The sequence below is a fragment of the Oreochromis niloticus genome, linkage group LG3 (assembly GCF_001858045.2).
Source record: "Oreochromis niloticus isolate F11D_XX linkage group LG3, O_niloticus_UMD_NMBU, whole genome shotgun sequence".
Lineage (NCBI taxonomy): Eukaryota > Metazoa > Chordata > Actinopteri > Cichliformes > Cichlidae > Oreochromis > Oreochromis niloticus.
In genome coordinates, this window is record NC_031967.2 from 17,191,489 (window position 1) to 17,401,384 (window position 209,896).

General features: G+C 42.5%; 11 protein-coding genes and 2 long non-coding RNA genes across 20 annotated transcripts in view; 6 read left to right on the plus strand and 7 right to left on the minus strand.

Moving 5' to 3' along the window:
* The window catches only part of LOC102079808 (cornifelin), a 5,934-nt gene extending 3,260 nt beyond the window's left edge, over window positions 1-2,674 (plus strand). The window contains exon 4 of the mRNA XM_005464117.4: window positions 2,190-2,674. Coding sequence (XP_005464174.1) covers window positions 2,190-2,330 — 141 coding nt within the window. The 3' untranslated portion in view covers window positions 2,331-2,674. The remainder of the gene's footprint in view (window positions 1-2,189) is intronic.
* A 1,560-nt stretch (window positions 2,675-4,234) lies between these two features.
* Window positions 4,235-6,699, minus strand: LOC109199836 (cornifelin homolog B-like). Its single transcript, XM_019355165.2, has 4 exons — window positions 6,627-6,699; window positions 4,936-5,049; window positions 4,622-4,767; window positions 4,235-4,403 (listed from the first exon to the last, which is right to left on the minus strand). Exons 2-4 carry the CDS (start codon window positions 5,045-5,047, stop codon window positions 4,263-4,265), a joined length of 399 nt encoding a protein of 132 aa, XP_019210710.1. The 5' UTR covers window positions 5,048-5,049; window positions 6,627-6,699; the 3' UTR covers window positions 4,235-4,262.
* Window positions 6,700-10,457: 3,758 nt separating this feature from the next.
* On the plus strand, window positions 10,458-12,777 carry LOC100700962 (cornifelin homolog B). Its single transcript, XM_003458870.3, has 4 exons — window positions 10,458-10,491; window positions 10,924-11,022; window positions 11,964-12,109; window positions 12,482-12,777. Exons 2-4 carry the CDS (start codon window positions 10,926-10,928, stop codon window positions 12,575-12,577), a joined length of 339 nt encoding a protein of 112 aa, XP_003458918.1. The 5' UTR covers window positions 10,458-10,491; window positions 10,924-10,925; the 3' UTR covers window positions 12,578-12,777.
* Window positions 12,778-21,005: 8,228 nt separating this feature from the next.
* LOC112846211 (uncharacterized) lies at window positions 21,006-22,807 on the plus strand. The gene is made up of 4 exons (XR_003219070.1): window positions 21,006-21,183; window positions 21,282-21,395; window positions 21,772-21,829; window positions 22,025-22,807. It is a non-coding gene; the product is annotated as an uncharacterized LOC112846211 (long non-coding RNA).
* Window positions 22,808-24,645: 1,838 nt separating this feature from the next.
* On the minus strand, window positions 24,646-30,203 carry LOC102079606 (uncharacterized). 2 transcript variants are annotated; one of them, XR_003219063.1, is made up of 5 exons: window positions 29,527-30,203; window positions 29,274-29,354; window positions 28,033-28,137; window positions 27,313-27,360; window positions 24,646-26,878 (listed from the first exon to the last, which is right to left on the minus strand). It is a non-coding gene; the product is annotated as an uncharacterized LOC102079606 (long non-coding RNA). The 2 variants fall into 2 exon arrangements; XR_002060134.2 differs by having other exon boundaries at window positions 29,274-30,203.
* Window positions 30,204-54,874: 24,671 nt separating this feature from the next.
* zgc:194312 (odorant receptor 131-2) lies at window positions 54,875-58,752 on the plus strand. The gene is made up of 2 exons (XM_003458878.5): window positions 54,875-55,942; window positions 58,188-58,752. The coding sequence occupies exons 1-2, from the start codon at window positions 55,014-55,016 to the stop codon at window positions 58,330-58,332; spliced, it is 1,074 nt and encodes a 357-aa protein (XP_003458926.1). The 5' UTR covers window positions 54,875-55,013; the 3' UTR covers window positions 58,333-58,752.
* Window positions 58,753-60,661: 1,909 nt separating this feature from the next.
* acadvl (acyl-CoA dehydrogenase very long chain) lies at window positions 60,662-77,892 on the minus strand. The gene is made up of 21 exons (XM_003458877.5): window positions 77,748-77,892; window positions 77,417-77,504; window positions 77,258-77,327; window positions 74,272-74,346; window positions 73,774-73,846; window positions 73,599-73,663; window positions 73,362-73,496; window positions 73,134-73,278; window positions 72,754-72,883; window positions 71,866-71,991; window positions 71,548-71,746; window positions 69,357-69,461; window positions 68,965-69,051; window positions 68,578-68,640; window positions 64,761-64,862; window positions 64,340-64,437; window positions 63,019-63,091; window positions 62,713-62,785; window positions 62,467-62,539; window positions 62,162-62,237; window positions 60,662-61,643 (listed from the first exon to the last, which is right to left on the minus strand). Exons 2-21 carry the CDS (start codon window positions 77,488-77,490, stop codon window positions 61,506-61,508), a joined length of 1,980 nt encoding a protein of 659 aa, XP_003458925.1. The 5' UTR covers window positions 77,491-77,504; window positions 77,748-77,892; the 3' UTR covers window positions 60,662-61,505.
* Window positions 77,893-80,260: 2,368 nt separating this feature from the next.
* dvl2 (dishevelled segment polarity protein 2) lies at window positions 80,261-103,364 on the minus strand. Its single transcript, XM_003458869.5, has 15 exons — window positions 103,204-103,364; window positions 97,682-97,751; window positions 94,118-94,272; window positions 90,051-90,160; window positions 89,696-89,825; window positions 89,396-89,486; window positions 89,236-89,305; window positions 88,984-89,123; window positions 88,422-88,498; window positions 87,596-87,663; window positions 87,374-87,508; window positions 86,796-86,927; window positions 84,251-84,427; window positions 83,621-83,845; window positions 80,261-81,894 (listed from the first exon to the last, which is right to left on the minus strand). Exons 1-15 carry the CDS (start codon window positions 103,362-103,364, stop codon window positions 81,332-81,334), a joined length of 2,304 nt encoding a protein of 767 aa, XP_003458917.1. The 3' UTR covers window positions 80,261-81,331.
* Window positions 103,365-104,820: 1,456 nt separating this feature from the next.
* si:ch73-335l21.2 (E3 ubiquitin-protein ligase rnf152-A) lies at window positions 104,821-109,804 on the minus strand. Its single transcript, XM_005464116.4, has 2 exons — window positions 109,454-109,804; window positions 104,821-106,969 (listed from the first exon to the last, which is right to left on the minus strand). The coding sequence occupies exon 2, from the start codon at window positions 106,890-106,892 to the stop codon at window positions 106,245-106,247; it is 648 nt and encodes a 215-aa protein (XP_005464173.1). The 5' UTR covers window positions 106,893-106,969; window positions 109,454-109,804; the 3' UTR covers window positions 104,821-106,244.
* A 3,239-nt stretch (window positions 109,805-113,043) lies between these two features.
* Window positions 113,044-114,297, plus strand: si:ch73-335l21.4 (RING finger protein 186). 2 transcript variants are annotated; one of them, XM_025905580.1, is made up of 2 exons: window positions 113,044-113,555; window positions 114,059-114,297. In XM_025905580.1, exons 1-2 carry the CDS (start codon window positions 113,105-113,107, stop codon window positions 114,115-114,117), a joined length of 510 nt encoding a protein of 169 aa, XP_025761365.1. In that variant the 5' UTR covers window positions 113,044-113,104; the 3' UTR covers window positions 114,118-114,297. The 2 variants fall into 2 exon arrangements, with proteins under 2 accessions (XP_025761365.1, XP_025761364.1); XM_025905579.1 differs by having other exon boundaries at window positions 113,051-113,555; window positions 114,056-114,221.
* Window positions 114,298-114,650: 353 nt separating this feature from the next.
* LOC100700150 (uncharacterized) lies at window positions 114,651-120,464 on the plus strand. 3 transcript variants are annotated; one of them, XM_025905569.1, is made up of 4 exons: window positions 114,658-114,861; window positions 114,984-115,051; window positions 116,935-117,153; window positions 120,068-120,464. In XM_025905569.1, exons 1-4 carry the CDS (start codon window positions 114,833-114,835, stop codon window positions 120,157-120,159), a joined length of 408 nt encoding a protein of 135 aa, XP_025761354.1. In that variant the 5' UTR covers window positions 114,658-114,832; the 3' UTR covers window positions 120,160-120,464. The 3 variants fall into 3 exon arrangements, with proteins under 3 accessions (XP_019210712.1, XP_005464171.1, XP_025761354.1); XM_005464114.4 differs by having other exon boundaries at window positions 114,652-114,861; window positions 116,935-120,464; XM_019355167.2 differs by lacking the exon at window positions 114,984-115,051 and having other exon boundaries at window positions 114,651-114,861; window positions 116,935-120,464.
* Window positions 120,465-129,392: 8,928 nt separating this feature from the next.
* si:ch73-335l21.1 (insulin receptor substrate 1-B) lies at window positions 129,393-187,724 on the minus strand. Of its 3 annotated transcripts, XM_019355166.2 has the most exons (5): window positions 186,693-187,723; window positions 172,138-172,439; window positions 168,657-171,819; window positions 141,968-142,056; window positions 129,393-133,065 (listed from the first exon to the last, which is right to left on the minus strand). In XM_019355166.2, exons 1-5 carry the CDS (start codon window positions 187,039-187,041, stop codon window positions 132,940-132,942), a joined length of 4,029 nt encoding a protein of 1,342 aa, XP_019210711.1. In that variant the 5' UTR covers window positions 187,042-187,723; the 3' UTR covers window positions 129,393-132,939. The 3 variants fall into 3 exon arrangements, with proteins under 3 accessions (XP_019210711.1, XP_005464170.1, XP_025761353.1); XM_005464113.4 differs by lacking the exon at window positions 141,968-142,056 and having other exon boundaries at window positions 132,959-133,065; window positions 186,693-187,718; XM_025905568.1 differs by lacking the exons at window positions 129,393-133,065; window positions 141,968-142,056 and adding an exon at window positions 161,159-162,197 and having other exon boundaries at window positions 186,693-187,724.
* Window positions 187,725-190,874: 3,150 nt separating this feature from the next.
* On the minus strand, window positions 190,875-205,851 carry agfg2 (ArfGAP with FG repeats 2). 2 transcript variants are annotated; one of them, XM_005464111.4, is made up of 14 exons: window positions 205,325-205,848; window positions 204,333-204,426; window positions 202,103-202,218; window positions 201,097-201,241; window positions 200,602-200,722; window positions 200,406-200,510; window positions 199,963-199,995; window positions 198,618-198,890; window positions 196,908-196,980; window positions 196,722-196,765; window positions 196,408-196,500; window positions 194,132-194,251; window positions 192,582-192,652; window positions 190,875-192,451 (listed from the first exon to the last, which is right to left on the minus strand). In XM_005464111.4, exons 1-14 carry the CDS (start codon window positions 205,489-205,491, stop codon window positions 192,404-192,406), a joined length of 1,503 nt encoding a protein of 500 aa, XP_005464168.1. In that variant the 5' UTR covers window positions 205,492-205,848; the 3' UTR covers window positions 190,875-192,403. The 2 variants fall into 2 exon arrangements, with proteins under 2 accessions (XP_005464168.1, XP_005464169.1); XM_005464112.4 differs by lacking the exon at window positions 199,963-199,995 and having other exon boundaries at window positions 205,325-205,851.
* Window positions 205,852-209,896: the final 4,045 nt, after the last annotated feature.

A 209,896-nucleotide genomic window follows, 5' to 3' on the forward strand; every position in this document is an offset into this window, starting at 1 on the left:
TTAGCAAAACTGCATCCCTTAATGCAGCTGTCCCCAACCCTCGGACCACTAACCAGTACTGGTCCATGAGTCATTTGGTACCGAGAGTTGATGCTCGGGTGTGAAATTTATGGTTTTCAGGGTTTTTATCGTTTTTATCGTTAACTCTGTTTCCCTGGGTCTTTTCCTGTGTGTTATAAATAAATGTTCTTTTTTGGTACCGGTACTGGTTTTATTTTGTTGTATTTATCCGTGACACCTTAAAGGGCGATCCGAAAAAATATTGTCGGACATAAACCGGTCCATGGTGCAAAAAAGGTTGGGGACCGCTGCCTTAATTTATAGGGATTTCTGTAGGGTTTAATTAGTAAAATGTGCACATTTGCATATTCGAGTTACTGAATCAAGAGATGATGAAGGCTGAAGAATGTAGGGTAGTTGGTGCTGGTGACAGACCTGTGGAGTTCTGCAGATGTCTGGGAGAAAGGGCAGTGGACCTTTTAACCCGAGTGTATGACATAATCTCGGAGGTTATTAAAGGAGTGGAGAAAAAGTGTGCTGGTACTGATTTCCAATAACAAGGGTAAAGAGCTGTAGTAACTACACAGGGATGCATTTAATAATTTACACCATGGAGCCTTGCTCTCAAAAATTTACATAGATGTAACACTCTGTGAAACTGAATTTAAGAAATAAGTGCCTAAGTCTCTGACAGAAGATGGCGCTGCACATGTTTAAGGACTTATTTCTTAATTCCAGCATCACAGAAAGTTTTACATCTACTTAAGTTTTTGATGGAAGGGCTCACTGATGTATTATACTTTATATTTGTATTGTTTCATGTCCTCTTTAAGTACCTGGGGTCAACCATCCAAAGCAACAGACACAGGTGAAAATAAGGGTGCAGCCAGGGTGGGGTGGATGGAGATGAATGTTGACAGAAGGATTGCTGCAAGAGTGAAAATGAAGATTTACAAGATGATAGTTAGACCTGCTGTGGTGGATGGTTTGGAGACAAAACTACTGACAGAAAAACAGAAGGCCGAGCTGAAGATAAGTTAGGTTAAGTCACCTTATCATTCAGTGGCATCAGTAAACTGACATTTTTTAGGGACTAGCTTTGCATCCAAATTAGAAAGAGGAAATGGAAAGTTATCCAAATTTGAATTCTCTTATTTGTCTACATACGGAAGAAAACTGCACCTGCGGCTGCTTGTTTTGAAAAACTCACATATTTGGTTACCCAGCTCTACACGGCATTTTAAAGGGACACAGCTTTACTGTTCACGTTACTCTCACTGCTGTCATCAGCCTGTTTGCAGCTGTAGCAGCTAAATGTTCCTACCAGCATCAGATGTCTGATAGTTAGTGTGGATACAGTGGAGCTTTTAGCAGATAAAGAGAAAGAGGCTGCCGCTTTTGTTTAAATCTTTATTCTTAATAAAACAAATATGAATGTTGTGATGTGAAATTTACTTTCAGTAAATGACAGGAAAACCTCATCTGCATGTTTCTCTTTCTAGTCATGTTGGTTTGAGTTCAGAATAATTAACAATCAGTGTGAACAGTCTTAAACCAACATCTTCAGTTTGCTTTGAAATATAAATCTAATATAATCTGTTTCTTAATGTATTTTTAAAATACAGTGGTTTTTTCATAATATTGTAATTATAATAATCCATAATTATGTGGATATGCATATTAGATGGTTTTTATTAAAATATAAGCCCTGTAGAGAAGCTCATTTGTTTCAGTTCATCAGTTGCCACAGAAGAACAACTGACCACTATGTACATAATAAGCTAATACTACTGTGTGCTATAGACTACAGTGTGAGCTGTACACCTGGTTTCCTTTGCATCAGTCTGCGTCTCCCAATTAATTTGTTTTTCTCCTACAACTCCGCACTGCTCAGGCGGCAAAACAAATGCACGTTTTCTTTGTGAGTTAATTCCCGGCTCATAACCAGCGTGCTCTACTTTCAAGGGCGATCATTGGTTAAATGGTAGTCATGTGACTGATGCAAGCCAGATCCTTTTATTTAGCAAAATTGTGATTAATAGTTAAACATTTTGGTTTAGGGGCACAGGCAGGACTCCACACCGCACATGACTGCATGACAGCTACATTAAATGAAATCACAGTAACTCCTGCTGCTTCATTGCTTCATCCTCTCCCTCTCTCTCTTCTTCCTTTTCTCCATCCTGCAGGGCTCGTTCGTTAATGACGCCAGCAACGTAATTTTCTGTCACCCTTGCGCCTGGTGCCAGATGTATCGTGAGCTGAACATCAGGGAAAACCAGCAGCCTGCTAACTCATCAGTGGTCACCACTCAGGTGGTCCGTGGATAAGATACAACCACTTTTGATCTTCAGAACCTGTTGTGGTTTGGGGTTTTGTTTAGTTTTTTGCATTTTGTAATCATAAAGCACATAAGAAAGGATTAGTTCAGTTTGCCAAAGACAATCAAGTAGCATAGCGTCCTATCTGCTTTCATTTTCAGAGCCCTGCACAGCTCATTACTACAGTGTAGTCATTAGCTCTGACCATCATGAAGTGTGGTTCCGTGTTCCATGTTAGTTTTCTTTCATACAGTTTTAAACACTTAAGCTTTAAAATTTGATTTTTTTTTAAATGTTTCATTGACTTATCAGTGAGTAGGATGTTATCTCAGGGAAGGTTTTAATCTGACTAATAAAATCTCTATGCTTAATAAAACATGATTGCTCTTGTTGTAATTTTTCTTGAGTTTAACCTGTGTTCATATAAAATCTCTTCAATTAAATGAAGGATCGGTTTCTGCTGAAACTTCAGCTTGGCCTACATGAAACTGAAAAACTTAAGAATGAATGTGTTAACCAAGGCACGAATACTAAAATGAATAAAATAAACACACTATTAAGTAATTAATTAAATATCAGTTCATTTCATTGAAAACATCTGATACATTATTAATTTATTTAGTTCCCATTTTAATTAATTATGGACACGTTTAACTAATAATTTAATTGATGTGGTTCATTCATTTTGGCACTTGTAGGCTTCCATACACAAAAAGCTGTTGAGAAATGCACAACATAAATCTATTAAAAATGAAGAATTGCAGCTGGCCAGTTCTGCAAAGCCTTTGATCTGATGGAGAAACACAAATAAAAATTGGTTGGCTTAATAAAACAGCTCGTACAAAGATTGTCAGCCTGTCGATATGACTATAAACACTTTAACCCATAAAATACTGCAGGAAATATCTATCTATCACCTCATGGGGAGATCTGATATTAACCATTCATTTTAGCCCAAGCTACTGAAGGTTAGAAACAAAATAATGGAGAAAGAAAGAAGGTGAGGCTGTGCTAACATCTACTTTACTGTAGAGGGCACTGTTGGGCTGCCCAAAGAAGGTCTTCAGTCATTTGTTTATCTTTTAATGCCACTAGTATATATGTTTTTATGTTGTTATACTTCTAAATGAAAAGGGGGGAGACAAACATATCTGATGCAGCATATTTAAACAGGCGATCCAGAAATGGATGCTGGATACAAACATCCACACATACATGAAGAAACTACAGTAACAGCAGACAATATGCTGAACAAGAACACACCAAGAACCATAAGAAAGAGAAGGAAGGCAATACGTGGGTGACTGTAAAATTATTGCAGGTTACACATGAGCCCAGTCATGGTCTGTTTAATTATAAATGGGCTAAACGTTGCTAAGGCAACCATGATCTAAAACTACTGTGTGGTTTTGGCCACAGAAGAACAGTTTTGATGCAGGTCATTTTGGCTTTTGTATTTAGGGTTTGAGAAAAGGGTGAAAGGTTTGAAGACATGTGTTTTCATACATTTGTATAAAAAAGGTGAAAGAATGCATTAGACAGGTGACTATGAATGCTTTATTTTAGCATAGCTTAAACCCAGTTGGGGGATGCTTGGAAGAAAGTGATGATATTATACGCTATGTGATGATATGTGCTCAATTTTAATGCACTAACAAAGCATTTATGAAAAGTTCAAACACCTTCATAGAAGAATGAATAAAAATGTTCTAAAAGTAAAGCAACTAATGTGGCTGTAATGTATCACCTACACCATGCTAGCACTCGCAAAGAGCTCTGCAATGAAAAAGAAAGCAGATACAACAGGGCTACATTTCTTTGCTTTCATTTCAACCTGCAAAAACAACTAAACGTTTCTTACATGATTTTTAATTGCAAGATTATGACAAATAAGTTTCATTAAGAAAAAGTGACATGCACTTGACACACGAGGTTGATATTCTATCCATGGATGACCTGCGTGGTGACCACCGTTGAGATGGCAGGTGCCTGCCTGGCCCTGATTTTCAGCTCACGATGCATCTGGCACCAAGCACACTCGTAACACCAAAATATTTGACAACAGTCGCCACAGGATGAACCCTGCAGAGGAGGAGAGAAGAAGGAGAGAGGCTCAAGCAGCTGGAGTTAATGTAGTCTCTCTGTAGCTGTCGTGGTTGCAACAGTTTAAAATGTGTTGGATACTACATCAAAAACAGGGCTGTGATATTATCTCACTTTGGGCTTGTTAAGTTTAGCTTTCTTTCTTATTTCCAAAAAAATAGGTTTCACTTTCAATTTTACTGGTTATCCAGCCTTACTGGGATGTTGTAGCGCTCCCTGATGGACTTGCGGAGTAAGTAGGACACCACACAGCAACCGTCCAGGAGAGGCAAGGCGCAGCACCATCCATGTCTACTGACTGTCTCACACTGCATGCAGGGTAAACACCAAAGGCCACAGCAACCTTGAGGGAAGAAAAACTCACAGAGAAGTAAGATATGCTTGAGTTTGTAACAGTTTTCATTAACATCTCCTTTCATGAGCTGCATCTTGTGTTTTATATGCGATTCAAAGTAGCACAGAGTTGATGCAGAAATCACTGCTGTTTGTAAAGTTTGCTGGCTTCACTTACAGGTGCTCATATCAGAGCAGCAATTACAGAGGTTGGTGCTCCATTGCCTGGAGTTTTTATTAGTGGTGGCGACCGTCACTACCTGGATGGGGTGCTGGTAGACAGCGGCCATGGCTGGAAGATAGAAATGAGACAGAATGAAGGGTTATAGTGGTTATAGCTGCTGTGTATGGGGAGATCCAAAGCTAGAATCTGAAAAAGTCAACAGACTGGTGTTAAATATTACTGTCTACAGCGCTGTTTCTGTAACGTGCACAGCACGGTGTTTCCTGGTGCAAGGAACCCTCTGCAAGGATCTTTGCACGCTTTAGACGGCCATTGACTATCTAAAGTCTAGAACCTATGGATATCACCAAATACTGTTCAGAGTCCAGACCTCAACATAAGATCCACTATTTTGGAGTAATTTCTCCATCATACCTGTTTCCATTGATTTTCAGTGCAATTCTTGTGTAACTTGACAGACCTCAGCCTTTTCTGTCTGTTTTGTTTCCTTAAGAACAGCTTCTTAACAGCCTCACTTCCACTCAGACCATTTCTGATGAGGCTTCAGTGAACCGTAGATGGATCAACTGAAGGGCCAGATGCATCTCTGCATACTTGGGTTTAGATCTGACATGTTTTATTAGGCTGTGTAGATATAACACTGGTTCAACCTGCATTTTTTATGCTTAAATGATTCATAGGTCAGTGTGAAGTGGCTTAAAAACAAAAAGCATTCCTCTGAAAATAGTCAGGTACAAGAGATGGACTAAAGATGAGTGGGAAAGCAGCCAAAGAGGACTTTTACTCATATTTCCTCCATAATCAACCATCCTTTGTCTATGTAGTAACTCCAAAACACTATGTAATGCAGAACTTTGCCTTTTTAGTCTTAATGGTCGCACTGTGCCTGCTCAGCTTTCCTCTCATAGTTCAAAGACACAGATTTGAGGTTCACTGTTGATTTTAAATTGACAGTATACAGCCAATAGCACACCTGCAGGTGTGCTTGCAAGGCAGACAAAGCTCCGTGTAATCGTGTTTGAAAGGTGAAGGTGGCCTTCGGTCCAGTTCCTTTGTTATACATTTCACAATGTTCACAGTTTGAGAGTTTAGCTAACTTTGAGTTAATATTAGCATCGGCCCAAACATCAAGAACAGGAGTAGCTTTGTATTTGTATCGAGCCTTAAATTTCACGTGTTATTATTTTCTGACTTCCTAATTTAAATTATTTAATTAACCACAAGAAAACACAAACTTTCACTAGCTCATGGAATAACTAAGATGCTGGCATGTAAAGGTAATTTCAGTGTTATTGCTCTTTGGTCAAGAAGCTGTTTGAATTTTAAAGCTTTTTTGTGTGCATGTCTTTAATTACATACTTCTGCTTTTAAATATCCTAATACAAAATTTAGGGATTTGCGTAAAATTGACCACATACTAATGCAAAGTCATTAAAATATCTTAGTTCTATCCTAAATGCTTATAACCTTCCTGTACTCGCAGTAAAGATCGTTTTTTTAATGTCTACTTTGTTGCTGTTTCACTGATGGAATAAAATGCTGTTGTTGCACATGTAAGCTCACAGCATCTTTCTGTTTTGAGTTTCATTAACTGAAGTTCTACATGTCACCAGCTGAGAAAAATGACACCAAACAGTATCACAAATTCAGAAAGAATGCTGACTGCTTCAAGATGTTTTTCTTACCTGTTCTCTGGTTCTTTGAGCTTTGACAAAAAATCAGAGGAAGTGCTACTTAAAACTAAAACTTGTGAGGGGAGGGGTGTTGTGAGGGAACAAGGCTCTGCACTCTTTTAGTCCTGCAAAGGGTCTGACAGAGAAGATACAAAGTCACAGAATAAACAAGGAGAAAGAAGTCAACTTCCTGAGGAGCAAGGCTTAAAATGGACCTCATCGAGTTTCATGCACATTATTACATTACTCTCTCTCTTATGAAAATCTGACTGGTGCTCTGAGTGGTGTACTAAGACAAGGTGTACATTCCTGTGAAAACCTAAGTGCGCCCTTGCTGCTTCAATAGGAATTATGAGGGTGAGCAGCGGCCAGGTGTTATTAATCAGATGCACTCGATTAACTGGCATGTCGAAAAAAGCAAAAGCACAAAAACAGCTGCAGATTTTAAATCCTGCTGTGTTTGCTGTCTTCATCCTTTCAGAAGTCATGCTGCTACGAGTGTAACAAATGAGCGGTCTTCATTTTAGTCTAGACCACTTTTTTTTTATTATGCTTAATTTTGTCAGAGATCACTGTCTCACCCAAGCTGCCCACTTAATATTTTTAGCTGCCCACCCAAACACAACAAGCAACAAGCAAACCTGAAGTATGAGAAAATTGTCAGAGGTGACTGTTGTCCACTCGCCCTCGCTTGCTGTGCACTCTGAACTGGCTTACATCAGTTTCATCAAGTGTGAACAGTTTTAAGTTGTGTTTAGTAAATGGCATCAGTGCTGGACCTGAATTCTTGAATTTTTTTTCAAGGTCAACAAGTACCACGGTTGCTTAGCCAACTTTGGAATGCATTTTCCCCAAGTCTTACCATGTTTTTTCCCCCCCAAGTCTTACCATGTTTTTTCCCCCCCAAGTCTTACCATGTTTTTTTCCCCCCAAGTCTTAGCATGTTTTTGTGAGGACTACCAGGAAAAGTTTAATGTTATCTATACATGTCTCCGGAAAGAAGCAGTGGTGAAAGGTAACTTATTATCTGTATTATCAGGAAGCTTGGAACATTTCCAAGTTGGGTTCTTTTGCACACCCTCTAAACTAGAGAATGGTGTTATTCACGCCTATATTTCATCACATCTAGATTACTCAATTTTTGACTTTCTTTTTTGATTTCCTTAAAACATCTGTGGGTTGTTCTGATCGACGCTGCGAGGCTGCTGACTAATTCTCCTGGGAATTCAACTGTCGTTGATTCAGCTGCTACTGGCTCCTCCATCAACTGCATTGTTACTTTAAGACCCTGGTTTTGACTTTTAGAGCTCGACCTGGTCAAGCATCATTGGTGCCTGATGGCCACAGGATCAGGGCCTGTTGGCTATGAATCACTCAGGTGTGTGTGTGTGTAAATGGTAAATGGCCTGCATTTGTATAGCGCTTTTCTAGTCCATAGGACCCCAAAGCGCTTTACACTACATTCAGTCATTCACCCATTCACACACTGGCGATAGCAAGCTACATTGTAGCCACAGCTGCCCTGGGGCGCACTGACAGAGGCGAGGCTGCCGAACACAGGCGCCACCAGGCCCTCTGACCACCACCAGTAGGCAAACATGGGGTTAGTATCTTGCCCAAGGATATTTGGCATGCAGCCAGGATGCAGCCTGGGATCGAACCACCGACCTTCTGATTAGTGGCTGACCTGCTCTGCCGCCTGAGTTACAGCCACCCCCTAGCAGAGTGTGTGTGTGTGTGTGTGTGTGTGTGTGTGTGTGTGTGTGTGCGTGTGTGCGTGTGCGTATTTTGTTACATGACAAGTTCGAACCTGGCCTACCTCATGACACTTTTCTGTATGAATCCACGCCTCCTTTAGCTTGAAAACCGTTTTTTTCTTCAAAACCTGCGTGACCCAAAGAGAGCAGAGAGAAGTGAGTTACTATGAAAAAACACTGGAAATGACAAGATGTAAGATGTGTTAGTGAGTTTAATATATTTACATTTAATATATTTTCATCTGTCACCATCATATACAGAAAAACCACCATCCACCCGTCCACCATGCCACTGTCAGTGATAACCAATGACTCGCAGCTTTCCAGATCCCATGTTTTGATGTTCACTCCGCATCAGACGTTGTTTTGTTTTTACATTTAGAAGCATAATAATGCAAAAACGCATATTTTTAGCTGCGCGGAACAATGAACAGAGGGCAGAGATTCATTAAAAGTTAAATATAAATGACTGGCGGGCTCCCTTGTACAGCCGGACACTGCCTTCTACAGCAGAACAGATGTTAGCACAGCCTCCTTTCCTTCTCCATCATATCTGTTTGTAATCTTTAGTACAAGGTGATACAATTTTGTCATTAATGTCAGCTCTTATTTAGCACTCTGTCAGGGCTAAGGTGATGAACAGCACAGCATTTGGTGGTTTAAAGTGTCTTTCCAATCACACCTGCAGACTGACGCTGTTTCTTACAGCTGCTGGTGACCTTAGGGTCATATGGAGAGAATGGAAAGTATATGTAAACTCCCTCAACACATCATCTTTTAGGCTGATGTGATAAACATATTTGTGAAAGATGGCTTTATTTAAACACCCAACAAACATTATCATTCACTCAGTATCTCTTTCGGCAGTAGCAAGACAAACATACAGCTTTAATGGCAACGTGTTCAAAATTTTAATTCAACAAGTCTTTTGGCAAGATGAGTTTGTGCATTTTCTGTGTCATGTTTCCACGTGTCAGAACTTTAAGAGCTCTTCTGCTGAGTGCATCACTTTGCTGAAACGGGTCATGTTGGCCAAGTAGAGGTTTCTGCATAAAAAGAATAGCAATCCCTTAATGCCTAATTGTTTTGTTTGGTGGGATGAAGGGCAGGGTTTACTGAAAAGGGCCTTTCCACCCGTTGAAACATGCCCACCTCATTTCTCCAGTTCTACAGAAACTCCTTTGTGGCCCTCTCGCTACCCACACCAGATCTCTAACAGTAAATCTGCCTGCTCAGTCTAATCAACCACTACACATTTATAACCTTCTGAGACCCAGAAAAAACAAGGCTTTTATATTCATATATATATATATATATATTTTAGATAATTTAAGGACTGTGGATGAAAGAAACATGTAACATCATTTTGTTAATAGTTATTTAGTTTTTGATTTTGGCAAAAATTAAAACTTCAAGAAATGCAAACTTCTTATAGATTATGTTTTTAATTGAAAACGAAGGGGAAAGGTCAGAGGAGGATATCTTAGGTTTTGAGAAGCTGGAGCTGGGATAAAATAACAGGAGGTGAAGTTCATTATGGATGATAAGTGTTGTGTGAGCTACCTGTCTGGTCATCTACACGGGCCTGGTCTCTGCTGATGCAGCCTTGTTACACTTTGTTTAACTCATTGAACTGTCTGTAACTAGCATCCAGTATACATGGTTGCCTGTTATACTCAAATGTTTGGGCTGCTTTAACAGATTCAACTCAATTCAATTTTATTTATATAGCACCAAATCATATCCACAGTTGCCTCGAGACACTGAGCAGGGAGGGAGGATTCAGGGTTACCTGATCCAGCCCTAACTATAAGCTTTACCAAAAAGAAATGTTTTAAGCCTAATCTTAAAACTAGTAGAGAGTGTCTGTCTCCTGAATCCAAACTGGGAGCTGGTTCCACAGAAGAGAGACCTGACAGCTGAAGGCTCTAGCTAGTTTAACTGGTTCGGTATCCATTTGACATTAAATTTAACCGTTAAACTAAAAGGGCTGTGACACTGCTGATCTAGAGGTGTGTTTGTGTATGTGTCCCCTCCCCTCCCTTAGTTGGAGTTAAATACTGGGTTTCAGCCCTTTTTTTTTTGTTTATCTCTTCAAAGCTCAGAGAACCAGAGAAAAGGTAAGAGAAGCTTTCTATACTGATGAGCTAAATACAGCAATCTATGTGAACTGATTTTGCTATGTCAGTATAACCTGTAGTAATGAAACAGTTTGCGCACGAGATGCTGGAAGTAAAGGAAATGTTAAAGCCTTCCAGACGCACATGCACAAAAAAACGACAAAATTAGGAAGAAAAAAATATATGTGTAAATCATGTAATTTATTGCATATTGAACTTTTTTGTACTGCATGCAAATCATTTGTACATGTCACTCCAGGTATTTGTAAAATTTGCACGCACCAGAAAACATCTTGTTGTATGTGTAATGATGGCCACACTGTAGACAGTAACGTTTTAAAGCAGTCTGTTATTTCTATCGTATTCTAGCGCTGGTTTGTAACCTCTATAAAGTTTCACTCTGTGTCTCCATTCCTGGCTTGTTTCCTCCAGTTATGGCTGTCCGCCAGCAGCCCACCCAGGGGATGATATCCCCCCGCTCTGGAGCATGGAGCACCGAGCTCTTTGATTGCACCGCTAATATGAAAACCTGTAAGTCTACCCAGCAAACCAAAGCAAACAAACAGCAGTAATTTCTAAATCTACCATGTCCTCAGGCTTTGTTTTAGACTCTGTTTAGAGCCAGGTAGCTGAGAAAAATTCAAGAATGTTGACTAAATATCTAAATTTATCTAAATTATAAAACTGTCCACTTATACATATAGAAGATTAAGTTTCCGTGCTGCTATGGGAATTTAAAAAGCATAGGCAGCACATAGCGAGTAGTTGTTGGACTCTGATGGCCTCGTTCCGTGACTGCATGGGTTTCTGAAAAGGAATCTGGCTGCCTGAGGACCAACAGGATGCTTTCCAGGCATTGCATTACATTAAATTGGCCTTTTAGAATAGCAACACAGCAGCTACACTGCAGCATTTAGGCCACAAAAACATAACCATCAGAGTGCAATTTGGTAAAGTCTTACTGATGATAAGTTAATCGAGCACATCTGATTAACAACACCTGGCTGCTTCTCACCCTCATGGTTCCTATTGAAGCAGCGAGGGCGTACTTAGGTTTTCACAGGAATGTGCACCTCGTCTTAGCACACCGCTAAGAGAACCAGTCAGATTTTCATATATACATACATTTCAGCAAGAAATGTAATAATGTGCATGAAACACTTTGCATTAACACTGCATCAAACTCGACGAGGTCCAAACTACAACTTTTACAACTTTTTTATTTTCATTGGTGGCATCAGAAAACTAAAATTCTAAAAGAAGCCAAAGAGAATCAGGACAAACAGGTCAGGACATGACACAAGGAGCAGAGGAGACACAGGTTTGGTTGATGATTATCTGCAGTTCTAAAACAAATTACCTCTTTAGAAAACGAACCTTGCTCACGCTGGCATTTGATATATAGTGATTATAAACTACAGTAAACACTGATACTCTAATGTTGTATTTCTGCACATTTTTCCTCCCTCAAGGTTGCTACAGCCTTTGGTGTTTCCCCTGCATGCAGTGTCAGACAGCCAGTAAGCATGGATGGTGCTTCGCAATGCCACTGCTGGATGTTTGTGGTGTGGTGTCCTGCTTACTCCGGCAGTCCATCAGAGAGCGCCACAACATCGAAGTAAGGCTGGGTTAGAGATGGAGCGGGACTATGTACTGCATAAAACAGATGTATTTGGCCACTCTGCATTTTAAAGCTTTTCTTTTGAGCATTATAGCCAGAAATAACCATATTTGAAAGGTGACCGAGAGGGTGGAGTTAAAAATCACAATAGTGAGTTGCATCCACACACCCCCAAAAAAGTCCCCAAATTTATATTATTTACTACTGAAGACTGCCTTATTCATCTTTTGGTTGTAAAATGTAATGCCCAGCATCATGGAGCTTTTAGCAGAGCTCAAAGAAGAAATATGTAGTTCACATTCACAGAGCGGATACTAATTAAAAATCTGTCTGAACAGCCCTCTCTTTTTCCTCTTCTCCATCTTGCAGGGCTCTGTCACTGATGACGTCATCAACGTACTTTGCTGTTATTCGTGTGTCTGGTGCCAGATGTATCGTGAGGTGGTGATCAGGGAACGCCAGTAGCCCTCAAACTTGATGCTGATCACCGTGCACGTTACCTATGGATCAAGATCATGGGTCGGGGCCCATGTCATGATTTTTAGATAAAACCTATATGTAGTAATGTAGTAATAATAAAAGATATAAGAAAATGTAAGCTCATTTTAAAATAGCGTTATAGAGGTTTTAATCTGACCAATAAAATCTTTCTATTTCATGTAACATGATTCCTGTTGTTGTAATCTTCTTCTGAGCTGAGTTTAAAAATAAAAAGCTAAAAAAAAAACTATTCTTATTCACTCATTAGGATGCATTGTCTTAAATAAATAAGATGTATTCAGAACTGATCAAATTTAGTTATTTACTGGCACAAAATAACATCACAACAAATCACCCAGCACCATGGTGTGAACGGTGGGGTGCCTCAGGGACAAGTACAGGCACACTGCGCATTTCTGTAACTTTTCAAAAACACCTACAAATTAAAGTGAAAGGATTGTGTGTGATGGTGTAACCTGTTGGGACAACCCACAAACATTCTTTTGCTTAACACAGAAGAAACAAACGACAGACAGGCTCAGGTTTGAGGGGATCGAGGAGCTGTTAACACGCCTCTTTATCAATGAGGAGTGTTCAGCATATCTTCATCCTACAGATGGGGGTGAGAGAGATATGTGTAGATTGGACACAGTTCAAACTATAATTGGATTACAGTACGTCTATTTGAGCAAAAAAAATCCTTAATAATCTTCAGGTGTTTTGAGAGAAAACCAAATGACAGCACCTCCTCCACTTGATGGGAAACTTTGGATAATCGATATTTCATTCGTTTCGTTTCCCCAGAAGTGAGGTTGGCATGCCTCAACAAGTGAGTACCTCACATTTCCTGTAATCTCTGCCCCGTATCCCACAAATACAGAAATTCCTGAGGGTCCAGTGTTCCTTTCATGCAGAATCTTCTGCTTCAATGCTGCAATGAACGTGTCAGCCAGCACTCAGCTCTCATCACATGACAACAAAGTGCCAGAATCCACAGCACACGAGTTCTGGTGTATGAAGACCATCTGAAGTTCTGCTGTGTATAGATCTGCAGCAGGAAACAGTTAGAAAATGTAAATGCACAGAGAATACAGAATACACAAAGAATAATAAGATACACAGATTTGTTTATAGGAACTAGTTATCTACCCACCATTGTCACAGAATACAACCAGAGCATTCTGTGACAATGGTGGGTAGAACACAAGCTCTCTGTATTATTGTAGGGTCTCTACTTTACAATATAAAGCACCTTGAGGTGACTGTTGTTGTGATTTGACCTTGTTTCTACTGATAATGGAGTCTCTTTATTCAGAGAATGTTTTTTCTGACCACATGTGAATTCATTTTAATTTATCTTCTGACTTGAATTTTCTGACTGGTCATTATGTCATGGTCCCCGTGTCTGCCCGGCCAGCCCCGCAAGGCTACATGTGTTTTTGTTTACTCTTTCTCTCACCTCTTTACCTGGGCGGAGCTCACTGCAGGCTCCCGCCCTTGGCCCACACACCTGTTACCCATTATGTGTTTGCCATTTAAGGCTGGGACGCAGACAGTTTCATCGCTGGATGATTGTGCGAGACACGTTAGTGAGCCTCTAGCCTCAGTAAAGGTTTTGTGTATAAATCTGTGATTCAGCTTAACCGATCTTTCTTGTGAATAGTTTTCCCGGACCTGTAACCTACCCGCTGTGTGGACGCGTGTGGAGAAGACACCGTGTGTGAGAGAGCTTCTCCTTCCCAGATTTTCTCCCCTGGACCCTAGGAACCCCCAAATTCCCCCACTGTATATGTTCTGCACCTGGTGATTGTGTAAATAAAACTCTGTTTTTGGAACTGAATTCTGCTCTGCGCTTGAATCCCCACCATCGCTTGTGACACATTAAATATTTACAGCTCACGTTTTGATCTTGACATAAATTTGGTGCCACGCTGTGTTGCACAAACTTGTTTTGTGGAACATTGCTTATCTTAAACTTACTGTGTCTCTTTGTGAAGCGAACATGATCGTACATGCTTTTATCTTTTCACATTATTGTGACTTGTTACTGGTCTCCCTCAATCGCTAGCAACTAAAGTGAAAGTACTTGTTATACAGAACCCAATGCATTATGTACTGGATCGTCAATGTGCGCATCACTTCAAATCATTAACTGCTGCAAATGATTTTAATTATATACTGCTGGGTAGCTTAAACTATAATAAGAAAGTATAAGTAACTTTAAATTTATAAATAATGAAATCCTAGTAGTGGGAATAATGTGGTTAAAAAACACGTGCCTGTGAGGCAAAACCAATTAATAACAGTGTTGTAATATACTGGCAACAAAATGTTAACCTGGAAGCAATACAATGGTAACCCTAATGGAAATTAGGGTTTAATTAAAATTATCTTAAATGTTTACTGCCAGGTACAATAGAATAAGGGGTTAACAATTAAGTAATAAGTATCATGTAACTTGAAAGGAAAGGACAAACATGTTTCATCATCTTACAGAAAGCAGCTATCCACTGATATCATCCACTGCAGTCTTTTTGATTACATATCAAAGTGCTATTCTTGTGTTTCCAAATTACACAGCCAAAAACTACTAAAAAAAAACATCCTTCCTCTTTTCAAGACAAAAGTGAGATAAGGAAGATTCTTTGGCTTCTAAATTTTCTGTGTCTATACATGTGTGATTACCCAAATATATTCATGATTGCATCCGTCTGCCGGAGTGACAATATAAACCACTCACCACATGCAGAAGGCTTACAATGTCACTATATGAGCATAACAGAAACAAAAAAACAGCTTAGAGAAGAGATCACGGCAAGGGCGTAGATTTGGTTTTGGCATTGGTGGGGACGGATGATTCAACCACCGAACCCTGCCCTGTTTCTTTTTTTTTCTTTCTGTCTTTGCTTCTTAATAAAAAGAGGAGAAATATACTTGCCTACATATCCTATTCTACATGCTTTTAAACCATTTAAAATCACAATTCATAGTTTTATATGTGAATTATATAATGTTAAATTACTATTAAACAAATGACTGAGTATTTTAGACTTTAGTTTACTTCAGCCATATTCCATATAAATCAGGTATCATACAAAAATAAAAAAAGCTTCAAATACGGTCATGACAATAAAAGAATATGACTTTAAGGACTTAACAACATTACTTCAGTTATAGTACACCAACATCTCTTATATATTAGCACTAAGGGAACACTGAATGACCTGCTGGTTTTTGTCCATAAAACTACTCATCTAATATTACCACAAAGTAAAAGATCTCTCAGCAAAATTATGCAACATTTTAGACACACTATTGCCCCGATCAATTCAGTGAGCTGGGATTTCTTATTCTAAACATGAACTACTGTTACAGCAACAGACATGAACTACTGGTGCCCCACACAACAACTCAATGTCCACTATGTGAAGCAGCCAAACACATGCCTTCTCCTCTCGTTAGCTGAGATAAACTGCTGGCATATTTGTTTTACATCTATACTGTCCAGTCTCTCCTGGTGGACATGGCATCACGTTATTCATGGTTACATACAATTTTAGACTGATGTGGGCCAAAGCCTAGCACATACTTGCCAACCTTGAGACCTCGGAATTAGGGAGACATTCAAAAGGGCTGTTGGGGGTTGGGGGGTGGGAGTGGTATACATATACACATATATATACAAAAAACTTGAATCTTACAGTGTTTATTTATCGGATAAAATAAGTTAAATGCCACCGTTATTATTGTCCGGCTGGAAACAGGCCGGGGGTGTCCAACTTCAGAGGCTGCGTCCACCTGAGGACCCGGCCTTTGCGGTCTAAGTGGGCCGGGTCCTCCGAAAGCCGGGTAGGCCGGAAGCGAGCGACTGTGACGATCTAGCCTTCAGAATTACGTCACGAGCTCTCTCGGCGGAGTGAAACTGCCGTCTGCTCCTTGCTATCTAAAATATAACCGGACACTGGCGTAAATTCTCGACCATCTCACACTTCTGTTTAATCAGTTTTCTGTTTGACGTTTATTCAGCTGTGTGAAAAACCCCGGAGGAACCCTTATTTAATCTAATCTAATAACTTTAATCTCAGCCAAACCGATTTACTCACGAACAAACAAAACACTGAAAAAGGCCAAACAATAACATGTTTAAGTTATTTAAGTAACTTATATATCATGTTTAACCTGAGTAGCGAAAGACCGCGGCGGTTTGAAAACGATGTGCCCGGAGTTTGCTGTTCTCGTCGGCTCAGATATTTGAAGTTTACACAGCTACATTCTCACCTGAAAATATGTTAAAAGTTTATTTTGCGACCCAGAAAAAGTAATAAGAGTAATATTAAAACTAAGTAGCTGCAGTAATAGAAGCCATTGTTGGAAACTGGGATTGGCTGGGCCAATCTGGGATATGGTTTTTCAATTTTGTTGTCCGGGTGGAAAGTCGGGAGAAATTGGGGAGAATGGTGGCTCCGGGAGATTTTCGGGAGGGGCACTGAAATTCGGGATTCTCCCGGAAAAATCGGGAGTGTTGGCATGGCCTAGCATAGCCTGTAACGTTATTATGACGGACACATTTTATGAGTGAACTTGACTTTAAGTGACTTACAGGTTTATTTGAAAAATACTTTCTTATATCCAGGTTCTTCCTTTTTGCTGCCATACTCCTCTCTTCCTTGCAGGTCCTCGCAGCGCAGGCTTGCCGCTGCTAAAACTAAACAGAGCTCTCTGAAAGGCACAGCCAATTAGATTGGCTATATTTGTCACATGATGTAGGACTCCAGTAGAGAACGTAATTTAACTCTTTGTGCACCGCTAGGTGATTGAGACGTTGACAGATCGGTTTTTTTTCTTGCCATCGGTTTTGTTTTTCTTTACTGAAAGAGATCGAATTATTGTTGGGGACAATTCAATAATCGCTGGATATTGGTGGGGACATGTCCCTTCCGTCCATGTCAAATCTACGCCCTTGGATCACGAGGATGACTTTTAGAAAACTCTATAGTACTGCAAATCACTTTTCAAAAACCTTTGTTTGTTTGTTACTTTTTGGCATAATGAGCCTTTTATTTTGGTGCACATCCTGCTGATTAGGGATGTTGTACAGGGATCCAAGTGTTTGTTTGCTAACTGACTTTCTCTTGAAGCAAAGTTACCTACAATTCTACCTTGCAACTTAAAGCTTTGTGTTTTAAAAATATGAAATGGGAACAAGGTGCTGTGTGTTTTGATTCTATCTGGGGTGTATTATAAAGTAGTTCAAGTAGTTCCAGTACAAATTATTTTTGGTGTGCACTATGGATTTTTGACTGTACTATGATAGTGCATATAGAAATAAAAGATAATGCCGTACTTAGTATATTTGGATTAAACATAATAGCACAAAGAATCCAAAAACGGTGAAAAGAGGGCAGATTTATCATCCTGTCCATTAAACATAAATGATTGAAGGGCTCCTTTATTCAGCCCAGCACTGCCCTCTACAGGAAAACTGAAGCTTGTGTCAATTGTGATACAATTTTGCTGCTAACTCTCCGAGGTGATGAACACCACAGAGGCTCAAATTTCTTACTTATTGACTGGCCATCTAGAAATTATAAGAAAGTTTCGTAGTGTGCTGAAATTTCAAGATACTAACCTTTGATTTACAGACAGCAAAAAAAAACACAAAAAAACCCCCCAGATTATTTCTTTCCAATAAAATTTTGTGATTGGTCCGTGGTTTTTGACATCTTTTGATTCCTTCCTCAAATCAAATGTTTTGTTGATCTAGCCATTTTCTTGTGTCTTGTCTTGTGTTAAATCGTCACACACAGATGCTTTAAACCTTATTAATTTGCTGTTCACTTCATAATTGGTTGCATAGATACAGTTTTTCCATTTTGTTTTTCAGTTTAGTTTGCCTTTTTATTTTAAATCAAATGATCAAAATGTTATTGAAGTGCAGAATGTCAAGGGGTGGATGAGAAACAGTGTACTCTTCAGACATACATGCATTTTTATACTATAAATTATTTACTTTTTGGTTTATTTATTTTATTTGGATTTATCATTTAATTGGCTTTATTGTTTTAATTTGTACTTATAAATGATTCAAACATCTTTCTGGATCCCGTGTTTGAAAATGTACCCCACATCAGAGCTATTGTGAGTCAAAGAAAACACCTTTTTTTTACAATTAGAAGCACAGAACATACATGCAAAAAGATACAAGAGTGAAAACAATGAACACAAGAGAATTATTATTCTGTTCATGAAATAGCTTGACTGAACAGATTGAAGCTCTTCTTCGAGAGCCCAACACTGCCCTCTACAGAGAAAAAGATGTCAGCACAGCCTAACATTTCATATTTCTGACACAAGAGCAGGGCTGTGCGGAGATGTTTAAAGGGGCGAGTGCTCAAAGTTAAAAGGGGGCACATAGAACCATGAGAACAACAGCCCACATTAATCAAGAATCTAATATGGAATTGCATCATATATCACTGTCATTAGGTGGCAACACATTCTCACTCCTAACTCGTCAAATGTGCGACGCATGGTCAGGCTCCCTCTGCTTCACTTATCGACGCGCCGGGTACCCCCCTCGCGTCGAGAATTGACGTGCAGGGTCCTCTTATTGAATTCTATAGAGCTCCCTAAACGTTGTTTTTCTGACGACAAGAGATTGCCGCGGCAAAGCCTGTTGTCCGTATATTTATATATTTCCGAAATCACATTGTAGTGACGTATACGGAACACGATAAATTATATAATGTAAACAACTACCTGAGAAACAGCAGATACAGCAGAAAAATTAAATACAGGCTATTACTTTTGTATCGTTTATTGCATTGATGGAGGGAGTGATGTATGCTGGGTAATGGCACAGCTAGCGACCAGGTGACTTGATTCACCCGCTTTGGATGTTATCAGTCCATCAGGCGTTATTAGCAGAAATCAGTCCCATAGATGTGGGCCATCTCCACCTGCTAGATTGTTCAGAAGGTTGTTCTCATCCATCCAGATGGAGGATCACTAACAGGAGCGTGGGAAGACTCCAGAATCCACTCTGGCTGGAATCCGGTGGATACAGCAGTATTTACAGGTAAGGCCATTTAAACGGACAGCATTTATAAAATGACTATTAAAAGTCAGCGAGTGTCAATAATGTTAATGTGGTTATGTTAGTAATACAACGAGTGCTAATATAACAGCTTTAAGATGCATTTGACGAATATTAGCTTCTGGTATGGACTAATGAAGTTACTAGTTAATAAAGTTTCCAGTAAAGTGATTAATCGCAGCCACAGATTGACAGTAAATATCCCGATTAGCTTCAATGCATCTCTAATAAATATGTGCATGTTTCAGTGCTTCGTTTAAACTGTATGATACTTATACTGACCCAGGGTCAGTGTAAAATACAATCCTAGCTGTGTGAACAAAGTCAGGCTCCATTAATCCTGCATGACAAAGCTCAGGATGCAGGTTATTATTACTCTTTCCTGCTGGCACACCTGAGAGTCAGCTAGAAACTTACAGTGACGTGGACATCATGCAAAGACTGCAAGACTCTGTAATACTGTAAATGATCAGTGACTCAGGTTAACACTAAACTTTAAACAGTACCTCTGTGTCTCTGTGTGTGTGCTGAACATCTAGAATCAGGACTAAGTCAGGCTGCATCAGCTGAATCTGCTTTTTGTAAATATCAGTATGTTTTATTCAGGTGTGGGGAAAATACATAAGCCCGCAGTGAAGCAATGTGCCAGATTATTCTGTGGCCAAAGGTATCGTACTTAAATCGGACTACTGAACCAGCCACATCAGCCTTTTGTGAGGTCTGTTTAAAGTAGACTAAAAATTAAGTACAGGTTCCTGAGAGGTGGACTGTGAGCACAGAAACACATGTTCATACATACAGCTGTAGCAAGCTTACAGTAATTTTAAATAGATTTGTTACTCTGATGTCTGTCTCTCCGTTAGTCCTCTGACAGACTGGTCACCTGTCAAGGTGTGCTCCACTTATGACTACTGGGACAGGCTCTAGCCCCCCACCCTCCCACTGTGAACCTGAATTGAATATTCAGAAGAAAATGAATGGATAGACTGACATTTGTTTAAATAGTTCTAGAAATCTGAGCTGTTGGTGTGTCCTTGGATTTTGTGGTAATAACATTAGAGCTAGCAATCTTTCTTACAGAATCTCTACTATGAGTCATGTTACCTAAGATTACTGCTATGTTTACCTGAAGGCCTGGACAAATGTGCTGTGTGAAGGATGTAAATCACATCAGATCTTAACTGTTTACAGTTAAACAACATATTCATATTTAATTGAAATATGAACAAATTATCTTTTGATTGCTGGTTCCAAGATGGTCTTTATGGAAATCCTGTTTGGCTTTTTATCATTTTAATTCTCTTTTCAGTTTGCCAGAACAGTTCTCCACAGTCACTGTCCATGTGGGTCAGTGGGACCAAGGAGTACTCTGACCAGCAACATCCAGCAAGACCCAGACAACGTTTTCTATCTCCCAGCTGGAGTTTTTTGTTTGTCTGTGACCGGAGAGTCAGATTTTTGTCGAGGCTGGAGGAACAGCCTCACACTTGCAGAGGTAAGTCAGTTTGCAGAGATCCCTCCCACCCTGGCTTTTATGTGCTAGATTTCTTATCTGAAACAGTAATATTTCAGTGACTGCTGCTTATACCACAGGTTAATACACGCTACTGATCCCTGATGGGAGAATCATCACCTCTGCCAACAAAGAAGCCTGGTGGATGATTGTTTACAGTCTGATGATGGGACATCATGCTCTGCATCTTCAAAGTTTGTCTGTTGATTATTATTCATACACAGTAATGTGAAGTATGCTCATATCTAGTATAACTGGACCAACCTGGTGTTCTTCATTTATGGAGGCTGTTTGAGTCTGAATGTTGGATGTTGTGTATCTCGTGTTCTCTGGGCTTTGTTGTCCTATATGATGATGCTCGTCTGCACTGCACAGAGGAAATCAACTGATATATATAGAACCACATGTTGTCCATAGTATGTGCTTTACATTTTACTGTGATTTACTGTGATATTTGTTGCCTGATGTTCAGCAGGAATGGAGAAATGGGATAAAAGGGAGATGTTTTTGCTGTTTTTTGTAATGACATGAGTAAATCCTCAATATTATTTATTTGCTTGGTTATTTTAGGAGTGTTTCTGAGTGAGGGAGAGAGGAGTCATCAACCAGCTTCAAAGAAAACATCCAGGTAAAGTGACGTGGATCAGTGGATAAACTTGTCTCGGCTTTCAAAGGAGATACTCTTAGATAGAGACTATCTGAGCCATCCTTAAATGATAGTGCTTTCAAATACACAAACATTTTCAAAGGACAAAAATTAATATCCAACTTTGACCGTAATACGAATAAAGTATTGCATGTGTGTTTTCAAACTGTTCATCAGATGGGCAGGATATCACTATTGGACTGTCTAACCTGCCAGAGCAGCATTGAGTGACCACCACACATGAGCATGTTCCTGCAACATTCAGCATCTGATCCTTCATCTGTGTGCTTCTGCTTTTGGTAAGTAGAGTTACCTAACTACAGTAATTCTAAACATATGCCATCCATTTCTAACGGCCTGGTTACTTCCTGTCAGTTATTTTAGGAACACTGTTTCTTCTTGTTCCCCTTAATGTTGAAGTGTCAAATGTCAAAAACGTTTCATTGTGACATCACCAAAGACAGCCCCGCCCACCTCAGGACCTCGCCGTGGTCATGATGATTATAATGATGACAGTAAGCGGAAATAAGACTGTAAAAATCCACGACCAGAATGTTTAGATGCTTTCTAATTATTAATGAATACTGAGAGCCTCTTTCTGTATTTTGTCTGTTTTGTTTGGGTTTTTTGGGGGGGGGGGTTTACCTCATTTGTTACTAACAAAGTTCACCAAACTCACACAGTTTACATTCTGTATGTGTTTTCATCTTTACCAGCCACCCTCTAACTGCAATTAAGAAAACAAACCTTAAAAATCGTTGTTTTTCTCTTTTGTAATTGATGATAATTCAGTGAAAATACTGCGCTGCTTCCCTTTGTTTCATCCCACATTGCTTTAAGTTTTTCAGTGTCCAGTTATTTTTTACTGCTGTTTGAATTCACTGTATGGACTGCTTGTCTTCCTGTTTGTAACCGCCGCCTGTTTTTGACTAAAGATTTGGATTTCTGACTTTAACACAGCCTCTGCGTGTCCTCCCTTTGTGTCCTCTTCCTGTGTGAATGTGTTACTTGTGTCACAGATTTATTTTATTAACAGCTTTCCCACAGTAAGTTGCATCAGCATTCATTCACAGCACATTTGAGAAAGATTCAGATTAATACAGCGATATTAAAGTCAGAATTATCCTGACAGTGTGCCACTGTAAAGTATCTCTCATGAGGTACATTTTAAAGCTCAGTATTTCAAAGCAGGAGTTATGAAGAATCATATTGGCATTAGGACTGTAACAATATGAGATTTTCATGTATTTACAAAGTCTAATTTTTCTAATCATGTTAGAAAATTTGAAAATATGCAATTAATAATTATGTTGGTTAAATTCATGCATAACTTTTAGTGTTTTTTGCATATTAATTATCCTGAAATACAGATGGTGGCCCGAGCCATCATGCACAGTGAGTCTGATCCTATGCTGTGAGAGTATGACAAGTATGTTTCTAGTCAGTTTGGAAGAAATAACATAACAATCTTAGTCTTTTTTTCTATTTTCTTTTTCTTTTATAATTGAAACTGTGATCAAAGTTACTTATGTTCACAGCATGTAATAATACTGACAGTCCAGGAAATTGTGGTTTGTTGAGCTAGGGTTAGGGTTAGCAATTCAGACATATGTAATCAATATTACGCTTGCTGGATATAACAAACACCTAGGAATTTGTTTTATAATTCGATTTTCATGAAATATTCATATTCAGTATCAGTCCTTTTATATTATAACCACGTATCCACCCAGGCTCATGGTGGGGCAGGGCTCTGTCCTGGGATGCTTGAGTGAGAGGTAATGTACACCTTGGACAGGTATCCAGTCTATCAAAGTTGTTTTAAACATTTAGTTCGAAAATATGAGTGGAAACAAAAATCCAACTAGGATTCTTGCAAATGAAGTCTGTCTTTGACTGTATTGTCCAGCTGATCCATCAAACCCCCAACAGGTAAACCTTATTCATGACATAACACGTAAAAAATGTAAAAAAAACAAAAAAAAAATGTAATGTAAAAAATTAAACAGCAACAGTCTAAATGTAAAGTGCATTCTAAACTCCTCTTCAATAAATTATATGAATGTGCAAAGAGTCATTCAGGACTGTAAAACGTGAACTACAGAACACAGAGTCTTCATCATTAAATCTCTGGTTTCTTCATTTTTCTATCCTATATCAGATACTTTAAAGGTTTTAGTAAAGTTGCATTGTCACGGTGAGGCAAAGTGTTTTATGTGTGTGTGTGTGTGTCATGAACGGCTATAAAAGGCCTTTAATTGAAGAACAAAGCGGGGTTTGAGTTCGAGTAACAGCAGACTGTCGCTACTTATAAATGGAAAGCAGCATTCCTACGGCGGACAGCTAATAACAGGAATCGGACGCGCGGTCCACCTCAGTCCACAGCGAGCACCAGAGCAACAGCCTAGCATGACCTTAAAAACATATTCTGTCTTCATAACTATCAAAAACGTAAAATGATTTGCAAAGCGTGAAAGTGTTACAGCTGCAGAGAGCAATGGCGGTATCTTTGGAAGCTGTTTACATAGCTAATAATATACGATGTAACCATGGAGACAGAGTCAATCACGTGAGCTAGCGGTGCATGTTTACTACAGTGAATAAGTTGATTGGTTAAAGACATTACTTCAATATTGTTTTATATTTATGTATATTTGCCTTCTGTTGACCATCAGCTCAGGTTCACCATTACAGTTTCAGCCTACAAATGTACGCTGTCTAAATACGAACACATTCAGAAAATAAAGTTGTTTACAAACATTCATGTCTCAGAAATAAGCACAGCTGTTCATGTTTGTCATATAGTTTTATTTGCAAAAAATTATGAACTTCACATTGTGTATCTAATCAAAGAACATTTGATAAGTCTGAGTCATTCCTTTGCCCTTTGAGAGCTGGAAAAAATATATATCCTGACAATTACAGTTGAGCAAACTTCAGTGAAATCTTCAAATAGTACAGACAGGTAGAAATGGGATCAGATTAATCTGTGCTTAGTCAAAAGCGGATACCTCCTGTGTTCAGTCCATCATATTAAAAAAGAAACGAGAGCACGCTCCATGTGATTTTGCATCCACTTCCAAATTGTAGTCAAGCAGCCCAGTCTCATAAATAGGTAACAGAAATGTCTCTAATGTAGATGTTTACAGTGTAGTGTAAGCATTAAAAGATTATAAAGGAAACACTAAAATTTATGTCAAACTAATTTTATTAAAAAAATGAACAGGTGCTTTATAAATTTAAAAAGAAAGAATCTGAAACCAACACTTTTTTTGATCTAAGTGGTCTAAGTAGAAAACACAACTGAACAATGTTCAATAACAAACCGTAGCATGCACTAATATTACACATCTCACAACAATACATATTTCAAACTTTTTGATTGTTGTGGTGAACAGACATGTTGCTTTTTGAACCACATGCAGTGTGTGACCATGATCGGCACACTGCTCACTGAGACCATGAACACCACTTTGCTGAAGCATTCTTCTTTTTCTTCTTGCCATCAAATTAGAAGCAGAAAGAGCACAAGTTATTTTGATCTACTGAAAGGAAAAAGCGGAACATCTGAGCTAAAACCAGTCAGCTGAAATCATTAAGATAGAAACAATAATTCAATGCAGTGTCTCGGGTAGCTTAGCCTGTTACAAGTGTTGATACAAGCTCAGTACAATTAAACACACAGTGTCAGGAAACTCCAGTGTGGGAACTAGTGGCTTTAGGTTTGTAGTCATTTAACTTTCATCCATCCATTCATTTAATTCAGGAGGAAGAAATATCAGGTTGGTGCAGGCTGGTTAGATGCATTTGGTCCCATGCTGTTGTCAGAGTTTTACCCCTGATACTGCTGGATAAACAGAATCTCACTCAGGAACGAGGTCACACGGAGCTCAAGTTTTCACTTGCGAGAGGGAAGCAGTTGTCTCCAACCCACTTCCCCCTGCAGGCTGCACACATGAATATACATAGTCTCATTAACATGTGACATCTTAAACAGGTATATATGTGAACAAAGACTAACTGTCTGCGTGTGCTGGTGTGTTGTGCAAGCGTGGTTATACGATGTGAGTACAGCCCTCCCAGGATGCTGTTGCTATCCTTATCACACCAGGTGACTCCCTTCACTGAGTCCAGTTTGTTCTTCTCAAGGCTGCTCTTCCTCCCTATGTGCACGTACTCACATGCGTGGGTTACATAGGGAGCAAACAAAATCATTCTAGCTTTTGAATGTGTAGCTTTTAAAATGGCAACCTACAACACATACATTAACCCTAACACTGTCTTTAACTAAATGACTTGGTTCACTTTATGGCTGGGCTGTATGTGCGGTTATATCATGTTATTTGGGCAGGAGTACCTGTCCCCTGTTAGGCTTAGAAAGTTTCTCCATGAGTTTCTCCATAAGCAGAGCTTCTAGCTTTTCGAGCTTCTAGCACATCTGTGGCTGTGCAGGCTGATAGGTTTTTGGTTGCTCTTTTTACACCACACTGGTTGTGAGTGTGTAAATATCGCCACTACTTATTTTGGGTTGCAGTTAACTTGGGAGGAAGGTGTGGGTCTGCCATGACTAGATGAATAACAATTATCTGGGATACATAAATTTCATAATGCATGCAGATATCTCTATCAATTAAACCTGGCCTGAGGGCTGCCATTTTTTACATTCAGTTATTTCTCTTAGAAATGTTGGATCTAAATAATGAATGTGTTACAGTTCAACTGACCTTTGTCAGTGTAAATGGCTCATTGGGACATTAAATTAAATCCCATCACCTGATATCTAGTGTCAAACAATATCAAAGATGTAAAAGCTGTTTAGAGTCAGAATTTATAAAAACTATGATTGTAAATAAATTCAAACAAGTGAGCTTTTCTTTGTTGAATATCAATACTGTGACCTAGACTGTAAGCTTTACTTCAGCACAACCAAAAACTGAGTTGTAGAAGCCGTCACTCCAAATGTCTTTTGATACCTTTTCAGTACACGGCCTAAAGCTCTTCTCCGACTTCTTCTGCCATCAGCTTTGTCTGCTGGTTTGAAGACAATAGACCACAAAAAAGATGATTTAGTCACTTTGTCTGTATCATGCAGCTCGAATGTGTCGTGTAACAATGTTGAATAGCCATCATTATCCCTCTCGTGTGTCAGTAGGATTGTACTGTACAGCATCTCATTGATATGTGAGGAATGCTTATGTAATACAATAACAGCCGTCTGGTCTTACATCATTAAAATATAAAGGGCAGGAGATATTTTGATATTTCTTATATTTATATTATATTTTATAGCTGACAGATATTCCTAAATAGATAGAATTTACTAAATGGTTGATGAACATGAAAAATATGTCCATCATTACAAATGACCATGAGAGTCACTAGAATAAATTCAACTAGACACTCAAAAGACATCCTTAAATGTCCTTTAGGTGGCAGAACAAATGAACAAACAGTTAATCGCTTACTTGAGATGAAATCTGCTCAGCTACTTTGGTCATTTTGATGTTCTCATCCTGTGGACAACAACGTACATGGATGCAGGTTTATTGTTAACTTCTGTAAGGTTTATTTACTGAATATATCCAGCTCCAGCTCCACTGTGATCCTGAACTGGATAAGCACTTAAGAAAATGTGTGAATAAATGGACGTACATCAGTTTACTATATTTATCCAAACAGACTGGACCAATAATGCTTCACTGAATTAGAGACTTTAACACTCTCTTCTATGTAAGAATGTCTCGTGCTGATATACCTGCAAACTTGACAACAAAGGTTTTTCAGACTACATGTAGCTTTCCTCTATGTCAGCTAACACATTTACATTTATGTCGCACTTATTTCTGCTTTCCCATTTTTATCAATATTACTCACATTTTGATTAGATACCTTAAGTTTGTAAATGGTCATATTACATAATTGGAATACAATGTATCCATTTGAGGTTCGCAGGAGGATGAAGCCTATCCCAGCTGATACAGGACAAAGACAGGCTGTCAGTTTATCGCAGGGCTAACACAATACGTGTGACAGAAAATGCACTTAAATGTCTGATATTTCTAATAATAATCATAATTATGATTATAATTTAGAATATTATTTAAAGGTTTCTTTATAAATATATTTAGAATTTTTTATAACCCCTAGAATATAAACGTGAGCTGTTTCAGATTCTGAGCTCTGACCTCAGTGACCAGGCTGTGTCCTCACTGCAGCTCCCTCTTGGAAGGACTTCTGCTTCTTTTCTTCCCCCAGTGTTGACCGCCTGCCCTTAAAATAACGTACTGTACCTGAGGAACAAAAAAGGACAAACACTTGCCTTCATTTAAGAAAGTACACTCATACAGAGGTAATCTGTGGAAACACACTAGTTCACCCTTTGGGAGAAATCAGTTCCTGTGAAACATTTCTGTAAATGAACATCATGTGGAGAATGAATGAAATAAGTTCTTCAGGTGACTCAGCAGTCCCACACTGACAAATGACACTTCTGTGGAAGAAGAATCTGGATGTTTTGATTTCCAGTCCAGTTCTGGTTTAAACTATTAAGGATTAAGCAACAGTGCTCATGTTTGCTTTTCTGAAATCTGTGTTAAACAACAACAAACATAAATTAGTAACAAAAATACAGTGGAGCAGAGGCAGTAGAGGCTTTACACACCACCATCAGTCATAATGATAAATTTGCATCTTCAAATGTTTCTGAGCCGTCTTCAACCTGTTTTTAACAGAGAAAAGTCCCACACTCAATGCAGCCTGTCTCCATCCTGATTCTAGATGTTCAGCACACACACCGAGACACAGAGGTACTGTTTAAAGTTTAGGGTTAACCTGAGTCACGGATCATTTACAGTATTACAGAGTCTGGCAGTCTTTGCATAATGCACACGTTACAGTAAGTTTCTATCTGACTCTCAGGTGTGACAGGTGTGCCAGCAGGAAAGAGGCTCAAAAAACCTGCATCCTGAGCTTTGTCATGCAGGATTAATGGAGCCAGACTTTGTTCACACAGCTAGGATTGTATTTTACACTGACCCTGGGTCAGTATAAGTATCATACAGTTTAAACGAAGCACTGAAACTTGCATTGAAGCTAATCGGGATATTTACTGTCAATCTGTGGCTGCGATTAATCACTTTACTGGAAACTTTATTAACTAGCAACTTCATTAGTCCATAACAGAAGCTAATATTTCTGTCCTAACATCGTTTAAACAGTAACAGCTTTACTACAATATAAGCTAACGTTTACACCCTAACTTTAAGCTAGCACAATAAAGACGGTAAAACACGTAATAATATCGTCAAATGCATCTTAAAGCTGTTATATTAGCACTCGTTGTATTACTAACATAACCACATTAACATTATTGACACTCGCTGACTTTTAATAGTCATTTAAATGCTGTCGGTTTAAATGGCCTTACCTGTAAACACTGCTGTATTCACCGGATTCCAGCCAGAGTGGATTCTGGAGTCTTCCCTCGCTCCTTTTAGTGATCCTCCATCTGGATGGATGATAACAACCTTCTGAACAATCTAGCAGGTGAAGATCAGCCCATATCTATGGGACTGACTTCTGCTAATAACGCCCATTGTATGGGCTCTTTCGCTCTCTATTAGATCCTTAGTATAGTGAAGACGTAAGGAAATTGCTCGGACTTTGCTTTTTAGCAATACCTTTTCCAGCCGTAAGGGAGACAGGAGGCCGACGCACCCCCTCGGCCAAAGCCGTTTTTTCTCCCCTCCCCGGTTGAGCAGTTTAAGCGGAAGGACTAGCAAAGGTGCCCTCCGCCATGTATGAGGGACGGCTCTCTGGTAAGGCATAAGTCAGCAGACAGCCGTAGCGGGTCTCGGACGGCGGGGGAGAGTGAGAGGCTGCCACAGCAGCCTCCTCTTCCAGCCTACCTGCCTGGTGGGTTCCAGCCGTAAGGGAGACAGGAGACCGACGCACCCCCTCGGCCAAAGCCGTTTTTTCTCCCCTCCCCGGTTGAGCAGTTTAAGCGGAAGGACTAGCAAAGGTGCCCGCCGCCATGTATGGGGGACGGGTCCCTGGAAAGGCTTAAGTCAGCAGACACCTGTAGCGGGTCTCGCACGGCACTGGGACGGCGAGGGAGAGTGAGAGGCTGCCACAGCAGCCCCCTCTTCCAGCCTACCTGCCTGGTGGGTTTGAGTTGAGTCGAGAACCAGTTACTTTCACCTCCGTAATCGCCCTTCTATCGCATTGTTCCGGCGTGTCATTGAAGTGAGCTAAAAGTGAGGCAGTTAAAATGCTGTACTTGTGTCAAGCCAGCCTCCAATTCGAGACTTGCAGTCAAGCCAGCCTCCAGTTTGTTTTCTGTTCCCTGTGTCTTCAAAGTATTACGGGAATGGATGTGGAAACCGGATTTCAAAATAAAAGCCAACGTCGAGGGAATTAACAGATATGTTAAGAACATAATAACATAATTTAGGCTTGTTTACAAACTCTAATAACACACACAACCTTGTACCCTAATAGCGCCCTGTCAATATCAAGCCCATCTTATTTTGGATTTCAAAGTAAAAGCCCTGTGAATTTTCATTTTTGAACTACTCTTACAGTGACTTCATACTACTCTTACAGTAATACCATGTTAATATCAAGTCATTCTGATTTTGCCTTTCAAAGTAATGGCCTGTTGAAATTGCCCATATTTGACTTACTCTTCTAACAATTTCAAAATCCTCTAAAAAGAAAAATTCTTGTTTCCACAGGATAATTCCAGTTTAGATCAACAGTATGCAACCCCACAGCGATACCATATCAATATCAAGTCAGTCTGATTTTGCCTTTCAAAGTAATGGCCCGTTGAAAATAATATATGACCCACTCTTTCACTGACTTCAGAATCCCCTTAAAAGCAAAGTTGCTGTTTCCACAAGATCATTTCACTCTACATTGACAGTATACAACCCCACAGTTTTATCACGTCAATGTCTTGATTATAATTGTTTGTGAGGTACTTTTTACAATTAAATGTGGATGCTGTTAACAGGACAATTACTGTTTCCGCTAAGTAACTGGAGTTCATGCAAACCATACACAACCTCTACTGTGGTAACATCTCAATCTCAAATCAATCTCATTTTGCATTAATTCCAGTTCATGCCAGCACATATCATAACATATAATCTAACAGTGGATCACCATTCTAAATAAAGAAATTACAAAACAGCTTGTAAAACATTTCCAGGGCAATTATTTTTAAATCCAAAATAAGAAAGACTTGATTTTCATGGTGTAGAACTTTGAGGGAGTATATTATTGATTTAGAGAAAAATTAGTCCAAGGGAACTGGGATTTTCCTATTTAACAGCATTCTGAAGTCACTGAAAAGTATGGTCACCGACTCCACTGTTAGATTATATGTTATAATATGTGCTGGCATGAACTGGAATTAATGCAAAATGAGATTGATTGAAGCTGAAGAGGAGAAGTCTATCTTATGGCCAACCTCTGTCTGTATCTTGGTCATATTACCCAGCAAAACCCAGTATGCAGGTTCATGTGTAACAGTCCTTGTGCCACAGATCCGCACAGTTGCTTCTACATTAAACAGAAGAGCAGCGACATGGCTGCAGGTCTCTGCGACTCCGGCCATACAGGTGCAGTGGGCGGCTTCAACCTTCCCTGTGATGCTCACAGTGACCCATGGCTCCAATGCTGGTTCATTCAGTCTTTGAGAGTGCAGTACCTGAAACACACACAAAGTTCATTTAATGACAAGAACTATGAGCCAAGGCCGACATAAATGTGTTTTATCTACTTTATCATAAATGTAACAAAGTGTTTAGAAAGTTAGCACATACATGTAATTTTTCTTTTTTTTTTTTATGTATCCATCTATAGAACGCTGCATGTTATATTCTAAATCTGCCTGTTCTCTCAAAGAAATGTGCCTGCAGAAAATGAACCTAAAGTATGTAATGCAAGGATGTAATCACTTTCAAGATGGAGAAAGCATAAAGTGACAATTATGAATCACTTAATATGATAAGGGGATTGTGCAGGTCATTAATCAATGTATAAAACTAAAGATGTATTTTTAGTGACACAGGATACAAATATGGAAGCAAGATGTATAATTAGAATTATTTATAATAAATATGAATAAATAATTGCAATTTCTTTAACCATAAAGAATAACAAAATCCTTCAGGACAATGTCACATCAATGCACTGAACTCGCTATGTTATCCCTCTAACAGAGCCTCCACATGTTCTCACTGTAATTTCCCCCTCATGAATGAATTTATGCTGCGCTAATCTGAATGTTCGGAGGGAAATCAAACGCATTTCACTAGCAGTACTCAAGCTGACTTACCTTTGTAGATAAAACACATTTATGTTGGCCTTTAGTGCACGAAGGTTCAAACCACCAACTTCCACCTCCATAGCTGCCCTTTTATCACACTGAGCTAATCTGCCGCGGCTTGCATGGCTGCGCAACATGACCGTGGTCAAGTGAGCTGTCATTTGTGAGCCGCAGTCAAGCCATCCGCCTCTTTCCGTTGCATTAATTTTCTTGTGCTTCTAAACCAGTATTTACGGCAGCGCCTTTTCTCCTTACTTCCAGCTCGAAAGCATAGACCTATGCGCACGCGCGGACTCATACATGCAACCGCGCATACATTGCTCTGGGACAGCCCAAAGCGGGACAGTCTGGTTGCATATTCGAAAATTCATTAAAAATCATTTTTGATAGTTGATGTCCAACTTTGGGCCAGGCCTTCAAGCTGGCAGTAGTTAAACCTTTACTTAAAAAGCCATCTCTAGACCCAGCAGTCTTGCCAATCTTTGAAAGAGTGGTTGAGTCTTGGTTCTCAGAGGTCTGCCACCTTGTGTAGCACAGAGTGGAGGATGTTAATATTCTCTTTTCAGTCCCCGGCTGGTCTGTGACCGAGTCTTGGCTCTCACAGGTCTGCCGCCTTGTGTAGCACGGAGTGGAGGATGTTAATATTCTTTTTTCAGTCCCCGGCTGGTCTGTGGCCCGAGTCTTGGTTCTCACAGGTCTGCCGCCTTGTGTAGCACGGTCTGGAGGACGTTAATATTTTCTTTACAGTAGCTGGCTAGTCTGTGTGGTGCTTCCCGTAGGTTTTCTATGTAGTGAAGTCTGAGGTACGTTAATATTGTGTTTATGCCATGTGCCAAATCCACTTTGTGGAATGTCTCGCAGACGTCCACACCTGTATTTGTCCCAACATTGTAAGCAGCGACGATGTGCTCCGGCCTTTCATTGAAGTGAGCTCCAAGTCAGGCAGTGAAAATGTCAAGCGGGTAAATGGAGATTCGAACCATCGACTTTCACCTTCTATCGCACTGAGCTAAACTTCCGCGACTCCCGTTTGGCAGCGCGGCATGGGCTTAAGTCCTTTGTTTAACAGCTTCTGTCTTGGCGTACGAGATTGTTCCTCGGTTCACACGCACAAACACACACACACATATTTAATATATTATTCCTGAACATATACGTTTCAAAATCATTCATATTTCTCTACCGTCTGCTTTTACAATACATTTTCCACCTTTCTTTTTCCACGTCTGCTTTGGGACTGACCGGACACTGGAAACACTCATATCATATCATCTTTTATCCTCATAAGTTCAACATTTCTGCCAACATTTAAACATTCATACAAAGGACAGCGTTTAGTTTAAGTCTTGTTTGGGAACATGAGTCGATGCCAAGCTTTTGTCTTGCTTCTTCTTCTGTTATTTAACCTGATGATTCCTTTTCGAAATATCTGACTCTGTAGCTGCTGAATATTGTGCTTTGTTGACCGGCTTCCTGATCACATCTGGTCAAAACTAAAATTAAAAAGAAACACAATCAACTACAACGCTTTGTATATCAAACGAAATCTTTATTGGTGCAGTGTGCGTTAGGCAGTCATTGTACTAATGTCCTGGTAAAACCTGAAACATTTTTGCAAATATACCAACTGCATTGAACTGCACTGGGTTTAAAAGGGACGTGACCCTGCCCTGGTCCCCAAAGCCATACCCAGAAGCCAGTTTACAAGTTAAGGTGATTTTATTGCTACCAAACTGAAAGCTTTAACTCCAGGGTGAACAAAGGCCAAAATAACAAACACAACAAGTTTCTTTCAAAAAGGGAAGTGCTACCTAACCCCTGGGTGAGACAAAACCCAAAAAAAGACAAGTGCTGCCCCAACTCCCTAACTGAATAAACAAGAGAAAAAAGTACAGAAAATAATAAGGCCGTTAACCGCTTCAGTGTCTATTTACTATTGTGAATAACTTTTCTTTTAAACCCAAAACATGAATGATGCATTGATGTCCAACTCTGCGCGTCTTTCCGTTCAGCCATCACACAGGGGGCAGGTCATTGCTGATCCTCCGAACGTGGCCATCTCGCTGTATCGTGATGGTGAAGCAGGCCAGCTGAATTGTCAGAGTCCAAACTTGTCCTTCGCTCTGTATAGTGATGGTGAAGCAGGCCAGCTGAATTGTCAGAGTCCAAACTTGTCCATCGCTCTGTAATGTGACAGTGAACCAGGGAAGTGGAATGGTCAGAGTCACAGGTGGAAGCCTATGCATGACTGAATGGAGAATTTGCCCACAGATGCAGAAGACTAAGCTGCTCAGCTTCAAGATGGATCTCATCATGTGTAAGAGAGCTGTCCTCCCCCAGTCACCGACTCGCTTTAGCCACATGTTGGGGTAAGGCATTGTTGTTTGACACCAATGAGGCTGCTCTGCCAGGAGGCTCTCGGAGGGTGTAATCCTTGTACAAGGTGAGTAGATCTTTTCCAGGTGGGTTTGAGACTTCGGCTGCACAGCTCTGCCGCCTTGTGTAGCACAGAGTGGAGGATGTTAATATTCTTTTTTCAGTCCCCGGCTGGTCTGTGGCCCGAGTCTTGGTTCTCACAGGTCTGCCACCTTGTGTAGCACAAAGTGGAGGATGTTAATATTCTCTTTTCACGTCCCGGCTGGTTTGTGACCTGAGTCTTGGCTCTCACAGGTCTGCCACCTTGTGTAGCACAAAGTGGAGGATGTTAATATTCTTTTTTCAGTCCCCGGCTGGTCTGTGGCCCGAGTCTTGGTTCTCAGAGGTCTGCCACCTTGTGTAGCACAAAGTGGAGGATGTTAATATTCTTTTTTCAGTCCCCGGCTGGTCTGTGGCCCGAGTCTTGGTTCTCAGAGGTCTGCCACCTTGTGTAGCACGGAGTGGAGGATGTTAATATTCTTTTTTCAGTCCCCGGCTGGTCTGTGGCCCGAGTCTTGGTTCTCACAGGTCTGCCGCCTTGTGTAGCACGGAGTGGAGGATGTTAATATTCTTTTTCAGTCCCCGGCTGGTCTGTGGCCCGAGTCTTGGTTCTCACAGGTCTGCCGCCTTGTGTAGCACGGAGTGGAGGATGTTAATATTCTTTTTTCAGTCCCCGGCTGGTCTGTGACCTGAGTCTTGGCTCTCACAGGTCTGCCGCCTTGTGTAGCACAAAGTGGAGGATGATAATATTCTTTTTTCAGTCCCCGGCTGGTTTGTGACCCGAGTCTTGGCTCTCACAGGTCTGCCGCCTTGTGTAGCACGGAGTGGAGGATGTTAATATTCGTTTTTCAGTCCCCGGCTGGTCTGTGGCCTGAGTCTTGGTTCTCAGAGGTCTGCCACCTTGTGTAGCACAAAGTGGAGGATGTTAATATTCTCTTTCAGTCCCCGGCTGGTCTGTGGCCTGAGTCTTGGTTCTCACAGGTCTGCCACCTTGTGTAGCACGGTCTGGAGGACGTTAATATTTTCTTTACAGTAGCTGGCTAGTCTGTGTGGTGCTTCCCGTAGGTTTTCTATGTAGTGAAGTCTGAGGTACGTTAATATTGTGTTTATGCCATGTGCCAAATCCACTTTGTGGAATGTCTCGCAGACGTCCACACCTGTATTTGTCCCAACATTGTAAGCAGCGACGATGTGCTCCGGCCTTTCATTGAAGTGAGCTCCAAGTCAGGCAGTGAAAATGTCAAGCGGGTAAATGGAGATTCGAACCATCGACTTTCACCTTCTATCGCACTGAGCTAAACTTCCGCGACTCCCGTTTGGCAGCGCGGCATGGGCTTAAGTCCTTTGTTTAACAGCTTCTGTCTTGGCGTACGAGATTGTTCCTCGGTTCACACGCACAAACACACACACACATATTTAATATATTATTCCTGAACATATACGTTTCAAAATCATTCATATTTCTCTACCGTCTGCTTTTACAATACATTTTCCACCTTTCTTTTTCCACGTCTGCTTTGGGACTGACCGGACACTGGAAACACTCATATCATATCATCTTTTATCCTCATAAGTTCAACATTTCTGCCAACATTTAAACATTCATACAAAGGACAGCGTTTAGTTTAAGTCTTGTTTGGGAACATGAGTCGATGCCAAGCTTTTGTCTTGCTTCTTCTTCTGTTATTTAACCTGATGATTCCTTTTCGAAATATCTGACTCTGTAGCTGCTGAATATTGTGCTTTGTTGACCGGCTTCCTGATCACATCTGGTCAAAACTAAAATTAAAAAGAAACACAATCAACTACAACGCTTTGTATATCAAACGAAATCTTTATTGGTGCAGTGTGCGTTAGGCAGTCATTGTACTAATGTCCTGGTAAAACCTGAAACATTTTTGCAAATATACCAACTGCATTGAACTGCACTGGGTTTAAAAGGGACGTGACCCTGCCCTGGTCCCCAAAGCCATACCCAGAAGCCAGTTTACAAGTTAAGGTGATTTTATTGCTACCAAACTGAAAGCTTTAACTCCAGGGTGAACAAAGGCCAAAATAACAAACACAACAAGTTTCTTTCAAAAAGGGAAGTGCTACCTAACCCCTGGGTGAGACAAAACCCAAAAAAAGACAAGTGCTGCCCCAACTCCCTAACTGAATAAACAAGAGAAAAAGTACAGAAAATAATAAGGCCGTTAACCGCTTCAGTGTCTATTTACTATTGTGAATAACTTTTCTTTTAAACCCAAAACATGAATGATGCATTGATGTCCAACTCTGCGCGTCTTTCCGTTCAGCCATCACACAGGGGGCAGGTCATTGCTGATCCTCCGAACGTGGCCATCTCGCTGTATCGTGATGGTGAAGCAGGCCAGCTGAATTGTCAGAGTCCAAACTTGTCCTTCGCTCTGTATAGTGATGGTGAAGCAGGCCAGCTGAATTGTCAGAGTCCAAACTTGTCCATCGCTCTGTAATGTGACAGTGAACCAGGGAAGTGGAATGGTCAGAGTCACAGGTGGAAGCCTATGCATGACTGAATGGAGAATTTGCCCACAGATGCAGAAGACTAAGCTGCTCAGCTTCAAGATGGATCTCATCATGTGTAAGAGAGCTGTCCTCCCCCAGTCACCGACTCGCTTTAGCCACATGTTGGGGTAAGGCATTGTTGTTTGACACCAATGAGGCTGCTCTGCCAGGAGGCTCTCGGAGGGTGTAATCCTTGTACAAGGTGAGTAGATCTTTTCCAGGTGGGTTTGAGACTTCGGCTGCACAGCTCTGCCGCCTTGTGTAGCACAGAGTGGAGGATGTTAATATTCTTTTTTCAGTCCCCGGCTGGTCTGTGGCCCGAGTCTTGGTTCTCAGAGGTCTGCCACCTTGTGTAGCACAAAGTGGAGGATGTTAATATTCTCTTTTCACGTCCCGGCTGGTTTGTGACCTGAGTCTTGGCTCTCACAGGTCTGCCACCTTGTGTAGCACAAAGTGGAGGATGTTAATATTCTTTTTTCAGTCCCCGGCTGGTCTGTGGCCCGAGTCTTGGTTCTCAGAGGTCTGCCACCTTGTGTAGCACAAAGTGGAGGATGTTAATATTCTTTTTCAGTCCCCGGCTGGTCTGTGGCCCGAGTCTTGGTTCTCAGAGGTCTGCCACCTTGTGTAGCACGGAGTGGAGGATGTTAATATTCTTTTTTCAGTCCCCGGCTGGTCTGTGGCCCGAGTCTTGGTTCTCACAGGTCTGCCGCCTTGTGTAGCACGGAGTGGAGGATGTTAATATTCTTTTTTCAGTCCCCGGCTGGTCTGTGGCCCGAGTCTTGGTTCTCACAGGTCTGCCGCCTTGTGTAGCACGGAGTGGAGGATGTTAATATTCTTTTTTCAGTCCCCGGCTGGTCTGTGACCTGAGTCTTGGCTCTCACAGGTCTGCCGCCTTGTGTAGCACAAAGTGGAGGATGATAATATTCTTTTTTCAGTCCCCGGCTGGTTTGTGACCCGAGTCTTGGCTCTCACAGGTCTGCCGCCTTGTGTAGCACGGAGTGGAGGATGTTAATATTCGTTTTTCAGTCCCCGGCTGGTCTGTGGCCTGAGTCTTGGTTCTCAGAGGTCTGCCACCTTGTGTAGCACAAAGTGGAGGATGTTAATATTCTCTTTTCAGTCCCCGGCTGGTCTGTGGCCTGAGTCTTGGTTCTCACAGGTCTGCCACCTTGTGTAGCACGGTCTGGAGGACGTTAATATTTTCTTTACAGTAGCTGGCTAGTCTGTGTGGTGCTTCCCGTAGGTTTTCTATGTAGTGAAGTCTGAGGTACGTTAATATTGTGTTTATGCCATGTGCCAAATCCACTTTGTGGAATGTCTCGCAGACGTCCACACCTGTATTTGTCCCAACATTGTAAGCAGCGACGATGTGCTCCGGCCTTTCATTGAAGTGAGCTCCAAGTCAGGCAGTGAAAATGTCAAGCGGGTAAATGGAGATTCGAACCATCGACTTTCACCTTCTATCGCACTGAGCTAAACTTCCGCGACTCCCGTTTGGCAGCGCGGCATGGGCTTAAGTCCTTTGTTTAACAGCTTCTGTCTTGGCGTACGAGATTGTTCCTCGGTTCACACGCACAAACACACACACACATATTTAATATATTATTCCTGAACATATACGTTTCAAAATCATTCATATTTCTCTACCGTCTGCTTTACAATACATTTTCCACCTTTCTTTTTCCACGTCTGCTTTGGGACTGACCGGACACTGGAAACACTCATATCATATCATCTTTTATCCTCATAAGTTCAACATTTCTGCCAACATTTAAACATTCATACAAAGGACAGCGTTTAGTTTAAGTCTTGTTTGGGAACATGAGTCGATGCCAAGCTTTTGTCTTGCTTCTTCTTCTGTTATTTAACCTGATGATTCCTTTTCGAAATATCTGACTCTGTAGCTGCTGAATATTGTGCTTTGTTGACCGGCTTCCTGATCACATCTGGTCAAAACTAAAATTAAAAAGAAACACAATCAACTACAACGCTTTGTATATCAAACGAAATCTTTATTGGTGCAGTGTGCGTTAGGCAGTCATTGTACTAATGTCCTGGTAAAACCTGAAACATTTTTGCAAATATACCAACTGCATTGAACTGCACTGGGTTTAAAAGGGACGTGACCCTGCCCTGGTCCCCAAAGCCATACCCAGAAGCCAGTTTACAAGTTAAGGTGATTTTATTGCTACCAAACTGAAAGCTTTAACTCCAGGGTGAACAAAGGCCAAAATAACAAACACAACAAGTTTCTTTCAAAAAGGGAAGTGCTACCTAACCCTGGGTGAGACAAAACCCAAAAAAGACAAGTGCTGCCCCAACTCCCTAACTGAATAAACAAGAGAAAAAAGTACAGAAAATAATAAGGCCGTTAACCGCTTCAGTGTCTATTTACTATTGTGAATAACTTTTCTTTTAAACCCAAAACATGAATGATGCATTGATGTCCAACTCTGCGCGTCTTTCCGTTCAGCCATCACACAGGGGGCAGGTCATTGCTGATCCTCCGAACGTGGCCATCTCGCTGTATCGTGATGGTGAAGCAGGCCAGCTGAATTGTCAGAGTCCAAACTTGTCCTTCGCTCTGTATAGTGATGGTGAAGCAGGCCAGCTGAATTGTCAGAGTCCAAACTTGTCCATCGCTCTGTAATGTGACAGTGAACCAGGGAAGTGGAATGGTCAGAGTCACAGGTGGAAGCCTATGCATGACTGAATGGAGAATTTGCCCACAGATGCAGAAGACTAAGCTGCTCAGCTTCAAGATGGATCTCATCATGTGTAAGAGAGCTGTCCTCCCCCAGTCACCGACTCGCTTTAGCCACATGTTGGGGTAAGGCATTGTTGTTTGACACCAATGAGGCTGCTCTGCCAGGAGGCTCTCGGAGGGTGTAATCCTTGTACAAGGTGAGTAGATCTTTTCCAGGTGGGTTTGAGACTTCGGCTGCACAGCTCTGCCGCCTTGTGTAGCACAGAGTGGAGGATGTTAATATTCTTTTTTCAGTCCCCGGCTGGTCTGTGGCCCGAGTCTTGGTTCTCACAGGTCTGCCACCTTGTGTAGCACAAAGTGGAGGATGTTAATATTCTCTTTTCACGTCCCGGCTGGTTTGTGACCTGAGTCTTGGCTCTCACAGGTCTGCCACCTTGTGTAGCACAAAGTGGAGGATGTTAATATTCTTTTTTCAGTCCCCGGCTGGTCTGTGGCCCGAGTCTTGGTTCTCACAGGTCTGCCGCCTTGTGTAGCACGGAGTGGAGGATGTTAATATTCTTTTTTCAGTCCCCGGCTGGTCTGTGGCCCGAGTCTTGGTTCTCACAGGTCTGCCGCCTTGTGTAGCACGGAGTGGAGGATGTTAATATTCTTTTTTCAGTCCCCGGCTGGTCTGTGACCTGAGTCTTGGCTCTCACAGGTCTGCCGCCTTGTGTAGCACAAAGTGGAGGATGATAATATTCTTTTTTCAGTCCCCGGCTGGTTTGTGACCCGAGTCTTGGCTCTCACAGGTCTGCCGCCTTGTGTAGCACGGAGTGGAGGATGTTAATATTCGTTTTTCAGTCCCCGGCTGGTCTGTGGCCTGAGTCTTGGTTCTCAGAGGTCTGCCACCTTGTGTAGCACAAAGTGGAGGATGTTAATATTCTCTTTTCAGTCCCCGGCTGGTCTGTGGCCTGAGTCTTGGTTCTCACAGGTCTGCCACCTTGTGTAGCACGGTCTGGAGGACGTTAATATTTTCTTTACAGTAGCTGGCTAGTCTGTGTGGTGCTTCCCGTAGGTTTTCTATGTAGTGAAGTCTGAGGTACGTTAATATTGTGTTTATGCCATGTGCCAAATCCACTTTGTGGAATGTCTCGCAGACGTCCACACCTGTATTTGTCCCAACATTGTAAGCAGCGACGATGTGCTCCGGCCTTTCATTGAAGTGAGCTCCAAGTCAGGCAGTGAAAATGTCAAGCGGGTAAATGGAGATTCGAACCATCGACTTTCACCTTCTATCGCACTGAGCTAAACTTCCGCGACTCCCGTTTGGCAGCGCGGCATGGGCTTAAGTCCTTTGTTTAACAGCTTCTGTCTTGGCGTACGAGATTGTTCCTCGGTTCACACGCACAAACACACACACACATATTTAATATATTATTCCTGAACATATACGTTTCAAAATCATTCATATTTCTCTACCGTCTGCTTTTACAATACATTTTCCACCTTTCTTTTTCCACGTCTGCTTTGGGACTGACCGGACACTGGAAACACTCATATCATATCATCTTTTATCCTCATAAGTTCAACATTTCTGCCAACATTTAAACATTCATACAAAGGACAGCGTTTAGTTTAAGTCTTGTTTGGGAACATGAGTCGATGCCAAGCTTTTGTCTTGCTTCTTCTTCTGTTATTTAACCTGATGATTCCTTTTCGAAATATCTGACTCTGTAGCTGCTGAATATTGTGCTTTGTTGACCGGCTTCCTGATCACATCTGGTCAAAACTAAAATTAAAAAGAAACACAATCAACTACAACGCTTTGTATATCAAACGAAATCTTTATTGGTGCAGTGTGCGTTAGGCAGTCATTGTACTAATGTCCTGGTAAAACCTGAAACATTTTTGCAAATATACCAACTGCATTGAACTGCACTGGGTTTAAAAGGGACGTGACCCTGCCCTGGTCCCCAAAGCCATACCCAGAAGCCAGTTTACAAGTTAAGGTGATTTTATTGCTACCAAACTGAAAGCTTTAACTCCAGGGTGAACAAAGGCCAAAATAACAAACACAACAAGTTTCTTTCAAAAGGGAAGTGCTACCTAACCCCTGGGTGAGACAAAACCCAAAAAAAGACAAGTGCTGCCCCAACTCCCTAACTGAATAAACAAGAGAAAAAAGTACAGAAAATAATAAGGCCGTTAACCGCTTCAGTGTCTATTTACTATTGTGAATAACTTTTCTTTTAAACCCAAAACATGAATGATGCATTGATGTCCAACTCTGCGCGTCTTTCCGTTCAGCCATCACACAGGGGGCAGGTCATTGCTGATCCTCCGAACGTGGCCATCTCGCTGTATCGTGATGGTGAAGCAGGCCAGCTGAATTGTCAGAGTCCAAACTTGTCCTTCGCTCTGTATAGTGATGGTGAAGCAGGCCAGCTGAATTGTCAGAGTCCAAACTTGTCCATCGCTCTGTAATGTGACAGTGAACCAGGGAAGTGGAATGGTCAGAGTCACAGGTGGAAGCCTATGCATGACTGAATGGAGAATTTGCCCACAGATGCAGAAGACTAAGCTGCTCAGCTTCAAGATGGATCTCATCATGTGTAAGAGAGCTGTCCTCCCCCAGTCACCGACTCGCTTTAGCCACATGTTGGGGTAAGGCATTGTTGTTTGACACCAATGAGGCTGCTCTGCCAGGAGGCTCTCGGAGGGTGTAATCCTTGTACAAGGTGAGTAGATCTTTTCCAGGTGGGTTTGAGACTTCGGCTGCACAGCTCTGCCGCCTTGTGTAGCACAGAGTGGAGGATGTTAATATTCTTTTTTCAGTCCCCGGCTGGTCTGTGGCCCGAGTCTTGGTTCTCACAGGTCTGCCACCTTGTGTAGCACAAAGTGGAGGATGTTAATATTCTCTTTTCACGTCCCGGCTGGTTTGTGACCTGAGTCTTGGCTCTCACAGGTCTGCCACCTTGTGTAGCACAAAGTGGAGGATGTTAATATTCTTTTTTCAGTCCCCGGCTGGTCTGTGGCCCGAGTCTTGGTTCTCACAGGTCTGCCGCCTTGTGTAGCACGGAGTGGAGGATGTTAATATTCTTTTTTCAGTCCCCGGCTGGTCTGTGGCCCGAGTCTTGGTTCTCACAGGTCTGCCGCCTTGTGTAGCACGGAGTGGAGGATGTTAATATTCTTTTTTCAGTCCCCGGCTGGTCTGTGACCTGAGTCTTGGCTCTCACAGGTCTGCCGCCTTGTGTAGCACAAAGTGGAGGATGATAATATTCTTTTTTCAGTCCCCGGCTGGTTTGTGACCCGAGTCTTGGCTCTCACAGGTCTGCCGCCTTGTGTAGCACGGAGTGGAGGATGTTAATATTCGTTTTTCAGTCCCCGGCTGGTCTGTGGCCTGAGTCTTGGTTCTCAGAGGTCTGCCACCTTGTGTAGCACAAAGTGGAGGATGTTAATATTCTCTTTTCAGTCCCCGGCTGGTCTGTGGCCTGAGTCTTGGTTCTCACAGGTCTGCCACCTTGTGTAGCACGGTCTGGAGGACGTTAATATTTTCTTTACAGTAGCTGGCTAGTCTGTGTGGTGCTTCCCGTAGGTTTTCTATGTAGTGAAGTCTGAGGTACGTTAATATTGTGTTTATGCCATGTGCCAAATCCACTTTGTGGAATGTCTCGCAGACGTCCACACCTGTATTTGTCCCAACATTGTAAGCAGCGACGATGTGCTCCGGCCTTTCATTGAAGTGAGCTCCAAGTCAGGCAGTGAAAATGTCAAGCGGGTAAATGGAGATTCGAACCATCGACTTTCACCTTCTATCGCACTGAGCTAAACTTCCGCGACTCCCGTTTGGCAGCGCGGCATGGGCTTAAGTCCTTTGTTTAACAGCTTCTGTCTTGGCGTACGAGATTGTTCCTCGGTTCACACGCACAAACACACACACACATATTTAATATATTATTCCTGAACATATACGTTTCAAAATCATTCATATTTCTCTACCGTCTGCTTTTACAATACATTTTCCACCTTTCTTTTTCCACGTCTGCTTTGGGACTGACCGGACACTGGAAACACTCATATCATATCATCTTTTATCCTCATAAGTTCAACATTTCTGCCAACATTTAAACATTCATACAAAGGACAGCGTTTAGTTTAAGTCTTGTTTGGGAACATGAGTCGATGCCAAGCTTTTGTCTTGCTTCTTCTTCTGTTATTTAACCTGATGATTCCTTTTCGAAATATCTGACTCTGTAGCTGCTGAATATTGTGCTTTGTTGACCGGCTTCCTGATCACATCTGGTCAAAACTAAAATTAAAAGAAACACAATCAACTACAACGCTTTGTATATCAAACGAAATCTTTATTGGTGCAGTGTGCGTTAGGCAGTCATTGTACTAATGTCCTGGTAAAACCTGAAACATTTTTGCAAATATACCAACTGCATTGAACTGCACTGGGTTTAAAAGGGACGTGACCCTGCCCTGGTCCCCAAAGCCATACCCAGAAGCCAGTTTACAAGTTAAGGTGATTTTATTGCTACCAAACTGAAAGCTTTAACTCCAGGGTGAACAAAGGCCAAAATAACAAACACAACAAGTTTCTTTCAAAAGGGAAGTGCTACCTAACCCCTGGGTGAGACAAAACCCAAAAAAGACAAGTGCTGCCCCAACTCCCTAACTGAATAAACAAGAGAAAAAGTACAGAAAATAATAAGGCCGTTAACCGCTTCAGTGTCTATTTACTATTGTGAATAACTTTTCTTTTAAACCCAAACATGAATGATGCATTGATGTCCAACTCTGCGCGTCTTTCCGTTCAGCCATCACACAGGGGGCAGGTCATTGCTGATCCTCCGAACGTGGCCATCTCGCTGTATCGTGATGGTGAAGCAGGCCAGCTGAATTGTCAGAGTCCAAACTTGTCCTTCGCTCTGTATAGTGATGGTGAAGCAGGCCAGCTGAATTGTCAGAGTCCAAACTTGTCCATCGCTCTGTAATGTGACAGTGAACCAGGGAAGTGGAATGGTCAGAGTCACAGGTGGAAGCCTATGCATGACTGAATGGAGAATTTGCCCACAGATGCAGAAGACTAAGCTGCTCAGCTTCAAGATGGATCTCATCATGTGTAAGAGAGCTGTCCTCCCCAGTCACCGACTCGCTTTAGCCACATGTTGGGGTAAGGCATTGTTGTTTGACACCAATGAGGCTGCTCTGCCAGGAGGCTCTCGGAGGGTGTAATCCTTGTACAAGGTGAGTAGATCTTTTCCAGGTGGGTTTGAGACTTCGGCTGCACAGCTCTGCCGCCTTGTGTAGCACAGAGTGGAGGATGTTAATATTCTTTTTTCAGTCCCCGGCTGGTCTGTGGCCCGAGTCTTGGTTCTCAGAGGTCTGCCACCTTGTGTAGCACAAAGTGGAGGATGTTAATATTCTCTTTTCACGTCCCGGCTGGTTTGTGACCTGAGTCTTGGCTCTCACAGGTCTGCCACCTTGTGTAGCACAAAGTGGAGGATGTTAATATTCTTTTTTCAGTCCCCGGCTGGTCTGTGGCCCGAGTCTTGGTTCTCAGAGGTCTGCCACCTTGTGTAGCACAAAGTGGAGGATGTTAATATTCTTTTTTCAGTCCCCGGCTGGTCTGTGGCCCGAGTCTTGGTTCTCAGAGGTCTGCCACCTTGTGTAGCACGGAGTGGAGGATGTTAATATTCTTTTTTCAGTCCCCGGCTGGTCTGTGGCCCGAGTCTTGGTTCTCACAGGTCTGCCGCCTTGTGTAGCACGGAGTGGAGGATGTTAATATTCTTTTTTCAGTCCCCGGCTGGTCTGTGGCCCGAGTCTTGGCTCTCACAGGTCTGCCACCTTGTGTAGCACGGAGTGGAGGATGTTAATATTCTTTTTTCAGTCCCCGGCTGGTCTGTGACCTGAGTCTTGGCTCTCACAGGTCTGCCGCCTTGTGTAGCACAAAGTGGAGGATGATAATATTCTTTTTTCAGTCCCCGGCTGGTTTGTGACCCGAGTCTTGGCTCTCACAGGTCTGCCGCCTTGTGTAGCACGGAGTGGAGGATGTTAATATTCGTTTTTCAGTCCCCGGCTGGTCTGTGGCCTGAGTCTTGGTTCTCAGAGGTCTGCCACCTTGTGTAGCACAAAGTGGAGGATGTTAATATTCTCTTTTCAGTCCCCGGCTGGTCTGTGGCCTGAGTCTTGGTTCTCACAGGTCTGCCACCTTGTGTAGCACGGTCTGGAGGACGTTAATATTTTCTTTACAGTAGCTGGCTAGTCTGTGTGGTGCTTCCCGTAGGTTTTCTATGTAGTGAAGTCTGAGGTACGTTAATATTGTGTTTATGCCATGTGCCAAATCCACTTTGTGGAATGTCTCGCAGACGTCCACACCTGTATTTGTCCCAACATTGTAAGCAGCGACGATGTGCTCCGGCCTTTCATTGAAGTGAGCTCCAAGTCAGGCAGTGAAAATGTCAAGCGGGTAAATGGAGATTCGAACCATCGACTTTCACCTTCTATCGCACTGAGCTAAACTTCCGCGACTCCCGTTTGGCAGCGCGGCATGGGCTTAAGTCCTTTGTTTAACAGCTTCTGTCTTGGCGTACGAGATTGTTCCTCGGTTCACACGCACAAACACACACACACATATTTAATATATTATTCCTGAACATATACGTTTCAAAATCATTCATATTTCTCTACCGTCTGCTTTTACAATACATTTTCCACCTTTCTTTTCCACGTCTGCTTTGGGACTGACCGGACACTGGAAACACTCATATCATATCATCTTTTATCCTCATAAGTTCAACATTTCTGCCAACATTTAAACATTCATACAAAGGACAGCGTTTAGTTTAAGTCTTGTTTGGGAACATGAGTCGATGCCAAGCTTTTGTCTTGCTTCTTCTTCTGTTATTTAACCTGATGATTCCTTTTCGAAATATCTGACTCTGTAGCTGCTGAATATTGTGCTTTGTTGACCGGCTTCCTGATCACATCTGGTCAAAACTAAAATTAAAAAGAAACACAATCAACTACAACGCTTTGTATATCAAACGAAATCTTTATTGGTGCAGTGTGCGTTAGGCAGTCATTGTACTAATGTCCTGGTAAAACCTGAAACATTTTTGCAAATATACCAACTGCATTGAACTGCACTGGGTTTAAAAGGGACGTGACCCTGCCCTGGTCCCCAAAGCCATACCCAGAAGCCAGTTTACAAGTTAAGGTGATTTTATTGCTACCAAACTGAAAGCTTTAACTCCAGGGTGAACAAAGGCCAAAATAACAAACACAACAAGTTTCTTTCAAAAAGGGAAGTGCTACCTAACCCCTGGGTGAGACAAAAACCCAAAAAAGACAAGTGCTGCCCCAACTCCCTAACTGAATAAACAAGAGAAAAAAGTACAGAAAATAATAAGGCCGTTAACCGCTTCAGTGTCTATTTACTATTGTGAATAACTTTTCTTTTAAACCCAAAACATGAATGATGCATTGATGTCCAACTCTGCGCGTCTTTCCGTTCAGCCATCACACAGGGGCAGGTCATTGCTGATCCTCCGAACGTGGCCATCTCGCTGTATCGTGATGGTGAAGCAGGCCAGCTGAATTGTCAGAGTCCAAACTTGTCCTTCGCTCTGTATAGTGATGGTGAAGCAGGCCAGCTGAATTGTCAGAGTCCAAACTTGTCCATCGCTCTGTAATGTGACAGTGAACCAGGGAAGTGGAATGGTCAGAGTCACAGGTGGAAGCCTATGCATGACTGAATGGAGAATTTGCCCACAGATGCAGAAGACTAAGCTGCTCAGCTTCAAGATGGATCTCATCATGTGTAAGAGAGCTGTCCTCCCCCAGTCACCGACTCGCTTTAGCCACATGTTGGGGTAAGGCATTGTTGTTTGACACCAATGAGGCTGCTCTGCCAGGAGGCTCTCGGAGGGTGTAATCCTTGTACAAGGTGAGTAGATCTTTTCCAGGTGGGTTTGAGACTTCGGCTGCACAGCTCTGCCGCCTTGTGTAGCACAGAGTGGAGGATGTTAATATTCTTTTTTCAGTCCCCGGCTGGTCTGTGGCCCGAGTCTTGGTTCTCAGAGGTCTGCCACCTTGTGTAGCACAAAGTGGAGGATGTTAATATTCTCTTTTCACGTCCCGGCTGGTTTGTGACCTGAGTCTTGGCTCTCACAGGTCTGCCACCTTGTGTAGCACAAAGTGGAGGATGTTAATATTCTTTTTTCAGTCCCCGGCTGGTCTGTGGCCCGAGTCTTGGTTCTCAGAGGTCTGCCACCTTGTGTAGCACAAAGTGGAGGATGTTAATATTCTTTTTTCAGTCCCCGGCTGGTCTGTGGCCCGAGTCTTGGTTCTCAGAGGTCTGCCACCTTGTGTAGCACGGAGTGGAGGATGTTAATATTCTTTTTTCAGTCCCCGGCTGGTCTGTGGCCCGAGTCTTGGTTCTCACAGGTCTGCCGCCTTGTGTAGCACGGAGTGGAGGATGTTAATATTCTTTTTTCAGTCCCCGGCTGGTCTGTGGCCCGAGTCTTGGCTCTCACAGGTCTGCCACCTTGTGTAGCACGGAGTGGAGGATGTTAATATTCTTTTTTCAGTCCCCGGCTGGTCTGTGACCTGAGTCTTGGCTCTCACAGGTCTGCCGCCTTGTGTAGCACAAAGTGGAGGATGATAATATTCTTTTTTCAGTCCCCGGCTGGTTTGTGACCCGAGTCTTGGCTCTCACAGGTCTGCCGCCTTGTGTAGCACGGAGTGGAGGATGTTAATATTCGTTTTTCAGTCCCCGGCTGGTCTGTGGCCTGAGTCTTGGTTCTCAGAGGTCTGCCACCTTGTGTAGCACAAAGTGGAGGATGTTAATATTCTCTTTTCAGTCCCCGGCTGGTCTGTGGCCTGAGTCTTGGTTCTCACAGGTCTGCCACCTTGTGTAGCACGGTCTGGAGGACGTTAATATTTTCTTTACAGTAGCTGGCTAGTCTGTGTGGTGCTTCCCGTAGGTTTTCTATGTAGTGAAGTCTGAGGTACGTTAATATTGTGTTTATGCCATGTGCCAAATCCACTTTGTGGAATGTCTCGCAGACGTCCACACCTGTATTTGTCCCAACATTGTAAGCAGCGACGATGTGCTCCGGCCTTTCATTGAAGTGAGCTCCAAGTCAGGCAGTGAAAATGTCAAGCGGGTAAATGGAGATTCGAACCATCGACTTTCACCTTCTATCGCACTGAGCTAAACTTCCGCGACTCCCGTTTGGCAGCGCGGCATGGGCTTAAGTCCTTTGTTTAACAGCTTCTGTCTTGGCGTACGAGATTGTTCCTCGGTTCACACGCACAAACACACACACACATATTTAATATATTATTCCTGAACATATACGTTTCAAAATCATTCATATTTCTCTACCGTCTGCTTTTACAATACATTTTCCACCTTTCTTTTTCCACGTCTGCTTTGGGACTGACCGGACACTGGAAACACTCATATCATATCATCTTTTATCCTCATAAGTTCAACATTTCTGCCAACATTTAAACATTCATACAAAGGACAGCGTTTAGTTTAAGTCTTGTTTGGGAACATGAGTCGATGCCAAGCTTTTGTCTTGCTTCTTCTTCTGTTATTTAACCTGATGATTCCTTTTCGAAATATCTGACTCTGTAGCTGCTGAATATTGTGCTTTGTTGACCGGCTTCCTGATCACATCTGGTCAAAACTAAAATTAAAAAGAAACACAATCAACTACAACGCTTTGTATATCAAACGAAATCTTTATTGGTGCAGTGTGCGTTAGGCAGTCATTGTACTAATGTCCTGGTAAAACCTGAAACATTTTTGCAAATATACCAACTGCATTGAACTGCACTGGGTTTAAAAGGGACGTGACCCTGCCCTGGTCCCCAAAGCCATACCCAGAAGCCAGTTTACAAGTTAAGGTGATTTTATTGCTACCAAACTGAAAGCTTTAACTCCAGGGTGAACAAAGGCCAAAATAACAAACACAACAAGTTTCTTTCAAAAAGGGAAGTGCTACCTAACCCCTGGGTGAGACAAAACCCAAAAAAAGACAAGTGCTGCCCCAACTCCCTAACTGAATAAACAAGAGAAAAAAGTACAGAAAATAATAAGGCCGTTAACCGCTTCAGTGTCTATTTACTATTGTGAATAACTTTTCTTTTAAACCCAAAACATGAATGATGCATTGATGTCCAACTCTGCGCGTCTTTCCGTTCAGCCATCACACAGGGGGCAGGTCATTGCTGATCCTCCGAACGTGGCCATCTCGCTGTATCGTGATGGTGAAGCAGGCCAGCTGAATTGTCAGAGTCCAAACTTGTCCTTCGCTCTGTATAGTGATGGTGAAGCAGGCCAGCTGAATTGTCAGAGTCCAACCTTGTCCTTCGCTCTGTATAGTGATGGTGAACCAGGCCAGCTGAATTGTCAGAGTCCAAACTTGTCCATCGCTCTGTAATGTGACAGTGAACCAGGGAAGTGGAATGGTCAGAGTCACAGGTGGAAGCCTATGCATGACTGAATGGAGAATTTGCCCACAGATGCAGAAGACTAAGCTGCTCAGCTTCAAGATGGATCTCATCATGTGTAAGAGAGCTGTCCTCCCCCAGTCACCGACTCGCTTTAGCCACATGTTGGGGTAAGGCATTGTTGTTTGACACCAATGAGGCTGCTCTGCCAGGAGGCTCTCGGAGGGTGTAATCCTTGTACAAGGTGAGTAGATCTTTTCCAGGTGGGTTTGAGACTTCGGCTGCACAGCTCTGCCGCCTTGTGTAGCACAGAGTGGAGGATGTTAATATTCTTTTTTCAGTCCCCGGCTGGTCTGTGGCCTGAGTCTTGGCTCTCACAGGTCTGCCACCTTGTGTAGCACAGAGTGGAGGATGTTAATATTCTCTTTTCAGTCCCCGGCTGGTCTGTGACCGAGTCTTGGTTCTCAGAGGTCTGCCACCTTGTGTAGCACAGAGTGGAGGATGTTAATATTCTCTTTTCAGTCCCCGGCTGGTCTGTGACCGAGTCTTGGCTCTCACAGGTCTGCCACCTTGTGTAGCACAAAGTGGAGGATGTTAATATTCTTTTTTCAGTCCCCGGCTGGTCTGTGGCCTGAGTCTTGGCTCTCACAGGTCTGCCACCTTGTGTAGCACAGAGTGGAGGATGTTAATATTCTCTTTTCAGTCCCCGGCTGGTCTGTGACCGAGTCTTGGTTCTCAGAGGTCTGCCACCTTGTGTAGCACAAAGTGGAGGATGTTAATATTCTTTTTTCAGTCCCCGGCTGGTCTGTGGCCTGAGTCTTGGTTCTCAGAGGTCTGCCACCTTGTGTAGCACAGAGTGGAGGATGTTAATATTCTCTTTTCAGTCCCCGGCTGGTCTGTGACCGAGTCTTGGTTCTCAGAGGTCTGCCACCTTGTGTAGCACAGAGTGGAGGATGTTAATATTCTCTTTTCAGTCCCCGGCTGGTCTGTGACCGAGTCTTGGCTCTCACAGGTCTGCCACCTTGTGTAGCACAGAGTGGAGGATGTTAATATTCTCTTTTCAGTCCCCGGCTGGTCTGTGACCGAGTCTTGGCTCTCACAGGTCTGCCGCCTTGTGTAGCACGGAGTGGAGGATGTTAATATTCTTTTTTCAGTCCCCGGCTGGTTTGTGACCCGAGTCTTGGCTCTCACAGGTCTGCCACCTTGTGTAGCACGGAGTGGAGGATGTTAATATTCTTTTTTCAGGTCCCGGCTGGTCTGTGACCGAGTCTTGGTTCTCAGAGGTCTGCCGCCTTGTGTAGCACAGAGTGGAGGATGTTAATATTCTCTTTTCAGTGCCCGGCTGGTTTGTGACCTGAGTCTTGGCTCTCACAGGTCTGCCGCCTTGTGTAGCACGGAGTGGAGGATGTTAATATTCTTTTTTCAGTCCCCGGCTGGTCTGTGGCCCGAGTCTTGGCTCTCACAGGTCTGCCACCTTGTGTAGCACGGAGTGGAGGATGTTAATATTCTTTTTTCAGTCCCCGGCTGGTCTGTGACCTGAGTCTTGGCTCTCACAGGTCTGCCGCCTTGTGTAGCACGGAGTGGAGGATGTTAATATTCTTTTTTCAGTCCCCGGCTGGTTTGTGACCCGAGTCTTGGCTCTCACAGGTCTGCCACCTTGTGTAGCACGGAGTGGAGGATGTTAATATTCGTTTTTCAGTCCCCAGCTGGTCTGTGGCCTGAGTCTTGGTTCTCAGAGGTCTGCCACCTTGTGTAGCACAAAGTGGAGGATGTTAATATTCTCTTTTCAGTCCCCGGCTGGTCTGTGGCCTGAGTCTTGGTTCTCACAGGTCTGCCACCTTGTGTAGCACGGTCTGGAGGACGTTAATATTTTCTTTACAGTAGCTGGCTAGTCTGTGTGGTGCTTCCCGTAGGTTTTCTATGTAGTGAAGTTTGAGGTACGTTAATATTGTGTTTATGCCATGTGCCAAATCCACTTTGTGGAATGTCTCGCAGACGTCCACACCTGTATTTGTCCCAACATTGTAAGCAGCGACGATGTGCTCCGGCCTTTCATTGAAGTGAGCTCCAAGTCAGGCAGTGAAAATGTCAAGCGGGTAAATGGAGATTCGAACCATCGACTTTCACCTTCTATCGCACTGAGCTAAACTTCCGCGACTCCCGTTTGGCAGCGCGGCATGGGCTTAAGTCCTTTGTTTAACAGCTTCTGTCTTGGCGTACGAGATTGTTCCTCGGTTCACACGCACAAACACACACACACATATTTAATATATTATTCCTGAACATATACTTTTAAAAATCATTCATATTTCTCCACCGTCTGCTTTTACAATACATTTTCCAACTTTCTTTTTCCACGTCTGCTTTGGGACTGACCGGACACTGGAAACACTCATATCATATCATCTTTTATCCTCATAAGTTCAACATTTCTGCCAACATTTAAACATTCATACAAAGGATAGCATTTAGTTTAAGTCTTGTTTGGGAACATGAGTCGATGCCAAGCTTTTGTGTTGCTTCTTCTTCTCCTTCTTCTTCTGTTATTTAACCTGAAGATTCCTTTAAGAAATATCTGGCTGTGTAGCTGCTGAATATTGTGCTTTGTTGACCGGCTTCCTGATCACATCTGGTCAAAACTAAAATTAAAAAGAAACACAATCAACTACAACGCTTTGTATATCAAACGAAATCTTTATTGGTGCAGTGTGCGTTAGGCAGTCATTGTACTAATGTCCTGGTAAAACCTGAAACATTTTTGCAAATATACCAACTGCATTGAACTGCACTGGGTTTAAAAGGGACGTGACCCCACCCTGGTCCCCAAAGCCATACCCAGAAGCCAGTTTACAAGTTAAGGTGATTTTTTTGCTACCAAACTGAAAGCTTTAACTCCAGGGTGAACAAAGGCCAAAATAACAAACACAACAAGTTTCTTTCAAAAAGGGAAGTGCTACCTAACCCCTGGGTGAGACAAAAACCCAAAAAAGACAAGTGCTGCCCCAACTCCCTAACTGAATAAACAAGAGAAAAACGTACAGAAAATAATAAGGCCGTTAATCGCTTCTCCTTCAGTGTCTGTTTACTATTGTGAATAACTTTGCTTTTAAACCCAAAACATCAATAATGCATTGATGTCCAACTCTGCGCGTTTCATTATGAATGAAATGTGCTCTATTTGGAAGCAGCCGGCCGCTGTCATCAGGTTGTGTGTGAGACTTTAAATCATCAAACTGGAAATTATACCATTTAAATTGTTATTGATCCCTTTACCCCTAGCCCTAAAGTATATATTTATTTTCTCACTCTTCTTATATTTATTGTTCGTTTACTCTCACTGCTGTAACTGGAGCCTCGTCGTCTCGTCTCTCTATATACTGTACTGTATATAGCGGAGTTGACAATAAAGTTTACTTTGACTTCAGTACAGCAGCAAGCAGGCGATTTCGAAAGAAATTGTTGCAAATTATAAGTCTGTATCATAATGCCTGGTGTTTTCGTGTTTGTTGGTTTGGTTTTATTTTGTTTTATTTTGCGAGTTGGTTATTAGATGCTGTTCCAGCCAGCCAGAGAATCCCCCGCCGCCCCGCCCCGCCCTCTCCTCCCTGTGCTGCAAGCAGCAGGTGCACCTCGCAAACGGAGGGCGTCCTTACTCCCAGCAAATGGGCGATAGAAAACCGATCGGTGCCTATGCCATCCCCAAAATGCGCTGGCATGCGCGAGAAACTTTTTTTGTCTATGCCCGTGATGCCGCCCCTACCACGATGCCGCCGTGAGCAACCGCCCATGTCCCCCATATCAAAAACCGCTACTGTGCCCACCTTAGTAACCCTTATTACATCACCAAACAGTGGGCTGGCTCTAACTAACAGAAGGTTCAATACTAAATGAACAGCATATAAACTCGTATATAAACTTACAAAACCCTCTGTAAGAACTCAGAATTATCCTATGAACTTTGGGGCCTTTTATACTCACAAGAGGAAAATTCGTACGTGAAATCACCCGTGTAAGTGTGCTTTCACTTCGCAGACATTCAACATGATGAGATGGAGCCAGTGTGCTTTGAGCCCAGCAGTAGGTGGCGGCAGCCTGCTGTCAGACACCTCATTGCAGCGCTTACATGACAAACTGCTCAATTTCAGACACAAGGAAACTTCGTACGTGAAAGCAACTGTGTAACTCGCGTGATAATTTTGTCGAAGGAAATATCAAAATATTGGAATATCAAAATGTTTCAAAAGCTCTTTTTAAATGAATTTTGCAGATCCGCTATAAAACTGAATTCTTCTGTTGTTTCAAAAGACAAAGACGATCAATATAATTGAACTTATCACTTATCACTGATAATTAGTACTGCGTGGGGTGTAAGTGTGCAGCAATTGTGTTACACTTGAACTTTTCCCAAAGGCCACGTGCACACCTCGGGGGTGTTAAGGGTGGATGTCGAGGTTTGGCTGGGATTGGAGTTAGAAAGGAGGCCGGTGTGAGGATGGTTGATATGAACTATAGGGAATTTATTGTTTACCAAAGGACCTCATACAGACACGTGACACAAGTAGGCCTGCCTATGACAGAGAGAGAGAGAGAGAGAGAGAGAGCGGATGTCTGGGTCCGCAGTGACAGAGCAGCAGACAGAGAGGAACATGCGGCGGACAAACTGTCTTCCCCATCAGCTCCACCGCTGCTACCGTCATTATCCTGTAAATCCACCCAAACCCCGATGAAGAATAATGTCACGGAACAACACCACGGAGGTCAGCGACTACACCTGCGTGCGCTTTTACGTGTCCACGGTTTCTTTCTCCGTGCTGCTTTTCTTCAACCTCATCATCAACTGGACCATCTTGCGCGAGGAGCGGCTCCGGCGTCACGCCCGCTTCGTGCTCATTTTCCACCTGCTGGTGTCCGCGCTGGTTCACCTGGGCATGAGCAGCGTGTTCTACTACCAGATCCACCTGGACACGCGGCCGTCCCGCTCTGCGTGCATGGCAATGATTACCATTTTGATCAGCAGCGCGTCCAACATCCTCCTGACGCTCACCGCGATGGCTCTGGACCGCTTCTGCGCCGTGTGCCACCCGATGCGCTACAGCTCTGTGTGCAATAAGGGCCACTGGCCCTGGCTCCTTGGAGTGTTTACCTGGATGGTGGCGCTGGTGATCCCCCTCAGTTTGCTTTTTAAAGACAGTGATGCGCTCGATCAGGGCGAGTGCGGCCGGGAGCAACTGAAGAAAGGCGAACTACAGAAGGTGCTCTTTATAGGGCTGTGCACGCTCATCATTCTCTACAGCTACGTGAGGATACTGGTGGAGGGACGGCGGCTCGGGGTCCTCAATCGGAGAAATCGGGCAGGATGCAGGACGATCGCCCTTCACGGTTCCCAGCTGGCTGTCTACCTCCTCCCCAACTTTGTGAACTTTGTGCTTTCAATTCTCTACAAGCGGGAATTTATCCAGCGGGAGACCAAGGAGCTGTCGGCCGTTGTCGTTTTTGCTTTCTTCAGTCTGGCGCAGTGTGTTGCGCCAGTTGTTTACGGTTTGCGTAAAGAGGAACTTCTGGAGCAGTTGAGTCGCAGGTTCCCCTGCTGTTCCCGATATCTGAAGAGTGTCCTCGGCTGGACTGTGCGTGCTAACTGGTCTCATGTGCCCTACAGAACGAGGTATGTCCCGGCTCATCCATTCATTCAGTGTATTTACAACCCGACTGATTGAAGGGGAAAAGAACAGCAAAAAAAACGGCTTCTAAAAAAGTTCTAAAAATAAATAAATAATAATAATAACCCCTAATTTAATTTAAGTGTTTTGATAAAAGTGATAGAAAGAAATGTCCTTTAGGACAGACATAGAATAATGTTCAATAATGTGTGTTGCTTTCAAGTGACCCTCTCCACTAAGTGGACAGGTGCATGGATCCACTCATTCAGTTCAGGGTCGTTATCCCAGCTGCCGCAGGTCTAGATGCAGGGTTCACAGAGAGACATACCAACCGTGCACCCCCACATTCACACTACTGCACGATAAGCTAACATGGTAGGAATACCCAGAGAGAGCCCACGCAGCCACCGAGAGAACATGCAAACTCCACACGGAACCTCCTGAACGCAGAACCGCCTGCAAAACCTCCACAATAGTCCAACAAAGTCATTAGACTGTTAGTCTAATGTCTAACTCTTGTGATCACTGCAGCATTCCCTGGGTCACAGTGCACCACTGAACTTTCAAACGTGCCTTCATCTTTTAAGGTCAATGCTCTACAGTCCTGCTTTAATATCCTGATCATTGAGACAGGCAGTGTGATCTTCTGACATTCACCTTGCAACAAGTTGCCCCTCTGTTTTCCTTTATGCAGTGATAAGGGTCACCACAAAATTACCAAAGCTGTGCTCAGTATTTTTCAAAGTCACCTTCATCTAAAGCAGGACCACAGATGTTAGATATTAATTGCTTAAAGATGTTGTGCAACAAGCAGTTGCATGACTCATGTTACTTCACCCTCCCTCTTTCTTAACCATTTACCCACAGTGGGTGACTCGAGCCTATTGCTGCTGTCGCCGGCCCATCACAGGGTTGACATGGACGTTCTCGCCTGTAGGGCTAAATTAGAACCAACAGGTAACCTAACGTGCACGTCTTTGGACTGTGGATGGAACCCGGAACACTCAGAAACCACATAGGCCACTGGGACAACATGCAAAGTGCACACACAAAGCCATTCTGGAGGCTCAAACCCTGAACCTTGTTGCCGTGAGGCATCACCACACGAGTTCCTCCATTGGTTTAGGCTGATCTTTTCCCTTTTATTAGTCACATGCCTTCATATAACAGCTATCTAATCCGCTAATCAGACTGTGATCTAGATATAATATTTATAGTAGTAAAGGCACACTGACAAAGGGGTAAACATTACTATTGCAGTCACACAGTTCATCTTCACTGACCTCACAGCTCCCGTCTCAGTGTGAAAAAATGGCGCTTGGACGGCTTTGAGCTCTTTTGAAGATGTAAAATGATGACGTGAAAAAACTTAAAGAAGTCCAGTCTCCTTTTTTTCACGCTCTTAGGGCTGCCATGACCAGATTGACAGAGAACCTACACACTCTATTGTTAGTTGTCACATTCATAAATACACTTATCCAACATGTCAATGTGTGAAAAACACCTTTAGGCAACCTCACAAGCTCTTTTCGGAAATCAGTTTACCAATCGATTAATGTAGAAATCCTTAACATGGCGTAACTAAGTGGAAAGGGGAAAAACATAAAGACAAAAACTTGTTGTTGTCAGACTTTATGTGACAATAGTTTGATTAAGAAAGTAGATGTCCAGCAGCCAGGGGGGACAAAAAGAATCTATTTGGTTAAATACTCACAAGACAATCTAGTCACAGCTCATCCCAAAATATACTTTACATGGTTTTTGCCTAGTAGTCAATAAATAGGACGCTGACTGTAAAATCCAGTAAACCGAGACAGGATTTCACTGAGTTTGTTTATGGCAGGAGCGTGTGCATGATTCACCCTATCGTCTGGTAATGTCCGTGCAGAGATCACCGCAGTTCTCTGTAAAACTGAGTGTACCGTGTATGTAAAACAATGCAAATTAATGCTCTCATATTAGAAACAGTCAAAAAGGGAACTTTCTGTAGAAGGGTGACTAATATTGAGATAAACGTGTAAAACAAAGCTCATTTGCTTCAGGTTCTCCATCACTACAACCGCTATTACTACAGCGTGACTCAACGAGGGATCGCTGTGGACAGTTGGTGTGTGATTTCAAGATGAAAGTGCAGCTTCGTGAATATTAACGACTTTCCTTTTCAGTGATTTGGAAATGCCATCCACCACGATGCCTCAGAAAGGAGTCAAATGAGCTTATTTGTTGTCTTTGCTCTTTTGTGCCCTTCAGGGAGAGAACGATGACGGCTCAGACCATCATTTCCCTGGAAGTCTCGCAAGTCCCAGAAGTCCCCCAAGAGGAAACTCAGTCGGTGGCTGTCAGGAGTTTCTCACATGACCAGAGCTCATGCCAAGGCAACGCGGAGGACGCCTGAAGGGAAAAAGCTGGTCTTCGTTGGGATTTTATTTGCAACAGGAACGTGTTCTCAGCTAGGAAGCGCCCTTTACGCCATCACATCAGTCCGTGAGGCTTCATCCTGATATGGGAACGTTACAGTCATGCAGCAGCAGCAACATGGAACATCAGCATGTTTATACTTGGGTCTATTTTTGACCATTTCTGCCTTTTCCTGGTGAACCACATGCTGATTAACAGCAGAGCTGTGCAGTGGTCGGAGGGAACCGTTCCCTGTCCTGGCTGGTCCAGACTTAAGCTCCCTGACCTCCAGGCTGATGGAGACATTTGGGATCTTAATGACTGGAATACACGAGTTTCTTAAATATGTGGTCTGATGAGTGTTGTTTATATATATTATTAATATTGTTGACATTAAAAAAAAGAAATGTGATTTAAATGGTGTTGATGCGGTAATTCCAGCACTGTGAGGTCATAGACACTGCGCAATAGTGCAAGCAATTATAGCCCATAAATGAGAAACGTGACACAGACACTGTCTGTGGAAGGGCAGAAGTGTGGCTGTGGATTTAGCTCACTGGTTTGCGTAGGTGACTCACAGGCCACAGTGTCTTTCGCTGGGGCCCGGTTTCAAATCTGCCTTTGACCATTTCCTGTTTGTCGTTCCTCCGATTTCCTGCCTACTCTAAATGCAACGCTACCAAAATATACATGTTATGAGTATGCAAGCTAGTCTACATATGGAAAAGACTTACCTCAGAGAATTCACACATAGTTATTTACTATTAGAGTCTGTGTCATATCTAACTAAGCGTGTGTAATAATTAGTCTGCCGGTTACACGAAAACATACCAGGTACACAAACTATGGCCGACAAGGAGACGGGCAGCTTTGCCTATAAAAGGGATTAAATACAGAGCTAAATAACAAATAAAACAAAAATACAACTTAGGGTTTCAGCATTTAAAAATGTGCTTTTAACATAAGACATAGACTATATTTTATCTCATTTAAGGAGCCATTTCATCCCCTCACTCACACAGGTTTTTGTTTTTACACACCAGTGACCAGCACGGCTGTTACACACAAGGTCACACATGAGTGAAATCTGCAATCAGTGATCACCTACTTGATATTCTGACCACATTGGTACAAGTGCGAGCTGGGTTATAATTTATCTATTGTCCAAGTATAAATATCACTTAGTTTTAAAACATTGTTACCAGGTTAGATAATGTGGGTTGTTTTCAGCATTTGGCATAACGCCGCTACTTGTTACTCCGCACAGTAAACCAGAGCTTTCTTACAGCCTAACATTATAAGATGCCATTAAATGATTGAGAGGAAATTTTTAAAAAGATGCTAAAAATCAGAGTTTCTCTGCACATAGCGAGGACCTAAAACCACGTTCCCCTGCTCTGCATGAGGCTGGCGTTGGTTAGGAAGACCCAAACACATCAGGGTGGGGGTTCATGCGTGTCCATATATTGATTTAAAAACTGAGAAAGCTACAGGCCTCTGTCAGAAAAGCTGCAGTGATGAGATGCTAAACCACTTTACACTTGATTCTCCTGTAATTCAAGGAGAAATATGACCAGTTAGTAAGGTTTAAAGATGCTGGTGGTTTGATCCCCCATTTCCTGAGCTAACCACATCTCGTAACACCTCTAAGAGTGACGTAGTTCTCCTTACATTCATTGCTTAATGCTCGACACCAGTGCATTATTATTTTAGAAGATTCGATTTTTAAAGTGAGATAGTGATGTTTTTTGCTTGTTTGTTTTTTTAAAAACGCCAAATCTAATTTTGTTTTGATCTTCGTTCGAATGCTTCCGCATAAAAAGAGGAGATCACACAGGGATGCTGGGTTTGCTTCTAAGCTACTGCTGAGCTTGAGAGTTGGTTTTCAGCCAGGAGGACAGACACATACCTGGGGAATTCTCAGCAACAACAACCGCAGGCCTTCTACAGCATCGGCACCTTTCGCATTAAGCTCTTTAGTCTCTCACCCACATAAGTAACGCTTGTCAGCTTGTGTGCGTATGCCTGTGTAAAGACAGGAAGGGGTTCATGTGTTTGCACTTCACTTGTATACACACCGGCAGACGACTCCTGACATAAAAGCAAATACTGGCTTTCCTGTAAGACACCTGCCCTTGAAGAGCCGAAATGCAGAAGTGAAACTGAATTAGCAAAGTTTGTTATGAATACAACAGAAATAGGAAGCCCGTTTGGCGGCAAGATGGGTAAAATTATTGCAGTGATGGGATTTTTTCTTCTTTTTAAGTGCTACTAAAAGTCAGTGTTGCTGTACGTGCTGAAAGTCACAAAGACAGGGTGAGGCATAGTCTGGAGAAAATGGATTTTATTGGCAGAAAAAGCAGTATAGTTACAGCCTATAGAGACTCCCACTGTGTTACACGTTCGCTACGGCAGAAAAATAAATGAAAGAAATCTTAAAACATGTACGCAGACGATGTTACATTCACTGCAGTTCCAGGTGGCTGATAACAGTAAAGAGCACACAGTGAAGTATTGTTAGGAAAGCTTTGTGTGTTCGGGCCGGCTTCTAAGGCAAAAAGGTTTTACAGCCCTGATATTTGTGTGTCTGTTGATCAACGAGCAATCTGAACATGCAGAAAGGTGTTAAGAACAAACATCACACTGTTCTATACATTTAAACACCAAGTGTAAAAATCTGTCCTTTAAAGACACATCAGTTTCCTGTTCACTGGCTCCCTGACTTAAAGTTGCATTGATATTGTTGTATTTATAGTTAATTACCAAGAAACAAAAGAGCATAAATTAATGTATTAACAGATTAAACACAGAGTTTACATCATGAAGGCTTGGGTACAAAGGAAAGGGTGCATTTTAAAGCCCCCTTCACACTTTAGACAAATGTAGAACTGTGACTTTTCCGACTCGCATGACATTTTTATTGCTCACAGAACAAAAGTGCAGCTCAAAATTTAGACGCCTCGAGCCACAATGTCATAAATAAATGACGGGAAAAAACAGGGGGATTAAAAAAGACACCAAAACCAGTTACTGAGGCTGTAAATGGATCCCATAAATTAAAAAAGAGCACTGATGTGTGTCAGAGGAATAATGGCAAAAAAGTCCGGGAGGACTTTGCATACGTGACGAGATGTTCAGAAGAGTGAAGAAACGCAGAAAGAGCGAGGGCGTTTAGAAACCCAGGGGGGGAGCAGCAACCACTCCTCCGTTCTCCACCACCGCTGCAGAGATGGCCCGCATGTTGCTGAAGAGCTTTCTGGACTCGCTGGAGTGGAGAGACTTGATCTCGTGTGTGACCCTTTCGTGAGCCTGGGGGACGGAGAGAGGAGGAAAGTGATGGTGCCAAACTGATCGTGATGGCATCAAGCGCCACAGAGGTAAAGTATGGACTTATTTCCTCAGTCAAGGAGAGCTTATGTTTTTATTCACAGTGTCATTCTGTCTGTAAACAAGACAGGTCAAAACATTTGACTGAATTCTGATTAAACTTTGTAGGAGTGTAGCGCGGGGTCGTGCTAATGCTCCTTTAGACCTTGGCTTACATCCACCAAGGTGTCCAATGTCAACTCAATGACCTATTAGTCACAAACTGACAAAAAGCATTATAACATAGAAAGTGTAATTATTACCATTGTGGTGTGTATTGTTAATATAACCCTGTATAAAGATTTAAAATATCATGTCATTTTCGACCTCTGATCACCTTGAAGGTCAACAGATTCATCTGAAGGTCAAAGTGATAATAATGCTTTATTGAGCTTAAAAACACCGAATATCCTCCTTACATAGCAGCATGTGCTTGTGTCCGGCTCTGCAGAGGATCTTACCTCGGTACACCAGGTCTCACACAGCAACTTCTCATGCTGAGCTGATATGTGGCCTTCACTCAGAGCTCGCGACGCCCTGCAGAAAGAGGGCGAGAAAAAAAAAAGACGTTCACAAGAAATGTCGCTTTGGGCTGCGTAGGAGTTTGTTTGTGGAATAAAAGAAGACCTTAGCTTAGAAGGTGGGTGGGAGCGTGCAGAAAGAGCGCAACGGGGACAGATAGAAAGGATGGTGTGGTTAGTGGAAAAAAAAAAAAAAGAAAAGAAAAGAATGAAGACTTAAATCTGTTGTTTGCACTTTTGCATACCTCGACAGGACAGCCACCATGGCGTAGATGTCAATGGCACAGTCTGCGACTCTCTTGAGAATAAACTGTTCATCTGCAAAACGAAAGCACACAAGTTTAGACAACTTAGAAAAAAACAAACATTTTCAAATAAGATGCCATGATGTTATTTTTAAACTGTTAGATATGACAAATAATATAGTCAAGTTCAAATCTTCCACACCTGCAGTCACACACACACACACACACACACACACTCCCTCTCACCGATGATCTTCTTGCCGTGTTTGATCAGCAGCTCCTCGATAACTCCTCCAAACTGCTCAATAGCTTTAACTGTCTAGAAAGCAGAAACAACAAAAAGTGCAGAGCGTTAGGAAACATGCAGACTGTAGCGGAAAGCAGAAAATGAAGGCAACGCAGGAGGAAATGTTCCATTAGCAAACCAAGGGTCCTCTTAAAACTGCCGGGCACCCATTCAGTCAGCCTGGCGCTGTTTTGGCCCAGCCTCTTAGATGGGTTTTTCTCATAAATAACAGTCAATCGATACAAATGATAAGAAAAATAACACACCAGTTCTCCGCTGTGTGCCAGCTCAGGATGCACCGTCCCCTTCAGCGTCAGACCTGTGCTCAAACCTGCCTTCCTGTAAAGAAGAGAGGGCCGCGTTACACAACACACAACAAAAAGTCATTCTCAGCAACCATGATTGATCTGTTGATCCCAAACAGCAACCTCGAGGCTCCAAGTTTAAGCCAAAAACTGATGAGTCTAAAGGCCAGCCCTCACAGACTCCCATAATGCAGTGCAGATGGATGTTTTGTAAAAGCTAAAAATTAAAAGTTAAGTGTGTGACAGCACCTGTGCTGGCACGCTGACACTTTGGTCAACTCTGTTGCTTTAAATGTGCTATAAAAATTAATTTGTCCTTTTAATAATAATAATATGCTCTCTGATATACAGCCTATCAAAGAAGTTTGTAATCCAGTTTTCGTGAGTAAAATGTAGTCATGCATTGTCGCTGCCTGGTTGGAAAAGCCAACGACGAAGTCCCAAAATTCCCAAATGGTGATGTCATGGAGGCTAAGACCATCTTTTATATACAGTGTGTGGGGGAAGCTGTATAGTTAACCATGTTTAAATTAAATACAGAACAAAAATAAGCCAAACAGCTGGTTAAACTGACTAAAACCTGCAGCTGAGGCTCTATACAGAGGTTATGAAAAGTTTATGCGTAAAAATAAATACACAGCATCTGACAGTCTCTCTACGATGCGTTCAGTGGTCGACTGTTTGCTTTTAGCCGTTCGTTATATTAATTGCACAACAAGCGCAATGCAGCACCACACAACACCTTTGTGTGCTACTGTTGCTATGAAAAGGCCCGAATGTATAAGCAAGACTGCAGACCCTGACGTGCAAGCAGCTTTCAGTGTCTCCTAGAGTTGTGCATTAGCAGGGCAGGCGGAGTAGAGAGGATAAATGATCTGCGCCCCAGTTATATGAGCCTGTATGCCTGAGCTATAAAAGCACTCACACAGCCTCTGAGAGCGTCAAGTCAACTGTTAAAAGGAAGTCTTCATCAAATTAACACAAAGAGAGGAGGAAGCCACACTTTTCTGCCTCCTGTGTGTGTGTGTGTGCTGCGAGTACACAAGTGTAAGAAAATCATTTTCACATCACTGCTTTTCTCGGAAAGAGGAAGAGTGCATAAAAAATGTCTCCATTTCTATTAATCTGATGCCATAACTGCTCTGTCTGTCGACCTCAGCCTGGAAGCTGTATCACTTCTTCAGGTCACGTTCTATTTTTTGTAAGGGGCGCCCCCCATTGCACACCCACTGCCTTCCAGACATACAGAAAGGAAAAACAGTGTTGCAGAAGCTAAACCAACCTTTTGGCTCTCTTGGTGATTTCTCCTGCGAGCACGCCGGCGTTGCTGATGGGGCTCTTCAGGGCCTTCTGTAGGCTCTTCAGCTGGTTTCCAGCATTCTGCAGGGAAGCACATGCAAGCTGCTGAGCAAAGAGCTAAACATAGTCAAGAGGAGCCAGGGTTTATCTGGGTTGCTCAATCTGCAGTCATATGCAACATGTTAAGAACCAAAACTTCCTGATAGAGAGTGAGGAAAAGTGAAGTGCAGAGAACGTGGATGTGATACAGAACTCAAATGTGAAATGTGTAGAGGAAGTTGCTTCTTATCACAGAATTTCTGAATTTTATACAGCAAGCAGAATTCACTTCCTCTGTACTTTCACAAAGCTTGCACACACACACAAAAACACACAGATACACACAGAGGAAATTTCTGTGTTACCTGGAAGCCATTCAGAGCCACAAAGAGCCTCAGGATGTCGTTTGTGCCCTCAAAGATTCTGAAAATTCTCAAATCCCTCATCACTCTCTCCATTCCAGCGTCCTGCAGAAACAAACACAAATAAATAACATTATGGGCTCCATTGCTTTTCAGCTCCACCTCAATAAAGCACCTAAAATAACAACAACTAAAAGCCCTAATAAGACAGAAGGAATGCAAATATTGTACATTTTCTGAGGTTAGGGCTCTTAACTTCAGTCTTAATTCTTTCCCATCTCATGTCCATTTAACGCCCTGAAATAAGGTAATGAAAATGCACCGTTAAAGAGGAATAGAGGTTTTTTTGCCGCTTCTGAATTCTGTATGTGGAAACCAGTGTGCATATTTTAAGTGGCACAGAAATGAAAATGTACACCAGCACACTTTTGACTTTGTTTCCTTGCTGAAGTGAAACCCTGAGTCAAAACGCAGAGAGCAAGCAGAACCGCTAAAAGCCTGCTGCATTCGTCCCCCCGCTGCTGCGCAACTAATTCCACTATCAACTGGCACGTAACACAAAGGAAGTGGAATTATTTTAAACAGCTTTACAATCCTAACTAAATTATACAAGGACTCAGAGTGTAAATCATTGTTGACAGTGGCTGAACTAAACCTTTTGCTTTTTAAAAGTCATTGTACATTTTCCTCCATGACTGAGCACGCTTTCCACTGAACTAAAAACAAACCAAAGAAGCAAACTTATTGTTTTTTTTCTCTTCTGCACTGTCTGGTTTATTTTAAGCAGCACAAAACTGTTTACACAGCTCTACCACGCCCCCGTATCTTCAGCTGGTTGTTTCCAGTCTATTCTAGTGAACTTCTTGCTTGATATCTTTTTTTCACTTGAATGTGGTCTCAGTATTTTCTGAGTGCCTCGCCTGTTGCAACTACATGACTCAATACCGCAACAGCAAGACGAGCACCTGCCACTATATACAGTGCAAAGGCTTCTGAGAAGTCTTAGCCACACCGGTGCATCTTTAATGGATAAGAACAAAGATCTGTTGCCCGATTACATCATTACTTCTGTTTAAATCTATAAACAGATAGAGGCCATTAGCTCACCATCATCATCACAAACAAAAACTGAAGCGGATGGTTACGTGGACAGAAACACACAGTAAGCAGAGCAGGAAAACGATTTTATCTTCCAGAGTATAAAACAAGGAAATGCGGATCCTCGAGGCGCATCCTTGTTTGAGTGCTCGCCACACCTGTCAAAGGCTCGACAACGTTTACTGACAGCCGTGTTTGAGATAAAAACAGAAACCAAACAGAAGTGAAGCCAAAAGATGAGCGCAACTATCAGGAAACTGCGCATGTGACCACATCAGCATACATCCAAACACAAATCTACACACAGTCCCAGTGTCGATACTGCTGATGTTTACTGCTCGCATACATGTTGTAGGAGCCTTTGTATTTGTGGCTGCACAAAAAAAGGGATGTCTTCAGAAACATCTACTTTTAGTAGTTTTTGGCCCACCTCATTTGGCCCACATTTGCATAGAAGAACTCGTTTTGAAACAACCCCGGCGGTCTCAGTTCAGGTTAAACTCACCCGCGGCTCACTTCATTTCTACTGTATAGAAACCTGGATATTTATGGATATTTATGGACCAGAGCAGGATAAAAGGAAAAATTACCCAGGTTAGTGCATCAGGAGACCGAGTTTTCACTGATCATGTTACATCCACCAAGAGGTTTAATGTGGAGCTGGAGTCTGTTTGCACAATGCAAACCGAAACAGTGAGTTCAGGTTGAGTGAAAGAAAACAGCGCTGTTCCTGTAATCACCATTAAAACCTATAATGGGAAAAAGCCCGCGGGATACCTTCATCAAACCGCCTGATCAACAAACTCTGACGTGAAAAAAAGCAAACTTTGTAGCTGCTCCATCCACCGCCGTTTGTTTTACAAAGAGAAAAATCTGCAGTAAGCTTCGGAAGTAAGGCTACATTAAACTCTGCAGATGAGCTGTCTGACAGCACGAATTATGAACCTGACGGCAGCCATACATAAAGCCATAACTGAAGCAAGCAGGGGTGAGTCTGAAGGGGGGCATGAGGTGTACTAGACCATATATATTTCATCCCCTTTGTAACACTTTTCAGATTAAAAAATGAAATAATATAAAATATTGTCTCAAAAAAAATTCTGTTAATAGTTAAAAATCTAAAAATTAAAGCTTTTTTTCAAAAGCCAATAAAAATGTACATCGGCCAATAAAACTCTGAGCCCCTGACCCTGATGGATTTTAGGTTGGACAGTGAATTATTGTTAATATTAATTAACATCTATACCTTCATAACATGTTGTTTTTCAGCAGCCCAAAAACATTGCATCAAAGCACAGGGCAAACTTCAGAATGCTGATATTTTCACTTCTCTTTATTGCTGCCACCACATCCCTCTTTTAAATGCTTACAGCTGCCTAGTTAGAAATACCCTGTATAGTATAATATTATATAATAAGCTCAAGTTATTTACAAATCAATGCCTATTATTCATTACTTACTCCTACATAATGCTTGTGTAAACAATGTGAACATCCGTGTGAACAATGTGAACTAGTACAGCAGCAAATAGCTAAAGTCGTCCAACAACGTCGACCCGACAATGAACTGCTCAGCTAGTTGTAACCACTAACTGTGAATGGGCTAAGAACAGCGATTAAATGGTAAATGGCCTGTATTTATATAGCGCTTTACTAGTCCCTAAGGACCCCAAAGCGCTTTACATATCCAGACATCCACCCATTCACACACTGGTGCAAGCTACATAGTAGCCACAGCCACCCTGGGGCGCACTGACAGAGGCGAGGCTGCCGAACACTGGCGCCACCAGGCCCTCTGACCACCACCAGTAGGCAACGGGTGAAGTGTCTTGCCCAAGGACACAACGACCGAGACTGTCCAAGCTGGGGCTCGAACCGGCAACCTTCCGATTACAAGGCGAACTCCCAACTCTTGAGCCACGATCGACTCTTAAATGCACATACTTCCATTTCTGCAGGCTAATGAGCAAGCTATCAATCATGTCTTCTGTGAAACCTTACACCACATCAAGCCTAATCATTGGGGATTTTTTTTTAAATTATTGTTTTTGCCCTTTTAGGAAAGAATAATGAAAAACTGAGAGGAAGGTGGGGAGATAGAATAAGAAGAGTCGCAGCAGCTGGCCGCCCCTCACTGAGCCTGCTTCTGCTGGAGCCTTCTTCCTGTTAAAAGGGAGTTTTTCCTTCCCATTGTCACCAACTGCTTGCTTATAGCGCGTTGGTTGTCTAAGGAGCTTGGAAAGAAAAGCATCAGGACTTCTTTAAGTTGCTTGAAGATGTTTCACCTCTCATCCAAAAAGCTTTTTCAGTTCTAGGGTCAAATGGTGGAGAGTCCCAGATTTAAGCCCAGTGGGCTCTGTCTAATCACATGAGCCTAGGTGTGAAAACCAGTGTAGGTCACAATCAGCCACGATTGCGGGTGAGCTCAATGTGAAACCTAGCCCCACCCTATCATGTAATTTCCCGAGGTCAAATGGCTCAGGATGTGAGTGTGTGTTAAGGCGTTAGGGGGTCCATGACTGAGAACCTTCACAGACCTAGTGGGTTGGTTGATCGTTCGAGTTTCATTGTATTGACGTAGTGTCATTACTTTACAATATAAAGTGAATGCTGTTGTTATTCACCTGCTTTGAGCAGGATGTTAAATTCTAGCTTTCAAAAACACAAACTTTAAATTTTGTCAAATATATTTGTAACTAACAGGATGTGGACTGAGGACTCACCTTCATGAAACCCATGCCGCCCATAACCTGAATGCTCTCGTCTGTCACAGACCATGCTGCTTCCTGTCTCAATTTGAGGGTGGGGGAGAAAAAAAGAAAACACAAAAAAAACCACAGAGATGTAAAAGACGTTTAGCACTGCCAAACACACAATCACATTTCATCTCACATCAGTCAGGAGACATATGCTTCCTCTATTTACCATCCTTCAGTCTTCCACAGAAAAAGGAACCTCATGAAGATTATGAAATAAGTGCCACCAATGTGTGCTAACAGAAAAGTTGAAGCCAAACATCCTAAAAGGCTTTCTGGTTACCCCAGAAGCTGAAATAAAAGGCTTGCACTACAAACATTAATGTGCTCCAGGAAAAGGACACAATTTCTTACAGAGGCAAAGATCTTGCTGATGGCAGCTTCGATCTGGAAGTCGGCTGCTCCGCTGTCCATGTTCCCACTGATCATGTAGGCCATGGACTGAGAAAACACACAGAAGTAATGGTACCATGAGTTTGACGCCTTTCTCATAAAGACAATCAAGACTGAATTTAATTTGAATTCGTCACATTAAAAAAGAGGCATCTCAACACAATCTCTGTGTTAATAAAGCCCAGTGAGCTGACTAGCAGATTATGCTGTCTGACAGTAAAACAGGAAATCAACCAGGATGTCAAGATAACAGCAAACCATTAATCAGCAAGGTTCTTCTCAGAACCTGCACCACACGGCTCAGCGCGGCACCAGGTGAGGTAGCGTTACAGTTTCGTGTTGTGTTGTCTGACCTCTGTGACGTACTGCAGCATAGTCATGCGAGCCACCTTCTCCTGGATGGCTCCATAGTTGTGAATCTTGTTCCCAAACTGGGTTCTGTTGGCTGCATGGTCCGCCTGATGAAAAGTGGAAAAGCACAGGCCGCTATCAGACCACAATTCATTATTTTAAGTCAAGAACTCGACTTGAGTCACGAGATATGAGGAAACAAGATTTCGCAAGTTTTTTTTGGTTTTTTTTTAGCAATCGTGCCCTGAAATGCCGTTGCTATCTAGCTGTTTTTTTTTTTTTGTACAAGAAAAGGAAGTTTGGTGGGGCTGCCGATCACCGCAAAAAGAAGCATGATCAGTGTTGTGGTGAGGTGCAAAACTGGTGGCAATTTGTCAAAATGCCACGAGATGTGAAAACAAACAACAGAGCTGAAAAGAACCGAGCTTTCTTTAAAAACTTCGCGCGTTAAGGTTAGTGTTAAATTAGCTCGCAAGCGCTCACTGGAGGCAGTTTATCGAGTTTATGGCTGCATGACATTAAACAGTGAAAAAATGAACTTCTCTTCATCAACATGTGAGCAAGTCATTTCTGTAAGTGCATGAAAACCGGCTCCCTGTGCCTCCTGTGCATGAGATTCTCCCTCAGTAAAAACGCTGAGGGGGCAGGAATTCCCCCCACATTAACTTTTCACAGTTTTCTCTCCAGCCGACACAACTGCTCAAACAAAACAACCACGTTTTTCCCCCCCGGGTGAGAAATCCCTTCATGCACAGCAATAAAATATGCTTACTGTAGAGGCCATTTAGATGCAGAGCTGATTTGTGAATCTCATTTACTATAAGCGCAGTAACACTGACTTTGAAGTAAATTTCTCTTCATGTTTTCAGGAGGTACATGTGCACACTGGCTTAATATTAATGTATTTTTCTAGTAGTGAAACATTTGCAGCTGAAGGAGAGGTCCACGGTCACCTACCTATCAGTGCTGACATGTCAGTAAACAGAGGTTTTCTGTTGCGTCACATCAGTTTTGCACTTGTTAAAAGAGTGTTGTAAACAAGTGAAAGAGTTATGTGCAGCTGTATGCTTTAATCTACCTAAATCTAATAATAACAATAATAATACCACATCAGCTACTTGCCAGATAATTTTGGTTTTTTTAGATCAGCATCTGCACAAATTTTTTTCCATCAAAAAATATGATCATAATAATCAAAGTATCTCCATGTCTCCGTTTACCTCGTCTCCTCCTTAACAGGCGGGCCAATCTGAATGAAACTTTTCATCTCCACACACGATGTTTTAAAAAAACATATATTTATTCCAATTTGATTGATTTATGTGTTCAACATCCTCCTGTGAATGTGATGTTACGTTCTCCGTTTGTCTCATTTGCCTCGTTAAATATTTATAGTTCATCTCTGCTTTTATCATCGTTCATGAGAAACTGCGCCTCGGCTTCCTTGACCTATGGCCTCATTAAACGCTTTCAGTAAGCCATTATGTTCTCAGCTGTTCCTTTTGAGTCATGGCAGGATGTTCATTTTGTCAGTTATGTTTGTATATTGTATTAGATAATAAAGCAGGACACGACCGCATGTGAATGTCAAGTTGCTACTGAATAAGTGTGGGTTGTCTCCATTTGTCAGTCGCTCAAACGTTTAGTTTTTAAAAGCCGAGACGGCCAAAACACCCAGCTCGAAGCTTCAAAAGAGGGCTTCATTAACCAGTGTGTGTTGTCACTGTGTCTATGGTCCTCTAGTCTTGTGACCATGTACTGTTAAAGGCTTTAAAGCATTTTAAACTGTTTTAATAAACATAACATTGATTTTGAGTAATTTAAGTTAAAAAGAAAAAATCTGACAGAGCTGCAGATCTGCTTTACTACTCAAAAAAGCTGAATCCTCTCAGTAGACAGAGCCGAACGGAGGCCTTCAGCACACTTAAGCTCAGCAAGAAGCAGAAAGAGGCCACAAAGAGAAGGGGAATTTCCCACTAACCCACAACGAAGAACAAAGCAAAACGAAATGAGTTGCAGCACAGACAATATTGGTTACAGATAAGAAACAATGCAGCAAGTGGGAAACCTGACAGCACATATAGAAACTAAACCATAAGTAAAAGCCATAGGCTTCGAGAGAAGCTCCACTGGTGCGCTTCACCCACTTCCCTTCCTTTCTACACTTATGGAGCCTGGAGGGGATTCACTCACAGCTTTGGCGATGACACTCTTCATGGTGCCTGAGAGGGCGGCTGCCATGCCAAAGCGGCCGTTGTTCAGGATGTTCATTGCCACCTTGAATCCGCCTCCGAGTTCGCCCAGCACGCACTCGGCCGGCACTCGCACGTTATCAAAGTAGACCTCGGCCGTGTTGGAAGCCTTGATGCCCATTTTCTTCTCCGGAGGGCCACTGCGAGAGAGAAGTAAGGTTAATGATGACGGGAAGGAAGAAATAAAAAGTTTCATCCACAATAAAAAGAAAGGGTTTAGTGGCAAACAGTCTGCTAAGTTAAGAAAAGGGGCGCTCACCTTGTCACTCCTCCAAAGCTCCTCTCCACAATGAACGCCGTGATCTTGTCCTTCATCTCCCCGGTCTTGGGGTCCTTCATGGGCGTCTTGGCGAATACGGTGAAGATCTCAGCCAAACCTCCATTGCTGAGGAGAGAAGGTTATCAAAAATGGAGTGGCCATTACTGTGCGTCGCTGGATGCACTGTGTAATTCTGCCCCCTTGTGGTGAAAACACGAAAAAGCTTCAAACAGTCAAGCTTTGCTTTAAGATTACTTTTCAAATACGTCAACTCTAAAAACTGGAGTTTTGAAAGGACTAAACACTGATTTAGACACTAATAAAATAAAAGGTTTTTTTAATGCTACAAGTAAGCATAAAATTAAAGCTCCCCTCACACACAAATGTAAGACGGTTAAACTACTTATTCATATTTTATTCATGCATGACGCCAGTCAGCTGTTGCTTCTAAGCAATCACACAGCATCTTGCTATTAATGAGAGACAGCAGCACGTACTCCCCAGTCTGCGTGTAACAGGAAGCTGTACTCGAGCGAGAGAAAGTGAGACAGGTGTCAGCTGCACTAACCACTGCGGTTGTGCATTGCTTTGATGGGAGAAAGTGAGTGGTTGTTCAGAGGGTACACAGTCTTATAACCACCAGAACAGACTTGTGTATAGTGCACAGTGCGAAGTGTCTCAGCTCAGCAACATTTTGAAAACCATTAAAGCATATACAGAAGAACGGGGTCGAAAGCGCTTAAACATATGCAGTAACTATGGAGAGAACGTTTAACCCTCCTCGACAGACTGTGCTGTGGTTTGTCCAGTTTGCTATTTTTAGGTTTCTCATTAAGTCGGCCTGTTTTTTAATAAATTAGTCACCAAGAACTTCCTTGAAGCCCTCACCTGATCCAGATCTTGCTTCCATTGAGGGTGAAATACTTTCCGCAGGGCGACTGGACGGCAACGGTCTTGATAGAGGCAGCATCAGAACCGCTGGCTGGTTCAGTCAGGCAGAAGGCAGCTATGTTCTCGCCTGGAGTAACATACACACACACACACACACACACACACACACACACACAGAGTCATCAACAAAGCAAAAATTTACAACGGAAATTACTAAGCTTTTCTTTCACATGAAGTTAGACTTTTCTAGCAAAGTGTGTCCCTCCAGTATGGTTATGGCTTTTTTAACTTTCCATAATAAACAGACAGAACGTCTCCAGTCTTCTACACAGCTACAGTTTACCTCAAAAACCAGATGCTGATGCTGGTATTCTTACCTGAGGCGAGCTTTGGCAGATATTTTTCTTTCTGAGCTTTATTCCCAAAAAGCAAAATTCCCTTGAAACCAATAGACTGGTGTGCACCCAAAGTGATGCCGACCCCCAAATCATTACTCCCAACGATCTCAACGAGCCGGGCGTACTGTTGGATGGATAAATCCCATTAAAACTTTTTAAAACCATTGCTGTCTTGTTAATATCATAATTAAGTCAAGCAAGCTGTACCTGAGTGTTTGAGAGGCCGATGCCACCCAGGTCAGCTGGCACCTGCATACCAAAGGCACCCATCTCCTTCAGGCCCTCCATGGTCTGATCCTCCACTTTCTCCAAGGCATCGTTCTTGGCTGGATCATTTACCTCCTGTCCACACGGAGCAGAAACATGGAGGGGGAATTGGTGAGTGGAGGGTTTGGGGGTGTATAGCAGCAGTGAGCGTGAGGTCAGACTAAGATTTACAATTACCTCAAAAAATTTGCTGCACGGCCCCACGAGCTCTCGAAGGAACTGCTCCTGCTCTTCATTGAGGGCTGCGGCACAGACAAAACATTACACTGTTTTTCAGTTTAACAAAGCCAATCAGCAAGAAGCTGGCGTTAATTTTTTCAGGTAAGAACATAAATACATCCTATGGATTTACCTTGGGGGAAGGGAAAAACCTGGGAAGTTTCGATCTGCCCTTTGAAAATGTTTACAGCAAATGATTTGGATTCCTGTGAGAAGATAATCCAAACAGTAACATTTAAGTTAACTCAAACACCAAGGCTGAAACAGCTCTATGGAGCTACAAGAGAGGTCAAGCTTAAAGCTGTTAGGGCCTAACAAACGTGTATAATTGTCTATATACATCTATGTTTAGTTGCCTGCTCTTGTAGGTGCACTGCTGTGATTTACGCTGCCACCTGCTGGTCAATTGAGAACACTGAAAGCCTCTGTGTGTTGTGTTTAAACAGCAAATAAATCAGCTTTTAAAGGGGGACCCATTCTTAAAGAAACATGTGCCCTACTGCTTCTAGGATTCAAAAACTCCACTGGGAACCTTTTACTTTAAAAATAAATAAACTAGACCGACTGATTTTAACCAGATTTTGGCCATTATTAATGTAAGACTCGATTATAAACCAGACAATGAACATACAGCAGCAGCAGCTGTCTTCTTTTCCGCTTTGGTGGCAGCGTCACTGCGGACTGCTGCAGGCTTCTCCAGCACTGCCTGAAACCACAAACAGAGCAGAGGACAAAATGATAGAAATTATGTTTAAAATGAATAAAGTGAAAAAAATGAGGAAGCCACAAACTCTCTCTGCAACAAAGCTTACAAAACATACACAAGCATGAGAGTATGTTGGGAGTCACTGCTTAACCATACAAAACGTCAGGTTGACTCACGTAGAAGGAAAAACACACCTGAAGGTTTACCACCATGTAGCCAACAGGATGAAGGTACACAGAGGGAGACAGTTTGCTGTCAAGTGTTGTTTGGTGATGAAATGTTAAGAGCACACAGGCTACAGTTTTTCTAATTCCAGTCGGGACACCAGCTCAAATCTCAACTGGGTGAGAGGTGAAGTCAAGGGTACATCCACCCAGCTGAGTGCTGAGTATGTGGTTCGTGTTTTTAAATCTGCTGTAAACTACAGCAGAACAACCGCCTTTTGTACCTGATTCATAACTAATTAACTTCCAGTGTATTGCATTTTAATTTCATAAAGACAAGATTTATTACGCCTCACAATAAAAGTGTTTATCACAGGGCTGTCATAAAGTTCTGCTTTTAACTATACAGACAACAACCAGTAAGCTCGTGTTTATTAAAAGCACGACCTGGGAGCAGGATTTACACGTTCATTTTATTATGGCAACAAAACAGGTATGAACTTTGTTCCCAGCTAATAAATACTGTGTTGACCAGGACTCACTGCAAATTTAAAGTTAAAGAAACCATGTAATAACTGCGTTAATAAACACAGCTGTTCTTTGATACAATTTTCCACTGATGCAGGGCCAGTGTGAAGTCAGTTCTACTTTGGTACCTTTTGAAAACCAGATCACCTTCTGACTGTTTTCTTTTACGCAGCATCATTGGCAGAGGTTAGAGAACTGGCACCTCCACATTGTTCTCCGTATCCACTGACACCAGTACATCTGGCCAAGATATTTAATGGTGGCCTGCGGGTGTAGCTTTGTGGCCAGTTATTTTTTCATAGCGATTATCTCCATGAGTCAAGTCCGTGTAACAGCAGCACCAGAGACAGAATCAGTATTATAATTATAGGTATTGTCATAAGGCATTAGCTAAAACATCCCCAGACATTATATGTGCTGGTCAAAAGGACCGAACAGCAGCACTGTAAGAGGGTCCCGGGTTCACACTAAGGCTGGGCGATATGTAAAAATTTTCCAGCCGGCAATCGTCAGTCCAGTAACCGACTATAGGCGATATATTCGGGCAGAAGACGATCCACTGGCTTGGTGGAAAATGCATGAAAAACATTTCCCATTGATGTCATACATGCTTGTTTGGAGGGAATATTTTACCTTCTTTTCTTGTTTGTTTCAGTATTAATATAGCTACTTTATTTTCACTTATTTATTTATTTATTTATTTGAGATGCGCCAAATCGCACAAAAGACTTAACTTTAAGTTTTTTTATGTTCGCTGGAAGAGACAGTTTGATTTTTAACTTATTTGTTGTTTGGTTGAGTGTGTAAGACAGATAAACAGGGTTATAGTGGAAAAAAGAAGCCAGTTTCTCTTTGTTTCCCTTCACACCATTGTGGTTTTGCTATTTAAATAAAATGTTTTGGTTTTTTTCTGAACATAGGCTACTGCCGTTCTTTCTTTCTGCTATGAGTTTGAGTAAATGAATCGCTGCTGCATTTGGGCCCACTCTGAGGAGGGTGCATTTGCTCGCAGCTGAAGGAGGGTGCCGTTAAAACAGCACTATTATTTATTTCTGTTGACTGCTTCTGTCAGCTTCAACCAACATTATTAGCAAACTTACTCATAGGCAAATAAATAAATGAATCGCCCTTGTAAAAATGATTGACGATAGCCTCAGCCTATCGTCGATATATTTGTCCAATCGCCCAACCTTAGTTCACACCATCAATAATGATTAAAACATAAGCCCTGAAGACTCAGCAAAATGATTTTCTATTGATGAAAACCTCCCACATCTCCATTTCTATTACACCAGAGTAATTAAGTAGTAGATAAACAATTAAAGGATAGAAAAGCCCCCGTTTTCCCCCAGAATCTACTATAGAAATATTTGTGTGTATGTAATGCTTATGGATCCAGCACTATATGAGACCTCTCAGCAAATACAAAAACACAGAGTTTATCCCAGATCAAAGTTGACCTCTTGAGAGGATAAGCTGGATTGGTTGGATAAATTTGTGGCAATGACTCTGGGGTATCTTACTGTCCATTTTCCTGACACTTCTGGTCATATGATAAACCCTATTTTAAAATACATTTTAGGCTAAAAATATTTTTTATCTCAGTGGTGGTGATTTTCCATTGAGAACTCTTTTGTTTTCAAAGCAGGAAAAACTCTGATTTGCAGATAACAGTAGTAAATATTTCCTTGTTGTGTCATAGCAATTTTGCTAAGCCAAAAGTTCACAGTCCATCTGATGAAGACCCGCAAGATTTTAAAACTGCTTAGACATATTTATCATTACGATTTGTTTTGCTATACACAAAGAAATAATATCATTATTGACAATTATAATAACAAAAGTAACAACACACACACGCGCGCAATCATTGACTTTACAACTGCTGATAAATGTATGGGTTTTTGTTAAAAACATTGTGGTAATGTCGGGTGTGCAAGCATCATTGCGAAACTCCACGTATGACATCATCGGTCTATTGGTTTTATTGTGAACGCTTGCCTGAGCAACTGCAGCGTCACCTTTAATGCCTGGGTCACGTGAACAGTGAACTTTCCCCCAGTTTGAGCGGGAGGGGGAGTCGGAGTTATATCAGACGCAGGCTACGATTACCCAAACAAGGACACAGTCTCGATCAAATGTAGTGAAGCACCAGTGTTAAACAGAGTAATATGTACTTAATGCATTATAATGAAATACGATGTAATAACATAACGCACCTCGGCTGCCTGGCTTGCGTAGAGACGGCCGTTTTGCCCAACAAACACCACCGCGGCCTGACGCTGACCTCTGCAGATCAGACAAGACACGATATGTTTGTAAAACACAAACATCTCATTCTAAAGCCTCTATAGTAATGATTAATGATGATTACTCACCCGCTTAGCACGGCAGGAATCCGGAGAATGGTGCTGCACAGGGCGGAAGACTGGCTCACTTTGCGAAGCAGCATGATTTTATTTTGTTCTTAAAAAAAGAAGAAGAAGACGTTATACACAATAATTTGCCGCAACTAGCATTAATAACGAAGCAGGAACAGAGCTCATGCAAGTCAGCTTAGCTGTTGACGGCCTGTAGCTAACACAACTGTAACACACGTCGGTCTGTTCTGTAAGCTGAGCTGGGTGTTTAAGCCCGCGCAGAAAAAGCCTGAGGAAATACTTCATATCCTTCTACGAAAGCTCCTAAAGATGAGTGTACGCAACACACCTGTCTATGTAAGAACAACGCGTCCCTTCCGTCAAAGATGCTGCCAATCGTCCGGTAAAAATGAACCGTCCACAGTGTTGCCAACTCCTCAGTAAGGAAAATCTCTATTGGCTGTCCTAAAAGTCAGCAAATGACGTCATCGCCTAATTTACATAATTGGTCATGTTTATGTGATTGTAACCAACGTAGAAGAGAGAAATAACATCGTGGGAGAGACATAAAGTGAATAAAAACACCCCAAATGCATTTAGAATATTTTTAGAACTACAAATTAAATTTCTTTTAGCGATTATTGTTTTATTTAATGTCACAATTCCAACCCTCCTCCTTTATCCGGGCTTGTGTGTGTGTGTGTGTGGGGGGGGGGGGGGGGGGGGTTCAGCAGCTGTAGGACTTGACTTAACAGCGGCCCCCGCTGGACGCTCGCCATAGAGCCTGCGCGAAAACACCTCTAAATCAACAAGGCGGACGCCTAACGTGGACGGAGGGAGGATGTGTCCTGGGGACCATTAATGACATGCGCAACTGGGGAGTGCGTTTTTAAAACGCCCCCCTGTGGCTGTATATTTTATTACAACACCAAACGGTTTGTGTTACATGCGGAGGATTCCTTAAATGAGTATGCAGCTGATGTGCCAAAAAGTTGCAAAACCTTACCAAGCAGCTGGTGTTCATAGCAAGCCTCACCAGACAGTTTCAGTCCATATCGGATGTACAAGATGGAGTTAAGGCTCTGGAAGGACATCCGATTTCTAAGTTTGCAATGATTGGAATTATGTATTTTAGTGCATTGATTTGTTTTAGACAAAGAAAAATGTACATTTACTGCTTTTTCGTAGAGGCATCGCTCATGCGCGACTCATCTGGAATTTGGACACGTAGGGGTGAACATCTCTTGGGCTACGTCCACACGTACACGGGTATTTTTTAAAATATACTTCCACACGTAAACGGCGTTTTCGGTCACAGAAAACGGAGATTTTTTAAAAAGTCCCGCTGGCGTTTAGGCGTGGACGAGGAAAACTGAGAAAAAGCAGCGTCAAAGGTGTGCGCCTTTTTTGACGTCACACTGTGCACCACGTTATTGTTTCGGTAAAATGAATTTCTACAATGGCGGACTTAGACAAAATACTGTTAATTTTACTCTCTGTAGTGTTTAAATGCTTACATATACACACACAGTTACTGTCCCTCCACAGTAACTGCTTCTATGCGCCATCTTTGTTTATTCTTTTCCACCCAGGCGTCTAGACTTCTGATTGGCCAACATTTCTACACGTTTAGGAATATATTGTTTAGGAATATATACAGACGTGGACAAAATTGTTGGTACCCTTCGGTCAATGAAAGAAAAACTCACAATGGTCACAGAAATAACTTTAATCTGACAAAAGTAATAATAAATAAAAATTCTATAAATCTTAACCAATGAAAGTCAGACATTGCTTTTCAACCATGCTTCAACTGAATTATTTAAAAAATAAATGCATGAAACAGGCCTGGACAAAAATGATGGTACCCACAACTTAATATTTTGTTGCACAACCTTTTGAGGCAATCACTGCAATCAAACGATTCCTGTAACTGTCAATGAGACTTCCGCACCTCTCAGCAGGTATTTTGGCCCACTCCTCATGAGCAAACTGCTCCAGGAACTGATCAGCACTGACTGCCTTTCATCTAATAAGTGGACTAAATGACATATGGCTGGCCGGATGCTTTTAAACCGCAGTGTTTCATGGGAAGCGCAGTTTTACAGTCTAACAGGTTGAGCAGACTGAATCCAAGCAGCTTGAACTTACATTACAAAAGTAACCCAAATTTTATATTAATGTTTTTAACCTCAACCTAATAGTCCTAAAATGACTTGAAATGGGGGGGGGGACTGAAACTGGAAAAACAAAACTGCTAAATATGTTTCATCACTAAAAACTGTCGCCATTATTATCTGCCTCTGCACTAAACTCACTAGGTTTAGATTGAAAACTCTGGCTATCCTTTTTATCCCTTACATAAAATTACCCACACACAGTGTTGTATATTCATTGAATTTTTGCAGAATATATTATACAAAGTGAGCTCTGTCAGTATAATAGAATCTACTGGATTATCACTAAAGCACAGCTCAACTGGCATTGGTAGCACAAAGTGCCATCAGTATCCATCACATGCTTTTCTTTGACATCTCTTTTGCTGTATTAACTTTTATTGATATTGCAGTGTAAGGATACTTTTACTCTGGTTTTGCTACTTGATTGCTTTCTGTTAGTTAATCTGGATCTAACTGCTTTATTAAAATAAATTCTAAAGATTTCCACCTGGTTCTCCCGTATGATAATATATATTTCTATTATTACATCTATTAAAACCATGATGCTAAGCTAAATTCAAATCCCACATAATTTTAGAGTTTGTGCAACATCTGTACTGCAGTCTGTCAATGTGAAAAAGTTCATGGTCACAAACTTCATTTAAATCTTCACGTGTGTAGTTAAAATAAACAACTCTGAACAGTAAGTATGTATCAAATTTATTCTCAAATACACAAGCAAAGGTGGCAATATGAAATCAAGCAATGTGACACTATAAATGTCACCTTTCTCAAATGTTGACTCTTCATTTAGCACCTTAATAGTTAGTTGGGTTATACATGATTTATATAGTCACACATAGAAAAAGGAACGGGTGAATAATGCGAGTCAGTAACATAAAAATAAGCATGGAGAGCTGGGGCATTTGGATCACAGTTACTGAGGATATACACTGCATGCAGGTAAAAGTACCGCTGTGGACGTCTAGTGCCACGAGTACCATCAAGCCTCTACAGCCTGACACCAAAAAACGCCCCCACCCCGCATTCTTCACAACAAGAGTTATCTCATGACTAGGCCTAGACAGTGATTACTAAACACAAGTTCTTCTGACATTTTTGGACCTTTCTTTCTTTTCACATTACAGTTTGCTGGTCTGCAGAGTTGCATATACACAAGAGTAATAGATATATACAGAGGGGCTCACTGTCAAACAATGCTGAAACAAAAGATGCTTGCTGTACCTGGAGTGTGAAAATGTAAATAATGGAAAGGCACTTGACTTGCTCCTGTGCAGCCAATGAATCTGGCCCAAGTGCCTGAGTGTGTCTGGCGCCCTCTAGTGCCAAACTGTGGTCTCAGTTGTTTCTGGATGGGCAGCTCAGAGGCAAGTGGCTGAACTGGAAGGGGCTTCCCATGATAAAATATTAAGTGAGTGTTTGAAGGAGTGTAATGATCAAATGCTAAATATTGTACATTTTTCTGTAGGAGGGAAACAATAACCTCCTGGGTTAAGGCCTGAAAAATAAAAACAGGCTGTGCTCTCTAGTGGATTTGAAGAAGAGAAGCTAAACTTTCTACATAGATGAATTGAGATTTGTCCTATCGTTGTTCTCACTTTAAAACCCTGTTCGACCAAATTTAGTGTCAAGCGCCCCGACTCCAACAGGCACACACGAGTTCAATAAGCTACCATCAGATCCTCGTCGACACAAGTGGGAACACGAACTTCACATGAACGGACACCAAACACAAGGAAGAAAAAAAAAACAACTACATGACGTCCACGAAGAACTCGCTGGGGTTTCCCATGGCCAGGTGGAACGACTGCCGTGATGCAGTGAGCTCTGGGGGTACGGAGCCTAGGTCACGAGTGGGCGGAGCACCGGGCGGTCCTCCAGGAGTGGAGGAAGGAGGTGGAGGTAACGCGGGGTGCATGGGAGCTGCCGCCATCGGCTGCGTGTGCTGAAGGCCGTGGGCGGTTGCCATGGCCGGGTGTGGATGCTGGGGTACCATCATCACCATCATGGGGTTGTACGGCAGGATTCCCGGCGGGTAGGGAGACATGTGGGGTGGTTGGGGTATGCGGTGATGATGCGAGCGCTGGGAGGATGCGTGGCTGTGCTCGCTGGGGGCAGCTGAACCGTGGCCGCGCCTCAGACTGCTGCGCGTCGAGTACTCAGACTCGCTGCCGCTGCCGGAGCGCGAGTCGGCCCCGCCGCCTTCTCCACCACCACCGGACGGGGATTTCTCCCCTCCGCCCACAGTGCTACCAGGGCCTTTACTGCTGCGACGCCGCTCGCCCTCGCTTCTCGTCGAGCCGCTGCTCCGGCTCCCTGCAACGACACGAGAGAGAAAACTGTTTGATAACAAGTCAAACAAATCTGAGCTCTGATGACACTGCTTAGCTGATTTACCAATTTTACTAAAATTCTTTACACTTTTCTGTGAAGTCTTTCTTGTGTACTTTCACAGCATTTTCCACACAGCTGACTGCTGCCCCCCCGGTGGAGCTGGGTTAGAACAACTTAGTTGCACTGGATTGTGTGATAGCTCAGACAGAACAGTAAAGATGCACCTCAGGACACACATGGGACAAAGACACATTAGCAAACTTAAGCTGCCTTTGTTAACAGTTTTATTTATAGAAAAACTGAATTAAAAGTGTTCATAGGAGGTGGTTAATTTATGATGTTACTTATTACTGTGATCTAAATTTACTACTCTTGCATTGAAGTTGTGTCCTAGCAGCAGGCGTTTGACCCATTGGCCTTAACACTTTGCATATGACTGGGTAATTCAACAAATTTACAGCCACCAGACTGTGCTGTTTATGATTTTAAACAAATATTTCAAAAAAATGCATCATTTTCTTTTGTATTTGATTAAAGTGAAGATTAACGACTGAGTGAGCTGAAGCATTCTAGACTCTGGCAATGGCTGGTTGCAAACTCCTGTGTGCAGATGTCTTCAACCTTTAACTCTACATATGCAACTATCCTCTCTGCTTTGCACAACAGGAATTGCTGCTCATTTTGATTTTTCACTTTTTAAATAGCTAAATTTTGAATCACAGATGCCTTGAACGCTCTCCAGAGTCTCTGGTGTAGCGGTGAACACCTTCATCTTACACGTGAAAGATAAAATGTGTCGTCTGAGATCAGGAGGAGGCAGAATCCCAGTCTAAGGGGTAGTGTACTTTTTTTAATTTTTGGAAATGCAGGGTTTCTCACGCATGAAGGCACTTTTGGCTCACACAAAGGAGGTTTAGGCCAAAAGTAGTAAAATGTTTTATTAAAAGCCCGTCATTTACTCAGCTTCAGACATTTTTATTCATTAAAAGGGCAGAAAATAATATAATGCAGACTTATTGCCTTAGTGGACATGGATCAGGGATGTACCGTCATCCTCAAACAGCCCATCTGAGCCAAGAAAAACCCTGAAATGGGAGAAATTGAGCAATAGGCTCATATGTCCTGTTTTATTTTATTTTCTAATATTATATCCATGATTAATAACCCTGTGTGCAGTCATCCAGACCCACAGGATATATTATACACAATGTCAGAGCACACTATGTAGCTTTGTCATTAAAGCTATGGTAAATGTAAATGGCCTGTATTTGTATAGCGCTTTACTAGTCCCTAAGGACCCCAAAGCGCTTTACACATCCAGTCATCCACCCATTCACGCACACATTCACACACTGGTGATGGCAAGCTACATTGTAGCCACAGCCACCCTGGGGCGCACTGACAGAGGCGAGGTTGCCGGACACTGGCGCCACCGGGCCCTCTGACCACCACCAGTAGGCAACGGGTGAAGTGTCTTGCCCAAGGACACAACGACCGAGACTGTCCAAGCCGGGGCTCGAACCGGCAATCTTCCGATTACAAGGCGAACTCCCAACTCTTGAGCCACGATCGCCCCACGAAGCTAAACTTCTTGAGTAATATTTTGGAGTAGCCCTTCAAACAGGAAGAGTTTGCTCACAGCAGTCTCACCTACAGCATCTCACTCTAAAAATAAATACTGGATAAAAGAACATTTCTCTCTGCTTACCTTCGCTGTGCTGGCTGCCAGTGCTGCCCGGGGCGTAGCTGTAACTGGTAAGCTCATGGTACGGAGGCGGCTGGCTGGAGAAGGGATGTGTTGGGTATGGCTGATAGGGGAAGGTGTGCATCATGGGCCACGGGGAAGCCCCAGGGAGCGGCAAGGGGGCCAGGGTGTCCTGGTCCGAGGCGCCGCTGGAACCGTCGTTGTCATTCAGAGACAGATTGGCCATATCTGTGTGGGAGACACGAGGGAGAGGGTGAACAATGGTGCAAAAATGTTCCCTTAAGTTTTACAGCTAACAGAGAATAATTTTTAGGTTTGCATGATCAATGGCTTCAAATATCAACCTCTGACGTGAAAAAATCTTTTCTTGTACCAAACCCGAAAAAAATGACTAGATCTGAACCTGTAATATGCTGCAGCTTGTGGACAATCATTGGTCTTCTTTCCTGAGATTTCATTTTAGCGATGGCAGGACATTAAAGAATCCTTTGATAACTATGACGTCAAATGTCTAACCCCTTCTACAACCGGTGCGTCCACCAGTGCCCACGTGCAAAAATGTGATTAAGGATAAAAATTCAGCAGTCTGATGTGTTGCTCAGTGTTTGATGTCAGGGTTTTGCAGCCACTCACAGTTCTCACAGTCGCTCAAGTCTCCGAATACGTAGTAGCACTGTTCGGAGAATGTGATCTTATTGACCGTGTGACGAATGAAGCCGGCCTTCAGCAGGTTGCTGGCGTATTTCCTGGCTTCACGGCGGTCCTGAAATCCCTCGATGTGGTGAAACAACCACTCAACTACGTCTGAACCTGATGAGGGGTGCAGAGAAATCATTCTAATCATCATTAAGAAACATTTTGTCCCATAGATGCCAGGTTTTCATAATAAAATTCAATGAATCATGAAATACAGTGCAGAGGTTTGACTGATCTTTTAAAATAAACTAGCAAAACAAAAACACACACTAGGCTCAGTGCGTGCTCATATAAAATATATGTTTCACAGACTCTTTTTCTAAACAACATAATCCCTGTGAGCGCCCCTACTACAATCAGAAAACGTATTAAATTATAATGATCAACATTAGAACATCTTATTATAATGAACATACCATACATATATCTGCATGTACCTTCTTCCCTACTGTGCAAAACTTTGCACGAGCATTGTCACACACACCTTTTTTTAAACAATCATAATAAATCCCAGTTCATGTTTCATGTTCATGCGCTGTGAATGCTTTTGTTTTAAGTGTCACGTTCGTCATGTGGCTTAACAGTCACTAAAATTTGTACCCGTGAAGGAATTTTGTTCAAAACACCAGTAAATACAGAAGGAAAAATTAGAAAATGAGTGCTGCAGGCCGGTAAATATAACAGTAAAAGCCAACATTGTTACAAAAAAGGGACCCGAGATTAATGGTTCGGTGCAACGATTCATCGAGTCATGTAAACGGGAGCATTTCACCCGCATTTGTGACTAAAAACAGACCCGCAATAGAAACATATTTAGGTGCAGAGTGTGAATAAAAAGTTTAACTTTAGGTCACTGCTGCAGTGATGATGACGCTGCCACAGTTTAATGTGGAGCCGGAGCAAAGAGGGGCTGCTGTTATTAAACAATAACAATTATTAAACAACATTAATTAATAAATGGTAAAAATGGTAAATGGCCTGTATTTATATAGCGCTTTTCTGGTCCCTAAGGACCCCAAAGCGCTTTACATATCCAGTCATTCACACACTGGTGATGGCAAGCTACGTTGTAGCCACAGCCACCCTGGGGCGCACTCACAGAGGCGAGGCTGCCGGACACTGGCGCCACCGGGCCCTCTGACCACCACCAGTAGGCAACGGGTGAAGTGTCTTGCCCAAGGACACAACGACCAAGACTGTCCGAGCCAGGGCTCGAACCGGTAACCTTCCGATTACAAGGCGAACTCCCAACTCTTGAGCCACGATCGCCCTAACTCTTTTGTTAGGGTGATCGTAACTACTCTTTTGACAGATGTATATGGTTAAACTTTAAAACTCTGCAGTTTCTAAAATGGAAAACAATGAGCAGTTGATCCATAATAAGACAAAAATGTTTCCCATCTAATTACTCTATTAATCAATTGACTAATCAATAGATTACTCGATGTTTAAAATAATCGATAGGTAAATCCAAATTTGAATTTTTTAATTCAAGTTGTCAATATGTGTGGAGGATTTTAGAATTCAGGTTATGTGTTCAGCCGTAGTTACCACGGTGATTGAACTAGATAAAGACACTAACTCATTAATCTTGCTTGTCTCCCTCTGGAGGCCACATCAATATGAAAACAACAGATGTTTTCATATCTGCTGTTGTTCCAGCAGACAGTTTGAGAAACGGCAGATTGAGTTTGTGAAAAGAAAAAAAAAATTGTACTTTAAATGCAGCACTGTAACAGCTGCAGTGAAGAGCAACAAAAGCAACACCACCATCAAATGTACCACACCACACAGCTGGCTGGGTGTGGTTATACATTTTATTCCTAATACACTTCCTTATATTTAACTTCCCCGTGTCTGTAACCTCACTGCTTGCATTCTGTTTGAGAGTTTGTTTTAAAGTGAAGGGTTCCCAGTGCTGTATGCAGACCACTGAGTCATGCATTTATGTGGAGAAATTGAAACATCAACACCGCTGGGCTTACTTCTGGCTTACCTCTAAAGTAGCCGAGTGGAAATCTAACCAAGCGATTATTTATAAATCAAATATCTTTAAGAGGAATTTAGCAGGAAAACGACAAGCTCAAAAACTATCCAGGTGAAATGAACACCTCTGACTGAAAAACCTGCCTGACGCCTGAGGTGTGCCTGTGAGCTGCTGTGTTAGAGTACATTAAGAAGTTAGGGGGAAAGTAATAAAATCAGAGACTGAATATAACGCCAAATTTTCATTTCAAAAAGCACAAAGTAGACAAACACGTAGTAATTATCCCTTGTGATTCAGCTGCATGCAATTCCAATTTAACACATGTTTTCATTCAAAACAGGCATTCACGTTTGTACTTGAGGGGTTTTTCCTCCCACAAGTCACACGGTTTTAATTCTGTGAACATAATGCCTGCCCTGTAAAGTCCTGTGAGCCACAAAAAGTTCATGGAACGAGTGCAGTCTCTCTTGCCTCGTTTTCCCCTTTTTGTCTTACCGAGGAAAGCGTTGGGGATGGTGATTTTAAGCCACATGCGGTCCCGGACTTCCAAACCCGACTCTGGTGAGGCCATGGCTTTGGCGACTGATGCCATGTCAGAGTGCAGTGATAAGTTAAAGTCATCAAAACCTGGAGAGGGATAAAAGAGTGTTTAAGGAAAATCTCAGGAGGGAAAAAAATGCAAGAAAGCATGACAGATGAAAACAGAACGGGGCCAAAAACAAGAAAGCAAGGAGTGGAACTTGAAAGAGATCAAAAGCAGGAAAGCAGCAGACGTCATTTATCACATAACAGCCGCGACAAAAGCAGAAAGACAGATGTGAAAAACGACTCCTGTGCCAGTGTTGGTAGGAGACAAAGACGGACACAGACTGAAGAAGGGGAAAGAGATACTTTAGAATAATGAACAGCATTCAGACTGAATATCACGAGTCTGGATATGAAACTAGACAACTAGACATGAAGGACAGTTTTATGAAAATAATACACAGCCATGAAAAGGCTGAGAGCAAAGGGGATATTATAAAGGAGCAAATATATAGTAAGGTGATCGCGGAGAATGCAAAGACTCTTACGTTCAGTCTCGGTGACGGAGGACGAGGACGTGATGGTGCTGAGGGAGGAACTGCCTGGGTAGGGAGGGTAAGCCCCGGTCATGGCCACGGAGTGACTGACCCATGCTGCAGGGTCAATGGGTCGGACCGGCTCATCTGCAGGATGAGGAAAACAATTAGGAAACATTTACTGACACAAACATGGATCCGCGTGTTCTGTGTCTGAGGCAGAGCTGTACGTACTGCGAGGCAGAGTGAAGTAGCCCTGAGGAGACGGGTCCCAGCACTTTGCCACTGTGAGGATGATGGGCCTGGAAAAGAGTACGCAAACATCACGACTACGGTCAGATCACATCGTCCATGCTAATACTGGGGTGAAGATTTACCCGATACAAAAATGTCACATGGCAACAACAAGACAAGCCATGTCTGAGAGTGAGAGCTGGGTGTCAGCCTCCAATGATCATTTATTAATAAAACAAAACAAAAAAAGAAAGATACTTCTACAACCTCCCAAAGCACAGTGCTTTGCAAAGAAAACTGAAGGTGGAGAGAACGAACATGTTTCATCACTTGAGGAAAAAACACAACACTGACTACTACTAGACTACGAAGAAGGAGATACTAGCAGTGATGTGCGATTTAAACAAATCTCCACACAGCGTCACTGGAGCACTCACTAGCTACACGTCAAAAGACAAGAAGAGCAAATGATGGATCGAAGTTACTGAAACAGGGGTTTAGGAAGCTGGATTAAAGCTCAACCCAAGATACAACATCAAAGAAGGACAAGAAGGAAAATCCCCTTTATTTAGTTATACTTCTAAATGCTGCTGCCTTAAAGCTGCAAGCATCAATAAAATGCTGTTCAGTAAATTTTTCCTATATTCTCAGAAATATAATTATAGAAAACCTTCTTGAAATATCATGAGATAATTTTGAGGCTATACCACCCACCCCTGATAACAACAAAAGCGTACTACCTGTTGACGAGACAAAACCTGAAACATTTGATATCATCTAAAAAGCCAAATAAACAAAACAAAACAAAACAAAAAAAAAACCATACCCCGGCTTGTGTACAATCTCCCTCAGGACCCGCACTGCATCGTCGTTACTCATATTTTCAAAATTGATGTCATTCACCTAGGAGGAGAGGGGATAATGAGGCATAAGAAAAAGGTTTATTTAGACTAATAAGTAGAGATGAATTATTTATTGATGCTGATGATGAAGAATAACAACCAACTGTTTAGGTAGCTGATTAATCAAAGTCATTTCAACAGAAAAATGTCAGTAATTTCCCTGTTCTAGCTTCTTGATCAGAATAAAAAAATAAAATAAAAAAAATCAGTTGCAGTCATACGTGTAAATACTTCCTTTGTTTAGTTTTAGAGAAAAACAGATGTGTTCATGTAGACAAGGAATGAATTACAACTGAAGTGAACAAGCACTGATCTGGACTGGATCACCCATAAGAAAAGCTCCTGAAATGAAACCCAGAAGATCTCAAAACCAAACAACCACACTGGTATTTCCTGGATAAACCAGCTGTCTGAGCAGTAATTTAAAAAACAAAATAAAACAACACATCATCATTTATATAGGATTAAGCCATCATTCCTCCTCACCTGCAGCAGCATGTCACCAGGTTCAATGCGTCCATCAGCAGCCACAGCTCCTCCCTTCATGATGGAGCCAATGTAGATGCCTCCATCCCCCCTTTCGTTGCTCTGACCCACTATGCTGATACCCAGGAAGTTGTACTTCTCTGTACGGTTGAGGAATCACAATAGTGTTAAGACGAGGTGAACATTAGGTCAGAAAAATGAATCTGAGATATGAGTTTAAAGGTTCATGAGGTGCATGAGGAGAGTACAGACCCATGTTTAGAGTGACGGTGATGATGTTCAGAGACATTGTGGAATCTGTAACACTACTGAAGGAGGAGGCCTGGAGCAGGAAATGACAACATTACACTACAGACACTGACATGACCAAAATATTTAATCTGTTTGCACAAAGTGAATTGTGTGCACACACCCTCTCCAGACGTGGGGGACGCTGTTTCCTCCGTCGACGATGTCGCTTAAGAAGCCTCGAGGCTGTGCTCTGCTCTGTGGCACTGCTGAACCTGTTCAACAAAAGGTGAAAGGTCAAGAGAGAGAAAAATCTCATAAACCTTTAACAGGCTTGCCTCTTAAGGAGGTCAACACAAATTTAAGGGACAGCTTCTCTCTCATTAGCCCGTTTCATCACCTGTGGGATACATACGACATTTATCAGACTGAGTTCCTTAGTAGACGGAAAAATCTTTACCCATAATGCTCATCTCTTTCTCACCTGCTCATCGTGTCATCGTCCTCGGAGTCGCAGAAGCTGGTCGTTTCTAACTCGCTGCTCATCACCGTGCTAGAGCTCTCGTATCCTGCCAGGTGGCGCTCCAGACGACTCTGGCCGTTCACACGAGGGCCTGGGATGCCGCACGAGAGTCCCCAAAGACAACAGGGAAAATAATCAACATGAATTTTCATGTTTGTGCAAGTCAGGGTTTCCCTATAGATCCCAAACATTCCTCACTCCTCAGCAACTCTCTGATTATATCAACTTGTATTGAGTGTCTGGGAGATACAGACGTGCCAAATCTTGATAGGAGGCAGTATTAAAAGGATTGTTTTCGTGTGCACGAGTGTCTCACCGTGTTGTTCCATGCTCTCTCTGTGCCGAGGCCTCTCTCTCCTGAAAGAAACTACAGACTCCGTTTCAGTCTGGTCGTCCAAAGTCTCCACGCTGCCTGTTGCATTGGGACTGTAAAAATAAGCACAATTACAGATGGAATTAGAGCGCGACTGGATTTCAACACTGGATTTGCAGTAATCAGTGTTTACAACATAAAAGGCATTTCTAACTACATACATATTTTATGTTATGCATGTCTGCAATTATAGTAGGCTAGAAAGTACATGCCCTTCCTTAAATTACCCGTTCTTTTAATGCAGTACTGCCTGCTGTTGTATACGAATATCTATGCTTTATTTTTTCGTCCTAATTTCTAACAGCTTCCTCTGAATGAAAATGGGCTTAACTGAATCTGACACATCATACAAGTATTTATATTATTTATTAATTATCATACAAATAAAGAAAGAAAATAAGTGCCAATTTGCTGTTTAAAGAATTGTAATATTTTCAGGGTAGGACATTTTAACAGTCAAAAGGAAAGACTGCCAGCGCTTCTGGTGGAAAAACGTCAAAAGAGGCCTTTTTTGTAAATGATCTCATTGCCATGTTTGCAGACATTTTGCTGTTATCTCCCAAGAGACATCCTTATCAGTAATAAACTAGAATCAGCTAACATCAGTCCATCCATTTCTTTCGTCAAACTATAGACTACTCTTCAGTTCAAGGGAACTAATCACTCTTTTCCTTATTTTCTGTCATATATACAGAACAATTACATATATATATTACCCTATTTAAAAACAACTTGGTAATTGTCCAAATAAGTGTCCTGAGAAGGACTTTGGGTGAAATCAGGAGATGGACCAAGGCCCAGTATAGGATCCTTAGATGCTGTCAGACTACGCTGGCAGTCTAAGAATACAACTATAGTGTTGAACATACGTACAACCGTTCCCTTTTAAATACCAAATCAACATTTTAATACAAACATTTAGCATTATATGCTTAATGTTGCTTACATTAAAGTTGTTGGTCAGGTACGTGTCACTTTAATGAGGCCTTGGACATGACATCTGCTATGTATTACATTGTCTCTTATTGCAGTGAAGGTTACAGAACAGCACAATCTCTTTGCTGGTCCAGTATTAGCACATTTTCCTACAATGATCAAAAAGTTTAAGACACATGAAGACACAAAGCACAGCATGGTCACTGTGCATTAGAGCTACTGTAATTTTATCGACATCACATAGTAAGCTTTTCATTTTTGTCTACCACTCACATGGATTTCTTCATTTTTGTAAGCTGTGTGTACATCAACACAACCACAATCAGACTGAATGATAATTAGTTTGCTTTTAAGATTCAAACCCACTGTCCACACTATAAAAACTTAAAAGCACAACTAACACTGGATTCATGAGACCCATAATTAAATGGCTGGTTAAGCATTTCGCAGTTTGATTGTTTTTTTAACAAACAAAAAAAAGAACTGTCCCCAAAAATCAGTTTCTCATTGCTTAATGGTGTTATATCTACACTGATAATACATCTGGAATAAGTTCATAAAGGATCAGCATCCAGTAACCTGGAAACCACCCAGTCATAAAAACAGCTGGTTACACTGAACCTTTTCTTTAGTATCAGAGACCCTTTCATTTGAAGATTATCACATATGAGCAGTAAGGTGTTGCTGTAGCTCCAAACATATTATGGAAACAAATAACTAATTTACTTTTTCTTCCTTATTTCCTTACTAATGACTCAGCAGTGTGCAGAAATACTTGGTTTTTTATAAAGATAAAGGATGGAAAACTATAGTTATAACTATAGTTTTCAGTAATGTTGGATTGGTCATATCAATATCAATATTAAATTACATGAAAGGCAGCAAACATCAATGTATATCTAAGCTGGCGAAGCTGATTAGATTCACTCACTGAATTCTACCTTTTTGATTAGCTTTATACTGCCCAGGCGTTAGAAATCATCCCTACAGCTCTTGAATCATCTGTTTATATCCTGTTGAGTTCAATTGGCTCGATCCACAAAGAACAGTGAATATCAGAGTAGCAGTTCATCACAGCTGACCTGTGATTTATGTAAAATAAAGCGAAAATCTGCTGGATATCCCAATACAAAACAGTATGCAACCGCTTCTGATTTTTTGGCCCACACTGATACACACTTTTGCTACACCTGATCTTACAGGTTGCCCACCTGTGAAGTCCCACTTTAACCCTCTTTGTACATGTGTGTACAAGGAGTATTCAAAAACAAAAGAAAAGCTGTACTATATAACATAATACAAATAAATAATAAATAGTCATTTTAACATTCATACCGATTTCTTGCTTTTTAAAAAGCTGTCCTAATCACACACGTGAGTGTGTGTGCGCGTGCATGTTTTTGTTTGTTTGTCTGTTTTAAAAAATGAAATGACTACATGTAAGATGAGATGTCATTCTTGCTCTAAAGACTTGTATTAGCTTGATAGTTTTTAAGTATATTCACTTCTTCGTTTTGCTTTTTCAGCTCAAAACTAATGTTTTTGGTAGCAGGTTCTGGTAAACCCAGCGTTGAATACCTGCCCAGGAACTGACAGCAAACAAAGTGAGAAACCAGTTGGTTCACTGCTATTAGCAGATATTTCCAAAACAGCGTTAAACAAGAATAATCACTGGGAAACTGTTTGTTGACACATTTGTCATATTAACTTAATGTGATGTTACAGTTTTCTGCAGTAACCCCAACTATCCAAACCAACTAGCCCACATTTCATAACATTTCAAAGCACACTGGAATGGAAGTTCTTGAATATGGCAAAAACATACTCAAACTGTGTGAGGGAACACTTCAATCAGATCTGTCTACTCAGGGATTGAAAGCTTTTCCTTGTGTCAATAACAAGGGCGGTCCCAGCTAAGATCAGTTTCAAATGAGCTCACATATTCGTGCATAAACCTGATACTCTGAGAGTGTGAGATATTCAGGTAAATATACAGCTCCTGATTAAAACTATAGGAGCAGCACAGGTGTGTGTTGCAAATCTTCAAGTACAATGGGTGAAAAGTGGTGGATCATCCCAAACCTACATGAGATCAGCTTGTTAATGACCTGAAGACAGTTGGGATCACAGTCGCTAAGAACAACACTGGTAACACACTAGAGCACAATGAAACGAAATCCTGCAGTGCACACAAGATCCCCCTGTTCAAGACACATACGCAAGCCCACAAAGTTTAACATAAACATCTAAATGATTCAGAGATGGTTCTGGAGAAAGTGCTGTGGTCAAATCTAGCTCTTTGACATCATCTCAACCAACTGTGTTTGAAAGGAGCAAAATGTTGAGTATGACCCAAAAAGCACATCCCTGCAGTTCAGGAGTTGGAACCATTATTGGGGCCGTTTTTCTGCTAAGGGGACAGGATAACTTCACCGCATTGAGGGGTCAATGAACAAGACGTAATATACAATCGTGGATGAGAACCTCCTTCTCTCAGCCAGAACACTGAAAACGGGTCATGGATGGGAGTTCTAGCATGACCAAAATACCATCAAGGCAACAAAGGAGCAGCTAAAGATGAAGCAGGAAATCATGAAGTGGCCTAGCCAGTCATCAAACCTCAGACTTATACAAACTCTGTGGAGGGAGCTGAAGTTTTGAGTTGCCATGGGGCAGCTAAGAAAGGATTTAAAGATTTGTGCAAACCTGGTGACCAACTACAAGAAACATCTTACAGCTGTGCTTGCCAACAAGGGTTTCTCCACCAAGTACTAAGTTGTGTTTTACTTGTTGATCAAACACTAATTTCATGACAGTGACATGCAAATCAGTTTAAAACTTTTATGCAAAGTGTTTTTTTCAGGATTTTTCATTGATGTTCTGTCTCTCTCCATTAAACTAAAACTACCATTAAAATTTGAAACTGTTCATTTCCTAGTAAGTGAGCAAGCTTACAAACTTCAGCAGGGGATCAAATAATCATTTCCCTCACTTTAAATACACAGTAAATGATTCACGTGTGTGTGTGTGTGTGTGTGTGTGTGTGTGTGTGTGTGTGTGTGTTTTTTGCTTACTGGAAAGATGGTGGTCTGGAGTCCCCGATGCCCCCGGTCCTCTCTGCAGGTGGGGGTGGAAGGGGTGGCGGAGGGGGCAAAGGCTGGGTAGTTGTTTCCACAGGGGGGACCACCGCCACTGGAGGCTCTGCAGCTGGAGTGTCTGAAGATACCAACTGATATATAAAAGGAAGAAAAATAAAAGAGATTTAGAGACAACACAAAAAAAATAAAGAGAGGAAAGAATCTGAGGTAAAGGTCGAGGGAAGCAGGATGGAAAGTATTAGGGAAAAAGTAGCCAAGTATGTGGAGTGGTGAGAAACTGGCACAAAGTAAGAGAGGGCAGAGAGACGAGAGGGTGAAAAAAAAGAAGAGGAATGAAAGGAGGAGAAGGAAGGAGGTGGAGGGCAGAGGGAGGAAAAACGGGTACGATGTCAATTACTTTGACACACAAACACTGTACTCTTTTCAGACGAAAGTCTCAAGGGCAAACTGAAATTCTATACTACACTTAACCTGTCTCTCTTCATTATACAACAAAAGTGTCCACACACACACATACAAGGGGAGAGAGAGGTATCACACATCAACAATTAGGATAAATGGCATATAGCTTCCAATTACATGGACCATAGAAACACAGAGAGCGGTGTCCAGGCCTTCTTACATCACTGCAGAGCCCACACATAACGTTTCTTATTATAAACTTCATATGAGCTCCAGAGTTTGGGAAGTTTGGTGCATTCAGTGACTTCATATAAACATGCTTTGTATTTCCTGTCAAAATAACTCAACCAAATGTCCACAAGCATGTGCACAGAGACGTTTGCCCACTTTATCCAGTCACTCCCTGCTTTTTGCTCTCCATTAATGGCTACGTAACTGTGAGACACTCATCTTCTGGGATCCCTTCATCCATCTCTCTGTGCAGATCGCATATCAGTCCCTCTGGTGTCTGAGCTTTGTTCTCCCTCTCTTTGAGTTCTTATGCACTTAACAGATGCTCCAGCCCCTGTCCTTCTTATCTGGGCCAAGTCTCAGTGTTTTGTCTCCTTTTAAATGCAACCCGCAGGGTGGAGTACAACAACTGGGTCTTCTACAAGAGAAATGGAAAGTATGAAAGCTGTACCTGGCAACTCGCTGTGCTATAGCTGCTAACAAGCCACGCTGCGTGCAGCTCGGCTCGAGTATCAGTTAACACAATCAGAGAAACATTTGCTTCCTTCGTGAATTTGTTTGGCAAACTTAAAAACGCTTTTCGCTCTTGACATGCTCATTTAAATGTTCGCATATGTTAAATTCCGTGCGGCTACAGAATTTTAACTTGACTTTCTCGCCTAATACTGTTCTATGTGTTTGCACATGGCCAAGTCATGCATTGCTGCATGTAAACAACTGTGATGCATGCTTTCCTGCTAATATAGCCGCCTAAATCGGGGGTCCAGTTGTTCCAAAATAGCTCAGCTTAACAATGCAGTCACATTGTAGGATATCAATGTGTCGACAGAGTGAAAATTTTATGTTGCTGGTCAACATTTTAGCTGTGAGTTGACTAAAAACATATAAGACACATTTAAAATGAATTTAAGACCATTTAAATCTTTTAAGGCAGTTTATTAGCAAATACGCATTTAAGATAAAAGCTTTATAAGGACTTGCAGCCACCCCGTCCAGATTTGACAATTACTCTGGCAAGGAAAACAATGAACTATCTTTTTAGTGAGAGCATATCCAGTTTAATATAGCATCTTGTTTATAGTATTGAGTTTTTGCTGATATTGATGTAAATGTGTAAATTTAATAACAGGCATTTAGTTTGTGCTTTAACAATAAGGACCTCCAAGTCTGAGGTCACGGTTCTCAGCTGGAAAGGGGTGGAATGCCCCAAGTGGGGTAATTTAAAGGGTCTTGTTCATTGAGTTGTGAGGTGAGAGTGGAGCATGAGACTGACATACTGGTGTGGTGTCAGCAGTGATGCTATATCAGTCTGTTGTGTTGAAGTACAAGCTGAGCTTGAAAGCAAAGCCGCTGATCTTCCAGTCGATCTACGTTCCTACTCTGACCTATGGCCCTGAGCTGTGGGTATACACTGAAACTACGAGATGGCAGATACAAGCAGAAGGAAGTGAGCTTCCTCCAAAGGGTGGCTTGGCTCAGCCTTAAAGATAGAGCGTGACTGTTAAGGAGGCACTCAAACTACAGCTCCTAATACTCCACATGGAAAGGATCCAGTTGAGATGGTTCGGGCATCTGACTAGAATACCTCCTGGATGCTTCTTGGTGAAGTGTTTTGGGCATGTGTTAGTGGGAGCAGGCCCCGGATTAGACCGAGGCCTGGAACTGCCTGGGTTGTCCCCCTTGAAAGAGCTAAAGGAAACCGTCAGGGAGATGGGGAAGTCTGGGCATTTCAGCTTAGACTACTGTCCCACAACCTGGACCCAGATAAGAGGCAGAAGGTGGATGGAAGGATGGATGGATTTTATTTTTCAGTGAAAGGTGGTTACCATGTTATTACATCTAAAACCAACTGAATGAAAATCAGCAACACCTCTTATAATAAAAAACCCCCTAAACATTACAACTGTTATGACTGTGGGATTTTAACGAAATCAAAGAAAACTGCTGTGTTAAATTTTATATGAGATTCATCGCATAAACTGGTTAAGCTGTTTCTAATTTTGTAAACTTTCAATTTACACAAATAGCAGAAGAAACAACACTAAAACCCCTATGGATATAAAGCAGTTAAGAGCATTATCTCTACTGTCCTCAGTGTTAAAACACATAACTGGGAAAAAATGGTACAAAAAGGACACCTCGCAAGCTGCATGGAAACATAACTATGATATGGAAAATATTTGTAAGGACCCTCTCTCAGAAAAATGGAAAAAGTGCATCAGACTTACTGCAAACAAGGACATCATGTCTGTCTCCAGGTTAAAATGTGCATACTTTCATTTGACAAATCTCTTTAAAATTTTTAAAAGGGAAACAAAATGTCATGCAAAGAAAAGGTAGGTTCAAGGCGCTCAGTGTAAGAAAATTCTCGAGTGACAAAAGATTTATTGAAGTCTGAGAGTAACAGTCTAGCAAAACTACCAGTGACTCAGGCTGTTGATAAAGCTCCAAGAACATTTTTCCCATACATCTGCTGAGTCTGCTCCCTCCTGTTTTACCTGGGTGGACAGTTACTCTGGTTCAGTTTTTTTCCTGTTCCAAGTTTCCAAACATTTCACCAAAGAGCAAGCCAGGACCAGATGTGCAAACTCTCTGATGACATGTAATTGTGCAAAGTTAATGACTAAAAATCTGAAATCTAATTACTTCATTTTACTGCTGCTGGTTAGACAAGACTGTTGGTCTGAGGGAGGTCTGAAGGAAGACAGGAAAAAGAAGAGGTGGTTTTTGCAAACACCCTCTGGCTAAACATGATGTAGGCTTATTCTTGAGATTAAAGTTAAGTCTTGACATTTTCAGACAAGCCTCAAGAGGAAATGATGGAAAAAGAAAGGTTAGCAGGCAAATCTGTATAGCTTCCACTCCTGCTTTAAAAAGAAAATAAACAGCAAGTTTATCATATCTTACCCATGACACCACTCTGCCGTTGAAACATGGCAACTTGGCACTGTCGTCTGAAATCTCTTCCTTCACCACCCTGAAGAACAGAGACACACAGGGAGATTCAGTAGGTTTGAACTGTTCTGGTTTTCTGACATCATGATAAGTGTGATCTGTATGGTACACTGCAGTGGAGAAAAGAGGGCTGAAAATGACATTAAGTCATAAATGGAAAAAGTGAAAGTGTGGAGGGGAATTAAACAGTTTACATTACCGACACATTACATGAAATATATGAGCCCGTGACAACAACACAGCTGCACCAAATCAAAGTGCCAGGGTTAATTCAAAACCCATCTGGGTAAATCATCAGCTTACAGCCACATCAATGCAGCTGCAGTAGATCACACTCATATTAAAACTGATTTCACTGAAAAACTGTAAATCCACATTAAAAGGATGGCTGGGAGGAGGATCGCATTCAGCCGAACCTGAGGAACATTTTCTAAAGAAAAAAAAAAAGATAATGAGTTTAAAGGCTTTTTTTTTTTTTTGATGGGTGACTACATAGGCCAGTCGGATTAATCGCTATGAACAGTAAAGGCAATGGAGATAAAAAGGGGTTCATTCATGGTTGAATAGAACCTCTCTGGGAGGTACAAAAATTTCCTTTATACAAGAAAAACTTGGTTTAAGGATAAAACAATTTGCCTGTTTTTTATTATAATAGGGAATTGATTGTGTAACACATCCAAGTATCTCACCAACACTACCAAACTAGGGGCTGCCAACAAACACCCCTGAAGTGTAACAACAGCAGAGGAAAGAAGCTAGTGTGACCCAGTTGAGTCTCAAAAATGTCTCTAAAATGAAATGAAACAAGGGCACAGAAATTGTGTTAAAAATGTGTTGGATTCAGTCAGCAGAGGTAGAGGAAACCTTGCCTAGGACTGGCTTTTTTTTAGCATTTGTAGTCACACACCAGGGCTTATCTAATTGTTGGGGTTCTCTCTATAACAATGTACCATCTTAATCCTGCAATAACCCTGCAAGCAACTTTGCGCGACTGCTGTTGTGAGCTGGGACTATATAACTAAACCTGAACTGAATTATACTGGCTCCTTACTGAATAGGCTATTAGGGGAGGATGATCTTTGCAGTAAAGCTGATGAGCTTCTGGTACTTCCTCTGGCACAAATCCATCACTTTTCTTGTCATTTCTGACTATAGTATTAACAAAATTGCAATTATTCTTTAAGTGTGAATCCAACTTGCACAGTCTTGGCGAGGTGTTGATTGTGCAGTCATTTTGCAAATATCTTAGTTGTACACAAAGGAGAGCCAAAACGGTCAGTCTCCTTCCTGACCTCAGATTCCTTGAATGTATATCAAGTTGATCTAAATGTAATTTTGCAGTATTGTAAGAGGTTTAAATGAATATTAAAGCAACAATTAACTAATTTAGCTTCAGTTAGCCCCCATTAAAAGTAAACTCCACACTAATATAAGTACAAGCTTATCACTGGGATCCTGCTTCTAATCTTATTTCCAAAATACCACCCAAGTCATGGAGCCATGAATCAGCACACTAACAACAAACATCACAAATGTGCTTCACAGACACTGAGGAATTTCTTCTTTTACCACAATGAGCTAAAACACATTGAGCCTACTTGCGAATTACACAACCCGGTCAACTAAATCTGCATGCAAAGCCATTACAGATAACAGCAGCTACTTAACATTAATAGCCAACATGGTCTAAATTCTTTAAAGACAACACATCCGTCTGGCAGTTTTCCCCTCCTCCATCTAAGACTTCCATGTTTACAGAGAGGCAAACACTTGGCTTCAGCTACAGTAGTTCCAAGAGACCGAGCTGGGCGTAAGTGCTACATAGAGGACACTTGGCTGTTCAAGCGCCTCCAAAAGTCTCCTTTTTCCAGCTTCACATGCCAACGTACCTCCTCTTAAGTGTGTGAGACTTGGTCAGGCTCCACTGGGCTTTTGTAAGCAGCTGTTGAGAGCTGGTTTTGTGGGTGCGTGCTAGCATACGGCCAGATTGTAGTGGGCACTATTGAGGATCTGCTGCAGGTTTTGAGAGACCTGTCTATGTGGCTACTGACGTAGCAAACAATCTTTTTTTTCCCTATCCATTACACTTTTTCAGCACTATAAATCTGCACCTAGACGGCAGACGGACAGATGCACAAAGTGTCTGCAGAGATTAAGACTGTCGTCATTCCTCTGTCCCCCAAACAAACAAGAGACCACAGTCGAAAGTCATTTCACACACATACTGAAATGCCTCGAATACAATGCATAAACAACTCTGAAATATGCAGAGTCCTGTTGGATTAACTTAAGCTTTTCCCTGCCGACTACCATTCTTCAAGTCCCTTGCTACCCTTAAATTCCTCACTCTCAACACGGCATTGCTGTTCTAACAATTAATCTTACTCAAACAGCTCCCTGATCCCTTCTCAGCGCACATGTATACAGCAGAATATCCAGTGACTCTAAGTGAACACCACCCTGTTCTTTCTCTCCCTTTCTTCTCCCCATAGACACCCCAGACACCCAGCAAATGGCCCCTGTCCAGGTCCAGGTTCCCAGCACCAGCCCTGGCCTGCTCTGCTCCACGGAGCTCCCCCTCTGCCACACACACAGATCTCCTCGACAGCTGGCCTCGACCCAGGACAAATGAAAACACACACTATTACACACTCCTCTCCTGGTTAGGAGAGAGAAGGGGGAAGAGAGGGGGAGAAAAAGTCCCTGCTTTGATTGGACAGCTGACTCAGAGCTATGTTTGAAATTTTTCATCTGAACTCAGTTGGAGATATTCAAATGAGAGAGCGTGATGCCAGACAGTGCAATTTAACTTAAAGACAGGCCATACAGTCTTTGAGAGTTTCCAGAGGGTGGCTTGTTTAAGACGTTTAACATTTAGTGCTCACACACAAGCACACGGGGTCTAAACATAATCATGTGTTGCCCAGTTACACAGGGACAAGCTCTTAATCTGACAGCTAACTTACAAAGTCTAGTAAAGATAAAATAATAAACCGAGACGCTGATTGAAAAGCTCTCTAATTATCTTACTGTGCGCATGACAGCTGCAGACACACCCACACACACTGTTTGGGACATTAGACTAAAACTAATACAACAGACCTCCAAAAAGTCTGGAAAGTTTATAATGTTCACTTTTTGTAAAAGTTTCAAACTTCATGTTGGTAGCGTCAGTTTGTGGTGCTTTTGAAAGGAAATTCAATAGAAAATAAACAGTCAGTGAGCAGAGTATCAAGTCATTCCCTTTTTCCACATAACATGTTTTCTTCATGTTACATGTTATAAACAGTAAGTGATTATATTGGTATATATGGAAGATATTTGAAAGTGTCACCTTAATGGTGAAGTCTCTTTTTCTTGTAGTTATTTGACCTTTTTAATTGATTTTTATTTCAATCTTGTGTATTTTTATTATTTAGTTCCAATGTACACCACTTTGTGTTAGTTGTGGTTCTTCTAAACTGCTTTATAAAAAAAGATGCTATAGTATGGTATGCTTAGGTGATGGATCCCAAATCCTAAATATGGGTTTCAAATACATAGGCCAAACATGGCCATCACTGTGTACGTACTAGTGACAGACAACTTCTCTACAAACCTATGCCATAACCTGCCACACATCTCCCTAGAAATCTAAGTACACATCGTCGTCTGTGCAGCTCCTACGGGTATAAATGCAGACAACAGTGCTTGGCACTTGCTTGGGCTCTACATAACTAGATTTGGTGCAGAAGCAGAATTCAGACTTTTAAATCTGAGGGACAGTGCTCACTCATACAGCAGCAGGTTGTCAAACACAATAAAGGCCCACCCTAATGCTGTGTTAGAGATTTGTACGAAAGTCCAGATTTCCAAGTTCTCAGCTGGAATGTTTAACTGGAACGTACCCCTCAACTTGAATTTCCTACTCAGTAAAACGAAGCAGTCCCAGAAACCCTGAGTTAACTATCCAAAATGGTACTGGTAATGATAAAGAGTATAAAAACTACAACTTCTGTGCATTTGTTACTCACTGAATAAGCCATACGCAGAGCACAGGTCAGGCTCCATCCAGGAATGTGCTGCAGCATTGTTTTTAAGTGCAGAAAAACAAACAGTATACTGCATTACTAGTGCTACACCACCGGCTCTACCTTAATAAAAAGCAAAACAAATCCTGTTTTTCCTCACTTTTACAACGTTCCCACTAAACACTCTAATTCTGGAGTGACATCACTTTGTTCACTTCTATGCAAGCGGACTTCTTTTCACAACCAGAAGAGTCGCCCCCTACTGTTTATTACAAGGTACTTCCACATTAGCTTCACTTTTCAGAACTGAAAATCATGCCCATCCATCCAAAAACTATCCATCTTCTATATACTGTCTAGGCTTAACGCTATAATGCAAACAGCTCGACTACATTAGGTAAACTGCAACTTCCAATTTTTTTATTCTTTTTTTGGGGGGTGGGGTGTACAGGCACTGGTTAGACCAGATGTACAGTCTTTTTAAACAGATCTCTTATTGATGTTGCTGCTGTTGACAGCTAATAGTTGCCCACCAGCTTTGTCAAAGCCCAGTGAAAGGCCAAAAAATCTACCTCATCTCCGGGTTGATATTAGGGCTGGCTTGGCACAGGCTCCCCTGGTGCCATCCAAACGGAGTAAAAGAGACAAACAGCCCAGACCAAGTCTTCATCCAAGACTACAATGTATTTAACAAAAACCCTAAGGGTCTCTCGCTGTGTGAATAAACCACAAACATGCATTCCTCTGCGCGAAAACACACAGCAAGATTAAATTGACAGAGGCGAGGAGACGGCTCTTTCTAAGGAAGTTTAGGTTTTGTGTGTCTGTGTGTGTGAGGAAGTGGGGGACTGAAAGGATGGCTGGCAGGCCAAAGTGTTAAAGAGGGGAGACAAAACCCGAAAGAAAGAAAAGGCGAGGATTTCAGCAGATGATGGACTGAAGGAGGGAGGGAGGCATACGGATTAGGGCAAAGAAAAGCAGCAGGGACAGGGAATGCCTCCCATTGTAATGATGATGTTTTCTGAGAAATGTCCCAGCCGACACAGCTACCTCTGGTATTTGGATATTCATCACCACTCATTATAACTTTCTGATTAAGGCCGGGCTTGGTTGACTGGGGGCCAGACAGGCTGGCTTCATGCATGTTCACCCTCCCTCGAACCATAAGTTACCCCCGAGCCCCCAGCGACAAATATACCACAACTGCTCAGAAGATGGGATTGAGTGAGTCTTAGAGATACAAACAGCATTTTCTCCCAAAACTATGCACGCACGTTAGCTCTAGGAAGTCAGCACTCCTCCGATCAGAAAATCCAAGCACAACAAAAGGGGGGCTGCTTTCCAAACTTTCTGTACCTACATTCACGTTTGCATGATGGATCTCCTTATTTTGCAAGCAAAGCTCACAGCTCTCCTTCTACTAGAGACAGAGAGAGGGGAAGGAAAGAAATCACTGCAGCTCACCCGAAGTCTTGGTCCATAGACTTGAAGAAGAACTTGTAGTTTGGCTTGTTCAGGACCTGTTTAAAATCCAGCAAAGTGATATTTTCGGCAGCGATGGGAATCTTCACCAAATACGGGGTCTCCTCCTCGTCGATATGATAAATTATTTTGGTTTCCGCCATTTCTACGTTTGCGGTTTCTTTTTTTTTTTCTTCTTTTCCTGCCGACCTGGAAGTTTCCGAAAGAAACACACACACACCGTGAGGCGAGGTAGCGATAACTTTGTGGGGCAGTTAGCTGGCGGCGGAGCTAGCTTAGGTGGCTAACGAGACGGCAGAGGTGAAACGATGAGGGCCACCGAGATTTTCGGTCCGAGCCGGAGGACGTAGGGAGGAAAAACCCTGCTCGAAAGCTCGACTTCCCTGGAGTAAAAACTCGCATTCCCACTGCTACCGAGAGGCGAGGAAAAAAATACGGGAAAGCTACATTCACACGACCTAACTCCCAACAACTTTTCCCCCAACAAAAACATACAGGGGAGGGGGGGTCTGAAAACTTTTCACCACTTGTTGCGAGCCAACGCGGCGTGTGACGTAAAGACGTACCCCCTTCTTTTTTTACGTACCCTTCCCAACCAGACCCCCCCGACCCTGTAGTATTTGTATTCTTACATATATAAATAAAGCGTCTCTAATGGTATTTTATACTATATATTTACAGCCTGTTCACGTTCATATATTTTTCTGAATATTTCTTTTAATATATATATTTTTTTAGTCTAACATTTTAAATAATGAGCTTTTATTTCCATCAGTTTGTTAAATAGTATGGAGCATTAAACTTCAAGACTGTAAATGGTAAATGGACTTGTGCTTAAATAGCGCCTATCTACTCAGTTTAAACACTCAAAAGGCTTTCTTACTGCAAGCCTTCATTCACCCAGTCACACACATTCATAAAGTGCTTTTATATGTCCCTAAGCACCATTTTCTCTAACATTAACATGGATGCAAAAGGGTAACCTTGACACTTGAACTGGTGGTTTTGTGCCAGAAAGTGATTTCCCATGTTTCTGTGTGTTTTTGTGTCTAAAATCGTTATTTAAGTTGGTAAATAGACTATAGTGAACTGGGTTTATGAAAGGGTTATATATAAAATTAAGAAATTACCTATTTTTCAAGTGTCTTTATGAATCTGCGTTATTGTGTCTACATTACAATGACTCCCGGCCTTTTTGGCCACATGAAGTATCTTTATAGAATTGTGATCTTAAAAACGACATTTTTAATGTCAATGAGACTTTGCACCCGGATAAATAAAAGCTATATAACAGTAACTCTGCCAAAAACTGACTGCAGCTTCTTTGCACCTTTTAGTTATAGGAATGTTCTTTCTGACTCAGAATGTCATGACATCATTCATGACAGACATCTTTGACATATTTTTTGGCAAATTATAGGCCAACAACTCATTTATAATAGTTTAAATTCCCGCAATAACTTTTTGGAAAATACCTAAAATCACTTTTTGGTAATTGATCAGTTTTTTGACCCTCTGATTGGTTGCTGACCCACACCTGAGCCACAGATACCCTTGAAATGAACTGAAACCTGTACACTGGGTGACAAAAGGCACTAATGGGGCAAACTGAATGTTTAATAGGGTGTCAGTGTCAAACAGAAGAATACAGTGCATAGCGTGAGCATTTTATTAACATAGAGCATATTTCATGTTTCAAAACAAGAAGCTAATAAATATCAGCACAATGTTTGCCTAGCCACAGGTTAAAAAGAAACTCATGTGTACTCATGTTTTTATTCACTGCTAATCATCTTCTTTTGGCTATCGCCTCTTCTGTCCCACCAACCCTCTACATGACCTCCTTCAATACATCCTTTTCCATTCTTCCTCTTCTCCTCCAGCCTGGCAGCTCCAGCTCCATCCTCCTTTGTCCTCTGTCCACATGTCCAAACCATCTCAATCTTGCTTCTCTGATTTTGTTAACAGTCATAGTCCCTATATTTAAAATTTACTACTCTCACCTCAATACTCATTTCCTTCTAACCCCCTACCTCCTACCCCCACCCCACCCCACCCCTTGGTCTTCACACATCTTATTTCTCATCTTTATTTATAACTTAAGGGCACAAAATTTAGCTCCCTGTTTCCATCCTTCTACACCTTAGATGTTAATGATCCAATTCAAAGTCAGATTTATCGTGAAAAGGATTAACTACAAAATGGCAAGACATAAGGTTCACACACAAAAAAAAGTTTAACACACACACAAACACACCACAGAGAAATCCAGTAGGAATACAAAAACGTACTTAGCACTGTTAAATATCATTATTACAGCTAATGAAACATTTAATCTGGCTATTACAAATGTAATAATTACAACTCCACAAAACATAATACCAACATATTAAGCACAGAGAAATTACTATCACTTACCATGAAAATTGTTCTAAATATCCATAATGGGGCAGAAGTGTTCAGCAAACTACGTTTGCTGTAGTTTACATCACAGGTGAGAGAAATGAGTGCACACTGATGAAATACATACATGTGCGTTCACATGTAGATTATTAAAGTTAGGCCACTTTCACTGATTTCCAAACATGTACACCCTGCACAAAGTAAAGGACTGAGGACCTCATTTATTTTATTCTTTGGCAGCAGAGTCAGCTGCTGCAAAATATTATAATCAAACATAATAAGTATGATGAGAACGATTAAAGAAACCTCAGGGTTTGTTTGTTTCCATATTAACCACTAGGGGGCACGCTTTATCAAGCTATCATTGATTAAAAATCTCTACTGAAGGCATTCAGTAAGGATACATTTAAGGAGTGAACTCTAGTGTAGTAGTTTGCATGTGACAGCTCACCAGTTCGAGATCAGGAGGAGACACAAAGCTCTTTGGAGTTGTGTCAGGAAGAGTATCCACTGTAACACAAAAAAATATATCAAATCCCGTACGCAGAACTGTCTTCTGGAGCAACCCCTTGTGAAAAAACATGTTAATAGAAAAAGACTTGCAAACAGTTTCTGTAACTCTAAAATTTCCTGTTCAGGAAATGTGGCCCAAACACCACCCCGAACACACAGGTGATCACAAACAGCACCCAGAAGATCACAGCCAGGATCTGCACACAAAACAGCGTCTTCTTGCTCTGCTGTATGATTTCCTCTTCGCCCACCAGGCCAGGCGCTGTGCCATAAGGCGTGTCAGGGTGCATCTGCTGCACCCGCAGGCTGACGGTGGGTAAGATGATGAAGCGGGTGTCCCTGTTGCTGTTGCCCTCCATGGAGAGCACCACTCTCTGGGTGACTGTAGCCATCCGCGAGGTCACAGTCATGGGCAGGTGGAAGGCCACGGGGGGCAGCCAGGACAGGATGCGGGAGTTGCAGGGTAAGGTGAGGGCATCCCCGGTTTCCAGTGGGGTCAGATGGCGGCAGAGAGGGCAAGGAACAGCTTGTGGGCTGTGGGTGTCGGGGGGGCAGAGCTGGATCCTCTGGAGGCATTCGGTGCAAAAAACGTGGAGACACTCCAACATCCGGGGGCATTTGTTGTAGCGGTTGTACTCCTGGTAGCAGATGGGGCATTCCACATCCATGGGTTCCCCTGGACCGGAGCCACGGCTGGGCACGGAAGCAGCAGCGGGATCCCCCTGCTGGGGCACTGGGGCAACATGCCCTGACATGGTGTGGGAGTGGGTGGATGTAGAAGAACCGGCGAGAGGCAAGTCGGGGATGAGCTTTTAGCTAAAGATGTTTAACTCTGTAGAGAGAAAACAGGATCAACATAAACTTCATGTCGACTTTCTGTGAGAGAGAAACATCAGGATCTGCTCTCCCAAAGATGTTTTGTTTCTTTAACTTTCATGAACAGATTCCACGGCCCATGAGTCATAGCATTCATCCATTTAACCGCTCACACATCCAGCATCCACCATCCCCCTCACTTACTCACAATCACCTCTGCCCTAGAGTGCGTGCTAGATAGCACAGACACACACGCAGTCTGAGAAAATATACAAAATAGTCGGGAAAGGAAGTAATCAGTCACTCTGAGATTTCTCCTTTTTTAGTGGGTGGGTGTGTGCGTGTTTGTCAGAGCACGTCGTCTTTTCCCAGCTCAGGCTTGTTCCACTTCAGTCATTCAAAGCAGCTGATTTAAAAAAAATTAAGAAAACATAAGAAATGTTGGTATCAGATTTACTGTATTTGGAGGCTCTTAGGGGAAGGCGTTTGGGTTGCTAACAGATTGCGTGTACTGTGCCAGAAGCCATTATTTATTTACTGAGTGATGTCATACTGAACTAGGACTAACTCAGGGTGATGTAAGACCCAGTGTTTTTGTTAGCTGGCTTTTTCCTGCTTTCTTCTACCTTCTGAAAGTGTAATTTTAAATCAATTAAGTGGATCTCTAACACAAAGACTCTTTTCAAAAGGTGTGTTGAATTAACACAGCAGCCCGGCATTTTAACGCCGTGGTTGTGTTAGAGTCAAATAAAATGTTTACGGGAAGAAGACTTTTTGGGAAATGCCCTGCTTTGCTTTCCTGTCATAGATGTGAAGATTGATATCATTGTCTGCAATGAGAAGCTGCTGCCAGAAGTCAGATTTAGGTCAACTGTTATGTTCATTTCCACTGTTTCTGACTCTTGGATTCTACTACAGTAGCTTTGCATAATTTATATTTTAAATAAGGCTTTTTTTCTTATACTTAAGTATAGCCCCACTGTTCTTCCTCTGACTACAACAACCCATTTTCAGTGCCTCTCTCGTTAGGGCAGCTTTCTTCTGATTGGTTGTTTGTAATAAACAGAAGGTTTTAACAGCAGGTGAGTGGTGGCTTCAGATATAAAGATAACCCCTGTCTTTGACATCACACAGAGCCAAGAGTAGAATACATAAGAATAAAGAATACAAGGCAGACACTGGTCATTTCTTTAAGGAGCTACCAAGAGTAGTTTTCCAGGCTTGTTTAAGGATTGTCCTCCACCGTGTTATACAGGTGGATGTAGAAAGTTGCTGATGTACCAGTAAATACAATTTAAATGTAAATTTTGTAATTTGGCATACTTCAGCCTTTCCTTTTCCTTTCCTTAAGAATGGCTTCTTGACAGTCAGCCTTCCACTGAGACCATTTCTGATGAGGCTTCAGTGAACAGTAGACGGATAAGATGAAGGGTCACATGCATCTCTCAGGTCTTGTGTCATGTCTTTGTGGGACTTTTTCCTATTTCTTCTTTTCAGAAATTATTCATCTGCTGTAGATAGTTTGTTTTAGGCCTGCTGCTTCTTCTTTTGCCCAGTTTCCTCACATTTTTTGAGGCCACACTGCACACCATGCTGAAATATGCAAAGCTTTGGGCTGATAGCCTTTGAGCCTCACTTTGTTGGTAAAAACATACCATTTTATGTCTGTCAAACTATCTTTGGAATTTTCATAGATTTAACTAAATAAATGTATGTGACAGGTTATATTAACAAAGTTCTTTCCTAAGTTTTCTGTTATGTTTGGACAAAAAAATCGTTCATCCCTCGAGTTAGGTACGTTTTAGGCTTGAGTGGTTCACAGGTGAATGTTAAGTGGTTAATACAAAAACCACTTCTCTGGAAATGGTTAGGTATAAGGACTGGACTGAACATGACCCTTGGAAATTGTGGAGAACTACTGCTCAAGTCGACTTTAAAAATTACGAGAACTCTGGATCCTTGGAATCAAAATTTAAAGCAATCATGGAACAGTCAAGACTTTCCCACTGCACTGTATATACCACAAAAACGATACAAGGAGATACACAATACATCCACTTCAAGGAACAAGACCGTTTACAGTCTGTAACGTTTGTTGTTGTCATTTGATCTGGGATTTATGAAAGGGATCAGTAGATTTGTGTAGCTTTACTGATGCTTTGCTTTTCTATATTTGTGTCTCACACGGGACAATGGCGAGGCAAGCCACACACACTCAGTGGGGGACTGTTGCTTAGCACACAGGGTCCCCTTTGTATCGGTCCATGGCAACCTGAAAGCCTTTCTTCAATAAGTCATCAGCACATTCATGCAATGAGAACAGAAAGTCGACTTTTAGAGCCAAACTAAGCATTTTAGTGAATGAAAGCGACCTGTGGAAGACAGCTATGCATACTTAAGTGTACTTTTTTCTAGGCCAGCGGACCTGCTGGGACTGAACACAGAGTAACTGGCAGTGCTCCATCATCACAAATGTAAAATAGATCAGAGAGTCACTTACCCACTGCGCTCCGCTTCCCTCTCATCCAAGGACACTTTGTTTCCCACCTACAAGACCAGTGCCTTCTTCTTCACAGGCACACGCAGTTTCTCTCATGTTGGTACAGATCTGTTCTCATTACGGTGCACATTAACCGGGCGAGTTTATAATATCTGAGCTCAGCTGACTGGCAACCTTTTGTTTTCGCCTAGTCTCACCTGATTTTACCCGTCTGGTCCCCAGTGAGGCACCTGTGTGGCTTGCTGAGCAGTAATTAAACCCTCAGTGATGTAAAGGTAACCAGGACACAAAAGACAGAAAATGACAGATTGGTGTCTCTCGATCATGACTTGCACTACTCCGTTTGCGTATCATGTTATTATGCTTCCACACAGTCAGCATGTTGAGGTTTTAAAATAGAAAGTATGGCTTAGGCTGTAATTATTAAACATCCTTGCTTCTTGTGTGTGTGTGTGTGTGTGTATATATATATATATATATAAACTGCAGAGTTGCACAGTTAATCTGTGCTCAGAGCAGGAAAGATGATCTCTGAAACTTAAAACAGGTCAATTATTAACAGGTGATCAGAAGTTGGGTCAGTAGCAGGACTGCTTGTCTCCCACTTGTGCTGCTTTTTTTTGCTTTATATGGCTTATAGTATGGATTTTGGAGGGGTGTTTTATTACCTGCGACAGCAGTAACCAGAAACTGTTTCATTTGTCATATAGGCAGGTGACAGACTGAAGAAAGAATCAACATAGTGTGCTTCAGAAAGGTTCTGGGCCACCAGATCAGCTTCAAGTGTTGGGAATTCTACCAGAGGGATGAAACGCCATTTCCCTAAAAGATAATCCCTCATTTGAAGCTTCGATGATGGCGGGGGAGAGCAAATGGGTCAAAAATCTCTCACAATTGTTCAGCCAGGTTGAGATCTGGTGACTGTGAAGGCTGTTCATACGTTTTCAGACTCCTTGAATCATTCGGTGGCCACCTCTCCTGCTCTTCAAATGGAGAAACTGATCATCAGATCATAGAAGTTTCCTCACATACAGAGGAACTTTGGTATTGGTTTGGAAGGTGTATTGTTTTTACACCTTTGTAATTAATACAGCGACAAAAAAATATGAGATGCAGGCTCCATGCAAAGACCGTCACTGGTTTTTAAGTGACAGCTGATTCCTTTTTCTTTAGCATTACCAAGATCCTGCTGACCAGCTTAGAAACCTGCAACAGCTCAGGTGGAGAATTTTCACAGTAGACAGTTTAACTTGTAACTTCAGGAAAATCGTATCTAAAAATCTTAACTATTGTTCTTAAAGGGTTTTTTCACTGATTATTTTACACACCCATGTTGATCTAAGTGATCTGACCTGCTATTTAGTTTATCGTTATATTACTTTAAAGGTACCTGTTCACTTAGCTTTGCTTAACGGGAATAAAGTGTGTGCTGCTGTTTCCTGTATATGACAAATAAAACTTTAAACTTTTACTGAAGCGTAAACAGCAAGTGAAACAGACATGTAACCCACCTGAGGTCTGTCCCTTGTGTTCTTTGACGTTGGCAGTAGTTTGTTTGTGTTTAAAGGTTCGCTGTGCAAGATTCAGAAAGCCCTTGTAATTATTGACACCCGTGCCCTACTTCTCAGGTAGACATGAGCAAGCCAGTTAGAGCCCATTTTGCCTTTATATTTGCCTTAATTCTTCACGTCACAGCAACAACAAGCTGCTGGAAATATGCCTCAGAGATTTTGCTTTATATTCACATGACAGCATCACACAGATGCTGCAGATTGGTCAGCCGCACATCCATTATGTGAGTCTGGTTGTAGATCAGGAGGTAGACCAGGCCTACCATTCAGAAGGTTGGTGGTTCGATCCCTGGCAGCTCCAGTTTACATAGAATAGAATAGACCTTTATTATCCCACCGATGAGAAATTTCGGTGTTACTCTTACAGCAAGGGAAAATAAAATATAAAAGGAAGACACAAGGTGTTCCTATAAACATAAGCAACCAAAGTTCGTATATACAGGTATATACATGGAAACAATGTACAGAATATGTATAGAAAAATTGTACGGAGATATGTATAAAATCTACAGAGCTATGTATAAAATGTACAGTAAACAAACAAGCTGGTGAGTAAGATGACCAAAGGATGTTAAGCTGCATTATAGTCTGACAGCTGCTGGTAAGAATGACCTGCGGTAGCGCTCCTTCCTACACTGTGGGTGTAAAAGTCCACTGCTGAACGAGCTGCTCAGTGCTCGTACAGTCTCATGCAGGGGGTGGGAGATGTTGTCCATGATGGATGTTAGCTTAGACAACATCCTCTCCTCCCCAACCTGCTCGATGGACTTCAACGGACAGTCCAGGACAGAGCTGGCCCTCCTCCCTGTCCCTCCCAGCCATTCCACCACTCCAACAGACCACAGCATAGAAAATAACAGACACCACCACAGTGTCGTAAAATGTCCTTAGGAGTGTCCTGCTCACCACAAAGGATCTCAGCCATGGCAGGTGTATCTCATTTTGATCATGTTTACATGCCTAAATGCATCAAGTTGCTGATGTGACCAGCTGATTTGCATCAGTGAGCATCACTCCTGGTTAGGTTTGTTGACTTGAAACATTAGTCATAACATCTCAGTATGAGTTCTGTGTGCCTCTTATAATGACTGTGGTTAAACAGTTGGAAAGTGCTTCACATACATACACATCACAAAAAACCCAAACACTCTTTTTCTAAAAAAACCAAAAAAAAACAAAAACTAAACTAAATACTTCACAGGATATGACCCCGTTTTCCTTTGAGTTTTAAGATTAAAGAGACCTAGTGCGTTACATAATTATACCCTGTACAGTAAGATCAATGCAGAGGGGAAAAGTGGGATGGCATAAAAAGAACAAAGAGAACAAAAGACTCACACGAGGAAACACACAAACGGAGAGAACAGGAGAGGTTCTGGGTTTGTGATTTTTGGCTGAGACTGTGGCGCAGCGGAAATCACCATGAAAGGAGTTAGGAGTTAGGGCTGGATTATCTGATAGGAGGAGTTTTGTTTGGGGGATTACTGTGGAGAGGGAAGAGCTGACGTCACCCACGCATATACACACATACACAACCTCAGTGTTTATGAAGGTGAAGTGTGTGTTTGGTTAATGTAGTGTGTAGAGGCAGATAAGAAGGAAAAGCCTAATCTGATATGTGAAAGACATTTCTCTGATCTCTGAAGATAACTTCCTAGGGCTATTAGAAAAGTCTACACAGAGCTTGACTTGTTGTATCTTGCCCTCCTGCCTGTCATGTACTGCACAGTGATAGAGGAGTGTGTGAGAGATAAGGAGAGATTCAGGAATGAAAACAAACTCTGTGTGTTTAATGTGGATACACTGTGTAGATACACACTTGTTACTGTGTTACTGTAGCTGGGTGTGCGTGTTTGTAAGTTTTGGAATCACTTCTCAGGGCGTCATTGTCAGCTCAGTATCGTTACATCACGTGTGGAGCTTGTGACTCATCGGCCGTGTTTAGTTGGATCAGAAGGGCTGGTTTCCGGCAGGATGTCCAAGCCCCGCCTCTCTCGGTGCAGTTTGAATAAAGCTGAGAGTGAGTCGCTTTCTGATTCATTCAAACTTTAAGGACGAATCGACAGCATCAGAAAACGACATGTGCGCAGAGGAACTCGAGTGCGGGGTTTGTTACCAGACCTACAACGCGGGTCGGCGGTGTCCCCGGGAGCTCCAGTGCAAGCACAGCTTCTGCGAGAGCTGCCTCTTGGCCCTGTCCCGTCCCCTGGGACCCGGAGAGGCGCATCTGGAGGCTGGCAGGTTGATCGTATGCCCGCTGTGCCGACACATCACATCCATCTCCGATCATGGGAAGATCCGAGCCGAGCTGAGGGTGGACGAGAGCGCACTGGAGCGGCTGACGGCTGCGGGACTCCTCAACGAGCCCGAGGTGGACGATCAGGTTCGAGGCGACGAGGAGGAAGCGACAGCTCCCGAGACTCCAGCCGAGGAGAGCGAGTCTTCCGAGGGCACAGGAGGCGGGAGATTCCGGCGGTCTTTGAAGAAAGTTTGGCAGGCGATAAGCGGCAAGGGCCAGCAGAGAAGAGAAGGTAAGAGAGACCCTGATTGTGGTTTATTATACTTTCACAGGTAGATTTGTGCTTGATTAAGTATCACTGAAACCAGGGAGGGTTCAGGCTGTAAGACTGTCAAAATATCATCTAAAAATCTTTAGTCTGTATCAATTTGGTGATTTTATTCTGAAATCTTAAGGAAAAAAGTTCACATGAATAATCCAACTGCTATAGGATCTAAAAGCAAAATAATAGCCTACTTTTTATTTGAAGTAAATGATTAGTGCTGTAAAGAGATGGAAACTTAGTCACATTATAGTTTGGTTTGATCACACTTTCTTCGGTACCTTTTGTAAGAACTGGCAGATGTATCTATTCAATAACAAAGTCCTTTGACTTTAGGGAGGTTCCCCTAAAAAAGATGATCTAAACCTCAGTGCAACAGTTACATCATCTTATTAGCTCCTGCAGTTCCCAGCACATCACACTAAATTAAGTTGTTCATTGTTTTCTAATGTGCTCTCTCTTTCTTTCAGAAGACTGCATGACCAGTGAAGACCTGAGGGCCCTCGCCATGATGTCCTGCCACATGTTTTGAGCAGCCCTTTATGGCCCCAGAGTAGTGCAGTACAAGTGAAGAATCATCTTAAAATGGACTTGATGGCGATGGAGATGATGATAAAGCCATGTGGACACTGTGAATGTTTTGTTTCCTTGTTTCGCCGCCGTGTAGCTTTTGCCCTCAAATGAGAGAGAAAATGTAGAAAACTGTGATGCCAAAGCAGCCTTTTTCAGGCCCACTTATGTACAGATGCAACTGTTTTGATATTTATGTTTTTTTTGTGTGTGTGTGTGTGTGTGTGTGTGTGTGTGTGTGTTTTCAAGAAAGTATTTAATATTTAAAAAAAATAAACATATTTTTTAAAAACTCAGTTTGAAGCTTTCTGTGGATTTTTAGTGATTAGCCTTTTGATTAAAAAAAGTTTGAATTTATTATTGTCATAATTAAAAGCTGATAAGTAAATTAGAGGTGAAATGTACGGCCTTTCAAAAGAAAAAGGAGTGTAGATAAAAAAGGAAAATTAATGTTTTACATAAAATTCGCTGAAGTCAGGGAAAAAAAACAAATAGCCCTTTGCTCATAGCTCCAGGAAGTTGGTCACCTGAGGCCAGGTGAACTGTATTGCCTCCAATCAGGCTGACAAGCACCAGCAGAGCTGCAAGGTCCCTACATGGTTCAAGTAAAAGATACCGACTAACGGCGCTGCTGCAGCTTTTACCAGTCGTATAAACCTGGATAAAAGTTGCTGATCATGTTCAGCAACTTTGCTCCTCACCCGAGGTAAACGGCACAGTATTTAGTGGGAATTTTTTGTACATGCAGATACAACATCTGAAAAGCAATTGTGATGACAGTTCAGTTCTGTTGAAACTGCGCGTTTGGGTGTATTTTTATCTCTCCAGACTCCTTGTGTTTGTGCCGATCTGTGCAGCCATCGTGCTGTTTATTGTGTGCCCAGATTCTGCGAGAGGTGAGCCCAAGCATGCTCAACCTAATGGCTGTTGTGGGGGTGTTGCTGTGCACGTGTTAGCTGGAGAGTCATAGTATTTATTTCAACAAAGCTGATGGTGTTAATGATGGCAGAACTCACTTTTATCAGGCATGTCAGGGATGTCACAAACAGTTTCCAGGTCATTTAGATAAGGATCTTATTTTAATGAGATCAATTTCATTCCATTTTTTTTTATTTATAAAGTATCAAATCACAACAACCGTCCCCTCAAGTCACTTTAAATTGTAAAGGTAAAACTCCTGCAATAATAGAGAGAAAACCCCAACAATCTGATGATTGTTGGGGTTTTCAGGCGGGGGGGGGGCGGCAGCCATCTGCCGCGAGGGAAGAAAAACATTTCATCTTCAGCAACAGTAATCTTGTATCATATAAGGGAAGATGATGAAATAACAATGTTACAGTCAGGGATCCGTTTTTAATCTAAGATGCCAGAGAGTTTTGCATGACTCACAAGTCACAGGACCATGGTGCAGGCTGCCAAGTTCATCCACTTTCTGAAACTGTTTGAGCGCCCTCTAAAGGCTAAATTTCTTCTGATTTGATTCCTCTTGCAAACAGAAGGATTGAATAGCAGATGAATGCATAGCAGCAGATGATCTCACTGGCACAAACTCTATAAATGCCAAACAATATCCTGATTTAATTTGAATCGGTGCATTTAGCTAATGTTTATTTATTAAATATAGTGGCGCAAACATGATTCATTTAATAATTATGAAAAAACATTTGCAGTAACAAGATTGTTTAGCTTCCCATCTTTAATTCTGTGGTGTTGTGTTCAGTGTTTCAGTTATGTTGTGTTTAGATTGTTCTTCTTGTGGATGTTTGACTTGGTTTCCAGAGCAAAGATTTTAACAGGTCACTGTGACTTAGACTCCTGTAGAAAATAATAACTTGCTGTAAGTGTCGTAGTTAAGATGTCAGTTAAATCATATTGGTTCTATATAAAACTAAGGTTATATCAAATGTATTCAGTTTAATATCCTGTGAAGCTCTCATTTTTGGTACATGGGGTGAAAAGTTTGCGTAACTTTGTTCTTTTTATTACATTTTCAAAAAAAAGTAAACAAACGAAAGCAAAAAAATAAACTATGCCAAAGAGATGAGACGCTGCTAAACTGGCACAAAAGATAAGAGAAGATCTGACATCAGTAATACATTTGGACAATATCCTGCACTTGCATGGTAGTTCATAAAACAACTAATATATGAATATAATCCATGTCCTTCAATCCAAAGATGTGCCAATTGCCCATGTCATCTATTTAAATCCAAATTATAATCAACTCTCAGATGTTCCCATATGTTCACTGATACAGTGGCCAAGCTTTTCCACATTCACAACCTCTGAGATTTCCACATAGAAATGTAGTGAAGATCCTTGCCAATCCACTTCACCATGGCTTTCCTTGCTAGCATTAAAAGAGAGGGTAGGATATCATCAGCATACAATAAAACTTTATGTTGTTTCGTACCATTTGTAATTCCTTGAATATCTGGGTGTTTGCCTGATTGCCAATGCTAAGAGCTCTATAGCAAGAGCAAAAGAAAAGACAGTGGCTACTTATAAGTCTACTTATCAAATTTTAACAGTGTAATGAGAGGGAAAAAGCCTGAAACTGAGAATCTAAAGCAGCTTGAAACCCAAGCTTCCAAAGGGATTACTTGTAGATACAATGTCCTCATTATGTGAAACTTTGGCAATCATAGGTCATCGGACCTCTTTCAAAGAGACATAACACAGGCTTTAAACCTGCTAGAATTATCAGTCATCCAATTGCCAGGCTATATGATATGTAAAATAGTTTAGTTTATAATTTGCTATCTGTTTTCACTTTCAGCCAGTTACACAGCAACTCAGAAGCAAAATGGAGCGATGTACAATGCCTGGAGACAACTTTACACTCCGTATAGCCAACATCGTCCCGCCTCTACTGGTCTGCTGTCAACAGAAACTGGACTTCACACTGGAACTGATGACGAAACTGAGACGAGTGGAAATTATAGAAGGACTACGTCAATCATTGATCTGCAATCAAAACCTTTACAGATTACACAAGGTATTTACAATGACGGTCAAAACAGCCCAGAAAGAAGGCAGTCTCGAGTGAGAATAATAAAAGTGCAGAGAGGCCATAGAACAGATGGAGCCAGGCCAGCAAGCAGCTTTTTAACTAGCAGATCCTCTCCCCAGCACCGAGGACAAAGCGCAGAGAGATGGAGGTCCAGAGAGAATGACCCTGCTCTCACTCAGAAAGAAGCCCCAATTGGAAATTTTTATAATTCCCACTCAATGATCATTAGAAAACCACCTCCAGAAAAAGCTGGCAGTCACCAAAGCTTGTTTTTTTCAAAAATTTGGGACCAGAAATATATTCCAAAACCTTACAGCAGAGGACAAGTTGCAAAGACTGATTCTTCGAGGATGGATGAAGATAAATCTTCTGGAAACCCATTTTATTTTTCTCTTTCTTCATCCCAGACGAGTGGTTATTGGGAAACTCCAAGGGGGCGTTACAGTGACCATAAAGAGACAAATGAATCTCCTGCAGTTGGGGCACAGAGTACATGGAGTGGGAGTCAATCAAGCAATTTTCTCAGCTCTACAAGTCATCTGGCTCCTCATGCAACATCAATCAGCAATGGCTCAAACACCCCCGTTATTAAAACAAACCCAAGCGCAGAAAAACTGACATCATCCATCACAGATTCCCCCCATGGGCGAGACTCAATGAGCAACAGTCAAACACAAAGACACAAAAAGATGCAAGCGTATCTTTTCAAGGGCCCTGAGACCTCAGTTAATAGAGTTGTGGGAGATGGACGAGAGGCTTTAAGTGGACTAAGCAATGCTGTCATTACGTCAGATAATCAAAGGCCCTCTGATGTACCAGCTGCCAGCAGATTTGGATCCAGGTATTATAACACAAAAGATACAACCAAGCAAATTACTTCCAATCTGCCATATCATCACACTAGTGCGGCTCAGAATGATGAACAGATGCACAAAGATTTAAAAAGACCCATCTCCAGCTTACTTCTTCCTCCTCACATCACAAAACAATCTTCCGATCTCCATCTTGCTCCAGTAAAAATGAAGAATATGGCAAGTTTTTCCCCTTCACCTCACATTTATTCCACACATGGGTATGCCACCAGAAGCGAGGAACCTCTTTCAGTCAGCAAAGTCAATACAACTACAAGGGATTTGGTACAAATCCAAAAACCAGGAGGGGACACAAAAAGTATCTTTGGCTTCAAAGAGTTTAGAAATCCTGTGTGGCAAGCTGTAAAGAAGCCGCCCGCTCTCACCTTTAAAGAACAGCCCAACTCCAAACAGTACAGCTTTGATAACATGAAGCATTATAAGTTTAAAATGTCAAACTTTTACCTCGCTCTGCTCCCGAGGTACAGTTTTGGCCAAAGAGGAGGATCTGCTACTACTACAACACCACCGGTAAAGTTGGAGAAAAACCCTGTAGTTTATTCTTCACCTTCACCCAGCACCTTAATCCCAGTCACAACACCCACACTGTTTTTATCAGGGTTTATGCAAGTACTGACGCCTAAAAGTGACCCTGGTGTGGACAGAAACCTCAACTACAGACAATTCAGAACCTACAAAATAACAAAAGCTCCAAAAAGATCCGACTCTCGACCACTCGAGGGAGCCAAACCTTCAGTTCAAGGACCGGACAAATCTGCCAGACTCCAGCAGGATCTTGATGGTATTAAAGTCGGAAGTCGACAGACCTCAGAACCAAGAAGCTTCAGAATTTCCAATCAAACTGAGCCAGGCAGCAGCAATACATCAACACGGACTCCAAAGGAGTTGAGCAGTGCTGACCTTAAACCATATTTAAAGACAGCAGAGGATTCTGTATCAGTCTTACCTGATAAAAACAGCAGCAGACCCTACACTTTCCGGAGATTCAAGTCCTTAAAAAACACAGCCGCACAGGCTCGCAACAAAATATGGTGGCAATTCCCGATGCAAGATCCAGCATCAGCATCTTACATAGTCTCCTCAGCTTATTTGAGGTCAGCGGGGCGCCTCACATTTGCATCAAAGCAAACATCAGAGCTAAGGACACCCAACCAAAGCAAACCTGCTGAGATGAAGGCAACCCTGCTCCACACCTCCACCAGCCGCTCCGTGAGAGCCAAACACGTGAAGGCAAGACACAGAAACGGCAAAAAGCTTGGTGATTCGACATTCACCAATCACACTGTGGCCATAGTCAGGCTGCCCAAGCGCCCCGCCGAAGTTAAAGCTGTCACTTACACCGATGTTCTTGGAAGTGCTTCGTTCAGTGGGGTCATGGAAACAACAGAATTGCCTGAGACGCCAACTGATATGGATAATTTTCCAAACGTGACCGTTCCGACCGAGCAACAGAAAGCGATGAACCGTTCGAGTTTAAACTCTGATGATGAGTACAGTGGAAAAAACATGACCAAGAGCTCTGAGGAAAATACTGAAGATGAGATAGGGGATTTCAGCAGTGCAGAGAAAAACAAGGGGGATAAAAGCAAAAAAGCTGATCATGACCGAAAAAAACCAGATTTCTTTCCAGATAATGAGGAAAACGGAAATGGTGGCTCTGAAGTTTTATCAAGTTTAGTAGGAAGTCAGGCATTTACAAAAGATTTGCAAGAGTTGGAGTACCTACGAATTTCTACTGAAAATGTTTCCTTTAAGTCAGTGAACCTGCCTCACCCAAATAACAAAACAATAAAAATGCTGGAACAGTTCCAATAAAAGCTGGAAAAGTACACATGACTGTGTTTCTGTGCCAACAAACATTTCTAAACAACATGACTGAGCTGATGGATATACTATTACAAGGGCTGAGCTATAAATGGCTGATTAAACCGTGTTTACGTTCAAGGGTACTTTTGTTAGTGAAGTTTATAGCTCCTGATATCGGCTTTAAACAGTGACAGTCTGTTTCCTTTTGTTTACATTCTTAGCGCCTGCTGAAGATTTAAACTGGATTTATGCGTGCAACGGGCTGATCGGCCTTCTCACCTTGGAAATGGAGCAAAAAGAGCCAATTTTCTAAAATGCGCAGATGTTTAAATGCCAGATTTGTGAAGAGCAGCTGTGTAAATCCTAATGTCTGCTGGCAGAAAGAGCATCGTTGAGATGAGCAGTTCTGTTTCTTGTCTGTATATCTGCTGTGATGCTCCTCTGTATGTGCTGCACCATTCCATCTCTGCTCATAGTCCTTAGTCCTCCATGAATTTTCTTTCTTATCATTAGTTTTTCAGGAAGTTGTTTGTAACTCTGTTTCTTGAAATAAGAACATGGGCTGTTGTATATGTATTAAAAAAATATTACTATACAAATTAAAAGGCTTATAATTTACTGTGTTTTGTTATAATTGACTTTGTTTTATGTTATAAGTGCCCAGCAACAAAGATAACTGGACAGTGATCTGCAGAGGTTTAAGGATAAACACTATAAATACCTCTAATATTAATGTAACTGTAATAGTAGATGTAATATTAGGACAATAAAAAATACCCTTATTTAGCTTCAAAAATGTGAAATATGCACCATCATTGCAACCAGAAACTGTCTTCCCTCTGAAAACACCTCAGTGTTTAATTACATAAAGGGTCTCCGTAGTTTGGTGAAATTATGAGATCTAATTAGAATATTTCAAACATCTGTCCTCACCTTTTCATGTAGTGGGGTGGTGATATTGAGCATCCTGGTCATTATTATAATTAGGCTAGCATGTCCAATACTTTAAAAGCCTGGGACTTTACTAAAGTTGCAAAAAGCACAAGGCCTAGGAAACATGAAAGATTAAGTAGCCTTTATAGTTGAAGCTAACAAAGTACTCTTTGTTTCTAAACATGACCAATTAGCTTTTGTTCCTAGGCTAAGTGCCAGCTAACAAAGTAGGTTTTGTGGCTAAACCTGACTTGTAGGCTCAAAGACTAATGTGTAAGGTTTTCCCACACACACCCACTTTGTTAGCTTTAGGAACAAGAACCGCTTAGCCTAAGAACAAAAGCTAATGGATCAGGTTTAGCTAACAAAAGCTCAATTTGACCAATTAGTCTTTAACCTAAAACCAGTTAGCTTTGATATTTAATGCTAACAAAGCAAGTTTAAGTATAAAGCTAGAAATACTTTTTGACTTAAAATGTTCTAAATAGTATTTTAGCTCCTCCAGCAAAGGATGGATGAGCTCATCCCATAGCCCTAAGAATCGCTGCTGCAAATAATGATCACCTAATGGATCAGGCTCACGTTTGTCTTTTGCAGCAACTTTTGTTTTTTTCCACTGCATAACCTTCATGCACACTACTTAGAACTTCACCAGAGTTCTGGCTCCTGATGTACTGAAAAAACATATTCAGTTCAAACCATTCAGCCTAAGTCTAACAAAAGACTCTTGATGATGATACATTTTACACAAAATGATGAAGAAATACCAAATGATGGGGTAGTTTGAAATATTGCATTGCTATACATGTTGCATACCACTTGGATCCTGCAGCGGTGGACATAATTTTCCCAAGGGGACTGTTGTGGATGACCCAACCAATAAGCTAAACTTCTGCTCAATATGAATTTAATCTCTGTATTATAAACAGTTACTGATAACAGTAATTGCTACAATCAGGCCCTAATGGTGGCTCTGTGGGAAAGCGCATTGCCCACCCCTGTTAAATGTTCTTGATCATAGATGGAGGGATCCTATTGGTTGGCCCCCACATCAGGAAGCTGTGGTTTGGGCCTTCCTATTACTGTTATGCTAACATCAGTAATATGATCAGTGAAATTACATATTTTCATGCTTTTTATGGCCATGGTTACCACTGACCATGCACTCATAATCCTCCTGAACTCAAACACATTCATTTAGAGTTGAATGAGATTCATTTGTCCTGAATATGAATGTTTGTGAGCCTCCCTGACTTCTCAGTGGATTGTAATTTTCACTAGCTTGTCCAATACAGCAAGCCAAGAAAAGACAAGAAAACTTATCACTTTCTTTGTGTACTTCACACATTACCAATAACCTGTGAATTGTGATGGCATGTGACCCATTACATTTCTGCCTGGTTACTAAAGCTAATAAAGCCATCTTTGTGCCGACAGTTAAACTGATAGGTGTAATGCATGAGGTGCAGGAGTTTAGGACTCACCCAGATCCCACTGGATTGCAGTATGCTGATGTTGCAATATTTATTATCCACATTATGAATGATGCCAAAAGTACGCTGCTTGCTCTAGTTTAAATAATAAAGAAAAAAAAAGTCTGTTCAGAAAAGCTCTGTAGTCTGTTCCTGGTATTACTGATGTATAATTTCCTGTCTAGATATTTAAATGAACTGAATGGCTTTAACATATTTTCCTAATGCTGCATCAGCTTTCCTGCGTTTCTGTTCTTTGTTTCAGTATTGTTTAAACCAGTAATTTGCAATGACTAGCAGAGTGCTTTACTGGAATTCTGGATGATCTGGAAAACTCAGCATGCTGGGAATGTATGATAACGCAGCCTTTTCAATGAATTACTCTAGCTCTGACCGAGAAGACGTGAAATGTGGCTTTTTGAGTGTTGGCTTTGAGTCATTTGGCAAATGATTTGCATTCTATAATGTCAAATAGAAAGAGGGAAAACAGAGCAAGGTCATTGTTGAGGCTTTTTATAAATGGTTTGTATTCCTTGTGTCCTCATTTCCATGCAGGCAGTGGCTGTTCAGCGTGCTGACACAGATTTTCCATCTCCTGTTTTTGAGCTTACATTCACGCTTTCAGCATGCCAGTCTCTGAGATGGAAAAACTTGATCCTCCTTTGCACAAGTGGGGCTTCTTTGAACTCCATCGACCCATCTCATAAGTGTACACAGAATAATTCATTAAAACACGCCATTATTTACCCTATTTGTCTCGAATTAAACCGTAAAGGAAATGCAGATGTAGTATACATTTGTTAGTTTCAATCACAAGGATGTAGTCATCACTCTCTTGCTACTCTTCTGTGTGAATTTACGGTTAGCACACACTGAGTGACCTGATCTAGTTTTGCAGCAAGAGCACAGATGTTCCACTAGATGGCGTGGCTCATCCACTGTATTATCTAATGTGATAAAGTCAAGAGGCTTTGCACTTCTCATCCTGGGGGTCTGCTGTTGGCCCACTACATGACTTTTAAGTAAAATGAATTCACAAAGATCGATTTTCTATCATCATTGCCACAGATGGTAATCGTTATAAATCCATTCCTTTCCTTTATCGATCAGCCAATCAAGTGTTCAGTTTTCGGGGACGCTGTGCCCACACTAAGCCCAGATCACAGCTCCTCACAAGTCCATTCACACCACCTGACCCTTCACCTTCTCTCGGTATTCCACTTAAATTCCAGTTCTACACTTGTCCTCCATCTACACCCTGGAAGAGGCCCCAAAGCCACGAGAAAGTGGGAGGGTTTTTTTTTTCTTTGGAGGGGATCTGCCAGTCAAAGTTAAACACATTGTATATTGGATTAACACCCCCCTCCACCTCTCTACCAATACCCGTGGAAAGTGGGACTGTCCACTTTCCCATAGAGCTGAGAGGTATTAAGGTGATATGATGTTTGATGTTATGAGGTTTCCATGTGCTGGCATGTAAAGGCGTGAGCCTGCCGGCTCCTTCAAAGTCACCCTCTTTCTGTGCTGCCTTTTGTGTTAGCTGAGTGTTGTGTGTCGAGTTCACACAATTCCAAGTTTCTATGCTCGCCTAAAATATTCTCTATCAGTGTGTGTGTGTGTGTGTGGTGTTTTCTTGCAAAGGCTGGCCCTCCCTCCCACTTCTACTGTGAGGGGAATTCTGTACCATGTGTCTGTGGTTTTCAGGGAGCTTTCAAAGAAAATAAAGCACTGAGGCCTCGCAGCCCCTCCTTACTTCCCTCCTCCTTTCTTCTTCTTCCCCTCGTTTCCCCTCACTCACTCACTCCATGTGGCACTTTTTGTTTTTTACAGTTTCCACCTCCCCATTTTTCAAACCAGCCAGCCAGCTCCTGAGTGACAGAGCTAATTTCATACGCATCCTATAACCCAGACAAATCCATAATCACAGCAAACGGTCTCTCACGAGTCGGCTGAGAGGGAGAGTGAGAGCTGGGTGGTGTTGAGAGTAGGAAGGGGAGGGAGGGAAAGACAGAGAAAGGCTTTTTGTTTGGCTATGTACACTATGTGAAAGAGGGGGCGGTGAGGAAAAGGAACTGGAAATACATTAGAAAATGGTTGCGTCGGCTGTGGTGTTTGTGGCTCAGATGGCTTCAGATGTCATGTAGTGGATGGACCCACACACATGGATACCATGACTGTGTGTAAACGTACTTTACTGAGTCTGCAGTGATGAACCTTTCCCTAAGGCTCATGTATACATGGAGAAAAATAAAGGAAAGTTGTAGGATTAGGAGAAGCAGCTTGCAGTAGTTTCTGGCTGTAGTCAAAGGTTTTATTGGCTTATTTATGTTTTATTGTGGCTAACTGTAAGGGGGGAATAAGGAAAAAAGAGCACAGCTGTTTCTAACCTCTGATGAATACAGTGCATTCTTAGTCAAGCTTTCTTGTCATTTCCTTAAATAGTTCAGGAATAGTTCTAAAGGCTTCTTGAAGGACATTCAAAGCTCTTCTTTGGATGTTTCAGCCTTTTGTTCTGTTCTCTATCGTGCTGATCCCACACTGCTTCAATAATGTTGAGGTCCAGGCCAATCCATGACTGATAGTTTTCCACTGTGTTTTGCTCTCCAGGTATTGGCATCGTGTGCACTGGGAGTATTTTGGGATCACTGTTGTGCTGAAAAATTAGGCTGAACCCAAAATTTCAAACTTGGACTCATCACTTCCTGTTGCCACTTATTGTCAGTCCAGTTCCTGTGTAATCTGGCATACCTTCGCCTTTTCTCTGTTTCCTTTCTGCAAGAATGAGAGTCTGAACAGATCAACAGAGGAGCAAGATGAATATCTCAGGTCCCGTGTCAGGTCTTTCTTGTTTTGGTTTTTTTTTCCCATTTCTTAAGGAAGCGCTTTTTTTCCTCTTTCCTATTTCTGATACGTCTGGACAGATTCAATTAAAGAAATTGGAGCAAATTGGATGGAAAATGAGTGAAAAAGCAGCCAATGTCCAAAGAAAAACAACATGGGAATGAATTTCAGAAATCCTTCAGATGTTTTGCTTGAGAGCACTTTAAAAAACCACATGAAAATCTGCCTCCTTGGAAGCAGAATATAAAGAAACGAGGGATGGCTCAAGACTTTTGCACAGTACTGCAACAGAATAAGTGTGAATAATGTTGAGGAAGCACTCTTGAAGCATGGAGTAGTGCCCACATCACCATTCCCACATGTGCTTCGGGAACAAAAGCTTCATCCATGTCCTACATTCATCGAGCTTCCTGTGGCCCACACCATGGAGGAAGTCATAAAGACCGGAAGACTTCCTGTATTGTTGCCAGCATCAAGCAGTACGAACTGTACATGATGTGCAAGGCCAGGGACTAGTGATGAAAACCTATAAAAATAGATCACTTAGCCTCATCAAAGGGCCAAAGACGTACATCTGACGGGAGATTTATGCGTCTGTTTTCTTTCCACAGCTTTAAGACCTGTTTTTACTGCGCTCAGCAGATGTGTTGATGCTCTAAAGCAGGCTGGAAACCAAGCTATTTTAGGAAATCATTTTCACATTTACAGACTTGATGGAGCTTTTAGCTTTCGTTCATATATTGAACATCAGATTTCATACCATTCCTTGATTCATTATAACACTAACTACAACAGCCTTGATTTTACAGAAACAGACTGTAGTCTAGTACAGCACGCAAGCAATCTGTGCTTACCTTAGAGTGCATGGGACCATTAATTTGCAGTTGCATCATTTTTGAGGACTTGAAGGAATTATTAACCTATAATAAACTGAAGTTTCCAAATCCTAGCTTCAATAAAACTGAGCATACACTATATTGCCAAAAGTATTTGCTTGTCCCTCACCCCTTCACGTTCATCATATGAACCTGAGTGACTTCCTGTTCTTAGTCGTTAGGGTTTAATATAATGTTGGCCTGGAGGGGTGTTTATGGAAATTTTTGACCATTCTCCCAGAAGCACATTTGTGAGGTCAGATACTGATGTTAGATGAGAACGCCTGGCTCACAGTCTCTGCTCCAATTCAAACCAAAGGTGTTCTGTCAGGATGAGGTCAGGACTCTGTGCAGGCCAGTCAATGTCTTCCACACCAAACTCGCTCGTCCATGTCATTTTGGTCCTTTCTTTGGCACACTGGTGTGCATCCATGTTGGAACATCCCCAAACTGCTGGATTGCCAGATGGAGAAGCGTGATTTGTCACTGCAAACAACACGAATATTTAGGCACTGTTCGTGCCTTGGTGCTCAATTTTATACACATGTGATCATGGAAGTGATTGGAACACCTGAATTCAGTGATTCGGATGGGAGAGTGAATACTTATGGCAATATAGTGCATATTGAGGTTCAAAATAGACTCTTGCACTCAGAAATTGCACCATTAAGTAGCTTTTTTCCCCCTCTGTGGTGTCGATCATATCTGCTATCACTGTGGAAGCTCACCGAAGCATTTTTCTTAAGCACTTTAAAGGATTTATGTACTCTGTGAAAATCTGACACAACTGGGAATTCCAGACATAAAGCTCATGCGATGTTCCACATATGGACTCCTGTGGTTATTTAACTGAATTCGTTCACACGATACTCTGCAGGTATTTCTAATGTTTATACAAGCAGGGTTATAGAGTGTATTTGCACCGCTGTGTACCTGCAGGTGCATGTAGGTGTGTTTGTGTAACTGCAACACAGATACAGTATGATGAACACATATACAATGACGAGATTATTGGCACTCAGACACATCGGGTCCACCCGCTGGCTCTTGGCCAGCGCACCTCCCTATGACTGAACTCTGTGTCCTCTTGCTTTGGCTCCCATCCAGCATCCGTCTTCTGCTCTCTTTCAGTCGTTTGTCTTCGCCAGGGATGCTGTCACCGTAGCCGAGCCTGGCATCATCGCTGGCTGTCGCCACTACTACCAGATGGCCGCTGTGTCCATTCTCTCCTTATGATGCTCTGCGTTTCCGCCTTGTCTTATTTAACTGTAGCGAGATTAATCTGAATGAGTTTATCTGCTTTGAGGGCCTCAGAGTGCATCACAAAGATGGTTTACTTCTTCGTTTTTATCTCACTGATTGTGGATTTCTAAAGAAAAAGGAACATTCTTTGTGACAGTGTTTAAGGTCACTCACTAAATCGGGAGCATTCCCTAAGCACTGAATGGGACCAGAGAAATGACTGAAACTATAATGTACTAGACTATTTTGGTAAATGTAGCATTTCTGATGTGTTTCGGCCTTTCAGGCCACACTGTAGAACGAGCTTCTAAAAGTGTCCTTCCAGGGTCAGGATGATCTGCATTTAAATGTGGACAAGGAAAACATCCGAGGCGTGCACCTTTATCTGCTTTTCCGATGTCAGACTGTGCACCTTGTTGTTATTAGTTGGCTTTTGATTGGCCAACATTTCTAAATGGTTATGTTCATAGCGCCACCTGTTGCTTTGGCATGCACTTTTTTTAAAGATTAAAATTCTCTGACCAACACGGACACAGCTCAGCTCAATGTCTTGTTTATTGCATCCAAAAATGAGGCTACGGCATTGTCACGGATCGAGCCCCAATCAGTGCTCAGCATATGGCTTATTTCGCAAATCACAAATGCACAAACAGTTGGAGCACAGGTTTTACAGTTTTACCACTTTTGTCCTGCACTTCCACCATCTTGGCCAAGTCAAGTCAGGGTTAGTGGGGGTGATTCAACTTTCCGATTTGGAAATCTGACTTGATGGGATGTTCTGGTGGAATAGGCTCAGAAGTTGAGATTTCTTATTTTTGAGTATAAATGGTGTGAAGAATTAGTCATACCCCTACAGCTACCTGTTAAAATTCCCAACTTTGCAGCATAAATGTATGGAAGCTTGTTTACGCCAAAGATTTTTTCTCTTTTTTTCCATCTATAAGTCAGAATTATGGACTATTAAGTAAAATTCTGACGTACAAACTTAATTAAAAAATAAAATAAAAATCGTCGGGGTTGGGTCTTTTACTACTATAGAAATTTTGGCAAAAAACAAAGAAATTTTTCATCAATCAACAAAAACTTTGTTTGTAGTTTTACACATGTATCATGTAGAAAAACTGTTGAAACTGCACTTCTTTGTCTTATATTAAAATATCTCTGGTATTAAACGTGTAATCAAACAGTTTTAGCTCTTCATAGTCAAATACTGAGTTTCACTCGTCTTGCCTACAGTTGCCACAGTTGGCTGACACTTCTGTTTTCAGCTGTATTTTCCGAGATGCATTTGCACAAAAAGTGAACTAGCGCCAAAGAGAACTAAAGTGTCAGAAGAAAAAGCAGCAGTGTAGGTTTCAGTATCCTCAGGTGTGGTTTTAGTGCCTTATTTTAATCTTTGGAGGCTTATGGTTGTCTAAACTAGCCTTATTTTTATTCATAAAGGGAAGTGAGAGCGTGTGCAGGTGCATGCCTGGTCTCTGCGCGCTCTCATTTCTATTAATTCCTTCTGCCAGCCCGCAATCACACCTGGGCTGGGTTTAGTTACTCATCCATCTGTGGACGAAGACGATACAAGATCCCACACGCGTCAACGGTAAGGACAGATGAGCACGGATTTATCGGGCCGAGGAAAGCTTATTTAATTAACCCAAGTGCTGAGTGAGAGGGTCGCATTGAATGAGGCAGAGGGAGGCCTTTGAGCGAACACGGTGTTGGTTAAATTCCCGGTCAGACGAGTGATTAACTCCACCGGAGAGCGGCCAAAAAAAAATCGAGTCAACGATCTTATCAATGGAAGTGGCGAATGTGACGAAGGCAGCTGAAAGACGCCTTTGAAAAACGACCAGGCCATTTTCCTTTCCACAAAACAGCGTGACATCTGCGCTGTGGTCGCAGCCTCATCGAGCGAGCGTGTGTGACTCACAAAGTGTGAGAGGGGCATGAGCCCGTCTGCGTCTGTGGCATTTCTCGCAGATGTTCACACTTGCCTCAGACTGTAAATTAAAGCGTCTTCTGCTCGCAGTTCAGTAGCTCCGTTGTTTTTCTGTCACTTTTTCTTTCTTTCTTCTCTCTCTTTTTTTTTTTTTTTACCAAATCATCCCCATTACATCAATCAAAAACCCAGCAGCCAGTCTCAGACACAAAAGAAACCACAAGTCCTTTTAGTCCTTTTGTTGTTTGACTTTTTTTTTAATCCTTTTTAGTCAAATTTTGTTTTTCCTCAAGCAATAGAAGTAAAACTGTCTACATCAATGGCAAATCTCACAATATTCCCCATTCAGTACCATCCCTCAGGGGGAACAGGAGGAATACATACAATTCAGAACAGCAGCACCAGCAGCACCTTCCTGCACATTTAATGAACACGTCTACATCCGCTAACAACGCAATGAATGAAATCATACAGCCGACCTTAAAACTGCCTGAGCGTCTCCCATAAGGAGTTCAGTTCATGATATGTGGGTGTGACAATCGAGTACGTCGCCACGGGCAGCTGAAGTTTTCCAGACTGCGGGCAGTTTGACAAGGTAAAAACGTTCATTAAGAAGCAAAAATAAAATAAAATAAAAAAAAAGAATAAAATCATCAGATGCTCAGAGCTTGAGGGGTGGGGGAGGCTCGGGCAGGATAATAACGACAGGATTGAAAGCAACTGTGTTTGTGCGCTCTTTCTGAACTCCAAAGTACCATCGAGCATTTGTGTTTTGGCTGAAAACTGCTGAGTTACATTATGAGAACATCTCCAAAAATACCATTAGAAGCATTTCTACTCATTATCGCGTGTTTGCCTGCGAGTCTGGAGTGGGTAAACACGTGAGATTCATGTTTTCATGAGTCTGTTTATTCTTCCCCCTCTCAATTATGAATGTCTATCCTTTATTACCCGCAGTTTCCTACCACTCAAAAAAAGCTCAATTGTTTTACGCTGTCAACCTCAAAAGTCATGTGACCAGAGGGAAAAAGTTCACGAGCATCCCGAGGCAGGCGGGCAAACACGCGAGTCCAAATTTGCAGCTACACACACACATGTGTAGTTATTTATTATTTTTCTCCTTCTTGCTGCTGTTTCTGTGCGGCGGCCTTTTCTTCCTCTTCGTGTACTTGTATTTTTTTTAAACCCTCCAGTCAGAGTCACACACAAATTCAAGGTTAAAGCATACGCAAATCTTCACAATGAGCAGACAGCGAGGTGAGATATGTCACAGTTTTCCCCTCGCTGCTAAAGAAAACACCAAGGGAGGGAGAACATAAAAGGTTACATTTTTTAACATTTTTTTTCACCCCCCCCCAAAACAAAAACAAAGCAATGTGTCCAGACTTGAGAGCTCAAGGTCACGAGAGGAGAACAGCCGGGTTTTTTTGTGTTTTGGCACTGCAGCGATTTAGTCCTCCATTAAGGTCCAACACTTCTGGGATCAGAGCCACGGCTATCAGTCAAGTCATCGGATAGATCGCTGCCACACCGCACAAACAGAACAAGTTATTTCATGAGAACTGTACAGCCAAAAGAGACCCAAAAAACAATAAGAGACAAAAAAAATAGTCAGTATACTCTGATAGGATATCTATATTAGTGCTAGCTGCTAAGAGAGAGATGGATAGGACAGACAGGCACTTAAGTTCTAATGCATAGCAGAGATTGAAGCAAGAGCCAGACAGAAAAGAAGGACTCGGGGCCAAAGCAAAGTGAAAACACCTCTTAAAATGTTTGGTGCTGTGTAAAAAAAAAACCAAGTGAACAAACTGCAGTTTATTTCATACCGATGAAATGAGAACTGATCCCTGCTCAGCTGCTAAAAAGCAGTGTGCTGACGGCTACAAAGCTAGCATCAGCATGGCTATTGATAGGGCCTCTGTCCTCAGCTGTGTGCACTGTATGCTATTTAGCATCCTGAGATGAAGGGGATTAAGTGAGACACAAGTGTCTGGAGCCAGTAGCTCTAATGGGATTGCTTAGCTGTATATTTGGGGGGGGGTCTAACCCTGAGCTGTGGTCAGCAGGACGGCGAATTTACGCCCTGGCACGATGCTAATATGTTAATCTGATCTAGCTGGTTTTAACTAGCTAGCAGGCTACTGTACTCCCTGCTAAAAGTGTCTTTTGTTTGAGGCCTGTGCGCTCAATACTTATGGCTCACCGAACAGCGAAAGTATGCAGTGAAGAAGATAATAGGAGAGGAAAAATAGAATTCTGAAAAGTAAAAGCGACACAAAATATTCAACAGTACGCTAACAGCAGCTATGCTAGTATTTCTCACAGTAGAAAGGAAGGCTAGCAGATTGCTAGTACTTTAGGTCTCAGTCACTCAAGCCTAGAGTCTTGCCAGCGACCATTTGGCAGCTACTGGTCGCCAGGTTAAAATATTTATTCCTCAACCAGTTGCAAGTCATTGCTAGAGGCTGCTAACAGTTGCTGTGAAACTGATTGCAAAAGCTCCATACTCGCGTGGTTGGAGACTAGTTAGTGACCCTGTTGCAACCATCGTTTTCTAAAGAAAAATGGGTATTACACGATTCCGAAATTGGTCACAAAAAGGTGTTTTTATTGCTGCATCAAAAACATCACGATTGTTTTGCTTGCTAGAGGTTGCAAGAATAAATGCTGTTGTTGCCTGTTGCTTACACGGAAGACAACTTGTCCACTAACACTTGCCATGTCTTCGCCAAGCAACTGTGAAACTGTAAGAAATGAGTGGAAAAAAGTAGAAATGGAGAACTGTTGGCCTTCAAAATAAGCTGTAACTTTTGAAATGTGTTGGTTGCAGCAATTACTTCGAAGGCGAACAGTCTCTGCTTTTGGTTTGCTCGGGAGAGTAAGCGGCGAGTGTTTGCAGACAAGTCTGCATCTTCCTTGCAAACTACAAGTGACTGCAGCAACCTGCCTGCAACCACAGCAGTGACAAGAAGGTGCAGTTTTTGGTGCAGTGATTTCCTCTAGCAACAATTCGCTGGGGAATACTATTTTTTTCCCTAGCAACCAGAAGGTGCCAGGAGGTTGCCGACTGGTCTCTAGGCCTGTGGCTCTGAGGCCTTAGTGAAATTGCTGCGTTCATGTCATATCAGATTTATTGTGTACAATTTTTCCCCCCACTGGTTTCATTTTATTTCAACATCCCAGTTAGAACTGTCAACATGTTTTTATTTATTTTACCCATCTTGGAAGACTCACATCAAGGAATATGAACTGAAACCTAATGACATAGTGTCTATAATGTTTTTCAGCCACATAGGAGCAACTCTGTAATCACAAAACTGACGATCGCTGTGTGCACACATAGCAAACCTTCAAACCTTCCATACTTTATGACATGAATGCAGTAAAAGCTCACACCAGTGCTCCCCACTTTTGTTTTTATAACTACATTAAATCAAGCTTGGAAAGAAAAACAACAAAAAACACCCCACAAAGCTTCACTGAAGTTCTCTGGAAAATGGCTACAATCTGAAAATGAGGCACTTTTTGAGCAGATGTACAATTCGACACATTTTTCTTTTTCATCAACCGTTGTATTCTTTATAATTGGAGCTTTTCCAATTAGGAAAAAAAAAGGAAAAGAAAAAAGAAAACACTGTTCTCCATTTTTGTACCCTCCTCTGACGGGTTTCACTCAAGGAATGAGAGCAGCAAATAGCTTTTTAAGAATGTCATTTGGCACACATCCCTGTTGGTTTCCACAACCAACTAGATGAAAGCGAAGAGGAAAAAAAAAAAAAAAAAGACGTTTTCCATCAGTCTCTGACAAAGTGCTTGAGGACCGTGTCCGATCCAGCTGCTCTCTCGATGCGATAGGTTGCCACAAAATGAAGAGGCGGAGCCTTTGTTTTCCCCAGGGACGATTCACCGACATCAACACTCTAGAAGAAAAGCCAGAGAAGAGAGGTTTGATTACAAATCGTATAAACAACACCTCAGATATAAAGAATAAGAAGAAATAAATATTATGTAAACAAAGTGTCTCCTCCTTATCTGGTTAATATGTAATGCGTGATATCAGCTCTGGAACACGCTGACCCTAAAACGAACAACTTGAATACATAGTGCGGCTAAACGGGCTGGAAGAAAGACTCAGACAGGAAGAACGAGATAAAGGGAACAGCAGGGAGGGAGAAAGTGAGGACACCTATGGCTACAGGCAACTGTGTGTGTGAGAGAGTGTGTGTGCGCACAAGCCCGTACGTGGGAAAACAGAGTTCTAGATCCCATGTTGCATTTTCCTGAGCACATGCCCCACATGTGAGCACACAGGTATGTGGGAAAATGTCACTGCTGCAGTTATTCAAAATGTCAAGTCTGAACAGTAGTCATGGCTTCTTTTTTCTTTTTGCACTGTTGGAAGGATTAGCTGCATAATTCTGCTCCACAGTAGAGACAGCAGCAGAATCACATGACATCCAGAGCCATCTGTCAGTCTTGGGTCCTCTGTGCCGTGTCATATTAGGTCACTCTGGTCACAGCTTTAGTAGTCAGTGTACAGCGATGATTGCAGTGCAGAAGTGAGCTAAAATTGTTTTTATACAAGGGGGACTTTGCACCCTCCATCCACTTACTGCTACAAATGGTACCACTGGTGCAAAAGAAACTGGTATATGGCTCGAGAAGAGCGGCACCGCAGCACTTAGCACTGATGCCACGTATCAGGAATATTACAGCTCTAGCAGGTCTGTGTATTGTGTGGGTGTGTCTTATGTCATCCAGGAGCTCAGATGCCACTCATTTCTCCTTTAGGAGCCAATGTACAGGTGGCTTCATTCAGCGATCAGCCACCCAGCAGTATATAAGCTAGCGAAGAGCTGCTCACTGAGTGGAGCTTTAGTGGCGTATTCTGCTTGTGTTAACTAAGATTTGTGTTTTATTTGTGCTACTAGTCACTTTTGTGGTCTGTTTGGCCTTTTCTTTTCCTGGTCATATCATTGTTACTCCACTCATCCTCTAGCTCTTGTTCTTGGGGAAGTAACAGGAAGGTTCCCGGTTTGAATCTGTAGGTTGGTTTTGGCCTTTCTGTTCTAAGTATTCATGTTTTCCCTGTCCCTTCATGGGTTTCCACTGGGTTAACCCACAGTCCTAACATGTAAAGGTTAGGTCAGTTGGTGCTTCAAGTTTTTAGACTAAAGATGTATGAATGTGCGGTTAAAATTGTATTTAAAGTTTTCACGTGCTTTGAGCAGCTAGTAAGACATCCATCCATCCATCCATCCATCCATCCATCCATTTTCTTCCGCTTATCTGGGGCTGGGTCGCAGGGGCTAGAGCCTAAGCAGAGAAGCCTAGACCTCCCTCTGTCTGACTACCTTCTCCAGCCTTTCCGGCGGAACACCAAGGCATTCCCAGGCTATCTGAGATATAATCTCTCCAGGGTGTCCTGGGTTTGCCCCAGGGCCTCCTCCCGGCGGGACATGCCCAGAACACCTCACCCAGGAGTCATCCTTATCAGATGCCAGAACCACCTAAGCTGGCTCCTTTTGGTGTGGAGGAGCAGCGGCTCTACTTTGAGCCCCTCCCGGATGGCCAAACTCCTCAACCTATCTCTACGTCAGCCCCCCTTTGGAGGAAGCCCATTTCTGCCTCTGGTATCCGCGATCTCGCTCTTTCGGTCACTACCCAAAGCTTGTGACGATAGGTGAGGGTAGGGACGCAGATTGACTGGTAAACTGAGAGGTTCGCTTTTACGCTCAAGCTCTCTCTTCACCACGACGGACCAGTATCATGCAGCCACAGCACCAATCCGTCTGTCGATCTTCCGCTCCCTTTTCCCCTCACTCGTGAATAAGACCCCGAGATGCTTAAACTCCTCCAGTTGGGGCAGGAACTCGTCCCTGACCATAAAAACGTAGTACAAACTTCAACATTGTGAAATGATGGTATGTACACCTGCAACGTTGCTGTAGCGAAAACATGTTTTATTTGCAATATTGTGGAAAAGAACTATATCTACAGTCCTAAACTGAAACGGTGGCAACGCTGATTGGTGGAGGTTGTTGTTACCATGGAAACATTCTGTCTCCTTCCTCTCACCCCCAAACGGTCGTGATAGATGGCCGCCCCGAGCCTGGTTCTTCCCGTTAAAAGGGAGTTTTTCTTTTCCATTGTCACCAAATGCTTGCTCAAAGCATTTCTGTATTATGGTGGAATTTTTACCTTAGGGTATAAAGCACCTTCAGGCCATTGTTGTGATTTGGTGCTAAATGAATAAAACTGAATTGAACTTAAGAACATCATGTGGCGTACTTGGGATTTCAATGATTCCAGTCAAAAGTAGTGAACAATATTGATAATAACTAAGCTACTTTAACACACACACACACACATCACAAACTACAACATGTATTCAAAATTATTATTATACAACACTATGATAATGAAACTGACTATATCTGAGAAGGACAGGAGTTAGCTGTGAAAGCTGGGACTTGCAATGGATTATGGGATAAGTAGTTCCTCCACTGTTAAAAGTATTTATGTACACACTCTTATCTTTTTTTTTCTCTTCTTTTTTTCTTCTTTTTTGATGCAGATTAAATCTCTTTATGGTTACGATTCACCTCGTTCAAGGCTTAAAACTCTGTGAGGGTTTTCTGAAACGTCAGTGGAGAAAATGGACCAACCAGTCAGAATGCAGGATGAAAAGAATCAGAAAACACTGGCTGACTCAACATTGCGCAGTCTGACAGGCTCCCGGACTGATGTTGTGCAGTCTGACATAGATTGCATTAGACACATAACTCGGTTACATGTGTAATTATTCCTTCAAGATTTCAGTTTTCCTGTGGTGTGTATGGACCTTCAAACCAGATGTCAGGTTGTTGTATTGTGGAGTAGATAACGACCGAGTACAGGCTAACTGCTGTTAAGGTCTTGTGTGTTGTAAATAAACAATGAATGCAAGATGCGAACCACAGCTCCTGCACCTTGTACTGGAAGCACAATTATGACGACCATAAAGGTCAGTAAGTGCCCTCTAAACTGGTTCAGTCAAACGTGGTGACTCACACTGAAGGCACTCAAGCCGCCGTGTGCCAAAATAACCAAAGCACAAAGCTAGTGAAGAGGACAGGCTCAGAGAGAGTTCCCAGTCTCTTTTCTTAAAATTAAAAAAAATTTAAAAAATTCCCAGCCTTGCTAGACTCTCTAATTGCAATCGAGGGTACTCTGTATTTACACCCCCTCCCTCTCTCTGTCTTCCCCCCAGCTTGTCTTCTTCCTGGTGCAGTGAGCTATATTTAGCGTGCCTCAGCACAGACGGTGCCCGCCAGCCGGCCAAGCCGTGACGGCCTAAATCAGAGCGGAGCAGCTCGAAAAGCAGCAACATAACCGAGCTATCCGGCGTGAGGATCCAGAGGAGGCTGTCGCTACACGCTCTTGTTACTGCTGCAGCTCTGCCATGGATACACACATGCAAACTCTGGGAGATGCTGTAATTGCGCAGATGACATTCACTTAATAACGACCTTTCCTCTGCACAGACGCGGCAAATTATACAGGAAAAAAAAATGTGAAACAGCTGTCTACACATACAGCCTTTTATACGCGGCTACATGTGAAGTGCTTCCTCTCCTGGTCACACTAATCAGATATCTTATTTTCCCCAGGCTGCCCCATGCCGGCGGCTTGGACCTGTTAATCGATCTCATCCACTTCCTAGCATCGTTTCTCCATTTGTTGGCTAATCGATAGGATAATGACCGCGGTGGCGATTGTGTGAGTGTGTGTGTGTGTCTCTCTTCCCCTTTTCTCTCCCAGACTGTTTAAATCAAGAGGTTAGACAAGGCTATCTGCCTCCGGAGTACAGTGTCTAGCCAATAACTGTTCTCTAGCCGCCTGTGTGTGTGTGAGAAAGTGTGTGTGTAATTAGGAGAGTCTGGGTCTATGTGATGTCTCAATCGAGGGCTGCCTAAAATTGAAAGCCACCCTGTTCTCCTGTCGTAAATCGACTGTGTCAGTCTGTCATTTTCATGCCGCCCGGCTCCCACAAGACACGGGGGCTGCTCCCAGCAACGTGATGTGAGTCACTGAGTGCACTGGTCACTTGGTTTGGTTTAAATCATATTTTATGCTAAAGGAAATTGGCCAGACCCACGCTAGAGGTATTAGAGTCCATCATGTGTTTACAATCAACAGAAAGTGGGGCTGGTTGAAAAACCAACTGTACAAAAAGAGCACCATCTTCATGAGAGCAAGACATGCATGCACTAGATGGATCTTTGACCTTCACACAGGAACAGATGAATGAAAAATCACCAGAAAGCTTTATTGCTCATCAATGCATCTCATCCTTCTGTGAACATCTCACAGGTCGCAGGGCAGAAAATGTACAAATTCGTTCTTACTGCGTGCCTCCGGCGTGCTGCGACCTCTTTGTGCAAGACAGCAAATTCCTTCCAACTCCAAGAAGCCACGACCTTTGACATACACATTGTGAGAAGCCAGGAATATTCTTCTGGAGATCATTAAAGTCTTTTCAAACGAGAGAATCTCTTGAGGGTTTTTCCACGATGGCTGCAATTTTTCGAGCCAGCGACTTGAGCTCCCGAAATCCTTCTGCACTGTTATTATACTTGATTCCATTAAATCATCTATCCTGCAGGCAAGGCGAGCAGCTAAGAGGCGAAACAGCGCAACATGAGCCGGGATCCAGCGTCAAAGACAGCTGCGTATACACGGATAGACGAAAACTGGCAGGCTGAACCGGCAGGACAGCTCCCGTGTCACCTCATTTTATTTCTTCCAGCGACGCCAGAAAGTCTGTCAGTTATAAGGATTTAATGTTTGCACTCTGACCACAGCGTCTGATTTCACCGTACTTATTTGTTAGTCATGAATTTGGCGTGCATGTGGATGACGGTTTGGTAAAAGTAATACTCCACCCCTAAATCTTCCTCTGAGTATCTAATGCTTGGCTCGTGGGGGCTTCAGAGGTGGGTGTGGGGAAAAAAAAAAATACATTAAAAAATCTGAAAATGGCTTCTTCATGGTGGGTGGCAGCTGCAACCAGCTCATCTTACAAGAACTGCTAAAGATACTACCGTTACCATTTTAAACATCCAATGCAAGCACGCTGTGGTCATTTTTGCACAGAAAAGAACAAATGGAGGAGTTATATGGAAGACCAACAGTGCCCGAATCGGAAAATAAAGAAAATACAGTAGAAATGTAGAAGGAAATACAGAAACAAGAACATTTACTACAATACACAAATGTTCTGTCTGTCCTTGAACTCCTTGCTCATGATCAGGAGTTGAGCAACCAAATGTGGCACACCCAAATATTTTAGGCCGCTGCAGGTTCTTATCTAATCACATGCCTTGCAACCACCTAATAATTGATTAAAATCACAAACCAAACATTACTTTAGCATTGGCCAGGCCAGGTTTCCAGTGGCTCTACTCCAAGCCCCTCTCAGATGGCTGAGCTCCTCACCCCTTCTCCAAGGTAGATGCCAGCCATCCTTTGGAAAAAGCTCATTTCTTCCACTGTCAGTTTTTGTCATTTCTTAAAATCAACTAAAAATTATTGGCTAGATTTTTTTTCCAAATTTTTCATTTGATTTAAATCCTATTACTAACTGTTTTGTTCAATAATTTGTTATTCTGGCATTTTTGGGCCTCCGTAGACTAAGAACACTCATTTTCTCAAAACAAACTCCTTTGGTTGAAGTCAAAACGAGAAAATGCAAAAGCATTAAAACCGGTTTCAAACAGCCACATTTTAACCTCATCTGAACTGAGCTCTTGTATTTTTCAGTTTTCTGAGATATCTGGAATCACTTAGACCTGATAAGTATAAAAACTAAGCATCATCTTTGAACAGAAAGTAATCTTTTTTTTAAAAAGTATGTCTTGAAATGGAGCTTATTTTACAGCCAAAGACAAGAAAGACAACACTGTACAGGTGCAGAAAAGCCAAAATGTAAAGCACCCATATGCGGACACGCAATATATGACAGCTGTTCAGGTAAAGAACAATTTAATAGCAGAAGTAGCTGAGTAAAACATCAAAGTGTAATTCAAACACTAGTGTAAAGTAGTGTTTGAATCACACATGTGACAGACATGTGCACAGTCTGTTTCGGAGTCTACGGGAAACAGTCGACAGATATTTCGGGCGGAGTACTCACACCGGTTTTTGACTGAATCCTTTGAGCTGTTGCCAACAACCAGAAAACAGGTTGAAGAGATTTGTAGAAAGGTAAAAGGCAAAAAAAATTTCTTTATCTCCTGGTTACATCCAGAATCAGATCTCAAGCCCGTCCCCATCGTATTTAATAGTCTGCATAAACTCAGAAAAGGGAAGAATTAGAGTAATTAGACGTCAGGTGAGTAGAATAAGATTGTCACCAGTGGGCCACGACATTAAAACTCTCTTTAGGAGTGGCCCTAGCTAGGAGAGTGTGGTGCTCTGAGCAATTCCTTGAGAAATGTATGGTTTTTGTGAAGCTGTTCTGCTGCATTTTTTGCAGTGCAACAGAAGGAGGGGGGGGGGGGGGGGGATTTATCCCAATGGGGAAGTTGCTGCTGTTTATGAGGCGGTTGCACATGGCCCGCAAAAACGCCCATGTTGGAGTTTTAAGTAACATCCCCATTAAATGGTTTTAATGTTGTGGCTGATTGAGTTACAGCACAAAACGTTACATTTTCTGCACATGCTGTTCAGTACAAACAGAGTGGGAAGGTTTTCCTGGGAAAAACTCTTCTGGGACTCAAACAGCATCTCGTGTTCACCAAAACACGAGTATTTGGAATCAGCATGCTCCAGAACGAGCACCTCCACGCGATGCTTAACCACCTTTAAAATAATGAGAATTAAGGCGCTAACCATCCATCTTTAATCGAAGCTTTTTATCACCTGAAGACATCCCTTTCATCCGAACACAACATTTTCCTTTTATGCTCAGCTGTAAATTTCCATACATTACACCCGTGCAGCTGACAGTGGCGAGCAGACTGCGTGGTGCTGAAAGACGAGTTGATGTGTGCGCTTATTGCATTTTCACACCTGCCCCTTCTGTAGCTCTGCCGCCGTCAATCACGCCTCCAGCAGCTCGTAGCATAGCTGCTGTAGCTATTTAACCAGGTGTGTGCATGTGTGCGAGGGGGTAACGTATATATACGTAACATGACGCGTGCGGGGGAGGAGGGTGTAAAGTTGCAAAGATTACATTGAAAATAACACCTGCAAAACACACACACACACACACACACACAGACACACACGAGGTTATGAGATGAGTGCGAAAAGCTTAAAGACACTTTAAATGGTGTTAAAAGCTAAATGCTTATTAAAGGTGGTAATTTGTTCCTGTATTCTGTGAGGTTCAGTGACAGGCCTGTATAAGGCTCCAGAGACTTTCCATTATGCAGCAGCACAGTGGGAAAGCCTGAGTGGGCGTGTTACAGCACAGGAATGTGTGGGGACAGGAAGAGATGGACAGAGACAGAGCAGCACTGCAGAGTCAGGGGGGAGAAGAACATCCACCGTCCTGTCCCATGTGCCGCTTCGCATCCGAGTATTTTTAGCTCATCCTTGAACAATATCCGAACAAGTAGTTTGTTACGCCGCCAACATACCGGCCTTTGCACACTACAGCTTTCTCGTCACCTAAGAAATATACTGGGAAAAAAATCTTCTGTTTCATCACTCTTAAACTCGTCACACCTTCGCTATTTCAACACCTGCCTCAAACAAACAACACAGAGCTTCTGAACTTTGCACTCAGCCTCGGGATCACACCTTAAACTTGTTCCCTGTACGATTCTGAATTTTGAGATCTCACTTCTGGCTTTTGAAGCTCTTCATAGCCTCTGCCCTGGCGTAAGACCTCCCTGATCTTTTAGTCACATATAAGCCTGTGTCAGCATTCACAGCCCAAAAACTAAGGAGGGAGATGCCCGAGGAAATCAGGTCTGCAGAGTCAGTGGCTGCATATGTACAGCCCAAACACTTTAGTGAGAATACACAAGCGTCTGTTTCACAGGGGTGGCTTAAACCCTTTCAGAGAAAATCAGTGTCAACAAGTAAAGCTGATTACTGGCTGCTTTCTTCCTGATCTAAACGCTCAAAGTGTTCCTCTGCAGAAAGCCAGACGTTAATAAAGTATAAAGAGAGAGAAAATAACAGCAAGTCCTGCAATGAATGGAAGGAAGATGTATGTTTCACATATTCATCACTCTGTAAAAAAATAAAAAAATAATACAACAAATCATCACCGTCTTATTAAATGCATCTTGTATCTCAGCACCAGAGCAGTAAAGACAAGTCAGTCACTAAGAACTGGACACATCTGCTTACGCTTCTGTCATTTAACTTTGAGACACTTTTTCTCTGACCATCCATCCATCACAGGATCGCAGTGCGTCTAAAGTCTATCCCAGCAATCATGGGGAGGTGAGGGGATTCAAACCCGGGCTCATCTTTCTGTGAAGTGATGGTGCTAACCACTGTGCCACTTTTTCTCTGTTTCAAGTCATTATACATTGATTATCGCTGGGTTTGGACAGAAAAATTGCATCTAAACATGTTATCTCGACCTCTGGACAACTGTAGGGAGATCGTTTGCTGTTAATTAGTAAACAAATACTGAACAAATTCAATTCAATTTCATTTACACAGCACAAAATCACAACAGTCGCCTCAAGGCCCCCCTATATTGTAAGATAAAGACCCTATAATAATACAGAGAAAACCCCAACGATCAAACAACAATCTTTGAGCAAGCATTTGGCGACAGTGGGAAGGACAAACTCCCTTTTAAAAGGAACAAACCTCCGGTAGAACCAGGGTCAGGGAGGGGAAGTCACAACTGGATGGCGGTGATGGGAGGGAGTCAACACAGAGACAACATAAAAGACACACTGTGGACGAGAGCCAGAGATTAATAATAACTAATAAATAAATAGAAATAACCATCAAAGCTCACAATTAGTCTTTTTATTGCAACAACAAACCAGTCCGGGCCTGTGCGAGTTGCTTCTTAACCTTTGACCAACTTTTAAAAGATAAAAAGTGTATTAATTTTTCCAAACAGCTCATGCTGCAGACATCAGTGTGTTGTAACCAGATGATCCCACTGTAGGTCCAAAAGTCAGATTCCCCTCAGGCCATCCGAGGATTTTCCTAACTTGTGAAATGAGTGGCTTAAAAAAAAAAGAAAAGAAAGAAAGAACAATCAATGCAGAGAAACTCGAACCCAGTTTGAGCAGAAACTTCCTGCAGTTGCTCCAAATGCAGCGTTTAAACTGTGGAACAGAAACTGGCAACCGTAGTGAAATCTGACATGGGACGTCCTGTCCCTGGAGAGCGCAGACACAGCTAAAGCCAACGGGACCAAAGGGTTTTTGTGGACGTTATCTCATTCATTCTCCCACTCTCACTCACACAGACACAGCCACTGTCTGCTGATTCAGACCGGCGATTTCTCTCCGTCTTTGTGTGGTGCCGCTCCACCAGTTCTGCCACTTTTTGCTAATGCCGATGGCCCCACTGAGCATTGACACACACACACACACACGTATACACACACATGACGGTGGCATCCTGAGTGAAGTGATATACTGAGTGATAACATGAGCAGGTGGGATCCTCTCTTCTGTGTAAGGCCTTTCCCAGAACGCCAGCGAACAGCTCGCTCCGGTTCTCCGATGTGGACGGACAAACGAAGTGAAACACAAGAAGCTGTTGCACCATCTTGAAGTAAAGCCGCCGAGCTGCAGAGCTGCTGCTGAGACATTTGTGTCTTTTCTTGCGCCGCTGTGTCCGAACAGCAAAATTCAGCCAGAAAGTGTATTTTTTTGGCTCATCAGCGAAGAAGATACATTTAAACGTGTAAAAGGAAGGAAATCTTCTTTATTAGTCTTCAAATCACACCAACACCAATCTGGATCAAGAAATTCATTGTGAAGCCAACTAAGGCTGGTAGTTATGGTTGAACCAAAGTGCTGCAAACATGAACATGATAATGTTGGGACACTCCCACAGCCCACATGTGCATCTGGAGCAGAAATTTAGGGAAATACATTAACGCAAATACTCTCAGCGGCCACTTTACTCGTGTCTTTATCCTTCAGAGCGGCTCTAACCCTTCATGTCAAAGATTCAACAAGGTGATGGAAACATCTTTAGAAGTTTTGGTTCATGTTGACATGATAGCTGTAAAAGTCTGCAATAATACTCAGGCTGGCTATGGTGCTTAAATGATGCTCAGGTGTTACTAAGGGACTCAAAGTGTGCCAAGAAAATATCCCTCATACCATCACACCACCAGCAGCCTGAACCGTTGATACAAGGCAGGATGGATCCACGCTTTCATGTTGTTTGCACTAAATTCGGATGCTATCATCTGAATGTCGCAGCAGAAATCGAGACTCAGACTGGGCATCGTTTCTCCAATTTACTGTTGTCCAGTTCTCATGATCCTGTGTAAAACTGTAGCCCCACTTTTTTGTTCTTACAGGAGTGACACCCGGTGTGGTCTTATGCTGAGGTGGCCCATGATATTTATTCATATTTACCCATCAGTGCAAGCTAATTGTTTTGGTTTTCCATTCTGCAACTTTAATGTTTTATAATCAGTGTAACCACTTAGCTGCTGCAGGCTGTGCCTGCTTTTATTTTCAATAAACAGTGGCTTTTTCCTAATAAATCTGCCATATCAGCTTAGGTGCCAACATGTCAGTGTGGTATTTACAAAATGTTCCACCCTCAAGATATACTGACTGTTCCATTGCAGCTGGCTTGAGTTATTATTAATTGCGAAAATGTTGTTTAAAAAAAAAAAAAAAAAGATTGTATAAACAATAAAGAAAAGAAAGAAAGGTTTGCTATAGAAGTGTGAGATAACTCTCAATCAAAACCTTCACTTCCTGATGCCATCACAGTCAGTTCTTCAATAGGTCTTCATCACCTGATGAAGGAGAGGAGTGCTCTGCTGTGACAGAGGACCCAGAGAAGAACTCATCAACCTTTGGATCACTAAAATGACAAAAAAAAGGGCTGACGGTGTGGAATCTGGAGTTCAGTTTGGAAATCGCGTCCCGTGTGTTTGGAAACTGATGCCAATCTGTGTTTCACAGTGCCTCCGTGTGTGTGTGTTCATGACAGCTCCTGGCCTCTGCTCCAATCTGATGATGAATTGTGTAATTATTAATAGAGACGCCTCTGCCGCTTCATACGGCAACAGCGCTGCTGGTTTTAAGTTACTATGTGCAGCTTTATTGAAAGAAGTGCAGCTCTTCGTGACTGCATATATATGCGTGTGCAAACACCGAGGACGAGTGTGATCGAATGTGCAGGCATGCACATGAGAGCGTAGGTGTGGATCTCTGTGTGTGTGTGTGTGTGTGTGTGTGTGTGTGTGTGTGTGTGTGTGTGTGTGTGTGTGTGTGTGTGTGTGTGTGTGTGAGAGAGAGAGAGAGATTGTGGGTAGACAGCAGACTTGGCCAACATGCACAGCAAATATTTATCTAAGAACCTTCTGGACTCTCCACTACTGACACTTGCCATCGCCTCATCTCCACAAGAGGAAACGCCTCCTCTCCTTCTGCCCTAGCTGCTCCCCATTATAGTTCGAAGCACCTCCTCAGCATGAGCTACACTCATCCCGAGCCGTTCCCTGCACTTGCTAAGGACTGGAGATCAAAACAGAGTTAAAAGGACTTGTACTAGACTAATATTCAACAGCTGACCGAAGTGAATATCACTCTGTGTCTGCTGGATGTGTAAATGAGCAACCGCATGCTAACAAATTAGCCCTAAAGAAAGTTATAAGGTGATAATATGTTTGGGCACTCGTTTGTTGGCTTGCAAGGCAGCCAAAGTAGTCGATTCATGCAAGTCAAACGCCTTTTCAGTGTAAGTACATAAACAGTATGTTGTGTAGTTTACTGGCAGTTTTTGCCAAATTTGATTGACGGCAGAAATGAAACGGCAGGACTCGCACGCGGCTCAAAATTAAACCACAAGTTCCTACAGACCACTCCAATCACACCAGCTTGGTTTGCAAAACGCTTTGCTGAGGCTCATGCAAATCCACTGCACCAGTCGCCTCACATGCGTGCTGTGTTTGGACGGTTGCACGCAGGTTGAAACAAGAAAAGGAGAGGGGCTAAAGAGGAGTGACCGAAACGTTGACATGGATACGAGTGACACAACAACAGGAGATGGAGTAAGCTCTGAATCAATGAGCTGCAATGAGCTGGAGCATGAGTATGAAATGAGTATGTGATTATATGTCTGTGTGTGTTTTGGAGAGTTGGGCAGCCATGCAGCTGTGGCGGCTGGCCTGGCCCATTATTATGGCCACCAACTGGATAAGAAACACAGTTCATAAAAATAAATAAATAAAAATAAGCGACATGGCTGTGCTTTTACTATTTATATACAACGTACCACACAGTGCACTGCATTCACCGACTTTTCAGCTTGTTTGAATGTCCAGTTCTGAGTATGTAAATTCAACCAACATGGAGCACTGCCTCGGGGATTGATGGGATTTTGTTTGACTCCTGACAAGTATAAAAAAACAACAACATTACTGACACGTGCTAGAAAAACACCCACTCGACCTCCAGCTGCCTTCCACCTCCTCATAGTTTAGCATGCACTGAAATCAACACTTAAAAAGAAAAGTCCTTTTAATGTTTGCAGTGGTCACTGGCAGATGCATGCTGGGAGTCACAGTCCGACAAATATACTGTTCTTACCGGTCAGCTGGACAAAGGACACGGTGATGCTCAATCATCCAGGTAAGTAGATCCCAAAAGGTTGAATCTGTTCATCTGGACGTAGCGTTTTCAGTGGGAGAAACGTTTCGTCACTCATCCAAGTTACTTTATCAGTCTCAGCTGACTGCAGGTTTCCCCAGTCTTATAAACAGAACATTTGCACAATGACTGAAACCAGCCCACTGAACCATTCAGTGGGCTGGTTTCAGTTATTGTGCACTTAGAAGTCACTTGGATGAGTGACGAAACGTTCCTCCCTCTGAAAACGCTACATCCAGACAAACAGAATCAACCTTTTGGGACGTGGTGATTATTTAATCCTAGCTGATGCACGGAGTAGCTTCTTATTACCTGCTCCACAATTCCCAAATTCCCATGTCCAAAGTGGATTTACGCTTCCCTCCCAATTGTCCCTACCACGAGCCGCCGGGCTGACAGACTTTGGGTTTCTGGGATCGACGCTGTGCTGAAGGATTACCCTGATCTACGGTTGATGTGAATGTCAACCTGATAAATAACTGATGTTTTAACGATGTTGTCAGAGGGGACTGGCTACTTTGAGGTGTTGGTAACACTCGTGAGTGTGTGCTGTTTCTATTTGAAGATCTTTATTTGATGAATAAACAGAAGACGAGTGATCATGTTAAACAATCTAACCTCAGTACACGCCTCGTTTTTGCCACAATGAAGCAGTTCTTTCAATCAGTGGAAGAAAGATAAAGCAGGTATGTTTGCATTCACATTTCTCTGACTTAGAGCTACACTCCCTCTTTCTCACACCTGTACAAAGTAAGATCGCCGTGGATATTCAGCCCTCATGTTATGCGAATGAGCTGCGTCATGACGCACGGCCGACCACCACCTCTGTGTCTGTGTCCCTGTCTTGTTTTGGACAGTTGGTGATGATTCACATTCAGATTCTGCCTAAGTCCAAAAAAAAAAGAAAAAGGAAAAAAAGAAAAGCCTCCAGCGTCATCATCTCACAGCGGAAAGCAACTGCCTCGCGGCGAGCATACACAATCGCCGATGACGAGCGTGCTTTATACATCAGCAGACATCGTCGACCAGCCGTGTACGACGCACACGTGTAAACGGGGGGGGGAAAAAAGCTTGCGTCATGTTTCTTTCGCCTCTCCTGGCTGACAACTGGTAATGAATACAAACAGTTTCATTAATGGCAAATGAAATTCAGCAAGAACATCAACAGTAAACACCGCGCACATCCCTTCCTCCCCACCCCCATCCGCTCCTCTCTCCTCAACATCCATCACTTTCCATGTGCACTTGTTTGTTCTCGGCCAGGTATGACTAATGAGTAAACAGGAGAGTTAAGCGCCTTTCATTTCCTCTCAGCTGCCAAATCGAGGCTTTAACTGCTCCGGTTGGGTGCTGTGACGCCCGCGGTGGGGAAGAACATTGTGTTAACAGCTCTGTGTGAGTGCGCGTCTGTGCGCAGTTTAATTGTAGATTCCATAGATGGTCTTTATCAGACTGACAGAAACGGTCCTCAAGACAAAAGCACTCAAGTTTCACAAACCACTCAAACCCACATAGATGCACACACAGGCAGCAGCACTTACAAGGCTTGAATGGAGAGGTATCAGCATGTGTGGAGACTATCTGAAATCTCAAATGCCAAATACCAACTGATGCAGTGCCAGCTTGTGCCGGATGGGTGCGGTTTCCACATCATTTAAATCTGGCACACCAAAGGGCACACGGCACATGCCGCTTGAGTGGTGGGAAAACAAATCCAGGCAAACATCATGAATTCAGGCTGGCTAAACTCAAACGAACGTCGCGTTTTCATCACAACACCACTCACAATTTGGGCTTTGATGGAAGCTTGATGTGAATGATAACTGGATGCAACCAGTGATGAAGCCTTAACATATTTTATAAAACTTCTCCAATGTCATCTACCCACCTGATTCTCCTCTAGAGCTCACCATTTGCATCATCTGTCACCGATTCAGTGTTATGGTGCTTTAATGCTCGCCGTTCACCCACTGTTGGGACGGCACCAAGCAGCGAAACCAATGTCGCATCCGACGTGTCATTTCTGAGCATCGTGCACGTCTCGAGACACGAGCGTGCCGCCTTAAAGTCATGCAAAGCAGCCAACATGTCGGCTATACCCGGGCCTTTAATCCCTGCTTCTAGCACACTATAACAAGTGCAGTTTCCTTCTCTTTAACTATCCAAGACTGTCTCCAGAGATACACCAATCAGCAACAGCATTAAAACCACAGAGATGAACCAAGTACTGACTGTCACTTTGACACGCATCACCCACTTACAGGTTGCTGCATGCACGTAACTCATTGCATGTCCTGTCACATTGCAACAATCACTCAAGCATGGTCTGAGAACACAACAAAGAGGTCAGGGGGTCGACTCAGTCCCCAAACCTGATTGAGCAGCCGTGAGATGTGCCTAAACAAGCACGGTTTGTCCAACTGGTGGACGATGACCTCAGGGACTGATTATGGTCAGATAAGCCTGCTAAGCAAGACCATTAAAGCAATAAATTTGTATTTTTACTAATACAAATTAATATTATTATTAAATTCATGCTAAACGTAATCTGCCTTACTATAGTACAACATCATCATCTCCACATATAACCAACACCTGCGACAAGGAAGCGTCTGGGTGCGTGGGTAAATTAGAGCTCAGCGTAACCGTGTAGCTGCTGTGATGATGGTATCAGTGACTGCAGACCTCACAGGGCGACGGCAGAAAGACTCCTCGGAGGCCTCACCCGGCAAATCATGGGACCCAAAGGATCCACTCCCAATTTAAAATGTCCCAAAAGGTCAGAGCTGCTCTGGTAAGAAGGATCGACATTGTACAATACACATGGATTTAACGCTTTATATTTGGCATTGAGATATCTTCTAATAAAATACTAATATTTTAACACCAATTATTTAAGATAAAAAGCACATAAATACTATTTTAGTTAAGTTGACAACTGACAGTTCACCTAACCTGCCTAATTACCACTGTGACAAGTCACAGCCGACTTGTCAAGCTTTAGATTTAGCTGCATACCACTAAAGCACGTATGACTCTCTAGTAATAGTACCCCTTGGCCTCTGAAAAACTCGGAGGCTTTTGTTTTCACGATCCAACGTGCAATGATTGGAATGCACACGCGTTTATCAATGCTTCAGCCTCTTAACATCCTTTTTAACGGGTTGCTGGCAGTAAGGTAGGGTAAGGATGTGTTTTACCACATGTTAAACAAGCACATTTTCAAAGTTACAAGACAAAAGACTCAGAACCTCTAATGCATCCTGAACATATGTTAATTAATCAGCTTTTGATTGAGCGAGTTGAGGGTTCAGGTTCACAACAAGGCAAAACTTGACTTCAAATGAAAAGAATAAACTTAACTACAGTCAGAGAACCCATATGCTTAACTGCCTCTATAAAAACACACACACACATACGTTCTGTTCCCAGCAGTAATTTGGGCAATTTAATGAAGGAAAAAAAAAACTGCAAAGCACAGGAAGCTGTTAGTTCTACCACCGAGGCCCGGTTATGGTGCTGACGACGAGGTGACGTCGAGGTGAGGCTGCTCTCTAAAGGTTAACGACCGCTCTCAAGCCAATAATGGCAGCGATAAGCAAACAAATCTGCTCCTTCACTCGGTCTGCACCGAGGAGTTACATAAGGCAGGTCGAAGTACTGTTTGTTCCTCCTTGCCGTTACCATAAAGAAAACTTTAAAGGTCTCAGGAAAGCGTTCAGCTCGGGGGACTGCGTGTGGAGTTTACTTCATCTTTCTATATAGGCACAGTCAGAGTTGGAGGAAGTGTACGTTTGTGTGTGTAAGGGGAACAGCTGGGGGGGTACAGCCATATGTTAACACAGGGAAATATCGTTTCTCTGAGGTGACATCAGAGACCGAGCCCTTTGGCAGCTTGGTTTCCTGAGCTTAGTGAACAGAGTTCGTTGAACTCGATTACACAATTCAAGCCTATAGGCTCCCCTATAGGCAGTCAGGGTTGATATATGATGTTGAAAGGCTGGCGTAACTCATACCGAGATCCTCAATTCATTGTTTGCACTTCACAGTTCTGTGTGGCAAGTATAAGAAGCTCCAGCTACCAACAATAAACTACATTTTCACTTTAACTCATATTTTCCTTCCCTTTTTATATGGTTTTATAAATAATTAGATGCCTCCTACTGTTTTTATGGTGCTCAAGCAAATCAATAGTGTACCCGTGAGTTTCCCGCCCCCCACTCTTCTTTGTGCAATGCAACAAACCGCAGCACTACGCATAATACCAGTTTCCTCTCAAAGAAAACACAGTTTGCTAACTTTAGGGAAAAAGGAAGCAACTGCATTTGGGTTTCCGGTGTTTGCCGTCATAAACTAGAAACGTCTTGCACTCGGACGTTGAACTGTGACCAGCTGCACGCAAATTTCTGCTTTTTACTTGATGCAAAAGTCAGCTGTTTCAAGACCTCGTGCTCTCTTATTGTTTTGCTCACCCTTATTAGTGGTTGAAACATATTTCTCCTGTCAACTTTACTCCCTCTGAGACACCTAAATTTACCTTGTGACAGATGATTTTATGGGCTGAAGGTCATATACTGTCTCCATTGTGCTTCACGTAAGATGACTTTAAAGTTAGGATTTGGATTCTGTTTGCAAGATCTACTCAAGCAGCAACCAAGACAACGCAAACTGATTCAAAGACTTTCAGTGTAGGATTTGAGCTCTGTGATTGTGGTTTATTGAAACTAGACATAACATGATGATATTCCCTGATCAGTTACAAGTAGCTGCTGAAATCTGATCACTGTTACTAGCTAAATTGATTGCAAAGAGGTATATGGTGCTGCACTGAAAACCCTCTTCAAGTTGTTCAGGACTGCTGTTGTTGGTCGTTAGCAGATTGCCACAGTCACGGGTAGTTTGGATAGAAGTAGTTGTGAAACTGTGAAAAGTGCGGCACAAATTGGAAATTGAGACTGTTTGTCTTTTGAAAAGTGTTGGCTGCAGTGGCGAGCAACAACTTTTACTCTGAAGGTGACGGTTCACCATTTCTGATTTTTTCATTTCCTTTCATTAGCACTCTGTGGTTGGTTAGCAAGTGGTTGCAGACAAGTTGGTATCTTCAATGCGAAGTACGGGTAATCGTGGCATCTTGTTCACCATCAAAGCAATCCCATGGAGGTAGTCGGTGCAGAACCTTCTTTGCAACCAGCTTCACCTGGAAGGAGCCAGCAAACTCAAGAAACCACTTGCCAACACATTTTTGGGATACACATATTTCCCTAGTGACCAGTGGCTGACAAACAGTTGCCAACCAGTCTGTAGGCAAGTGTGACTGAGGCTTTATGATAGCAAGTTGTCAATGAGAACGGGCGACCCTTAAAGCACAGCCTGCTTTCCCTTCTTTTGACAAAGGATCATGAGTTACACAATGAATTTTCTATTTAATAATACTTGAAACTAGTGGTTGAGACCATAAATTAATCAGGAAGGTGTTTACTGAGGTCATAATAGAAGTGGGAAATTGGGCTGTTTTCCTGGAGATTTCTATACAATCTCATTCCCTTAACAACCAGAGCAGTTGCTCCCTACTGGCAATTAGAGGTATGTTTCACTTTCCAAAGCTCACTCCTAGCAAAACTATAAAAACTAAATTAATTTAAAGAAAAATATGGGAGAGAAAACCTGAAGCCTCTTTTAAAGCCTCATATTTCGAAAAAACACAGTGGGGTTTTTTTTGTAAACTTACTTTATTTTAAGGCACTACTTAGATTAGCTTTATCTGCAGTGGTCACTCGGGCACAATCACTGCAGAATCAGCAAACTCTATAAAAGCTGCTTAAACTGCATGGTTAATGTACACCTGCAAATTTCCCCTCTCTTTTATAGACTCCAGAAGAACTTCACTGCAAGTATTTTGCAGGGTTAGTTCACAAATGTTCAAATTTGACTTGCTGACAAATGAAACTTGACATGTGGCGTGGGCAGGTGGCACTCGGCCATAGTGCAACTGTGCAGAGACCGTGAACAATATACCATTAATACCACGACGATACCACAAACAATACAAGCGCGTAGCAAATTCAAGTGGTAGTGCAAAGTGCCATTTGAAGGTAGAGTTCTGGCACTCTGAGATTGTATTAACTGCACTGTCCAGACAGATTAACAGTCACTTAGTGGAAAACGGCTCAGTTGGGTCCAATTCAAACATCCCACTCAAAGCCCAAGCAAGTGAGGGAGTAAAAAAAAAAAAAAGACTTTAAATCGGTCTCCTCTGAGAATAACTTGACCTTCTCTGCATGAGACTAAACTCTCTCCGTTTTCACCGTGAGCACTTCAGCTGACCTGCCATGCACTTTAACCTCCTCTCATCCCTCTGAACCTTCATCCCCTAATCCGTCCGGGCCTCGGTACAGCTCGACTCACAACAAACACACAAACATGCACTGAAATCGCACACGGCGACGTAAATAAACAGTAATACATCCAGACAGGAGTACAACCATGGTCTCCATGTGAGAAGTGGCTCGTTAGTAGAGGGTAATCAGCTTAGTGCTCTCCAGCGCCCACCGGCACTAAGCTCTTTACAGACAAACCCAGTTAGAGAAGTAGCAGCTGAGCAACGCCGCGGCCCCGAGTCCAACAAAACACACACACACACACACACACACAGTCAGACACATACAGATCATAGAGGCGACACGGGGAGATACATTGTGGAGGTGTTGACATCAACACAATTACCTGTGCTAGAAGAGAGATGTGTACGCGGAGGGGAGAAAAGACATTTATATGGCAGAGCAGACAGATGGAGAAAATAAGAGAGACAGGGAAACGCACAGAGAGTAAGAAGAACGCTGAAAATGCCACACAAAAACTCAAATAAAGCACCAGGGGAAGCTTTCCTGGGAGAGTGTATTAGGAGGGAGGGGGGCAAACAAGAATGAGTGTGTGTGAACGGAGGGAAACACTCCCTCCTTCTCCTCCTCCTCCTCTTCTGCACTCAGTAACCCCAGTGGGTTGGTGGGTGGCAGCTCCGTTCTTTTAGGCAGCGCCCGACGCACTCCGAGCCCAGCATACATCCCATACCACAGCGCACAATTGGCGCTCTGTAGCCGGGATCATGCTCATACAAGGAACTGGCACACTGCCCAGAAAACACGCAAAAACACACACACACACACACACACACACACACACACACACACACACACACACACACACACATACAGGAGCTGCACAGTGAAGGAAGCGCAATGTAACCTCAAAATAATCACAGGACTAATGTATAATTTTTGGCTATAAGATCAAAAACAGCAAAACCTGCTTCAGGCAAATTTCCAGAGCTTTATGTCCTGTCAGTTTTTTTAATTTTAACTTAAAACCACATGTTTTTCAATGAAAGGATAGCCGTCTTCAGACTGACGCATCTCAACAACTGCTGGATAGAAATTTGACATTTGTCCTCCTCTGGATTTCTTAGAACAACCACCAAGCTACTGCACACGTGTTACCGAAGGTTAGACTGCATCAAGATGGAACGAGGCGCTTGAGTGTTTTCACACCTTCGCTGTTTAGATCGATTAAATTGTCTCGATTCCCCCCATTGGTGCGGTAATCGTAACACCACCTCCTTCCAAAGGTGCAGATGCAATTACTGCGTTCACATCTGGCGATTCCACCTGCAGAGCGGTTTGTTCATCATTAAACGTGATCCGACCCGAATTACCAGGTGTGCCCTGCAAGTTTGGGCCAGGCATGCTTTGCATTCTGGGATGCGGCAGAGCACAACAGACGTGCACAAAGTGCAGCAAAAAGCCATAAAACAAACCAAGGAGTCACTTGGAAGAGAAACAAGGAACACCTTATTGCTTTATTTGGTCAGATAACTACGCTTGGTGTTGTGCCATGTTGCCTGAAATAACAACCAGACAGATACGAGGGATAGGAGTAAATCCTTCATGTTATCCACTAGTCTCAAACATAGCATCTTCTTACAACTTCAGTCATGAACCAGTTCAAATCTTAATAAACAAACTACACATCTATAAAAACCTTTAATCCCCCCACAGTACTAGGATACTACTTGAACCACACAGTTTACAAAGCAGTAAATCATATTTTTGTCAATTTATGTACGCAGCTATGCATCATAGACTGTATTTAAAAGATCAACATAGCAAAGCATGCCTTACCACCCGGCAGCTATCTTGGTAACACCTCTGAGTACTTTAGGGGGTAGTTATCTCCAAGCATCATCTAGGTTAAGATAAGATACACGTTTTTTTCTATTTGTTTCTACCTAAATGCAATAAAGTAAAATGAAAGGAATTAGCCAGAATGTCTGATAGCGTAAAATATCTCCAATTGAACAAACACAAATCGGATTTGAAACATCGTTTTTTTTTTTAAAGAAAAAGAAAGAATTTGCCAAATCTGGGATAAATGGCATCTTAAAATATCTCAATGCAACAGTGGACATTGTAGTGTAATAATAACTTCAATTTTAGTGATCACCAGGACATAAAACTTACATATATACACATACATTTAAAAAAAAAAAGGTTAAAAGGATTCCTGAACCCAGCAGAGTATTAGTAGTAATAATAGTGCAAAAATCGCCATCACTGTAATGAAGGGAGACCCAATTTTTGTAGCTGGCTATAAACATGGTAATTTCCCCACCGAAGCTAAAGACTTTAAACAGACGCGTCTGAGGGGGGATTGATGCACTTTTGGCGCCAGCCTCAAGTGGCCACTTTACAGTTTGGGGAACTTCTCTGCTGGCTTCATTTATCAACCCGGGAGGTTTCTGATGATGCACACACATAATATGCAAGATTCAAACACAGTCCTCACATTAAGTTCAAGGCAACTTCAAAACAAAAAAAACAAAAAAAAGAGCCAGTTGGACAAGATTTATGCTCTGCAAGTTAACTGAAATCATCGCTCTGATCTAAATAAATGTAATCATGTACTCTGTTTTATATTTGACGGATGGCTTGGGTCCACAGTGACTCAGTCATAGGTGATTTATTTCATTTGTTCAAACACCTTGTATGCAAACACGGCTCGCACGCCCCAGAGGAGCACGACTGTGAGAAAGAAAAATAGAAGTCTGGTGTGAAAATAAAAGGAGAGCGCAAAACAAAGAGCCCGCTCTGCAAGAGAGAGAAAAGACAGGAAGAGCAGAAGAAGAAAGAAGTCTGGAGCGCGGAGGAGGTAGGAATGGTGGGCCGAGGGGCTTTGTTCGAGAAGAGAATGAGCAAAAACAGTACCGACAATAGAGAGAGAGTGTGTGTAAGTGCGCGCATGTCGGTGTGTAAGTGTGGGTGTGTTTGTGGTAGACCACAGTCAGGTCACTGAAGGTTACTTTAGCTATTAATTGAGGAGATTTTGGCTGATCCCTGCTTCCTGAAAGGTGATTGGCTTAGATGATCCGTTTTGAGCCTTTCCTAGTAAAAGAGGTGAGACGTCTGTGTGTGTGTCTGTGTGTGTGTGTGTGTGTGTGTGTGTGTGTGTGTGTGTGTGTGTGTGTGTGTGTGTGTGTGTGTGTGTGAGATAAGTGTGTCTTTTCAAGCATGTGTGTAAGCCAAACAAACTGAGACTTTTTAATGTAACTAAAGAGGTGAAAAGTGAAAAGCAAGCAAGTGCAGGTGTAGCAATCATATGCTCTTCTATCAAATCCTGTGACAGCTTCAACAGTGGAAGGCCTCAAAAGGCGCGCACACACACACACACACGCACACACACACACACACACACACACACACACACATTTACTCTGTCCAGCGGCGCCTCTTTGACTGACCAGGCTGCCAATACAATTCACTCTGCTGCCTCTGTTTTCTTGTGTGCCAAATCCATGTGAATAAGGTACTAGTTAGTCAAAACATGACCAGAGTGCTGAGCCATTAGCCAACGTTTTACTACCTAATTATCATTCGAAGGCTGGGCAGCTCACCAGTAACACACACACAGAACAAAAAGCAGCACAATTAAGGTCCTGTCAAGGGGCTCTTGAGTAAATGATTTAAGCCCAAGCTGAGTCATTTTGTGGATGAGAGAAATAGATTCATTAGTGAAGAAAATGAAAAAAGCCCATCCTGTAAGAATTAATATTCATTTATTTAGAATTTTTAGCATTTCTTATAGCCAAAGGATTTCTGAGACCTGGGAGCAAAATTGAAAAAAAAGAATATTCAAATCGTCAACGCAGGAATCCAGAGCTTTTTATTTTGCCATATTATTCAGTGTTTCTTTAAGCCTGACATGACTGCTGTTGTGATATGGTGCTATATACAAATAATGAATGGAACTGAATAGAAAATGCTCACACACTTCAAACCTCTGCAGGTCTCATTTAGATACTTCTAGTGCCAACACTTCATTATTCAAAGTGTTGCTGAACAACAGTTCGCTTGCTGCTCCTTTATGCTTTTTTATTGCCAAGATGCTCTTCTCACATCCTTTTAGTGCATATTATCTCATCTCACTGAAACAGACTGAAGGTGTGTGGGGAGAAGGTGTAAGGGCTGGACTAAGACTGGGCTTTTGAGACCATTCCTTAATCTATGACCTCAAAAACGGACTCCTTTGGTCTCAATAACTCAAACCAGTTTGAAAAGCCCTGGCAGCCACTGGTCATCAGAGAAAAGTGAGTACGCCTACAATTGATTGGCGAGTGGCTGCTGAAAGATTGGTAACACAGTGGTTGCCGCATGCACAACTTGCATGGAAGAAGCCAAACACTCATCTACTATTCACTGAGTGATAGCCAAACGGCTGAGAAATACACATTTTCCCTAGAAAACAGAGGTTGCCAGGGGCTTGCCGATCAGTCTTTAGACCCCAATGAGACCTAATGCTCATTCTGCACTAACAAATTAAACAGATAGAAAAATGCTGGGTGTGGCTACCATCCTACTGAATTTTTGCGAAATATCCCCCGATCGTAGTCAGATTTAACCCTCACATGTTTATTATTAAACACTTCGTGAATAAGCTGCCCAGTATTTCCAGTAAGTAAACTTCTTTAAAGCGTTCCTTTAAGATTCAAAACTGTAAAAGAAAACAAAAAAAAGCAAAACAGATGCACCTTGATAACCAACCTGACTGGCTACTGATTGCATTGGCTGATAATCTCCAAACTGCACGTCACACATGACAGACATGTTTTCAAAATACTGCCCTTAGCAGTCAGATGACTTTCTGAGAACCTCGTCGACCTTTGCTGAACTTACTTAAAACTGCATGATTCACATCAAAGTGTGTTTAACTTTTACTGTCGTGCTCCAGTTGGATCAGTTGACAAAGTACTCACCATTGTGTGTACTAGAGAACGTAAGCGATACATGTGAAGCGTAGTGAAGGATGTGTCCATTACATTAAGGGCCGGAAATGAGATACGAGCCCGGCAGGACGTGTGGAATTACTGGAATTAGTCCCACACACACACACACACACACGGAAACACACATCGTGTCCCATCAGGTGATCTGTCCCACTTCAGCTTCATGTGATGAGCTCAAGAATGAAGCCACACAGGTCTGCAGCTCTCGCTCTGACCTCGTGATACTATACTGTCAGAGTCACACTCACTTATAACCCACGCGTCATTTTTTCACCTCCATCAGCAAGATCGCACCAAGCAGGATCCAGGCATGAATGTGTGCACCCCGGCCTGGTTAAGGCCTCGGGAAGGGGAGTTACTGAAAACAAAACCAGCTGTGTGATAATATGTTGGCAAGGAGGGAGTGAAAAAGAGTCGAACGATTAATTAATTAATTTTCTTTACACTTGAGCACCATAGCAACAAACACCTGCTCTCTATTCAGGCAGTATTCAGTGTGTAAAGTCCATTTTTCTTATCTTGATCCAAGTAAATTAACTTATTATCACTCATGAAGCTCCCGGATTAATCACCATTGCTCTAAAAACACCCTGAAAACCGTCCTCATTGATTCTCCACGCTTGCCGGCGTTCCAGGCTTTCGTATTTGAGAGTCAACAGCACTTTATGAAAGGGCTTTTTGATGTCCGTCAAAACGTGGCAAATAGAAATAGTATGAAAGCAAATATGTAGGAGAGATGGTAAATATTACACACTCATGTATGCAATCTGCCAATAGGAAAACAATCCGCTCAAAAGCAGAATCTACAGTCCAGGTCACCTCGTGATTGAACTGTGCTGCAAATACTGCGCTGGCTGATTCGGTTTAGGGTTTCTGAAGGTTCAACACGTGTGCGGAGAGGCTGCACGGTGACACACGCGCACAATGTCCAACACATACACCAGAGATTTAGTCTGTATTCATGCTGCAGAACCAAATCCTCCCATTTCCTCTTCTCCCTCACACCACACTCAGTGGAAGATTAGTTTGTGACGGGGAGGACAGCGGGCAACATCTGAAACAACGCACACACACACAGAAAATGGAAAGTCCAACCACCACTCCCCATGAAGGCAAAAGTCAGCAGCTATTTTTTTTACTTACGTAACACCGCTTAATTTATATTACTTTATATCAGGGAAAATACTGATTTAATCTGATGAGATAGTGTAATTGATCACTGAACGTACTTCCAATATTGGGGCTTTTGACCCTTAACACAAGATTAGGATTTAAACCTAATAGGTGTTGAGTTAATGCTCGTTTTGAGTCGGGATGCACTGATCCAGCTTTTACTTGTTCCGATATGGCTTAAACCCCAGCTGGTGACGGCAGATGGCTGCCCCTCCGTGACCCTAGTTCCCCTTGTTAAAAGGGAGTTTTTCCTTCCCACTATTGCCAAATGCTTGCTCATAGGGGAGGGTCGTGTGATTGTTGGGGTTTTCTCTGTCTTTAACCTATAATATTAAACGCATTGAGGCAACTGTTGTTTTGCTTGAGTGCTATATAAATAACACCGACTTGACCTGGCTTGAATTAGGGGTATCTGTCAATACTGAATACCAGTCCAACACCAGGGTTGAATTATTAACTGTAATGACTCTTTCATGCGTAAGGCAACATCAGTCTTGGTTTAAAGAGAGAGACAGAAGCCAAGAGCCATGAAAACTAATTTGATCAGTTTAACGAAAAAACAAAAAAACCCCAAAAAACATACAAACGCAAAAAGATCCCGCCGATATCCCATCAAAATATCAAATCAGTACTTCCTGCTTCTCCTGGGATCTCTATAAAGTTGTATATATTTAATGAACTAACCAGAAAGACTTCTACAAACAGCTGGACGCAAGAAACACAACTTCAGATCCTTCATCAGACCGTGATTTTTAACGAGTCTCTTTAATAACCTTTAATAAAATTGGTCTGTGTGCGCCTCTGGCAACTTACAAACTGTAAGCTTTGTGTTCACTGTGGAGCAAACATCTGGATACATGATCCACACGCATTCACAATCAAATGTCTGGATTTGCTGCCCCTCCCCATCAGTGATATCATCTTAATTTCAGAATTTCTCTTGTTCTTCGTTCTTATGTTGAACCTACTGACTACCACATGACCCAAGGTGAGAATACACCTATGCATGCACAGCACTGCGTGTGCAGTAATTTGTCGCAGTGTGGCTCTTCAGTAACCTGATCCCAGTTTGTCTGCAGTCTTCTCTCAGCTTAAGTTACGTACTGTAAGCAGTGTTTTAAACAATGTATGAATAATACCAAAGGCCTAGGGGCAGATTTTTAAGAGAAATAAGGGGTACTGTTGCTAGTCTGGAGATTTTATACTTTCAGGCTCACACTGCTGACTGTCGCTAACCATTACCGCAGTGTACTGAATTCTGCATTTCTGCATAGTGAGTAGGGGTGCTCACAAAGCTGTGTGGGAGTATATGTGTTAGTAATCAACCCAAATTACCCCTCAAGCTTTTGGATTCACCCGACTGGACCATGGCGATGCACACAGATGACATCATAATATGACTGAAGTCAGTGGGGGAGGTGGAGGGAGTTCTCCGACAAACACACGTGCAGCGGGACGGACACACACGCATGCACAACCTTCAACCCTCCCCCAAATCCCAAACAGAGGAGGGTTGTTGCTATGTGCGGTGTGAGTTCGGTAACTCCCTGAACGGACCACCCAAACAATGCACACCGGACTTCAGAGGACACAACCTCGACTTAAACAAAAACAAACCAAACCTTCTCTCAAATCCAGAAGTTATCGAAAGAATCTAAATAACCATGGGAGGAATAATATATTTCACAAAACCCCACAGAACTAAACCTCTCTGATGTTCTTGCGCAACTACACTGCTTTTTTTTTTTCTGGATCTCCTCCCGGGGGGCAAATCAGTTGCATTATTCTGGAATTAGGCTAATGAAGGAACGTTGAGTTTGCAGTGTGCAGAAATTGAAGCTAATTTCCAGCTTATTATGCATTATGTAATCATGAGATGCAGGGGTGCACCTCCCACCTAGTCGTGTTTGTCATCCGTACAGCCAACTGTACAACAGATGAATACCGAGAGGAGAATCTGGGAGGCTAAGGGGTACATAAATCTGGGATTATGAAATTGCTGTAAATAAAGGTATTGCTGCTGGTCTCTCTTGAACCAGAAGGCTCTAACACTAAATAGATACATACCATTTTAACACCAGTAGCACTCAAATTCTTAACACCATCCCGATGAACTGCTAAGAATTGCAGTCACATATCATGCTTGGATTCGGCCGCCACATGTTTTGTCCTGCTGCACATCTGTGCGCAGTTACGCTCTGCATAAATATGAGCTGAGTTGTGTGTCACTGCGCTCCGAGACTAACTCTTCGGAGCAGGCTGGAGCTCGGTCTGCCTCCAGCACAAACAGAAATCACAACTGATAAACAACTTGGAGCACAAATGCATACGTACACTCCGTGCCCTGAGCTTCACCCTCTCCGGGGGTCGTGTCCCAGCCACGTGGGTCTGTTTTACATAACACCACTAGTGCTGTCAGTCTAACCTGGCGCTGGTTTGGATTACATGCACAGCGAGACGAGCCTGTCACACTCTGGAAAACTGTGAGGAATTTATAAATGTGAGGTTTGCTGTAGATCGGAGCATCATTCAGCTGCTTAAAGAGCAGTGCTAAATAAACACTTGTATAATTCGATAACACCTTAGGATAATTACAATTTCCTCCATCATTCATTGGTAATAATGAATAATGGCACAATAGTCAGAAAGCAAATTTGCTGAGATCTAATAAAATTCAGCAACACGGTAAAAAAGTAAAAACGCAACTAGAACACAAGACAAACCATTTTTAGATATATTTTAAGATATTCAGTGCATATATTTATAATGTAATCAGCCCAATCACACGTTGCATATTGCAACATAGCTGTTTCCAAATAAGCGCTGACATTACAAAATTATGTAGTTTGTAATCACAGGTTAAAGGTGAGAAGTTCATCTCTGCAGTGTCTCTAAATCAAGGAATCTCTGTATGTGTGCACGATGTGGTCTGGATGAGCAGTTCTAATATTCAAGATGCTTTCTGCTACACATAGCCTGCCAGTGAAGCATTAAGGAAACATCTGTAAATCCTTTAGCCAAACCACCCACCACCAGAAGTACATTCTCAAACCACTGGAAATACTGCAGTAAAATTAAGTCTCACCATGTATGGTTATCGGTGATTTCAACAAAGCCAGCGGCAAATATACTGCGAGATTCATTTGGATTATTTAGCAATGGCTCCATTGGTTAGTATCAGCTGTGCTACTCTGTGCTGTGTACTCTGTACTGTGCACATCATCTGTGAAAGGAGGTGCATGCTAGGGTTGGGCGATTTGCCAATGACCAACAGCATCGCCCCACAGAGTGCATCCAAACACACAAAAGAAGCACACTGGTATGAAAGGGAAACACGTACACCTGTAGTGCATATATCATGAGGCTGATGAATTTGGCTGACTGTAATTAGTTAACATAAGTTTTTGGAAATCAGCTGAGAACCACAAAGTCTTTGTCAGTCACACATGTTAATATATGTGAAAGTGCACCATGAATCTATAGAGGCAAACTCAGTTTATCATGAATCTAAGAAAAGTCTCTGACATCATCGTCCATTAACGTATGCACTCTTTCTTAAAGTTACAAAATAACACCATTAACAGTTTTTTTTTTACAAATGTTTTACTTGCCACGCGCTGAGGAAGGTAGTGACAAATAAATAATGAATTAAAACAATAAGCTGCCTCTCCAAAGAGTCCAACTTCATGCCTGACTGCAGATGGTGACAGCAGCGGAGTCAGAATTCCTTCTATGGGGGGAAAAAAAAATTGTTTAGGACCAAAAGAATAAAGCAGAATTTCCAATCTGGGTGTTTTTATTTATTCCATGAGCTGTTATCCCAACATAAAAAACCAGACACTGAATCACAATTGAAGTTACAGTGTGTCTTTTCTTCCCTTTTCCTCCCCGACCACCAACCAGTGAGCCTGAGTCTGGTTTCTTCCTGTTAAAAGGGAGTTTTTCCTTTCCTGCTGTCGCCAAGTGCTTACTCATAAAGGAGCGTTGTCTGATTGTTGGGGTTTCTCTGTATTATTGCAGGGTCTTCACCTTACAAAGTTTTATTTGGCCCTATACAAATAAAACTTTATTAAAAAGTCCAATTAATTCACTACAACTTTGACAGATGCTGATCCAAACAGTCACTAAGGCCACAGCAAACATATGTGAAAGGCCTCACCTCTAGGATCTCTCAGCAACAGCGTAAATGGGACTCGGACACCAAGATAACTTCATTCAGAGTTCAGGGTAAGATGAGGAGAATACCTAGTGACTAAATCAGAGCGTGGCAGGCTTTGTAAACCTCAACTTACCAATCATATCTAGGCTTAACTGAATACTACAGATATGTGTGGTTGGAAATTCCTATAAGGGATCCTTATGGAGCAAGTGTTGGGAAAGAATTTTTGGAGCTACAGGTTATTTTGGGACTGGAACAGAGATCCCCTCCAGATGGTGAAGAAATAAAATAATTGGCCTCTGAGGAAAAAGATAATAAAATTCTTTCACATGGTTTTCCTGGAGGAAATGCTGGAAGCGGTCACTGATTTAATTTGTCCCCAAAAGAAAAAAAAACATCCTCTCCACTTCATAATCTAATGTTTCACTCAGTTCTGCTGAAGGTCACCAAACTCCTCCATTACACGGGACAAAAAATAAAATAAATAAATAAATAAATCAGCACGACACCGGCTCAGCATCTGTAAAACGCAGCACAGATGCTCAAACTGTCTCTATATCATTCACACAAATTTGTTGCAACTGATTCATTTTTATGTCGTTCTTCTAAAAGACAGAACTGGGTTTGAAGTAGCTCAGTCTGCCTTTTCCTCATTACCCCAATCGTGGCAGGTTATTTTTAAACGCTACATATTGCATAACTGGAGTCCAAAAGGAGTGTTTCTGGCACTCGTCCCACTACTGATGTTCAATTTTAGCCTTTGCCCCTCAGAGCCAAAAGAATGCACCCCTGAGACATATACAGTCTCTTCCTATACAAGCTGGTGCCTGCTGGAAAAAAAGCCCTGTAATTACAGCAGATCTGAACTCCTTAAAAAACACACACACACTGGATTGACACAGACAAGATAATTAATCCTTTCAAAACTGTATTTTTCTGCGTAGAAGCCGACAGATTGGACGTTATGTACCATCTCTCCATGTCTGCGTTTCTTTCTCGCACTGCTGCTGCAAAACAACAACATCTCAGCTCGAGATGCGTTTTCCAAACGCGCCTGCTCTTAAAAGACGGTGCTGAGACACAGTGTGAGTGGGGAGGCAGAAAGACAAAGGACGTCTTCAGCAAAAGGAAAAAAAAAAAATTGTTGAACAATAGTGCGTGTAGTGAACAGAAGGGAGGGAAGGAATTTCAAAAATCCATCAGGCTAGAAGAGGAACGAGGACAAGCAGTGTATAGATGTGATGAAGGCAAGCTGTCCAGAGGAAAGATGAATGCAAGAATAAAGAGTAAAATAAGAAAAGAAAGTAAGTTGGAGGGCGCAAATTACAGAGTAGACGAGAAAAAAGTTTCAGGAGAGTCCAGTAGTCTTGGGGTTTTGGTCCTGCTGAGGCCTGCCAGCCCACCGCGGCAAAAACACCCGAACAAAAGGATCATTTATTGGAGGAGGAGGAAAGAGGGGGAGGGATGAAAGGAGGAGGAACACTGTACAGAGGCATTTGAGAGCTGTGTGAGTGAGGACTGGCCCCATCTCAACATTCACAGCCAATGTGTAACATTCCCCCCCTCCCGCCCCAAACGCTGCACCGCTGACGTTCTCAGCAGCCAGAGCCCGTATGGTCCTTCTGCGGTAGCATGCTAGCATCTCGATGTAAAATACACAGAAAACTCATGCATCTTCCACCGAGACAGCCTCACGTTTCCAAATAAAACCAATGCAGCAAGGTATGGACACAAGCCGGTGGTTCATTTCTATCCGTGGAATTCATGAAAACCAACTGTTGAGCCACGGTCACTGCAAGATCCCATGATGAATTTCTGCTAATGCCTCAAATTCTTCATTGATTCCAACGTTTACCACAAAAAACAACAACAAAAAAAAGGAAAAAACCCAGAGAGGATTTAGGTCCAGCATGGCCCACGGTGCAAATCACGTGGAAGCAAGCAGGGCTTCATAAGCGGCGAGGCTTGGCAGGATGCATGCATCACAAGAGACCCACTGTGGAAGCTTAAGCAAGACTACTGAGTGTTTTACTGATGCATATAAATTCCCCCCATCTCCATTTAAATGCTGCTCTATCTGCTTAAACTGCAGGCGTCCGTTGCTTAACGGGCCAATTTAGTGCAGACAGAGGTTCAAAGGGAATGTTTTTCTATGAGGAAAATGCCTCAAAGGGAGTTAGTTAAGGCATTGTTTAGCCGCGGTGGTCCCCCACAGCTAGAAAATTGCTCCACACAGGAGGAGAAAATGTAAATACAACTAGAAAGCGAAAATTTCAGAAGAAATTTTATGTGTGCCTATGCCGCTGCTAATCACTGTAGTTTGCCATTCATACGGCTACAGAGAGCAAAACTCAGAAGAGCAGCCATTCTCCACCATGAACTATGGTAAAAACAAACACCGCTCACGCTTCACAGATGACAGCTTACAGTTTTGTGTAAAGATGAAGTTACTTTGTACAGCGCCGATTTGCAGACGCTGTGCACACAGGTTCATGAGCAGAAGTCCCATTGTACCACGGCAGACCCGACAATGTTTGCATGAACACACTTTGAAGCATTACATTATAGACCACTTTTCACACATGCATTCACTTTTTGTTTTTTGTTATTTTTACACAGTGTTCTGAATTATGAACAATGGTCTACAGCCAATCCTGTGTATTATTATACAAACTTTGGTTGTGAGATTCAGATAACTATTTAATAAAAGCTAAATATTTTATATGAGAGTAAGAAAGAAAAGTATATCTTTGTGTCCACCTTTCTCTGTTAATGCCCTAGCTCCCCCCCCCCTAAAAGCTTTGCTAGATCCGCCCCTGCACAGTTACCAGCTGTCAGCTACACAAAAAAGGAGCTTGGTCTTTGTCTCTCAGAAACAACTCATAACTTCCCTTCAACTCATTCATGTCACCTAAAGTGTAAACCTGTTTCTCCATCACCAGTTCAGCTCTGATGATTCAGTAAGGACATCTCCTGATTTCATCTTCATGCTCCAGCAAACATCAGCTGATACTAGAAATTAAAATCAAAAGAATTCTAACAACAGCTGATCAAGCTTAAACGTGCTGCTGTTGTTTAGCGCGATAAATAAGAGCGAACAGCCGATCATTGATCAGTTTCATGATTGACGTTTCAACACGCGAGAGAATGACAGGGGAGGCTTTGTAACGACAGAATAAATCATAATGTTTTCTCTGAATGTGGGACGATTCCGTTTGTACGGCACGGCAACTCTATGAACTAACCCTAATGAATAAAATAAAGTCCAACGTCAGTAACTTAGTACGCACACAGCTGTATATAAACTCCCGTGGCATTACGATTGTAAAAGGTCAACGAAAATAAATTACACCTAAACTCGGTTTATATCTGACCCAAATAGAGAGCGACCGGGTGCTGACACGAGTTTCACCCGCCTCAATATAAGCCAAGCCTGGGTGCTTTTTCACGAAGGGTTGCTAGCGGCGCGAGCTAACTATGCTAGCGGCGCTAGCTAGCTAGCCGGCTATCAGCAACACATAAGAGAACTGCTGCTAAATAAACTACACCTAAACTCGGTTTATATCTGACCCAAATAGAGAGCGACCGGGTGCTGACACGAGTTTCACCCGCCTCAATATAAGCCAAGCCTGGGTGCTTTTTCACGAAGGGTTGCTAGCGGCGCGAGCTAACTATGCTAGCGGCGCTAGCTAGCTAGCCGGCTATCAGCAACACATAAGAGAACTGCTGCTAAATAAACTACACCTAAACTCGGTTTATATCTGACCCAAATAGAGTGCAGTTCATAACTTCTTACCTGAAATTCAGTTCACCTCACGCTCCTGCCTTCGCTTTCCCTGATCCATGATTGACCACCGCGTTAGCAATCGCCTGCCCGGCCTCATATGTCTCGTTGGCGGCATGTCCTTTCTGTCACACACCGGTGGGTAGCTGCCCTCTGTTGTAGCTCCACCACCAAACAACTCAGTTATTTTTTCCACATCCAGCTGTAACTGCGATTCTATGCGAGCATTTGCGAGAGACCAGGGAGGTGAAACGACAGAGAGAGTCCCCTCGCTATCCATTTGCAGCCAAGCGCGGCAGCTAGCTAGGTAGCCAGCTAGGTAGCCGGCTAGCTGTCAGGCAGGACCGACGTAGTCAGAGCACTGTCGCTAAATATGGGATGTCTTGATAAAACAAGCAGATATTTGAAGTTTACACACCTACATTCTCGCCTGAAAATATCTTAAAAGCTTATTTTGTGACCTAGAAACACGAATAAAAGACATATAAAACGATGGTGGCCGCCATTGTTCACTCTGTAGAGGCGTGCTATGAATTGTGGGATATTGAGTTTTCCACCAAGCATTACCGTAACTTTTGAATGATTTGCGCAACCTTAAAAATTCCAAGGGCTCCTGAAAGCAGCGACGCTGTGCGCACCGTTGAAATTGTCATCATTACGGTAATCCAAATAAGGGTACACAGGCTGTACCACTCCCGGCATACCACTAGAGAGAGCCAAGACACCACAAATGAAGTCTGTTTATTTGGCGCCAAAAGATGAATTGGCCTAAATTTGCACTAAAATATTAATATTTAAAAAACTATAAAAGTTATAAACACCAAAAGTCATAACATAATAGTCCAGCTCCAGCCGCACAAAATGATCTAACATATGTAACCCTAATGTCAAAACTGTTTGGCAGAGGAGCGCGGGAAAATTTTCACTAAAATATTAATATTTAAAAAACTATAAAATTCATAAACACCAAAAGTCATAGCACACCATTCCAGATCCGGCCGCACAAAATGAGGTAACATATATGAAGCTTGTCTCAAAACTGCGAGGCGAGATTCGCTGCAAAATTTCAGGCGGAAACTGGAGAATAATAATAATAATAATAATAATAATAATAATAAATCCGACGAATAGTAATATGTGTGCCTCTTGTCATAGGCACACATAATGAAAATCCATTATCCAGCCTCGATGACCTCATTGAATGTGCAGAGAAAAAAAAAATGCTGACTTTAAATGCAGCGGGAACTCTACACATAAAGTGCATGTGATTACAGGAAAACACTCATCATAAAACATTTTTTGTTAACTCTGCAGTGGGCTCAACTAAACATTCAAAGCTTTCAGCTTAGATTAAGTAATGTACAAATCACAGCACACAACGCTTTCAGGGCCAAATCTACAAACGTGGAACTTCTTGTGACTCTTTGCATACTTTCCTACATACGTTTTAGAGCTCTAGAAGTGCAAAAAAAGGAAGAAGACGACGAAAAAAATCTGAATTTTAATCCAAAATTTCTTTCTCTCACAGCAATCTCCTCCAGTGTCATAATGGAGGATTTTAATTTGACAGGTCAACAGAAAACAGAACTTAAAGCAGAACGCTTCAGTGGCAATTGTGAATGGTTTCCTTTGCTAAGAGTGGGACTGCAGCGAGATGTCTCAGACAGCTCTTCTCCTCAACAAACAATGGCTCAATCAGAGCAGAATGATTCTGATGTTTGTTATAAACGTATTAAAAACGGATCCCAGTTCTGCTTTTAAACTCCCAATAGGGAAAAGCAGCACTGAGCACACATGGACAATATTCAAGAAGCCTCAGATCAATAGCAATTTCCACAACTTCGATATTTACTGATTTTTCAGGAGTCTGTCTGACCTTTAACACCTTATCTAATCATATCAGGTGAAGAGTTTCTGTACACCGACGCTCAGAGAGGTAAATCAATTCATGATTTTTTAGAACAGCTAAGCTTTGGCTCTTACTGCAGATTATGCAGACAGTCGCACAAATAAACAAGTCTCTACATTTCAATCTGGCGCCAGGTAAAGTTTGAATACAAACATCGATGGATAGGGAGGCTGTGCTCTATTGGATTATCTTGAAAGCATATTCTTTTTCATTCTGAGCCATGTGATTGCAGGAAAAGAAAGAGATAGAAAACCTATGAGCATAGTGGTGACATAGAGATCACAGAGTCTGTATAAAGACAAAGACACAAAGGGGGAAAAAAAATAGCAATTCTTACCAGTTCCCTCCTTGCTTCCATTTTGGTGCGTCCGCAGCTCCTCTGATTTGTAGAAGTCAATGCTGGCGTACGTGTTCAGGCTGGAGCTGCCACTGCTGCCGACTGATGCACCTGCTGCCCCCACCCCAGAACCAGAACCCAGTACAGAGAAGAGGCGAGATGGGGCCTGGCTGCCAGAGGGCCCATCCAGTCCCACGTGGGGGCTCTCCTTGTTGGCCAAATCCAAGTCTATGTAGTTAAGGCCTTGCTCTGCAGATGAAGTCTGAGCATTTGTGGGAAGAGATTGCTGTCCAGGAAGGGGGAACTGAGTGGGAGAATCAGTCACAACACCATTCCCCCACAGCATGCTTTCAAAGCCCAGCCGGCGGGCTACAGACTGGTGTTCAGGAAAGAGGGAAGCGGTTGAGGAAGAAGTCGAGGTAGAGGTGGAGAGGGAAGTTGAGGCAAGGAAGGTTTCTGAGCAGTGCCGTCTCCGTCCTTGGGGGTCAGCCCGGATAACTTTAGCTCCCTGGTCTGGGTTAGGTCCTGTTTTGGATAGGGGAAAGTCTAGACCCCGTGGCAGCACAGATGTATCATCCCTGGTGGGAGATGGGCCTTTTGGGGAGACGCTAGATGATGACCGGGGGACAGGGTTGTTATTCAAACTGAAGGCCATCTCTGTGTAGTCTCCACATGATGTAGGAGACTCGGATTTGGTCACTGATGGAACGCTTTCTCTGCTTTTCCTAAGTGGGGCCTCAGCCACTTCAACCTCATCTTCATGAGGTCTAGTATTATCCTCATTACAGGGTTTAGGGGCATGAGCAAGAGTTGGGGGTGTGGGAGGGGTATGGAAAGAGGGGAAAACCAGCGGGGTAAGAGAGAGGGGTGAGGGTGATGGAGAAGGGCCCAGGTCCATGTTGACGTACTCAGAGGCAGCTGGTGGAGTGATAGGGGCAGATGGGCTACGGGAAAGGGGTATAAAGTTTCCAAAGGAAGAAGATGGCTTGTTTTGAGGCTGCTGGCTGCTGGAGCCATGAGGCAGCGATAAGCCATGCCTTAGACCCCTACCACGACCTAGTCCTATCCCAGTCGGATTGCCCTTCTCCCCCTTGAATTCAATGCTTACATACTCCCCAGGGCTCTTAGGTTCTGGTGGCAGAGGGTTCTCACGAACTCTAGGAAGAGTGTTAGCTTTGGATACGTCAACAAACAGGCTAACAGGTCTGCTTCTAGTATAGCTACCCTGCTTGGACAACCCACCAGAGCCCCTTCTCTGCTGCTGCTTACTCCCATCCTTGGACTGAGTTCCCCCAGTCGCGTTACTCAAAGCCTGGGTAGTTCGCTCATCGCTCTCACCCAGACTTTCACTGCTGGCTGAGCTGGAGGAGTACGATGAAGACGAGAGAGACAGGTGGCGTCCAACCACTGCATTACCAACTGCTGCTTGCTCCTGAAGCCCTCTAATAGGTTTACCGCCACCCATTCCCCTCCTAGAACTCCCATTGGGCCTTCTTCCTCGTCCAGGACCATCATCAAAGTGTCCAGTAGAGGGGCTATGCTTATAAGACCTGGGTAGGGAATAGTAAGAGTACACCATCTTGGGACCATGTTGCTGTGGACTGGTCTCCAAATGTGATGAGTGCTCAGGAGGTGGGGGACTGCCGTTTACAGAACGTGCACTAATTGGAGACATGTTCATATAGTCACTGCCTGGCCTGCTGTCTGCACTGTCACTGCCCACCCAAGTCCCACCTGAAAGACCTCCACGCTGGTCAGGGGAGCAGCTGCTATTAGGGGACATTATCATATAGCCATCAGAAGTTGGTGGAGGTCGAATCTGCTGTGGAGGAGACACGCTGTTGTTAGGAGTCATGGCCATGTAATCATCAGCAGGTCTGGATTCTGAGTCGGGGACCGAAACGGCCAGTGACTGGGAAAGGGACGTCGGAGGCTGAGTAACTCCAGGTAGCATAGACATGTACCCATTGTCCACGCCTAAATCTACACTACCACCTGCTCCTACACTGCCTTCAGCTTTAAACTCTCCTGCCACATCCAAGTACCCTCCTCCTCCCCCTGCCGACCCAGCACTCATGGCAGATTCCTTCTGTGTAGAAGAGCAGGTGGAAGTAAAAGACTCTCGGCTCGTGCTTCTTGACATGATAGCGTAATCAGCCGAATCGTCATCTGCTGGCTCCTCGGCTCTGCGCTGACGTGGAGCCAGCCTTTCCAGGGCCATAGGAGGTAAGGAGGCCCGCTTGCTCAGCAGCCTACGTTCAGCTTCACATTCCCGGCTGGAGGAGCGGCGTAGAACTCTTTTAGTTTGGGAGCCAGAGGTTGGTGTTCCTGGTGTTGGCTGGGAGCCACTTCCTTGATTACTGTTGCCACCACCACTGCTACCACGTTGGCCCATTAGGATATAGTTGGCTCCATCTTCACTGAGGGACTGACTACTGACACTGCCAACAGAGCTTCCAGGGAGGCTAGGCGAAGGTAGGACCGTGTGATCTCCAGGACTTGAACCATACTCGTCTGAGGATCCGTAGTCACTGGGTGAGCCTGAGACAGAGGCTCGATGAGAGGGGATACGACTGTAGGCTCCAGACCCCGGAGCACCAGCACAAGACGTTAAGCCACCAAACTCTGAGCCATGACCAGAGCTAGAGGACAGACTTGGAGCTGGGGAAGGAGCTGGGGTCGAGATAGAGCGCATCAACGCTAAAGGAGTTTTAGCAGTTGTGGTGGGTGCTGAACGAGCTGATTTTGATCTGAGGATTGGGGTGGTAGAGCAGGAGCCATTGGTGGAGGGGCTGGAGTTCACCCCATGGATCGGTGTGGCACCTGTTATCCCGTCCTCCCCTTTCCCCCCATCACTTGCAGTGCGAGACCTCGGGAAGCTATGCCTTGGCGTGGGAGAAGCGTTGGCACAGTTGATGGGTGCTCCACTGTTAGTTCCTCCAGGGGGCTCGGTTCGGGGCCGGCGGGTGAAGCCAACCTGGCTAGGAGGAGGGTTTGGGTGGTGGCGGCGTGAGGGAACACTGATGGGGTTAGAAGCAGTAGCACCTCCTCCAGGGCCAGAGTTGGACTGAGACTTGCTGCGCTGGCGGAACTCCTCACTCAATGCCTTCATGGCCTCTAGCAAGGTTTCATGCATGTTTTGGGCGACTACTGAATCATCCACCTAGGACAAGAGGCAAAAAGCTTCTGATAAAGGGAATGAAATCACAATATGATAGATTTTATATTCATATAATGTATTCAAAGTTAAAAACTACTACACATTAAACCACTAACATCTTAAAGACAAAGTGCTCTGTATTTAAATCTTAGATTGTCATGGAAACCCTGTTTAATCTCCTTTTTCAAACCCATGAAGCCTTACTCTGACAAAACTTTGACGTTTCTTTCACTCTGCTGATTGTGGGCTTTTAAGGTATGCGTAGGATTGGAGAATGAAAATAACCATCAACATGAACAGAACTGTAGATTACAGACTCACCTGCATCCAGAACTCGCCCGGGCCTGTCACCGCAGAGCGTCCCACCTCAACGAAGAAGAAGTTTTCTGAATGGCCGCAGCGTCTCACGTTCATCAGCTGCAGCACCACAGCGGCAGCATCAGAGTTGAGCTTCACAAAGTTCACCGTCTTGTCGGTCAGGCAAAGGCGGTAGATGCCAACCAGGTTCTTGGCCTGACCCAGGCCTTTGGGCCATACCTTTACCTGCCATACCTCTTTGAATGCTGGTCCAGGATTAGGCACTCCATAGTCTCCTGCACCGCTACCGTCATTAGGATTCTTACCTAGAGGGACAGAATGGGGACAGAGTGAGATTAAAAGGTTACTGGCATGAAAACAAAGAGAAAAACAAGAGATTAAACTATTAAAGTGAGGATTTATGAAGAGCACTGGGAAGTACAGCTGTTGCAACAAAGGACTGACATGACTTTGATGCACCTGTAAATAAAAGAAATACCTGATAAAATCTCTATTATACGCCTGTTAGTTGAGGGCAAGCTGTCTTTATTATGTAAGCTGTGCTGCGGCCGAGCTTTCCATATATTTCTAAAACAGATCAAGTATAAACTGGGCACGCACTGGCTTGTGAGACCGGATCATTGTACCTGCAGGCTCCATACCTGTGGTCTCATTTATCAGCTACACAGGCATCCTGACACACAGAGGCACACATACTACCAGTGTGGGAAAATTAAACTCTTGACAACTGAAGCTGAACACAAGAATGATGACTATGGAAAGGAAAAAAAACAGCTCTGTGGAAAACCTTAAGAGAAGCGACTTAGAAAATGCTTAATAAAAAATGCTTCTCCAAAACAAACAATGCAAATCACTGGCAAGAATCCTAACGGCACGCCCTTAAAAGCTATATTCTCAAGCGGAACTGACAATAAAAACTAGCTTTGTAAACTAATAAATTTAAGTTTCTTTAAGCAGCAGCACAGGCAGCACATTCACCCTTTGTGTTAAGTGTGCTGTAGTCAGATACCAGAGGCCTACTGAAGCCATAACACAAGAGAAAACGGCCCAAAGTGATATCTGATCCTAAGCTAGTAGGGGCCAAACAAAGGCATGGGACTTATCTAACCACCTAATATTTGTCTGACTATTATCCCAGGAAAGTACCTTAATACTACCATGTACTGGAAAATATTGTTAGCGGCTAGTGACACTGCCTTTGAATATGACAGATTTACATCTAAGCTCATTTATATCCACACACAAAAGACGTCACATCTGTTGACTAGCACGGATTATAGGAACAACATTATGTGAGTCATGTTTAGGGTGGATTTCATATTCTTCTTCAGGGAACCACCCTAAAAAGTTCCTGAAACTTATTTTCACATGTCCCACATTTCTGAGATACCTCTGTATTGTTGCCAGTTTGGATATGTCTGAGCATGATAACCATCTAAGACACAGACTCAATCAAACTAATGACAAGACTAAAGAAACAGACCTCAACATCAGAACTCACCTGTTCCCTTGAATGGAACAGGATGTTCTTTGTGCATTCATGGTGAGCTTAAGCACCTGCCTTATTAGCCTACCACATCTGGCATACTGAAATGAGGAGACGACATATTGAAATAAGAAAAGTTCCATATTCAAAAGGGTTATCTCATTGAAACCACTGGTTTGCTATATACATATATATATATTTTGATGTTCCAACAAAGCCGATAATCAAATCTGTTCTCTAGAATTCATTTTATCGTCTGATCTACTTTTAGTTCACCATCAGTTAGTCGTAGTTACACAGTTCTTCTAATTTATCATTTTAGATAGCTAGCGTTTTTAGCCATTTACCCACGATGTTTAGTTAACAATTTGTTTAACTACATTTATTTTTAAACTGTTAGCTTCATCTTTAGTTAATCATTTTGGACTTTTTAAGTCAGAATTTTATATAATATAAAATACATAATATATATTATATATAGATATATACTTATATAATAAAAACCACTGGATTTAAATGTTAATGGCCAAAGAGGCACCATGTTGTTACGATACTATAAATTGCAAATACTGATTTTACGCAGATAAAAAAAAAAAATTTTGATTTTAATAAACACAAGAGAGAAATAATTAAGGAGTCCTGACCGATCTTCTCTCCAAGTTAGGAATTTTGATAATTACGATCAGTTCACGAAGTTGCAGCTGTTGAGCCACACGAGTTAATTAATGCACATAACTTTCTTCCTGTGGATGCTGAGAAGCTTCAAACTGAAGCAGCTGGAAGGAACAAACACAACTTCAGCTTCAGTAAAAGCTGCATTTAGTGGTGAGTCTCTGTTTAACAACCTCTTACACACAAATTTCTGTTTAACGGCCAGTTCTGGTGCTAAAATGTAGAAGAAGCCTCATGACTAAAAAAAAAAAAAAAAAAAAAAAAAAAAGGTCTTTAGCCCAACTATTGTTGATTTGTGCACTTATTTTACTGTCGATTCCAACTGCTTATCCAGTTGCTTTTGATTTTGATTCATGTACCTCTAGCAACTGTATAAGAGCCCACAGAGTGCGTATTGGTGGTAATCACTGCCTTAAGCTGTAGTTTTGATCCAACAATGCAATATTATCACAATACTTTACCTACAATATGATATTACAAGTATTGCAATAATATACAATGTAATTTATCACTTTTTGTAAAGTGCAAATTACATCTTCGAAGTTAAACATTATCTTGTTTAATTTAAATACATAAAATCATCTCACTCCAGTTATTTTTGTTCCAAAATGAGAGTGTAAAGCACACCAATATTGTCACCAACACTTGCCATAAATGTTGCCACAAGACTGAGTCTGTCTGCTATCAGTCTGCAATTAAATGGAGGTTATACTGGCAATTCAATGCAGCCAATTTCTGATAATGCAACAATTAACTTTGAGAAATCAATGTTCACATGTCGGCTTCTGTCTACATATAAAGAAAGCGTTTAGTCAAAAGTTGCAATTGGTCATAGAATGTGAAAAAAATTCATAGCAATCAGTTTTTTATTTGCCATTTTTTGGCGATGAAGGAGGTCTTTATCCTTTTTTTACTGATGCGACTGAGCTATTAGCTTGCTCGGAATAAGAAGGCACCTTTGTCAAGCTGTGTTTGTCCACTGTTGGATAGTTTTTTCAATTTAGCCGATTTAATGCAAGTTTGCTTTGCTAACATTATATCAGAAAGATGGTGCAGACAATGAACCCCCAGAGCGTTTATATGCACCTAATAAAAAAATAAATCTGTATTTGATGTCCCTGGATCGAATATCGCCATGCAAAATAAAGCAACTCTATGCTGTGTTGATTCTTTTTTTTTTTTTTAACCCCCAGATTATGAGTTTTACAGTTTCACTAATGTTTATGTACACAATCTCGGGGCTGGTGACTTCTCCGACTTTCTGAGGTGAAAATCTGTCCCTTCCACTTCAGAATTCCACCTTCGAAGTTCAAATTTCCAACAGAACAATGACCATGTTTTACACAGACTCCCTAGTTCAATTCCAAGAGGAGACACAAACCCCTTTGGGGTTTTGTCACATTGCACATCTGGTGTAAAGAAAGGAAAAAAAACCTGACAAATCAAACATGTGGAGCAGCCCGCTGTGGCGACCTCATTTGAATGAGGAACAGCCCAAAGTAGCTTTTGTGTGGACGCTTCATTCTGTTTCCCCAAGCATCTGCTGGTTGAAAAGAAAAACCAACAAAAAAAAATAAAAAAAATCCTAAAATGACAACCACATGTAGACCGGGACCCTCAGCATGCACAGCGAACATCACGTAACTGAGCTTCTGTTATGCAAACTGTTTTTCCAGATCCCAATCCCAAAACAGCTTTACATGCGATTGCACAAGAGGGAGAGGTCTGACGTGTCTCGCCGCGTCTCCGTCCACTCTTCTTACCCAAAATTGGAGGATCGCTCACGACTTGAAAGAGACCTAGAATAGATGTTTTGTTGAAAGCCAGTGAAGCTGCGGCTTCGCGGCTGTGTGTGTGTGTGTGTGTGTGTGTGTTTGTGGCACTCCCCCTATATTAGATGACTCACTCAAGGCCATGCACGGCTGTTTTCATGTGCTGCTTTTCTCTCCATGTGTGTGAATGAGTGCGAGGACCTCTGTGCAAGAAGCCCTGTTTGCTTCCTCGATTTAGATTTACAACAGGAAGAGACGGTTTGGGGACTTTTCAGCGGGGACCTATGGAATGAGGGACTGCAGGAGATTGCAAGGAGATATGAGAGTGTCATTAAGAAAGGGGGTTAAAAAAAAAAGGAGCGTTATTCAAAGTTTATTTTGGGATTGCTTTGCCTAAAAGAATCTAATTACAGGCTTATTTCAAAATTCCTTTTTTTTTTTAAAGTCCCTGCTCTCTGAGAGTGACTCAGATTGCAGTGCAGCACGATCCTTAAAGAGTATCTTTTTCTTTTCAAGAACCCATTTAAAATGTCTCGAGGAGAGTGTGAGCGTGTTGTTTGTTTTGAGTACAGCAAAGCCTTAAACCTCAGCTGTGCCCTCAACAGCACTTACACAAACACCCTTTATCTCAAGGCCGCTCTGGCTGTGTACTCTTATCGACAACCCTCAAAAAAATAAAAACCCTTAAAGTCTTTTAAAAGATTTATTTTTCTAGAGTTTTACAGATTTGCAGGTGGATTCACACCTATCAAGCATTACAGAGCACAGGGCCTGATCTTACACAGTGCTGTATAAATTATGAATCGCCCCCCTCGGCTTTCCTCTGGAGTATCTTTATGGCTGTTTGGTGTTTGCCGGAAAGAAAGCGGGGCATGGAGAGTTTATCAGTCGGTCAGCTTCCGTGCAGCACAACGCCCCTATACTACATAATGAACCCTCAGAAAAACATGCACACAGAGTTGGAGATAATCTAAGGACCTAAGCCGGATGCACATGAAAGCACCTGGAGGTAATGAACCATCCGCGTGAAACCTGCTGGTTGAATACGGGCAACACACAAACACACACACAGAAACACTCTGACAACCTTGTCCCAACCTTCACAGATCATGCATCGGGTCCGGGAGTCCGTGCATATTTATTCGCAGTTTGAGGTGAAGATAACGTACACTGGCTTATTCACGCACCGCTTGTTTAGTCCACGTCCGCGGTGAGCACACACTGGAAGCCTGAAGCCTGGAGAGCGGGAGCCTGCGCGGGCAACACTGGCGCCTATTCACGTCGATTTATTTGCTACGCTTGAGCTGGCTCCCTCGAGATCACAGGTTGAACATAAAGAGGCCATAATCCAAGCTAATTTACTCAACTGCAATTTCAATTACGAGTTGAGTTGTTGGCACTGAGGGGAAACTTGCTTTCCTATAGCCTTTTGTGCTACGAGGGTTGTGAAGGGGTGAAGGAGGTGCCATATTTAGCCTCAAAGGCCGCTAGATCCCTTGACAGCACCTCACTGAGTGGCAGGCTCATCACTGTCGTGGTTACCCCAAAAATCCTGGGGACTCGGCTGCAGCAATACAGAAGTCCAGTGAAGAAGCAGCCTGTAAATCAGGGGAAATTAGCTGGCTGGCTCTATGGGCAGAAATCTGTGCCATCAGAAACTGAATTTGAATAAGTTAAATTTGAATTTGAATTACTCGGATTGAATCTGAATTGTAACTTGAATGAAAGCTTTTGAAAACTGAATTTGAATTAGTTTAATTTGAAATTGAATTTATGGTTTGAAAATGAATTGATTTGCTTTGAAACTGCATTTTATCCTTTAAAAATTCAGCTCTCGAATAATTTCAGATTCATTTCTCACCATTCAGTTTCAGTTCTACAATTCAATTTCAGTTCCAAAATTCAGTTTTTTGGGACTTACATCCGGTTCCGGTTCAAGCGCAGATTAATAGAACTACAGACTGATAGCGTTACTGACGGAATCTACAGCGTCTTGAGCTGAATTAAGACTTCAGAAGTCATTCGTCATGTCGAATGACCAGCGGATAAACTCTCAGGTTGGTAATAAATGTATTACATGTATAAGAACAAGCGTCATGTTAACAAATGATAGCCGTACAGTAACCTTTATGCTTATTGTAGCTGCTAGCTAAAAACGCTAATTTAGCGTAGTTTGCCCTGGATTCAGCTTTGACAAACAAATATGATCGACTGTTTCTAGTAGGATTCCAAAGTTGTCATCTTGTACCCTGTCAGAGCCCTGTATGCTTGCAGAGACCCCTACAGTAGGGAAACATGCAAAACGGTGTCCAAACCTTTGTATTTGAGCTTTATTTATGTCTTACACAGCATCCCAACTCTTTAGCTAACTTAATAACTTTAGCTAAAGTGAATAGTTAGTCTAATTCATTAGTGCAGCATTACTGGATCACCTCTGTTTGAAGTGATATAATATGATATACAACTATCACTGAAACAGCAAACTTTGTAAATAAACAAACAACACTTCTCATTCTCTAAACGTTTGGCCACAGCTGTAAATTACACTATCAGTGCTTGTTCACTCTTGACAATAATTACATTTCTAAATTCTCTTTGTGCATTTACAGGTAAACAATATCTAATATTTTATCTAAATGACTGCTTTGTCTTTGAAAAGGTGAAGAGCCTGAGGCCGGTGACAGTCCAGTTCTACTCTAAGTACATCCTTACGGTGGCTCACAGGACAAGGCTACATTCCTGTCCTGCCAGAAGAGAAGAGAAACTTCAGAGTCTCCATGAAGTTCAACCACACCTGTCATATGGAATATGACAGGGGTCTCAAACTCCAGTCCTCGAGGGCCGGTGTCATGCAACTTTTCCATGCCCTCGAGGACTGGAGTTTGAGACCCCTGCTGTATGGTGTTCATGCAGTTTTCTACCCCAGTTACAGCATGTCTGACTGCCTGTTCAGCATATGCAAAAATATATGATGAGTTTAAGCATGTGATGACAAAGGCCTTCCATTACGGTGTTTGTCATCACATGTCACAGACATCTGGATGATCATTTGGAATAAACAAAAAAACAAAAAACTTGTTACTTCATCTTTTATCTTTATTATTATTATTGTTCTTATTTTACATTTTTCATTGTTAGGCATTGGGTTTATTTGTAGTAGTCCTTTCCAGCTTCTCTCCCTCTTCCATATTACTGTGTCAGCTTGTCAGCATCTATTTGGGGTTGGGAGTGGAACAGGAAGTAAGGAACAGAAAGTGCCATTTAAACCAGTTCTTATATTTCAGAAGAAGGGATTAATTCAAAAGAAATGACCTCAATGCCATATTTTATTTAGGAACCCAAGAGAGCACTTTGCAAAATAACACATTCTTATAATTTCACCCTCAGATGAGCCAAGCTACGACTGTCAGGGAAGGTGATGTAGGTACAGAGCATGTGAGAGTGGTTAAGTTAATGTCTCTTGTCTAGATGAAGGCACAGGAGGGATCAATGGCACGGCGTAGAGATTCAGTATCTTCAGTCTTCAGTGGACACTCCATTTCTGGCACAAAACACCTGTAAAAGACGGTTGATTTAGGAGGTGACCCGACAACTTCAGCCTGTCAAACATAGCAATGGAGCAGTATGTCTAAAAAAAAAAAAAATTAATTAAGCATGCACTCAGTACCCTAAGAATTATCATGGTAGTTAAACACAGTGATAGTTGTATATCATATTATATTACTTCAAACAGAGGTGATCCAGTAATGCTGCACTAATGAATTAGACTAACTATTCACTTTAGCTAAAGTTATTAAGTTCGCTAACGAGTTGGGATGCTATAAATAAAGCTAAAATACAAAGGTTTGGACAGCGTTTTGCATGTTTCCTTACTGTAGGGGTCTCTGCAAGCATACAGGGCTCTGACAGGGTACAAGATGACAACTTTGGAATCCTACTAGAAACAGTCGATCATATTTGTTTGTCAAAGCTGAATCCAGGGCAAACTACGCTAAATTAGCGTTTTTAGCTAGCAGCTACAATAAGCATAAAGGTTACTGTACGGCTATCAATTGTTAACATGACACTTGTTCTTATACATGTAATACATTTATTACCAACCTGAGAGTTTATCCGCTGGTCATTCGACATGACGAATGACTTCTGAAGTCTTAATTCAGCTCAAGACGCTGTAGATTCCGTCAGTAACGCTATCAGTCTGTAGTTCTATTAATCTGCGCTTGAACCGGAACCGGATGTAAGTCCCAAAAAACTGAATTTTGGAACTGAAATTGAATTGTAGAACTGAAACTGAATGGTGAGAAGTGAATCTGAAATTATTCGAGAGCTGAATTTTTAAAGGATAAAATGCAGTTTCAAAGCAAATCAATTCATTTTCAAACCATAAATTCAATTTCAAATTAGACTAATTCAAATTCAGTTTTCAAAAGCTTTCATTCAAGTTACAATTCAGATTCAATCCGAGTAATTCAAATTCAAATTTAACTTATTCAAATTCAGTTTCTGATGGCACAGATTTCTGCCCATATGGCTCTCAGTGGGTCCTATTTCAAATTTCTGACCTCACTGCCCTAGCACACTGCGCTGTAGGGCCACAAAAGACTGCACAGAGACTGGTGAGGGTAAAAACCCCCTCCATCTCAGCTACCGTGCCGCCCAGATCCACCCACGCTCTCTTACCAGTGTACCAGCTCAGATAGATGGGAGACAGCTGTGTACATTTTATCCCCGCACGTATTTGTGAGAGACGAGAGCCACCCGGCAGTGAAAACAGTTGGTCTAATCTCTGGCTGACATGTGTACCAGTTTTCCTCTTTTCTAACCTCTCCACTTCCTCGATCTTCATCCATCTCAAGCATCTGTAATCCCCCCGCCCAACCCTCCTCACCCCACCTATCTCTCTAGGCCCACACTTGGGGGGGGGCAACACCAGCATCCGCCCGGCGCTAGTTTCACATGTGGTCTCGGTTAGACAGGAGAGCACACAGACGTACACGCATGGCTGCCTGAAATTATCGGTGACGCATTTAAGGTTCGCCGTTCCGACGGGACACGCAAGAAAGCTGCAAGAAACCCACCAAGCTGGCATCCACCTCGGACTTTATTGGTCAGCGAGGCTCTGGGTTACTAAACTTTGTGTCGCACAGACCAAAATGAGACTGTGCGGAAGGAATTTTTAACAATACACAATGGGTTTGGGTTTTTATTTTTGTTTGTTTGCTTTGTTTTGTTGTTGGGGTTTTTTTTGTCTTTTTTTAACATTTCCAAAGTGGATAACTTGTATTTTAGAAATAAATCACTACAAAGCGCAGACCGATGCTCTGCATGGTAACAGCAGCTCGTTAAAACACACTGACTAAAAGCTTCTGCAGCCTACAGTTGCAATCATAGACTTATTAGTGCTGCTCGTGTTGCTTATGCTGATTACGGCCTGGTTAAAGCATGCTAATCTACAAAAAGCTTTAATCATCTTCTTCTTTCCGCAGCTAGTTTTAGGCGTCGCCACAGTGGATCATCTCCATCCATCTCCCTCTATCCCTACCATCCTCTGTCACACCAACCCTCTGCATGTCTTCCTTCACTACATCCATGAACCTCCTCCTTGTCTTTCTTTTTTCCTCCAGCTTCAGCATCCTTCCCATCCCTCCTGCGCTTCTCTAGCTTTATCTGGAAACCGCTCGATCTGAGTGCTCCCTCAAAGCTCTAACAATGCCAGAAATGAATCAGGATAACAGAGTTTACTTTTAGTTCACGATCCAAGTGTTGATGCCTGTGGTCAAAGTTATACCTCATACACAGATAAGGTATAATGAGAGTAAAAGCTTGTCATATGACCTTTTGTAGTTGAGCAATTTGCTCCTAATAGTTGTCTTTGTAGTAGCGCTGTGCAGGTTTATACAGTAGTATTAAAAGAAGTACTTGCTTAGGGTCGTTCACAAACAACATAACAACAGTGTCACTGTGTGACGATGCTTTTCAATGGCTTCCACTGCACAGTAATGGTTTTGCCCAGTCCGCCACCACCACGGCCGCAAAGCACTCGAGGCTGTTTTATGGTCGCCGTTCTCACCCTTTTGGACGGTGGCGTACAACAAAAGTGGCATCACATCTGCTGACACAATCTGCTTGTTGGTGACATTTCAACATCATGCGGCCACCGCGGCCACAGCCGGGCTGAAGTCACGAGCGTACGACCGAGGTTCACAGGTTACACAGAGGGGAAATGTTGCAGCAGTTAGAAAAGAAAAACTCAGTCATTTCTTTTAATCCCATTCTGACTTCGTCTCCACCTCTACTAAGGCTGATGTGGAGGTCCTGTTTTTCAGTGGTGACCCCTGTCATTCAGAAGAATACTGTATTGAGTACTCGCACCCTTGGTATAAAGGTTACAGAGGTGCAAAGACATCAGACATCAGCACGACCAATAGAAACGCAGCATAAGAGTAATCGGTCGGCCCAGCGCGTCACATCGTTCGTGTTAAAGAGCCATAAGAGATGCACTTGTCTTCTCTGATCAGCTCTCATTCCTAAAAGCAGCATTTGTACATTTTTTATAACAAACACTGGCACAGGGCAGGTTCACTGTGATCCATTCACTGCTGCTACATGTATATGTTACTACAGGAGCAGCATGGCACTAATTAAGGGTTTTGTTTACTACCACTGTTTCTAAAGCATCCCCCCATGTGCGTGATGAATATCAACCCATGAACTTCCTGACCCCCAATATAACAACGTTAATGGGATACTATCGAGCAACATTAATCAGTGAGGCCTGCTATAAAAGGTTCCTATGCATTTAAAGCCACACACGCTCCACACATCGGCACTTATTGATTAAACGGGTGCTGTTGCTGCTGGCCTCGCTTTACTGTCAGTCAAAGAGAGCTCAGCTCCAAGCTGGCCAGCGGACACAAAGCAGAGCGCTCAAGGCCGACTCTGACTCACATCCATGACGTTTTACAAGCTGCAGCATCGCTACAAACCAGATCCGGTCAGGCTGCAGCTCACCGCGTTAAAGAAATTACAAGGGGTTACTGTGCATCTAGTCGTTACATAGGAGAAATACTCTGTGGCAGCTCAGCACGCTCCAACCGGGGCTGAGGTTCTAACAGAGAGCTGTAGTTAAGCTTCACTTCTGCAGGAAACATGTTTTGTTTTGGGGGGTTTTTAAGAAAAGAAAGAGACGGACATGGTGGCACTTGGAAGAAAGTTCAATTAGCACACAGCCTCTACTGTGCAAACTTCGGCTAACCCTCGAGACAATAATTACCACCTAATTAGGGAGATGAGCAGTGCTTAAGCACGGCTTAACATTTAATCGGTCGGCTCAGCGAACCAGCGGCGAGATCCGGATCTCTGAGGCCGGAGCAGCTGAACGACACTCCGAGATAAAAACAGCCTGACGGGGAGATTTGACTTCTAATTCCGACTCAGAGGGACGTCACAAAGGACGGTTCACTCAAAAACACAAGTTCTCCTCAAACCTACAGCGTGACTTACAGAAAGGAGGAAACACCTGCTGTATTCTTGGACTGAGTTCATAAATAAATGGTTAATAAGAGAAAACACAGAATAAAAGACAACCAGAACTTATAATACGGGGACCAAAAAGATCAAAAGTGATTAAGTAAATAATTTTAATGACTCATTGAAACATAAAAAAAATTATTTGACATATTTTGCCGCTAAATACTCCACCAATAGTCAAAATGAATATTATTTATTAGTTAACACACTGTGACACTTTTTTCTCTTTATATTAATTTATCTTTATAATAATCATCCAACTATTTATATTTTATTTGTTATTCATTTTCAGGGTTTATTTACGCTGCTATTTATATATTAGTTTACCTTTACAATTTCAACTGAATTAAAACTTGCAATTCTTTTTAGTTCATTTGAATCATGTGTTTATTTTTTTAAATATGCACTTTTTGATCCGATATATTAGCAGTTTCTGTCCTCCACAGACATAAAGTGAAGTCTATCAAATTGCCAAAGGGCACATCAAACACATTTAGTCTCATATGAAACATAAATAAGCAAACTGCTTCACTGTAGATGCTGCAGGCAGGAACAGATCCTCCCTGCTCCGAATGTTTCCGACTGATCTCCTGTGTTTCAGAATCAGGACTAAATCAGAGACTGTCAGTCAGTCTGCTTTCATCTCTGTTTATGTTGGCACATTTAAACGCGTGTGTGTGTTTGTAGATGGTGTGTCTCTCTTTTTCGGTGCTGATCGCTACAAAGCTTGGACTTTATCATAGTGTTTACCGAGGCCGACGTCAGCTCCCAAGGTGCCGCGTTCTGCCCGGCGCACGGCGACTGAGGGTCGCGCCTCCGCTCCGTTTCATCGAGGTTAAACCTTTACACACTCGACTGCCTCCTAATAGTTGAGCAAATAGCTGCCCTGAAGCCTAATACTGTACGCGCTGCCTGAAAGGGTCTTACTGGAATCAGCTGAATAAATAAGTGGGATCCTGCCCAGCGTGGCAGCTGGCTTGTGTTTAATTACCACCAGCCTGTGCGCGATATTGAACTGTTCCTGGACGGCTTTAGGTAGTTTTCCCAGGCCTGGAGAGGAAGCAGAAACTGTACAACAGCAAGGACATCCGCGGTTTTTAATTGTGCTTTCACTGCATGCACGCTGCAAACTCCAGCCTTTGCAGCCGGCTGCTTTGCAGAGGGAATATGTGGAGCTGCACAGGTATCACACTGAGGGCGTGGTTCTGTGGAAACTAGTGAGGCAGACAGTGCAGCATCTCTTGGCTCAGCATCAGCTTCAACTTTCCTTTAGGCTGGGATTGTTCTGTTGCCCCACTGGGACAAGTGTGTGTGCGTGTGTGTGTGTTTGTGGGGGTAGGCAAGGCTGTAGAGCAGGGAGGTGTGAGCGAGATTTGAAACTGTGCATGGGGTGCACATACCAAAGCAGGGCGAGAATCCTCACAGAGTTGCGTGCAGTAACATCTCAGTAAACGCCTGGATCATGCATGCATGTGTGCACGTCTGTGTGTGTGTGCGTGTGTGTGTGGCCTCATTTTTTTTCTAGAAGAGCAGAAACTGTGTATAAGCTGCAGCATATACCACAAGAGCGTTGGAGTTTACACTGCAGCCAGCCGCAGCCTTTTTTTTTTAACCCATTGTCAGCGAGGGAGATTTACACAAGAAACCAGCACTCTGGGAAAACAAAGGAAGGAGACGAGCAGCCACCAAAGGATCAGTCATTTCAAAGGCTGTTTGTGAAGATGCTCGAGCCAGAGGCTCGTCGGGATAGCTTGGATTTCTTGGAAGACGGTGCGCAGGCCATGAAACGGGATTTTCTGTACATGTGACCACGCGAACACCTAGTACCTGTAGATTGGATTAAATGTTAGATGCTAGACAGGAGGAGTGCACCTCCAGCCACTTTCCCCGTCACGAGGAGCGGCTTATACCTGCAGATTTGTGACATTATAAAACTCCTCTGGCTCCAAATAAAAAGTGGACTATCACAAAGATAAAGTTTGTCCTCATTTACTTCTGTGCTCTCCCCCAGCCCCTACATTAATCAGCTGATTTATGTAACCCAGCAGCAGGTCCTGTGCAAGGAGAAGCACCTTGAACTCTTATCATCCACGATTGCGTCATGTGTCCCTGGTTGCCTATCTGCTCTCTCAGAGCCAGGAAGGCTGAACAGGTGATCTGGAGTTGCTGTGCTCACCGCTGTTGCTCTAACAGCTGTGTTTACACAGCAGCTGATAGACAAGACTTGAGAAAAACCCACAGGGATGACTGTTTTTTTTTTTTTCACCCCCTGGGGTACTTGAGGCCATTTGGGACAAACCTACTGCTTGAGCAGCTGGATGGGACACATCAGGGCTGCTCACTCATTACCCATCAAATCAGGAGATGGATTTTAAAGTTTAATGACTGAGCAGTCGGATACTAATGCACTTCTCTCTCCGACAGGTTTTTGGGGATGTGTTCCTCCTGCTCTGAGATCAATGCCTGATGTAATACAGAGCAGTGTCAGCAGAAAAGCAGAGCAGAGTAAACAAGAGGGCAGGGTGTGTTTGAGCAGTAAACTCGGGACAGGGAGGCCAAGCTCGTACTCAGCTGAGGCCTACTCAGAGACACCCTCCCCCTCCCAAAAGAAGTGTGCTGGACAACAAGGAACAAACTCCTAGCCTGACAACAGCGTGATAAGAAGTGCTGGAGGATACAAGCCCCACCGCGCGGCTCAGAGGCGCACGTTTACGCAAACCGCGGTCAGCGGCTTTAAAAAGTGCACACATGAACCTCAACCGGCCTGAAACGAGCAATGAAAGGACAACTGTGTCGTCTTGACACGGCAATCTGTGAGGGCTTGGGAATAATCCTTAAACTGTGTAATAAAACACGTCCCGGTCCACAGTGCGCTCCTTCCGCGCTGCTCTGCACGCATTGCCACGTTTCTCCTCTCGTGCAGAGCCCCAAACACACCAGTGTGTGTGTACATATATATATATATATATATATATATACATATATAAATACACACACATGTATATGTATGTGTGTGTGTGTGTGTGTGTGTGTGTGTGTGTGCGCGTGCAGGAAAACGTGCACGTGTGCTTGTTTGTGTGCAAATGTGCTTCTCTTACTCCTGCACTGCAGCTCCACCATGGCCTGGTACCACTCGTCCTGGTCCGCCTCGTTCTCCGCGGCCACGGCGAAGCTCTCTGCCCGGGTGTACAGCACGATCATGTGCTTGTTCTTGGAGTCGGCCCGCTTGTTGATGTTGAAGCAGGTCTCCAGCGCCACCACTTTCTTCGGGACGGGGGCCTTGCCCCGGAATTTCTTCTCGCTCTCGTAGTACTCCAGGCGGGCCGGACCGCGCTCCGAGGCGGCACGGAGCACGAAGTACCGCCGGTGCATGGACTTGTGCTTGCGGAGGTAGCCGCTCTTCCGCACGTCCTCGTGGCTGTGCTGCTCACCCGCTTGGCTCTCCATGACACCCTCCGATCTCTCTCTCTTTATTTTAAACCCCCACGTGAAAAACCAGCGCGACTTCTCGTTTTCCTCGTCGGTGTTTGTGCGAGTTCAGCGAGCTGATCCAAACATCCCCCGGCTCCTCTCCTCTGCCTCTCTCCCCCACACCGGCGCTGGCATGTGAGAGGAGAGTCAGAGGTCGGTTTGGGGTTGCTGCAACTGCGAGTCCCGGAGCTTAAATCTGAACCCGTGTTTGTTTATGACCGCCGGGTCGCTTCTTTCTTTGGAGGAGGAGGGGGTCGATTTTTGCCCAGCGCACGGAGCAAAACAAGTTCTTTCAGGCGCACACAGAGGAGCACATGCGGCGGAGCTCCCCCTGCTCTCCACTACTACTACTACTACTACTATTACTACTGCTGTTGCTGCTGCTGTGAGTGTTTCCAAGCGCCGTCCGGTAGTTTTAATCCCAATTACTGCACATCGCGGTGCGCGGAGCCCATCCTGCTGCACGCGGTCTCTGTGCCTGTCCCCCCACCCCTGCCTCGCTCGGCTCTGCTCTGGTTTCTCTGGCGCGGAGCTGCTACCGTGGAGCAGGACTGTCACTCAGCGCTCTGCTGGTACTTTTGATCGCGATGCGTTCAAGGACTTCATCACAGCTCTGATAGTAGAGCTCCACCTCTCCCCCCCCTCTCACACACCACCACCACCACCAAGCCCCCTAAGTGCGCTAGAGCCCGATTTAAGGACAGCCCGTTTCATTAATAAAGACTGGAGACAGCTGCTAAATAAAAATAAATAAAAACAATAAATTATAAATTGATTTTCCTGTCACTGAGTGAAATAAGTATTTGATTCCCTGTAATTCAACCAGTATCCTGGCTAACGCAGATTGGCTGTGTGCCCATGTGGCACAAAGATTACAGATACTACTGATCTCGCTTCGTTAAGTGTATAAAGTGCACCTGTCCAGAGACTCAACCTCTCCACCACAGTGGGACTCTCTCGGGACAGACCAAAGAGGACATTAGGGGTAAGACTGTAGACCTGCAAGACCATGAGCGAGAACCTTCAGAATCAGAATACTTTATTAATCTGTGAGGAAACAGTTGCTAGAAGCAGTAAGAACAATAACTAACTAACCTAAATTAAATAATAAAATATATTACAAAGTTATCAAATATAACCAAACAGCTCTAATAGGTAATAATAGAATAGATAGCTCTAATTATTAACATGTATAACACAAATTAATTCTATTTGGTTGACACTTATCTCGAAATGCATGGTGAAGAATGCACGTGTACAGCCCCATCTTAAATTTGCCAACGAACATATAAAGGATTCAGAGAAGGCCTGGGAGAAGGTGCTGTGGTCAGCTCTTTGGTATCAACTCAACCTGAGATGTTTGGAGGAAGAAAAATGCTGAGTGTGAACCAACGAACAGTCAGGCACGAAGGTGGAAACATTATGCTTTGGACTGTTTTTCTGCTAAGGGTAGAGGACGACTTCACCACACTGAGGGTCACATGGACAGAGCCGTGTGCTGTAAAATGTTGGATGAGAAAAGAGGACAAAGGAGCAGTTAAAGAAGAAGAACAGTAAGTTCATAGAGTAACCTAGCCAGTCGCCACATCTCAGTCCTACAGAAAATCTGTGGAGGGATCTGAACGTTCAAGTTGCCAAGCGTCAGCCAAAAAAACAAAAGGATTTAGAGTTTCTGTAAAAAGAGGAGTGGGCCAAAATCCTGAGCTCTGTGCAAATCAGGTGACCAACTACAGGAAATGTCTTACTGCTGTGCTTACCAACAAGGGTTTCTCCACCAAGACCTACGTCATGTTTTACTTGTTGATTAAATAATTATTTCACTCAATGACATGCAAGTCAGTTTATAACTTATATGTAAGGTGTTTGTTTTGCCCAGTATAAACAAACTCAAGTGTCATCTAGACCTCCTCCACTCCGGGGGCCTGGCTTTTGTGCTTGGTTGCGTCACGTTTGTGAAACACATTTGTTTTTTAGGAACACACACCATGTCAGCACAAAGATAAAAACAAGACGTTGGCTCCAGATTAGATAACATGACCGGTCTAACATGTCGACATTTGACTTAAGCAGCACAATCTTCTTAAAACAGCTGCAGTTTCATCAAGATTGGGGACCACTGAGTTCTTCCCTTCAATAATACAGTCGCTAATTTTTGTGCAATTAAAGATTTAAGTAGGCTTCAGCCAAACTTGCAGACTTACTGGGTCCTTCGTAAATGGTGCTTTATTTTAAGTACAGAGGAAACCAAACTGTAACACACAATAAATATTATAATTCTCTCTAACAGTTCTTATTAACAAGGCTGTTTTATAAATGGACGATTCATTGGCGATTAAGACTTGGAGCTGTTTCTTCATATACCCCGCTCCAAAAATCAAGGAAACGCTTAAATTAAACAGTGAAACATTCAAATTGAAAACCTTTACAAATACACAGAGGTCAGTCACTGAGAACAAAATGATGTAACAACACTCGGCGGAAACTAAAATCACCAACCATCTGAGTGCTGTTTTTTTTTTTTTTAAAGTGCAAAAATTCAGAGTCACTATTAAATTATTATCATTTTTGCTAAGAAAAAGAGAGAAAAGTGCAACGACTTATTGGAATGTACACAAATAAATGCAAACAAAGTACACAAAGCAAAAACAGAGTTTGTACTGTTTTAGTGTAACGATCAAAATCCGACCCTGCTTTTCTCTGTTCAGATCATCTCCAGCACCACCAGCAGAAACACAGACCCAAACCATGACAGAGCACCAGTGTGTTTTACAGATGGCTGTAGACACTCACTGTTGTAGCTCTGTCCTAACCTCCTCCATACATTCTGACAATGATTTGACCCAAAACTTTCAAAGTTCATTACTCCATAAAACCGGTTGCCACTGATTTTTAGTATTTTTTTAATGTGTAATTTGGCACGTCTCAGCCTTTTCTCCCACTTCCCCTTTCTTAAGAATGTCTTCTTGACACTTTAGATCAGTGTCTCTTGGAGCAGTGAAACTCACTGAAAGAAGTTTAACTTCACTCTTCATCCCTAAGATGTCTTAGTTCTAGTATTAGTACATCTCACTTTTTCTCCATAACAGCAAAACCTTACTCAAAAAAATGACAGAAAAGGTCATTTTAAAAGTTGCAGTAGTTCTGTCCTGCGATTCTAAAACAGAGAGCTTTTGTTAAATCACAGAAATTTTTCTAGTTTACTATTAGTGTTGACTCTTCATAAAAAAAAACAAAAAAACAAAAAACAGGAAGGTTTCTGTCATGTAATTGTTTATTACATTGGTGTAATTTAAATAGCCACGGGGAGATCTTTATCAGTGGGAAAAACTGTGAAATATTAAAGTACAGTTAAAGTCCAAAAGTTATGCCCTCCTTCACATTTTTCAATGATGTATAGTGGCCCCCACTGTAGTCTCTAGCGGGCCAATTTTGGCCCCAGGGTCTTATGTTTGACACCCCTTCCCTCGTCCCAGCTGTTACAAATTACCTAACTTTTCCATGTTATTATACGACTTACAAATTTATTAAGTGATGTTTTTTTTGTTGTTTTTTTTCCTGTTTCTCCATTCAGTTTATGTGTGGTACTATAAACAAAATTTTAACGCCTTCAGGCGCACTCCACTAACGATCAATATCTCCCACAGCACCTGAAGGCAGCATCCCTTCCAAAGCTAGGATTTCAGTCTTGGCGCTTCCACGAGTCCGTCCTTAAAAATCCCCCTTTCTGCTGAAATGTGAACACACTGACGCATGTTTGCAGCACTCTGTGCATTCAGAACAGAGAGAGAGGGGGGCATACTGATTAACACTGCAGAAGGTCGCATGACTGTAAAGAAAATCAAGGGTCACAGTAACCTCATAAATCCTTAGGGAACACAGTGATTTATATCCCTGCTACTGAGTCCCGATTAAGCTGATATAATTCGATAGATGGACCATTTCCACTCGCCATTTCTCCCCACTCTCGTCCGCCTCTGCGTGCAGTCACCCCCCCAAAAAAGGAATGTAGAAGAGGCTTACTTAGTGGGCATGATGTAGATTTGGATTCACACTGGATTTAATATTCCAATAAATATTTCAAAGGGGTCCCATTGTAGTCATCCTAGCGGCTCTAAAGGGCTTCTATATTTGTGCTGCACGCTTATGCAGTATGTATGTAGTTATGCAACATGCATCCAAAAGTAACCTTGCGCACGAGGTCAGAGAAGAAAACTGGATGCCTCACGCCCCCTGCTGTTTGAAATGCTCCACACAGCCGCATGTGTGTGTCAGAGCCGCGCTTGTCACAAAACACCACCACACACTGTTTTAAGAAGCAACAAACTGATTTTATGAACATGAATACTTGTAGTTACAAATATGCTCTTACATGAATCTCTTCTTTTTATTTTTGGCAAAATAAGAGAATTAAACTTCATGTCAACCAAAGGGGAAAAAAAAGCAGAATAAAGGTTTTGGTCCAGTACATGAAGCGATGAAGATCTTTATACACATTTAAGTTACTCTGAAGTTGCTTTTACATTCAGTAGCTCCTTTTTAGCCCTCTAAGCGCATGCAGCCTGAGAGTGGAAAACGCAGATCATCCTTTGCAAGGAAACCTGACAACAACAAAAACAAAACAACAACAAAAAAAAAGAAAAAACAGCAACAATGACGAATGCAAACACACGCACCCGCGCTCACACCCCACAGAGACAAGCCCGTCTCATCTTCGGACACCGATTCACATGCATCAGGAGGCTGTTAAGGCTGTTAAAACCATCTGTAGATGCTCGTGGTGCAGGGTCAGTCTCAGCTGGCTTCTCCGAGACTCAAAAGTTTTAAAGCGGGAGACACCACTGACGTATTTACTCATGGGCTGAGGGATTTTTTTTATCTCTCTCTTTTTTTTGCACTTCTAAGCAGGAGATGAAAGCAAATAGCAGCAGCAACACGTGTGTGTGTGTATAATATAGGTGAGTGCATCTCAGCAAAAAAGAAAAGTCGTAGAGGCGTCGTGACTCCCACAGAGCCCTGAGGTGGCGTCTACTGGCACACAAACACCTTTTGACGTACGTCACGTGGCACAAACACAGCAGGCCGACACTCTCGCACATACAGACGGGGATTTTGTTAACTGCATTCGCGCATTTTTGTTTGTTTTTTGTTTTTCCTCTCCACAAACACGTAAACGAAGACAGATAGGGGAGGGAGGGCGGCGTGGATGCGTGACCCTCCCTTGGGGGGGGGGAAGAAAAAGGGGGAAAAAAAAGGTAAAAATACTTCAGAGGCATTGAAATGGCAGCAGCTCCTCCTTCAGTTCCCAGAGAGAGAGGGAAAGGGTGGGGAAACAGGGGGGTCAGATGAAAGGATTTTTTGACGTCCCCCGACTGGGGTAAACATTCCCCTGCAAAGACAAGAGAGGCAGGGTGAGAACAGCAGCCCGAGCTTACTTAGTATGCCATCGCAGTTCACTGAAAACTGGCGAGAACTACCAATTAGCGCCCCCGGAGTGCACTTCGTGGAGGGATACTCACCGTGAAAGGGTTCACCGACATGGGCCGAGGGACTTTGGACTGAGAGTCAGACGTGGGGAAGGAGGCAAAACCTGCAAAACACACACATACACACAGATATACATGATACAGGAAAATGGTGTGGCATGAAACCAGAAACCTGCAGCTCTAAACTGGGTGGGTCATTCTGGTATTCCTGGACTGCTGCTGGTGGACGCCAAAGCGCGTCTCAGGAAAGACGAGCAGTCCCCGCTGCAGTGGGAGTTTTCCATTTGGGCCTTGTGCATGCATTTACTATGTTTTCAGCAAGTATGGTGATGTGTGAATGCACACACAGGCGGAGATATGGAAACAGAGTCATGTTTCTTTTAAACTCAATCTGAAAGTCCAGGCAAGTTTCATTTTTATGTGCTGTACGGTAAAGGTAGACGCCACCATCCAAAATCTACACAACTGTGAGGTCGTCGTGTTCAGGCCTGTGACGCAGGCCTGCAGACACATGTGGAAGAACAACAACACGGCTTGCTTTTACATCAGGACATAGTTCGCTGAATCTCTCGTGCTATCAGGAGATATCATGATCAAGCTGCTGTGAGTTGGCTGCGTGATACAACTGTGATCAGAAGGCATTATAAACTTCTTTTCTTTTTGAGGACTGCTTGCACGTGAGGAGGAGATGTATTAAAATAAATCACATCAATAAATGTAAATCTCTGAGTCTCTTTTCTCAGTGTGGCCCTTAACTTGATGCTTAAGGAGGTAATAAGGTAATATGGTTTCTAATAAAAACCAATTACCACAGCACCTTATCTTCTTCTACCTCCCATCTCTGTCGTCCCTTGTTAAGCCCACCACCTGCTCATCCTCATCCATGTCATCTCCCAGTACACCCAGCGTCTCTTCGTTTCCTACCCAGCACGATTCTGAGCATCTGTAGCTCAGTTAACGGGGCAGACGAAGTGCGTAAATGGGCAGGGTGGCACCAGGAAGACCACCAAGGGTAAACCGATATTAGAAGTAATAGATCTGGTGAAGGAGGAACTACAGGACGTCTCTGTGTGGTCTCTGTACTGTGGTCAGCTTCACAACTATTACAGCTAGTTAGAATGTAACTGACTTTATAAAGAGGAAAGAGATTGTTTGGCATTTTTACATGACTTTTGATTAAAACTGTCTTCCTAATTTGGAAAAAAACATTTTATTTCTGATTTCTTGGATCTACAACTTTAAAGTCTCGTCTTTTCATTTACACAACTGATGCATAAGATATTTTGTTTAATGTCCTTTTAAATGATTAGAAGATATTAGTTTTCAGCAATATAAAACAGATAAGTAGCAAATCCTTATTAGAGCAACAAAATCCAACAAATACATGTTTTTGATTTGTTTTTACTAAACAATGACCAGACTTTTCATTTTTCGTCTATTTTGAGTTATTAAAGAAAACTATGTAAATAAAAATAACAATAATAATTAAAAACATGACTTATAATCCAAGAAAACAAGGAAAACAAACAAAAAAAAAAAAAAAACATCAAGCAGGAGGACAAATAAGAGGCAACAAATCTCACCATTTGCTTCCTGATTGGTGGCTGACTCATGAGGAAATGCATTCTGGGTAGCAGCCGCTGGGAAAGCGCCGGACGGAGGAAAAACGGAGGTGGGCGAGGTGACAAACGCACTGGAGTCACCTGGAGAAGCGAAACACCCACACATGCGGCGAAATTAGACACAGATCATTAATCCATGCAGAACACATCTGTCAGCTGCTCTCAGACTGACAGTAAAAGACTGTTTCCCCGTGTCTGTACCTTACACAGAGAGCCTACAGGAAACCTAAAGCAGTAATGAGCCCTGCGACCAGTCAAGAGTATAACTGCACACATAAATACATGATACTGTTGAATAATTGAGGTGGAACTGATGGAAAGCCCAGAGCTGCGAGCGTCTAAAGCTGAATGGAAACAAATGCCAGGTTGTTCATTTTAATCATGAAACGTCACAGCATCGCTGAGCATTCGTTTATCCACGTTGTGGTTAATGCACCAGAGAAGCTTAACTGAGACTTCAGCTCCAGGCCGAGCCTTTCCTCTTACATATCTGCCTTTGTTGTGTGGAGTCAGTGACCCGAGTAAAAAGTAACGTTGCTAGCATGAAGCCGCAGTGGCTGTGAAAGCAGGTAGCTGTGTGCGAGCTTGTGTAATCAACCGTTTAGCGTGTACACAACATACACTTCAGTGTAGCAGCTCTGTGAGTGCTGTGCGTCGTTTTCACTGCCCTATAGGAAAAGAAATAAAGGCCCAGCTCACGCAGCTGATCTGGAGACTAAATGTTGCCCGTTAATGGGCCAAGCAGAGTGAAAACACAGGAGTGTTTTTACCTTTTAAATAAGCACAAAAGTTACAGTCAGACTCTGTAAGCAGGAACTAAATGCTTGAAATATACAGAGCAGAGGGATCAGTGTTTTGAATTTCCTGTTTTTAAGTTTATGCATTCACATGTCATTTAAGTCACGTAGAGCCAAGCTAAAAGACGTTAGTTTGAACACAAGTGTAGGTGCGCTGCCTCCTGACAAATCCATAGGACAGCCTGAGAAATGTATCAGGAAAAATGTGATTGAGGACAATATCTACAGTATACAGAGCTGCTCATCTGATTTTTTAAAAATGATTTTTAATTTCACTCTGAAGGTGAGTTAATGTGGTGTTCCTACAGGCCACTTTATTAGGTCCACCTGTTCAACTGCTTGTTAACGTATATATGTAATTAACTAATCCCATGGCAGCAATTCAAAGCATTTAAGCATGCAGACATGTTCAAGATGAACATGTCTGCATGCCTAATTTGGCACGGTTGTTGACGGCAGACTGGTTGGTCTGAGTATTTCAGAAACTGCTGATCTACTGCGATCTTCACACACAACCATCTTTACAGAGAATGGTCTGAAAAAGAGGAAATATCCAGTGAGCAGCCGTTCTCTGGTTTAAAATGTCTTGTTGATGTCAGAAGTCAGGGGAGAATGGCCAGGCTGCTACGAGCTGATGAGAAGGCAACAATAAGTCCAATTAACCAGTCGTTAAAAGGGAGGTATGCAGAAGAACATCCAAACTTGAAGCAGATGAGCTACAGCAGCAGGAGACAACACCGCATGTCACTGCTATCAGAACAGATGACACAATTCCCGTGGGCTCATTAAAATTAGATAATAGAAGATGAGAAAAAATGTTGCCTGGTCTGATGAGTATTGATAACCGCTGCAGACGGCAGAGATGGAGTCAGAATTTGGTATAAATAACATGAAAGCATGAATCAATCCTGCCTTGTATCAATGGCTCAGGCTGCTGGTGGTGTAATGGTGTGCGGGACGTTTTCTTGGCACACTTTTAGTGTTTTAGTACCAACTGAGCATCATTTAAACACCACAGCCAGCCTGAGTGTTGTTGCTGACCACGTCCATCCCTTTATGACCACAGTCTACACATCTTCATATAACACACCACGTCACAAATTAAAAATTGGTTTCTTAAACATGGCGATGACTTCACTGCACTCAAATGGCCTCCACAGTCAACAGGTGGAACAAGAGATTCACATCATGGATGTGCTGTGCGATGCCATCATGACAACATGGACCAGAGAAAAGTTTCCAGCACCTTGTTGAATCTGTGCCACAAAGAACTAAAGCAGCTCTGAAGGTAAAAAGGGTTTCAACCCTACATATATTTTTTTAATGTGTGAATTATTTCTTTGCCTCCACCACAGCGGTGTTATCTAACCAGCTCAAGCTGCTCTAACATCTTAAAAAGTTGCAGCAGGAAGTTTCAGAAAGAGTGAGCATGGGGCTTACCTCCTGAGGCGTTACTGAAGGGGTTACTAGGGGAGAGCGCGATGGGCTGCTGGGAAGCGGAGCTGGAGCTGGAGCTGAATGGGTTGGGGAAATCTGAGACACACAGGGTGGGGGTTGGGGGGAGAGAGACAGGGAGATAATTCACAGTATTCTGCCCGGGGGTTAACGGGTTACATTCCTGCCTATTCAAAGCAACACTGCTCTGATTTTCACAGTCTAATCTGGAGTGCTGGACTGTTTTTGAAGAGGAGGGAACTGAATGTAAATAGTCCAGGTTAACAACAGCGATCGTTCAGTTTGCGCTCGGCACCTACTTGCAAAACTTTGGGAGCTGGAGACGGTATCGACACCGGGGGAGCTGGGGAGAAGTAGAAGAAAAGAGCAGAAAAAAAAGGAGGATCGATCAGAATTTGACCTTTAAACAGCTCCACAAGCAGAAAAGTTAAAAATCTGCCATGTTTAACAAAAGCTGATTTGACAAGGCTGCTTTTTTCCTCTACCTGGCAGGAGTTGAGCTGGACGAGAGCCTGCTGCCGAAGATGGCGCTGTACTGCGGTGGGCCGCCAGGTGGAGCTGCAAACAAGCATTTCCATAGGCATCACAACACAACCAAACACAACCAAACACAACGTCAGGCGTGTAAATGAGCCCCGGTTTATGAGCTCGAGCAGTGCTATGACTTTCAAATGTGAGTAAAAACCTTTAAAACACTCCAAACTGCTGATCCCGTGCATGTAAGTCATCACAGAACAAAAGAATTACAAACGCCCTGAAAAAATATCATCTTCATGTTCAGCTTGATATGAATCAAAAGTGAGCCGAGGCAGAAAATCAATAAGCTCCCTACTCTGCCAAGCAGGGGAGGCAGCGATGACGCTGGAAAGCAGCAGAGCTTACCAGGCCTCACACACGAATCGTGTGCATTAAAGCAGCCGGCTTAGTTATAACGCAAACGCAGCTGATTTCAAAACGTATCAACGAGGTCCTTTGAATCACGCTGTGCACGATCTGGAGCAAACACAATGAGCATAATTCAGCTGCTAAAAGCCTTGGCATTTGGAGTAAGGGTGTTATGCAACCAAGCTGAGCTGGCCGCGACAATCTGCACGCGAAGCCCTCAAATCAAACTATCTGTTACACAGTGTTGGAAGATGTGCTCGGGTCTTTATTGAAGCCAGAGTGCTACTGAAACAATGGGGGAAAAAAATAATCAGGTCAAGCTGAAGCAAGGTTTAATTATTCTCTGTTCAGGCAGGGAGTTTAGTCCCTCCTCCTGATAAGTCAGAGAGGTTGTGAGAGGATTAATGGGACTGGAAAGAAGAAAGTTCTTCATTTTATAAATTTGGATTAGTTTTCTTGTGTTAATTCTTTTTTTTTAACCTGTGTTTGATAGGACAGTGAAGGTTTTTCAGCGGGGGACTGGAGACTCAATCCACAATCAAGTGTACAGACCTCTGGGTCTAAAATATGAACCCAATGGTGCAGTTCCACTAACGGCCACTAGAGGCTCCAAACCTGATTCAATCCATTAAAATCCCCAACTTTGGTCAGAAACCTTTTCGGTTTCTACAGCCACCCTCCCCCCATAATGACACAGGGTGTGATTTTTTTGTTTTATCATATCCTGCCCAACAAACAAATTAAGGTTATTCGTCATCAAGGGTGAGGTCACTTTGAGTAAAAACTGGACGTCGGCTGGCCAACTACCTGTCTGCTAGTCTTTAGCTAATTATAGTCACTGAACAGTAACTCTTAACCATGTTTGTGGTTTTGGTCCCTATAGAGCATTTATGATGCAAATACACCTTCCTGTGTAGTCAACTGCACTCACATCCCTTACAGGAAGTGCGTGCACCAGTTTCGGTGAGTCATATTCTAATATTTATTCCTGTTACTTAAGACTAATTTGCAGATCCTGTCTCCGTGTGTGAGATGCTTGCTAGTGTCATGTTAGAACTTAACACTCCAGCTTCCTGTCTCAGTATGGTCACCTGTGGTTGCAATAAAACAAGGCAATGCTAAAGTTAAGGTTTTAAAAAATCAGAGCAGCTATCGCCATCTTTTATATACAGGCTACGTGAACACCTTACAAATCCAAAATGGGACAATTGTTCTTTAATAAACCTGCAAAATAAATACAAATGTGCAAAAGCCTCTGAACTACACTCATAAAAAAATTATTAAAGCTTTGACTGATAAAAACATCGTACCTGTGACCGATGTTGTATCAGAGAAGACGCTGTCCAGCTGTGACACAGCAGCGTACTTATCCTGGGCGCTGGCGCTGCTGACCGGCGGTGTCGTCTGACCTATGCCAACAGGCTGCTGTTGCTGCTGCTGAGGCTGCTGCTGCTGCTGAGGCTGGGACAGAGACTGAGGCAGAGGCTGTGGTTGGGGATGGTTCAGACCTCCAAAGTCCACGCTCAGAGACTTGGGGAAGGCCCTGAAGGGGCCTGTAGCCCCCGAGGCCGACACTGTACGACCTGAGAGAGAAAAAGATCACAGATTAGTATGTACTAACAGGTAGATGTTTAAAATGTGATTGTTCGAACCTGAAACATCAAATTCAAATACATTACAATAATTCGCAAGCAACTCTCACATAACACAGCCCATTCACTACATATAGAAGCAAATTATCTCACGCCATGTAAAGATCCTCATGCTATGAGGTGTAGAAATAGCATTAGCTTAGAATGTACTAAATAAAGCACACACAATCGTGTTTAGGGATTTAAAAAAACACCACAGGAAAGCAGCAAGCCAGAAACTTCTTAGATGTAATTGTTAGAAGTTAACAAAGACAGGAAATGACATTTAACATCAGTGTTTGTAGCAAAATATTAGAGTGTGGATCAGCCGCTTAGCTGTGAGCATGGGATCAGAAGTTAAAATCCAACATGGTCTCCACGAGGACACAAACACCAGAGCAGAATGGACCTGATGCAGCTTATCTGCTGGTATCTGCGTGTTTTTCCGCCTTTGAGAGCATACCTGAACTCCCTAGCCATACTTGTTGGGGGTGTTAAATGTGTATGGCGCGATTACAGCTGTGCCCTACATAGTTCTGAAGTGCTTCAACGCCAACGTGGTGCGAAATATCAGCGGCCCTCTGCTGACGGGGGCAGCAGCAGCAGCTCCGGCCTAAAAATAGCCCCACTTTAAACTTGTTCTTTTTCCTCTGAGGAAAGGAACAGTGTGTGTGTGTGTGTGTGTGTGTGTGTGTCTCCTTGACACACCTAGGCTTCAGATCTGGGCTTTGAAGTGGGAAACCTGAGTGATGAAGAAAAACATTGACCCCAATTGCAGTATGTGACACTGGGCAGCCACGACTCGCTTGGCTAAATGAATACAGAGTGCTGCGTCGCCTCTCCCCTCAGGCCGCTCTGAAACAAACTCCAACTCACATGCATGTGACGCTCGCTAAGCACCGGCGCGCCCCGCAGATTGGCCATCTATTATAAATGATACAGCATTGGAAGAGCTTATTGATTTCAGCATTCACACGAGCGCACACACACACACTCAAAAGCATCGGCCGGAGATGCGTCTTACCTAAAGTGAAGTGGTTTTTGAACGAGCTACTGGCTACGTGGTTGGAGAAGAGAGGAAGAAGACAGAGGAGAAAAGAGGAGGGGAGATAAGGAGAAACAAGTGAGTGCTGCTGGCGTCGCATGAATCTGCCACTCGCAGCCGGCTCTGATGAGCGGAGAGCGACATCAGTGAGAATCAGCGAAAATATTCAATGATCTTTACACCGTGAACGATGCACTGCCAAATGTTCTTGCTAGAGGTGTCAGGAATAGAACAGAGAAAGCACAGTGTCTATTTTTTAACCAGGAATCTTTCCTAAGATCACATAAGAGGAGGAACTAGATTCCCAAATACAGCAAACACTGTGGCACTTTACTACACAGCTGGTAGCAGTAAACTTGTGAAAGCCTTCATAAGTTTACTACTAACAATGGCGCAAAGCATCCAGTGGGCGGAGGGCACACCTGAAGGCCGTGGAAGGGCGGGGAATGAGGGTCCGTGGCTCTGACCTCCCAGTGTTGACGACAAAGAACCTGGTCGCTGTCTTTCTATCCCACACAGGGTGGGATCTGCGTCAGAGAGAAACAACAGATGCATTAAAAAAAAATTTAAAAGAAGAGATAAGCACGTGACGATGCCACAAACAAATCTTCCTCTCACCTTTCAGAGGGGGGTCTCTAAAGCTTTGGGAGCGCGATGGCCGAGCCGTGAACGCGTCTGTCCGCATGTCGGCGGGAGAGATGGCGGGGGCTCGATCCCAAGACGGCAGCTGGGACTGAGACTGGAGGATGAGAGATCGAAGGAGACAGAAGAGAAGCAGATGGAGGGTAGAAAGAGAGACACAAAGCCAGAGGAAGTGAGTCTCTTTCATCCTTTCTCAATAATTCATAAGCAGAGGCTTTGAAGCCGAGGCTACCTGGCCCTCCGACTGTCCGAACCATCAGTCTTTGTCTCTGTGCCGCGGCGAATTCAGGTCATTTCTTCACTTTCTATCCTTTTTTCGATACCCTTTGAAAATCTCGTCTACTTTCCCTTCCTCTTTTTTTTAATTTATTTAAAACCACACACCTACACCACCCTCGTCTTCTCACTTTCACTCCCCTCACTTTATCTCCACCCGTTTCACAGACAACTACCACACCTTTAGCCTCTTACCAGTGGTCTCGTGGCTCTGGCATTCGGAGGCATATTATGAGATGGCCCCTGGCTCGCTAAGGGACCATGAGAAGGGGGCATAGCCTGAACCCCTGGACTCCAAGGACCCTCCATATCTCTCCGGTTCTTACTTTTGGAAAAATGCCTGCAAAACACAAATGATGCAGTGTAACTAACCAGTCTCATTAGCAACACAATTAAAGCTTGACATCTGGTCATTTGTTTACTAAACAAGAGGATTGAGAGCATTCTCTAAGCTTGAAAATAAGCAGTTATTAGCCTTCAGCTATTTTTTCTGAGCAAATATCTCTTATTCAAACACGGAAAGCCTAACTTTAACACAACCCTAATTAGCTATTGTTTTCATTTTACTTTGTGTTTACCTTTTAACCTCTCAAAATGACTATTTTTACACTTTTAAATATGTTTATTGCACAAGCAGAACAGCCAAATGCTAGCAGCTCTGTAATAAAACAATAAAATCTGAGCTAAATGCTAACTTCAGCATGCTATCATGCTCAAAATAATATTTCTAATTAATTTTCTTTTTAAAGCCATTTTTACATATGTACAATACTGAAAGGGTTTTATTTTTACTCATATTCCCCTTTAAAAGCAGGAATTATAGCACCTATATTCTGCTAATTAGCAAGTTTGCTACTTTAGAAAAAGATATTAGCATGCTAATATTTGCTATTTTTATCTTAAACTGTTCTATTTTAAACAGACTAACATATTTACCCAATACTGGTGCTAACTAAAAAAATATTATAAATAATAAAAGTTCTTACAGTAAAAGGTTTTAGTTTATTTTATTATTTTAAAGGCTTTCAACTATTAACATCCAAACTTGAACATTTGAGGGGCTTTTTTTTTTAAAACAAATTTTCTACATGAAAATGATTTAAAATAAATAAATGAACTGAATAAAAATGAAGATGCTTTTCTCTGCTTCCATCAGTATATATTATATTTGGTTATATGCAGGCGGAGGCCAAGCTCTCACCATTTTTTCTTCTCATATTTATCCTGAAGGAACTCTTTGAACTTCTGCGAGTCCTTCATGTCGGAGCAGCCGTCAGTCTTTGGGTCAAACACACACAGCCACGTCCTTCTGCCCACCTGAAAACACACATTTTCCAAGAAGTCACATTAAAACCACGCCGCTTGGGATCGATCCATGAAAAACAAAAACAAAAAGAGGGTTAGTGAGTGTCCGATTCACGGAGTAGAAAATGAGAGCGCAATCCCTGGTTTTTGTTTGACATTTAATCTCAGAGAGTCTCTCAGATATACACACAGATTTTCTCATCAGTGACTCATCTCCGGTGCAAGAGTGCAGCAAATATTACTGGCAGCGAATCATGACTGGCCGGATCACTCTTCAGAGGATGATGAGAAAGAAAAAGCTGGACGATGCACACCTATGCCTCTCTGCACATTATACTTGACTCACAGACCCTGGCCAACAACAAGCTAATAAAAGCCGATAAGCACTCATGCTGATAGCCTCAAACTCTTTACCACTTACTGCTATATGCTCAGCAGAGAGAGCTGCCTAAACCGATAACTCCCAAAGTGGATGCTGTGAAGGGAGGGGGGGCTTTTTATGCAATCCAATCACATTTCAGCACCAAAATGAGACTGAAAACTTAATTACCAAGTTAATTAAAACTAAAGAAATAAATAATTACCATAATTATCTAAGTTGAAGTAACACAACTGTAGCTCAACCAGCTGGATTGATTGGTAGTATATTAATATGGAAGTTGGAAAACATATCAGAAGTTCAATTTGATGACGTGGGGGTTTTATTTCTTCTTATATGGAATTTCTGGGTTTTTCTGGACTAAGAAAAACTGATTTCAACTCTAGAAGATAATGACAGGCTTTTTTTTAATAATAAGTAATAAAAGATATCACTCAGTACTGACAAAAATAGCATGGAGATGGCCTAAGCTGCATAAAATGAATCCTAAGATAGCCTACCAATCTGCTCCACTGGACAATTTTCCAAGTTTCTACAAAGAAAGCAGAGCGATATCATTAATACTTCCAGTGTTTCAATAAAATGCACTGCTGCTAATGATGCGCTATTGCCAGGATTGTTACATGAGAGTAGAAACATTTAAAAATTTTAAAGGATTTCAAGAGCCTGACAAGGTATTTGTCCAGCTCTTGAATCAGAAAGTTAAAATCATAAAGTTAAAAAAAAGAACGTTTAGTTCCAACACACTCCTCATGTGCAGGTCAGATAAAGGGGGAAGTGCTTTTTATATGTTATTATAAAAAGGCTGTACAGGTACGGCCCACTTTTGGATCAAACTGTAGCCCAATAACTCAAATCAGTTAAACACTCTTGGCATAAACAAACACTGAGTAAACTTCACCTCTGTACCGTCCTGTGCCTCAGCTCCAACAGTTATCAGCTACAACCCTGCAAACGGCCGCTTTATAACTTGGCCGCGGGTTCTGACAGACGTGCAGAAAACAGCATTTTCTTATGACGCACCACGGATATGAAGCACTTTGCAGAAACATGTAATTTCAAGTATTCTCATATTAATTGTTTAGTTTATAAAAAACATCACGCAGAACATTTGGTAAGAGACACGGTTGTTTTTCTTTGCATTTACATAAATATTTGGATGTTTTATTTGGCTGGGTCTCTGTTGTGAAAGGGTTCTGATGTCACCAAACCCTGCTGGTTAAATAAAGGTAAATAAATAAAGGAAGAGATTTTGATAGGGTGCTTCTGTTTGACTTTTGGCTAAAATGGGGTCTGTTCAGAGTTTAAACACTGGTTTTAAAAAACACACACACACACTGTGAGAAAGGAAATAGATCGTGGTTTTGTGGGACATAAAGTGCCCCATCCTTTTGTTTCTTGGCACAGTACGAGGTTGGCACTAGTATCCCCCCCTCTCCTCCTCATCCAAAAAAAAAAAAAAAAAAAAGAAAAGAAGAAGCACCGCCACAAAGACTGGTTGGACTGGTAGTCTCAAGGGGCGTTTCACATTCCATATCAGAACCACAAACAGACAGTTTTAACCTTGAATTTGGACCAAAGAAGAGGGAAAAAAAAGAGGAAACGGTAGCTGATGTCCTCGGACGACTCTGCAGTGTCAACAACAGGAAGAAATCATATTCAGCTGCACATCTTTCTTTTTTTTCTCTAATTTTTCTAAAGTGAAGCAAACACGATGCATCGGGTCCCCGGCTGGGACTTCACTCACCTCATTGCCATGGTTTTGGAGGAATTCTACTTCCTGTTGGGAGAAAGTTGTCATGGAGATGGACTTGACTCTGTGGGGAGGGTTGAGGCCTCTCCTGGGACACAGAGGAGAGACGGATGAGTCAAATAAAGGAGGGAAATGGAAAGATTTGCAGTCAGCCCTCACCTCTAAAGACAGCACAAAGGGGATGGAGCAGGTGGGAAAGGAAATATATCTGACACGTGACCGTGAATGAAAGGACAGATTTGTTGTGGAGAAGACAACATACACACACACACACACACACACACACACACACACACACTCGTGACAGAGAGAGACACATGTCTTCCAGAAGCTCCTATTTTCTTCATGCTGGGGACACAAAGTGGGAAACTGTTGTACATGTGCAAGATTGCGCAATGACGCACACTGAGTGCCGAAACCGTCTTCCTGAAGTGGAGTGCCGGGGACTAGGCTGAACATGCAAAACAAAGTGTGACAGCACACACTCAGGCGCACACACTCTCTCTCTCTCACTCACGCACACACGCCCACATTGAAAAGGAGCCTGGAGAAAGAGAGAGAGAGAGAGGGGGAGAGAGAGAGAGAGAGAGAGAGGTGGTGTCAAACCTGCACCATGACGAAATGAAACGTAACTCAGAGCTGGAAAATGACCAGCTAGCGGTCTGTCGGTTATCAAGCTGTTGGGAGACACGCACGAAAGAAAGAGAGGGAGAGAGACAGAGAGAGGTAGACACTGCGTAAATTAATGTGTGCACACATCCTCGGCTGTTGCATCGCACCAACAACCCCTGTTAACGTCAGGAGAGGGGAACCAAATGATACACATTTGTCCGTAGCTGGGTGGTGCGCGGTGTAATCTAAGGCCTGGTACTTTTACTCTATCAGTATCTGGCTGCCCCTCACACTGATGCTAAATGTGCAGTAAATAAACCCCCCCCCACACACCCCTCCCCACCCCCGGATGGGGCGGCGGGGTTTGCACTCACAGCATTCCGGAGCACGACGTGCAGACGAAGCTGCCCACGGTGATGTCGGTGTAAGTCACCCCGGGCTGGTTGCACTCGAAGCAGTGTTTGTTTACTCCAGACTGGGCCAGCTCCCGGACCTTGCGGGCGCAGATCTCTTGGTTGTCCCGGTGCTTACGGTTCGACATTTTTTTTTAAAATTATTCTGGTCGCCGCCTGTCACGCAGGCTTCCCCCCCTCCCCGGTTAACACTCCTCGGTCCTCCTCCCGGATCCCCTCCGTTTACTCCAAGGAGCACCTCACGCCCGCATTATGGAAACGCTTTTATGCGGCTTCACCCCAAACGCAAGGCTGCACAGACTAGAGGCGCGTCAAGCCGTGAGCGACCCACCTGCAGCACAGCGGAAGCAGCTCGGCTTTCCTTTCAAAATAAAAGCGATCGAGAGGGGACTGTCCAGAGCGACTGTGACATTTTTACTTTTTGGTTGCCTGTTTCTTTAAAAAATTTGTTCCAACATAACCACTTGGTTATCTCATCAGCTGTTTTGTAGGTCAAGGTATTTTCCAGTTATTCTGTGGGTCACAGTGAATCAGCTGTATTACTCTTAGTCTGCCATAAAGACGCTGAGAAATAAAAATAATTAAAATGTTATAAGGATCGTGTGATATATTCAAAGTTTCCTTTCAAGCCTGACCTTACTTTTAAAGGTAACACCTGTTTATTGGTTTGGGAAATAGCAGCTGGGGCATTCCATATGAAATCAGTCAAACATGAAAAAAGTGACTCAGAGCAGATCTTTCATATGCTATAAATGGTTTTACACACATGGTAATGTCTTCCTGAGAACCGGTGGGGGAGTATGTTTCAGTTTATCTTATTTTGTCCACTACAGAGAACCTAATGAATAGGCTCGATCTCAGGAGGATATGACCTACTTTCTATGGTTTCCAGTGAATCAACAGAAAATAAAACATCCAGCATATCAATCATGGCCTCTGTTAGTCTACAGGGATTAAATTGGTGCAGATTTTCTATCGAGACTATGATATATCCCATATCATACTAAGTCTGTCTCACTTGGAGATGGGTTAAAATAGATTTGCAGTTTTTAACACAGCTTAAATGTGTTTTTCAGTCGTTCAGAAAACGTCATGCAGTTACCTCGTGTACTTAAGAAAGTTTGGGAAAAGTGCCAAATGTTGACCCACCCCATGTATGAAGGTCTGTAATGCGTCAATACCATCATCTGTATTTACACCTTGCCAATGTCCTATCCTAAATGCTTTGATTTTTTTTTTTAACTTAATCTCATGAAAAGTGCTTTACCTGAGATTCTCGTGTAGCTATAAGAAGGGCCTGGCAGAAAAAATAGATAATTAAACATTACTAAATCAAATCTTATGAAACAAAGATAGAGATGGTTGTAACCAGACGTTAAGCATCCCTCTACAACTTGGTGGTGTCTGCAGTTTTGCCTTTTATTTAAGTTGGTTGTATCTTATTTGTGTTTTATCAACCGATATACACATACATTTTTACTTTATTATAAATAGCCACGATAGAATAAAGCCCTCCAACGAAAAGTGTGCTCCTAGTACGCTTTCTTTTCAGGAGAGTGCCGTTTCGCGTTTTACTTTGAAAACCCTGCCGGATGTGACCCCGTTTATTCTGACTGGTTTGGCTCTTGGAGAGATGCTGAGGGGATCTCCTGTCAAAGACAAACAAGAACCTGTCGAGTCGCCAAGTTTACTTCGCACAAAACGGTTTTATTTCTCCTTCCGAAGCGACCGTCTGTCGCTACGTGCCGTCTGTGCCGCGGTATCAGTGTGCGCTATTTACGCACACGCCCCCGTTTACTGGCGCAGGACTTGCACTTTGCTTCTGCTGGCCGCTCTAGCAAAGGGGCCATGATGTTTTTAAGGGCTTAGATACGTAAAGTTGAGAAGCTAAAATTACTATTTAATCCCTTATAGTTGTCAATTGTGTAAAAAAACACTTGCAGTTTTCTGTACCCGCCTTTATACGTTTTTACATATATATATATACATATATATATGTGCCATAGTTGGCATGGGAATTTTGGTGAAGGGCCTACTTTGAAACGTTAAGGCTGGTACACTTCTGAAATCACTTCAGTGTTTATTTTGATGAAGCAACTTGGCAACAACATACCTAACTACGCCCTTTCCGTGTCGCCTGAGAAAATACATGTGAGAATCACATCATTTCCCACTGAAACAGGAACAGTCTGGACACCGAAGGCGTCACTCTGCTGTGATCCTCCACACCCAGACTTTTAGGGAATAAGGGAAAACGAGAACAGTGACGTGAAAGCAAGGGAAGAAAGAAAAACATCAGTACAGTTATGTTGTTGTCTGATGAGATAGGCGAGCCTGCAATGATTGTTTCTGTCAGAAGGGGGAGCCACACACAGGATCAGATAGATAAATAGAGTATTTTTGTGCATATCGACACGGTGGTATGATGGAGGTAGACAGAAGAGCCCTATGAGCCGCTGTAATTACACCTCCACGCAAAGTAGTCAACCACAGGCTTTATACTGTCTGACTACAAACCTGACTACACAAGTTTGTGGCAATGATAACGAAGCAAAGATTGCTTATTTAATGTTGGCCAATAGTTTGTTGTGCCGGTTTGTGAAATGTATGGAAGCCCGACTCTGCCAGGACAAAAACATAAAAAGTTATACTTTTTATGTTTTTGTGTTGTAACTTGAACTTGTTAGATAATAAGCGATAATTTACGCTTAAGATCATTTTTAACCCTATTAATTTAGATTTTTTTTTACTACGTATTTAAATATTTTTAAGTACTATGCCATATGATTTACTCTTTATTTTCTACCATCATTCTAACATAGAAAGCCTCAGTCAGCTGTACAGTACTTACTCATGTTTTTTGAGTTAGCCATTCATTTGAAGTACTATCGAGATCTTTAGTGAGTAGGTTGTATGTCTTTTTTATTTAAGCAGGGATTGTACGAGTCCGATAACGTCCACTAGGGTACCAGTGAGATAAAGCTCATCATCAGATGGTCCATGTGTACATCCACATACCTGCCTGATTTTTGGGATTGTGCAGACTTATCCAAGGAGAATTTACATGACAATGTAGCAACTGTCCATGCAACCAGGCGGCAGACTTCATAAAGTATAACAGGAACAGTCATCAGGTGTCTAACTGTCCACAGCCGAGTATAACCGAGTCTTTAGTTGCCTCCTTTTGACCCAGGAAGTCACGGATTTTCTTTGTATTTCATGATGTTGAGCTGAAATATTAACTAACAATTTTCACCTTGGAAGTGTGACATTTCACATATTTTAACTTCTATTTTTACTTTTATCATGTTAATTGCATTGTATTTAGATTTTTGTTGCTGTAATCTTTATATTCTATCATATTCTCAATTTTTATTTTGTATCACAAAAGTTTTTCCACCTTTTCTGGGTTGCACAGTTTTGCACTGTATGTCATATGTTGTATGACAACTGAGAGACAAGTGTACTGTATGCCTGAGCAGAGCCAGCTAGAGGTATCGTTGGGTCTTAAGCAGAATTTGATTTTGGGCCCCCAGCTAAACCCAACATCTAACATCCATCTCAGCACCATCAATATTAGCTATATATTGTCCGTGCTTGATTGTTTGAACATTGTTATTCTGAGACTTAACAACATGTTGCTGGCAAAATCATTGAGCAACTGAGTGAAGGCTAGTGTGTGCTATAGCTTTGTATCACATTATGTGCATGCAGTCAGTGGTGATTCGAGTGTGTTGCAGCCTTATGCAAATATCCACAGGGAGGTCCCTGCAGGCGTCATTCATGACCGCTGTGTTTAACTCGGTCACATAACATCAGATGGACACAGTAGGCTGCTCTCCTAGCTAAGAAAACGAACTTAAATACTAAAGTAAATAGTAGAAATAATTTAACGTCAGTGACATTTTGGTTATTTAAGTTTTTGTCCCTCACAGTTCAGTTCACATTCATTATTTAGTGTTATATTCAGTTGTTATTTTCTGCTGACGTTTTTCTCACTCCTCTTGCTCTTGTTCTTCTTTCTTTTTTCATTCCCAGAAGGTTAACGCCTCGTTTTTGTTGAGTGCCGTTCATTGTTATCATTAGGTTTGTTTAAACAGAATCAAACTATTTGCCACTTATCACTCGGCTATACTCAATTACAGCTGGCGATGGCGGAGTAGTCATTCCTGTTATACTTCTTTGAAGTCCGCAGCCTGGGCACATGTGTAGTCGGTGCATTGTAATGTAAAATCTCTGCAGATAAGTGCACGTGCTGTGACCATGCTCACCTCGTCTGTCATTGCAAACTTTGCACATTCCCTCTGCTGTAGTTTGAAATTTGTCAGCACATGAGTGTCCCCCGCTAACTAGTTGCCCACCTTCCCTGGTGGCAAGTAGTAGCTCTGCACATAGCAGCTAACCTGGTGCCCTTATTGTTATAATGATATTTCTCCTGCTTCCCTATGAATAATGAATCCGCCTATTTGATTTGGATCTGTCACTATTCCTAGCAAAATGCTATCAGTTTTATTTTTGGCCTTACATCTGTGT

Excerpts from the sequence above, each read along its gene's own strand:
- LOC109199836 (XM_019355165.2), bottom strand. The coding sequence starts at position 5,047 with ATGGCCGCTGTCTACCAGCACCCCATCCAGGTAGTGACGGTCGCCACC. Across the intron at positions 4,768-4,935 it reads CTGCTCTGATATGAGCACCT|GTTGCTGTGGCCTTTGGTGT; the intron begins GTAAGTGAAGCC and ends TCTTCCCTCAAG. Across the intron at positions 4,404-4,621 it reads GGGAGCGCTACAACATCCCA|GGTTCATCCTGTGGCGACTG; the intron begins GTAAGGCTGGAT and ends CCTCCTCTGCAG.
- LOC100700962 (XM_003458870.3), top strand. The coding sequence starts at position 10,926 with ATGGCTGTCCGCCAGCAGCCCACCCAGGGGATGATATCCCCCCGCTCT. Across the intron at positions 11,023-11,963 it reads CACCGCTAATATGAAAACCT|GTTGCTACAGCCTTTGGTGT; the intron begins GTAAGTCTACCC and ends TCCTCCCTCAAG. Across the intron at positions 12,110-12,481 it reads GAGAGCGCCACAACATCGAA|GGCTCTGTCACTGATGACGT; the intron begins GTAAGGCTGGGT and ends TCCATCTTGCAG.
- agfg2 (XM_005464111.4), bottom strand. The coding sequence starts at position 205,491 with ATGTCGAACCGTAAGCACCGGGACAACCAAGAGATCTGCGCCCGCAAG. Across the intron at positions 202,219-204,332 it reads TCCAAAACCATGGCAATGAG|GTGGGCAGAAGGACGTGGCT; the intron begins GTGAGTGAAGTC and ends GTGTGTTTTCAG. Across the intron at positions 192,653-194,131 it reads CACCAATCAGGAAGCAAATG|GTTTTGCCTCCTTCCCCACG; the intron begins GTGAGATTTGTT and ends TGTGTTTTGCAG.
- LOC100700150 (XM_005464114.4), top strand. The coding sequence starts at position 114,833 with ATGTTCAGCAACTTTGCTCCTCACCCGAG. Across the intron at positions 114,862-114,983 it reads AACTTTGCTCCTCACCCGAG|ACTCCTTGTGTTTGTGCCGA; the intron begins GTAAACGGCACA and ends TTATCTCTCCAG. Across the intron at positions 115,052-116,934 it reads GTGCCCAGATTCTGCGAGAG|CCAGTTACACAGCAACTCAG; the intron begins GTGAGCCCAAGC and ends TTTCACTTTCAG.
- dvl2 (XM_003458869.5), bottom strand. The coding sequence starts at position 103,364 with ATGGCGGAAACCAAAATAATTTATCATATCGACGAGGAGGAGACCCCG. Across the intron at positions 89,306-89,395 it reads GTCCCCCACGTCTGGAGAGG|GCCTCCTCCTTCAGTAGTGT; the intron begins GTGTGTGCACAC and ends TTCCTGCTCCAG. Across the intron at positions 86,928-87,373 it reads CTCCGTCACCGAGACTGAAC|GTTTTGATGACTTTAACTTA; the intron begins GTAAGAGTCTTT and ends ATCCCTCTCCAG.
- si:ch73-335l21.1 (XM_019355166.2), bottom strand. The coding sequence starts at position 187,041 with ATGGAGAGCCAAGCGGGTGAGCAGCACAGCCACGAGGACGTGCGGAAG. Across the intron at positions 172,440-186,692 it reads GGTGGAGCTGCAGTGCAGGA|GTAAGAATCCTAATGACGGT; the intron begins GTAAGAGAAGCA and ends CTGTCCCTCTAG. Across the intron at positions 142,057-168,656 it reads TGGAAGCAAGGAGGGAACTG|TGTGTCTTTTATGTTGTCTC; the intron begins GTAAGAATTGCT and ends TCTCGTCCACAG.
- si:ch73-335l21.2 (XM_005464116.4), bottom strand. The coding sequence starts at position 106,892 with ATGTCAGGGCATGTTGCCCCAGTGCCCCAGCAGGGGGATCCCGCTGCT.
- zgc:194312 (XM_003458878.5), top strand. The coding sequence starts at position 55,014 with ATGTCACGGAACAACACCACGGAGGTCAGCGACTACACCTGCGTGCGC. Across the intron at positions 55,943-58,187 it reads CATGTGCCCTACAGAACGAG|GGAGAGAACGATGACGGCTC; the intron begins GTATGTCCCGGC and ends TGTGCCCTTCAG.
- acadvl (XM_003458877.5), bottom strand. The coding sequence starts at position 77,490 with ATGCTGCTTCGCAAAGTGAGCCAGTCTTCCGCCCTGTGCAGCACCATT. Across the intron at positions 73,497-73,598 it reads CGTGCAGCAAATTTTTTGAG|GAGGTAAATGATCCAGCCAA; the intron begins GTAATTGTAAAT and ends CCGTGTGGACAG. Across the intron at positions 69,052-69,356 it reads TGCTGCAGTACGTCACAGAG|TCCATGGCCTACATGATCAG; the intron begins GTCAGACAACAC and ends GTGTTTTCTCAG.
- si:ch73-335l21.4 (XM_025905579.1), top strand. The coding sequence starts at position 113,105 with ATGTGCGCAGAGGAACTCGAGTGCGGGGTTTGTTACCAGACCTACAAC. Across the intron at positions 113,556-114,055 it reads GGGCCAGCAGAGAAGAGAAG|AAGACTGCATGACCAGTGAA; the intron begins GTAAGAGAGACC and ends TCTTTCTTTCAG.